Source organism: Pleurodeles waltl, chromosome 5 (assembly GCF_031143425.1).
Source record: "Pleurodeles waltl isolate 20211129_DDA chromosome 5, aPleWal1.hap1.20221129, whole genome shotgun sequence".
NCBI classification, from domain to species: domain Eukaryota; kingdom Metazoa; phylum Chordata; class Amphibia; order Caudata; family Salamandridae; genus Pleurodeles; species Pleurodeles waltl.
Genome location: NC_090444.1, coordinates 1,801,971,794 through 1,802,260,151, shown reverse-complemented (window position 1 = coordinate 1,802,260,151; position 288,358 = coordinate 1,801,971,794). Strand labels below are relative to the sequence as shown.

At 48.2% G+C, this 288,358-nt stretch overlaps 1 protein-coding gene across 3 annotated transcripts; it reads left to right on the top strand.

Moving 5' to 3' along the window:
• Positions 1 to 55,198: 55,198 nt before the first annotated feature.
• On the top strand, positions 55,199 to 284,538 carry TJAP1 (tight junction associated protein 1). 3 transcript variants are annotated; one of them, XM_069236262.1, is made up of 10 exons: positions 55,199 to 55,335; positions 182,027 to 182,375; positions 194,998 to 195,041; positions 213,433 to 213,591; positions 218,324 to 218,352; positions 232,848 to 233,009; positions 236,702 to 236,768; positions 255,861 to 255,968; positions 264,371 to 264,454; positions 278,100 to 284,538. In XM_069236262.1, the coding sequence occupies exons 4-10, from the start codon at positions 213,463 to 213,465 to the stop codon at positions 279,456 to 279,458; spliced, it is 1,938 nt and encodes a 645-aa protein (XP_069092363.1). In that variant the 5' UTR covers positions 55,199 to 55,335; positions 182,027 to 182,375; positions 194,998 to 195,041; positions 213,433 to 213,462; the 3' UTR covers positions 279,459 to 284,538. The 3 variants fall into 3 exon arrangements, with proteins under 3 accessions (XP_069092363.1, XP_069092364.1, XP_069092366.1); XM_069236263.1 differs by lacking the exon at positions 182,027 to 182,375 and having other exon boundaries at positions 55,210 to 55,335; XM_069236265.1 differs by lacking the exons at positions 182,027 to 182,375; positions 194,998 to 195,041 and having other exon boundaries at positions 55,210 to 55,335.
• The last annotated feature ends 3,820 nt before the right edge of the window (positions 284,539 to 288,358 follow it).

Here is a 288,358-nt window from a genome sequence, read left to right as displayed (position 1 = left end):
CCACTGATGCGGAGGCCACAGAGCCCCAACAATATGGAGGCCACAGAGCCCCACTGATGCGGAGGCCACAGAGCCCACCAATGTGGAGCCCCTGTACAGTCCTCAGAGACTCCGTACAAGCCAGAGTACTAGCCTCTAAACACCCTTGTACAGGCCAGACTGACCCTGTGGAGGCCACAGAGCCCCACTGGGGGCCAGGGTTTAGGCCTCAGATACTCCTGTACAGGCCATAGAGCGTAGTCCTCCTGTCCCCAGCACGGTCCCAGAGAACCTTCCCTTTGGCCACAGGGAGCCTCTGCAGGCCACAGAGCCCTTTTGTGGGCCAGAGTGTAGGCCACAGGTGCCCCTGCCCAGGAGAAGTGTGGCTCAATGGTTAGAGCGGCAGACCCTGAAGCAGAGATCTGGCTCAAGACCAGGGTTCAAGTCCCGCTTCGGCAGGTCTTGGGCTCAATTCCCCTTGACCAGATAATTCTCGCCTCGGTGCCTAATCTAATTCATGGGTCCCACTCTGCAACTCTGGGCAATAGCTTGCTTAATCTCCACAACAGCCCCAACAGCGCTTGGATGCCTGGCTTCACCTGGGGGTGCTCAGGAGTGGGCGCCTCACAGGGAAAAGCCAGGAGGGGTTCCATAGCGGTATGAGTACAGCGCCTTGAGACCCTAATGGGTGAGTAGTGCGCTATACAAGTGCTAATTTACATTTACAAGCCCTGCATGGGCCCCCTGAGTCCCTCCCCTCTTGCATTACAGCTCGTCTGAAGGCCACGGAGTACTGGCCTCTAGACCCCCTTGTACGGGCCGGAGAGACCCTGCAGAGGCCATTGTCCCCCAATGCAGGCTAGAGTGTATGCCTCAGGTACCCCTGTGCAGGCCACCGAGCCCCACTGCAGGCCACAGTGTAGTCTCCTGCCCCCACCCCCGACCACGGTCCCAGAGACCCTTTCCTTTGTCCACAAAGACCCTCTACATGCCACAGAGGGGTCTGTACAGGCCACAGAGCTACATTGCAGGCCAGAATGTAGGCCACAGGTAACCCTGTACAAGTCCTAGAGTGTAGGCTCCAGTCCCCACCGCTCCCCCTCCCCTCACGGCCCCAGAGACCCTTCCCTTTGGCCACAAAGACCCTCCTCAGGCCACAGGGTCTTTGCAGGCCACAGAGTTGGGCCTCCTGCCCCCAGCAGGGCCCCGGAGACCCTTCCCTCTGGCCACAGAGACCCTCCTCAGGCCGGAGAGGGGTCTGTGCGGCGCCAGCTGAGAGGCCTCCACAGCGCCTGGAGGATGAAACATTGATGGGCCGGCGCCGGCAGATGCGCAGCGAGGCCATTGTCCCGCGCCTGACACCCGAGCCGCCCTCCGAGCGCTTGGATAATTTATGGAGGGCGAGGAGTTAAGGGCTTTCTCAAAATATCTCGGGATAATCCTGCAGCGGGTGCAGCAGGCCCGCCCGGCCCGCGGGGACCCTGCACACCGCCCCTCGGTCAATTAAACATTAGCGGCGGGCTGGGGGCCCCGTGCACGCCCGGGGGAGGCCGACAGCGCCACCGGCGGCCGGGGCCAGCCCAGCACCTTCTCAGGAGTGCATCGCTCCGCACCCCGGGCCCTGACAGCTTAGGGCGGTGCGGCTGCACCGGGCGCTGACCTTAGGGGGGCGCTGTGTTTAGTAATAACTCACGAAACTTGCGATTTATGTACCTGCTGAAACGTTCCTTGTGCGTCCAGCATTCAGGAAACAAATAAAATGTGAGATACTTCTTGTGATTAATGTTCCTGCAAGGGAGAGAGATGGGAGTTTTGTCTAGCAGCAGCTTTGACTCGCCATAAAGTAGCACATAGGGTTAATGTGCCTGCTGCAAAGAACAGAACTATATTTTATGGTGACAGCACAGTGGTTTAGTAAAGCCAGCCTTTTACAGCACTTTAAAACAAATTAATGTATGTGAAAGGGGGCTATGGAGAGATGAGGGGCACATTTGCTAGGTGGTAGTGAGTGAATCCGAGGAGGTGGTCATGGGGTGGGCAAAAAATGCTGTCACACAGGGCACCACCAGCACTAAAGCCAACCCTTCATAGGAGCCAAGATGTAAGGAGTGGTGGGGCCCTGGCTGGCCCCACCAATAATTTATGAGCCCAAGGGCTAGCAACTTTTCATATTCTTGACTGCCTAAGGTTTGATGCGTGGCCAAACACCTGCTTTCAGACAGACAAGGGTTAAATAAATTGATCAACAAATGTGAAGGGCTGCCCTGGCCCTCAGTAGTCCCCATACTTATCTGAAATACATTGAACTGGGGAATGCGCAGTAGGCACTAGCTGTTTGCTTATATCTCAAACAAGCATTGGAAAGACAATAGGTCTCGCCTATACAAGAGCTATTGGCTTTGCCAGTGTGTTTTTGCCATGTTGTACACCAGTGTGGCTGCTGTTCAATGTGGCTTAAAGTGAGTGGCCTGAAGTGTCGTATAGTGGAGTGGGGGAGTGAAGTGCTATAGAGTGGAGTAGGGGGGAGTAGAGTGGTGGAGAGTTCACGGGAGGAGAGTAGAGTTCAATAGTTCAGTGGCAGAGAGTGTCATAGAGTGGCGTGGGGTGGAATAGGGTGGAGTGGCTTGGAGTGGATTGAGGTAGTGGGATGAATTTGATTGAAGTAGAGTGGGGTTGATTGGAGTGGGGTAGATTGAATGGGGTGAGTTGGATTGGAGTGGGGTGATTAGACTGGATTTGGGTGGGTCGATTGAACTGAAGTGATAGGAGTAGAGTGGGGTGAATTGGAGTGGGGTGGATTAGACTGGACTGGGGTGGATTGGACTAGAGTGGGCTGGATTGAGATGGAATGGAGTGGGGTTGATTGGACTGGAGTGTACTGGGTTGGAGCGGATTGGATTGGAGTTAGGTGGATTGGAGTGGGTTGGGGTAGGATAGATTGGATTTGAACAGATTTTTTGTAGTGGGGTGGTTTAGATTGGAGTGAACTGAAAGTGAGTAGAGTAGAGTGGACTGGAGTAGGTTGGATTGGAGTGGGGTGGATTGGATTAGAGTGGGGGAGGATTGGATGGAATGGGGTGGATTGGACTTGGGTGGATTTGATTGGTGTGGGTAGATTGGATTGGTGTGGGGTGGATTAGATGAATGTGATTTGGGATGGGTTGGATTAAGATGGTTCGTGGTGGAGTAGGTAGGAGTGGATTTGACAGGAGTGGGGTGGATTGGGATGGAATTGAGTGGGGTGGAATGGAGTGGGGTGGATTGAATTGGAGTGGACTGGATTGGGGTGGGATGGATTTGATTGGGTTGGGGGTAGGGTGGATTAGAATGGAATGGATTTTTTTGTAGTGGGGTGGATTGATTGGAGGGAACTGGTGGTGAGTAGAGTAGAGTGGACTGGAGTAGGCTGGATTGGGTTGGACTGGAGTGGATTGGAGTGGATTGGATTAGAGTGGGGTGGATTGCATGGAGTGGGGTGGATTGGACTGGGGTGGATTTGACTGACGTGGGTAGATTGGATTGGTGTGGGGTGGATTAGATTAGTGTTGGTTGGATTAAGAGGGTTTGTAGTGGAGTAGATTGGGGTGGATTGGACAGAAGTGGGGTGGATTAAGGTGGGCTGTATTAAACTGGAGGAGGGTGGGTTAAGGTGAATTGGATTGGAGTAGGATGAACTGGAGTGGACTGGGGTGGGTTGGATTGGATAGTGGTGTGGTAGGGTGGGTTGGAGGGGTAGAATGCATTGAGGTGGAGCAGATTGAATTGGAGTGGGGTAAAGTGGATTGAGTGAGGTGAATTGGATTGGAGTAGGGTGGGCAGGAATGTAGTGAGGTTGATTGTATGGAGTAGGGTGGATTGGACTGGGGTGGCATGGATTGGATTGGAGTGGGATGAACTGGATTTGAATGGGGTGGATTAGACTGGTGTGGAGTGCACTGGATTGTTTTGGATTGGAGGGGGCAGATTGTTTTGGATTGGAGTGGGACAGATTGTTTGGATTGGGGTGTGGCAGATTGTTTTGGAGTGGAGTGGGGCAGATTTGAGTGGGACAGATTGTTTTGGATTGCGTGGGGCAGATTGTTTTGGATTGGAGTGTGCTGATTGTTTTAGTTTGGAGTGGGGCAAATTTGAGTGGGGCAGATTGTTTTGGTTTGCAGTGGGGCAGATTGGAGTTGGGCAGACTGTTTTGGATTGGAGTGGAGCAGATTGTTTTGGATTGGGGTGGGACAGGTTGTTTTGGATTGGAGTGTGCTGATTGTTTTGGATTGGAGTGGGGCAGATTTGAGTGGGGCAGATTGTTTTGGATTGGGGTGGGACAGGTTGTTTTGGATTGGAGTGTGCTGATTGTTTTGGTTTGGAGTGGGGCAGATTGTTTTGGTTTGCAGTGGGGCATATTGGAGTTGGGCAGACTGCTTTGCATTGGAGTGGAGCAGATTGTTTTGTATTGGAGTGAGGCAGATTGTTTTGGTTAGTAGTGGAGCAGATTGTTTTGGATTGCAGTGTGTCAGATTATTTTGGATTGGAGTGGGACAGATTGTTTTGGATTGCGGTGGGGCAGATTGTTGTGGATTGGAGTGGGGCAGATTGTTGTGGATCGCTATACTGGAGTGGTACAGATCTTTTTGGATTGGAGTGGGGCAGCTTATTTTGGGTTGGGGCAGATTGTAGAGGCGTGGGTTGGGAGGATTGGAGTGTGATGAACTGGAGTGCATTGGGGTGAGTGTTATGATTTGGAGTTGGGCGGATTGGCTTGGAGTAGGGTGGACTGCAGTGCACTGGACGATTATGTGTTAAAGCATAATTTCGAAAATTACATATAAAAAGATTAAACATGAGAAAAAAAGAACGCTCCTTTGCAACATTTAGAACAAGATAATAGTAATCTTTTGAGACTATTATCTTCACGCTATTCCACTCTGCACCACTTTGTTGATGCTCGAATGTGAATTTACCTTGAGAAATCAAAAGACAAGAGGCTTTTTGCAAAACAGGAACAGTTGCTTTAACTAACCATTATGGCCGGGAGAACAGTTATCGAAACAAGGTCTGATGACTGTCTCAAAGTACAATTGATCTGAGCAGTGTTTTATACATTTTCCTGGGCACCAATTTTGGCATTCTTTTTAGGTGAAGAATGTGAGCAGTTGTCTTGGAGTCACAAATAAGGACCCTGATAACAAATGCAGGTGGGCCTCGACCTTGCGTGGACACAATGAGGGCCATTGAGTAACATGTCCAGATTTCCGGCATGAGGGGGCTCCCTACCGCAGTGTGTTACTGTGCTTGCTGTGTTCTAATTGGCTGAGTGTCCCTAACTTTATGTGGTGTCTGACTTTATGGTGTTTTGGGAATGCGCGCACCCATCCAGCCATATGTGCTTTATTGGGGCCAATATGCTGAGACAATTGTGGTGTCTCTGTGCCTATCTGTAGGATTGATCTGAGTTTCCTGTTCACGTATTTGTCTGCCAGCTACATGCTGCCTCACCTGTGACTTGTCAATCAGTAACCTCAGGCCTAGGTCTCAGAGCCACACTGACCATGCATTTATGAGTCGGGTTCATGAAGAGTTCATGACGGGTGAATTCGATAATAGTGATGCAATTTAGTTTTTATATGTGAAGGTATCATGGTCATCAACTTTTTCAGTGTTAACATTCCCCATCAAGTTGAATTTTCAACTACACTATCTAAACCATTCTTCACGTCAGTCCTGTTATTGGGGGCTTGTTGTTCTTCAGGCTTGACTATTACTACTTCCCTAGTTACTTGCATTTTTTGTTTTTACAGCAGGAAACCTTCACTTGCAAGAAACACCACAAAAACAATAATAGTATGAAAACAGGCAACAATGACATGCACAGACTGGTCAGCCACCGGGGGAGCCTGGAGAAACAGTTCGTAAACCACTCCTGCTCAGGGGCACCTCACTCCTCATGCCCCACTGATGCAGAGGCCACAGAGCCCCACCAATGTTTCTTTGTAAACTGTGCAATGCTTGGATGGCAAGAGTCAGAGACCCGTTGTCCATGTCATTGCCTGGTATAAACGTGTAGCAGGATGCACCGATCTTGTACACCCCACTCCCTCCATTGCGGTCATTAAGACGAACCGGCTTAACCACAATACTGTCCCCTCATTATCCGGCTTACAGGCTGCGTTTGAATTGTTTACATTGACGCTCTTATTATTTTAGTTTACTTTCTTAACTGATGTCTTAACTGATTAGAATCTCATTGTACCTATCGTGATCCCCGTGTTCAGTGGCATCCGATAGGCTCCTTTTATAACTTTTTAAGCATTCGATTGAGACTCACTCACCTACTTATTTTGCACTGATTGCACCAGAAAGGTAGGTAACGCCATAGTCAGTGTCTTCCCCTTTCTCTGTTGCTCTCCACGACCGCCATTTTTCCCTTTCTACTCAGGGCCAACTAGAGCCACCATTTTGGGAGACACTCTACTTGTTCAAGTTGCTTCCCTGGCCCATTAGAAAGGGCTTAATGAGGCGTACGCGCCGCTGGCGCACCTAAGGCAAGCCCGTCTGCGCCCGTCAATGCCCGACCAGGACCAGGGGCCAGAAATACTACTTTTGGAGACCCAGAAAGGCTGGTATATTCGGTAAACCAACTTCTATCTGTTAGGAACCATTCTATAAATCCTTGTCAAAACTTTTTAAATCTTGACTTCCCTATTAAAACATGTAATAATTGTCATTGGACTCCGCAGATTACACTTCTACCATTTCATAGGAAAGTCTCAGAACACGTCGGGAACCTTCTACTAGTTAATTGTTGCTCATTGCCTGCCCACAAATTACATATTTACTCACTGTTAAATGACTACGTCCCAGAAGCCTTATTTCCAACAGAAACCTGGCTATCTGAGGAATCCTCCCCGGATGTAGCCGTGGCCCTCCCCCAGGGTACTTAATACATCGACGTGATATACCCCATTCTAAGGGTGGAGGAATTGCAATTACCTATAAAAAGTCAGACAGTGAAAGCCTGTTTTTTCCTTTAGCAATTAGTGCTACTTTCACTTTCTCCGGAATACTGTTCCATCGTCCTCCTGGTCCCTAGGGGAAATTCTTGCAGGCCCTACCGGAATAGGCAGCAGATTTTGCCAGCAGACACCCCAACTTCACCATCCTGGGGGACTTTAATATTCATATAGAGGAGGTTAACAATACTGCCGGTAAAGCCCTTCTTATGGATCTGGCAGCACTAGATCTTACACAGCTGACAGCTAGACTCACCCATACCAAAGGTCACACAATTTACTTAGGGAGTCATTATGACCCGGCAGTCGGTGATAATGTGGCAGTAGTACCGCCAACAGGCTGGCGGTACATACTGCCACATTATAACATTGGCAGGTTGGCTGCAGCCAACCCGCTAATATACCACTCTGACGCCATGGCGGTAGCAGCCGCCGGGCCGGAGATAACAATCTCTAGGCCGGTGGCCGCTAATGTACCGCCTGCAGTACTTTGACCCTGCCTACCATGGCGGTAGGCCCTACCAGTGACAGGGAATTCCTTCCCTGTCACTGGTAGGAGGCCCCCCAAACACTCCCCAGACGCCCCCCACCCTCCCCTCCATCCACGCTCCCCCCTTCCAATCCCCCAATCCCCATACATGCACACTCACAGACACGCGCCACACATACACACACTCACTCACACAGGCATACATGCACGCATCCATTCATTCTTGCACACATCCGTACATACATTCACACTGACACGCACACACGCATTCACATTTCCATTCATACACGCATTCTCACACATGCGCACACACAAACACTACACACACATTCGCATTCACGCACACACTCACACATTCATGCACACAACCCCCCCCCCCCACACACACACAACACCCCGACCCCTCCTCCCCTGTCGGAAGCCTAACTTGCCTGCATCCAGGGGGTCGTCCGGCAGGGGACGGGACGAGGCGTTGCTACCGCCAGCAGAACACCACCAGGCCGTATTATTTTTCATAGTATGGCTGGCGGCGGTCTACTGGCTTGGCGCTGGTGGTGGTAGCAGCGCCACCTTAACACCATCCAGCAGTATGGTCATGGCCGGATTTCCGCCCTTCTTGTGACGGAAATCCGGCTGTGGTCATAATTTGGCAGATGGATGTTAGCTGCAGCGACGGTCTTTTGGCGCCTGTCGCCGCGGCAGTAGTCAGCATTTACTGCCAATCTTATAATGAGGGCCTTAGTGTTTAGTAACCTTCTAAATTTATCTGCTCAGCCCCCTCTTCCCCTGCTCTGGTCTGATCATTTTTTATCCTGCTTGCGCTCCCCACATCCTCCGCCACGGTACACCACCTGCTTATTAAGGTGACTTTGTGCCAATGGTCAAAATTGAGACGTAGGGACTGGATACACACCTTAGAACATTCTCGTTCTACCTCTCTCATTACTGAGCCTTTCTCAGCAGAGAGATTCAATAATTGGATATTTAACTCTTTGGACATTATACTCCCGACTAAGACTGTCATTAAGAATGCTGGCAAAAATAAATCACCCAGGTTTTCTCTTCAGCTGCGGCACTCAAAAAAGGAGAGTATGCAGCTGGAAAGGAAATGGAGGAAAACTTGTGACAAAGCCTCTAAACTTGAACATAGGAAAGCGATTAGATCTTACCACATGGAAATTAAATCTGCGCAGGCAGCATTTTATGCCTCTAGAATAGAATAATCCTCCAACTCCCCTAAAGAGATCTTTTTAATTTTCAAAGAAATGATTTGTGAACCATCTCCTACTAATCTAACAGAAGCCTCTAAGGAACACAGTAGTAATCTGGCGAGTCTCTTTCAAAAGAAAATCCTTGACATTCAGGCTACCTTTTCTAATAATTCCTCCCCAGAAGGTCAAGCTGACTCCTCAGGATGAATTTAATCTTCTCAGACCCACTCTCTAAGTCTTTCATCCTCTCACTGGAGAATTAGTAGGGAACTATCTGTGCAATATAAACTCAGGATGTCCTCTGGACCCTGCCCCTCTGTCTATACTAGCCTTAGGTGCGGATGGCATAGTGCCTGTCTTATCCAATGTTCTTAATGACTCACTTACAGCCGGTCAGTTACCGCAAAATTTAAAACATGCTGTTATCAAGCCTTTATTGAAAAAACCTAGGCTGGATGCATCTCTACTTAGTAATTATAGACCTATTGCTCTTCTCCCTGTAGCATCCAAAATAATTGAAAAATATGTTAATAAGCAAGTGTCAGGCTTCCTTGAAGAACATAAGCTTCTTCATCCCACCCAAATGGGCTTCAGACCACAACACAGCACTGAAACTGCCCTTTTGGCCGTGACAGAAGACACTCGACAATAACTTGATGCAGGTGGATTTGCAGCAATCATTCTACTAGATCTGAGCGCCGCATTTGTACAGTGGATCACAAGATCTTACGCCAAAGAATATGCAAAGCAGGATTTGACTGTAACACTTTTAAATGGCTTTCCTCCTTCTTGGAAAAAAGGTCCCTCCAAGTTCTGGATAGGTCATTCCTTTTCAATATTTTTCCTCTTACTTGTGGGGTTCCTCAAGGCTGTTCCCTGAGCCCTACTGTTTTTAATATTTATATGTCCCAATAGGCTAAGATCGTGCAACCCTATGGCCTATCCCTAATATCCTATGCAGATGACACTCAGCTTGTCTTCTCCTTCTCTACTGATGTCAACTCCGAACAGGCTGATCTATCTTCCTGTCTATCAGATGTTGCCAGATGGATGGCAGATTGCAAGCTTAAATTTAATGACGAAAAAACTGAGGTAATGTTGGTCGGGAATTTTTCCTTACTTAAGTCCCCTACTCCAACCCCAGAAGGGCTTAAAGACCTCCCCCTGCCAAAAGAAACCATAAATGTTTAGTTCTTTGGCTGGACTCTCGCCTTACAATGGAATGCCACTCCCAAAAACTCGCTGCCCCCTGCTTCAACTTATTAACAATCCTCAGGAAAATGTTTAAGCTTCTTCCTTTTCTCGCCAAAAGACTTATTATTCAGGCCCTTATACTGTCACTTTATAGACTATGGGAATGTTCTATTACTGAGCACTCATACTTATGTATTAAAGAGATTGCAGGTAGTACAAAATGCAGCTGCCCGCTTACTCATGGACATTCCCAGACATCTTTCTGCCAAGTCAGCCTTAGTTTCCCTTCACTGGCTTCCTATTCCACAAGGGATTAACTTTAAAGCCATGTATATCATTCACCGAGCCCTTCAGAATAAGGATCCGGCTCTTCTTAGACGAATCATAACACCCTACAATCCTCAGAGAACGCCTAGATCTTCATCAAATGTCCTAATTAACAGTTGTCATGTTAAGAAAGCAAGATGGGGAGGCAGATCCTTTGCTTGTAGAGCAGCAAATATATGGAACTCGCTCCCATTGAAACTTCGACTAGACAAATCTAAACTCTCTTTTTGTGGAAAACTGAAGACTTTATTTTTCTCTGCATAGTCCCATTTTGTTTTTTTCTGGGTCCTGCATTAGTGCTTGGATGCCTCCGGGTAGCCATGCACTCTGTAAATCCAGCAAACTAAACTAAACACATATCTATGTTGCATCACCAGGAGGCAGATGGCTCTCAGTACTTCCTTGATCTAATTAAGGCGGAGCTCAGTGCTGGTCATCATCTAGAGCATTTCCCATCTGGTTATTTGTAGCCAGTGGGCGTTCACTTTCATCTGCATGGTGAAGAAGGGTATGGAGCCTCCCGCTGATATTTGTGAATCAGAGACCAGGCTGAATTCTTCTGGAATGTCCTTGTACTGAGCCCAGCCATAATAATCAGCAGTTCTTTCTTCTCAAGCCTGATGCAACAGGGTCGTCTTCTTCTTTACCGTGTGTTGGTACAACTCTAACACACCTTCCCTGGGAGTAACCTGAGTCTGGGTGTGTATGGTGTTGAAGGAGCAGAAGCCACACCATCTGGGAATGAGCTGAGTGCAGGCAAACACATTGCATTGCCAGTAAGCATGCCTCAGCATGGAGGTGTTACGACTCGGTCGTCCCATTTCCACGGGGCGCTGTAAGGGGACTGTCAGAAGCCTGGGAATCACCTTTAACACCTATCTAGAGTCCCTTGCTGACTCCTGTTTGTTTCTCTTTTCTCCATGGTACACTTGTGTAGGACTACATTTGCTTCTTGGGACTGCCAATCCCATAATGCACAGCTTGGTAGTCAGGAAAACCCGGATTCTGTTTCCCATTGTTTTCAATGGGAGAAGTCCAGTTGCTCCTTTTCACTGGATCCTCTCCTCCAGGACTTGCAAGTGTCCGAAACCACACACACCTGAAACCTCTCCTGTGCAGCCCAGCTTGGAACTGCTTATAAGCAGCCATTTCCTCAAGCTCCCTGTCGTGCATCGGACTTCAATTCCTTTGTGTTACAGACCCCTTGTCGAATGGTGTTCCAGTTTTGTTCCTGTTCTGTTCCAGCCTGATCCTGTTTCCTGTTTCCCTGCCCTGCTCCTGATTGTTCCAGCCAGAGTCTGCTCCCTACTTCTTAGCCTTGTACCTGTTTGTTTCTTCCAAAGCCTGCTCCCTGTTTCTCTGCCCTGCTCCTGCCTTGTTTCAGCCTGAACCTTCTCTCTGTTTCCCAGTCCTGTTTACTGCTCTTTTCCTACTCCCTGTATTCCAGTCCTGTCCTTGCCTGTTCCAGCCAGAGCCTGTTCTCAGTTTCCCAGTCCTGTCTCTGTTTGTCCCAGCCAGAAATTTGCGCCCTGTTTTCAAGTCCTAGTCCTGCCTTTGCTTCAGCCTGAGCCTGTTCCTAGTTCTTGCCTCTGCCTCTTTGTTTGTTCCCTTCTGTTTCTGTTTCTTCTTGGTTCTTTGTGTCTGGTAAGTGTTCTATCAGTCTTCACCAGTGTATACGTGTCCTCCTGTGTACTGGGGTTGGCTCCTGGTTTCCAGGAGGCAATTCCAGCCCCCACCCTTGTCCAGTGTTATATGTTGTATTTCGTGCCTAACAGTGACAGTGTGCTATTGCTGTTTTCTCAGGAATCGCCACTGTGTTTCCAGCTGGACCCTCAAGAGCGTGTCTTGTGTATGTAAGTACTTTCCTTGTCTGTGCTCTAGGGTCCAGAGACAGAATCACTTCTGCTGCCTCCTTTCTATGGGGCTGGCAGGGTGACTATCTGTAAGAGCAAACTGCACAGAGGCATTGAGATTCCCTGTCACTGTGGGAGGTTCTGCGCCTTACTCTGTGTACAACCCCAGCGTGTTTGTCCACTGGTAATCCGTTTCCTGTTTGTTCACACAAGGGTTGCTCTGCTTCTACTTTCCTGTTTCCTGTGTCTGTCCATAGCTGCCCTTTCCGTGTATGCCTTTAGCTGCTCTTCTGCCCCAGTATACTACCTCTTTAGTATATTCGGTGACCTCAAGGGGTGTCCCAACCAGAGTCCTGATCAGACCCGCCCGAAACCGTGACAGGAGGTGCTCCATTGCATGTTCAGAATGTACAGGATTGTGCCACAGTTTTCATTTGTTCCAAGTGTAATTGTTCCTTTACATCTGAAACACAAGGAATACAGTGTGAGGTTCCGTACAATTAGGGGTTGCCCCTTTATTTCTAACTACGTATATCTATGTATCTCAATATCCCAGGTTTTCTGACGTGGGGTATCTATGCTCTTATTCAACCCTCCCCTACAAGACACATTTCCCTTCGTATCATGGAGGTGGATGGCCCTACATTGAAACTCCATGTCTGGGGTGCACTTGATGTAGAAGAAGACAGTCCCAGATATGCTAAGGGCCGCCCTGGAATCACAGAGAGGGAGCAAATGTGTTTGTGCATTGGTTTGGTGTTTTTGCTACCTCTAAGAATCTCTTTTCTGAAAAGTTTCAGGGACAAACAGTATCCTCCCTTTTGGTGCCCTCCTGCACATCCTATCTAGTTCCGTTTAAATATCGCTAGGTTCGGTGAAAAGGTGCAGTGCTGAGGGATAGGTTTCATATCGGGTCAGATTCACTACTGCTCTATGAGGTTCTACTCTGTTGGGTTGTACCTTGGCCCTAATCTTACATAGGTATAGGTGGAGAAGGCATTTTGCTTTTTCAGGGGCTACCTCTCTGCACCTACTGCATTCAGTATCAGCAAAGAGACGTAACATGACCCGACTGAAGTCTTGGAACCTACAGCGGTCATGTGCTGATACCATGTGTTGTGTAAGAGGACGCTTTGTTGAATGCTAGTATTGGATGCAGAGTAATTATAGGTGACATGGGAGAGATCCCTACGCAAGCGCTGTGACAGTTTCTGGATAGACTCCATTTGACTAGGCAGTTCTTTGGCAATGAATGGGTGCACCAGCACCCATAGTAAACAGAGGGTATATAAATGTGCAACAGTACATAACTTATAGAGCATTGTAGGTCTGTAGAGATGAATCCAAGGGAGATGTCTGTAGCCCTCTAGTGATTGGGGGCTTCTTAGTTTTAACAGTTCAAAAAGTTTGCAGTGCAGTGAATGGGGTTTGGTGTGGAAGGCTTCAGCCGCACGTCGGAGAGATGGGCCCACACATCTTTCCCCTCCACCTTTAGGGCGATAGGTGTTGCAAAGATCACTCGGTAGGGTCCTTCAAATTTGGCTTGCTTCCATCTCCTGGATGTAGACGTCTTGTCCAAGTTGAGATGTCTGATATGTTAGATTGGCAGTGGTGCACTTGGAATTCTGATGGTTGACCTGCTTGGATAGAAACTTAGCGGTTTTAGTTAATTCAGACAGATACACATTTATTTTGGCCTCTAGTGCTTGAGAGCTAGCCTCATCGCTTAATTTGGTCCTTGTTTTTGGAATGGGTGTCCTCATCAGTCTACCAGTTGCAATCTTGTGTGGTGTGAGATGGTGATTGCTGCTGGGTTCATTCCTTAGTGTGAACAAGGCTGGGGGTAGACAGTGGAACCACTTCTTATTAAGGCTGGCACAGATTTTGCTTATTTTATTTTTTAACAGACAGTTGAGTCTCTCAACAATGCCATTGCTTTGGTGGTGATACACTGAGGCCAGTTTATGTGTTATTCCTAAAAGGGAGCAGATGTGATCGTACATGGAGTTGACAATGTGCTTTCTGTTGTCTGACTGGACACTTGTAGTTCTCTCTCTCTCCTTGACTTGCTTCCTATCCCACATTACAAGTCATTGCTGCATGTAGGGGAAATTCCAGTTGGGATTTCACATCCAGTTTCTGATGCAATCCTCTGCCATAGTCATGTCCTCTGGCTCAAATGACCCTCCCCTAGGCCAGGACCGGTCAAATTGGTTCCCCTCCTTAGCCCAGTCTGCTAATAAGTCACAGAACAGGCGTGCAAAGATTTCTCCTTCATCTTTCGCTACCATCTCACTCGAGTCAGCCTACAATGGTTATGCGCTCTGGCTTGGCAGTGCCCACTCTCCTGGTTGGGTCCCGGAGGATTGAGACCCCTTTCCCTACCCTTGCTAGGTGTAGCACTGTCCAGAACCTCTATGACTCTCCCTATCACGCAAGTGTGTTCACCAGAACCAGTGGGAGTGCATGTTCTCTGTGCCGCTGGGGTTCAATGGGCTGAATGCGATGGATGGGGGGGTCGAGCTTCAGGAAATTTAGTGCTGGACCGGGGTGGTGCTGGTTTTGCCTGGCCCTGCTGGCGTGTTAGACTGTTGTGCCTGAACCTAACAGTTCGTTGTTCGGTAGGGGACCCTCCGTCTCCATCAACTGGGTGATTGGTGTAACCTAATGTGGGGGTAGCAGGCATCAGAGAGAGCACCTCCATTCCTGCATATGGCCTTGCTTGCTGACTGTGGGCTAGGTCTATCGGTCTGGGCCACCTTGAAAATGGCCCATAGTTCTTATAGTGCTTCTCTCCTGTCCTTCTTTTGCCCTACGTATTTTGTTCGTACATGTGTCCTCATGTGTTTGATTATATTAGTGTCAAAGGTTCCTTCCGTTGGCTAGGGAAACACGTGTGCTTTAGTGTGTGTGCCATTTGTAGCAAAACTTGTTACGTTTTTTAGCCTGTGTGGGGAACCTGGTCTGCATGTGTTTTAGTGGCGACTCCATGATGAGTTGGGCAGGTTTAAAGGACAGATACACCTCTAGCGTTTATGGTTTAAGGGAACCTCAAGTTCCAGTCTGGTCGTGGGGACATATATACACGGGGATTGCTAGTTCTAACTACTTTACTATGAGCTCAGCATTATGTACTGATGCATCAGCATGAATATTTCACAAACACAAACAGCAATGCATATGAAGGGTCACAACTTAGAAGAAAGTGCAATTGCTAAGTCAAACGTCATGAAATTTGGCATCAAATAGCAAACTTTACTTTGGTATTAAATAGTGATTGTGAGAAATAGCAAGACCTTCATATAGCACATTGAGTCATCAACAAAGCACAATACTCAAGACAAAATACAGTTGTATTAACTTACCAACACCACAACATCAAAGATTAATACATTTTGAACTCGAATAAAGAAAAACTGACAGAAAAAATTATGACTTTGTCAAAAATACTTTAGCCCACTCCTAGCGCATGCTATCCTGTGACCAGGGAAGGAAGCTCTGCTCAGTCCAAGGGACTAAGGGGGTCATTATGACCCCGGCGGTCGGTGATAATGTGGCAGTAGTACCGCCAACAGCAGGATGGCGGTACATACCGCCACATTATGACATTGGTGGGTTGGCTGCAGCCAACCCTCCAATATACCACTCTGACCGCCCGGCGGCCGCTAATGTACCAGCGGCGGCATTTTGATCCTGCCTACCACCATGGTTTTCTTGGCGTTTGTAACGCCACGAAAACCCTGGCGGTAAGCCCTACCAGTGACAGGGAATCCCCTTCCCTATCACTGGTAGGAGGCCCACCCACCCCCCCAAACACTCCCCAGACACACCCTACCCCCTCCATCAACGCTTCCCCCTTCCAGTCCCCCATTCCCCATTCACGCACACTAGCAGACATGCACCACGCATACACACACTCACTCACACAGGCATACACACATTCATTCATGCATGCATCCATTCATTCTCGCACACATCTGTACACACATTCACACTGACACACAGACATGCATTCACATTTCCGCTCATACACACATTCTCACACATGCATACACCCACGCAAACAACACTACACACACATTCGCATTCACGCACACACTCACACATTCATGCACACAACCCCACACACAACACCCACCACCCCCGTCGGAAGCCCAACTTACCTGCATCCAGGGGGTTTTCTGGCAAAGGACGGGACGGGGTGCTGCTACCGCCAGAAGCGCCCACCAGCAGAACACCGCCAGGATGTATTATTTGTTATAATACGTCTGGGGGCAGTCTACTGGCGTGGCGCTGCTCGTGGTTGCAGTGCCACCTTAACATCCACCAGTATGGCCACTGCCGGATTTCTGCCCATCCATGGCGGAAATCCGGCTGTGGTCATAATTTGGCAGACGGATGTTAGCCGCAGTGACAGTCTTTTGGCAGCCGTGGCCACGGCAGTGGGTGGCATTTACCGCCAATCTTATAATGAGGGCCTAAGTGAACCTGATAGTCTGTCAATATCGGCTACGGGACAAAGATAATTTATGCGGAGAAAGGGGATAATTCAACAACCATAGGCCCTTCTTGGTCAAATACAAGCTACACCTAATCTCCCAGAACCAAATTGTGTTCCCCTACCATTTAAATCACACCCTATCTCACACCCTCGGGTCAGGCGTACCATCTGTGTAGTGCCCAGTGGTCCAAGCAAACAACACCTCTCACTTCTTTCAGATACCAACAGTGTTCAGAAACCGGTATCACTGAGAAAACCCTTTTGGGCTAAACAAAAACAAGATTGAGGTACCGGCCCTACATCATACCCAGGACCCATGCATACCATTGGGGTCCTGTCTAGTGGTCCAAGTGGTGAGACCTCAACCCTGTATCACACCCAGTGGACAAGCATACCATCTGTGTCATGCCCAGCGGTTCAAGCGAACAACACCTCTCATTTTCGAGGTGCAGGCCCTATATCATACTCAGGGCCAATGGGCACCATCTGTGTCACTCCCAGTGGTCGAAGCAACAGACCCCTCTCACTTATTGAGGTGCCGGCCCTATATCACACCCAGGGCCCAAGCGTACCATCTTTGTCACGCCCAAAAGTCCAAGCAACAGACAACATACACCTTTACTAGCGTGCTCGCTAACCAAAAAAAAAGGTGAATTCCGTGTGAACGCCTCTGAGACAGCCTTGCAACTACTCAGTTTGGATACATTAAAAAAGGTAATATGCCAGAATTACAGAGCACTCAGGTTTCATTTTTATGCTGCTTCCTAGTTTGCCATATGCCAAATGCTGGGACTAAGGCCCTCATTATGAACATGGCGGTCCAGACTGACATGCTGGCGGTGGCGGAAATGACCACCACCGGCATGGCAGGGGAAGACTGGCACAGGTGGTCCTCCGCCACAGCCAGGCTACCGCCGACAGGCAGCCTGACGATGGCGGATTTCTTTATTCGACAGGGCAGCTCTGCAAGCAATGCTGCCCTCCGGATAAAGAACCCTTGTTCCTCCAGCCTTTCCCTGCTGAGGTCCCCTGCCAGGGAAAGGCTGGCAGAAGGGGTGCTCCAAGGCCCCCCTGGGGGCCCCCTGCACTGCCCATGCACTTGGCATGGGCAGTGCAGGGGCCCCCGTGCACAGCCCTGTCACGCAGGTCACTGCCCGATTTACAGGCAGTGATTTGCACGACGGGTGCTGCTGCACCCGCCGCACTGCAGCATTGACGACGGCTCCATGTGGAGCCGTTGGCAATGTCCAGGCCCAGCATTACGCTGGGCCGGCAGGCGGAAACACTGTTTCCACCCGCCGGCCTTGAGGAATGTTCATTATTGGGCCGGCGGAGTCCTCAACAGGCTGGCGGTCTGTGTTCAGACCGCCAGCATGAACACGGCGGGGATTCCCACCATGTTCATAATGAGGGCCTAAGGCTCTGATGTAGTCTCTTACCTTCTGACTAAAGTTTCAGGAAGGACCTCCACCCTGCGGATTCAGCAGGACTTCCAATCAATTGCAGCATCTGCTCACCTTCCTTGTTGCACAAATGTAAATCCGTCCGGGTGGGGTCCCCTTCCTTCGGCCGCAGTCAGGTCCGAGGTCCAATCAGCTCCTGTCTGGCTCCCCAAAATATTGCTAGAAAGTGAATTTACCTTGAAAAAACAAAAGACAAGTGGCGTGTGGCAAAACAGGAACAGTTAGTTTAATTAAATGTTATGGCCAGGCACACAGTTACAGAAATGGGGTCTTAGGACTGTCTCAAAGTACAACTGATCTAAGCGGTGTTTTATACAATTTTGGCATTCTTTTTTTAGGTGAAGAAGGTGAGCAGTTGTATTGGAGCCGTAAATAAGGTCCATGATAACAAATGCAGATGGGCCTCGACCTTGTGTGGACATAATGACGGCCAGTTGGTAATGTTACGTGCTGTGTTCTGATTGGCTGCGTGTTCCTAACTTCATGTGTCATCTGACTTTATGGCATTTTGGGAATGCGTGCACCCCTCCAGCCATATGTGCTTTATTGAGGCCAGTCTTCTGGGACCATTGTGGTGTCGCTGCACCAATCTGTGGGACTGACCTGAGTTTCCTGTTCGCGCATTCGTCTTCCAGCTATGTGCTGTCCCACCTGTGACTTTCAATCAGTAACCTCAGGCCTAGGTCTAAGAGCCTGCCTGATCACGTATTTCTGAGTCAGTTTTGATGGAGAGTTCATGACGGGTGAATACGATAATAATGATGCAATTTCGTTTTTATATGTGAACATATCATGGGCATTGACTTTTTCAATATTAACACTGTGCCACTCTGCTCTACACCACTGCACTCTATGCCACTGCACTCTACACCTCTCTACTCTGTGCCCCTCTACTCTGCACCACTCGACTCTGCAACAATGCGGTCTACTATTCATGCCATTGCACTCAGTGCCACTGCACTCTATGCCACTACACTCTGCAACACTCTACGCCAATGCACTTTACATCAGTCCACTCTACTGTATGTCACTCCAGTGTATGCCACTCTATGCAACTCCACACTATGCAACTCCAATACATGACACTCTCTGCCACTAAACACTACAATACTATACTCCGCTCTTTGCCATGCACTCTACTCCGCTCTACTCTACTCTGTGCCTCTCTACTCTGCACCATCCCACAATACATCACCATATACAAACAAAGGTGGCAGGGCAACATCAACGATATAGGGGAAGCTAGGGATGTAGAAAATGTCACAGACATGTAGCGTAATACACCACTTTCATCCCCACAGGTGCACCAGCCATTCTCAGCAGCGATGAGGTGCCACGGTTACCCAGTCCCCCACCAGAAGATGTCCCCAATGATGACAGTAACTCTGGACTTTTGGATTTGGATGAACTCCCTGGCCCATCATGGACCACTGGTCAGTCGACTACCCCAGCCCACACCCACTCCACCACAGAGTCTCCCCCCACAGTATCCAACACCACAGCAGCCACCCAAGGTTCCCACACCTCTGTCCCCAGGACACGTCAATCAGCAGTGTGCCCACCTGTACAGGGACCCCAGTCCACACCTCACAGCCAAGAAAATCAGGGTCCTCGGGTCAGTGGGCACACCATTCAGGGGACACAAGCACAGGGGGACAGGGACACACAGAGGACAGCTGTGCGCTAGTGGGGAGGAAAGGCCCAGGGAACCGACTGTCCAGGAGGCACTTACCAATGTCCTGGGGGCTTACCAACAATCCCAGGACAAGATGGGTGAGATGTTAAACATCATGCAGGAGAACCAGCTGCTGCAGGAGGTACACCACCAGGAGAGCAGGAAAGATTCACAGACCCTCAACACCACCATGGTCTCCATAGCAGGGGTGCTAGCTGGTATGGCCAACATCATGAGGGACTACACAGCACACCAGGGGGCCCCTTCCACTAGCCAGTCAACTGAACAGCCCTCCACATCTGCTGCAGCTAGTGGACAGGAGGCCCTGCCACAGGATCCTCAGGCCACCAGCACCCTTCCCCCTGTAGAAGGTGAGCCACCCCGCAAACATTCCCTGCGACCCAGACAGACGCCAGAGACACTTGCCACTACCAGGAAATGAGACCCTCCTGAATGTCCCCATTATGTTCCACTCTGTCACCTTGTCCACTTTAAACTGCTATTGCTCCCATCCTATGTCCCCATGGACACTGGACCTGGGCTACAAACAAACTGGACCAATACCCTGGACTTATCTCTACCATCGTCCCATTCCATTGCATCATTCCTTCTATATATTTCACTACAATAAACACCCTTGGACACAACTTGAGTGATAGTGCTTTATGTGACGAAAATGTGCAATATCATTATCAATTTCATCTTGTGCAATTTTCCTGAACTTTGTGATTGCATTCAAATAATGGCCTGTGGCTGTTTGTAGTCATCACATCAGTACACAGTTGTAACCACACCAACATCTGAAAAATGAGAAGGCATAGGTGACAGTCATTTGAGGTGGTAAGGCAGTGACTGCCATCATGCTACAGCCACACTGAAAACATAAGGAATCAGAGGAATGGTCAGTTCCACTGTCTCACCTGTGTGTCATTGGAAGTACTGCCGTATGACTGATGTCCTGTTCCCACATCCTCATCCTCTGCCTCCTCATCCTCACTGTCCTCAGGGTCCACTGTTGCCACAGGAGCATTTTCACCCTCCTTCTCCTGCAGATAGAGCACATGTTGTCTGAGGGCCAATTTGTGGAACATGCTGTATACAACAACTATCTGACAGACCTTCTCAGGGAAGTAGCACAGGGATCCACCCGTCAGATGGAGGCATCTGAACCTGGCCTTCAGGAGGCCAAAGGTTTGCACAATTATTCTCCTGGTCCGCCCCTGAGCATCATTATACCTGTTCTCAGCCCCTGTGCTGGCATTCCTCACAGGGGTCAAAAGCCACGACAGGTTTGGGTAGCCAGAGTCACCTGCAAGAATTGAGGTACAAAATGTAGCCTTGCACAATGGTATGGGGGATGGCCAGCCTCCAGCAGAGGCAGCCAAGGAGCCCCCTCCACCAGCAGAGGGCATGTAGACTACCCTCCAGGGACTGTTGGGCAAGGAGCCCCCTCCAGAACCAGTGGGCATGTTACCCACTTCAGAGACTGTGGCCTTTTACTCCCCTCCAGAGACCACTGGGCAAGGAGCCCCCTCCAGAACCAGTGGGCATGTTACCCACTTCAGAGACTGTGGGCTTTCACTCCCCTGCAGAGACTACTGGGCAAGGACCCCACTCCAGAACCACCAGTGGGTATGTTACCCAATTCAGCTGAGGTGCCCCCCACCCCCTTTCCCTCTAAGGTGCCTGCCTATTTCCAACATGATACCCCTGAACAGTGGAGTCCGGATTAAGTCAGGAGTCAAGTTGGGCCTTGGACTGTGCCTTGTGGCCATGTGACCCTCTTGTACTTTGGACTGGCCATTGGCCCAATCTGGACATTGACACCTGCATTTGCATTTAATTTTACATTATGGTGGCTGTCGGCAGCAAATTACAGTGTTCGTACATTCTAATTGTTGTCCTTGCTTTAATTTAACGTGGGTCCTGTGGCATTCGTTTTGCTCTGCAGCTGGTTCTGGGTATGGTGTGTGTGTGTTGTGCGTGTGTGTGTCAATCTCATTTTCCTCCCGCCCTCCCTTGTGTGCTAGGCGGCTGTACTCACCATAATCGTCTTCGTCGGCGGTGGTCCAAGATGGCCATGGCCTGGTAGAGCATCGGGAAGACTTGGAGTTCCGGTTCCATGGCAGCGGCGGAGTCCTCTGTGTCCCTGATTGTGAGTCTTTCGTCTTCTGTGAAGTGTTTCCACCAGGCTTTTGATGGCGTTGGTACCGCCCCGGAAATCCTGGTGTTTTGCTATGTCATCATTTGATGGGCGATACCTTGACTTCCGCCTGGCTGTTGATGGCTACCGCCGTGGTCAGTGGTGTTTACGCCCTGACGGTTGGTGTGGGACATTGGCTGTCTATGGGAGGTATCACCGCCATGGTCATAATTTGGCTGTAATTACCGCCAGCCTGTTGGCGGTATTACCGCCACTGTAACAGTCACCGCCAATGTCATAATGACCACCTATGTGTGTTCAGCTTACGAGTGGGTGTTTAGGCCACAATGTAGACCTCTGGGGTTGAGGCTGAAGGCAGCGCAATGTTGTCACGGTTCATGTCAGTGGGTCCTAATAGTGTTTAGAACACACGTGTAGGAAGATGGCTCTGTATATACTATACCAAAGAAAGGTATAGGGTGCACAGAGTCCAGGGGTTCCCCACAGGCTTTGCACAGGCTAAAGTAGATAACACTAATGCTCTCTTTTGTGGTAGTGTGGTTGAACAGTTAGGCTTATCAGAGGGTAGTGCAAAGCATTTGTTATAATGCACAGAGAAGAAATAGGACACACACTCACTGACCAACTCCAGCCCAATGTTTATGTATAAAACATATACTTTGTTACTTTTATTCTAGAATCGAAAGGATCTTTGATGCAGGTAAGTACAATTTCAAGAATGTATCACTTTCAGATATCAGATGCACTTTGGTTGTAAATCGACAATACATATATGTTTGGTTAAGCAATACTTTTCAATAGCAAAAGTGGATACTAAGTGCAAACATCATAGAATGCAATGCAGTCCGATGGAAAGAGAAGCACAAATATAGTTTGCAGGTAAGTACTTGACTTACTACCCCAGTCCTCCGGGTTTTAGGTGTCCACAGGGCAGGGTTCAAGGAGACACCAGGGGTGCACCACCAGAAGCATGGGGCGTCTGAGTGCAGAGGTGAAAGGTGGTGTTGGATGCCCAATAGCAACCAATGGAAACTGGGGGCACTCGGAAAAGAACGGTTTGCAGGTAAGTACCCACGGCCGCAGAGCACAGGCACTGGGGGTTTGGATCAGCAAAGGAGGACCACAAGGCAGCACCAAATATTCACCGCCAGCGGCTCCGGAGCAGCCCAGTGCAGAGGTGCCTTTGGACATCGGGAAATCTTCACCGGAGCCCGTCACAGTCAGAGGGGTCCTTCGGGTTGAGGCTGCAGGCATCATCGTGTTGGCCAGGGGGGTTCAACCAACAATGGATTCAAGGTCATAATCAGGGGGGGGGCCTCTTCTGGACTGGTGGGCTACCTGGACTCAGACCGCAGGCGCTGGGTGCACAGTGGTCAGGACTCGTGGTTCCGGCAGGCATTGGAGTCCGTGCTGGAGGTTTCTTTGTGGACAGGGCCACGGTCCTCTGGAGTTATTGCTCTTTAGGGAAGGCAGGCAGTCCTCTGAGGGTTTGTAGAGGGTGCTGGGCCTGCAGAGCAAGTCATCTTCTTCAACCAAGATTCTTGATGCTGCAAAAAAGGCCTGTAGGGCCGGGGCCAAGTCAGTTATCGTCTGGAGTCTTCATTAATGGTGCAGCTCTTCAGTCCTTCTTCAAGTTGCCAGGAATATGAAGAGCCAGGTTCAGGGGTGCCCCTCAATATTAAATTTAGGGACGTTACAGAGGTTGGAGAGCAGTAGCCAACGGCTACTGATCCTGAGGGCGAATACATCCTTCCTGTGTCCAATCCCTTTGGGGAGAGGGCACATCCCTATTCCTATAAGCTAACATCCTCCAAAACAAGATGGAGGATCCTAAAGAGAGGGGTTCACCTCGGCTCTGGGCAGCTTTGGGCCTGTCTACTAATTTTCCCACTAGAACTGCCACCAAAAAAGTGGGGCTTCGCCCGGGGTGGCGGGCGTCTCCGCTGGCTGGAGTACCCTGGCTCAACATAATAAAGGGCAAGAGCCTATGAGGCTTACGGCCAAGTGTTGCTGTTCCTGCGAGGGGAAGGTCTGAAGCACCTCCACCCAGAGTAGGCTTTGTCCCCGACTCCCGAGAGCACAAAGGCTCTCATCCCAGAAGGTCAGAAACTTGTCTGGTGGTGGCAGGCTGGCAGAGACCGGTCAGCCACACACTAGAGTGTTAGTCGGATTTCAGGGGGCATCTCTAAGATGCCACTGGGTACATGTTTTATAAATCCAAAACTGGCATCAGTGTGGGTTTATTAGGCTGAGAAGTTTGATACCAAACTTCTTAGCATTCAGTAACGCCATCATGGAGCTGTGGGGTTCGTAGGGACAAACTTCCAGCCCATGTACTCAATATGGCAACACTGCACTTACAATGTCTAAGAATGGACTTAGACACTGTAGGGGCGTATTGCTCATGCCGCTATGCCCTCACCTGTGGTATAGTGCACCCTGCCGTAGGGCTGTTAAGCCTGCTAGAGGGGTGGCTTACCTGTGCCACGGGCAGTGTTTTGTAGGCATAGCACTCAGGTTGCCATGTCAACTTTACCTTTTTCTTTGCACCAAAACACACAGTCTGCAATGGCAGTGTGCATGTGTTTGCTGAGCGGTCTCTTAGGGTGGCACAACACATGCTGCAGCCCTTGGAGTCCCTCTCTGATCACAAGGCCCTTGGTACCACTGGTACCTTTTACAAGGGACCTAGCTGTGGGCCAGAGGTGTGCCAATTGTGGGAGCAATTGTACCGTTTAGAGAAAGACCACGTGTTGGGGCTGGTTAGCTGGGACCCAGCACACACTCACTCAGGTTAGCATCAGATATCAGGCAAAAAGTGGGGAGTGACCGTGCCAAAAAGGGGCACTTTTCTACAACATGCTCATCCAAACTTTGGCCTCTCTGCAGAGCACACATAGCAATAGTTACATATGGCAATTGTAATTGTGATTGTGATACCTTGTGAAAGTGTGTGAATGAGGTACACAGCTGTCCAAATATTGTCAGGGCTAAAGTCAAAATGAAAATGCCGAGCTTACAGGTGCGTGGGTGTGTTGTGTGGGGGATGGAATGGTGAAGTCAAGGAGAAGCAAGGAAGTACATGCGGGAGAGAGCGAAAACAGAGCGCTGAAGAGGAAAGTGAGGAGGTGGGAGATAATACGGACAAAGGGAATTTCAGAAAGATGTGTGGGGAGAAGGTGTGCCTAACAATGTGAGAGACTGCGGGGGTTAGTGGGCGAAGGAAAGGATGAGAATGATTGAGGGACTCCGAAGACCACGTGTCCTTCCACAGACCAATGCCCAACTCACAGCCTCATAGTTTCAGAATTTAAATACTTTCAATTCTAATTATTCACAACAAAATCACTGTCAGTCATTTATCGGATACCGCTAATAGGCATTGGCAAAGTCAATAGGTCTGGCTTCCTTATCCTTGTCCGTTATTGTGTGATATGTCTAGATGCAGCAACAGAAAGCTCACTGAAAGGCAATAAAATGCAGGTCTGTGGGACGCTATGGAAAGTATAGGATGTTACTTTTAATGTGGTAAGCCACAACCTTTTTTTTTTGTTTACATAGATCACACCTATAGGAAAGAATTCCCAGTTATACTTCTCAGGCCATCTACCTTTTAGAGCCATCTGCTACCCCCACAACAACCCCCTCCCCACCAGCCTCACACACACAGAAACAGCAAGCCTTCCCTCCAGGGTGCCTGCTGCCTGAGAGGAATGCAAATGAGCTCAGTTGATTAATCAGTAAACCTAAAGGCTGCCTGTGAGCCAGGATAGTCTGTAAATGATAGAATCTGGAAACCTACCAAAGGTTTACACTAGGCCTAGTCAGTGTCCTACCAAAACATCACTTTTAAAAGCAATGTAACCTTTTAAACAATCTTGTTGTACATTTTGCGACAGCCTTTTTGTACTCTTTGCAACCTAATACTGTGTGTAATTTATTTCATAAACTAATGACACATATTCACAGTGCTTTTTTATGACAGGCTTGCACCTCTTAGCACTATAAATAGTCACTATTTCCCCAGTGCACCGACTAGGACTGAAATGAGTGACCATCCGGTTACACTGACAGACATTTGAAGTGACTGCATCAACCCAACACATTAGCTTCCCTCCAAGAAAAAATGCATTTCTTATGTAATGTTTGTGCATTCTATTTTATATGCAGTTACTTGTAGGTAAGAAGTAACAAATATAGAGATTAGTTTGTTCCTTTTAGCCAGGTTTCTACCCCCCTCATCCCCAACACGCACACACTATATTCAGGATCATAGTTCCATGCTTTTCTCCCTGCGCTTCGACAGATGCTTGCAGTAACCCGTTTTCCCGCCAAGACTCAAACCCTGCTTCCCAGCTCCCGCGGCGCGAGCCCCGGGCCGGAAGTGCCGCACACCCGCGCGGGGGGTATACTTGGCAGCCGAGGCGCGCGTACAGACCTTCATTGTCCCGCAGACGACATTCAGAATTGACACTTTATTGGCCTGAAGTTTCCTACCCTGGGAATGTCACAGGTTTTCTGGACTGCGGGTTTTTTCCCTGAGAAAACAGTGCGCCATTGTGCCGTCGCCGGAAAAAAAAAGTCATTTCTTCGATTCCCTCCCACCGCATGTTTGCTTTCTTCATTAAAAAGATGAATTGACGCAGTGTTACTTACTCTGGGCTGGTCTCGCGCTCCGAGGGGGTATTCAATGGGAGGCTTTGTGCAGGGGGCATCCGTGCCCCTCTAGCCTCCAGCTGTACCCTGACCCTGGGCTAACCAGCTCTGTGAATGAATGGCTCAGTGCTTAATTTGTGGAGAAAAAAAAACACACACACACAAAAGAACTGCTAGGGCCCTGCCCGGGAGGCCACTGCAGCCCGTGCACCCTTTGCCCCTGCCAGCACTGCCAATAACAGAACCAGCATAACTACTAACCATCTCACTGCGACAAGGGTGACAGGTGAGACTATTCCATGCCACCCGAAGCGGTAAGAATGGCGTGGAATAGTCTGAATTGCCATTTTAATGTGTATTGAATTGTTATGTGTAGCTCTCATAGAGAGCCTCTGTTCATGTTTCTGAATCTCATAACCAGCTGCTGTGACGTAGCTACAGCTGATAATGAGACTGGTTACCCACTGTTGTGATGTCATATGATGTCATAAAGGCCTTCCAGGCCAGGGGACAGTTCTCTCGCGAGATGTGCTTGTATGTATTGAATGAAAGCAGAGCGCACGGCTGCAGGAGGCGGAAAGAAGACAAGGGAGGTGGTCGGGGTTCGTCCAGGGTGGCAGGTATTCTTCTTTAACCTTTGGGACAGGGATGTACCACAGAGGCCATGTTATGTATGGCCCTCTGTTACTCCTCTGCACTGCGAAGCAATTGAAAGCAGGGACAGGTGATTTTGGGGGCTACACATAACATAAAATTATAGATGGGTAACAAGTGAATAGCAGGGATGCTTTTTACCCACGTAAGATCATTGGCAACTCGAGCTTTGCTTTTGTTGACTATTTGATGTCACTCAGAACACTTCAATGAAAAACACCCCCGTAATTCACTATTACCCATCTCTAATTCTATATATTGAATACTGCTGTTGTGCTCATCTCGAAATTAGACAGACAGAGCCACCATGTGGTCGACTGTCATTAGTGCTGGTGTTGAGAATTAATTGCCGGGGCTGAGCACCAGAAACCACTGGCTCAAATTAAGTACTGACTGTTCATTTGGTATTCGCCACCCTGCTTCAACGTGAGTGAGGAAAAACCATTGGAGGAAACCATTGCTGGACCAGGCAGAGGTGAGTTGGAATAAATCCTGAAACACCACTGTGATGGTGGAGGAATACAGCTGTCAGAATCATGCAGTTTCCGCCAGTAATACCCTTTAATGTTTACATACACGTAGTTTGTGGTGGTAAATTACTGCCACTGGAGGGGAAAACTCATCAGCCAATCATATAAGAGGCTTTACTTTCCCTCAGGCAGAGATTTCCATGGGTGTGTGCCCTATGTATTTGGGGGCAGCCCCTGCTTCCGATGACACTGTCAGTGGCAGTGTGTCTCAGTTAACAAGCACTGGCAAAGTCAGTAAGTCTCGGTTATGAGAGATCTATTGATTTTGTCACTTTTTGTTGTACTGCTTTTGTACATAATGATTATTCTAATATAGTATATCATTATATATATATATATATATATATATATATATATATATATATATATATATATATATATATATATATACATTCACTCACTGAATATTCACCTAAAAAAAACACACAAGTTTACCAGTTGTGGTTAGCAGAGCTAACTAGCTCGCCTCTGCCGTGCGCTGCTTAGGACCTCACATAGTACATCACTCTTTACATGTTCTAAGACATCTTTAATGACATCAATGATGACATTTCAAATGACCTCCCAACTATAATGTTACTTTAACCTTTTTCAGTGAATTACTAAGGTTTTTTTCCTAAACAAAAACATCTTTTTATCACACCCAACTATAGCGTTACTTTAATCTTTGCTTTTTCAGTGAATTTCTATTTTTTTTAAACATAAAGTAATATTTTATTACCATACATAAGGCCAACCCCCCACTGTGCAAGGCCAAAGGCTGTGCGCAGCGAGGTTGCCCACAGGGCGTTGCCTGATGAATGACCCCCTACAAGCAGCTTATCCCATGCTGTGAGCAGCCTTTGGCCATGCAGAGGGGGGGTTAGCCAGCGGGCCTGGCCTGCCACCAGGGCCTGTGGTGAAACCCCCAGCCAGCTGCCAACCCCACCTCAAGCACAGCCTTTGGCGTGTGCAGCATAGGGTTGGCCTCTGGGCCCTGGGACCCCATCAGCTGAGGCCAAATATATATATTAAGGGCAGGGGGCGTGCAGCCCCACTCCAATCCTTAATTGACCCCAGGTACCCTATGTCCCCGGGGCTACATACTATTAAAAGGGAACAAGGGTGTGCAACCACCCATCCTGAGCCTTAAAAGGCTCTGGGGACCACACCCCAGGAGGCTAAATACAATAAAAAGGGGGGGGGGGGCTCTCAGCCCCCCTCCCAAGCCTTCTTAGGCCCCAAGGATCCCATCCCCTGGGACTAAAGCAATTAAAAAAGAGAGGGGGACCCGTAGCCTGTTCTCCGAGTCTTCATGGGCACTAGAGACCCCATCCCTAAGGGCCTTTTTTGTTTAAAAGGGAATGTGGTTGCATGGCCCCTTTCCCCGAGTCTCATCAGGCCACAGGGACCCCATTTCCCTCAGGCCGAAGTCAATTGAAAAGATGAGGGGGTGTACCGCCCCTCTCCCCGAACCATGTTAGGCCTTGGGACCCCATCCCCTGGGGCCGAGTAATTAATAAAGCAAGTGGGGCGAGCGGAAACATGTTTCCCTACCAGTGGTAGTGCAGACAGGGAAACTACTGTGTCCTGCGAAGTCCACACTGGGACACAGTAAATGAACTTGTGCCAGGTGATGGGGTCCCCGGGGCCTTTAAAGGCTCAGGGAGGGGTGACACATGGCCACCCTTCCTTTTAATTAAACTGACGACCCTGTGGGATGCAGCCCCCAGGGATTTATTAAGGCTCGGGGGGGGCACATGGCCCATGAACGTTCAGGGAGGGGGGTGAGTGCCCCCTCCCCTTAAATGGTACATTGGGCCCCGGGTGAATGAATGCCCCCACCCCTTAATAAACAGAATGGTCCCCGGGGGGGGATGGATCTCCAGGGCCGCCCACTTCCCTTATATAAATATATCCCAGGGGAATCGGGTCACAAGGTCCTAAATGGACTGAGGAGTGGTGCCCTACTGATGCCCCCTCATATATATATATATATATATTACTTAGTGGTGGCCACCACTTCTTAGTTGCCACTTCTTAGTTATAGTTAGGACCTAGTTTCTACAGAAAAAGCTTTTTTTGTTTTGCTAATAACTTTGACTCTGTGTGAACAAATCTTCACAACATTTTCCCAAAAATGGTGCTCCCTTCAGCTGCTGTCTGGAAAGTTTTGGGGTGATACGTCAAGCGGGGCGCAAAACAAGGGAGGATCCCAAAAAGCGTTTCCCCCATTCATTGTTCCATAGTGGTTTTGAACAGCGATAGTGCCCTCACCACTGGACGGAATTACATCAAATCTGGCAGAAAGGTAGCTATTGGTCCAGAAAGAGGCCTTTTTGTTATTTGGTATAAATCCGTTAAGTAGTGTTTGAGAAATTAAAGAAAGTCCAAATTTGTATATACAGGGACGCAAAGGCTTCACAAACCCTCCAGATCACGTGCTGAGATCTGATTGGCTGCCAAACATCAACAAGGAAGTGTTGGCAGCTATCTTGGAACTTGGCTAAAATGAAAAGCGGCCAGGGTGGAGTCATCCTGACCCCTTAGCTCTGGTGCTGTGGTCCCAGAGTGACCCCCGAGCTAAAAAAACATTTTTTATTAATTTTTGCCATGAGTCGCAGCAGATCCAGTGAAATTTGTTTTTTAAAAACAAGTGCGGGCTCCCGCGCTTGCTTTGACTGCAGGCCCTGGGTGGACCAGGACGAGGGGGCATTTATATTTTGCATGCAGGGGGCCCTCTGGTCCCCCCACAGCCCTAGGGAATGCCACCTCCTTGGGTCTAATGTTTTTTAAAATGTGTGCGCAGGGAGGGGTTGGGTGGTAAGGGTGGTTGACCGCAGGGTCTGGCCGCTGGCCAGGCCCTTCGGCCAAACACAGCCGCACACGGCCAAAGGCCGTGTGCAGCAGTGGTTGGAATAATGTGTAGTAATGAAAAAAACATAGAAATTCATTGAAAAAAACAAAGGTTGCAGTGATGGTATATGTAAGGAAATGCCTCCTTGGTATGGTTACCCCCTGACTTTTTGCCTTTTGCTGATGCCAGTTATGATTGAAAGCGTGCTGGGATCCTGCTAACCAGGCCCCCACACCAGTGTTCTTTCCCTAAACTGTACCTTTGCTTCCACAATTGGCACAGCCCTGGCACTCAGACAAGTCCCATGTAACTGGTACCCCTGGTACCAAGGGCCCTGATGCCAGGGAAGGTCTCTAAGGGCTGCAGCATGTCTTATGCCACCCTGGGGACCCCTCACTCAGCACATGCACACTGCCTCACAGCTTGTGTGTGCTGGTGGGGAGAATATGACTAAGTTGACATGGTACTCCCCTCAAAGTGCCATGCCAACCTCACACTGTCTGTGGCATAGGTAAGGCACCCCTTTAGCAGTCCTTACAGCCCTAAAGCAGGGTGCACTATACCACAGGTGAGGGCATATGTGCATGAGCACTATGCCCCTGCAGTGTCTAAGCAAAACCTTAGACATTGTAAGTGCAGGGTAGCCATAGGAGTATATAGTCTGGGAGTTTGTCAAACACGAATTCCACAGCTCCATAATGGCTACATTGAAATCTGGGAAGTTTGTAATCAAACTTCTCAGCACAATAGATGCACACTGATGCCAGTGTGCAATTTATTGTAACATGCACCCAGAGGGCATCTTAGAGATGCCCCCTGAATACCAACCCGACTTCTAGAGTGGGGCTGACCAGTTGTTGCCAGCCTGCCACAACCAGACGAGTTGCTGGCCACATGGAGAGAGTGCCTTTGTCAGTCTGTGGCCAGGAACAAAGCCTGTACTGGGTGGAGGTGCTTCTCACCTCCCCCAGTAGGAACTGTAACACCTGGTGGTGCGCCTCAAAGGCTCACCCACTTTGTTACAGCGCCCCAGGGCATCCCAGCTAGTGGAGATGCCCGCCCCTCCAGCCACTACCCCCACTTTTGGCGGCAAGGCTGGAGGAGATAATGAGAAAAACAAGGAGGAGCCACCCACTAGTCAGGACAGCCCCTAAGGTGTCCTGAGCTGAGGTGACCCCTGCCTTTAGAAATCCTCCATCTTAGTTTTGGAGGATTCCCCCAATAGGATTAGGGATGTGCCTACTTCCCCACAGGGAGGAGGCACAAAGAGGGTGTAGCCACCCTCCAGGACAGTAGCCATTGGCTACTGCCCTCCCAGACCTAAACACACCCCTAAATCTAGTATTTAGGGGCACCCCAGAACCCAGGAAATCAGATTCCTGCAACCTGAACTACAAAGAAGGACTGCTGACCTACAAGCCTGCAGAGACGACGGAAGACGACAACTGCCTTGGCCCCAGCCCTACCGGCCTGTCTCCAGAGTCGAAAACCTGCAACCAGTGACGCATCCAACAGGGACCTGCGACCTCTGAAGCCTCAGAAGACTGCCCTGATCCCAAGGACCAAGAAACTCCTGTGAGCAGCGGCTCTGCTCAAAAACAGCTACATCTTTGCAACAAAGAAGCAACTTCCAAAGAACTCACTCTTCCCGCCGCAAGCGTGAGACTTCACACTCTGCACCCGACGCCCCCGGCTGGAGATCCAGAGAACCAACGCCACAGGGAGGACTCCCCAGGGACTGCGACCCCGTGAGTAGCCCGAGACAACCCCCTTGGACCCCCACAGTGACACATGCAGAGAGAATCCAGAGGCTCCCCCTGACCGCGACTGCCTGTAACAAGGGACCCGACGCCTGGCCCAAGCACTGCACCCGCAGCTTCCAGGACCTGAAGGAACTGAACCTCAGTGCAAGAGTGACCCCCCAGGCGACCCTCTGCCTAGCCCAGGTGGTGGCTGTCCAGAGAAGCCCCCCCCTGTGCATGCCTGCACCGCTAGAGTGACCCCCGGGCCCCTCCATTGTTTCCTATCTAAAACCCGACGCCTGCTTTGCACACTGCACCCGGCCGCCCCTGTGCAGCTGAGGGTGTGTTTTGTGTGACTACTTGTGTCCCCCCCCCAGTGCTCTACAAAACCCCCCTGGTCTGCCCCCAACGACGCGGGTACTTGCCTGCTGGTAGACTGGAACCAGAGCACCCCTGTTCTCCATAGGCGCCTATGTGTTTTGGGCACCTCTTTGACCTCTGCACCTGACCGGTCCTGAGCTGCTGGTGTGGTAACTTTGGGGTTGCCTTGAACCCCCAACGGTGGGCTGCCTATGCCCAGGAACTGAGACTTGTAAGTGTCTTACTTACCTCACAATCTAACCTTTACTTACCTCCCCAGGAACTGTTGATTTTTGCACTGTGTCCACTTTTAAAATAGCTTATTGCCATTTTAACAAAGACTGTATATGATATTGCTTTAATTCAAAGTTCCTAACTTACCTGTGTGAAGTACCTTGCATTTTATGTGTTTACTTCAAATTCGAACCTGTGGTTCTTAAAATAAACTAAGAAAATATATTTTTCTATATAAAAACCTATTGGCCTGGAGTAAGTCTGAGTGTGTGTTCCTCATTTATTGCCTGTGTGTGTACAACAAATGCTTAACACTGCTCGGCCACACTACCACAAAATAGAGCATTAGTATGATCTAATTTTAACACTATCTTACCTCTAAGGGGAACCCTTGGACTCTGTGCACACTATTTCTTACTTTTTGCTTAAAAACGTTGCTAGATAAACAGATATTTGAGGTGAGTAAATCTAGAGTGTTGCTGGTGTTGCAGGGTGCTCCTTACTGGAGCTCCACCTAAACTTGGGAACTACCCAGAGTTCTTTCATTCTTTTTGTATATATATATATATATATATATATATATATATATATATATATATATATATATATATATATATATAGAGAGAGAGAGAGATAGATATATATTTTCCCAAAACAACACAATTACAGAACAATTGTAATTCCGTAGCATTCCCGGAGAGTTTATCCTTTTATTGATTATAGCTCAACACCAAGTCCACTTGGTGTTGTACTATAATCAATAAAAGGATAAAGTCTCCTGGAGTGCTGCGGAATTACAATTGTTCTACAATTGTGTTGTTTTGGGAAAATAAATAAGGGAAGGTCCGTCCCTTCCGTGTGCACCAGCTAAAAAAAACACACTGCAATTAGGACCAATTTGCTGGAGGATATATATATATATATATATATATATATATATATATATAGGACTCCAGCAGGATCAAGGCAAAATTTGCCTTTAATTTTTTTTAATTGTGGTCCAGTGGTGGACCTTGTGGTTTTTCTCATTTTTCTCATGTTGCTGGCAGCCAATCAGAGCGCTGACTCCCACGGGAGTAAGAGGGCCCAAGGATAAAACGCTCCCTGGGCCAATAGGAATGATTTATATTTAAATTGACTCTCACAGACCAACCGTTCGGATATGCAAATATTTTTAAACCTTAATTTCTCAAAAACAGTGTACGGATTTACAGCAAATCATAAAAATCACAATCTGAGGTCCAAGATCTAGACTCCTGCCAACTTTTGTGTAATTCTGTTCTGCAGTTCTTGCTGTAGCGCTTCTTAAAGAAATCTATGGAAAATACATGGAGATTTTGTGCTTTGGGCTCCCCTTTTTTTGTCCCTGCTTAATGGATCACCCTGAAACTTTCCATGCACAAACTAGGCAAAAAAGAACACTTTTTTGGGAGGGTTTTGTGGAGATTTGTCAAATGATGCAGAAGTTATTAGCAACACAAAAAATGCATTTCCTATGGAAATGCTGACCTATTTGTCACTACCCAGTGGTGACCTCCACTGGGTTATATTTATATATATGTATGAATGTATGATAGCTTTTGCATAGTGTGGTATGATGTATCATATAGTATGGTATGGTATATCATTGTATAATATAGTATGGTATGGTATGTCCGGCCTGTCATTGTATAGTATGATATTGTGTGGCTTGTCATTGTATTGTAATGTTATGGTATGGTAAAATATGGTATGGCCCGTCATCTTATAGTTTGGTATGGTATAGCTTGTTATTGTATGGTATGGTATGGCCTGTCAGTGTATACTATTGTATGATATAGCCTGTCACCCTATAGCATGGTATGGCCTTTCATTGTATATTGTTATTGTTATTATCAGCACCTGTTATAGCGCAGTGACTCACACCCATATGTGTAATTCGGCGCTTCACTAACACAGAGCCAACCCAGTGATTAGAACAGCTCATCTTCAGAACTTGGCAAAGTCTGCGCATGAGCAATATAATAGGGAAGCTTGTTCCAGACAGAAGGGGCAAGGTCGGAAAAAACCTGCCACCGTATCTAGAGGTACAGATGGGGGGAACATTAAGCAAGGCTTCGTCCTTGGATCTGAAATTCCTAGTCGGACAGTAATAGCGCAAATTCTTCTATAGGTAAATAAGACCTTTACATGTCAATGACTTGTGGGTGGCACAGCATAGCTTGAGGACAGAACATTTCCTCACCGGCAGCCAAGGTAAGGCTCTTAATGTAGGGGCCGAAGTGGAGCCGGAAGGAAGGTTGCATTACACACGTGTGGCGGTATTGCGCGCCACCTGCAGTTTGGACTTCAGTGTATCATAGGCTGCTACTAGCAGGGTGTTGGCGTAGTTGTATGCTATAGTATGGGATAGTGTGGCCTCTCATTGTATAGTATGGTATGGCCTGTATAGTGTGGTATGGTATGGATTGGTCCGTCATGGTATGGTATGATATGTCCTTGTATAGTATAGCAATGGATGATATGATATGATCTATCATTGTATAGTATATTAAGCTGTGGTATTGTCTGTCCTTGTATAATAGGATTTAGTACGGCTTGTTATGGTATAGTATGGGCGCTCATTGTATAATATGGAACGGTATGGATTGGTCCGTCATGGTATTGTATGATATGCCCTTGTACAGTATAGTGTAGGATAGGATGATATGGTATGATCTGTCATTGTATAGTATGGTAAGCTGTGGTATGGTCTGTCTTTGTATAGAAGGATATAGTATGGCTTGTTATGGTATAGTACGGCCGCTCATTGTATGGTATGGTGTTGCCTGTCATTGTATAGTATGGCAGGGTCTGTCATTTTATAGTATGATATGGCATGTAATTGCATAGTATGGTATGGTTTGTAATTTAATGTGGTATTATATGGCATTTCATTCTATAGTATGGTATGGTATTGTCTGTCATTTTATATTATGGTATGGTATAGCCTGTCATTGTATGGTATGGTAACGCCTGTCATTGATAGTATGGTATGGGCTGTTTATTGTATAGTATGGCACAGCAGGGTACTCATTAAGCTACTGGAGGAAGTACAACAGGAGCAGAGAAACAAGCAAGAAATCTCTTTACCGTAGATAATAATCTCCGCAATACAATATTGTCTCCGACCCATAGTCCTGCAAACATAAACCAACTTACAACACACCTTGTTTTTTACAATCAATATTTTAATCACTGACAAAACATCCAAAAAAGTAGCAAAAAAGCTGATAAGTAAAGGATGGGTTAATTGTATAAAAAACACACAGACTGCCTAAAAGAAATAAGTGTGTTTATATCTCCTTAATAAGTAAAAGTGACATGCTGCCAAATTATATCTTTTTCAAATTGTGTAGATGCTGCAAAGTTTCTTAGTTTTGATAAAATGTATACATTAGGCAACAGGAGCAACTGCAATACAAGTGGGCAAGCAAGCAAAAAATGGATTTACAATTTGCACGCTAAAATGTTCTCACTGACCCATAATCATGCAAACATAAACCAAATCAAAGCACGCTGTATTTTTGACGTACAATATTTTAATATGGCCAAAGCATACAATACATGATACAACATGTACCAAACAAGCGGGCAAAAACCTTTCTTCACAACATAACTCTGTAGGAAATTATGGTTATGAGTATGTGGGGCGTACCTAACATAGTGTGAAAAAACGCATTCTTGAACATATGCGAGCTATCATGTCAAATGATTCCCATTATCCAGTACCTAGACACTTTCAGGACAAACACAACTCTGACAGTTCCTTGCTCTCATACTTTAGTAGTGAACATGTGCCATCCTATCGTAGGGGTGGGGACAGAGAGTTAATTCTACGAAAAAAGGATTCCAGATATGTTCTGGATTTAGAAACTAAGATACATAAGGGGTCAAATACGGGTGAGAAATTGATTACTCACCTTCCTGAGGTTTGATGGATTACTAATTTTTGCAAATAATCTGCCATTGCAATTTTAGAGAACAGAATTTTAAGTTTGATATTTGTTTATGTAGTGATTTTTTTGTACTTATAGTATTTATGTCTTTCTTTCTTTTTGTGATTATTTTGATTATATAAGGAATTATTTTGGATAAGATTATTTAATATGTATTTTGTGTTGTTACAGGACGAAGGCGGCCTGATGGATAAATATTTTGATTTTTCTTGCCATCTCTCCTTCTTTCCCGCACTTAATGATACGTTTTGCACCGGGTGTAACGATATACAGATAAGGATGTTTTGCACTTATCTTCCTTTGCATGTTTACTAATTCTAATAGTGCAGTCGATGGGATTACTGATTGTACTATAGACTAAGTTCAGTGTGATATCAATGATAGTGAACAGGCTAAGATTACTAACTGGATATCTATATATCTTCAATGCTATTTGGGATTTCCCATACTATTTTATTATTTATAATACAAGTTTGGGTTATTTTTATGGATAGATTTATTAAGGGAACTCTTTAAAATAATATATAATACTGTAAGGGGTTGAGAATTCTAATATAATTGGATTTTGTTATTTAAGCCTTATGCTGCTTATATATATTTATGGTTCTTCATTTGTTCTCCATTTACACCAGAATACTATTCATTAATAGACTCTCTATTTATTAAATTTATGGTGTAGATTTCATTTATTTATTTATTTAGATATGTTCAGCCACACTTATATTGTTAATAAAGGCAAGCATGATATCATTATATTAGGACTAACATTTTGTCTCCTCTTTTCTGTTGTCCTGTTTCTATGAGACTGAATAAAATTGTATTTAAACGGTATGGATTGGTTGTGCAATGCACGTGATCAAGGCTGCAGGGACAGCCAAACACGTTGTGTTTTGGATTAAAGCTCACCACTTTCACTTATTATTCCGGATGTCCTGAGTGTGTGTATTCATTTATGTATATATTTTTTGCTTGGATTCCTTACCGGCTTGCTCTGCCGGTTCACGCACCATCCGCTCAGACGGAGCATGTTGTTTGGTTATATATATATATATATATCTTTATTTGAATCTTTTAAAATAAAAATCATAAAAGCACAATCATTAAAAGAATTACATAAAACTATTTACTAATGCCCAATAAAACAATTCCTAAAAATACATTACAAACACAAATTATTTACAAATCATTATCGTACTTCATCCTACTGGTTAATCATCTGTTCCATTCATGTCCACCTTCAACTATTTTACCCTCTTTCTAGCATTGAATACAGTAAATAGAAAATGTGAACGACCGCAGCATACGTCAATGGTCGGGAGAGTTTGTGAGTATGAATAAGCTGGGCGACATTGGCATAGATGGCAGGATGTTAATAATGGGATTACGAAGCACTTCCTCTGATTGGCATACAGTTTACAAAATAAGACAACATGCATTGTACTTTGTGATGAGACAGAGTCACAAGGACAATTCATTAATGTTGCACTCCAATCGTTCATAACAGGAAAGCTAATTAGGCGATGGAATGTGTCCAGCCTTAATCGAGTGAGAATGAACCGATGCCTGGTATTCATTACATGCTGTAAGTAGGGGTGCATGCTGTCCGTGGTCAACATAAGTTGATTCTTTAAGACACTGGGTTTCCGCACTTCTGCAGACCACCTAAGATCTGCTAGGTGAGTGAGACACTCAGTTCTCAGGGCTTTTCTACTTATTGTGGCCAGTGTTTCTGGCATCTCACAATAATCTGAGTGACTCAATTATTTAAGAAATTCTTAATGTACGTCAGCCAGTGAATTCTCAAAGAAAAATGTGAATCTAAACAATCCCTCAAAATGGCACGGTTTATCCCCTTGTACTCCGATGTGCACACTTTCTGCCATAAAAGAACCGGCTGTACCATTATTGAGTCAGTTAAAAAGGTAACCCCCGTTTTTGTGTGGCAGACAAACGATGAAGTACCTTTTTGTACGGATAAAAGAAATCTCAGGAAGTCATTTTCCACTATTTGTAGCACATTACACATGGTATAACCCCAGACACCCTCCCCGCATGCGGCAATGGGCACACATTTTGCCCTATAGATTTTTAACATATCTTTGGGGGAATTCGTCCCCAACCGCTTGGCAAAGTTCTTTATAGCTATGTTAGATCTTTTAAACTGTGGTTTTCTGGCGTTCACACACTGCGACCAAATGCCTTCTCTGTCAAACAGAATTCCCAGATATGAGAAAGTTGCTGTGGTGTCATTTTTTCCATTGTTTATTGTTATATCACGGTACTAAGCTGTCTTACTACCACATTTCATGATATAAGTTTTGGATCGATTGACTCTAAGACCTAGATTCAGCATGTAAGTAACAAAGCCTGTAAGAAGTCACTGAAGGGCCAGTGGGGTACGTGCCATTAGAACGGCGTCATCTGTATAGAGCAGAGATGGGATTGCATGTTGCTGAATTTCAGGGGGATCCTTGCTCTTATTTACTAACTCTGTCTCCAGGCCATTTATGTATAGTGAAAATAAAAAGGGTGCTAATACGCAGCCGTGTCGTATCTCTCTTTCTACACTAAATGATCTAGTACACTCCAGCTTGCCCCATATGTAATCTTAGCTCTACATCCAGAACACAACTCCCTTATAAAATGAATTGTCAGGTCTACCACTAGATCTGCCAAGATACTCAATAGTTTGCCATGAACAACACAGTCGAAGGCTGATGACAAGTCAACAAAGGCCAGATATAGGTTCCCTTTTTTAATCTTAGTGTACTTTCTAATAAGGATGTTCAGGTTCAAACCATGTTCCACCATCCATACCCCAGGGCGAAAGCCATATTGCAGGTCTGGCAGAATTTCATTTGTTTCCGCCCAATTCCGTAATCTATTCAGGATAATCCGTCAGGCTATTTTAGCTAATGAGTCAAGGAGTGAAATCGGTCTATAGCAAGTGGGGTTCAGATGGTCCCTCTTTTTAAATATGGGAACGATGATAGATTCTGCCCAAGTTGATATTAACCCTAAAGTGCAATAAGCCCTCAAGACCAATGTCAACAAAGGGCCCCATAGTGGGATGTTGGTCTTATACACATACACTTGGACTCCATCAAGGCCTGGGGCTTTCTCACTTTTACTTGTGTTAATGACCCCAAGAACTTCCTTCAAGCTGAAAGGGGGTGTAATAGTGGTAAGGTTATCTATACAATTGGTTAAACCCGCTAGAACAGCCTGCCAATCTATTTCTGATTTAGTAGTGGAAGAAGTATATATGTCTGAGAAGTGGTCAACCCACTCTCCCTCTGTTATGGCGATCTCCATTCTAGGGGATTCCATCTCTCCTGGCGGTAGTGAATTAACTACCTTCCAAAATGCTGTGTTATCGTTTTTAAGACTTGCTTCATGCAATAGTTCTCAGGTTTCTTCTCTTAGGCCTTCTTTTGTTTTTTACTGCTCTTTTATACTTTCGCTTAAATGCACGGACCTCATCCATACATCTAAATGGTTTACTTACGGCCTTCTTAAGGCTTTTGTGGAACTTTGTACATGCCGCATCAAACCATCCTTTCTTTGTGGAATGCCCAGAGCTTCCACTGGTCAAACTGAGACCCTCTTTTACCCTTCTCGTAATTGCGGTAAAGCCTGTGATGCGCATCGATGGATCTGCATCATCCTCAAGGCATATCCTAAAATCTTCAGTCTGATCATTAATTAGCTGTTTAAAAAAGCCTTGTAGTTCAGTCTAAGACCAGCGTAAAGAATACCCAATTCGGGATGCCAGTCCAATGTTATTAACCAGCTCAGGGGTTTACTTCTGGCACTGCTTGCCTGGAAATAAAGAGAGCTGTAAGCTCTGGGGGTAATGATCGCTCATCGCTATATCATGTGTTTGATGGTTGCACACACAGTGAGAGAAATAATTAGCCATTAAAACAAAGTCTATTACAGTAGAGGCACCTCTACCATTGAAGGTGGGTTTAAATGGCGGATTATTAGTACACATTTCATTAATAAACAACAAGTCAAATTTATGCATTAATTCATTCATGGTGTTGCCATATTGGTTATGTATAAAATGGGATTATGCCCAATGCCCCCCCTTCAGCTACACTGCAAACTTTTTCCGAAGGTGCAATACATAAATAAATATTGAAATCACCACCCCATCAGTCAATCCATGCCTTCCAAGGATGATAGAGTTTGGTATGTATTATAAGTAGGTATAGCGCTATTATTAACATTCCTTCCCCCATTTAATAACTGTGGCCGAGATCTAGGCATGTCTCGCCCTGCATTTGCTTGATAGAATTATCCTAGCGGGAGTAACAAGATGTTGTATGGAGATATTTGCCCAGTACCAACTTTTCGCAAACTTCTTTCTACCAAACTCGGGGTTTTAAAAGAAAGCACTACATAATCTCCCAGTAATGATTTCTGTCTCTTGCCAACCCACTTTATTGTCCTCACCATCTTTATATCTTCGAAAAGGGGACTGACCATGCCAGTTTCCATTCTGGATCCAATCCAGTTCAGGGACTTGTTTCTCAATGCAGTCCATGTTTCTCTGTTATGGTCAGGTGGAGTGGGAACATTACTCAGGATCACTACATAAGGTGCTGCAGCGGTAGGAAGATGTAATAGATCGGTTGGCGAGATTAGTGTATTCGAGAGTGAGTAGGTCATGTCTTCCCTACCAGGATTACTCAAGATGTTATTTAGACCAGTGGTTCCCAACCTTTTGACTTCTGTGGACCCCCACTTTATCATTACTGGAACCTGGGGACGCCCTCTGACTGGTTATTGGAATATGGGGACCCCCCAATGAGTCATTACTGAAAGCTGGGGACCTAATCTGTTAATATTATTTAATTTTCTAAGCAGTCGTGGACCCCCTGAGAAGGCTTCACGGACCCCCAGGGGTCCGAGAACCACAGGTTGGGAACCACTGATTTAGACGAGTGCGCTGAGGTACCGTGCCTAGACATACCTCCTTGGTGGCCATATCAGCCTGAGGTTGCCTTGAAAGGCTGGATGTTGGCAAGGGTTGTATGTCAGCTGTATGCATTGTCTTTGAATGCCTTGTACCATTATCTTGGGCGGATGTCTTTAAAGTCCGTCCAGACAAGTTATTTAATAAGTCCAGGCCTCTTGCAACGTTGCTTTCTACCTGTCTTAGTCGGTTGGACAGAGAGTCCAGTGATGTTTTGACTGACAATTGCAGGGCTTTAACCATGTCCTAAATGTTTGCGAGGAGTTCTGATGTGCTTTTAGTTGTTTTTTGCAACGTTTTCCTTGTACTATCTTTAGTTAAAGCCAATCTGGTGGGTGATTTATTTGTTTCACACTTCTTCTTAATCTGAGCTTTCACTTTGTTTAAAAGTAGCAGATTGGAATGAGTGTGAGTAAAGTTATGCAACAAATAACATGATTATGACTGGACGAGGCCTCATTGTTAAGGGGTTCTATTATGTATGTAGGAGAACTCCCTATTTTTAACTCCCCTGTGAGTGAGTGGGTAGCTGCAATTTAGGCTTAGTGATTATTCATGTCTATCACATGGATAGAGATTAAAAGCATAATAAAATTGTGAGGAGAGCGAGACGTAGTGCTGGGCAAGTGATAGAGGATATACTTGGTGCCATGACTCCTGTGGTTGGTACAACATTTAATGATGTAAAGATTAGAAAATTGTGTACATTGGTGGACAGGTTGGCTGCTAACAAAGCAGGCACTTTAACAAGCACTAATAAGGAGCTGATGGCTGTGAGGGCTATGGTTATGCAAAACAGCCTAGTCGTAGATATATTATTAGCAAAGGAAGGTGGAGTCTGTCACATGTTGAAGGTTCAGAAATGCTGCACATATGTGCCTGAGAACAGTAATCAGCTATGTTGTAAACATTACTAGGTGCTTGGGAAACGGTTGATTCATGGCTTGGTGAGACTGGAAAGGGATCTTCAAAGGTTTTCAAATGGCTTGCTAACTTAAGCCAGGGCATGCTAAGCTGGATATTAAGCTCTATAATAATCATTTTAATTTGCATTTTGGGTCTTATGATGAGCGAATAGGAAAACATTGAGAGTACTGAGAAGATGTCAGCAACGAGTCGAAGAAAGAGGCACAGTCTTGAGATGGATGAGATACAAAGAATCCATTTTGACAAGATGAAGGAGCTGGAAGACGTCAGATGCAAAAAGCAGAGACAAGTGCAATGAAGGGGAATGTAAATGATGAAGTAGTGTTGTACTGATTTTAAAAAATCATTAGAGGGAGCTGGTGTAGTGGTTTCATGAAAATTCGTAATGGTATTAACACAACATGATTTATATAATAAATCTGAAATATTTTACTGAGAAACTGTGTTTATTTTACCATGAATAATGCAGACCTACATGTTGCACATGCACAGTGCTGTGCACTACAAAGCAGCTGAGGGTTTAGCTAGGAACACTGAAAGCGCTCACAGAGTACACTGGGCTGTGCACTTTAGAGCAGAGAAGTGTTTAGCCAGACATACAAAGAGTGTTCACAGTGTTCACATCGCTGTCCACTAGATACTAACAGGAGACATATAGACTGCGCTCACAGTGTGCACAGTGCAAGGTACTAAATAGCAGCCAAGGATTTAGCCCTGCAGACAGAGTGCGCTCAATGTGTAGACAGTGGCATAACATAACTTGAGGGGGCCCTCCGGCAAAGTACCTGGAGGGGGGCCCTTCTTCTATGGACCCAGTCAGGGGCCTGCCACACTGTGCACTGTGCTGAGAGGGCCCCCTGGAGCCCCCCCCTGCACCGCGGGCCTGCGGGGGCCTTTGTTACACCACTGCGTGTAGACAGTGCTGTAAACTAGAGAGCAGAGGAAGGTTACACTAGTGCTGTACACTATTACTCAGCAGAGGGTTTATCTAGATAGATTGGGCTCTATACAGTATGGTATAGAGACATACTGCTCCACAATACATAGTTGCACAAACTATATTCATGTATAATTGGTGTGCTCACAATATGTACAGTGCCAGGCCCTAGTGAACAGTGGCTGGTGTAGGAAGTAAGCACAAGACAGAGAGTAAGAAAAGGTCAAATGTGTTAGAATTCAGCCAGCTGTAAGGGAATGCCCTAAATCTGGAATACTTCAATCTCTTTCCAGGGTGTACATGACTATAGCCACATGGAAAGTTTCAGTTTTCAGGGTTAACTAAATTATTCTTACACGGGTGTTTACATTTGCTGTGCACGAGAGAGCATACCCAGGCTGTTCACTGAGCACACAGTGCTGTACACTGGAGCATAATGGAGATATGCAGACATACTGAGTGTGCCTGCCAAGTATCCAGTATTGTACACTGGTGTGCACCAGAAAGAAAACTGAGTTTGCTTAAAGTTTGTAGTGTTGCGCACTAGCGTCGGTGTAGGGTTTAGGCAGAAACTGTCTGCGCTTACAATGAGTATTGTATTCCCTGATAACATCAGAGCAGTGCATTTACTGTGCTGCACACCAGTGATTAATGTTGCTTTATCCAGAGCTACTGATTGTGCTCATTACGGATGGTGCTGTACACACAAGAGCAGTGGACACTCAGTACAGAGTGTCCCGTACAGTAGAGTGAAGCGAGGTGTAATGAGGTCACACTGAGTGTGCTTGAAGTGTGTATGGTGCTATGCACAAGAGAGATTTGGAAACTTTATATAGACTTACTAATTGTGCTTGAAACGTATATGATGTTGTATGCTTGAAATAAGCACATGTTGTAGCCTGTTACACAGAGTGTGCTTGCAGTGTAAAATGAGCACTTAAGAGTGTGGTGCAAACTCAGTGTAACTGATGATTCCAGAGGACAGTGCTCCTAGACACTGGTGCTTACATAGATTGGTTCTCCTAGAGATTGGTGAACAAGAGGAGTGGTGTTCACAAAGAAGGGTGCTCACATGTATTTGTGCAACCAGAAAAGGATGCTCACACAGGATTGTGCTGTCATAGAATGATGGTCGCCCAAGCTTGTGGTTCCAAACAATTGCCATCCAGCAGGCTTGTGCTCTTATAGAATGGTGTTTTCCCAGGTTTGTCCTCTCCTAGGTGTGTGCTCATGTAGATAGGTGTACACATACGCTTGTGCTCATATAGACTGGTGCTCACATCGATCGGTGCTCACATATATCTGTGCTCACCTTCGTTTATGCTCACATAGATTGTTGGTTCATACATAGATTGGTGATCTCATATATTTATTGGTGCTCACATTCATTTGTGGTTTATAGATTAGTACTCAAGTTGGTTGGTTTATGTCAACATACACTGACATACATTTGTGCTCACACAGATATATGCACACGTTGATTGGTGCTCATATATGTTGGTGCTCACATACGTTTGTGTTCACATAGATTGGTGCTCTCATATATTTATTGGTGCTCACATTCGGTTGTGGTTACACAGATTGGTGGTCATGTTGGTGTTCACATATATTGGTGCTCACACAAGCCTGCGTGCACATAGATTGGTGCTCCAATTTATTGCTGCTCACATTTGTTTGTGCTCATATAGATTGATGCTCACGTTGGTTGGTGCTTACATGTATGCATGCTCACATATGTTCGCGCTAACAGATGGGTGCTTGGTTTTCACACTTGCTGGTGCGTAGGTTTAGTAGCTTTTTAAATAAACTGGTGCTCACATACATTTGCACCTATGCATTGGTGCTCACGTTGGTGAGTGGTCACACATACTGGTCTTCACATGCGTTTCTGCGCCCATAGATTGGCGCCCAATGTGCTGCTCACATGTATTGTGCTCACATTGATTAGTGCTCACATGTACTAACATATGTTTGTGTGCATTTACATTGGTGCTCACATTGGATAGTGCTCACATATACTGGTGCTCATATACATTTGTGCTCACACAGATTTTTGACCACGTATATTGGTACTCACATGAATTAGTGATCACAAATATGTATATCATTACTGGTGCCCACAAGGGCAGGTGCTCGCCGGAGCAGGTACTCACTGACATTCGTACTCACAAAAGTGAAAGAAGATAGAAGGTTGTTCCTACACGTATGTGCTGGTTTTTACACTTCAGCAACAAGATACAGTGTTTGATGTTCACAGTTCATGCGTACAAGACACTCAAAGTGGAACTAAATGATGAATGTACCAAAGTAGCCTTGAAATCCTAGAGTTAGGTTTTTAAGCTCAAAGCAGCTGCCATCTCATGGTGCCCCGTGCTCAGATGAAGCTGGGTGGGTGTGTAGTCTGCGGCGACTACAGTATGGATGGAAGAAGGAGCACAGCACTTGACTCAAGAATCTGAGTCGAGAGGGGATGAGTCTATGGGCTTTTCTCAGGTCATTTAAGACCTATTGTTTTTGGTTAATATAACATTTTGTATAAACATTAAGCCACTCTGTAACCTTTTGTATATATATAAAATAGTTGTACTGTTTTCCTACAGATCCACTTTTGTTATAGACTAAGTAAATCAGGGTGTGGCTTGAAAAAGATCTGTTTTTAAGGTCTTGCCAGAGGCTGCACATGTGCTGTTGCTTGCAAGACATTTTGTTTACTTATAAAGGGCTTATTTCCCATCCACTGCTTTTCAATAGCTGGCTTCATCATCAGTCTCATTTTCTTGCTTCTCTTTGGTCAGCCCATACCAGTATCACTTCCTCTTCATGCATTTGTCTCTCCCCTGGAGAATGGCCCAAGTACCGCTTTCTAGCCCAGTGTGTGTCCTTCCATTGCTTACACTATACTTCGGAGGTACTTTTTCCCATTTTAAAGCACTTTATAAGAAAGAGTACATATGTTTGCAGGTCGCCCCCACCTTCCCGCACTGTGCTATTGCTTGCCCCGTTGTTGTTCATTGCCTCATTGTTGTTGCTTGCTCTGTCCCTCCCCTCATGCATTGTTTTGCTAGCCCTATCCCACCTGTGTTGTGTAACTTGCCCCATGCCCCTACCCCTTCCAACATTGTGTTGCTTGCTCCTTCCCCCACCCCTGCATTGTGTTGCTTGCCTTGTCCTCCTACTCTCTCCTTCATTGTGTTCCTTGCCCCGTCCCTCCCATCAGAAAAAAAAGCACTGAGAAACGGCCTGTACTGGCCACATCATAGCCCTTTTTTGCCTAAATTTTAGCCAATCAATCAATCAGAGTATTTGTAAAGCGCACTACTCACCCGTGAGGGTCTCAAGGCGCTGAGGGGAGGGGGGGCTACTACTGCTCGAACAGCCATGTCTTGAGATGTCTCCTGAAAGTAAGTAGGTCCTGTGTCTGACGCAGGTGGATTGGAAGAATGTTCCACGTCTTGGCGGCAAGGTGGAAGAACGATCTGCCACCGGTGGTCGTTCTGTGGATGTGTGGGACGGTGGCGAGGGCAAGGTCGGCGGAGTGAAGCTGTCGGGTCGGGGTGTAGAAGGAGAGCTATCTGTTGAGGTATTCTGGTCCAGTGTCGTGCAGTGCCTTGTGAGCGTGGGTGAGGAGTTTGAACGTGATTCTCTTGTTGACGGGGAGCCAGTGTAGGTCTCTCAGGTGGGCTGTGATGTGGCAGTGGCGGGGATGTCCAGGATGAGGCGTGCGGAGGCGTTCTGTATGCGTTGCAGTCTTTTCTGGAGCTTGGCTGTGGTTACTGTGTAGAGGGCATTGCCGTAGTCCAATTTGCTGCTTTCGAGGGCTTGGGTGACTTTCCTTCGGGTTTCAGTGGGGATCCATTTGTAGATCTTCCGAAGCATGCAGAGGGTGTTGAAGCAGGAGGAGGAGATGGCGTTGAGTTGCTGGGTCATTGATAGTGATGAGTCCAGGATGAATCCCAGATTGCGTGCGTGGTCGGTGGGGTTCCCACATAGCCACACTGCTGTACAACATGGCTAAAAGACATTGACAAAGCCAATAGGTCTGGCATTGGTGAGACCTATTGGCTTTGCCAATGCTTGTTACATGTACGCCGTTTCTCTGAAGAATAGAAGGCTTCACAGTCGAAAAATGGGTTTATCACTATGTTTCACCTTGATTGGCCACTGTATTTGAACATCATACATGCTAACAGACCTGATTCAGCTGGAAGACTCCCAATTTTTTAAGACCAAAATGGGTTCATTTTAGCTGTCTCCGGCCTAAAATTGCCTCTGCTTCCCTGTCATTCAATGGGGAAGCTACATTCCCCTGATTTGTTTTAAAAATCTCCCTCTTTGCAAGTTGAAAATGTTGGCATGTATGTGTCATCTTGTGACTGATTCAAAGCTCATGGGACATGTAGCTATTGGTTTGAAATATTACTGTTTGTTTCAAATCAGCTTTGAGTTTAGTAATAAAGAGAAATAAGGCCAGCGGTCGAAGTGCATTACAAAAAGTATGGGAACTGTGATGCTGCATGCAGTGGGGGTGGGGTCAGGGAGTGTGGGGGCGTGGTCAAAGGTGTGGCTAAAAAATAAAATATTCTGTGAGTTTTTTTGGTCTTAAATGAAAAATATATTTAAAAAGTTGTTACTTATTGGGAAATGCATTGTAGTACATTATGAAACCTCTTTTAGTTAGTGCACTGCAGAGGTTTGTGTGAAACCATAGAGCCATAGAATTAAGTCTTGATTGGTGTAATGGAGAAAAGTGACATGTACTTTTAGAGCTATGAGGTCACAGCCTGTGACAGAAAGCACTGTGAATACGTAATTCATTGTTTTAAACTCGCATTTCCCACAGTATGAGATAGACTGCTACAAAATGTGCTAAATGTTTAAGTTAAAATGGTGCTTCTAAAATATATATTTTAGTAATACCCAGTGTTCATAATGCATTTTTTATTTTACATTACTGTCCTATCAACAATACAATTAGAAGCATGCACTTCAAAGCTCACTTAATTCTTTGCGCTACCATTCAAAAAGAATAAATCTTTTTCACCACACAGCTTCGAGTGATTAGGTCAATTAAAGCCAGTACCCGCTCCAAAGCATCCATTACATTTGCAGACAAACTTGTAACACATATTTGAATTTCTATGTCAGGACCGGAGGTGAGGATTATGCACATGCATCATCTTTTTTCACTTTTTATTAACAGCAGGTTCAAAGTTCAACAATAAAACGAACTACAACACCCATGGGACCACATCCCCAAGGTAACCAATGTCCAATCACACTACTATCCGACAGTCCGTATAAATATCCCATCACGATGACGTCCGTCCTCTTTCTTCACTGCTCACTTGTCAGATAAGTGTCATCCCTGAGAGAGCGTAGTTTAAACATTACCTATTTTAGATGTGAAATGCTTATATTTAACAATGCTGCATTAACAATATTATTAATTGAAACATATTTTAAACGTGGAGAATTTTTCACATGCATAAACTAATGTCGACGGTAAGAAATAATTGCTTGTATTATGACTAACTGAAAATATTAACACGTATAAAGATTGCATTTTATTAGAATCCTTAAGTTAGCGTGAGTCGAAAACTAGCTGTGTAGCTCTCATATTAAAGCGTATTTTTCTGTTTCTTCAGTGTGCTGACTCGCAAAGGCCATGACCTAGCATTTGTTCTTTTCTCCGCTTATTGTATCATTAACAGTTATATTCCCATCCGCATGCTAGCAGCTTTAGTATAAAAATTATAAGCTTTGCAACAAATATGGACACTTTCAATGACATCGAATCACGGAAAAGAGAACTCTTGACCCGAAGAGTGTGCCAGAAAATGAAGTAACCCCAGATGTGCCACCTACGAAAAACGTCAATTATGAAGACCAATTAGAAGAATGTAAATTATCATAGAATGACAAGTGCATTACTTAATGTATAATTTGATAGGTTACAGATAGTGGGGTGTAGTGACTGTCCAATAGAATTTTGGGGGAATGTATTACAAAAAAGGGATAAAAACTCATGACACAAGAGACAAGACGCATTAGGTAGGGAATGATATCGATTTGCATCCAGAAACTCTGTCACTCTATTTGGTGATTTGAGACTTAGACAAAACCATCCTCACCCTTAGTAGTCCTTTTACATTTTCCTCCTTATGAGGGAAGTGCCCCCTGCCCTTAGATTAGATAGACTGACGGCGATCTAACTGATGTCCTGAAGACGAAGACTGATCCTGTATGCTGACCTATTTTGAGGAGGGTAATTATACTGTTGCTAATGGAAATTCATTTGCTTGCCTTTTCTTTCTAGGTACCAACTGCTGTGTATTTTTGATAAGAGACCTTAGTTAGATGTTTTCCAAATTGATGTTCTAAATTGTTTTGCATGAAGCCCAACATGCTGATGCTAATTAGTGGCTAGATGAGGCATTCACCATGACTGACGTGGTTGACTTGACTGACGTGGTGCTTTGCTGAACTAAGACATATAAGAGATTCTATGCATTTTGATTTGTTTACCTCCTTATTACTATCTTATGTTTGTGATCATTGCATTGTTGAAACCTTATCATAGTTGCCGCATTGTGACTATGTTTTTTTGCTTCTTGGTTTTGAGATTAATACATTTGCTATTAGATTGTAATCAATAGGGAATAAAATTCACAAAACTTCAATAAGGTGTGGTTATTTATGACTGAAAAGTCATGGTTGCGCCGAAGGTTTACTAATGTCTAAAGTAAAATATATTGTGGTGTTATATGTTGACAATATTATTGATATATTGATCAGTTGTCTCGTCTTACGGTGTCTCACCACTGGGTCAAAAGATTCATCGGCCTAAAACGAGTCCCGATGTGTATAAATTAACATAGAAGGACGCGTTAGCATCCCTTTTTCTGTCTCTGAGTTGGAAGAGTTCTGAAGTTATACTTTATTGAATATTTGCCTTGTTCTACGGTTTTGACATTGTATTGCCGCGCACGCGCTGCTCTGTGTGGCTGCTTTGCAACCGAGACGCGCGGTAGGCATTTTTCTGGTTTTCAGAAGCGTTCCTTAAGCGGTTTGAGCCGCGTAAGCGCTCAAACGACTCAGGGCAATGCGTTAGGGTTTTAAGTGAGTTTCCCTGCTCACTTTCAACCCTCCAACCCCCGCATTACACCACTTTGGCGGTTGACTATTTTCTGCCATCGCAACGCGACGATCGTGCGTCGAGGCCTTGCTGCCTCGGAGGCTTTTACCTGACAAGAGTGCGGGGGGGCTTCCCTGTGGATATTTTTGTAGGGAGTTTCCTGTCATTTTTTCTCCTCTGTGTCCCTCAATGCAGTCCTCACAGGACCATGATAATCACCCCACCCTGTCCCCGGGGAAGGGCTCCTCTCAGCGGGCTCTGCCCCCTGAGGTGGATCTCCTCCTTACACAGGCCATCAGCAGGGCCTTGGGCCCCTTAAAGGATAGTGTGACCAGATTGTCTGAATATGTCTTCAAGGGGACAGGCACATTTGGGGGCACGGGGGCTGACCTTAAGGGAACGGCAGCCCCCAAGAAACTTCGCAAGTGTGACGCGGGGCACCTGGAGGGCTTTGGTATTCTTACTGAAGCCTTCCGTAAGAGTGTGCGTCTTTTCGGAGTCAGACTCGGCACTGATAGACACGGAAGTCCAGGGGCTTCTGCAAAAAGAAGCAATTTGCCTATCGACCATTCATCCCAGAGGTTTTGTGAGCAATCTCTTTCTCGTAGAGAAGAAAGACAAGGGCTTCCGACCAGTCATCAATCTCAAAGCCTTCAACGACTAGGTCGTTTATCGACACTTCAAAATGGAGGGCATCCACATGCTCAGGGATCTCCTGTTGCACGGGGATTGGATGATTCGTTTGGACCTCAAGGACGCCTACCTTACGGTCCCAATCTTTCCCCCTCACCGTCGGTTCCTTCAGTTCATTTGGAAGGATCAGGTGTTCGAGTTTACGTCCCTGCCGTTCGGTCTGTCGTCAGCACCGTGGTGCTTCACGAAGCTGCTCAAACCAGTAGTGGAGTACCTACGGTCTCGAGGGATCCGCCTGATCATTTACCTCGAGGACATCCTTCTGATGGACCAGTCGCGCACGCGACTCATATCCAATGCGAACACAACTATTCAGCTCCTCCAGGACTTGGGGTTCATGGTAAACTCACAGAAATCAGACCTGCTTCCCTCGCAGTCCATGACCTTTCTGGGGTTTCTCATTGATTCCCAGGCGGCCTCCCTCAGTCTCCCGGGCTCAAAGATTACAAAAATCAAGAAGGAGTTGTCCAAGGTCTTGAGGCGGGACAGAATCTTGCTACGGCAGTTGGCTAAAGTGGTGGGACTCCTCTCATCCTCGATTCAGGCTATCTTCCCGGGACCGCTCCACTACAGGGCCCTCCAGCGTCTCAAAGTCCATCACCTGCGACGCGGCCTCTCTGACTCCGAGCTGGTAGCTCTTCCCCAAGAGGCACGGACAGAGATCCAGTGGTGGCTGGATCATATGGAGGCGTGGAACGGCAGGGTGATCTTTGGAGCCTCGCCAGATCTTGTGATAGAGTCGGACGCCAGCCGTTACGGCTGGGGGGCTCGTTGTGGGGATATCTCTTTCGGGGGATGCTGGACCCACCGGGAACTCAGCCTCCACATCAACTGTCTGGAACTCCTAGCGGGTTCTTTCGCGATCAGATCTCTGACGCGGGACAAGGTCTCTTGTTGCATTCTCCTCAGAATGGACAACATTTCGGCGGTTCAGTACATAAACCGTTTGGGGGGTACCCGCTCGAAGGCTCTGGCGGAGTTGGCAAAGGATTTCTGGCACTTCTGCCTCCAACATCAAATCTCGGTGATGGCGGAATACCTCCCGGGGTCCCAGAATACCCTGGCGGACTGGAACTCCAGATATCTGGAGGACCCCAGCGATTGGCGTCTAGACAGAACGGTGTTCCTATCTCTTCTGGATCGGTGGGGCCCCTGTTCAGTGGACCTCTTTGCATCCCGATGGAACGCCCAGCTACCCCGGTACTTCAGCTGGCGCCCGGATCCCGGTGCGACGGCAGTGGACGCCTTTCTTCAGGACTGGGGTCGGGATCAGAATTATGCATTTCCCCCTTTCCTCTTGATCCCGAGAGTGACAGCACAGATTCGTCGCCAAGGGGCGACAGTGATCTTGATCACCCCACTTTGTCGGTCACAGGTGTGGTTCCCCTCACTTCTGGAGCTCTCCTGCGATCTTCCAATTCCGCTTCCGGTCAGCCCGACCATTCTGTTGAATCCAGAGGGACAATCTTACCCGATGGTCCTTCAGGGCCATCTCTCGCTGGTAGCTTGGAGGATTTCCGGGATCGTTGGACGGACCACAGACTTTCACAGGAGGCTGAGAGATTCATCAGACAAGCCTGGGCCCCAAGTACCTGTAAGAGGTACAGATCGGCCTGGAACCACTGGGCTCGTTGGTGCGTGGGAAGGCACGTCAATCCCATGGGGGCCCACATTACAGATATCATAAATTTCTTGCCCGATCTAGCGGCTTCCGGTCAGTCCTATTGCTCGATCAACTCGGTCCGATCCGCGATATCGGCGGGTCACCCCCAGTTAATAACTGCTGTTGGGGGAGCATCCGTGGGTGTGCAAACTACTGAAAGGCATTAGATTAACCAGACCTCCTGAGCCCAGGTATTCGTCCCTATGGGATGTCAACCAGGTTTTGCGTCTATTGACCTCCTGGGCGGATAATCAGTACCTCTCACGGAAGCAGTTATCAGCTAAATTGGCTACTCTGCTATGCCTCATCTCGTGTAAACGAGTCTCAGATGTTAGAGCTTTAGATATTTCCGCTAGAGTTTTTTCTCCAGAAGGAGTGACTTTCACGATTTCACGACGTACAAAGTGTAATACCAGGTTGGTAACCTATCCAGCGTTTGAGTATACTCCCAAATTGTGTGTCGTAAGGTGTCTAAAGACATATGAGGATGTGACGGCAGAACTCCACCCACCGGGTGAGAGACAATTGCTGATTTCAATTAAGAAACCCTTCAGAGCAGTTTCCTCCCCCTCCATTGCCCAGTGGGTCAAATGGATACTGACAGAAGCGGGCATCAATGTTCAGGTCTTTTGGAGCTCACTCCACCTGGGGTGCTATGGCGTCCAAAGCAGTCCAGTTAGGGGGAAGACTGGAGGACATCATGAACGCGGCTGACTGGTCGTCAGAGTAGACTTTTAAAAAGTCATATTTTAAACTTATCCATGAAGCCGCTTCATTAGCGGTAAGTAAGCTTTGAACATGCATAATCCTCGCCTCCGGTCCTGACATAGAATGAGAAATTTCCTAGCTATCGAGAAGGAAAGTTTCAATTCTATTAAGGACACGGAGGCGAGGATTATCCCACCCGACATCATAGGCATGTCGCCCGCCCAGGATGAATTCACCGGATTTGGAGGTGGTATGTTTTTCTAAGCGATCTATGATGTTGCAAACACTGTAATTCAGTCTATTGATGGGAGTGGGATCTCCAATGGTTGTTTAACTTACCTGTTACACTTGGGAAGTATGGGTGTTTATCTCATTGTTCCTATGAACGGAGGCTGCACCTACCTAGCGACAACCTAGCTTCAGTTTGCAGTGAAGTCGAGGACGGACGTCATCGTGATGGGATATTTATACGGACTGTCGGATAGCAGTTTGATTGGACATTGGTTACCCTGGGGATGTGGTCCCATGGGTGTTGTAGTTCGTTTTATTGTTGAACTTTGAACCTGCTGTTAATAAAAAGTGAAGAAAGATTATGCGTGCGCATAATCCTCGCCTCCGTGTCCTTAATAGAATTGAAACTTGCCTTCTCGATAGCTAGGAAATTTTTCATTCTTTCTGCATGCAGAAGCCCGGGCAGGAAGAACTCTTTAGCTGTCTGCCCGGCTTCCCTTTCACCACACGTGAGACTCTCAGAATGGTGTCAAGTGAGGTATTTAAACTGTTGGCATTAACAGTTCCAGGACGGTTGTCTTTTTACAGAGTGTAGGGCAACGGTGTTTCATAAATCATAAAAGTATGGGCAGGTCGTGGCCCTCTTATCCGCCCACTTCGACCACTGAATAAGGCCTATTCCTGGACTCCATGACCTTAAAAGAACTGATTAGGACGTTCAGCAGAGAAAACTAAGCTTTTTTTTTTTTTAACCTTCCACAGTTTGTAGTCCTGCAACATAGCTGTCCCGCTTTCGTCATACTAACTTTTTAAAGTTAGCAGTCTAGTTCTTTTCCTTAAAGTTTTCATAGGCCGTCCGCGCACCGTAGCGTCTCCGTCAGTGATACAGCAATACGCATGCGCGCTCGCAGGATTCCCTTTTTGCACCAAGCGGGAGACCAAATATTTCGGCTCTGTTTATTGTGAGCGCGCATGCGCGAAAAGCCCTCACGTCACGTAGTGCGCCCTGCGCTGCTAGGTACCGAAATGAAGTGGCGTGCTAACACGCATGCGCGCAACGGGGCACATGCGCAGTGCTGGCGCCGGGAATTGACATATGGGGAGCTTCAAGTTACGGATCAGCGCCTGCAGGGGGAGAATGGAGGCGCTTTCCTCGGAGGCAGCACTGCCAGCTCTCCCCGAGCGCGGCAGAGCCCGGTAGCGAGGCCTGGTGAGTACCCAGATACCTCATCAGCACTCCCTCCTTGTAGCTGCATCAGCCCTGCAGGCGTGGGACAAGCCGCCTGACGCGCAAAGTTTATTTACCCACTTCTCGCCTTGACCGGCGGCAGTGCCGAGGGATGGGTGGCCAGGCCCCGAATACTAAAATGCTATGTTTACTCTTCACTTGGCCGCGCCTTAAAGCAAACCCTGAATATAAATTGTTTGTTTTCCTCCAAAGGGCCCTCCCTCAAGCACAGAAAGTTTCCCCCCCCCCCAAAAAAAGTCTCGCTCCATCCCATGTTTAATTTTGTAAGTAAAGCCTCTGTTTCCGTTAAGCTGTGCATGTTTTGGCATGCACAGATTTGGAGTTTTGGGTGCAATATTTAACTAAATGGCACATCTGGGAGTAAAACCACATATCCATCTGACAAGGTCAACAACGTAGTCTCCATGGAGCATTTTCTGTCTGGTATCCAATAGTGCAATTTTTGATTCATTTGCATTTTGGCTCTTTACATCTGCAATTACATTGAGGAAAACCAAACTACAGGGATATTGCTAGCCATTAATGTCAATTTCGAGCTGCACGTTATTCCTGTCTGAAAATCATGCATGCCTGCTTTTTTACGCCAACAAAAATCTGGTGGTTTCTCTGTAAACGTGCATGCAAGAAAAACTTTTAGAGAAGTTATTTCCTCAAGTTATTCTGTATTTATGGTTGGAAAATCAAAACTCCATGAGTAATTGTGCATCTCTCTAATTTCGGTAACATTTTTGCCCCTGGGTTTAGTGAGTCCGTTTAAATAGCCTCTTAAGATGTCATGTTTTCCGGGAGGACTTGGAACAGACTGGGGGGATGGGGGGGGGGGGGTGTCAATAATAGCATTTGAAAACTCTATCAATAATATTCATAGACTGGCAGTACTTGAATCAAGAAGATTGGTAGCCCGTTGCGCGGTGTATGACTCGGATTCTGACTGTCCCCCAGAATGTTTAGGTTCACAGTGGCAGGGTAATTAAACAGATGGATAACCTATCTCAAACACTCACTTAAATTCAAGCCTGTCCTTTGAAGCATCATCATATAAGTGATGACTGCTAACCTCATAACACAACCTCAAAGTGCATCTTTTGCAGTGAGTCTGTTTGGTTTGGCAGCAGTAATCATCTGCGGGGTAGATAATCCTCTCACCTCCAGCACACATTAACAGTTCATGTTGACTTAGAATCCACCTGGCGGGGCAGAAGCAGGACCATTATGAATTGACTGGTTACTCTTACCACCTCGATCGTGCTATGAATGTTTACGTTTTCCATCAAAATCTCCTGAAGTAACAGCAGCAGGACCACTGAAGACATGGGTAAACCTCCTCAAATAAATATTTTGTACATACGACCTACCTCAAACTAACTTACCTCAAAAAATAATTGTTTCATATGTCGTCCCCATTGTTCTTACAGAACAAGGCTAATTGATAAACGGTAAACTCAGAGATACCCAGATTACCTAGACACCCAGTATATACTTAGACTAGCAGTTTCTAAAAAAAAAAAAAAAAATCTTAATCTTAAAACAAGTTCTGCCGGACTGTCAGTATCGCAGTTGGTGGTCAATATGTAAATTGACTTCACGACCCATTGCGTTGTTTCCCATTTTGCCTCCAAACTGAACCTTGTTAGAAATTTCCAGAAGAGATTATCTTTTATTAGGTCGAGCTCGCAAGCGCTCTGGCCTGTTGTAATCTATCTGTGGGCTATTAACCATGACCACCGCACGCCCATCACTATCAATCGTTCATTGGCTTGCCTTTCAAAAATCCTTTGTCATCATTGGTAAATTATTTTTGATTGTCCCTCCTTGGGGCAGTTTTGTTACCACCTTGGCTATCAACCCTGTTACATAGATAATTACACGATTGCTGACAAGTTTCACTGCAAACAAACTCGTGTCTCTCCTTTGTGCTCATTGCGGCCATGGTGTTTTGAATCAGCTTGCTTATGTCAACTGTTTTACTTTTCATTTTCAATTTATGTGGCAAGAAAAGTCCAGTTAGGAATTTACAGCGCTAATAGCTCTAACTTGAGCAAACGTGAGACCCATTGCATTGCAAATGCTTGTTTTGGAGTTGGTCGAGAGGGTGAGCAGAACTGTTGTTAAACACAAACATGTGGATGTTGTAACTGTGTTGCATTTGTTAATGCTTGCATGGTTCTATGTATTGGCAGCTAGCTGATGGCTGCAAATCTAGTTTGGGAGGAGCCCTATTGCAAATTGATAAGCACAAAGAGTACATACTTCCTGTGAACTGAGTCCAGCAGACTACAAATATTCAGTCAGTCACTTTTAAGCCTGGATAATAGAGTAATGCAAGTCCTACATCTGAGACTTTGTAAGTCACACACCATCATTTATCTAGGGCTGAGGGTTACATTGGGGATGTACATGTTTTTTTGGTGTATTGCAGAGGAGGACTGAACAAGTGTTTTGTCTCCGGATGTCACATCTACTAATATGGAGTTTGTCCAGAGAGGCTGGGCAGAAGCAAGATGTTTAGCTGTCCATGACCTGTCTCTTGAAGATGATATTTTAATGAGGGGGAGAAAAACGTTCTCCCCTTGTGTTTTTATGAAATACATTTTGACATTTGGACACTAGGGTCACCTGGGAATGACCGTGAGTAGACTTGGAATTATACTGAAAAATAACCAATTGAGGCACCTTCGATATTTGCTAATTTAAATTTTCTGTAATAGGAGCTTGAGATCCTGGGAGATCTGTTTTCGGATTCAGGCCATTGTCCCCGTACGTGAGCATAGGAATTATCCTAAATAAACGTACAGTGGCTTCATGCATTAGCTCTGTAACACACAAGAGATTGCACATTAATTACATATGATTTTAATGAAGGTGGTTGATAGCAATGCGCATTACCTGCCAAATGGATATTTTCCATCTTTCTCAAACTTTTTCCATTTTAACATTTACATTTTAACATCAAGCTGAAAGTAAATAGTTCATCTTCATGCTTAAAAAGTAATGTGGAAACCATATCCTTGTTAATTACGGAATCTTTGCCCGAGGAAAAGCAACAAATATAATACTCAGTCACATAATATATTGGAGTTTATACATAGTGTTCAGAAAAAGCATTTATGTGGTTGCTGAAGACACTGGTATAAGAGTCTGTGATTATAGATGCAAAATGGGCAAACTCCAATTTTATCAGTTGCACGGTGTCAAGGGCAGGGCTATAAAAGTGTGTGATATGCTAAGACTCCAGGTTCAGGGAGGTATAAAGAAGGGAATTTTTAAGGTAGGTCTAGCTAGCGTATGTGTCTGAAGGTCAGTGGTGGAAAGTTGAAAGGGTGGTGATGTTGTCAAATGGTCTCGATTGTCGGCACCAGGCTGAAGCTGTCGGTTTCTGGATAGTGAGTAGAGATTCAGGCTAGCTCACATGAGAGATTTAGGAATTGTTCCTTATTGTTTATTAGCCTGGCAAAAAGATTTTGAAGTGTTGGATTTTTCTATTTTCTTCTCTTTCTGTGTCTTTTGTTTTGTTATGTATGTTCATATAATTTTCTATGTCACCCAGGCTAATGCCCAAGTTGACTGATAGAATGAACAAATGAGCCATAAAAATGGCTGTAAGGAGTGGCTTGAGTGTAAACTATGCAGTTAAATATTTAGTTTGGGTCATTCGCACTACAATCTGTGTACATACTCGCATGACTCAATTTGCTTGAATTCAGGAGCGACCTGCTGGTTCTAAATTTGTCACCCATTTCCTGAAGGATTTGGTCACTGGAGACAGCAAGTAAGTTTTAGAGAAAATTGATGGTCACAAAAGAACTGGTAGAGGTGATTGGCTGAGAGTGAAGCCTGGAAGAGTGACTGTTGGTTGTCCAAATTTAGGGTGCCCTATCAGGTTAAGTGTGCATCTGGAAATTTGGATAAAACTGGAGAATGGCAGAGCTGGAATTTGCAGCATCACCATTCCATCAGAGGCAGTGCTGGTCAGCTGGCCTCTGGGAGACATCACAGAGGTCCCTCCACAATAAAGAAACCTTTATAATGACAACATGTGTATGTGGCTGTGATTACAACAGTTTACCCTAAGGGGTGTTCTGATGCTAATGTGTACGGTAGAGAAGGATGTCGGGTTTCCTTTCAGAGGCAGGCACCTGATTTAGCCTGCTTAATGGCATTTGATGAAAATGACTTAACCGCTTTAGACCTCTTTCATTAGTTCCCCAGGGGACACAATCCAAGTGAGAATGTCAGGCAGAGGCTGAGAAGGATCACAGCAAGGTCTGGCAATGGCTGTGAGCAGTTGTTTTGGTTTTGGATTCCATCCTTCTGATGTCTGAAATCTAACTGGGAGTTATTGAGGAAGTTGTTTCTTTTCTGTTGGGTGGATAGCTGTGAAATTATTTGTGAGGGGAGGATTCTCAAACAAACCAGAGGCCGGTTTATAGTTTGCCATGTCTTGTGGACCTGCATTTTTAATTCATTTTAATATAAATAGTCGGCTTGCAATAACATCCTTTAGTTTCTGGACATCAATGTGTGAGCTTTGGCCTGCATTATTCAAACTTGTGAAGATTACTAATTTGATGGTAACATGTCATTATTTTTGTTTTGGGAGGAGGGACATTCAATGCCTGCGAGTAGACTGCAAACATTTGGGAGGATCTGAAAATGTATTCAAAATGGTGGAAGTTGGGAGTATGGGAGCAGGTTGGAAAAGTGCGGGGGGGGTGGCACCAAATTGAAAAAACTGAGGTAATCTAACGGATTGGAAATTCAGGATGGTGGCGCAGAGGAATTGTACACATCGGAGAGATCTTTGATCTGATCAGATTAGAAATTGGACGAGAGGCCTGAGAGCACAATGGAACTATTCTTCTGCACAAAGGGCAGTGGTTTGATGGTATGGAGTTGTATTAGAAGATGGAAGGTGTTAAACTTCATCCTTATGGTGGCCTAAACTCAGACTTTTTGCTTTTCTCCTCCTGTTTTTCTGACCATCTTTTTGTTGGCCTTAGGACTCTGAGCACTTTACCACTGCTAACCAGTGCTAAAGAGCAGGGGCCTCTCCCCTTAAACATGTTAACATTGGTGTATCCACAATTGGTGTATTTAATTTACATATAAGTCCCTTGTAAAGTGGTATACTATATACCTAGGGCATGTAAATTGAATGCTACTAGTGGACATGCAGCACTGATTGTGCCACCCACTTAAGTAGCCCTGTAAACATGCCTCAGGCCTTACACTGCACAGCCTGTGTGTGCCATCTCACTGCCACCCTGACTTGGCATTTCAAGCCTTAAACTCCCCCTTTTTTTTTGTTTTTTTTTAACACATCACCTCTCAATTAGGCACTAGGTAGCCTTTAGGACAGGGTGCAATGTAAACAAAAAGCAGGACGTATACTTTGAAGTTTTCAAGTCCTGTTAATGAAAAACTCCCAAAGTTGTTTTTCATTACTGTGAGACCTGCCCCTCCCATAGGTCAGCATTGGGAATTCCCTATAATACTTTTAAAGCTGCAATTCCTGATCAGAGGAGTAGCTGTATCATGTTTAGTAACACTGTAATGGTAATAATAAATCTCGATTTTTATTATTACTATTTTAGAAATGCCACTTTTTAGAAAGTTGGCATTTCTCTGCACTCGCTACTCTGTGTGCCCACAGCCTATCTCGAATACACGTCTGGCTTGGGCTAGGTGACAGCTACACTTGTGCATTCCCTTCAGACACCCACAACACAGGATACTCTGCTACATCTACATCCATCTGCATACCGCTGGACCTTCCTGAGAAGGAGGTTAGGGAGGGCTTCCACTTACATCTCAAAGGGTAGTGGCCAGAGCCCTCACAAATGGGCTGATTACCTCCCACTGTTAGTCTGGAGCAGAGGCTGACCTGAAAGGGGGACCGGTGCACTTCACAAGAACTGTTTTTAGTACACCCCCCCCCACACACACACACACACACACACACACACACACACCAAAGGCACTTTTCAGTATAAGTACCCACTAAAAACAGTACACTTCCAGGCTCCAGGAAATGCTACTGGAGTAAAGACTGCTGTGTGCAAGGATTGCCACTCTGCCAGGAACTGCTGCCCTGCTGATCTCCGCCCGCTAGCCCAAGACTCATTCACCACACCCAGAGTGAATCCAGGCAGCTTTTGCTTTCTGTTTTCTCTTGCTATTTTAAATCACCCAGAGCGGCTTTGCCAAACTCTGTCGCTTGTGACTTTAATCAGTCGGAGCAGCCCTGCTGAACCTTTTCCGCTCACTACTTCGAATCACCCCAAGCAGCTTTGCTAAACTCTGCTGCTTGCAACTTTGATCATCTGGAATGGCCCTGCTGAACCCTTGACGCTTGTTACTTCAAATGACATGGAGCGGCTTTGCCAAACACTGCTGCTTACAACGTTGTGACCCTGCTGAACCTTTGCCTTTCACTACTTCAAATCACCCCGTGCATCTTTTCCAAACTCTGCTGTTTGCATCTTTGGTCATCTGGGGTACTTCTGCCAAACTTTGCCACATGCAGCTTCAGTCACCCGGAGCAGCCCTGATAGCTGCCACTGCCCATATTCTTCCTGCACCTGGAGTGGCCTTGCTGAAGACAGCTGCCGCACCGTTACCAACACCAGCTTCCCTGGTGACCACGCCTGAGTCACCCGTCAGCTCCCCAACAGCAGCACAGCCAGGACATTACTGTAGTCTGTGGAATCAACTCCCACTTGTGCAGAGCACTCCCCAGCACCACCTCTTAGATCACATCATTGATTATCAACCTTGCTTTATTTTGGACTCTGCAAAGCAAATATTTAACCATTTATGAATTGGAGATCTGTATCGTGCTTATTTTAAATTAACCAGATAAGCAAGGTTTATTTTTCAGCATTTATGTGGAGTCTCTTTTTGTGGTGTACCTCCTATGATTGTGTGTGCGCTGCACAAATACTTTACACATTGCCTCCTAAGTTAGGCCTACCTGCTCTAGACCAAGATAGCAGAGGGTGAGCACATGCTAATTTAAGCTGTGTAATTGACTCGCCCTGGCTAGGATTGTGGTCCCTACTTGGAGAGGGTGCATACCTCTGCCAACCCAATTTGTAACAGAAGGGGGTTACCGGGAGCAGAGTGAAAATGCTGTAATGAGTGGTCTGGGAGCACATTGGAAATAAATGGATATTGTTGGAAGGGATCTGGGAGCAGATTAGAAACTCTAGGTGGGAGGATAAGAGTTTTTGTATGGATTAGAGATGTGTAGAGAGGAAAGAACTAGGAGCGGACTGAAGATGTGCCAAGGGGAAAGGACCCGATCTGAATGGAGATGTGCAGTGGGAAAAGGGCTTGGAGTGGAAAGGAAAGTACATTGTAGGGCTTATGCCAATGATGGAATCTGGGCAGACCGGTGGTGTCCGGGAGGCGATTGGAGACAGTTCCTAATTTGAGACACATACACTGGATTAGTTCAAAGTGTGCGGTGTAGGTCCAAGCTACAGTGAGGTGACCCATGACTAAAGTTTAAGGCTCACCCCAAAATGGCTCACGACAGGACAGTTGCAACTATGGCTTATGGTAAGGTTGTCCTTAACTGAAAAATAAAGCTGAACCCACGTTGCCTTGGCTTGTGAATAGGATTGTTTATCTATAAATGTCTCCAAGCTGGCGAAAAGGGTCTAGGTCTCAGCACAAGGTATTATTGCTTTAGAATGGGCTCTGAGGGTCACCTTGCAGTGGAGAGCTAATAGTGAATGTGAATTTGGACCCCTCTGTGCCTCACTGTCCGGAGAGGACTCTTACACCCCGTGAAGTGGTTTGTGGCTATGGAGTATGCTCATGCACACTGTGATATGGCTAATTGCCTAGAAATAAGGGATCCCATTTGCACTATCTGCATGTGAACTGCACTATTGCAACAATAAAATAGGAGTCCTTTGTGAGTAAAAAGAAACTTGAAATGTGGTTGAAGGTAAGTGGTGGCCTTTATTAAGATGGGTACCAGTATGTGGCCTCCAGAGCTTCACCCTCCTTGATCTACAGTCACTCCCTACATGGATATCTTGGTACCACAAGAACTAAGGATCCCATGGAATGTGCCAACCCCAACATATCCTGCCACTTTACAGTGAACCAATAAATGAGCAATACAATACAGAATAAAAACAAAAAAAACATGAATCACCAAAATGGGCGACCAAGATTGGCACGTTCCATAAAATGTTCCAGCACCAACAGTGAGTTGTTTCAGTGTCTGTTTAGAAGACCCCCCCCCATGGGAATAATATTGTGCTCCATTGCAGAAAGCTGGCTATCTATGCAGTGTACCAAATGTCGGGGCACACTATGCAGATGGAACAGGCAACCCGTAATTGTTTACAGGTTTAAAAGTGACAATCCCAAAAGCTCTCTTTTGTGGTAGTGTGGGCGAGCAGTTAGTCTTATCAGAGGGTAGTGCTAAGCATTTGTTGAACACACAGAGCCAATAAATGAGAAAATGCACACAAAAGGAACTCGAGACCAGTGTTTAGAAAAATAGTTACTTTGTTTATATTCTGTTTCAACGCCAGAATACTTTCAAGAAGATTAATACTTTTGCACTTTGTATCGACTTAGTAACACTTTTACTCAAATGTGCTTTTGTGCAGTAAAGTTCCAAAGTACTTTTACAAAACAGGGGTCCTTGCAAACAGTTCTTGGGGGACCTATGCGGGTAGTAGGGTGCTTGGGGGGTGCAAGGTCATAAGCAAGACCAGCAATACAGGCGTCTGGTTGAAGTAGTGTCAGTTGAGTCGGGTATCCTACGCACCGCACAGTTGTTGTCGACGGGGGGTCACCTAGAGAGAGAGAGAGTGCGGGGGGGGACTTTGGGACAAGTCCAAGTGCTCCTAACGGGGCTTGGTCAAGTGGAGGTCCTGGGAGCAAGAGAACACCTTTGGATGTCGTGGGCAGGGGAGCTTGGGTACAACAGGTCTTTGTCACTGGTGCTCCTGCGTCAAGCCGCCCACTGTTCTTTGGGGAACCTGCAAGAAGAGGGACAAAACAGGGCTCTGGAAGATGTCCTCTGCAATGCTGATTTCTCTCGACGACTGGTCTTCAAGTGTGTTTTTGGAATCTGGATTGGACTTCAATAAGCCTTGGTAGTTGCAAGGGGTCGTGTACACCAGGTATTGGTGAAGCTTGGCTCTAGTTGATCCTGATGTCTTCTTACTTCGATGGGAGACGAGACTGGCCTCTTGGAGCACGGCGACCTCCTCCTGGGTGGCTGCTGCGTCAGTGGACCCACTGGTCAGGAGAACGGTGAACTGGACATTGTGGTTGTTGGCTTCAGGAAGCAGGTAAGTGGCTCCTCCAGAATTCTTAGTTCCATCAAAATTAGCGGAACCCTTCCTCAAGTGTCCACTTCGGGTAGCTCACTCTAGGGATGTTGCTATCCCAAAGGTGGTACGCGCCTACTTTCCTAACTAATTTTTCCGCCTGTTCTGATGTCAAGCGCTCCTCAGGGCAGGAGCGAGGCAACCCCCAGGTGTGGGGAAGCTGGGGCTACTTACGAAAGGCGGCAGGATCTTTGGAGTCCCTGGCCTTGGTATGCGGATTCGCTAGCCATCTTGATAACACTATCCTCAAGAGCAGGCATTGTTTCTGGCCTCTGAGAGCGCAGGGTTTTCGCCTCCAGGGATTCAGGAACATTTCTGTAGTGGCAGTCAGCCAGCATACAAAGAGACTAGTGGGATTCAGGGAGCATCTCTGAGGTGCCCTCGGGGTGCACACTATCATAATTCCAAGGCTGGCATCCGCCTGGGTTTATTAAGGCGAGGTGTTTGATACCAAGCACCATAGGTTGAGTGAAGCCATTATGTAGCTGGGGAAGTGGTAATGACGAGTGTCCAGTACATACCTCTAGATCAGTGGTTCCCAACCTGTGGTCTGCGGACCCCTGGGGATCCGTGAAGCCTCTTCAGGGGGTCCGCGACTGCTTAGAAAATTAAATAATATTAACAGATGAGGTCCCAAGCTTTCAGTAATTACTCTGTGGGGGGTCCTCTGATTCCAATAACGATTCAGTGGGGGTCCCCGGGTTCAAGTAATGATGTAGTGGGGTCCACAGAAGTCAAAAGGTTGGGATCCACTGCTCTAGATGGCCTCCCTGTTCAATTGCAATGTCCAGCAATCGAGCTAGACGTCAGAGGTGCATATCTGCTCATGCAGATATGTCCTTACATCAAATATAATACACCCTGCCTCAGGGCTCCAAGGTCTGCTGTAGGGGTGGCTTACATGTGTCTAGATGCAGTGAGTGGGGCATGGCACACAGTGGGTGTGCCATGTCGTGTCTTCACCTGGTTTGTACCAGGACATGCAGACTGGGAGGACAGCTGTGTGCAACTTTTTAGGGGGGTCTCTGAGGGTGGCACAATGCATTCAGAAGCCCTTAGGGGCCCTCTCCAGTACCCAGGCCCTGGGTACGAGGGATCCCATTTGCTGGGGACTTACCGAGGTGTAGAGGTGTGTGCCAATTATACACATTTTACCTGCTTCAGAGAATGAACACCTGCACTGGGTACCCAGTGCACCTCCGTCGAAAAAGCTCACTACTATTGAGCAAAAAGTGGGGGTGACCATGTGTAAAAGGGGCACTTTCCTCAATCCATGTAACCGCTTTTGCAATAAGAGCATAGATTCCAAGTTGTGTGATGACTGTGAGCTAATGCCTCAGTGGTTGGTGGATGAAGCAGTATGTATATGTATGATGGTAGTTCCTGACCTCAGGGATGCCATTTCATTGCTAGGTAGCCTTTGTGAGGTGTCTAAGGCAGAGGCTTCCTTGTTGATGGCCTGAGCAGTTCACTGCTGGGAGAAAATCTGCTTCCGTAACATGACTGGTGGACTTTGGGCACTTTCCACACCTCACTGTCTGGACGGACTTTGGTCAGAAGTTCTTTAGAAGTCAGATGGGGGGGGATGTGAGGCAGCTGCGTCCTGGGTGGTGCATGAAGTGCGGACCAGCTGCGCGTGGTCCCGTGCCAGAGCTCCACCTGAGGTGAGTGGTGGTTCCCAGTGTAGGGTGAGTGTCCAGAACCACCGAGCCCGGACTCGCCCCTGTGTGTGGCATCAGTGTGCTTGTGGTGAACGTTCAGCCCTCAGCGAAGCCAAGTTTAAGACGCGCTGTGGCGTCTGCAGAGACACCTGCTAACAGATACTAAATCCACAAAACTCTTCTGCCTTCCAGAAGTGGAAGTTGGCTTTAAAGTCCACAGGGACAGCCTCCTCTGCCTGTGTGGAGAGTGAGGGTTTGCACTGCTGTATCTATAATGATATTTTCTTTCTTTTTGTACACATTTTGCTAGGGCCTTGGTGTGATCCCTGTATAGTGGGCTCATCAGTGGTGACATGTGGGCAGAGGTAATTTGTAAATTCCCCGTTTACAGACTAGGGCCTGTTCCTTGGGTAATGGGCACCTCATGGACCGACCAGATGGGGTGGGTCTGGGCTTTAACCAGATCATTTTCTCTTGCCCAGGACGCAATGCGGCGGGTAGCACTCTCACAAGTTAGCCACATCGGAGTGTTTTTTGTGTGTGTGTGTTTGTTAATTTCAGGCATTTTATGCCAAACCTCACTCGTCTGATTATTCGAGATGTGTGTACGTTACTCATCCTTTGTGCTCCCTGTGCCCGCCTCGGAGGTGTCAGGCTTTCGGGAGTGTGTGAGTGAGGGGCTGGTCTTTGCTCAGCCTCTCTGCTGCCTGTAGTCTCTCTGTGCTGCTGTCTGTCCCTGGGAGTCTGTGTGGACATTACCCGGTGTCTGCTGTCCCTGTGCCCTTCTCAGCGGGGGCCTCTGTGCTGCTGGCTGTCCCCGGGAGTCTGTGTGGACATTACCCTGGTGTCTGCTGTCCCTGTGCCCTTCTCAGCGGGTGCCACTGTGCTGCTGTCTGTCCCTGGCAGTCTGTGTGGACATTACCCTTCAGCGGGTGCCTCTGTGCTGATGTCTGTCCCTGGGAGTCTGTGTGGACATTACCCAGTGTCTGCTGTCCCTGTGCCCTTCTCAGGGGGTGCCTCTGTGCTGCTGTCTGTCCCTGGGAGTCTGTGTGGACATTACCTGGTATCTACTGTCTCTGTGCCCTTCTCAGGTGGTGCCTCTGTGCTGCTGTATGTGTGGACATCACCCGGTGTCTGCTGTCTCTGTGCCCTTCTCAGCGGGTGCCTCTGTGCTGCTCTGTCCCTGGGAGTCTGTGTGGACATTACCCGGTGTCTGCTGTCCCTGTGCCCTTCCCAGCGGGTGCCACTGTGCTGCTGTCTGTCCCCGGGAGTCTGTGTGGACATCACCTGGTGTCTGCTGTCTCTGTGAACTTCTCAGGGGGTGCCTCTGTGCTGCTGTCTGTCCCTGGGAGTCTGTGTGGACATTACCTGGTGTCTGCTGTCCCTGTGCCCTTCTCCGCGGGTGCCACTGTGCTGCTGTCTGTTCCTGGGAGTCTGTGTGAACATTACCCGGTGTCTGCTGTCCCTGAGCCCTTCTCAGCGGGTGCCACTGTGCTGCTGTCTGTCCCTGGGAGTCTGTGTGGACATTACCTGGTGTCTGCTGCCCCTGTGCCCTTCCCAGCGGGTGCCTCTGTGCTGCTGTCTGTTCCTGGGAGTCTGTGTGGACATTACCCGGTGTCTGCTGTCCCTGTGCCCTTTTCAACGGGTGCCTCTGTGCTGCTGTCTGTCCCTGGGAGTCTGTGTGGACATTACCTGGTGTCTGCTGTCCCTGAGCCCTTCTCAGTGGGTGCCACTGTGCTGCTGTCTGTCCCTGGGAGTCTGTGTGGACATTACCCGGTGTCTGCTGTCCCTGTGCCCTTCTCAGCGGGGGCCTCTGTGCTGCTGGCTGTCCCCGGGAGTCTGTGTGGACATTACCCTGGTGTCTGCTGTCCCTGTGCCCTTCTCAGCGGGTGCCACTGTGCTGCTGTCTGTCCCTGGCAGTCTGTGTGGACATTACCCTTCAGCGGGTGCCTCTGTGCTGATGTCTGTCCCTGGGAGTCTGTGTGGACATTACCCAGTGTCTGCTGTCCCTGTGCCCTTCTCAGGGGGTGCCTCTGTGCTGCTGTCTGTCCCTGGGAGTCTGTGTGGACATTACCTGGTATCTACTGTCTCTGTGCCCTTCTCAGGTGGTGCCTCTGTGCTGCTGTATGTGTGGACATCACCCGGTGTCTGCTGTCTCTGTGCCCTTCTCAGCGGGTGCCTCTGTGCTGCTCTGTCCCTGGGAGTCTGTGTGGACATTACCCGGTGTCTGCTGTCCCTGTGCCCTTCCCAGCGGGTGCCACTGTGCTGCTGTCTGTCCCCGGGAGTCTGTGTGGACATCACCTGGTGTCTGCTGTCTCTGTGAACTTCTCAGGGGGTGCCTCTGTGCTGCTGTCTGTCCATGGGAGTCTGTGTGGACATTACCTGGTGTCTGCTGTCCCTGTGCCCTTCTCAGTGGGTGCCACTGTGCTGCTGTCTGTCCCTGGGAGTCTGTGTGGACATTACCTGGTGTCTGCTGTCCCTGTGCCCTTCTCCGCGGGTGCCACTGTGCTGCTGTCTGTTCCTGGGAGTCTGTGTGAACATTACCCGGTGTCTGCTGTCCCTGAGCCCTTCTCAGCGGGTGCCACTGTGCTGCTGTCTGTCCCTGGGAGTCTGTGTGGACATTACCTGGTGTCTGCTGCCCCTGTGCCCTTCCCAGCGGGTGCCTCTGTGCTGCTGTCTGTTCCTGGGAGTCTGTGTGGACATTACCCGGTGTCTGCTGTCCCTGTGCCCTTTTCAACGGGTGCCTCTGTGCTGCTGTCTGTCCCTGGGAGTCTGTGTGGACATTACCTGGTGTCTGCTGTCCCTGAGCCCTTCTCAGTGGGTGCCACTGTGCTGCTGTCTGTCCCTGGGAGTCTGTGTGGACATTACCTGGTGTCTGCTGTCCCTGTGCCCTTCTCAGCGGGTGCCTCTGTGCTGTTTGCGGTGTCCTTAAAGGTTGCAGGGCGTATGTGGATATTACCCGGTGCCTGTGCCCTTGTTGCACATTTCAGGAGGTCTGTGGATTTTGCTTTCCACCTGCTCTCCCAGTGCCATCTTCAGTGCTGCCTCTGCTCTGTGTCCTCCTTGCATGTTTCGGGGGGAGGGGAAGTGTGGACATTGCTTGGCTTCTACGATGCCCAGAGGACATTATTTTTGCACCCACTTTGCGTGTGCCCTCCTCAGAGGTTTGGGGAGTGCTTTATTCTGCAGCAGCGTTGTCTGTATCAATCTGTGGGATTTACGTCCTGTGTGGGACATTCCTTGGTGCGGGCTGCCCGCGCCCTCCTCAGCGACAGCAGAGCATGTGGATATCACTCTGCTTCTGCGCTGCCTGCCCGCGCTCTCCGTCACCCAGCGTCTGCGCTGCCTGCGCGCGCTCTCCGTCACCCAGCGTCTGCGCTGCCTGCCTGCGCTCTCTCCGTCACCCAGCGTCTGCGCTGCCTGCCTGCGCTCTCTCCGTCACCCAGCGTCTGCGCTGCCTGCACGCGCTCTCCGTCACCCAGCGTCTGCGCTGCCTGCGACGCTGGCCTGCCTGCGCTCTCTCCGTCACCCAGCGTCTGCGCTTGCCTGCCTGCGCGCTCTCCGTCACCCAGCGTCTGCGCTTGCCTGCCTGCGCTCTCTCCGTCACCCAGCGTCTGCGCTGCCTGCCTGCGCTCTCTCCGTCACCCAGCGTCTGCGCTGCCTGCCTGCGCTCTCTCCGTCACCCAGCGTCTGCGCTGCCTGCCTGCGCTCTCTCCGTCACCCAGCGTCTGCGCTGCCTGCCTCCGCTCTCTCCGTCACCCAGCGTCTGCGCTGCCTGCCTGCGCTCTCTCCGTCACCCAGCGTCTGCGCTGCCTGCCTGCGCTCTCTCCGTCACCCAGCGTCTGCGCTTGCCTGCCTGCGCTCTCTCCGTCACCCAGCGTCTGCGCTGCCTGCTTGCGCTCTCCGTCACCCAGCGTCTGCGCTGCCTGCCTGCGCTCTCTCCGTCACCCAGCGTCTGCGCTGCCTGCCTGCGCTCTCTCCGTCACCCAGCGTCTGCGCTGCCTGCTTGCGCTCTCCGTCACCCAGCGTCTGCGCTGCCTGCCTGCGCTCTCTCCGTCACCCAGCGTCTGCGCTGCCTGCCTGCGCTCTCTCCGTCACCCAGCGTCTGCGCTTGCCTGCCTGCGCTCTCTCCGTCACCCAGCGTCTGCGCTGCCTGCCTGCGCTCTCTCCGTCACCCAGCGTCTGCGCTGCCTGCGACGCTGGCCTGCCTGCGCTCTCTCCGTCACCCAGCGTCTGCGCTTGCCTGCCTGCGCTCTCTCCGTCAACCAGCGTCTGCGCTTGCCTGCCTGCGCTCTCTCCGTCACCCAGCGTCTGCGCTTGCCTGCCTGCGCGCTCTCCGTCACCCAGCGTCTGCGCTGCCTGCCTGCGCTCTCTCCGTCACCCAGCGTCTGCGCTGCCTGCCTGCGCTCTCTCCGTCACCCAGCGTCTGCGCTTGCCTGCCTGCGCTCTCTCCGTCACCCAGCGTCTGCGCTTGCCTGCCTGCGCTCTCTCCGTCACCCAGCGTCTGCGCTTGCCTGCCTGCGCTCTCTCCGTCACCCAGCGTCTGCGCTTGCCTGCCTGCGCTCTCTCCGTCACCCAGCGTCTGCGCTTGCCTGCCTGCGCTCTCTCCGTCACCCAGCGTCTGCGCTGCCTGCCTGCGCTCTCCGTCACCCAGCGTCTGCGCTTGCCTGCGCGCGCTCTCCGTCACCCAGCGTCTGCGCTGCCTGCGCGCGCTCTCCGTCACCCAGCGTCTGCGCTTGCCTGCGCGCGCTCTCCGTCACCCAGCGTCTGCGCTTGCCTGCGCGCGCTCTCCGTCACCCAGCGTCTGCGCTTGCCTGCGCGCGCTCTCCGTCACCCAGCGTCTGCGCTGCCTGCGCTCTCCGTCACCCAGCGTCTGCGCTGCCTGCGCGCGCTCTCTCCGTCACCCAGCGTCTGCGCTGCCTGCCTGCGCTCTCTCCGTCACCCAGCGTCTGCGCTGCCTGCCTGCGCGCTCTCCGTCACCCAGCGTCTGCGCTTGCCTGCGCGCGCTCTCCGTCACCCAGCGTCTGCGCTTGCCTGCGCGCGCTCTCCGTCACCCAGCGCTTGCCTGCGCTCTCCGTCACCCAGCGTCTGCGCTGCCTGCGCGCGCTCTCTCCGTCACCCAGCGTCTGCGCTGCCTGCCTGCGCTCTCTCCGTCACCCAGCGTCTGCGCTGCCTGCCTGCGCTCTCTCCGTCACCCAGCGTCTGCGCTGCCTGCACGCGCTCTCCGTCACCCAGCGTCTGCGCTGCCTGCGACGCTGGCCTGCCTGCGCTCTCTCCGTCACCCAGCGTCTGCGCTTGCCTGCCTGCGCGCGCTCTCCGTCACCCAGCGTCTGCGCTGCCTGCGCTCTCCGTCACCCAGCGTCTGCGCTGCCTGCGCTCTCCGTCACCCAGCGTCTGCGCTTGCCTGCCTGCGCTCTCTCCGTCACCCAGCGTCTGCGCTTGCCTGCCTGCGCGCTCTCCGTCACCCAGCGTCTGCGCTGCCTGCCTGCGCTCTCTCCGTCACCCAGCGTCTGCGCTTGCCTGCCTGCGCTCTCTCCGTCACCCAGCGTCTGCGCTTGCCTGCGCGCGCTCTCCGTCACCCAGCGTCTGCGCTTGCCTGCGCGCGCTCTCCGTCACCCAGCGTCTGCGCTGCCTGCCTGCGCTCTCCGTCACCCAGCGTCTGCGCTTGCCTGCGCGCGCTCTCCGTCACCCAGCGTCTGCGCTTGCCTGCGCGCGCTCTCCGTCACCCAGCGTCTGCGCTTGCCTGCGCGCGCTCTCCGTCACCCAGCGTCTGCGCTGCCTGCGCGCGCTCTCTCCGTCACCCAGCGTCTGCGCTGCCTGCGCGCGCTCTCTCCGTCACCCAGCGTCTGCGCTGCCTGCGCTCTCTCCGTCACCCAGCGTCTGCGCTGCCTGCACGCGCTCTCCGTCACCCAGCGTCTGCGCTGCCTGCGACGCTGGCCTGCCTGCGCTCTCTCCGTCACCCAGCGTCTGCGCTTGCCTGCCTGCGTGCGCTCTCCGTCACCCAGCGTCTGCGCTTGCCTGCCTGCGCGCGCTCTCCGTCACCCAGCGTCTGCGCTGCCTGCGCGCGCTCTCCGTCACCCAGCGTCTGCGCTGCCTGCACGCGCTCTCCGTCACCCAGCGTCTGCGCTGCCTGCCTGCGCTCTCTCCGTCACCCAGCGTCTGCGCTTGCCTGCCTGCGCTCTCTCCGTCACCCAGCGTCTGCGCTTGCCTGCCTGCGCTCTCCGTCACCCAGGGTCTGCGCTTGCCTGCCTGCGCTCTCCGTCACCCAGCGTCTGCGCTGCCTGCCTGCGCGCGCTCTCCGTCACCCAGCGTCTGCGCTGCCTGCGCTCTCCCCGTCACCCAGCGTCTGCGCTGCCTGCGCTCGCTCTCCGTCACCCAGCGTCTGCGCTGCCTGCGCTCGCTCTCCGTCACCCAGCGTCTGCGCTGCCTGCGCGCGCTCTCCGTCACCCAGCGTCTGCGCTGCCTGCGCGCGCTCTCCGTCACCCAGCGTCTGCGCTGCCTGCGCGCGCTCTCCGTCACCCAGCGTCTGCGCTGCCTGCGCGCGCTCTCCGTCACCCAGCGTCTGCGCTGCCTGCGCGCGCTCTCCGTCACCCAGCGTCTGCGCTCCAGCGTCTGCGCTTGCCTGCGCGCGCTCTCCGTCACCCAGCGTCTGCGCTTGCCTGCGCGCGCTCTCCGTCACCCAGCGTCTGCGCTTGCCTGCGCGCGCTCTCCGTCACCCAGCGTCTGCGCTGCCTGCGCTCTCCGTCACCCAGCGTCTGCGCTGCCTGCCTGCGCTCTCTCCGTCACCCAGCGTCTGCGCTGCCTGCACGCGCTCTCCGTCACCCAGCGTCTGCGCTGCCTGCGACGCTGGCCTGCCTGCGCTCTCTCCGTCACCCAGCGTCTGCGCTTGCCTGCCTGCGCTCTCTCCGTCACCCAGCGTCTGCGCTTGCCTGCCTGCGCTCTCTCCGTCACCCAGCGTCTGCGCTGCCTGCGCGCGCTCTCCGTCACCCAGTGTCTGCGCTGCCTGCGCGCGCTCTCCGTCACCCAGCGTCTGCGCTGCCTGCACGCGCTCTCTCCGTCACCCAGCGTCTGCGCTTGCCTGCCTGCGCTCTCTCCGTCACCCAGCGTCTGCGCTGCCTGCCTGCGCTCTCTCCGTCACCCAGCGTCTGCGCTTGCCTGCCTGCGCTCTCTCCGTCACCCAGCGTCTGCGCTTGCCTGCCTGCGCTCTCTCCGTCACCCAGCGTCTGCGCTTGCCTGCCTGCCTGCGCTCTCCGTCACCCAGCGTCTGCGCTGCCTGCCTGCGCGCGCTCTCCGTCACCCAGCGTCTGCGCTGCCTGCCTGCGCGCGCTCTCCGTCACCCAGCGTCTGCGCTGCCTAGGCTCTCCGTCATCCAGCGTCTGCGCTGCCTGCGCGCGCTCTCCGTCACCCAGCGTCTGCGCTGCCTGCGCGCGCTCTCCGTCACCCAGCGTCTGCGCTCCAGCGTCTGCGCTGCCTGCGCGCGCTCTCCGTCACCCAGCGTCTGCGCTGCCTGCGCTCTCTCCGTTACTCCACGCCTGCGTCTGCTCAGAGCTTTCAGATCACTTTCTTCATGTGTGAATATTTCTGCCTCCAGCAGACGTGAGCTCGAAGCCCGGGTATCATGAATCTCAAACGAGTGAACGTGGACCTTCCGAAGCCCTCAGGCTTTTGATACATTCCGGTGCTCCAGAAAGGGATACTTTTAGCACAGTTCATAATAGATAAACTAGAATGATGGAAAACCAGACTTCGTAAATTCGGGATGAAGTATGATTTTATATAAGCATCGGGAAAGAGTGCTGTGTATGTAAGTGGTATTTATATGGTACAGAGCACTTTCCTGATGTGATCAGATGGCAACAAGAAAAATATGGAGAATGCAGTCAAACGTGAAAAGTGGAAATTGTCTTAAATTAAGATTGACAAAAATTGTCTATAAATCTCAGTCCTAACTGGTGCTTTCTGTTGTGTGCCTGTAACAATCCTCTCCCACGCCTTGCACACAGAAGAGCTCACAGTCCAGTTACTGGATTCCGGCATGACCCGGCATGGTAGAGGCGGATCAGACCTGTGCTACCTAAGCTCCAGTGGTACCCTACCTGTTCACTAATATAGCTCAGGTGTTGTGCATTGCTTAAGATGCCAACTGCAAGGAAGAGCACCTCACCTGTAACTGACAAGTAGACCCCCAGTAAGCAGAGACCACACTGTAATGTGATTTTTAGCCAACCCGCTCCTGTGAGAGCTGAGGATCTCTTACTCTGCACTTTAGAAAAGCAGCTAGTCTTTTGTTAATCAAAATGTAACTACAGAGCACTAAGGGACAATCTCACGTGCTGTTCATCCAATCATGCTCCCCTTTTCTCTAGAACTGCATGAAGACCGCCCAGGCCAGTATGACTGCAAAACCACTTGTGCCTGTAACTGAGTGACAGTGTTACCACGTGTGTAAGTAGCCTGGCTCAGCATTGCAAGGATCTGTACGCATCCCCTAACGGACATGTGTACAAGGTCTATCAGCCAGTCTGACTTTTACAAGACATGTTCAGCCTGCCTCTTACCAGCCATGTTAACCATTACAAGACAGGATGACTATGTTCATGGATAGCCTGGTCAGTGTTCCAAAGCTATATAACCAAATGTTTCATTTATTGAGATTTATTGTTGGTTGACAGGGGTGTGAACCCTAGTCAAGCAGCGTCCACAATCTGTCAGAGTGAGACACATGCCAACCCTAAATTAACCTGTGCTCAGCCCTCTAGTAGCTTGGCACAGAGCAGGCAGGTTTAACTTGGAGGCTGTGGTGGCATTCCGTCGACTGGGCTTGCGATACGAAGTCTGGCGTTGAGGATGCATTTGTTCAGAGGAGCTGCGATACAGAGTCTTGCATCTTGGCTGCCGTCAACAAGGAATGCCAGGACCTGTGCCGAGGATGTGTCGTGCAGTGGCGGTTCCAATGAGGCTGCAAAGCCGGCCTTTGTGATGGGTCCAATTCATGCAGCAGCAGCAATGCGTCAGTTCTGCTTGGGTTTGCAGAAGTGTACTGAAGAATTGGTGTCGGAGGTCCAGTATTTATACCTAGTTGTGCATTTGAAGTGGGGAGAAGCTTCTAGAGGCTTGCCTTTGAAGTGCACAGGTGCCCTGCCTTGCTTGCCCTGGCTCCCTTTGTGTAGAGACAGGACCCAGCCTATTCAAGTGTAAGTGGAGCTGGGTCGAGCTCCTTATTCCTGTCCTGCCAGTGAGGACCCTTCCAGTCTCTCACACACACACACACACACACACACACACACACACCTAAGATCCCCCATTGTGAGTGGCTGTCTAGGAGGAATACCCAAAGCCCAACTATCAACTACACCCAGTCATTTGACCCAGAGACAAGCTGTAGGCACCAAATGGCTAAGGCAAGAAAATGCCAACTTTTAAAAAGTGGCATTTTCAAAATTGTAATTAAAAGTCCGACTTCACCACAAGTTAAGGCCCCCCCCCTTACAGTACGATGACACCAAGCATGAACAGGGTACCTGTTTCCATTTGGAAATTACACTTACAAATGTAATATGGTAAACACAATGTTATCCTATGGGAGAAGTAGGCCATGCAGTAGTGAGAACATATTTTAAGAGGTTTTCACCACAATGACATGTATAACTAAAAGTATATGTTCTACTTTTCAATTTCATTACACCTTGACCTCTGGGTTATTCAGGGCCTACCCTCTGGGTGACTTATATGTATTGAAAAGGAAGATTTGAGCCTGGCAAGAGGTTTTCCTTGCCTGGTCGAAATGGCAGTTTAAAATTGCACACAGGCACCCTGAGACATGTTAAAGGGCTACTTAAGTGGGTGGCACAATCAGTGCTGCAGGCCCAATAGAAGCATTTAATATACAGGCCTTGGGCACAGGTAGTGCCACTTTACCCGGGACGTACAAGTAAATTAAATATGCCAATTGGGTACAAGCCAATCCAGCTTGTCTTAAGGAGAGAGCACAAGCACTTTAGCACTGGTTAGCAGTGGTAAGGTGTGCAGAGTCCCAAGGCTAGCAACATGATGTCAGCAAAGACAGGCGGTTTGGAGGCAAAAAGTTATGGTGAACACCACACCAAGGATGCCGGGCCCCAACAGGGCACTCCAGAATTAGCTGCTGCAGAATCAAGTGGCGCCAGTAACATTAAAACAAGCCAGAAGTTAAGGCGTTTCTTGGACTTTGACTCATGCAGGGGTAAGGTGTTCCATAGTTTGACTGCCAGAAACCTAAAAGAGCAGCCACCCTGCCTAGGATGATTAATCTTCTGGACTTGAGCTGCCTCAGATTTGATGACCCTAACGTCCTGGAAGGGTGGTATGATTTACTAAAATGCCTAAAATAGCAACGCCCAGCATTTGTAAAAGCCTGATAAGTAACGCAGAGAGTTTGGAAGTGTGTGCCCTTATCCATCAGCAGCCAATGTGGATCATGTAGCAGGGATAATACAAATGTGGTCCTTGGTGATGTGGCTTAGAAGTCATGCTGCAGCATTCTGAATTATTTGGAGTCTCTTCATAGATCCATGAGTGATGCCCAGATACAGAATATAACATAGTGCCTGGACTATGACAATAATGGTTTTCTGAGTGGAAATAAGGAGGGCCCATAGTATTTTTACTGCAGCATCTTAAGAGGACAAAGCAACACGTGTATTGAGATGCAATCTAGTGCTCTAATGATAGGTTGCTGTCCAGCCAGAGACCCACACTTTTCACAGCAAGTTTGGGGACTGTAAGAGGATCCACAATATTGTGATTGGGATGGTTCCAACCTCTAGAATCCCAGTTTTACTGCTGTTAAACCTCCGGCAACTGAGAGCCATCTGCCGTTCTGCCACTGTAGACAAACCGTTCCTCATTTGTGCTGGATTAATGCCTAAATTTGGTGTAAAATGAATAACAAGCTGTGTGTAATCAGCATATGAGACCAATGGATGGTCAGACAATTCCATAATGTACGTCGAAGGGCAGACAAATATGTTGAAAAGTGTTGGACTCAGTGATGATCCCTGATGGACGCTGAAAGCAATGGCCAAGCAATGGCCCCTTGAGGGGGAGACCGATTGCTTGTCCTTTATGTTCTACAGGGGTAGTCCCTTGTGGTCATCTCTCTTCAGAGGTGGAAGCAAGTCACCCACTGACTGACGGTCTTGGAGGGCACTGGTGGGGATGCCTGGGCTTGTGTCTTTCATCCCATCGGGATCGATACTATAAGTATGCTTGAGTTAGGTGATAGTACTATGCAGTGGAGTGAGTCCAGGGCTGCAGCTGTACACATGCCTTTACAGGTGCTGGCATCCTCTCCTCTCCGCAACCTGGATTGAACAATCATGCACCCAGCACGCTACAGCATCAGCACATTGTACTGTACTCTCTCGGACAGGACATGATATTGCAACATGTGCCTCGCTTAATGGTAACTAGCATGGAAAATCCACTTACTGCCACAGTGATTCCACATGTCCTTTGTCTCGGGCACCATGAACACTCGGCTTGCACATGGGGCTTCCTTCTTTGTGGCACACGACCATGAGTAAACCCATCAACCGGTCAACCAGGCCCTGCGGTACTCCTCCCAAACCGGTACAAAGATCATGAAACAAGACCACTCGAAGACCGCAGGGACCCTCATTAGGCACGTGGAGCGACCTGTGCCTTATTCTCTCCTCTGTCCATCTGGGCTGAGGGTCACCCATGGGCAGAGCCCAGAAACCAATGCACAGCTCTCTGGCTCACGAAGGTAACCTGTGCTTGTATCCAGTAGTGGATTTATTCCTCTCTCAAAGGGGCAAGATAAGGCATAGCCTCCCCTACCGATGAAACAGAGGGACCAAAACACAACTCACCTTTTAATAAAAGACGGGTTACTCTGGTGCAAGGATTTTTAGTGCCCCCTGGGAAAATGTCTTGGTTGGACAATTCCATGTTTTTTTTTTTTTGGGGCAGTCTTGCGCCCGCGTGTGGCAGTGTGTGATATCACTTGCCTACAGTTTCCTAAAAGTAGCTGCAGACCACCAGCACTGACAGAACTCCACCGCTAGGAGTAGCCATATCAGTTCCAGCTCAGGTGCGCGTTCTCTTTTTTTTTTTAACACATAAATACATACTGAAAACCATTTATTTTCCTGTCTGTATTTATTTTTAAATGTGCGTAAAAACTGAAATCAGGATATTTTCTGAGCAATTCTAAATACTGTCAGTCATGACTGTCAGGCCAATAGCTGTGCAAGATTGACAAGTAAAGACATTTTAATAATGATGCTTAAAGAGCAGTATTATGCATGAGATTGATAATAAAATTTCATATTTTCTTAAGTGTATAGATTTATCATCCATGGGTCTTAATATCATTGGAAGCAGATAGACATTCAAATATGAACGTACATTTTTCGGCTAAATATGGAAATATACTAGTTTCAGCTTCATTTTTTTCACAAATCCTAAAATAAATATATATATAAAATTAGCAAAAAATAAATAAGGATAAATACAGAGGGAAATGTCAAAAAATACATTCCATAAAACTGGGAGCCCTAGTTATAACGGGCATGTCAAACGAGTAGCTTGTGAGCTACTTGTAGCTCTCCAGCTACCTGTAAGTAGCTCTTAAGTGCACAGCCCAACCTACTAAATTAGAAGCTTTTATGTGGTTGAATTGATATATGTATACCAATATTGAAATGTGGGGGAAGATTATGTGTACTTTAAGAACTCACCGCCTGATGTTTGGAGATATATGGATGGGTTTTCAAAATATATTTAATATATTTGAAGCTTATACTTGAGTGATAAATCATGAGCCCTTGGGGAAACCTGTTATTAATATTATTCCCTTGGTGCGATGGACATCGCAGCTATGGCTGTTGTATATGTGAACCAGCCCAAATTAATAAAGCCATTTACACATTACTGATGACAAGCCTCCCTGAGTTACTGAGATGATTGCTGTGAGTATTCCTGCAAGGAGGTGCCCACTAACGTAATCTTTTCTGACTTGATCACTGTTACCACACTAAAGATATTAGTAGCTCGGTCTGACTTTCACTGATCATAAGTAGCTCTTATTACAGAAAAGGTTGGAGACACCTGGTTTATAAGTACCCAGACCAAAAGTGGTTTCCAGCTCCATGCCATAGCAGCGTATAATCCTTGTTCCTAGAAGGACACCTTGCACTAGGCCTTACAGTGAGGACCCAAAGTGTGTGCTTTTCGACTCCTTGGGCAAAATGTTTACTTTGTTTTTCCTTTAGTGTCTCCAGAACAAAACAGTTGCTCGTTGTCCTGTTCCCCAGTGTACGCCGGAGCAATCTATAAGAGTAATTCAGATAGTGTGGGCTTGGCCCATAGGTTACCATTTGTGTCCTGTATAAAGAATAGCCCTACATTAAAGTTAAAGACAAAACGTGGGCATTCTGACTATTTATATATTCTTTTATACGGAGAGTGCTTAGAGGTTTCCACGAGGTTTCTTCATGAAACCTGGCCCAGGGTAGAACCGCTACTGCGGCTGGGGATGGTTCAGCGCTGGAGTAGGTTGTTGTCTGATGGGAAGGATGTGAGCAGGACTGTGTGGGATTTACATCTTCTTTCTACTGGAGGTAGAATTCTCTCAGGAAAATGCCTTAACAAGAGAAGCTGAGTTTAATAGTTCTATAATCCAGGTATCATCAGTAAATCTGTTTTTTGCTGCTAGGTGAGCTATATAAGATGTTCAGTGTTTAGGTCTCGGGTTTGTAATTTCCACACTGCGGCATTGGATCATGGTGGCATTTGCTTGATCAGTTTGTATTTAAGGCTCTATTTGTGGGTAACAGCAACTTCTCTCCCTCACCAGCTTTTTTAGTTTGAGCTTAGCAGTGCACAAGCGCTACGCTTTGACTTGTTGTAATCTACTCTGTGGGCTTTAACCACGCCCATCACGCACCCATCACTTTATATTGTTTCTGGGCCTGCCTTTCAAACTTTCCTTGATTTCGTACATAAATGCTTTACGTTTGTCCCGCCTTTAGGCTCCTTTGTTACGCCTTGCAGAGTGACCCTGTTACATGGATTATTGCTCGATCGGCCAGATACCTTAGTGTGGCGCACACATTTTTTATTTTTTTATTTTCCTTGCTCCTTCAGCTGCGTGGCCGTATGTTTCTTCCTCTTCTTTGTTTTGGGCATGCTGCTGTTTCTGTGTGGTGTCTACTCACAAATGCTGCAAGCTTTGGGGGGGTGGGGGGGGTGGATCTTTTTAACTTAACAATTTTTTTAAAGGTCCATATAGCGCAAACTCGATCGGAGATGCGCTGAGGTTCCTTATACCGCAATCTAGAACAGAGGAGCGCTTTACATGAGGACCATTTTACAAGTTTAGCGGTTTAAAAATATACAAACTGGAGCATTTACAACAGAAATAAACATAGAAATCCTCAAAGCGCTCTCCTGGCACAGCGGGAGAGACGATACTACAATATTCACTGCACTTGGGAAACTCACCCCATAAGGCATTTCTTTTTCAAAACATGTTTGCCCATAACTCAGCCTGTGGTGGTCCTACGGCAATGGGACCCCCACCAAACCGTTCAGCACGACACTCATTCTGTCTAGGTCATCTCTGGGTCTCCACCCTAGGTTGGGGAGACTCCAAAATAGTAACCTCTCTCACCATTCAGTGTCTTTTTAAGCTCTCTAATGGATGAAACTTTTGTTTTACAACTTGGAGTAGTTTGTGTTTTAACGGTTTTGTTTGTAATAGTAATGCAGTAGGCCTGTAGGCCTGCTAGCCCTGAAATAAGTAAGGCACTATGCCCCTTTACTTTCTGCCATTCTGTTTTTTTGTCGTTATACCCTCTAGGGGCTGATGATATGGTTACATGACTGTTCCTTACAAATGCTGTTTTGATTATGATGTCCTCCGGGGGCTGTTCTGAGCATTACAATCAAGATACTGCAATATTTGCTGCACTCAGACAATTACCCCAGAATGCTTTGTGGGGCCTTCCTTTTACAAAATAGTTTGGCCCATAACTCACTGTATGGTGGTCCTAGGACAATGGGACAACCATCAAAATGTTCAACACAACACACTCTTTGTCTAAGTCATCTCTGGGTCCCCACCGTAGGATGGGAGGGGACCCCAAAATAGTAACCTCTCCCACCATTTGGTGTCTTTATAAGCTCTCTCATGGCTGGAACTCTTGTTTTACAGCTGGAAGTAGTTTGTGTTTTAAGGGCCTTGTTCGTAATTCAGTAGGCCTTCTAGGCCTGAAAATGTGTAAGGTACCACGCTCTCTAGGGGCTGCATATATGGTTACACACTGCATTACTTTCTGACATTCAGTTTTCATGTCGTTAGGCCCTCTAAGGGCTGGCTACATCGTTACATGGCCATGTTTCTTACAAATGCTATTTTTATTATGGTGTCCTCTAGGGACTGTTCTGAGCATCACAATCAAGATACTGCAATATTTGCTGCACTCAGAAAATCGTCCTGTAATGCTTTGTGGGGCCTTCCTTTTACAAAACATTTTTACCCATAGCTCACTGTGTGATGGTCCCATCAATGCTGTGTCTAGGCTTACTTAAACATTGCACTTAAGTTATGTTAACTTCTTAAAAGTGCAATCAATTATTTTTTGCTTAAAACAAAGCACTAATATCTGCAGAATGCTTGCTTTGGCAAGAGCCTGGTGCCCACCGCCTTTCAAGACCCCTGGTCTAGATCATCTCTGGGTCCCCACTCTAGGTTTGTGGGGGGGTGGGGAGGTTGGGGCAAAATAGTAACCTCTCCCACTCCCATCTTATTAAGCTCTCTCATTGCTGGAACTTTTGTTTGACAGCTGAGAGTAGTTTTTGTTTTAAGGGACTTATTTGTAATAGTATTGCAGTAGGCCTGAAAATGTGTAAGGCACTAGACCCTCTAGGGGCTACATATATGCTTATACTGCATTATTTTCTGCCATTCTGTTTTAATGTCATTATGCCCTCTAGGTCCTGACTGTATGGTTACATAACCGTGTTTCTTACAAATGTTATTTTTATAGTGGTGCCCTCAAGGAGCTTTTCTGAGCATTACTGTCAAGATACTACAATAGTCTCTGCATTTGGTTTGTGGGGCATTCCAATCTCTGAGTCTCCACACTAGGTTGGGGGACCCCAAAATAATAATATTAAAAAATATAATAAATAATGGCAATATTTTCATTTTTTTGCTGTGGATAGAGGAAGAAGGTAAATGGAAGGGCTTTAGTTACATGCAGGGTCACTGGAATTAGGTGGCAGAGAGGACCAAATTATGCGGCAGGGTTTAACAGTTTCTGTGGTAAGAAAAGTCCAGTTATGCATTTACAACGCCAATACCTCTAACTCAAGCAAATGCAAGACCTATTGTATTGCAAATGCTTGTTTCTTTTCTGTTCTGTTGAAGTGGATGATGTAATCTGGTGGAAAGATAGTGTTCTGGGGATCTGCTGCACCAGGTTTCCCTGAGTGCTAAATCGTAACTTGTCAAAGTCTTGAGTGAAGGCTCATGTAGAGAGACCGCAGGCCTACAGTTTAGGAGGGCGACTTTGTTGTGATGTGTAGGAGATGGGTCACTTGGTTGAGGTGGTTCTTTGTTGCTCAGGCAGGCTGGTCTTTGAGTATAGGACTTCTGGTTCTGGAGACAATGGTGAAACAATGTGTGATCGTGCCTTAGTCGGGGTGACCTGCTGCTCTAGAGGCACTGTGCAGAGAGAAATGCTCTGAGGAAGTGAGGTTGCAAGTGTTGGGCTTGTCGGTGGTAGGTGTGGTCAGTGAGGTGTCACATTATTTGTGGGTGGGGCCTTAGGAGAGAAGGCCCTGGAGGAGATAGCACTGGCAGGAGAAAGATATGGAGAGTCATCTGCAGACTTTGTTTCACCTCATGCGGGTCTCACTGCTTCAGTTTTTTATGATTAGAAGTTCATTCTATGGGGATAAGTGGTTGGTCCTCTAGTCTGCAGTATGTGGATGTCATTAATTATGAGAGGTGAGTCTCTCCCCTCAATCATGTCTACGAGTGGTCAAGTCTTTTGGAGAAGAGATACCTCAAAGGCCGGAAACTTTCAGGAGTACAAATCAGTTTGATGTTCAAAGTCACTTATGTGCAAAATCATCCTTGGTGCAAAGTAAACAGCGTGGTGGTTTAGCATTTAGATGCAAAATAGCCCTCTGTGCAACATAAGCAGGCATGACGAAACACTTACAAGTACGCAAAGCTTGTCGTCGGATGCTTTGCTTCACGGTCCATGGCCTGCACTGGGAACCTGGGCCCGATAGCTGAAGGTGAGACTGAAATACTTTTATGCCTTGCAAGGCCCAACATGTGAACAACTCAAACAAACAAATGATCGAAGGGCCCAGACTTGAAGCTCCTTTCTGTTGATGTTGGTGTTGAAGACCTAATCTGTAGCAACATCTATCGCTGTTTATGCACAGAATGCATTTTTTATTGGCTTCTAAGGATTTCTAGATTGTATTTTTATACATTTTATACTTTTTTATGTGGATTAAAAGTAACATAATTTAAATGTGTATATGTTACAGCTTCTTCGAAGTTCTAATAACAATGAATATAACATGAACTTCAGACACCATCTGCTTTAACCCCACCAAAAACTGGTTCTCTTTACTACATGAGAATGAGTTAATATGCCGAGATGGCACTCTGTCCAGGGCCCTATTAGAAAAAGGCTCCACTGAACAGTCTTTAATATGTAAGGATGAAATCTTACATGATACACAGAAAGCATCACTACCAATCCTTGGGTGAAACTCATCTCTACGTGTCAAATACTGCACTGCGTGGCCACCTACCACAGCCAGCCTTCCAACGCTCTGGCACTCGTTCTTGTGTCTAAAGGCGCTCGCTTGTGCCTGTACACTGGCACTCGTTCTTGTGTCTAAAGGCGCTCGCTTGTGCCTGTACACTGGCACTCGTTCTTGTGTCTAAAGGCGCTCGCTTGTGCCTGTACACTGGCACTCGTTCTTGTGTCCAAAGGCGCTCGCTTGTGCCTGTACACTGGCACGCGTTCGTGTGTCTAAAGGCGCTCGCTTGTGCCTGTACACTGGCACGCGTTCGTGTGTCTAAAGGCGCTCGCTTGTGCATGTACACTGGCACTCGTTCGTGTGTCTAAAGGCGCTCGCTTGTGCCTGTACACTGGCACGCGTTCTTGTGTCTAAAGGCGCTCGCTTGTGCCTGTACACTGGCACTCGTTCTTGTGCCTGTACACTGGCACTCGTTCTTGTCTAAAGGCGCTCGCTTGTGCCTGTACACTGGCACGCGTTCTTGTGTCTAAAGGCGCTCGCTCGTGCCTGTACACTGGCACGCGTTCTTGTGTCTAAAGGCGCTCGCTTGTGCCTGTACACTGGCACTCGTTCTTGTGTCTAAAGGCGCTCGCTTGTGCCTGTACACTGGCACTCGTTCTTGTGCCTGTACACTGGCACTCGTTCTTGTGTCTAAAGGCGCTCTCTTGTGCCTGTACACTGGCACTCGTTCTTGTGTCTAAAGGCGCTCGCTTGTGCCTGTACACTGGCACGCGTTCTTGTGTCTAAAGGCGCTCGCTTGTGCTTGTACACTGGCACGCGTTCTTGTGTCTAAAGGCGCTCGCTTGTGTCTGTACACTGGCACTCGTTCTTGTGTCTAAAGGCGCTCGCTTGTGCCTGTACACTGGCACTCGTTCTTGTGTCTAAAGGCGCTCGCTTGTGCCTGTACACTGGCACTCGTTCTTGTGCCTGTACACTGGCACTCGTTCTTGTGTCTAAAGGCGCTCTCTTGTGCCTGTACACTGGCACTCGTTCTTGTGTCTAAAGGCGCTCGCTTGTGCCTGTACACTGGCACGCGTTCTTGTGTCTAAAGGCGCTCGCTTGTGCTTGTACACTGGCACGCGTTCTTGTGTCTAAAGGCGCTCGCTTGTGTCTGTACACTGGCACTCGTTCTTGTGTCTAAAGGCGCTCGCTTGTGCCTGTACACTGGCACTCGTTCTTGTGTCTAAAGGCGCTCACTTGTGCGTGTACACTGGCACTCGTTCTTGTGTCTAAAGGCGCTCTCTTGTACGTGTACACTGGCACTCGTTCTTGTGTCTAAAGGCGCTCTCTTGTACGTGTACACTGGCACTCATTCTTGTGTCTAAAACGCGCTCGTTCCCATGCTCTCACCCCACCCTCTCACCCCACCCTCATTTAGGTGCCTCATCACAATTCCTATGATTTTTTTTTTTTTTAATGCACTTTAGCCATTGATTACACCACCTCATACAAAAGGCAGTCCCAGAAAAGTATAAGAACTATTAGCCTTACTCATTCTTCTGAAATCGGATGGGCTGCGAGGACTTGGGTAGGTGTGTTGTCTGTGGCGTTGGGCTGCTGGGACTTGCGTAGGTGTGCTGTCTGTGGCGTTGGGCTGCTGGGACTTGCGTAGGTGTGCTGTCTGTGGCGTTGGGCTGCGAGGACTTGCGTAGGTGTGCTGTCTGTGGCGTTGGGCTGCTGGGACTTGCGTAGGTGTGCTGTCCGTGGCGTTGGGCTGCTGAGACTTGCATAGGTGTGCTGTCAGTGGTGTTGGCCTTTGAAGTGCATGTTTCTCTGGAGTCTTAATTTGTTACAGAAATATTGTTTACTTCCCTGTGAAGGAGGCTGGGATCCTGTGAGTGTGAGAGAACCATTGTATGCATGTCCATTTGTGTACAGGGGTACCTTTGCGGCACGTGTGCGAGCGCATAGGTCTCTTTGTTATAGGTCTCCGTGCATGCACTATACAGAATCCAAACCTGTTGGTTTTGTCTGTGTCTTTCCTTTTAATTTTAGCATCTTAAATGGACGTTCGTTTAACTCCTATGAACAGACCCTGTCTCGGACCCGCGGTGAGGACCTCTACGGCATAGTAGCTCTGGCTGCCACATGCCTGGGCCCTGTTAGGGAAGAAGCTGACTGTTTTATGGGCATTAAAGTAATTGGTTGAGGATTTTTCGCTTTGGTTCAGTAAGCTGACAGGTGTTGTTGCGTAGGTTTTCATTATGCTAATGAGGCAACTGGATTTGGGAGACTGCATCACATGGATTGTGGCTACTAAGTATAATTCCACACCACAGAACGCCTTTCGGTCTAATCCGGGTTCTCCGGCTAACTAGCAGCACCTCATCTCTGGCTGAGATGATTGTGGCAACCGGGTGCATGACAAGAACACTCCTCAGGGGAATCATGGTCGATCAGATCCCATCCCTTTCTCTGTTACCACTAAGTCTCATGCACGCAAAGACAACGGAGGCAGACTATCGTTCAATGAGGATTTATTGAAGTAACTTCATCTTGGATAGAAAAGCATGTATTGCAATAACTAGAATGCTAAAACACAATATAAACAAGCAGGTGACTAGCAGAGTAAAACACAAGAATAGTCCTACCATACTGTCACTAGGAGTGATGTATATATTTCTCCTACCTACACTGTCTGAGTACAGCATAATAAGCCTAATCTGCCCTTTGGGTTTCTCTCCTGGGGGTACGTCATCCCTCATACCTGGAGGAAGAAGCCTGTAGTCTAGAGACGCCGTCCCCATTTAGATCAGGGGTCCGGCCATCCAAGCAGGTAGCTACAGCGAAGCATTCAGCAATCCGCATGCAGTCGTGGTCATCTGGCTGGAATCTCCCTCTAACGTGTCTGGGATGAAGGGGTGTTTTTATAATAAGAAATGGTCCTCACGTATGAGTGTGTGTTTTCTGTGAATGTTGGAGACCTAGCATACCACGTTTGTTGGCAACCCTATCTGACTGTAGCCTTGGAGAAAGAACAAAGTAAAATAAATGTCCTAAGAACGTAATGCTTTCCTAGATGAAAGTTCAATGAGATAAAGCAAAAAAAACAGCACTGCAAATGTTGCTATTGTTAGAAAAATAAAGCAATGCTGAATAAAACGCAACGGGGTTAAAGTGCACAGCGCCAGGCCTAGTTAGCTTAAAACAACGTGTCTAAAACATGGCTAAAATAGCTATACAACAGTGTGTCCTTCACATATACCGGACATGATGTGGAACACACCTGTGGTGCCCTGACATGCTCATGTGCACGTCCACCCCACCGGTGACAACCCATTGCGCATGGTTTGAGGCGCGTATAAACTCTGCCTGCGGCATGGGGTGCTGCTGCTCCCAGAAGCCTTTGCTCTCACCCCCTGCTGAGCAGATAGCTGTCCTGCGGCATGAATAACGTGGAGCAGCGTTCCACCAGCATCTCTTCTGGGCCCTGGGCCAGGAGCTCTCCGGAGACTTTCCGTAGATGTGCACATTGTTTCTGCAAGTGGTGGCAGCCGGTAGCACTGTACTGACTGTCTGCCACTTCCAGACTGACACTGCCTTTCCCGATCACTGTTTCCTGTGCTTTAGTTGCCCCTCTTGGCTAGGTATGGTGAGGGCACCCACAAGCCCAGGCGTGTGTGAGAGAGGCAGTCCAAAGAAAGGCCGAGGACTGTCCTCCAGGCACCAGCACCTAGCGGCCTGCTTCTGCCTGCGCTGGTCTTGTGTGCTTCGTCGTTGTTTGTTGTGGGAGTGTCGTTGGTCTTCTGTGATCAGTGCATGCTTGCCTTCAGTGTGTGGTGCTCGCTCTGTCACTGGTGTCCGTCTGTGATGCTCGTTATCTATTCGCCTTTTGTTGATCAGCATGTGTGTGTTTCAGATCAGCTTTTCGGTTGGTGTTTGAGTGAATGTTGATTGGAAGGTGTGTGTGTGTGTGTGTGTGTGTGTGAAATTTAAGTTACGCTTGTTCATTATTTTTTGCACGTTTGTAAAGTTGGTATCTGTATGTATGGGGGTTTTGCGTGCTGGTCGGTGTATCTGCCACTGTATGTGTGTGACTGAGTGTTTAGTGTGCACAGTTCACTGCCGGTCAGTGGGCTTGAAGTTGTCAGGTGTGTGGGTTGGACGGTCACTGTTTTGCGACTGCGTGTACACACATGCCTTTGTAGTTTTGCGTTTGTCAGCTGGTGTGCAGTTTTATGTAGGTCAGTGTGTGTGAGGGGCAGTGTTCTGGTCAGTGTTTGTAGTTTGGTTGGAGTTGGCGCGCAGCATGGCTGTGGGTTTGTACGGGTCACTTTGGTGTGTATTTCACTTCTATAGGTCAGTGGCTGTATGCCGACCAGTGGATACGTCACCCCGTATTGAGTTTGACTGTCGTGTGTGTTTTTCAGTTGGGTGCTTGTGCTCGCCTGCCCTGCATGGTGCGGGCTTGTGGTTCGTATGTGGGTGATTGTCGGTCTGTGTGTGATTTCAGTGTGTATTGTGAGTCACCTCTGCATGTGTTTTTTATGTGGGTGTGTTCGGTGTGTCGGTCTTTGGACAGGTTGTCTCCCCACGGACTAGTGCGATGTCGGATTGGGTGTGGTGAATGAACAGGGATCACATTGGGTCAGTCTGTCGGGAGTTCACTCGTGCCGTACAGATGTCGGATTGGGTGTGGTGAATGAACGAGAATCATAGTGGGTCAGTCTGTCGAGAGTGCACTCGTCTCTACAGATGTCGGATTGGGTGTGGTGAATGAACGGGGATCACACAGTGGGTCAGTCTGTCGGGAGTGCACTGTGCTCTACAGATGTCGGATTGGGTGAATGAACGAGGATCACAGTGGGTCAGTCAGTCTGTCGGGAGTGCACTTGTGCTCTACAGATGTCGGATTGGGTGTGGTGCATGAACGAGGATCACACAGTGGGTCAGTCTGTCGGGAGTGCACTTGTGCTGTACAGATGTCGGATTGGGTGTGGTGAATGAACGAGGATCACACAGTGGGTCAGTCTGTTGGGAGTGCACTTGTGCTGTACAGATGTCGGATTGGGTGTGGTGCATGAACGGGGATCACAGTGGGTCAGTCTGTTGGGAGTGCACTCGTCTCTACAGATGTCGGATTGGGTGTGGTGCATGAACGGGGATCACAGTGGGTCAGTCAGTCTGTCGGGAGTGCACTTGTGCTGTACAGATGTCGGAGTGGGTGTGGTGCATGAACGGGGATCACAGTGGGTCAGTCTGTCGGGAGTGCACTCGTCTCTACAGATGTCGGATTGGGTGTGGTGAATGAACGAGGATCACACAGTGGGTCAGTCTGTCGGGAGTGCACTTGTGCTGTACAGATGTCGGATTGGGTGTGGTGAATGAACGGGGATCACACAGTGGGTCAGTCAGTCTGTCGGGAGTGCACTCGTCTCTACAGATGTCGGATTGGGTGTGGTGCATGAACGGGGATCACAGTGGGTCAGTCAGTCTGTCGGGAGTGCACTTGTGCTGTACAGATGTCGGATTGGGTGTGGTGAATGAACGGGGATCACAGTGGGTCAGTCAGTCTGTCGGGAGTGCTCTTGTGCTCTACAGATGTCGGATTGGGTGTGGTGCATGAACGGGGATCACAGTGGGTCAGTCTGTCGGGAGTGCACTTGTGCTGTACAGATGTCGGAGTGGGTGTGGTGTATGAACGGGGATCACAGTGGGTCAGTCTGTCGGGAGTGCACTCGTCTCTACAGATGTCGGATTGGGTGTGGTGCATGAACGGGGATCACAGTGGGTCAGTCTGTCGGGAGTGCACTTGTGCTGTACAGATGTCGGAGTGGGTGTGGTGTATGAACGGGGATCACAGTGGGTCAGTCTGTCGGGAGTGCACTCGTCTCTACAGATGTCGGATTGGGTGTGGTGCATGAACGGGGATCACAGTGGGTCAGTCTGTCGGGAGTGCACTGTGCTGTACAGATGTCGGATTGGGTGTGGTGCATGAACGGGGATCACAGTGAGTCAGTCTGTCGGGAGTGCACTGTGCTGTACAGATGTCGGATTGGGTGTGGTGAATGAACGGGGATCACACAGTGGGTCAGTCTGTCGGGAGTGCACTTGTGCTCTACAGATGTCGGATTGGGTGTGGTGCATGAACGGGGATCACAGTGGGTCAGTCTGTCGGGAGTGCACTGTGCTGTACAGATGTCGGATTGGGTGTGGTGAATGAACGGGGATCACACAGTGGGTCGGTCAGTCAGTCTGTCGGGAGTGCACTTGTGCTCTACAGATGTCGGAGTGGGTGTGGTGCATGAACGGGGATCACAGTGGGTCAGTCAGTCTGTCGGGAGTGCACTTGTGCTGTACAGATGTCGGATTGGGTGTGGTGCATGAACGGGGATCACAGTGGGTCAGTCTGTCGGGAGTGCACTTGTGATGTACAGATGTCGGATTGGGTGTGGTGCATGAACGGGGATCACAGTGGGTCAGTCAGTCTGTCGGGAGTGCACTTGTGCTGTACAGATGTCGGAGTGGGTGTGGTGCATGAACGGGGATCACACAGTGGGTCAGTCTGTCGGGAGTGCACTTGTGCTGTACAGATGTCGGAGTGGGTGTGGTGCATGAACGGGGATCACAGTGGGTCAGTCTGTCGGGAGTGCACTTGTGCTGTACAGATGTCGGAGTGGGTGTGGTGCATGAACGAGGATCACAGTGGGTCAGTCTGTCGGGAGTGCACTGTGCTGTACAGATGTCGGCTTGGGTGTGGTGCATGAACGGGGATCACAGTGGGTCAGTCTGTCGGGAGTGCACTTGTGCTGTACAGATGTCGGCGTGGGTGTGGTGCATGAACGGGGATCACACAGTGGGTCAGTCTGTCGGGAGTGCACTTGTGCTGTACAGATGGATTGGGTGTGGTGAATGAACGGGGATCACAGTGGGTCAGTCAGTCTGTCAGGAGTGCACTTGTGCTGTACAGATGTCGGATTGGGTGTGGTGCATGAACGGGGATCACAGTGGGTCAGTCTGTCGGGAGTGCACTCGTCTCTACAGATGTCGGATTGGGTGTGGTGCATGAACGGGGATCACAGTGGGTCAGTCAGTCTGTCAGGAGTGCACTTGTGCTGTACAGATGTCGGATTGGGTGTGGTGAATGAACGGGGATCACACAGTGAGTCAGTCTGTCGGGAGTGCACTCGTCTCTACAGATGTCGGATTGGGTGTGGTGCATGAACGGGGATCACAGTGGGTCAGTGTCGGGAGTGCACTGTGCTGTACAGATGTCGGATTGGGTGTGGTGAATGAACGGGGATCACACAGTGGGTCAGTCAGTCTGTCGGGAGTGCACTTGTGCTCTACAGGTGTCGGATTGGGTGTGGTGCATGAACGGGGATCACAGTGGGTCAGTCTGTCGGGAGTGCACTGTGCTGTACAGATGTCGGATTGGGTGTGGTGAATGAACGGGATCACACAGTGAGTCAGTCTGTCGGGAGTGCACTTGTGCTCTACAGATGTCGGAGTGGGTGTGGTGCATGAACGGGGATCACAGTGGGTCAGTCTGTCGGGAGTGCACTTGTGCTGTACAGATGTCGGATTGGGTGTGGTGCATGAACGGGGATCACAGTGGGTCAGTCAGTCTGTCGGGAGTGCACTTGTGCTGTACAGATGTCGGATTGGGTGTGGTGCATGAACGGGGATCACAGTGGGTCTGTCGGGAGGGCACTTGTGCTGTACAGATGTCGGATTGGGTGTGGTGCATGAACGGGGATCACAGTGGGTCAGTCTGTCAGGAGTGCACTTGTGCTGTACAGATGTCGGATTGGGTGTGGTGCACGAACGGGGATCACAGTGGGTCAGTCTGTCAGGAGTGCACTCGTCTCTACAGATGTCGGAGTGGGTGTGGTGCGTGAACGGGGATCACAGTGGGTCAGTCTGTCGGGAGTGCACTGTGCTGTACAGATGTCGGATTGGGTGTGGTGAATGAACGGGGATCACACAGTGGGTCAGTCAGTCTGTCGGGAGTGCACTTGTGCTCTACAGATGTCGGATTGGGTGTGGTGCATGAACGGGGATCACAGTGGGTCTGTCTGTCGGGAGGGCACTTGTGCTGTACAGATGTCGGAGTGGGTGTGGTGCATGAACGGGGATCACAGTGGGTCAGTCTGTCGGGAGTGCACTGTGCTCCACAGATGCCATGGAGAATGTTAGTCCCTTTGAAGCGCCTTCTCTCTGAAAGCTCCTGAGACGCACGTGCCCAGCAGGGCTCCCCCGGACCCCTGCCAGCTGACATGTGCCCGCCATGCCCCAGCTGATGAAGAGACCAGGCGGAGGCGGGCGGCGGTCCTGCTGCCTCCAGGCACCTCTCGGGAGTCCGATTGAAAGGACAAGCGAGCCGTCTGCATCCCCACCAGGCCCCTGCCAGCCCTCTGCACAAACCGTGACAGCAGCTCTCCCCAGTGACCCCCCTCTGGGGATCTGATACACTTGGGGGGCAGGGGGAGGAGCAACAGGGCTGGAGGTGGACCTTTCGACACTGCCCAGCACTAGGCTGTCAGTTTTACATAGCGCAAACTCGGCCCAGGGGCTTTGGGGCGCTTTACTCGAGCACTAGGCCAGGTTCGGTTTTGTAGGCGCAGGGAGATGACATGATTTGCCCAGAATCACAGGGTGCTGAGCCGACGCCGGGACTCGAGCCTGGTCCCCCAGTTCTCAAGCTGGCAGCTCTGAGCATTAGGCCCCATGGCCTCAGTCACTGAGTGTCTGCCTCGTGGTCCTCCCCGTCCCATTCCACGCCTAGATGCAGCCCCCGAAGACGAGGTAAAGTGCCCTCCATGCACGGCTCCCACATGCGCCCCCCCCGGCCCACACATGCGCCCCCCCCCCCGGCCCACACATGTGCCCCCCCCGGCCCACACATGTGCCCCCCCCGGCCCACACATGTGCCCCCCCTCGGCCCACACATGCGCCCCCCCTCGGCCCACACATGCGCCCCCCCCCCGGCCCACACATGCGCCCCCCCCCCGGCCCACACATGCGCCCCCCCCCCGGCCCACACATGCGCCCCCCCCGGCCCACACATGCGCCCCCCCCCGGCCCACACATGCGCCCCCCCCCCGGCCCACACATGCGCCCCCCCCCCGGCCCACACATGCGCCCCCCCCCCCGGCCCACACATGCGCCCCCCCCCCGGCCCACACATGCGCCCCCCCCCGGCCCACACATGCGCCCCCCCGGCCCACACATGCGCCCCCCCCCCGGCCCACACATGCGCCCCCCCCCCCCGGCTCCCACATGCGCCCCCCCGGCTCCCACATGCGCCCCCCCGGCTCCCACATGCGCCCCCCCCCCGGCCCACACATGCGCCCCCCCCCCCCCCTGGCCCACACATGTGCCCCCCCCCGGCCCACACATGTGCCCCCCCCGGCCCACACATGTGCCCCCCCCCCGGCCCACACATGTGCCCCCCCCCCGGCCCACACATGTGCCCCCCCCCGGCCCACACATGTGCCCCCCCTCGGCCCACACATGCGCCCCCCCCTCGGCCCACACATGCGCCCCCCCCCCGGCCCACACATGCGCCCCCCCCGGCCCACACATGCGCCCCCCCCGGCCCACACATGCGCCCCCCCCCCGGCCCACACATGCGCCCCCCCCCGGCCCACACATGCGCCCCCCCCCCGGCCCACACATGCGCCCCCCCCCCGGCCCACACATGCGCCCCCCCCCGGCCCACACATGCGCCCCCCCCGGCCCACACATGCGCCCCCCCCGGCCCACACATGCGCCCCCCCCCCCGGCCCACACATGCGCCCCCCCCCCCGGCTCCCACATGCGCCCCCCCGGCTCCCACATGCGCCCCCCCGGCTCCCACATGCGCCCCCCCGGCTCCCACATGCGCCCCCCCCCCGGCCCACACATGCGCCCCCCCCCCCCCCTGGCCCACACATGTGCCCCCCCCCGGCCCACACATGTGCCCCCCCCCCGGCCCACACATGTGCCCCCCCCCCCCGGCCCACACATGTGCCCCCCCCCCCGGCCCACACATGTGCCCCCCCCCGGCCCACACATGCGCCCCCCCCCGGCCCACACATGCGCCCCCCCCCGGCCCACACATGCGCCCCCCCCGCCCACACATGCGCCCCCCGGCCCACACATGCGCCCCCCCCCCCCCCGGCCCACACATGCGCCCCCCCCCCCCCGGCCCACACATGCGCCCCCCCCCCCCCCGGCCCACACATGCGCCCCCCCCCCCCCCGGCCCACACATGCGCCCCCCCCGGCCCACACATGCGCCCCCCCCCCCCCCCCGGCCCACACATGCGCCCCCCCCCCCCCCGGCCCACACATGCGCCCCCCCCCCGGCCCACACATGCGCCCCCCCCCCCCGGCCCACACATGCGCCCGGCCCACACATGCGCCCCCCCCCCCCGGCCCACACATGCGCCCCCCCCCCCGGCCCACACATGCGCCCCCCCCCCCCGGCCCACACATGCGCCCCCCCCCCCCCGGCCCACACATGCGCCCCCCCCCCCCCGGCCCACACATGCGCCCCCCCCCCCCGGCCCACACATGCGCCCCCCCGGCCCACACATGCGCCCCCCCCCCGGCCCACACATGCGCCCCCCCCCCGGCCCACACATGCGCCCCCCCCGGCTCCCACATGCGCCCCCCCCGGCCCACACATGCGCCCCCCCCGGCCCACCCACTCTTCCAGCCGGGGCAGCTGCGCCTGGCTGCTGGTGCTCCTAGTCATAGCTGTGAGGCGCTATATCCGTGCAAGCACGGCACAAACCACGGTGCATGGCCTGTGATCTTGTGCACGCCGTGCTGCCTCTCTCCGCGGCACCTCCTCCCTTTGTTAGGCCGAGAATAGCCCTGTCAGCGCCGGCTACAAATAACGCTGTCATAATAACGCCCGGCTGCTGGTAAAGACCACATTTGTACCCGGAGGAAAAATGTGCAATTATGGGACCGGGATTACAAGCGGGCTCGGGGGTATGCAGCCCCCCTTGGATGTGAGGGGGTACCAGCTGTCGCCCCCCGCCCCACTCCTCCATGCCCTCCTCGCCTACAGCGCTGCGGTGCGTTGCTGCTAGGCGGCGCTATAGCGGTCCCGTCCGCCCATCCGTGTAACCCCCTCGGCTGGGCGAGGGCTCGCCTGTGGGGGTGCTTACCCTGCCCGTCGGGGAGAGCAGAGCCCTGCGCCCCAGGGTGGGCGCTACACTGTGCCAGGGTGACCGCTGGAGGGGCCTGTGCTGTGTGAGTACCACCCTGTGCCCTGTACTGGCGAGGACCGGCTCGCCGTGCTAGGACATTGTGATTGCACTTGGAGTACTGTGTCCGTGCACTGCGAGGGAGCACCGTCGCACTAACAGGAGGGCTGCCTCCGTACTAGGGGGACCCGTCTCACTGCACCGCGAGGAGTGTTGTCTGTACTGGAATACAGCAAGATCACTAAACAAAATAAAATGATGAACTGAGTGTTAAAACTTTACAAACACTCACCCCCAGTCACAGATCTGGGTTTAATCCATTGTTATTTTGCTCGCCAGGTCACCCCAGTTTGGACCCAGCCATATGCAAATCAGTCTTGACCCTGCTCTCCCAAGGGAGCAGTCCAGCCCGAACTGCCAGGCCAGGTCCTCCCTGGACCGGAAACAAGCATCCTGGGACCAGTTTCAGGGTATCACCCTTCATCAGCCAGGCTAGCTTGAATCCAGTGGCACAGCAAGCAAAGGACCCACGTCTGGGCATGCCCCTGCCACAATGATGGACGGAGTGTTGAAACTTTTCAAACACTCACCCCCAGTCACAGATCTGGGTTTAATCCGTAGTGTACTGGAATGGCACTGTGTCACTTTCCCTGATGAAAGTGTTTGTTTTTACTGCACAGCAATGGCCTTGTGTCACCGTACCCGAGGAAAGTGTATTCAGTGTCCTAGGATGGCGCTGTCCATGTACCCCGAGGAAAGGTTGGCACTCTTACTGTGCCGGGAAGAAAGTGTTTTCAGTGCATTAGGATGTCACTGTGCCCCGAGGAAAGTGTTTCCACTGTGCCAGGTCGGCTGTATCACTGCTCCAGAGGAAAGTGGTTTCGTTGTGCTAGGGTAGCGCTGTCTGCTCCTGAGGAACGCGTTGTAACTGTACTAAGGGGGGCCTGTCTCACTGAACCCCGAGGATCGTTTCTTCTCTGTACTGAGGTGGGTGTGTGTCACCGCGCCCTGAGGAAATGTTTAGACCATGCTGGAGGGCAGTGTCACTGTACGCTGAGGCGTTCACTGTACTAGGAAGGCACCGTCTCTGTACCTTGAGGAAAGCGCTTTCACTTTACTGGGATGGTCCAGCGTCACTGCACCCTGACACAACTGTTTTCACTGTACTAGGATAACACTGACTGTACGCTGACGAAATACTGTCACTGTGCTAGGCTGGCACTGCTACTGTACCCTGCGATAGTGCTTTCACTGTGCTAGGATGGTTTCATGTCACTTGTACCCTAGGGGGAGTGTCGCGGCGCTAGGATGGCACTGTATCACTGCCATATCCGAAACCGTAACTGCGTGCGACCCTGTCCGGAAAGGCGCTTCCAGGAAAAGCAGAACCCTTGATTCTGAGCATCCCTGAAACTAGGCCCGAGCGGAACTCGGGGAGTTTTGCTCTGCGGAGTTCCATGGAGCTGCATACAAATTCCGTGAGATTCCGCAGAGTTGCGCGAGTGGGCGGAATTTGGGCATGTTACGCTAATTTTTAGCTCCGGGAGCTTGTAAATCAGCTCTGCAGCTAACAGCGCCATCGGCGTGCCACAGGGCGCTGCTTCTTTCTGCAGCGCGAGTAGATTTTCCACTCAAGCGGCAGCTTTTGCAGTACAAACGGCACGACCTGCTGTGACCACCCATGTTGAGAAATCTCGACGGGAGACGTTCTAGCGTCCAAAAATCTCGCCAAGGGGCGCAAATTCTTGCTCACGCTAACTTAGCGCTGGCGAGCCACGCGCAAGAAAACAGTCCACCACGCAGCAGTTGGTGGAGTTTTGCCAGAACTCTGTGTTCCACTCGCAACTCTGTCTGGGAACTGGAATTTTTCACCCACCACAAACTGAAACAGCTAAAAACACCACTAAATACACAGAACTCCATTCCAGCCTACAATACAAGCAGTAGGCTATTTGCTCTATTAATAAAAAACCGTTTTCAGGACAAGTCCCGGAACTTGCCATCTCTGGGGTGAGCTCTTCAGTGCCCCTACGGTGCTCTAAGCCACAGTGAACCACACACAGCCACCGGACCTTGTCTCAAGAGCTGCAACTCCCTGGACTCCTTCTTCTGCGGGAAAATATTATAATTCAGAGCCAGCGTCGCCCTAACTTCTGTTTCATGCGACCTCCCAACCACCACCACCCAGGAGGCCCCAGTGCCACAGACTTCCGGCCTCACAGGAGGGCACCGGGCCAACATGGACCCGCTTCCCCCTGTCCCAGGCCTAGCAAAGACTCGAGGGAGCCCAGCTCAGTGTGCATCGCCTCAGAGCGCCAGGCCCCCCAGGTCTGACCTGAAAACCTTAACCACACTTATCAGTAAATCCCCCCTCTCTGCTGAAACCCTTTAGAGATCCCCCCACCCCCAAAGTAAAACTAACCCTACCGATGACCCAACAACTCACAAAAAGCAAACGTGGCAGGTGGGCTTTGTTTCCTAAATAAGGCATCACTGCACCTCACAGGTGTACAGTTTAAAAACACTTTATGTACACGTGTATCATGTATGTGTTTAACGTGTGTGACAGAAAAGAGAGCTTGAGGTGTCGAGAGCATCAACCAACAGTGAACAGAAGGTACCTGATACTAGAGATTTCATGATTGTAAGAGATCCGCCTAGGTTTGGAGACATTCCCTGAGTGGGGAAAAAACGTGAGGCAAAACGGCGAACATTAAGTTTCATCTTTCTAAAAACAATGTCTTTGGGTGTACTTTTTGGAAACTCAGAGGTCCTAACGAATGAGTCGAGCGCTGAGGTACCCGACAAGTAAACAAGATTGAATGGAACACTCCAGCATGTTAACGGTGTTGGGCCGTCTGATGGTCACTGGGAGGGAGTTCTCTATCTGAGCGGCAAGTAGATGAACTTGTCTTAAAGCACTTGTTTTGAAGTTTGGCTTCTGACCTACATGGCCCCCAAAGATGGTTACTTTCTGTGATAGGCCAGTTTGATTTACAAGCTCCAAATATCTATCTGCATGAGCTCCAGAGCCACTTAGGAACAAACCAGCCTCCCACGGAAAACGCAGTACAGCCCGCATCAGTACTTGGGATGGTATCTTGGAGATGGCGGACCTGGGCTTTCTGTGTAGCCTGTTTCTCCGTGATCTGTCCACCGCAGTTCATAACGTGGATAACTCTGTGGATCTCCAGTGTCTGCAGTATAGAGACCTCGTTGCCAATGATCACAACAACAAAAACTCAAAGCCATCCTCTCAGAAGACTACGCTGAAGAAGGCACTCTAGAAAAATCTTCCTTCCTGCGGGGTACATCCAGTGTCCTACGCCTCAATATATACGGACGTCCTTGGGTACCACAATGCCTTCCTGCGGCAATGTGGAAATCTACTTGTGACGCATGAAGAATGCAGGTTCATATACAAATATCTCAAATTAAATTTACAGCAAAAAAAACCTGCATGAGCTAAAACAATTTACAAGTCAGTGGCTCGCATGCTGTAGTCCTGGTTCAACCTGTTCAAGAGAAGTAACTCCATCTGACCCCCTCCAACTTTCATGGGAAATACTCTCCCTATTGTAGATAAAGACAGAACTCGGTGCCTTCTTCCTAAACTTCCAATTAGGACTATCGTTTGAGTCCTCATTCTACCTAATACAGTGGATCAATCAAGCCTACCATCCGTGACTCCTGATCACCGACCACCCTTTCAGAGTTGGAGCTCTTGCCAGCTCAGACCTGCTCAGACCACCCTCCCTACTGGGAATGAAAGGCAATGTACCGGAAAACCCCCGTTTCTCCTTCTTCATGATGGACAAAGCGCATTTTGGGTGCATCAAACGGGCATGCTACTTGACTTTGTTTCTCCATCTGAAAATCCTGGGCTTCAGAGTGGACGTCAAGTTTTTTTCTGGGACCTCAAATCGCGCTCTTTCAAAAGGGCATTAATCTGCTTGTGCGCTGTTTCCTCCTCCCAAATAAAGTGTGAATTGCGGTGTTTAATTTGTCAGCAGCTTAATTATTGCAATTCTTCTATCCACTTTGAAACACCTCATATACAGCAGGACAAGATGACCCTGGCACATGGTACCTTATTTGTAGGACGGGGCTTTCACTGAGCGGAGCAGTGTGTTCTGGGATCTGTAGTCTAGGGTTGCTTCAGTTGATGTAATTTGTAAAAAGAAAGCTTAGGACATGGAGTGGCTTCCTGGTGAATAAATACTATCTGGTAACCATAGTCGCAGTTCAGTCGGCTGCAAGGGGTCCAGAAAACAGGTACACACGTATAACGAGGACGTGAACTGGCGGCCATATCACGTTTTATCCGGAGTTCCTTCACAGCTTTAAGAAGCACACAGCTTTCTGCCGCATGAACAAAATACTTCATTTTACCAGACCGGCCCTCCCAGCATCAGGGCTACTGCTATAAAATCCATCTCAGACGCTGCATTCTTCAGGAGAAATACTCCTCCCTGTCCCTTCTTTTCCAAAGTGTCCGACTTGGTGAGGCTGCATCCACTTGGCATCAGCCAACAGAATCTCTTCGAACCCAGCACGCCCACTCAAACCTGAGACTAACTTTGTAGACCTAGCTCTGTCCATACTGGTTGGATCACAGGCTAATTTTTTCTCTAGTGCTAAGAAGCCTCTGGGGATACATTGCGTTTAATTAACATACCATGGGATGGAGGTTGTGTCTCGCTGTGTTCTTGAGGCCGTGGCACGCTGCCATGGTGAGGGTGCGGTCGGTAAATAAGTGAAGAGAACCCTGGGGAGGATATGTGTGTGTGTCTGTCATGAGCAGTCACTGCTAGGTGTACGATATTGGCTCTGTGCCATTGGACGTACTTGTGTACCCGTAGGTTATTGTTACCTGCAGGCTGTTGGCACTGTACCGTGTGCCTGTGTCTTGGCGGGTTCAGTCACTGGTACATGGAGGTTGTAGCATGGATGTCCTTGTGTACAATACTGTCGAGGATGGAGTCGCTGTTACCTGGGTGGGGTTCTCGCTGTAGTGCGAGGGGGTGTCGTCTCTCTAACATGAAGTGTTCATGGTACTTTTCTGCATGGCCGGTGTTTGCAGTGTCAGCCCTACTCCGCAGGAATGCAGGACAGAGAATGGTTCAGTGTTTCAATGTTATTCAGTTTATTTTGGCGTGCATCTATATATTACGTGCTTACATGGGGTACGATTTTTATTGAACCAAATATCGATTGTGCAGTTTACTTCCTGTACACATCTGTTACTTCTGGTCTCATTTTCTTGTTAAAGAATTCATGCATTGTATTTTACCGGGGAGTCTATACCTGCAGCAGTGATTTCTTTGCGGTCCCTCCCATTTTTGGATCCACACTTTTTCCTCCTCAGTCCTCCTTTATTCTGTACTCTGCTCGAATCCTGGTGGACGGCGTTGCATTCCCCGTGCTCACCTTGGTGGCCATCGAGGAGGTTTGCGTCTGTGTTGGGCCTTCTCCACCTCTCGCCATCCTTCTTGGGTCTGGCGATGGGCAGCTTGATCTGTTGACGATTCGTACAGTCCACATGGGACTGTCGGGGGGGGGGGGGGAGCTTTCAGCGTCTGTAAGTGCTGGGAACGTCCACAGTGGGTCTTTAACAGCAGTGGTCTTTGGGACAGCCCGTTCATCACCATTGGTTGGGTTTCTTCTCGGTGCCACGTGCTGATACCCTTCTCGCCTTTTGTTTGGCTCTCCTTTCGAGCATAGCTTCTTTACTCCCCTCGATGGGATTGGCTGTATCCTTTCACTGCTTGTTTTTTGGAAGCCTCATTTGTCTTGTTTTTGCACTGTATGGGAGCGCATGTATTTTGTTTTTGCCTTCATCGTGTGCTGTTTCCCTCACTCTAATCCCTGCATCTGGCCTTTCCACGTTTATCCCCGCCCCCCCACCCTTCCATGTGATCATTTTTTTTTTTTTTAAACAAACAAACGACCCCTACCGTCGTCTGCTCCATTGCTCCGGAGTTCAGTGTAGTGCGTGGCTTCATTAAAGCCAGACCCTTTACCAGTGCTTGTTGGCAGATGCCAGCGCCCGTATATTTAATCTGCATGAGCGCGGGTTCCGTGAGATTGAGGGGGGATTATATTTAATCCGCCTGGTGATGTTGAGGGGTAGGGGATGAATCTCTAATTTCCCAGCTAAAAAGCAGTGAGCTGAGGTGGAGGGGCGAGATGACTCGGGTTCTGCATGAACCGTTTCCATGACGAACGGGGTCAGTATTTATTTCCATCAGGTAGGCCTCTGTCTAGAGTGGCACAGTGGGAGAATCAGGTAGGCCTCTGTCTAGAGTGGCACAGTGGGAGAAAATCGATGGGTTGGAATGAGACCCAATCAATTCTCAGTAGTGTGACTGGAAGCCTGAGACTGGCAGATTTCCAAGTCTACTACTGCCAGTGTTTGTCAATTCCAAAAAGTATTACTTTTGCACCCATTCAAGGGGTATGTCTGTGGGTGCAGATTCACTACTTGTTTGATAAACCGGTCACTATATGGCCCTGTTTCACAAAGATAACACACTTTTGGGTCCGTTTGCTACTATTTGGGGGCCATTTACAAAATCCCTGTGTACATTTTCCACAAATGTGTAACTTGCATTTCTCCACCAAACTTATGGGCCTGTTGGCAATTCACAAACTGTGTTTTTGTAGTTCTGCTATAGTACTACAAAATGCTCTTTACTTCTAAACAATTACTGCAACAAAACAGCAATGATTTAGAAGTACAGTTTGTGAACAGCATTTCATAGTATGTTTGTATTTCTATTGTAGTACTACAGATTGTACTAAAAATGCAGTGTATGAATAGCCCTCAGGGCCTTCATGTAAACCCTAAATGTGGCCTAGATTATTATTGTAGATAGAGCAACGTTATAGGCCGATACATCGATCATTAGAAGCGCTTATACAGCGCCCATCCTGAACTCATGTATTTAACAGTGCTCTTATATATGATGATAAAATAAAAGGAGGGTCTGAAATAAAATGTTTGCCCAGGATCACACAGTTTGGCCGACGAGGGAAGGCAGTATTGATTCCAAGTTGTCTGGTTTCACATTTTGAAATGTAGCAACCTGATATATACCTCTGTCTCTCCTGTTTCACAGCACCAATCTCTATTTTGCCTTTTATTTGTGTCCCACAAAGAAAAACTGACACAGACATAACCAACCAAGGGCCTCCTGCCCCAACTACCAGGCTAAGAATCTGAACACCCCATCTGAAGCTACGCCCCTGTATTTATTTTATTACACGTGTCCATTGCTGAACTTCGGGAGGCTACTTTTTTTTCTCGTTGCCCATAATGATTGTACTACTTTGTGGGTGTGGTAAATGTAAGTTGGTGAATGTGCCACTTAGCCAGATTTCTGCTGATAAACGACTCTCGTGTCCCTCTCCCACATCCTGCCCTTCACTAACGCTCTTGCCTAGGGGCTCCTTGAGCAGCTTCCGGCAAGATCTGGTGCAGCAGGAACCACACTAATGGACCCCAGTGCACTCGCAATGCACATAGCAGCACTCACTGTGCCAGAGTGTACACTCACCGCACCCTACAAGAGTGCCACTGCGCCCTTCTGCACTCTCCTGGTGACTCACAATGCACAAGCTACAGCTCTCGCACAGTTCTTCTCTGCGAGCTCATTGTGCCTGACAGCACTGTTGCATACTCTGCCCTACACATATTACCTATCACCAGTCAGTTATCCACAACTGGAAGGAAATGGGTTTCTGGTGGTTCCGCCTATGCTCTGATTTTGCTGGGTCCAAATTCATTTTGGTCATCTGTGCCAGGTCAGTTAATTTCAGGTTACACATAGGAAGGTATGAAAGGGGACATTTATGTAGATGCATCTGATCTGCTTGTTCCATTGGCAGGAGACCCTTTTTTTTACGTCTTCTGGTTGGGTTTGTTACTTGACCTCTTATACGCATTCTAAAGTAAATGTTTTTTCTTTCATGAATAGTGTGGTTAGCAGGGTCAACACTGATTTGCAAATGGCTGGGTCTAAACTGGGGTGACATGGCGAGCAAATAACAATGGATTAAACCCAGATCTGTGACTTGGGGTGAGTGCTTGAAATGTTTCCACACTCCATACATCATTTTATATTGTATTGTTGCTAGCGGTTACAAGGCAGGTTTTGAGCATCTCCCATTCATCAATAAGAGAGATACCACAACACATCCCTTATTGTCCATCCTGTGCCATCAAACCATTACCAATGTGTTCCCTAGTTCCTTCGTCCATTTTCATTCGGTTCTTCTTCACCATTCCCAAAATGTTCTGCATTATTTGCTTTCTTATTATTATGGGAGAAATCATCCTAACGAACAATTTTGCTTCTCAAGTTTACAGAGTCCCGCAAGGCACCAAACTGGGGTAAAACATGCAACCCAAATGTGCATTTCCAATCACCAGCATCCCACTAAAAATACCTTCTAGCACTATAAGATTTGTTTTTCTTGTTTGGCTCTGCTCACATTCATATGTCAGTCCTTTGTCCCACCTACAGGGCCAAATTGACTACGCTGCTCCTCAGCAGAGGATGCTGAGGTCTCCCCCACACAATAGGGAAGTTAATAGTGCTCGACCCAGTTCCTGGGAAAGGAAGAGGTGGGCAAAAATGTGCATCTGATAACTAGTCTGCCACACTAAACTTGGGTTGGGACAGTCCAGGTCCACTGCAAAAAAGGAAGAACGCCAGAACTCTGGAGCCAACACCGGAGGGACTTACCTTTAAAGTTTTGGTGGGAAGGGATCAGGCAACTTTGTCATCAAGGTCTGGAGCTGATGCTCTGAGGAGTTTTCCAAAGGTAGCTTGAAGACACCATATTGTTTTGTCCTAGCATGCTTTTGAGACTGGAGTGGCAGGATGATGTGGCATCCTGAGATCGGATGGTGTTTTGCTTTCACTAATGACCGAGCTGACAAAAAAATCTCTGGAATGCACTTCTTAGTTTAAAGAAGACATTTATTATTTCTTCACCACAAGGTTCCTAAAAAATGAAGGAGATTAGTAGGTCGAAGGCACACGTTTAAAAGGAAAATCTATCAAAATGATTCTCAACTGCAATGTACACAGCAAATATATGTGATTATATTATAGCATAATTGCAAAGGATAAAGTAAAAAATTCTTCACCGTAGGGCCTGACAAGCTCTTCATCTTTCTTATGCCAGCAAGAAGACGACCCCTGTTCAACTGCGAGAAAGAGATCCTCACCCTCATGGGAAAATGTCAGGCATTTGACGTCCAATCCTGACCGAGGTCTCGGAAATTCCCTCGCTACTGAGCAGGGCCACCTCTTTTATAGTTTAAACAACCATGGAAAGAGTCTTCTGAAAGGCCCTCCCCTCTCAGATGGAAATATTCAAACATGCTGGCTACTGTAGGTCAGAGTTGGAAGAAAAATGTTGAAAACTGGCCAACCTTTCATGGCTCTCCCTCCAAGGCCGCACCTTTCCCTGCACTGAAGAAAACAAAAAATATGTGCTCTCTTATCAAGAACTGTTCCTGTTCGGTGAGAGAAATATGAAAAAACAAGCTTAGTTTACCATGTGGAAAAACACAGCTCTTCTGCAATGTCTCAAGTGCAATGTCTAACGCCACGATAAAGCCAATAGGCAGCTAAACTGAATACAAAATGTAATCTGCAAATGGTGAACACTGAACAACTAATATGCACAGTGGTGAACACAAAGTCAGTGGTCAAACACATCCACTTTTACTACAGCTGGGGATCCCTGGCTCCTAGAACTTTCCACCCCCACTTAAAAACTCCTGCTTAAGGGAGAGATAGAAAAAAAAGACGCTGGACCTGCCAACAGTGATGGTGCAAAAATACAGAGCTGGAAGAAGAAAGCCATCTGATGTCCTGTGAGAATGGATTTTGGGTCTTTCACTCCTGCTGAAGTCCCAGGATTAGGATTCGGTGTCAAGGGTCAGTGAACCTGCTGTAGAATGTCCCCGAACTCAACTAACACACTGGTGCCTTTCAAGAAATCAGGAGGCTCTGTACGTGTGGAGTAGGGCAAGGAGCGTGTTTTGCTGGCACAAGATTCCCCCACCAGCAGTAAAGGGCACCACAGCGAGGCAGAGGACAGGTCTCCCACAGAGAGCCCTTCGAAATCCAGCTCCCTGCAAAAGAGTTTTAGGAGGCCAAGAGGCCTGAAGAACATTCTTCCAGAGCCTTGTGCAAAGACCTGCACTAGAGCCCCACTTCCCTGAGACAAGCGCGTTGCAGGAGTACTAGAGCGAGGCAGGGAGGTGGAGTTAGGAACACGAGGCCGGCATGACTCCACCCCGAGTAACACCCAACCCCAATACACTGGGGGGTGGGCAACTTGCTCGGCCACAACCCACTAATGTGGAAGGGGAATAGGATCCCCAGGACATATTTTTGCGCCTGACCCCAGGTGATGGGGCCCCTGAGACCAAAAGAGCCTGTGAGAGGTGCTCACTGATTTGCAGCAGTTCTGGTGCCTGTGCATTTGTGTAGAGGCTCTGGAGTGTGGGGACCCCTTGTGGTTGATCCAGTTACTGCAGTGGCAGCCTATGCAATGTTAAAGGCTATATATAACTTGCATGTGTTCGAGTAAAAAATGTTTGGACAACATTGATATTGAGGAGGCAATGAGTACCGTATTCAATGCTACTGATGATAAATAACGTGCTCATTAATTGCAATAGTGTGGAGTGTTGAAACAGGTGAATGATTGTACTAATGTGGTAACACCTTGTTAAACCAAGTAGGTATTCCCTATGTAAAATAACACACCCTTATATTGTCATATTGCAACTGTTATTTGTGGGGGTCATTGTAATTATGGAGTTCAGAACCCGCTAGGGGTGAAATGTGTTAAGAGGGGGGGGGGGTCACAAAACGTAATTCGATCTACCTCATGTATATATTTAAACATTTATGTGTAATATTTAGTAGTGTGTGGGTAATACATTATTTTCCTTTTTTTTTTTTTAAAGAAAATGCACAGACTGGACAATAATATGTTGAGTGTTGTTGTGTATCAGCGAGTTGGAATTACTAGCCCACACCACCTCCTCTGAGTAAGCCTTGGACTGCTGTGCTTTGCTAATGCCAGATTCAAGCGCTACAATGGGGTACTTGGTCGCCAGAAAAACAATTGTGAGCTTATTGCTTTCGAAGGACTCACCTTTTAGAACTAGAGCCCAATTTCTCACAGCAGCTTTGTTCTGTGCGTAGTGTCGGAGGTTTACTTGTGAGAAGAATGGGCCGTTGCTGTGGGTGGCCTTGAGTGCAGTACAGAGTGCCTCGAGGCTATGCGTCTGACCACTGGCAAGGACCCACTGAATTGCGTGCAGCGCAGCGGTAATGTCCCCCCCAGTTGAAGGAGTATGAATTGCCACGTTTTCGAGCCTTTGGTGCGTCGAGTAGGAAGAGTGGGGCCCCTAGCCCAGGTGAGATGTGGTCTGGTGCAGAATCCCTCTCAGAGAAGACATTGCACTGTGGGACACAGTAATAGTACATTTTGTGCTGTGCCCGAAAGGGCACGTGACTCCACTCCCAAAGGAGACTCCATGTTCTGATTGAAAGTGTATCATTTCCTATTAATACTGTCTCTTAGACGTCCCTTGCCTCTTGAGGGCTGCAGTCTTTACCAAAGATGCCCTTTGTCCGCATTTATGAGGTTTTGGAGTTTGGGAATGCAAGCGGAGACTTTAGTGACAGGTCTCCAACGGGTAGCAAGGGAGCTACTGGTCGCTTGTGAAAGCCCTTCAAGTAGCTCTCCAAATTGAATCTCAGCCCCATTCATCACTACGGGGGTTTATGCACATTAAAGAAGACAGCACTGTTCATATCAAGACCCTTCAGCCAGAAGCCAGCCACACCCCTGGGAGGGTCTCATGCTTCGACACAAACACTACATGGCCAGTATCGTGACATATGTATCTGCAATGAGATTAAGCATTTTAAAACCTCTACTCCGTCAGTAAGACTGGTGTGACCACGAGGCCAGATAAAAGTGCCAGCAGTAGTCCGAGCTAGAGCAGACTTGCCTTGGTGTGGCCAGAATGGAAGAGCCATCTGAGTGAAAACAGATCCACGTGCAGAAGGTGATCTGCTGATAACCACAAACCGGCTCCGTTTCCAGAATATATGTAGAGCTAACTGGTGACTGGTAACTGAGCTAAACTAGAGAGCGGTATTGCTGTGGTTATGTCCCTTCTGCCAAAGGGGTGTGGGCGATATTGTACAGTGGTAAAATGTATTAGTAACTCTATATGATTTACCTGAGCTGAAGTAGCTCTCGTTGCAGAAAAAGTTGGGGACCCCTTCTTTAGTGGGATGCAGAAAAAACGATTCCAGTATCCCGCGATTGGTTAGATTCTGCCTCACAACGAGTGATGGCGCTGTATGGCTTGTATCACTGTCTATTAAAGATCATCTCAGCTGTGACGTTTAATGACAGCACTTTTATTTACTAAGATAACATATACATGAGTGTGCTCAGGCATTGTAATAAGACATGGGGGGGTGTGGGGGGGCTTCGAACGTATTCCCGTTTCAAATCTGTATTATTGAGTGTAGTCTCAGTCATAGCTCCACCTTGCGAAACTGCAAATAGAGTTCGATTTTTGTGGCTTTTTTTAAAGTAAAATGTTTGTATTTTCCCGTCCTCTCTGCAGTTCACAGAACTGTGCCACAGCTGTTGCACAACAGCTTGTGAAGTTCAAAGACACACATTTTTTGTTTACTTCCTGCTAGCTGTCCCCTACTGGCAGTGCTGAAAACAAATGCCATAAATAGTGCTTGAATGTGTTACTGTGCGGATGGGTCAGCGCGGCTTCAGTGCGCAGTCTTTCCACAAATGAAAGGTGCTTGGAATGAATTTTAAGCAGGAAGATGCGTTGACGCTGTTAGACAGAAATGCCTATGCTCACCATACAGGAAATCCAGTACTTTTCTCAGAACCCCACATCGGGGTGCAGGTTTCTAAAGGCACTCCAGATCTTCCAGATTCACACGGATTTAGAGGGAACAAGTCCCCCCAGCTTCTTAGCCTTCTCCAGAACCCCCCGCAGTACCTCCAGCCGCTCCTCGGGGCCGGCCTAACCTCCTGGCCGCAGGGGTCAGCGGTAGGTGACTTAATCTACATTACTGGGCCACCAAAAGGCATCATATTTTGCATTTCTAGAACAAATTGACATCTTCCTTTTGTTTGAAGACCAATGTGAGTGTCCCAGCAGCAAACGCCTCTGTCCCTCTTCAGGGTCCAAGTGAGTTGCTGGCCTCTGCGTGGTGCATTTTCTGATGGGGGTGAGCACTCTTTGATCTCGTTCCACCATCTTTCTCATATAATTCGGTTTCCCTTCACCTTTCCCACCGTACAGCGCCGTTAATTGGGCCTTCCCTCCCTCCATCTGATTGTATCGCCTCTGCTGTCTGTCTTGTGGGTGGCTGCCATTGAGACACCACAACATTGATTTAAAGGCAGAGCTTAACAACTGAACCCAAACACCACTTGCCTACTGGCGCTGACCCTTGGCTCAGACTGCTTACAGAGGAGTTAGCATTCTGGCTCAGAGAGGAAACTATAGTTTTATTATTAATAATCTGCAGTAGTTCGGAAGAGTGGAAAAGACAATTTTACACAATGCCCGAGGGGATGGCAAAAGTAGGCACGTTCCTATCCAGGAGATAAATACACGAACAGCGTTGCATGGAGCAGAGACAACAAAAGAAGTGAAACAAAAAAGAACACGGAGAAGAAAGTAGTACTTAGATAATCCAGCGATAGATTTTACAGAAATAAGAAGTCGTATTCCTTTGCAGTTTTTGATCGGATTACAATTGAATATCTGCACCTCAGCCACAGTTCTACTACTTTAATGAACTGTTTGAACGCTCGGCTTTGCTGGTTAAAGTAAAAAGCAGACGAAAAAGCAAAACTGTGTTGGACAACGAGCAGCTCCAATCCAAGAAGTGATTTTATGGAGCTGTACCACCTAAACTACATCTTACAACTGGGGCACAGAAGGCTATCGATAAATTAAAGGAATATAAAGCTGTTGCGTCACTTTGTAAGCACATGCATGGTTGTTCCATGCTCCTACAAAATGACACAACTAGCCATATCCAAGACTTGTTTTCTCTTGTTTCCTAGCAGAGCTGCCCAGCCTCAGGGATCCAATGCAGCATCACTAAATCCATTGGCCAAACCAATAGTAGATGTGGGCGAGCCACAACAAATCAACGGGAAGAGCTGAGCCAAGGGTCTAGCTTAGATCTTAAAGCTTGTGCATGAGCCGAGCCCTGAAAATGTTGCGATGTCAATCATAGAGCACACCGTTACACCAGAGACTGCCCAGTACGCCCACAGGATGGAGTGATATACAAATACTGTCTACAATTGTCACGTGGGACTCACTCTGCCAGAGTTTGCAACCAATCAGGTTTGCGAACGTCAATAATTGATTTATAAAATATTCAAAGACAATTTGATTGGTATGCACATACATCACATTTATAATAATACTCTTGTACAAAATGTTAATGCTGGACACATAATTAGTGGATGTATGCTCTTATTACATTTGATTCATATTCCAGTATACCGACAATCAAAATATCCAGTGCGGAAAGGCAAAACAATAGTGGAGATGACACAGGACTCACACAAAAACAATAGTACATATGACATACAAAAACAACACACTGTACAGTCCCTCAAGAATATATTTTTCAAGGTCAGTCCTGCGAGAAGCCTATACAATAGGCTAAATTGTAATGCTTGCGTGAAACCATAAGAGTGAATATTGTCAACGTTTCGACCCCAAATAAGTCAAGGAGGTCTCCTCTGGAGTCTGTCGTCCACTTAACACGTGACTATGTCAGGTCATCCAATAACCCATGAAGCTCACTAAACCATTCTAATCAATACTACTGCATTAATCAAACGTATTGCAACCAGGGCATGAGCTTCCACAGGATCGCAACACCTCGGGTGGTATACGAGTCAGCCTGAGTGTCTTTCGCACTTCTCTCCTGCAACGTCTGAAAGACGCGTCAGATGCTCCCCTGGGTTCTGTCTCGAGGGAGCCTAACAACTAGACCGCACGCTTGCGGTCGCCATCTTGGGGTGGTCAGAATCCCTCCTCAGTGAACCACGTAAATCATACACCAGACATCACATAAAATATGAAAGTCTCTTCAAAGTTAAAAAACAATGTATTCCTTTAATATGTGGAGGCTTTGACATTAATATATCACGTTACTGCACTAAAAAGTATTGTTAAAAATGATAATTTTTAAACATGAACCTTTAATGAACTAAGAGGCAAGACAATCATCATGTAAACGCTGTGCTAGCCCAGATTGTTATACAGTAATATTCCATATGTAAATGTTTTGTTTTACCTCTTTGTGTACTTTTTTTTTTTTTTTTTTTTTTTTTTATTTTTTAGTTTTTATTGTGTGAACTCGACCGTAAGGTATTGGAGTGCTTTACATAGGCACCTGTTACATTGCATAAGGTCACCATTCATTGTTTATCGAGTTAGGAAATTAGGTGATTTTCTCAGAATCGTAGGATGTTGAGCCGATGCTGAAACTAAATGGTTCCCCAGGTCCAAGGCAGACAGTACTGGCCCTAATGCCACATCCAGGGTATGGGGAGGGAGGGAGAGGGAGGCAGACAGAAGCAACATGAAAACATGGTTCATTATGGGCTCAAGGTTCCAACAGGACCTCGAGCTGAGCCAGACATAAGGCTTCAAGCTTGAGCCTGGCTGGAGTTTTCAGCGGCTCACCCACAACTAGCCAATTGGTCTTAAAGGTAAGATCTGTTGCCTTTGCCAATGCTTGTTCTAATCTGCAGTGCAGGTCATGGAAAGCAGTAACTGGAGAGGGGTGGGAGTCACAAAAACACAGACTTCAAACCTGCTGCCTTTGAAGCCCATGAATAGGTAAGTGCAAGAAAGCAAGAAATCCGACATTCAGATGCATATGTTAGAGGTTCCTGGAGAAACAACCATTGACAAAGCCAATAGGTTTTGCCTTGGCTAGAGCTGTTGGGTTTGTCAGTGTCTTTAGCCATGTTGTGTAGCATCACAGCTGCAGGGCATATTGGCTGAAAGTTCGAAAACAAGCTTATTTTTCTGACAAGTCAAGAAGGGGCAAGCAGCTCTGCAGGAGGGACATGGCAAGCAACAACATGGAAGGGGTTGAGGGGATAGGGTAAGCAACAACACAGTGTGTGGGGACCGGGCAAGCAACAATGCGGGGGGGGGAATGGGGCAGGGGAGCAAGCATCCATTTGGGAGAAGGGCAGGAGAGATGGGCTAGAAACCACCATGGTTGGTGGGGGGGAGGGGGGAAGTAGAACAGCCTGGTGGGGGCTAACAACCATGTGGGATGGGGCAGGAGGAAACAGTGCAAGCAACCACTTAGGAGGGACGGGGCAACCAAATAGGTTGGAAGGGGCTGGAAAAACAGGGGGCTAGTAACTACAAGGGGGAAGGCAGGAGAGGCTGGGAGGCTTGCAACCACATAGAGAGGGCAGGAGAGAAAGGGGGCTTGCTATGACACCGGGTGGGGGCAGCAGAGAAGGGTGCAGGCGAGACGGGCAGGCAACTAGGCAGGCAGGACGGGGCAAAAACAACGCCAGGGAGGCGGGAAGGACAAGCAAGCAACAGTGCTGGAGGGAGGGGGAAGCAACAACATGGAAGGGACAGAGCAAGCAGCGATTGATGAATTGGGTGAATAGGCATCCTGGATTTGCTGGGACAGTCCTGGCTTTTTACTAGCTGTCTCTGTAGATTTTAGCGCATGTCCCGTTTTTTTTTTTTAGATGGGGTCGACTGAAAACGTGTGGAGGCTCCTTTTTTATGGTTTGCAAAGCAGGGATAGTCAGCAGTTTAATTAACAGGCATGATACTGGGTTTAAAAACTGCATTTTATTTATGTTCTTAGTGCCTCTGCTTTAATTTTATGCTGATGACCGCTGTCATTCTGCGTTCGGTTGAAATAAAATTGTAGTCTTTCTTTTTTTTTTTTTTTCTATTTTATCAAATGTCCTGTTTTTTTACTTTAAAATTCTGGTCATCCTACTGACGAAGCAACAACAAAGGAGGGAGAGAGCAAGAAGGGACTGGGCAAGCAACAACATGGAGAGGCAGGGCAAACAAAATGAGACGGACTGGACATGCAACGACTGAGAAAGCAACAGGAACGGCTCAGGCAACAATACAGAGTGTAATGATAGAGGAGACGGCCTGCAAATACATCACTCCCATGGAGTGTTGCAAGTAAAAGGAAAACAAGCATTTGCAATGCAATAGATCTTGCATGTTGTTGAGTTAGAGCTATTACCATTGTAAATTCATAACTGGACGTTTTTTGCCACATAAATTGGTCAACTCTGCCTCATAATTTTGTCTTTTCATGCCATGTAATTCCAGTGGCCCCACAGTTAACTAAAACACTTCCATTTACCGTCTTCCTCTATCTTAAAATATATACAATTATCATACAAACCGTTATCAGGAGTAAGAAAGGAAACTGGTTGACCGGATTTCAGTAGGAAAATAGAGCAGTAATTAGAGATGTGAGGTCTGTAGGTCTCTGGGCCCTGGTGCCACCGCACCTGTTGCTCCATTGATAACTAGGCCTCGGGAGAGAAAGTGGATCGGTCAGAAAAAGAGAAGCAAAAATAATACAACAGACAAAAGGAAGAAAGAGTAGGGGTCGCAAAGAAATAAAAGAAAGAAGGGGAAGAAAGAAAGAGAAAATGAAAACACTACTAAGAGGACAAAATAGAGCAAACGCGTGAGAAAAAAGGGAAGGAAGCTAGCGAATGAAAGATAGAGGAAAAAATAATGAAAAGTGTGAAAAGAAAGAGAAAAATGACCATTTGGATAAAAACAGAGAGATGGTGAGAGAAACGAGCAGCGAAGGAACCAGGGCATGCATGTACTAACACATTTCCCACAGACACAGAATGGGAAAACCACTTTGACACCTCAGGTCCCGACAAGTAACTTGTGGCTTCCACATACAGAGGGGGGAAAAAGAGGGATTTATAGTAAAACGTGAATTGACAGATAAAGATAAGAAAAACACCAGAGAAAGGAAGGAAGAAAGATTAAAAAAAAAAAAGGTGAAAGGACGCATACCGAGTCAAAGGAAATAAAAAAGGCAAAGAAAGAATGAAGGGAGGAGAAAAAAAAGTGAAAGAATGAACACCTGATGAAGAAAAAACAGGAATCAAACAAGGAAAGAAATAACCAAGTCTTGCGAGTTTGGAAGAGGTAAATAAAAAAGGGAGAGGAGTAGAAATAAGCAGTTGAAAAAATGAGCAAACCTGTTAACGTGTGGATTTTAAGAGCTGGAAAGAGAAAAGTGGGGGAGAAAGAAAACATTGAGGAAAAACAGAGTAAAGGAAAGAACGGAGTGAGATATGTGAAACAGACCCTCCCTAATAAAGATGGCAGCTAAGAATAGATTTAATTGGCTCCCCCACGTCCTCAAACAGAAGTGTGAGTGTGGAACTGCAGGGGGCACTGCAGAACAGCAGGAGGTGCATCAGCAGAGTTGTATGTGAACCCCAGTACAGCAATATTGTACACTTATGATCAGGAGTAGTGGTATAGACAGAGCTGTGCCCCTGATCAGTACTGGAATAACAGAAATGCAGTGGGTCAGGAATGAGAAACAGAGCGCCGTGTAATTCCTGGCATTGAAATAATGGGGTGCTGCAGGTTGGGGGTGAGGTGCACTGACAAGTTGTATGTGGGCTGCAGTACTGGAATAGTAATGGGCACAGAATGTTAGACATGAGTTATCTTAATGGAGCTAAGTGTGGAACCTAGTATTGGTGAGCCAGTGTTGCTGAGTGTTAGCTTAGAGGTGCCCTGGTGTAGCTGTGAGTGGGGCTCAGCTTGGGAGTGGCTTTACCTCTGAACCACAGAAACAAGGGGCATGTTTTGTGAGCCTTAGTACTGAGAAGAAACATGCACTGATGTTCGAGTTGATGGATTCTGGCAGAGCTGTGGTTTTTCCCATCAGCAGTGGCGTTGGGTGTTAGACTTTGAGGTACACCGGCTGAGCTGAGTTTTGCTCTTTTGGTTCTAGTATTGGCTTGACAGTGGGACTGAATATTAGAATTGAGCCACTGCTGTAACAGAACTGTGTGTGAGCAGGGTCTCCGTATAGGAAAGGAAGTGGCCTCACTGGGGTCCAACTGAGGTGCACTGACGGAGCTGTCCCCAAGGTCCCAGTATTGGAACAGCAGTGTATACTGACTGTAAGAACTGAGGTGCTCTGGCAGATAGCGTGTTGGGTTTTGGCATGGGCACGACTGAGGTGCTTGGAGTGTGTGAAGTGAGGTGCACTGATGGAGCTGCATATGGGAGCCTAGTATGGGTACTATCTCTAAGGATTGCGGAGCCCTGGTAGAGCTGGGTGCCTAGGCTATAAGCAATTACAAGCCATCCTCTTCGCAGGGGTGGACAGGCAGGCACTACTGGTAAAGAAAACCCAACCCAAGGAAGGGCAGGAGCAAGGCAGCCGAGAGAGGGTGCAGAGCCCACAAAGATCAAATGTGACCAAGATAACAGCCTGATTTAAAGCCTTATTTAAGCTCAGCGCAAGAATGCTCTGCAAATGAAAAGGGAAGCTTCCCTGGATAGGAGCAGGAAACAAAGTTAAAAAAATAAAAAAATCCCCTACAGACCTAAAAAGGACCTCTAAAAACTCGAACAGTAGAAGGGTGCTGGGCAAGGGAGCAATATTTGGACCCTGGTGGGGGGTGGAGGGTACAAACATGATGAGGCAGTGAAGCCAGCATGTGCTGACCAAAGAGAATTAAGAAAATGAGCGATAGTGAAGCCAACCAATGGTAAGCAATGGGCGGGCTCTAAGCACCCTGTAAATAAACAGAATGTCTTTCAAGTGTAGGGTGAAATAGCATGCAAGGGAGCGCCTGAGCAAGCTGTGGGAGAGCATTGTCAGATCTCCTGTGCTTGAGGAAGGGACACATGCATGGAGTGGGCGACATTTCTCTGTAAACTGTTCTCACCTGTACTGCACCAAAATGCTCCCTTTATAGCAAGTGTAAAATGGGATGTCTGGAGCGTAGCTGTTTATGCATACCGAATCTCTATTTCTCCTCATTGGTTTTACACGTTTCCTGCTGTTGATTTACTTGTGGTATCTCATTATTTTTTTCACTCGATTAATACGTGGCCTGGCATTAAATACAGATATGCACCCAGATTTCAGCTCTTGTCTGTAAGCGTTCCACAAATGTTGGGGAAATCGTATCACGCTGTTCTTAACGTCTTCTCTCTCCTTGTAAGTACATCGCTACTGGGCTGTGAAACTGTTTTGGGGTTCTAAGCCACACGCGCTGTCCTGGGATCTCGAGCCCTCCGCGGCTCTTGGCTGCCCTCTGGAGGGCGGAGGCAGTGCTGCGGCTGGTGCGCGCGCCTACAACTCCCCGCTCCTCCCGCCCCACGCCCTCGCTCCGCATTCCAATTTATTGAGTCAGCCTGGCGGCGCGTGGCCCGTGGCGCGTGCGGACATGAATGAGTGCCGCGCGGCTCGTGCGGCCGAGGGAGGGGCCCGCCGAAGCGCTCAAGGCCCAAAAAAAAAAACAAAGTCAGAGGCGGGAGGGGCCTGGGCGCGCGGCACGCGCAGTCCTGGGCAGGAGGGGGCGGTCTGACTGCAGCCCGCCCCGAGCGCGCGCGCTCCCGAGGAGCCCCGGGCCCCTGCGCTGCAGCGGACGGGCGGGCCGTGCTCTGCAAGTGGCGGTGGCGTCCGATGCCAGGGCGTGCTTGCAACGGATGCTCGTTTCGACAAGAAAATCGGGCTGTTAGGTGGAGAATGGCACTAGTCCGCGTGCTTTTACCTACTGAGGTGTTGCACTCCTGGACCTGTACTCTCATATTAACATAATTAGCATGTGCTAAAAATCCCAGCAATCAACCTGTTTAAAAAAAAAAAAAGAAAAACAGCTGGCATGAGATGTGATACACAGGATGGGGCCCATTGGCTCGTATGTATGTTGAGGAAGCTGCCATCATTTTACGTGTGATACTACACTCGGGCACTGGCAGGGCTCTTAAATGTGAGTTTTGCCTTTTGGGCTTTGGCAATGCTTGTTTATTTTTAGGTTACCATTCTAAAATATCTGTGGGTCCTGTTGGTGCAGTGAGGTAGGACAAGCAAGATGGCCGCACCCATGAGCTTGCACAGTGACTATCTTGGGATGCATGTTTTTTTTTAATCCATTCCAAAATGCCTTCCCTGCGTAGTATTGATCGTGGCGAGAGCAGTGTAGTCTCAGTGCTCTTAGACCGTGGGCAGAGCAGGCTACAGCCCTCCTGCGAGAGGCCTCCGAGCCCTTCAGGGCGCAGTGCGGCCGGTCTTCTCTGCTCCTGGGCCATGAAGCAGGCTCGCCTTTGATAATCTGCACTAAACATCCCTGAGCAGCAGGCGTGAACAGAAAGGAGATGGAGAGCGTTCAAGGAAGAGGGGAAGGGAGAGAGCGAGAAAAAAGGGAATTGGGTCACCTGTCTCTTTAAATTTAAAAGGACAGATTCTAAAGATGTCCGCAAAACTCCCAGTTTATCCCAACCCATCTAGCGCACAACTCCAGAAAGCATTAGTATTTTTAGATCCTGAATCGAGTAACGCGGATACACACAGTACAAGACAATGCTACTTCCCTCTGCTGTACGCCACCCTACTCAACGCAGTTCTTGCTACGCCCTCCACTCTACGATTCATTACTCCACTCTGCACCACTCTATGCGACCCCACCATACGTTACTCTTCTCCATGATATTCTACAGCCCTCCACACCACTCAACTCCACGCCTCTCCATGTCCCTTCCCTCCATGATCCTCCACACGGCGCCCCTCAATGTTATGCCCCTACACACTACACCCCTCCAGAACCCTCCACTGCACTCTTAGCCACTCCATGACACTCTGCACCTCTCCACTCTACGCTACTCCATGACATTCTGCACCACTCCACTCCACTCTCCTCTAAACACTAATTTTTAGCCATGCTGGTCTACAACATGGCTAAAAAACATTGTCAAAGCCATTAGCTCTCGCATAGGCAAGACCAAATGACTTTGCCAGTGCGTGTTTAATAGTATCTTCTTCCACAGGTCATACTTCTGAATTCTTTTGCTATCAAGTTTAACATCTCTGCTGATTGTGCCGTTTTCTATTTTAACAGCCCTCATCCTTTGCACCATAATGGAGCTTTGCAGACCACATATTTGGGATATATCACTGTATGCTAAAGAAGGGGCTTAAGCTGAACTTGTTGTTCAAAGGATTGGGAGTGTTAGAAATGGGGTCTCTAGTTGGCAGAGGTAGACACTCATGTCCAAGTAGGAACCACAATCCTAGTCAGAGTAAGTCACAAGACATTCCAAATTATCCTGTGCTCACCCTCTGGTAGCCTGGCACAGAGCAGGCAGACTTAACTTAGAAGGCACTGTGTAAAGTATTTGTGCAATAACTCCTACAGTAACACAGTGAAAACTTCACAAAAAGTACTCCACACCAGTTTAGGAAAATAGATAATAGTTAGCCGAATAAAATAAGATTAAAACCGACAAAAATCCACTAATCAAAGTCCAGATATTACTTTTTAAATGTTTAAAACAGTCTCGGTCCTTAAGAATCAGTGGTTGTATCCTTGTAACACACAATACCTGTGGAGCGCCAAAAATGATGCACAGGGGCCACAGAGGAGATGCGTTGAAAAACAAGGCACTGTGTCAGATTTTCCCGCGCAGCACAGACAATGCATCATTTCTTAACACGCTGCAAGGGGATACGTCGATTTCCATGAGTGCAACCTTGGTTCTAATGTTGGCCATGAGAGGAGCAGGCCTCCTAGTAATGAAAAACGAATTGGTGAGTTTTTCACTACCAGGGCATGTAAAACACATAAGTACATGTCCTGCCTTTTACTTGTATAGTACCCTGCCCTATGGGTTACCTAGGCCCTACTTTAAGGGTGACTTGCATGTAGAAAAAGGGGAGTTTAAGGCTTGGCAATTAGTTTTAAATGCAAAGTCGAAGTGGCAGTGAAACTGTACCCAAAGGCCCTGCAATACCAAGCCTGAGACATGATTAAGGGGCTACTTGTGTGGGTTGCTCATTCAGTGCTGCAGGCCCACTAGTAGCATTTAATTTACAGGCCCTGAGCACATGTAGTGCACTCTACTAGGGACTTACAAGTAAATTAAATATGCCAATTGGGTATGAGCCAATGTTACCATGTTTTTAGGGATAGAGCACATGCACTTTAGCACTGGTTAGCAGTGGTAAAGTGCCAATAGTCCTAAAGCCAACAAAAATGAGGTCAGATTAAGAGGAGGAGGAAGGCAAAAAGTTTGGGGTGACCCTTGAGAGAGGGCTATTTTCCAACGGGGAGTATCGTCAAAGTAATGACACCCAGGCCTCCGAAAATTTCATTTTGAAAAATCTGGCACATTTTTGAGGATCAATCCTCAGAAAACAAACTTCATCCTTAGTATCCCATTACATGCAGTAAATACAAAATACATCTTGTGCTTTGAGACCTCCTCAAAAAAGACTTGTTTCTGTCGTTAACCAAAAGTAGGGTCGGGGACTGGCATGTAGGGCAATCAGGCAGTGCCCTATGGGCTACTCTGACAGATGAGTGTGTGGGCTGGTTTTTTTGGCTGCTGGTGGCTTGTTATATGGTTTGCTGGGCAGGTTTTACTGTTGACTTACCTGATAATAATGTAAACATTTCTTGCAGCAAGCTCAAATCTGTCCAAGCTTCCATATCTTGAAAAATATTTGTGCCCAGGTATTTTACAAGTTCACAACTGCCCAATTAGCAAACAAAGGCTGCTTTTCTTAGTGGTCTAATTGTAATGGGGGGGGGCTTTTTTTTTTTTTTTTGTGTGTGTGTGTGCGCGTGCCTAGGCGTATATCCTGTTCCAGTCTGACCCTGCCCAAAAGTGAACTCCTTAGGGATTACGTGGAATTCTTCTCTATCACTGGTTCCTATCACCAGTAGCACACTGAAAGTCTCCATGTCTTACCTTTACACTCTTAAACAAGAATCTGATTTCTCCTAAGGAATGCCCAGCTGATTGGCTGTGTCTCGCTTAGACTCTGGTAACCTAATTCTTGCCAGAGTGCCGCAGACTTCACTCATCCACTTAAGGCCAATTTACACTTTACTGCCTGTCAGAACCCCTTTCAGAGGGCTACAAGGCATGCAAGGTTTACTGGACTGGGCCCAAGCAGTGGTGGTTGAGTCCGGGGCCCCGTCTGCTTCTGCTAAGGATCCTGAGCAACTGGGCCAAGTACCCGCTCTGCATTTGACAGTCAGTGGTAGCTGCGGATGAGCAGTTGACTGCTCCCTGAGGGAGGGAAAGGTGTAGTTAGTATTAGTGAACACATTAAAAAAAGATTACAACACTTATAAGCAATAATACAATTCCCCTTGATTTCAGGGCTCTAGTGTTTTATTGGCAAATCCCTGTCCCGCCTGCTTCTCGGAATGTTGTTGGGGGAGTTCACTGTCTATTGGTGGCCGCCTTCAGGGAATACTCACCAGTAGGCATTAACTGAACAGCCCACTCTGACTCTTAGAAAATAGTCAAAAGTGCCTTTGGTGCCACTGCTCCTTTAGCAGTGAGAATCCTTTCAGTGTCTCAGCGGGTGCCCCGTCAGTGGGCACTTGAGTCCCGCTCAGTGGGTCTGATCTCCATGTGGGAGGTGCAGCAGCACCCAGCAAGCACAGGCTGCCCTTAAGCTTACTCAGCCGGCCCCAGCAGCGATTAGAGACTCTCAGGTGTTTCTCCGGCACAGCAAGTTCTGCACTCCCAACGGTTTGATTCATATGCCTTCAAGCTGCATCCCAGCAATGTGGCAATGGACCCTCTTTGTCCTCAGTCCACAGGGCAGGTTGAGCGCAATCCTTGATGCTTACTTTTGCCTGCAGGTCACACAACTTTACAGCTGTATGGCAGTGCCCCGATCCTCACAGCACATTAAATATTGGTAGTTCCTCCTGGTATACACTTCCAAATGAGGTACCTGCCCTCACCGTATGGCAGACTGTACAAAGGCAGCCCCAGCTGGCATATGGGGGCACCGCTAGGTCCTGCACACAGTTCTGCCTTTGTTGGCAGTAGTAATTTTTAAGATGGCCCCTCCTGGAATACAGCTGTACACAGCATGCTGCGTAGGCTTCACTCTCCCCACACAGCATGTAGCTCAAAGCTTTCTTAAAGGTGGCCCCCGCCTGGCATTAGTAGGTTGGGTGCAGCATGTGTCTCTTCACACTGGGAGTCTCCTCGGCAGGGCTCCCCAAAGCCGGCAGGTGCCCCAGACTCCAAAACAAGTGTTTTTGTTTCCCTGGGTGATATCTCCTCACCCAGCAAGGGAGTCTAGCAGGCCTTGAGCTCCCACCCACCCCTCAGTCCTGGTCACACGCAGGTGTCTTGCAGAGCTTCACATACTCACACAGCCCGTCTGACTATTTGGCAGATTAAAGTTTTTGGGGTCGCAGCCTCCCCTTGTAGTCCATTTCCACACACAGAATGTGGCTTAGGGTCCAGATATTTGGTGCTTTATATTTTGGCTCTGATTCATTAGAAGTGTACACTGCTCCTCTCCTTCTCCCTCAACAGGACAGACTCGGAAGCTGTTAGTCCCATGACTCTGGCGTAGAAGTGGCTAGAGTTTGACACCTGGTTGTGAGCCAGAGTGAAATGGGCATCAGAAGGTTAATCCCAGGCTCACAGCCCTACTATGTAAGATTCCCTTATCAGCCTCATCTTCTTCCTGAGATGTGTTGAGGCCCCTTTCTTGTGATCTTTCCCTGAATCAAAGAACACACATTAAAGTGTACCGGGGGATTCTCTACCTTCTCCAGTGTGTCCTACCCAGCTCAAGGAATGCATGTCTTCACCAGGCAGGCCCGGGCTTCATAAAATGGAACCCAAGGTCCTCCATGTAATGTACCAGTACAGACACACTTGCGCTCATTGTATGCACACAACGCACACACTGTTCACCACTGTTACCTCCACATATTGTGCCACCCCCAGGCACACACATTCACTGTACGTGTACCGCTCAGTCCTGTAGCCTTGCTATATTGTATCATGTACAAGCACACATACAGCTAGCACACACCTCCACTTTGCGTGTACTGCACAAAATAACACTCTTGCTGTATTGTACTTCTCGCAGTGCACACACTGTACTGCACTATACCCTTCCCAGGCACTACTCCTGCACTGTGCAGCCCTTCACATCTAACTGATCTAGCCAAGGGTGAGTTAAGCACACAGCAGCTGACCTTTGTGAGTGAGTCTCACTCCAGTGACACAGGGTAAAAAGGACCTATTCACTCATACTGATCTCTACACGTATGCAGCAACCACCAGGCTTGTGCTGCTTAACTCGTCGAAGGCAATAATCTTCAACCACTGAGAGAGTAGCGCTTTGGGCACCCCTCACAGTCCGACAAGACCGCACTCCATGAGACAGACCTATGTCATGGTGCACATGCATGTTTGCCTATGATAACAAAATTCAGCATTAGGGATCCAGACATCAATTCTGTTGGGCACTAGGGGCAAGGGTACACAGCCATTCCCATGCCTCGGACTTCTCTGTCCCAGCACTGCCCTATTATGAAGAAGAAAGATTGACCACATAAATCTAGTCCTAAGCTACTCAGATTGGTTACCAATTGAAACAGAATAACATTCAAAATCTAGTACATAAAGCCAGGCATCAGAATTAACTGAAACCATTTAACAAGTCACTCATTTTCTGAAGTGGACAGAGGACTCGACAGGAACACTTTTGTGCTTGGAAATACCAAGAGTCAGAACTTGTCAAACACAAAATCAGTCTACGTAGCAGTCAGTAATGCTTTCAGGCACTGGACCTAAGGACAGAATGCTTGACTATATCCTGCAGAAGACATTTAAAAACCTACCTCTTCTGGTTACTTCTGAAATATGAATGCTATCCTCGATACTTATGAGCAACCTTCCTGCATACCTAGAGTGTTAATTCTCTATTATGTAACAGTGTATTTTGGTTGTGTCCTAATGTAAAGTGTGTGTTAAGCAGTGCTATATAAAGCATGTAATCAGATGAGTTCCTCTATGACTGAGACTTTAGTGATCAGGACAGATGCTTCAGCCTGGCCTAATGAGATCTAGCATTCTCCTATGGACTCTTTCCAATGTCTGGACAGGGGGTTGCTGCTTCGTATAATAGCAGCTTTTAATATACCCTAACTCTCTTGTGCTCGTTTTGTCAACTTCCCAAGAGAACACAAATACACTTAACTTTGATTCATGCATTGTGCCACCTGGCCAATACGTGGGTGCTCCTGTTTTTTTTATCAGACATATCACAATGGCATATACCTCAAACAAGCCAAACCTATTGGCATTTCCAGTGCTGGTTAGCAATCTCAAATGAGTGACCACCATTTCTTGTGAATATTTAAACTTGAAAGGTATTCAATTCTGAAAATATTCGAGTGTGAACTAAAGATTATGTGACCTAAGGAAGGGGTAGCAGCCTGTGGAGTGCCTGAGTCACTCCTGCTGTCCCCTTCACCCCAACCCCCCCGACTCTTGTGCCCCTTCTCTCCACATCTTCCTGGGTCCCTCCGTGTGCATAGCTTGCATCGTGTTTCCTCTTCAGTGACGCCCCCACTCTCTTCTGCAAGTAACGCCCCCCCCCCCCCCCCCCGTAAACAGTGCTTTTTATTTTCCTTCGGCGCTGCACATATTTTCACAAGTGCTTATACCTCATTGAAACACCTTACCATGGAATCAGTATTACAGTCGGCATGTGCGCCCATCACTCCGTGTGCATTACAGACGGCAAGGACTGAGTGCTTGTAGTCTGAGCACTTTTGAGTCACTCAGTCTCACTCTCTTCAGCTTCTTCCGGTCATCAGCGCCCCCTTACGACCTGAGCTCACCCGGACACCCGGCGGTGACTGAGTTCACGGTGCGCTGTGCAGGGCCTGATGTCTCTGGGGGGCGGAGCCGGGAGTGAAGGTCGCGGACACTGAGTCCTGAGGGGTTTACAGTCATTGGTGAGGGAAGGGCCAGTGTTCTGTAAAGCCAAGGGCCGGAGTAGGGGGGACGGGGCCCGTTCCAAAGCGGCCCGAGCCCCGCAGGACTCGCCCCACTTGAAGCTGCTCACGAAATACTTCCAGGCGCTTTGACGCCCTGCAACGGTTGAGTCCGCTTTCCTCTTAAAAGCAGGAGTTCATTTCAGACTGGGAATGGGGAAATGAACGTCTCCAAAAGTGACTGAGGTGTAAGGGCAGAGCTCCCTCCACGGGATATATTGTTTCAGTGGAGAGAGGAAACAAAATGAAAAAGTGTCTGTACACAAGCCCGGCTCTTCCTGTCCTCTGAGAGTGAACAGCCGATGACGCACCTCAGTCGCGCCCCTAGAAATATTTGGATGGTGGTAGCCTCAACATTACACTCACTCATCTGGCCCTCAACATTTATTACAGAAGAAATCTGTAGCAGTCGAAAGACTGGGTGGGGACTGAGTAAATTTACTAAACCTATCTGCGGTAGTTCACTCATCTTGCTCCTAGCCCTTGCTTTGTGGATTCACCAGACTAGAAGTAACTGTAATTCCTGTAATCGAATCAGCAGCGCTATATCCCTATACTCGGCATGACTCAAAGGGTTCCTGGAGCCGAGCACTTGTTCATTCAAGTGCCAATAGCCAACATACAGTAGCCCTTGCTACCCCAGTGCTACCCCCAGTGCTACCCCTTCCTAAAGCCGGACACAGAAAGTAGTTCCTCAGTTCATTGAAACAAGGCCGTGGGCACTATATGAGCAAGCCTCGAGGCGCTCAGTCATTCACCAGTTCCCCCATTCTCTGTGATTATTCTTCAAACTATAAACACATCTTTGACAGACGCAGAGCTCAGGCGTTTCTTGTTAAAAGAAACTAATGGCAATAATTTCCCCATCACATATATCAGGTCAAAGTCGCTAGATTGAGCCCCAGTCAGGTTTTCGGTCTGGCTGAACAGCACATCTGTGTCCCGACCCATTGTTTACAGCATACATGGGGCGCACTGAGCTCTGCTCTCTTCGGCCACCACAGATTGTTTGTTCGAGGTAAAGGTCTGAAAATGACCTTGTGCAACGAAACAAATCCTGCTGTTTTCTTTCCATTGCTAGGGACATTGTACACTTTATATTAAAACCGCTGAATTGCCAGGGTCGCTAGAGTGAAAGCAGTATGCTTTAACATAGACATGTAGGCTGACTTACAGAGCACACTGCCCCTGGGCTGAGAGCTGGAGCACACCCCATACCAGCGCTCTGTTATGTGATACACAAGGGGAGCCACATTGGGGAAGCGGGTGCAACACTGGGGAAGGGGAAGCCACATTGGGGAAGGGGAAGGAAGCGGGAGCCACATTGGGGAAGGGGAAGGAAGCGGGAGCCACATTGGGGAAGGAAGCGGGAGCCACATTGGGGAAGGAAGTGGGAGCAACATTTGGGAAGTGAGAACAAACTGCCAACACACGGTGTGGGAAAGTGCTTCAACATTTCCGGTGGGGACTTGAACCCTTCGTAGGGCCCCCGAGCGTGCGCCACTTACCAGTGTAATGTCTAGGAGGCATGTCGAATACAATTTTTCATGCCAAAACATTTGGTGTGACCTTTGTGTGTGTGTCCTCGTGTTGTGCAGAGAGAAACACATCTTGGGGTCAGGAGACTAATCGAGTTTGAAACCAGGAATCTAGGGGGTGGGGTGTATAACCAAATAATAAAACAAACAAAAAAAAAGAAATCCAGGATGGGGGAAGCAGTGGGGGGGAACTGGTAGTGGAGGAGAGGGAACAACATGGAGCAGATGTGTAAGCATTTGGTTGGGGGGCTGAAGCAGCACACGAGGGAGAGAGCAAACAACGACCGTACTCTTGGTGAGCTGAAAGGAGAAGTACTGATTCCCTGAATGCGAGCAGTGAAAGGATACAAGTCATCCAGTCAAAAGGATGGTAAAGAAACTTTGGCCCATGGGAGGGTCAAACATAAAAAGAGGAAGGAAAATCATTCAATAAGAGTGACAAGGTGGCAAACCGGTGGTAAGCAGTGGGCTGCCTCTGATGCACAGAAAAGGTGGCTACGCTTACAGGTCCGCACTTCCTATGTACAATATGTCTGGGAAAATCATGTCACGCGATCAGACTTAGCGCTCAGAGGGTGCCAAACGGGTACAACACCCAACCACCTCGGGTGCAGTTGTGTCGATTGAGGGAACCAATCAACATGGATTATAATACTGGTGTACCAAGACACGCCACAATAGTCCACAAAGTCAATATCTCAGAAAAATGTACCAATCAAAGTTCCATATACGCGTCTGTATTTAGTTGAAATTTTATTCATCTAAGGCACCATGAATCCAATGAACATCAGCCGACACGTGTTTCGTCATCAAGACTTTCTGAAGGCATATGTTTGCAAACAATATAATATCCCAGAATTGATGCGCGGTTCCCGACAGCGTGGAAACACAAATTGTTAGGTTGTTTTGCCAAATACTGAAGGGTTAATAAGTATTCTCTTTAGACACGGCCATGATATGCATTTCTTCGGTGTCGGGAACCTTGCATCACTTCTGATATATTATATTGTTTGCAAACATATGCCTTAAGAAAGTCTTGATGACTAAACACATGTCGGCTGATGTTCATTGGATTAATGATGCCTTGGATGAATAAAATTTCAACTATATACAGACGCGTATTTGCAACTTTGATACAATTTACTAACACATTGACTTTATTGACTATTGTGGTGTGCCTTGGTAAACCAGTATTAAGCTGCCTCTGCTTCCACTGCACCTTTTTTTGTATTGTCCACAAGAGTTCTTTCAACAAAAGACGGCTAAAAGTGAGACGTTAAGCCATTCATTTGAGGCATTGTCAATCATATCTTGGATCAACCGGCACAAATATTTTAGTCTTGGTGTCTTCAATTGGCTGTTTTGGTCTATCCTTCTCCTCCAATGGGATGGGTGAGGAACTATTTTACTTCTGAAAAGTGCAGTTAATCATCACACATAGAATATCTTTCTTGAATAGTACATAGACATCCAGTCCCGTAACCCCCCTCTCCCCATCATCTGGACCTCTGCTTCCCGTTTGCTTGTTCCACAGATCTTCTTTACTTCTCTCCCGCTGCCAGGATATTGCTGACACAGTGAGGGTGCCCAGCGTCCCCGTCCGCCCCCCACCCCGCTGTCACTGGGACGCTGCTTGGGCCACTGCTTTCTTTTTAGATCTCACCTAACAGCGCGCATGTGTTGTTGCTGCAAGGAGTATTGTATACAGCAAAGGGCTTGGAACCTCTCCGTTACTTAATATTCGCTGCGTATCATTTTTTTTAGCTGCCTCCTAATCGCCACCACATACCACACAGCACTTCCGTTTATTTCTCTGGAGTATGGACCAAGTACTGATTTACATTTGGTTAGTGCCCTTCCGCTTCTCGTGGTGTCAGACAGGGTACTTTTTGTTTTCATTTTTCTGTCCATCATGTCCACTTTCATGCTATACCTTTTGGGTTGCTTTTAACTTACTTCTTACATGTTTGTTATTGCCTTGAATTGTTACACAATTCAGCGCTTCCCTTTACAGCATCAAACAAACGGCACAGACTATTAAAGCAGTTTGTGACTGTGTTTCACAGTTTAGTGCTTACTTTTATAGAACCACACAAATGGCACAGAATATTAAACCAGTCTGTACGATTGCTTGTGTTTGTAGGCTGTACATACAAAGCATGTGTCTGTTTAAATCATACGCTGGTATGAAACCAGACAAGCCGTTCAGTTGCATGCTTCAGGCCAGGCTGCCACTAAACGGCAAACACGTTGAACACATCTGTGCCTTTTCAAACACAAAGTTTGTGTCTGTTTAAAGCACTTCAGTGTTGTGCAGCACAGTAGCTACTCCATTTCTCCATAAACCTGTGCCTAAGTCCTCATTCTCATATATATTTCCATCAAACCGTTTTGACACCTTCTATTCGTATGCATGTAGGTGCAAGAAGGTAGCGTAACAGCACAGCTACACTCCACTCTCCTGCAATCTACCCACCCCACATCACTCCAATCTGCCCACTCCACTCAGTGTACTCCACTCGGTGTACCACAATCTACCCTGCTCCAGTCTACCCCTCTCCATTCTACCACATCTAACCCACTCCAATCCACCCCGCTCTACCCAATCCACTTAAGTGTACCCCACCCCACTTTACCTTAATCCACCCCACTATACTCTACCTCAGTCTACACAACTCCCATCTACTCCACTCCATACTATCCTGCTCCAAGCTACCCAGCCTAACCCACTCACTCAAATCCACCCCCTTCTTCCCAAATCTACTGCACCCCAGCCTTCCACTCTCCACCCAGTCTATCCCATTCTACCCAGTCCACTCTATCCCACCCTACCCCACTCCAATCTACTCCTCTCCACTGTTCCCCAATCCCTTCCAGTCTACCCTACTCCTCTCCAGCCTATGCCACTCTACTCCAATCTACCCCAGTCTACTCCAGTGCACACTGGTGTACCCCACTCTTACCTAGTTAACGCCACTCCAGTCTACCCCACTCTATTCCACCCACTCCGGTCTACCCCTCTTCACCCCAATCTACCCCACCCCAATTCAATCAACCCCATCCCACTATAGTCTGCTCCACCCCAATCTACCCAAGTCCAGTTTTTACTACACTCCACTTTACCCCACTCTTCTCCAATGTACCTCACTCCAGTCTACCCGACTCAGCTCCAAGCTAGCCCACTCAACTGGACCACAATCTACGCCACTCTCCTGTCTAACCCACTCCACTTAAGTCTACTCCTCCCCACCCCAAACTACCCGATTCCAATCTAGCCCCCTCAATCTTCCCCCACTCTACTCAATTTACCCCCCTGCAATTCATCACAGTCTACTCCGCTCCATTCTAACCCACTCCGCTCCGATGTACCCCCAACTGTACCCTACTCCACTCCATTCTTAAGTCTACCCCAAACTACCCCTCCGATCCTATCTACCCCACTCCACTTCCATTATACCCCCACTCCATTCTACTCCACTCCACTCTACCCCACTCCAGACAATTCTACTCAGTCTTGATCTACCCCAGTCCAATCTACCCCAGTCTATGGCATTCCACCCTACCACACTCCAGTCCACTCCCCACCACTAACATGTAGCCATGCTAAACCGTAGCTACACTGGTGTACAACATGAATAAAACACTTTACGTGGCTCTCACTTAAGCAAGACGTATTGGCTTTAGCAGTGCTTGTTGAGTGTGCAATGGCTCTGCTTTAATCCTAGTCCATCGGTTCCTCCCCTTTGCTGTTGGAACGCTTCTCACACTGTGAGAGCACCCAGGGCCTCTTCTCCCCAGCCACCATGATGTCACCTCTCTCCCCCGCCATTGAACGTGCTAGGTGGCTTCATCCAGCTGCTCACAAACACTGGAAGAGTCGGGGTGTGTAGCTTGTAAATGACAATGCAAGCCAGATCTGTTTACTTTGCAAGTGCCTGTGAAGAACTGTCCTAGTTTGACTCTTGTTCTAGGCAAGACTGCTGGTTTGAGGATCACAGTACTTGTGTTTGTAGGTGACTATGCCAGTCCTGCAACAAGTCGCGACTGCAGTCCCAACCCTCCCGGCTCACAAGCAGCACCTCACCAAAAACAGAAACAGTAAAAGGTGATTTGTGGCAGCCTTTACGCATGAACTCAAGTGTGAGACAACTCGGGGAGTGTCGTGGTTAAACGGAAATAACCCCTTTCTCACGTGGACAACATGTCTCAATAAAACACAGGCAATGACGAAGATGCAGTAAAGGTTCAATAGGTTTCATTTAGCCAAACTGTAATCTGCGATAAGTTGCATGGGCTGCAATGGTTAGGATAATGAACAGTGCAAGAACCAGAATTGGTAAAGACGAGTCATTAATACAAAGACCCCACCATCTTGCAACAATATGTAATGACATGAGATGTGAAATATGCTTTAACACTCTAGCATGATGAGCCTAACCTCTAACCTCAAAGAGAGCTGGTATATTAAATCTAATCTGCCAATGCCATGTGCATGAGAAGAGCCCCAACCCTCGTTGGAAGGAGGTCTCTAGCTCAGACTCCGCAGGAACACGAAGATTGAGTCAGCGTCAAGGCGTCGGGCAGCATCGATAGCAGCCATGGCATATGCTCGATAGATAACAACAAGACGTGCTTGGGACTGTCATTTATATAAACCATTCCCTCGAAAGCGTGAAGAGGGAAAGTACCTAATGTGAACACCTGCAGTTTGTTTATCTTTGTTGCTTGATATTGACGCCTTTGCGCGTTGGCACTGATAACGCAAAACTAAAACATGGGCCTAACTAGAAACAAGGCAGCCATCTTAAAAGATTTCATTAAATGAATGCGCTAAAACAGAGCAGGCTAAGTAGGGTAAGAGTCACTGGGTGACGGGGCACAAGTCTGCAAGCCAAAGGCTGAGCGAACTCCTGTATCCCATTAAAACGAACTAGGATTCACTACAGAACTTGTGAATCACTTGGAAGCGAGCATCTTTTGGAAAATGACCAAGAAGGTGCGTAGGCGCTGCTTCACAGCGCTTCCCAGAGGGTGCTGGTGGCCTAGGACCACCGGCCCATCTCGTCAGCTCATAGACTACTGCTGTCTCACACTATTGTGACCGTGGTCTCCAGCTCTGCCCTGACTTCTCCAACATACTCCGAGCGACTACGTCCATAGAGCATCATTGGCTATTGTGACCGTGGTCTCCAGCTCTGCCCTGACTTCTCCAACATACTCCGAGCGACTACGTCCATAGAGCATCATTGGCGGTATGATTTAATTCATGCTCCGTAGCGCTCCGAGTCGTGAAGACAGAAGCTGGTGCCCTTGAGTTGCAGGGACACTATATTCAGGGTAACTGGAATTCACGGTTCCGAGGCTGTGTTTTTTCACCTAACTAGGGATTTGCCTATTTTGACTCATTATGTATCATTTATTGCGTAACCTGCACAATTTAACAAAAAATGTTCCTAGCTCAAATAGATTCAAAGTTACTAAACGTGGCGCAGTGGAACGTCCTTCGCAAAGGTTAACTGGTCATTTTGTAGTGGAATCTTTGCCCAGACAGTAATGCCAAGTCCAAAAGGTATAAAATGATGTACTAATGCTATTAATAATGTGCTACGCCGTGCCGCATAATTTGCCTTCTCTTGCCGCATAGCCGCTAGTCTTTGCGAGTGCTCGCTTTTTGATGGTCAAAGCGCCGTGGTATTTTCTTACAGTACATGCAGTTGTGCCCGGTGTACTGGCTTCTCGCCACATGTGCACGGGCCTTTCCTTGTGCTAAGGCATCCTCACAGGGGCCTGCTGGGGACCGAGGTCACTTCCAGACCCGGCCTTGGCACAGCCTCGTGGACCAGACGCTAACTCCCGCTGCCAGGGCGGCCCCTGAGGGGCGAGCAGCTTCACATAGGGCGGAACAGGGTTCGCCCAAGATGACACGGTGCGCCGAGGCCGCTGTATGTAACTCATCCATCCTCCGGTACCTTCCCCCTGTCACTGCACCTCTTATGGTGAGGGCCCACCACTCTGCGACCCCCTCCCCCCCATCACTGCACCTCTTATGGTGAGGGCTCACCACTCTGCGACCCCCTCCTTCCCCCTGTCACTGCATCTCTTATAGTGATGGCCCACCACTCTGCGACTCCCTCCCTCCCCCTGGTGAGGGCTCACCACTCTGCGACCCCCCTCCATTACCCCTGTCACTGCACCTCTTATGGTGAGGGCCCACCACTCTGTGACCCCCTCCTCCTTCCCCCTGTCACTGCACTTATTGTGGGGGCTCTTTTCACCCTAACCTGTACCCACTGCAGGTGAGGGCTCGCCACCGCGACCCCCTCCCCCCCCATCACTGCACCTCTTATGGTGTGGGCCCACCATTCTGCGACCTCCTTCCCCCGGTCACTGCACATCTTATAGTGATGGCCCACCACTCTGCGACCCCTTCCTTCCCACTGTCACTGCACCTCTTATGGTGAGGGCTCACCACTCTGCGACCCCCTCCTTCCCACTGTCACTGCACCTCTTATGGTGAGGGCTCACCACTCTGCGACCCCCTCCTTCCCACTGTCACTGCACCTCTTATAGTGATGGCCCACCACTCTGCGACCCCCTCCTTCCCACTGTCACTGCACCTCTTATGGTGAGGGCTCACCACTCTGCGACCCCCTCCTTCCCTCTCACTACATCTCTTGTGGTGAGGGCTCACCAGGTCGTTAGCTATACCCTCTGCTGGTGAGGGCTCGCCCAGCTGTGACCCTCCCCATCCCCCCCGTTGCTGCACTTCTTATTGTGGGGGCTCTTTTCAACCTGTACCCTCTGCGGGTGAGGGCTCCCCCAGCAGTGATTCCCCACCCCGCCCCCATACCTGGTTACTGCACCTCTTATGGTGAGGGCTCTTCTCACCCTAACCCGTACCCTATGCAGATAAGGGCTCATCCAGCTGTGACCGTCCCCTACCCCTCGTCACTGCACTTCTTATTGTGAGGGCTCACCCAGCCATAACCTGTACCCTCAGCAGGTGAGGGCTCACCTCCGGCTGGTGGACACTCTGTACCCGCTGCAGGTGAGGGCTCATCCCTGGCTGACCTAGGCTCTGTACCCTCAGCAGGTGAGGGCTCACCTCCGGCTGGTGGACACTCTGTACCCTCAGCAGGTGAGGGCTCACCTCCGGCTGACCCAGGCTCTGTACCCTCAGCAGGTGAGGGCTCACCCCAGGCTGACCTAGGCTCTGTACCCTCAGCAGGTGAGGGCTCACCTCCGGCTGGTGGACACTCTGTACCCTCAGCAGGTGAGGGCTCACCTCCGGCTAGTGGACACTCTGTACCCGCTGCAGGTGAGGGCTCACCTCCGGCTGACCCAGACACTGTACCCTCAGCAGGTGAGGGCTCACCCCCGGCTGACCTAGGCTCTGTACCCTCAGCAGGTGAGGGCTCACCTCCGGCTGGTGGACACTCTGTACCCTCAGCAGGTGAGGGCTTACCTCCGGCTGGTGGACACTCTGTACCCGCTGCAGGTGAGGGCTCATCCCTGGCTGACCTAGGCTCTGTACCCTCAGCAGGTGAGGGCTCACCTCCGGCTGGTGGACACTCTGTACCCTCAGCAGGTGAGGGCTCACCTCCGGCTGGTGGACACTCTGTACCCTCAGCAGGTGAGGGCTCACCTCCGGCTGACCCAGACTCTGTACCCTCAGCAGGTGAGGGCTCACCCCAGGCTGACCTAGGCTCTGTACCCTCAGAAGGTGAGGACTCACCCCCGGCTGGTGGACACTCTGTACCCTCAGCAGGTGAGGGCTCACGTCCGGCTGGTGGACACTCTGTACCCGCTGCAGGTGAGGGCTCACCTCCGGCTGACCCAGACTCTGTACCTTCAGCAGGTGAGGGCTCACCCCCGGCTGACCTAGGCTCTGTACCCTCAGCAGGTGAGGGCTCACCCCCGGCTGACCTAGGCTCTGTACCCTCAGCAGGTGAGGGCTCACCTCCGGCTGGTGGACACTCTGTACCCTCAGCAGGTGAGGGCTCACCCCAGGCTGACCCAGACTCTGTACCCTCAGCAGGTGAGGGCTCACCCCCGGCTGGTGGACACACTGTACCCGCTGCAGGTGAGGGCTCACCTCCGGCTGACCCAGACTCTGTACCCTCAGCAGGTGAGGGCTCACCCCAGGCTGACCCAGACTCTGTACCCTCAGCAGGTGAGGGCTCACCTCCGGCTGGTGGACACTCTGTACCCTCAGCAGGTGAGGGCTCACCTCCGGCTGGTGGACACTCTGTACCCTCAGCAGGTGAGGGCTCACCTCCGGCTGACCCAGACTCTGTACCCTCAGCAGGTGAGGGCTCACCCCAGGCTGACCTAGGCTCTGTACCCTCAGAAGGTGAGGACTCACCCCCGGCTGGTGGACACTCTGTACCCTCAGCAGGTGAGGGCTCACGTCCGGCTGGTGGACACTCTGTACCCGCTGCAGGTGAGGGCTCACCTCCGGCTGACCCAGACTCTGTACCCTCAGCAGGTGAGGGCTCACCCCCGGCTGACCTAGGCTCTGTACCCTCAGCAGGTGAGGGCTCACCTCCGGCTGGTGGACACTCTGTACCCTCAGCAGGTGAGGGCTCACCTCCGGCTGGTGGACACTCTGTACCCGCTGCAGGTGAGGGCTCACCTCCGGCTGACCCAGACTCTGTACCCTCAGCAGGTGAGGGCTCACCCCCGGCTGACCTAGGCTCTGTACCCTCTGCAGGTGAGGGCTCACCTCCGGCTGGTGGACACTCTGTACCCTCAGCAGGTGAGGGCTCACCCCCGGCTGGTGGACACTCTGTACCCTCAGCAGGTGAGGGCTCACCTCCGGCTGGTGGACACTCTGTACCCTCAGCAGGTGAGGGCTCACCTCCGGCTGGTGGACACTCTGTACCCTCAGCAGGTGAGGGCTCACCCCCGGCTGACCTAGGCTCTGTACCCTCTGCAGGTGAGGGCTCACCTCCGGCTGGTGGACACTCTGTACCCTCAGCAGGTGAGGGCTCTGGTGCAGAGGCGGCGAGCCACTGAAAGCCGGAGGCAGGCTTGAGCCTGAAGCCTGGCTGAGCTCAGGGTCCTGTTGGGACCTGGAGCCTACAACGAGCCGCGGCTGCAGTTGCTATCTCCCTGACACCCTCCCTCTACCCAGGATGTGGCATTAGGGCCAGAGCTACTGACTTTGGACCTGGGGAACTAGGTTTGATTTTCTGCGTCAGCTCAACATCTTGTGATTCTGGAGAAATCACTTAATCTCCATGTGTCTAAAAGAAATGTGCAACCTTGTATGAAGTAGCTGGTGCTCGCCTAAGGCGGCTAAAATATCTTCTAAGTGCGTTTGTACTATTTAGGCAAACATTTTATTTTATGGAAATTCCTTTTTTTGATTTTTTATTATCGGGTATGAAAGCATTTTCAAATATGTGAGTTCAGAATACCAGTTTAGTACAAAGCTAATGTGTTTGATTTAATGGACTTTAATGTTGCTTTATAATAATCTGCGCCGTGTGCGGGGTTCACGTGTCCCCTGCCCTGCCTCTGAGTTCACTAAAAGTTCATGTTTAAAAACATGTGCAAGGCTGTAATCGGGGCCTCTGGGATTATGCGATTATATGGCTGCGGCGTTTCCCCCATAATTGGGGATCGGCCACATTTGCCACATAATCCATCATCTGATGCATAGTACCATCTCCCGTGACCTCTTGCTGCACCACATTAAGCACTGAGCACTCTCACCCGGCACTGATCATAGACAGTCATGTTAGGAGCTTTCTTATCTCCCGAGAGGACTGTTACTTCAGGGGTACCTCGGAACTCCCAGCTCAGCCCTGCACTATTTAACATGGATGTGGCCCCTTGATTTCATTGATCACCTCTTGTCCACTGAAGCTACACCCTGTGCGGATGACGCTTCCAAGCGCTGCCTAGCTGCAGTAATGATGCGGTGGATGCAACGTAATCACTTGAAACGCACCCCGATAACCCCGAGATTATGCTGCTCAGGTCGTCCGATTCCTTCGATCCAGCCTCACGGTGCTCTGATTTCACGCCCCCTTGCCAGCCGTGGTCAAGGTTGTGCAAAACCTTGGAGTACAATTTGACGCTTCTCGGTCTCTGCCCGCAAGCGCTTGCAGTGCTGGGAATCTGTTTTAGTCTAATAAAATCACACAGAAAATGTTCCTTGACTGCCTTCCATTAGTGGCAAGAAAGACCTTTGCTTTAATAGCGCCCAGATTGGATACTTCAAGTTGGTATGCGTTCATCACAATAAACTGTTCAGAAACGACAGGCCGCCCTTAACGCGACACAGTAACGGCAGAGCTTCCGTGTTAAATACACTTTTTGAGCTTTGAAAGATGAGATCATATTTTACATGATGTTTGGTGTATGGTTTACATAGCAAACCTTTTCAGGGCTCGGCTCGTGCACGGCTGAGAGAGCCGAGCCGTCCCCTTGGCTCGGCTCTCCCTGTGCACGCGCTGCTCGCCCACCTGTACTGTGGTGAGAGCTGCTCGGTTACCTTTGTTATGCGCTTGTAATTTCCTCGAGCGCGGGCGGCCACCAGAGGGCGCCCGGGGTCCGCGCTCTGCTGCGAGGATCCCCCAGAAATGATACGCGTGCGGTGCCCCCCTGCAGCGCTCACGCGGGCCCGTGGGGTCCCCGGAGGGTGGTACCCCTTAACTCTGCATCCAGATATTGAACTGTACTCTCCCCTGAGTGTTGTACCCCGTACCCTCCCCTTAACTCTGCGTCCAGATATTGAACTGTACTCTCCCCTGAGTGTGGTACCCCATAACTCTGCGTCCAGATATTGAACTGTACTCTCCCCTGAGCGTTGTACCCCATAACTCTGCATCCAGATATTGAACTGTACTCTCCCCTGAGCGTTGTACCCCATAAGTCTGCGTCCAGATATTGAACTGTACTCCCCCTGAGCGTGGTACCCCTTAACTCTGCGTCCAGATATTGAACTGTACTCTCCCCTGAGTGTGGTACCTCTTAACTCTGCGTCCAGATATGGAACTGTACTCTCCCCTGAGTGTGGTACCCCTTAACTCTGCGTCCAGGTATTGAACTGTACTCTCCCCTGAGTGTGGTACCTCTTAACTCTGCGTCCAGATATGGAACTGTACTCTCCCCGGAGCGTTGTACCCCGTAACTCTGCATCCAGATATTGAACTGTACTCTCCCCTGAGCGTGGTACCCCGTAACTCTGCATCCAGATATTGAACTGTACTCCCCCTGAGTGTGGTACCCCATAACTCTGCATCCAGATATTGAACTGTACTCCCCCTGAGTGTGGTACCCCATAACTCTGCGCCCCGACATTGGCCTGTACTCACCACGTGTGCAGGACCCGTGAAGGATGCATGGATGTGTTGAGGTGAAGACTGGACAGGCGGTCCCTGACCGCTGTTGAAGGTGGGGTGTGGGGGTGCCCGGCCTCGGGTGGTGGGTGGCTGCTGACAGCATCCTTGGGCAGCTGCTGCGGTGAGGGTGTCAGGGCCTCCGTGGTTGCGGGGTCCCGGTTATCCCCGGGGTGGTGATGGAGGGCGTCGGTGCGGGCCAGGGTGGGGCCTCAGCCTGGCACTGGGCTCCTCTCAGCCTCCATGAGCTGCAGGGGAAGTTACACCCATTCATCTTTCCGGGGGCGAGGTGTTGGGGCTTTGTGCAGGAGTATGTGCACGAGAGGGCCTGGGGTGGGCATCCTATGGTCGGGACTCCAGGGGTTTGGGTGGGGGGCGACTGAATGATGGCGCTGAGACCTGGCTGCCTGCACGATGCAAGGCAGTGCCGTACTAAACCCTGCGGAGGCCTCTAGGCAGGCGAAATGTCGCCCCCTCAAAAATTATCTCCTAATACGTTTTTAATTTCACCAACCAACAATTTTAATGAACCCATTTTATTACAGAAAACTAAACACTTCACGTACGTAGTTTGCACCGTTTTTTTTTTTTTTTTTACAAACCGACAGCAGACAGAAGATGAGCTTTTAAGAGACAAACTCTTATGTGCATCTGATGTCTATGGTTTATGTACTTTAGGTTGTTAATGTGTACATTACATTAAAACATAATTTTCTCTCTAGACTCTATAACGTAAAGTTTTCATTTCTTTGAGTTGATTCATTTTTCTCTCTTTTGGAAACAATTTAAGAAAGCTTCATTGTAATATTCTTTCAAGATCAGATCAATATTATTTTAAACGGTTGTCGCAGGGCCCCTAAAAGAAGTGTGGCCCATAGGCCGGTGCCTACTTTGCCTATGTTAGGTGCTCTGCCCTGCCACACGTGTGTGCTTGAACACGTATGTGTGCACACTTCCCATGTGCTTGTCTCTGCCTGGGGAGGCGCTCCTGTGGCATCGGGAGCAACTGGGCTGTGTAGAGTCCAGCTGGACTCATTCTAGTGTTTCTGCCAGCCACTCTGCTGAGGGCTGGTCTTACTTGTGGAACCTACACCCACCCAACACAGGCGTCACCAGTCAGGTGACCCAGCCAATAAAAGGGGCCGGGCGCATGTGCCTGAGGCCAGTCTAATACCACCCTACCACCGTGTCTGCGTCACCTCATTTACAAGCATGAGGGCCTAGGGCCCCACATTACATTGGCGACGAGGGTGGGATCTGCAACCCCACGTGGTTGCAGACATGAACCTGAAAACAGGAAGCAGAGGAGAAGGGAGGCCGTCGCAGCCCCAGCGGTACAAAAGAAGGGGGTGAGTGCTGCTGATCAGCGCGTCCCGCAGCACTGCCAAAACGGCTGCGGGCGCCGAGAATAAAGCGCTGTGAGGCTTGTGTTCCCGGTGCCCCCAGAAGGAATTGCCCTGAGCGCGCCCTCCCCAGAGTCAGCACATGGGTAGAAGGCGCTGTTGCGCGCCGTGAAGAAATGAATGGCCAAAAGAAAAACGCGCACCGAAGAAAACAGAGGAATGACTAGGGCCGCCCCCTCCTCCCCTCGAAGAAAGTGCGGAACTGTGTCCGGGGCCGGTTGCCCCAGGAAAAGAAGGCGGTCCGCAGCGTGTCATGCAGCTGCAGCTGCGGCCGCGTGTGATGAACATGGTGCGATCGGCACCGAGGGAAAAATAAAATTACCGGGGCGTTTCCCCCTTTTACTTTTAAAGTGGCGCTGTCGCGCGCCGTGCGCTGTGAGAAGTTGCCAAAGTGTGGCCAGGGCCGGTCGCCTCTTTTCATTTTGAAGAATGGTGCTCTCGCGCACCTAAGAAAATGCCCAGGGCCGCCCCCACCACAAAAATGCCGGAAAACGTCCGCAGCACGGAGGACTGCTGCAGCCGCAACATAAGGTCCCCGATGGTGCTGGCATGCACCACGAACGAAACGAAAATGCCCAGGGGCTGCCCCCCCCCCCCCCCCCTTGTCCCAACAGGAATTCAAGCATGAGGTTCAGACACGCACTGAAATAATTGGAAATAACATGGTGCAGACACGCACCAGATGCCCAGGGCCGCGCCCCCACCTCCCAGCAACTGAATAAAGAAGTGAGGTGCTCACACGCACCTAGAAAGGAAAAAAACAGTACCCGGAGCCCCCAACCCCCTCACTAAAATTCGTGCCATCTGCACGCCTCTTCAAACAAGGCTGTGCAGTTTTAGAAGAAAAAAAGTGGACCGAAGAAGAAAATAAAAAAAACACCGAGAGAAAAGGGAGAAGATAAATAAAATTGAACTTACCTGCAGCCCCCACCAGCATGACGGAGTCCTCCCAGCAGCATGCCCTCCTCACCGGCATCTGTTGAAATAAAGGAGGCCGGTAACAGGAAAGACCGTCTTGAAGCTAGAAAAAAAAGTGCACTACTGGCATCCAGTGGCCAGAGTTGGTATTGCACCCTATTTCTGTTTTAAAGGGAAAACAAGCTTGGATGAAGGAAAGTTTACAGCAGCACCTTCAGAAAGTGACTGCTCCACACCAAGAGTGCGCCCGTGGACAGAAACGGCGCAGAAGACGGAAACGGCGAAGAAGAAGGAAGCGACGCTGCAAAAGAGAAAGAGAAGACTGCAGCTGTCCCAGCCAAGCTGCAACGGTGAGAAACGGACGCAAGTGCCACGTGAGGTCCGAAGAGAGCGCGCATGGTCTGCGCAGCCCCTGGCGGCCGTCCGCCGCCACCGACGAGAGAACGCCACATGCCCCAGCAGTGATGGACATCACCGCAGGACAAGAAAGGGACATGCCAGGCGTTGCCACAGGACGCCCAGAGAAAAAAAAGAGACTGACACGTGCGCAGCGTGCAGAGAGCTGCGCCAGAGAATGTGACGACATGGGTAAAAGTGAAGATGGAAAGAGTACCCGAGAGCGTGACGTAACGCACGGGACAAGAGGCCATGTCAGCTGGACGCGCAGCAACGGAAGATGGCCACTGTGAGCAGGTCATCTGAACTGACCGACCCTGCCAGAGCAGATGGCAGGAGTGAGCGCCGTAACAGCGCAGCCGAGAGGAGCAAGAGTGGCGCCCTCGAGTGAAGAGAAGGAGGAAGAGAGCGGGGACCCTCCTGCCAGAGAGAGGTCCACCAAGAGGATCCGGGAATGGACCAGACCGAGAGAGGTCTTCCTGAAGAGCAGATCATGTCCTACCCGCAGGACTCAGCCTGTGAGAGGCTGCGACCGAGCAAGATGCACCAGAGGAGGTGCAGTGATAGGTCCATGTGACGTAGCATGCGACCTGTGGCACAACGCCACATCGAGGACAAAGAGGAAGATGCACCAGCGAAGGTGCAGTGAGAGGTCCGTGTGAAGCAGCATGCGACCCGTGGCACAACGCCACGTCGAGGACAAGGAGGAAGATGTACTAGCAGAGGTGCAGCGCAAGGTCCATGTGCCGCAACATGTGACCTGTGGCACGATGCCACACCAAGGAGAAGAGAGAGTGGCACGATGCCAACAAGAAATGAGGAGAGGAGTGTGACAGACCGGTCACACCACAGATCAACTCCATCGCAGGTGTGAAAGTGGAAGGAACTAGAGTGACACAACTGAGGACTCGTGCGAGCAGATGAGGAGGTACCCATCAGTACAAGACAGTCACCGGGGTGAGCAGACGTCACTGAAGACAGCGATGCGGGTGGTCCCCCACGCTTCCCAGTACGACCGACCTGTCACCGGCTGCTTGGCTGTGATGGCATCCCTGACGCCGACTGCACAGGCCACACAAGACCCGCCGTGGCCACTACGTCCATCAAGTGGTCCTTCCGCTGACGAAGCCGCCGCCACCTGTTTGATCTGCAAAACGATGAAAAAAAAACATCATCATCATGATGAGGTGCATCGCCCAATCATCGAAGGAGGAGCACAGCACCACCTGAGTGGAGACAGTCCGCAACAAGAACCGACGCTGACAAGGCATGTCTGGCAACGTAGAAACTTATCATCTGAACACTTGCCATGAGCTCCGTGAACCAGACGCCTGCCGGTGAGAGCAGACCAGATCATTGGGACCATACACCCTTGGGGTTGCACAAGACTAGGACGTGGCCCTGTTGGGAGTTCAGAGAGACTCCTTTGGCGTGGCCGATGTTGGCCCGCACAGCCCACGCAGTCCAGCTGCAATCCAGGGACAAGGGCCTCCAACAAATTCCTGTGAGAGCGGAATATCACTGAGAGAGAATGCTACTGAGACAGCTCCACGTCAGGCATCTGGAAGCACGGAGGTCTCATATCGAGAGACTGGACACCTGAAGACTTTGCACCGTGGCCAGAGCACCTGAATCCAGATGGCTCGAGCAAGCGGGCCCTGCATCAACAACCCTTGTGGCTCCATGCGAGACTAGGATGTGGTCCTGTAGGCTGTTCCTCTGAGACGTCTTTGCTGAGCCTGAGATAGGCAAGCACAGCCCACACAGTCCTGTGGAAGCCCGCGGAAGGGCCTCGAGGAGACTCCTGCTTGATGGAGGTCTGGCACGAGAGGGAAGACTGCCGCTGCTCTGCCGCTGGACTTCCAGGCGCCCCAGGCCGTCACCTCATCTGCAGTCTTAGGAGGTAGACAATCTCCAGAGTCAGAATGCCGTCCAGAACTGTGTACAGTGGACTCCCCACTGCTCCAGATGCACCCGCATCAGAAACTGTAAATAGACTTTGACCACATGAGCCCAGGCAGGACCTGATCAACAATATCCAGCGAACTGTGAGGTCGTGGACAAGCGAGTGAAGTATCTGGACTTCATCCACACTGTGTTCGTGCCCAGCTGTACCTAGTTAAATTATGGACTCGTGCGGAGGTGTCCGGGTGCTCCCAGCTGCGCCATGTCCACTGCAATTCTGCAGTCTGCCTTTTCGAGGCCGAGAGACTGATTGTGGTGCTTTGTTATTGTTTCTTTTACAGGTTGGACTTTTGTTTGGTTCCTCAATAAAGTTTGGGAGGGATGTAGAGTCCAGCTGGACACATTCTAGTGTTTCTGCCAGCCACTCTGCTGAGGGCTGGTCTTACTTGTGTAACCTACACCCACCCAACACAGGCGTCACCAGTCAGGTGACCCTGCCAATAAAAGGGGCCGGGCGCACGTGCCTGAGGCCAGTCTAATACCACCCTACCACCGTGTCTGCGTCACCTCATTTACAAGCATGAGGGCCTAGGGCCCCACATTACAGGCTGTAAATTTGTCAGATGCGAGACTGTGCTTGGAAGGGGCTGGGACTGGCCTCTCTCCTTGATCCGTAGTCTGGGGGAGCCCTGATCCTTGGGGGCGCAGCTGCAGCTTTCGGGAGATCTAGTTTTTATCACGGACGGAGTACATCCAGCCTTGGTCATTTTCTGAAAATCTAAAGTTCAACACCTTTGGTGAGGTTGGTTCGGAATGATGCCATGTTCTAGCCCGTGCCCATTAGGGACGGCCATGCCCTCCAGTTACTGCAGGCACGGGGGGTGGTAAACAGCATGTCTGATGTGCACATGCAGTGAAGTAGGGTGCGCTGAAGTACCGTAGGCAGGGCCACTGGAATTATGGGGCAGGACAGGACCAAATTATGCGACAGAGTTGGGTGACTTATGCGGCAAGGAAAGACAAATTATGCGGCACGTTTAGTAATAGCGTTACTTCGTTTTTTCATAATTTGTAAAATGAGTTGTTCCTCACTAGTAACAGTTTAATATCCAAATATAGCAATAGAGCGACAGAAAGGTGACCAGTCCAGCTTTGCAAAGCGCCTTCCACTGCGCGGAAACACGTCACCGCATTTTTTGTTACTTTTGAACCATTGGAGGTAGAAACATTTTGTTGTTGTTGTTAAACATCTACAGATTATGTGGCAGAGGATGGATTGTGTGGCAAATCAGTCAAATTATGCGAAAATCGCTGCGGCTGCACAATCGCATAATTACGGGGGCCCTGACCAACGGTAACCATCATTAAGAAAGACAATGTTTTGTAGGTTTTTCAGCGTAAATAAAAACACCCGCTTGGCGGTGCTCTCAACCCCTGTGCTTCACACGAGCGACGGACTCCCATGAATTATTTTGCACACACAGCACAGACTACGTCATCCATGTGAATGATGGATTTCAGCGAGCGAGAGGGCTGGAAGCACACACCAGGCACTGTGCTCACCACATGTTCATATTTAAAACACATTCATTACAGAACCGCATAACAGTTGCATGTTCTGGAGCGTTGGCATGTACACACCAAGAGCCCCGAGGTTGATTTCCATGTGACCCGAGCTCACCGTGGCGCTCTTGACCCATAATGCACAGCTGCCCAATATTTACCCTCTGTACCGTTGGAGCAGTGGCGCTACCATCGTGTTTTAAAAAAATAAAACAAATATATTTTTTCGATTTTACTAAAACAGCCAGGCTCGTTTACAAACAAAGCCCACACATCCCTCTGAAGTGCGACGGCCCGGTCCACTAATGACGCAAATAGGTCGCCTCTTAAAAACCCGACTATTGTTGATTCGGCAGAATTATTCGGTTTAATTCAAACCAAACGGCTGAACTTCCAGATACACATCCACAGTACTCCAGAAGGCGCCCAGCTCCAGCTTGGATGGGTGAAATGTGCCCAGCATCTCGCCTGGAAGCCTGGCTGCAGTCGGGTGGCCCAGGCACCAGCTCTGCCCAGGCTGCCCTGCGGGCCCTGCCTCCTAGCAGGGATAGCCAAGCTATACTGGGTGCTGTGAGTGGTGCCCCACACGGCCGAAGGTAAATCCGACCAGGTCACCTGTGCTTAGCTCATTCAGCTGGCTCCCTGCTGAAGCAAGGAATACTTTCAGATTGCCCTACCCCCCCCCCCAATACCCCCACCCCCCCAATAGGGCTGTTCATGGGGGCGCCCTGCTCCGTCCCTCCAGATAACTTCACATTTCAACATAAGTTGAAAAGCACGAGAACCCCTTGGTCGAGATCCCAGTGATAAATATATACAACCCTCGTTCTCTGGAAATGTCCCCATACTATGAAACTTCCTGCCATTGGATATGAGAATAATTCAGTCTTCCGGGCTACTGAGAACCGGGTCTTGTCCTCCCGGAAGTGTGGTCTGAGTAGCAGGTTTCTATCCTTCTTCAAGGCTTGTGATTGGGCAACATCAGTGACTGTCAGGGTCCCCTCGTGGCTCATCACTGACGTTGGTGCTTGGATCGGGCTAGTGCTTAGAAGGCTCCTGTACTAAACTCATGGATTTCTGGGTCCCTGGCCTGCCCCTTTATGAACTGTGCAAGTTCATCCTTCTACTTATTCCCCCAGTGAATGCTCTCTCTTCTGTTGCTTGTTTGCCATAATGATGCCGTCAGGTCCTCACCCATCTCTTCACCCTGGTGCCCTGCAGTGCCCTCTGAAGCAAGCCCTCTTATGATGTAAAGTGCCCGGTACCTCCAGGGCTGGTTCCTTGTATGTAAACCCGGTAACCTCAGTACATGTGTATGTATGTATGTATGTATTGAGTATTTGTAAAGCGCATTCCAACCCGTGGGCATCGAAGCGCTGACTGAGGTGGGGCAGAATCCATGTACCAAGGGACTCCCCAGTTATTGCGGGAAGAGCCACGTTTTAACCAATCTCCTAAATCTTAAATGGTTATGTTCTTGCCTAAGATTCAACGGGAGTGAATTCCAGATTTTGGCGGCCGCAATGGTAAACGCTTTATCTCCCCATTTCGCCTTCTTAGTACGGACGGTTTGAATTCGATAGGCAGAAGCAGACCGCAACGGCCTATTAGGCCTATAGAATTGTAGCTTGGAGGTCAAAACGTTGGGCCCAATCCCATGGACAGCTTTATGAGTGATGCAGAGTGCCTTGAAAGAAAGCCGCTGGGCTACCGGAAGCCAATGAAGGCTTCTGAGGGAGCTCTTAGCAGAGGCCCCACAAGGTAACTTCAATACAAGCCTAGCCGCGGTGTTCTGCATCACCTGTAGCTTGTTGAGGGATGCTTTATCCAGGTTAAGCAGCAGCGCATTTCCATAGTCCAATCTAGAAATGACTAGAGCCAGAGTAGCGGCAATTTTACAGGAGGGTGGAATAAAAGGGAAAACTTTCTTTAATTTCTTCAGCATCCACATACAGGACTTAACTATCAGATTAACCTGCGGTTTAAATGACAGTTGGTCATCAAACAGTAACCCTAAGTTTTTCGAGGTGGATCCTGGCTCCGGGAGGGTGCCGCATTCTTTCGGCCACCACATGGAAGACCAGAGATCCCTTTTCACCCCGAAACACAGGATTTCCGTTTTTTCACAATTGAGTTTTAGCCAATTGGCTCTCATCCAATTGTTTACTGCTATCATACAAGCATTAAAGCGGATAGCCACTTTCTCCAAATCATTATCGATAGGGATGATGATCTGAGTGTCATCAGCATACAAGGTGGGAATGAAGCCGAAAGTACGAATTAATTCTGCCAGCGGTGCCACGTACACATTAAACAGCGTAGGGCTGAGTGACGAGCCCTGAGGGACCCCACACGGCAGCCGATAGGCTGGGGATCTAAAATCACCACTACATGTGTCCGCCCGCGTGTGGCACAGAGAAGTCTGGTGTGACTCCCGAGATGTCATCACGTGACAGCCTCATCCTGCAAGGCCTATGTTTGTCATGAAATTATTTTTGAACCTGGTTCCCCAAACTGCTGGTCCGGCTCCCCTTTCACCCCTATTTACTAGTTGTGGTTCTGTTTTTTTTTTTTTTTTTCCAATCTGTCCGTCTGTCTCCCATCCCACCACATCTGTGTGCCCTGGTCTAGGCAGTAGCCTTTCGTATAATCATTGACCCCATATCATACCACATTGAGGTCCGCAGTAAGGCACTGCATCGCATGGCGGCGTGGTACCAGGGGCAGTGCTTAATTTGCGCTTGTTTCCGGTGCTGAGCACTGGCACTTAACATTTGCTGCGAGCAAAAGACACACATGGGAAAGACGCAGAAAGAGAAAAACGAAAAAACGTCCCAAAGTTGGAAAGCAGAAAGCTGCAGGAGTGAGCTGGAGGGGCAGGGAGTGGCTGTAAATAGATTGAGGCCCGAGATGACTTCAGGATTACACTGCCTCAGTATTCTGTGCTCGCACATTTAATTGGAGCAGCCGGGTGTTTCAGAGCAGAGCTTTGAGCACCGGTACGTTTTTATTTACAAATAAAGCACTCACCAGGGGATCTAGTGGGGTCTGGATCAGCAATGCCCACTCTGCCAGGGCTTCGGCCAACGTTTCATCTCTCCTCCCTCACGGCCCCTCCTGCATCGGAGTAAACTCCCATTCCACCTGGCACACGGTTGTAGCAGCACTGTACTCGGGGTGGCGCCCCCCTCATGGGGATTCCAGCTTACCTTTTGGCCACAGCATTTGAAGTCTGTGGCTAACGTTCACTGCAGTTTGAATAGCCTTCTGGGATGCATGTGTGCCTATGCATGTGAAATTCAGCGAACACTGGAGAAAGTTTGCATAGTTTAAAAGACTTCTTGTAGTGTGGGCCGAGCACTAGTCCTACATGAGGTCCACCATCGATTCTTGAAGCACCCATTTCACAAAAGAGCTGGCATCGCATTTTATCAAACCTGACAAGCACATATCATCTGTATGGCCTCTTTTTTTAATTCCCAATGGTAACAAACACTGGTAAAGCTAACGGGTCTGGGTTTAATGTGCCAGCGTTACCCCGTTTGTAGGAGAGCCAGCAGGAGCGGGCAGAGGACATCAGTCTGTCGTGCAGTTCAGTGCAAGCGCCTGAGCGGAGGGTGAAGGGTCACTCCGTCATTAGCATCAGATGAGGCGCATGCTCCAGGGGCTGAGCCAAAGTGTGATTGACACAGTCTCAAGCCAATGGCTGAAGGGATGGTGGAAGAAGGCCAGTGGTTGAAAGGGGTGAACCCAAAGCCCGCTACGTGTAGGTCAGTCCCACAGCTGTGCTGACAAAACCCAGAGCTGAAAACTGTTTTATCCATTTCAGAAAAACTGTTTAAACTTGTTAATCAACCTTTCTACGGGACAGGTGTGCACAGGAAGGACATACTCGTATCCAGTGATTGAATGACATGATTTCGCAGTACTGCAGCGATATATGAACACTGCAAGGCCGGGTACAGTCACATTTATAGGAGTCTATGTAAAGTGCACCCATAGAACCAATATCTGCAGCCCTATTGATGCTGGGAAACAGTTTTATTTCTACTTGTCCCCCACTAAACAAATCTGGAAGGGATGCATATTCAGAGTGGACATCTGTGCTTTATGCTGCGTAACTATCTGTAGTGACTGCCTGCTGGGCCTGTGACGCTGTTGGCAACCAGGTAATCCGTGTGACAAGTATTCAAGTCTACCCTGGCACCACAGGAGGTACTCCTGCAAGCTCACTGCATTGCTAGGTACTGACTTTCAGGGGTTACCACGTTTAAACAGTCAGTGCTTGCTGTCGAAGGGGGGTGTGGGGTAGAACTCGCATTGCTCAGGGCTTTAAGTGGGCCGGGTCTTTCTGCGGGTGCTCAACACCGGCAGTTCTTAAACCCAGATGCTGAGACAGGTCCCTATCGAGTGCTAGGGTGACCACCAGTCCGTAAATTTCACGGACTGCCCGTAATTTCGCCCTACTGTCCGATGTCCGTGATGAAAACCTTAACGGACAGCATTTGTCCGTAATTTGAGCCTTTAACCTAAAGTACAATGGCCGGCAGGGCGAAATTATGGGCAGATCAGTTTCCCCAGCTGGATTGAAAGGCTCCTGTGCTCTGAGGGAGGGGCGGACAGATAGGATACAGACCTTTGTGCCAGGGGTCTCCTTCCCTAAAGAAATGCTAATGTGGGCAATCTGCAAATGCAATCTGCAAATGCAAAGGGGCTTGAAAACCTGCATTGACTTTAACCAAAGTCACTTGAAGCTTTCTGATGGCAAAGATTATTTTAGTGAGGTACTGTAATGGTGTTGCAAGGTGAGCTGTGGTGTGTGTGGTTTTAATGAAGTGTTATAAAAAATGTTAGTACTGGGTATAAACTGTATTTTATTCATATCTGTATTTGAGAAGCACTTTGTAGCAGCCTATATTATGATATAATAGTATTTATATAGCGCTTCCTACCCCCCCTGATGAGGCGTTGACTGCATGTTTAAAATAAGTACTTACACATTCACAGTTTTCAGGGATCTCAGTACCTCATAATACTAACAAACATTGGCAAAGCCAATAGGTCTCGTCTACACAAGAGTTATTGGCTTTGCCAATGTGTTTTAGCCATGTTATACAGAGTGTCTGCTGTTCAGCATGGCTAAAAGTTAGTGGCATAGTCGTGCAGAGAGGAGAAGACTGGCATAGGAGCCGTGGCATAGAGCCAAGTGGTGCAAAGTACAGTGCAGTGGGGTACAGTGCAGTTGTTTAGAGTGCATTGGCGTAGAGTGCAGTGGCATGGAGTGGCATGGGATAGAGTAGAGTGGCATAGAGTGCAAAGGGGTAGAGTGGCATACAATAGAGTGGCAGAGAGTGCAGTAGTGTAGAGTGGTGCAGTGGCAGAGAGTGCAGTGTCGTAGAGTGGTGCACAGTAGAGTATAGTGCTGTAGAGTGCAGTCGCGTAAAGTGGAGTGATGCAGAGTAGAGTGGCATAGGAGCCGTGGCGTAGAGCCCAGTCTTGCAAAGTACAGTGCAGTGGGGTACAGTGCAGTTGTTTAGAGTGCATTGACATAGAGTGCAGTGGCTTAGAGCGCAGTGGCATGGAGTGGCGTGGGACAGAGTAGAGTGGCATGGAGTGCAGTGGAGTAGAGTGGCATGCAATAGAGTGGCAGAGTGCTGAAGTGTAGAGTGGTGCAGTGGCATAGAGTGCAGAGTAGACTTGTGTGGCAGAGAGTGCAGTGGCGTAGTGTAGAGTGGTGCAGTGCAGAGTATAGTGCTGTAGAGTGCAGTCGCGTAGAGCGGAGTTATGCAGAGTAAAGTGGCATACAGTGCAGTGGCATTGAGTGCAGGAGTACAGAGTAGATTGGTGTACAGTACAGTGGTGGAGAGTGCAATGTTGCAGAGTGTCAGTGCAGTGGTGTGGAGTAGAGTGGCACAGAGCAGTGGAGTAGAGTACAGTGGTGCAGAGTAGAGGGCAGTGGCGTACAGTTCAATTGTTTAGAGTGCATTGGCGCAGAGTGCAGTGACAGTGGCATGGGGTATTGTAGCATAGAGTGCAGTGGAGTAGAGTGGCATACAATAGAGTGGCAGAGAGTGCAGTAATGCTGAGTGGAGCAGTGTCCTACAGTGCAGAGTAGACTCATGTGACAGAGTGCAGTGGTGCAGAGTAGAGTATAGTGCCTAGAGTGCAGTGGCATAGAATGCAGTAGTACAGAGTAGAGTGGTGTTGAGTGCAGTGTCGCAGAGTAGAGTGTCAATGCAGTGGTGTACAGTGGTACAGAGAACAGTGGCATAGAGTATAGTGGTGCAGAGTAAAGGGCAGTGGCATACAGTGCAGTTGTTTAGCACTCACTGGTGTAGAGTGCAGTGGCATGGGGCAGAGTGGCGTGGAGTGGCGTGGAGTGGCGTGGCGTGGCGTAGAGTGCATTGGTGCAGAATGCAGTAGTGTAGAGTGGAGTGTATTGGTGCAGAATGTAGTAGTACAGAGTAGAGTGTATTGGTGCAGAATGTAGTAGTACAGAGTAGAGTGGTGTAGAGTATAGTGGCGGCCAGTGCAGTGTTGCAAAGTTGAGTGTCAGCGTGCAGTGGTGTAGAGAGCATTGAACTAGAGTACAGTGGTCAGAGTGGCATAGAGTGCAGTGGTGTAGAATAGATTGTTTTAGAGTAGGGTGCAGTTGCATAGAGTGGAGAAGGGCAGGGTGGAGTGGAGTTGCATAGAGTGGCATAGAGTGTGATGGCATAGAGTAAAGTGGTGTAGGGTGCCGTGGCATACAGTGCAGAGGTGCAGAGTAGATTAGAGTGACGTACAGTGTATTGATGTAGAGTGCAGGGGCATAGAGTTGAGTGTTACATAGTAAAGTGCACTAGCATAGAGTGTATTAGCTTAGAGTGCAGTGGCGTACAGTGCAGAGTTGCAGAGAGGCACAGAGGGGAGTTGTGCGGACTAGATTGGTGTTGCCACTACTGGAGTGGTATAGAATGTATAGGAAGAGAGGGCAGTGGTGTAGAGAGGCGTAAAGTGCATTGGCATAGAGTGGTGTAGAGTAGAGAGGCATAGCATGAAGTAGCGTAGCGTGCAGTGGTATAATGTGGAGTGGTTCAGAATGGAGAAGAGTGCAGTGGCTTAAAGTGAAGTGATACAGAGTAGGGTGCAGTGGTGTGGAGTGGTGCAGAGCAGTGTGGAGTCAAGTATGCATGGTGTGGTAACACACTGCCATTACAGACAACCCATTTGTGATTGAAATGACCATTACATTTGCACAGATATACAGTTTTTCAAATCAAACTATACTGTGCTCAGACGATGATGTGTGGAAATTGCGTCACCTAATGCAATGATTTGTTTAATCATATAAAAGTATTTGTTTCCAGTACAGTTCAGAATTAACAAAAATGTGCTTCATTTGTATTCCTAATTCTGATATATTCTGAAGTTTATTTAAATGTTGTCATGTGATAGAAAAAGCTCTTTCCTAACCCCAGTATTCACCAAGATTGCCGCATAAATCCTCTCTTTGAAGTCAGAGAAAGAAAAGTAAACACTACCTTCCCACTGAAGACAGAGCCTGACATTTGACTTTGTTCTTTGAATGCACAGCAAATGTGATGAGATAAGAACAAGATTTACAGGCCTGCTTACAAAAAGGGAGCACTCGGAAGGATACTATAAATAAGGTTTTGGCAAGGGAAGGGACGAACTCAAGCTGCATGGCCTAAAACAAATAAAGCCGGCAAATTGAAAGCAACAAATGTGAGTTACAAACCACAAGGCCAATGGCAAGCAACGAGCGGAATGAATTGACAAGGAAGCACTATGAATGCACTTAAAGTGATAGCCGTGGGATACTTCTTTGGGGAAAGTCCAGCATTTTAGTCCAGTCCCTATCTTGCAGAGGTTTGGCCACATCAATCATCCAGGTAGTGAGACGAGAAGACCTGGAGTGGTTTCCATGTTGCAGGAAAGGCCTGTACACCCATTCTATCAGTTTGCCGACAGTCCCTATGGTGTAGAGCTTCTGGCACACCTCCTGTAGGGTTAGTGCTAGGTAGCAGACATGAAATAGGGCATTTATTGATTTATTTAAGGTGGTTGTAAGTAAGGAGCTGACTGGGGTGAAGATGGTAGTCTGTCACAAGGGTTTTGGAAATTTAGTAGCTTGCTGTCCAGAAACAAATCCCCCAATTTTAAGACACCTGCAGCATGCCACTGATGGAATTGCTCAGAGCACAGCCGTCCTGTGCGAGTGGGAAGGCTTAGCAAAGGTAGTGCAGGACCATAGGGTTTCTTCGTGTCAGCAAGCTTACAGGTTCTTGCAAGGCAAGAGAAAGCCGTGCATGATAACCCCGGTGATCCGTAGAATGGTCGGTAGGAAACAATGAGCAGTGCATTAAGCCTTCCTTAAAAGTCTTTACTGGTAAACCCAATCTCATGCAGGGAGGTGGGCAGAAAGCCAGCGAGCCACCCATTGGACCTGTGCAGCTGAATAATAGCATTCTAAGTCTAGAAGACCTTATCCACCCGCAGTCACGGGTAGCTTTAGAGTGGAAAGAGCTCCAGACGGTGTTGCAGCGACCAAATCAAATGTGTGGCCTGTCTGAAGAAGGAATGAAAGACGAGCAGGGGAAGGTTTGCATAATAATCCTATCATTGGGGTAGCACACCATCTTCTCTCGTGCCACGTGGCCACTACAGAAAGCAGAAGAGTAGACCAAAAAGCAAACTGGGTTTGGAGGGACCGTGACACTCTGCCAGGATTTCCATCCTGCAAATCAGTGGGAGAATGGTAGATATTAATCACTAGGTATCAAAAGGTAACTGGTTCCCAGTTCATTCTGAGATCTAATTGTATATAAAGGGGAAAACAGTGCAATATGTGAAAGAAACACTAATTACATTTTTAAATGTTTACATTTTGTTTGTGCAATCTACATCCCAAATATTTTGAAGATTGTATGTAAGCTTGACACTTATGGATAACCCAGATCACTAGTTTGGCTTTTGCTCAATTTCAAAACCATTTAAAGACATAGGCAAAGAGGGCAATTGCCTTGCACAACCTTGCAAGTGGTCTAGTCTCTGCTCACCCTTCACAAGCACGAACAGCGGACTATTGCACCAGAAGAGTTTGCCAAGGTGGATGGGGGTTGCTTGTTCAACCACTTGACTGTGCCTCTTCTGTTTCTCTCCAGTGTGCAGAGACAACTCCCCAGGTACCCAATACCTTCCGATAGTCTTGGTGGACCCATCCTGTCTGATTTTAGGAATTGTTCCACCTTGATCTTCTCTGCTTTATTTATCCAGTTATTAGCAATAACCCTTTGAATCACTTGCCGTGGATCTCCCATTTGATCTCAATTTCATCCTCCTCTTTTATTATCTTTGATTGGTAGTCCAGGCTCCCATTTTTGATATAATTGTAGAGTCCCAGACATACACTCTAGTGCTTGAGACTACAGACAAGTTAGGGGAACCTCACATTCTGACATTAGGTGTGAGACTGTCGCCAACACCATCTGCTCTGCCTCTAAACATTGCCAGGTGGTCACCCTAACTATCGACCTCTCCATTTCCGTCCTCACTCTTGGGGTGAAAATAAATCTTAAGTTTTCACTGTGGTTGCACTATTGCCCTGTTGTATTGCATGTCTGGATGCATTGACAGAGCAAGCATCAGAGTACCGGTTGGGCAGCTCTCTATGCTAAGCACAGATTTTGAGCTCGAGTGATTTTAAGCCACGCCCTTAATTGCATCAGCCACGCCCCTTTGAGAGACCCTCCAGTCTTTTTATCCCACTTATAGCCCTGTATATTCTTCAAGCAGTGCTGTTTAAAATAGTGCATTCGCATTAAGTAAAGCGCTTTATAACTTCTATGCACTTCTTTATAATTTCTATAACTCCTCTTATTTGGGGGGGCCGTGTTTGCAGAGCCCGGGAGCAGTGATCCCGCCCCGGCCCTCCTGGTTTTCCCTCTGGCACTGGACGCAGAGTTTATTCAGCGCCTTCTCCTCGTGTTCTTGGTCTGTGTAGATTCATGTGTTACTGGTTAAACTGGTTAAACCCTCCCCCGGGGCGGCCTTGGGCCTGGTGAGCTGGGCCCAGGCCAGGGGCGCCGCCGGACTTATTGTCATGAGAACAGCAGCTTGTCCAACCCACTTGGCCTCCTCTGTTATACTTTGTAACCAGCTCTCCGTGTACCCCAGCATCACCGATCACCCAATCCACGCTCTGCCCTCCGCCCATCTTCCGCACACCGGGGGGCGGAGCCAAGTGCCGAGGAAGATGGCGGCTCAATTCTAGAGCCGGACAGAACGGAGAGAAGGAAGGGGACTAAACATGCTTTTTCCCTGTCAAACTACATAAAAAAGCCAAAAATAGATCATCGGAACCCCACAGGAAACTACTGAAGCTGGAAAATTTAAATAAGACTCTTCACTTTGATCGAAGTCTGCATGCACAGCCTTTACTGCTGTGGAGTTTATTGACGCTCCCTTGGAAACAAAGATAAGGAAATCGGAGCACCAAGACAAAACGGTATTTCTTTCTTAGCATTCTTCAATAACAATATTGCTTGCCATCTAGCTATCATCGGTTGTGCACTCCACGCTAACCCCATAATGCAAAAAATCTTAAAATATACAGTGCACAGTATACAATAGGGGGAAATGTGGACTTGAACGACTCTCCCTTCAAATCGAAAGTCACAAAAGGAAATTCAGACATGCAATGTAACTTTCCGAGCCATAACCTTTGGATAATGCAACCACGATGCACCAGATATCGTTAAATAAGTAAGAAGCACACACTCTGAACTTGTTTATTTGTATGACAATACTACTTCACTTTTTTTTTTAAAAAGGAAGGAGAAGAAGGAAGAAAGAAAAAAGAGAAAAACAAGGAGATGAGGATAGAAACGAAGGAACAAGGGGAAAAGATATAATTTAAAGCTTATAAAAACGAAACGAATAACGTGGACTTATATGCCTGAGACTTTCTCTCTCACCCTGGAAGGTTACTAAAATGTTCGGACATTGAATATAAGTGCTCTTCTTAATTTCAGCATCTGCAGTCGACATCTACTTGGGTGATTGTATAAAGGATTCAGTTTTTCCCATTTTTTTTTTTTTTTTTTTTTTCTTTTTTTCCTTCATAGATCTCTTCTCCAGAGAAAAAGTGTACTAAGACTGCATTAAAAATCAACAAAGTTACTTGTTCAGTTTCTACAATTTAAACAATACTACTGTAGTGTAGTAAATCATAAAATCTACATGACGATTAAACTTTGCAAAAATAAAATCCACTCCAGACTCGTTATCAACAAATGATATATCGGTTCTTTATTCAAACGTGACACAAAGCGTTGCCCAAGCAACCTCGTATTTTTTATTTTTTTTCCCTTCCCAACAGTAATGCTCCGTCAAATATATGGGGCTACACATCAAAAGTACAACTCATATTGAACTTACAAACTAAATCTGGAAAAATCTTGCTCTCTTTTCTCATTGAAGACACTACACAGTGGGCTTTACCTTTTCAAGGCAACTTTGATACTAATCATAAATAAGTTTCTGGAACGTAATAGATGTCAGACCCTAAAGTTGTGCGTCAACTATCATATAGCGCAGCCTTACAAGTTGTACCAGAGATTGCAAACTCACAGCACATAATGGCTGAATCCGCTGCTGCATTTACAACGAATATGGATGCTATCCTGAAAGAACTTCTAGCCATAAGATCGTCCATTTCCTCTTTGGAACACACAGTATCCACTAATACCATGGAAGTCCAAGGACTGAGGAATGAAGTTGTAAAATTCCAGATTAATATGCAATCAACGGATGCTCGCCTCTCGGCTGTTGAAAACCTCATCGACAAGATACCTGACAATAGTCAAGATATTGGATACCTGCAACAAAAAGTGATTGAGTTAGAAGACCGAAGCAGAAGGAATAATGTACGTATCATTGGTCTTCCGGAACAAATAGAAAAGGACAATATTTTGGACTTCTTGACCACTTTTCTTCCGACCTTAACGAAAATTACCTTTTCACAGCCACTTGACTTTCAAAGAGCGCACCGTGTACGTTCACGTGGAATCACATCATCTACGAGACCTAGACATGTTTTGGCATGCTGTTTACATTATCAACAGGCTCGTCATATCATAATGGCCGCCAAAAAACATGGTCCTTATGAATATGACTCATCCCAGATAATAATTACAGCATATTTTTCTGCACCTACAAATTTCAAAAGGAAACAATTTCTAAATTTACGTACTAGGTTAAAGAAAAGAGAGATCAAATATGGCCTTTTGGAACCTGCCACCATGATTGTGACTTTTCAAGGGAAAACTAAAGAATATTTTGACCCTCACGATCTAGAATCCTTTTTGAATGACCTTGATGATAAAGACACTGAAATGGAACACAAATCTACCTCAAATACAGACATTATAGAACCTACACCTTCTATCTCTGCAGAGGATGCAGATCAAGGTGAATGGATACCTGTGCAGCGACAGTGGACACATGGTGGTAAATTTAAGGCATGGAAAAAAAATCACCCAAGAGACAAATCCAGATCTCCCATCAAACCATGAGTAAAGTTTAGTATATTAATCCTAGAGGGGTGATTCGCTATATCTATGACGTAGGAAAATATACTCTGTGTCCTAACAATAGTGTTCCCTCTCCTTTTTTCCTCTTCTCTATCTTCCTTTCACAGCTTCCAGGCTTCTATCCCCTGACTAAAGTTCAATCACTCAGTGTACATACTGTCTTATCTATTAAGTTGGACAGTTCAGTAATAAACAACTCTTCTGATAAGTGATACTTTCCTGTTACTACATTTTCAACGAATCCATATTGGGTTAAAGATTCAAATCTCATATAATTACATAACTACAATCCTAATATTCAATTTTTTTTTTTTCTCTCCTCATATTCTGTTCTCTCAACTTTTCTACTTCTTTTATTCACTTTCATAGATTGGCATTATATATTTCTATTTTTGGTTTTTTTTAAAAAATATTTTTTGATATCGCTATAATATGTCTTCTAACAAGTTAAAACCTCTGAATGTTGTATCTTTAAATGTTAACGGTTTGACGCACTTTATTAAGAGAAAAAAAATAATTAGTTACCTTGGCCAACAAAAACCAGATATTGCTTTATTACAAGAAACACATCTTACTGAATCAGAAAGTGAGAAACTGCAGAGAGAATGGATAGGTCAAGTAATACACGCCAATATAACTCATAAAAATCCTATGGATACCGCCACACCCATCCGGAAATGTGGAGTGGCTATCCTTTTCAATAAAAACCTACCATATAAAATCTTACAAACCTGGACAGATGATGAAGGCAGATATGCATTCGTTAAAATACGTGTCAGAAACTGCCATATGATTATAGGGTCAATATATGCACCTACTGATTCCAAAACGATATTTATTTAAAAAATTACTAGATTACTTTCATCTTTTGGACCCACCAAAGTACTGATTGGTGGAGACTGGAATGTTACAATAGACCCATTTATTGACAAATCTGGTAAACCAGATACCCATCATTCCACCGACAGATATATCCTGAAAGATCTTATGGTTGACTTTGCTCTACAAGAACCTTGGCGTTTACTGCATCCGCATGACAGGGACTATACTTTTACATCCTGTGCACACTCCATTCGTTCTAGAATAGATTATTTTTTAACATCACCAACATTGATACAGTCAATTTCACATGCAGGAATTACTCCTTGTAGTATATCTGATCATGATTTAATAGATCTGCACATCAATATTGGACTTACTCAATCACCTAGAACTCATTGGAGATTTAATACTTCAATGTATAAAACACCACAAGCTAAACTAGATCTATGTCAACACGTGGATCAGTTTCTAGATGAGAATAAAGATTCCGTCACAGATGCAAGCGTATTATGGGGTGCAGGCAAGGCTGTCATTAGAGGAATGATTATGAGGGATTCTTATCTACTTAAAAAAAAAATTGAACGCAGAGAGGATTTCATTGGAACAAGAAGCTCAGTCGCTTACGAAAGATTATAATAAATCAGAATCACCTATCCTTCTAAAAAAATTATTATCAGTTAAGTTTAGACTTAATAATTTGTATACCTCTCAAGCTGAAAAATGCTTATTCCTGATACGACAACGTCATTATGAAAGGGGGGAGAAAGCAGGACGTCTTTTAGCTTATCAATTACGCCAACAAGAATCGTCTAGAACGATTTCTGCTATTAGGAACTCTTCAAATGACTTACTTACCCTACCTACGGATATAATAACTCAATTTCAACAATACTATGAAACACTCTATACCTCCTTGAACTGTGAAGATACATTAGTGGAAGATGAATTCTTTAAAAAATTAAAAATCCCAAGATTGTCTCAAGAACAGAAGCAAAGATTAGAAGAACATATATCAATAGAAGAGATAGCTAAAGCTATTGAATGTCTAGCTACAAATAAAGCCCCGGGAGAAGATGGCTTCCCCATAGAATTCTATAAAATCACAAAAACTCAAATTATTCCAATTCTACACTCCTTTTTTAATGAATCTCTAATCAAAGGCCACTTCCCACCTGAATTTCTAAGAGCGCGCATTATAGTACTTCTTAAACCCGATAAAGACCCTTTGGAATGCTCCAGCTATAGACCCATATCTTTAATAAATTCTGATATTAAAATCTTGGCCAAAATATTAGCGACGAGATTAAATTCAGTCATCACGTCTCTCATACATCCCTCACAAGTAGGATTTGTTCCATCGCGTTCCTCCTCTAACCATCTACGAACCATCCTGCACCTGTTATGGCAACAACGTAATAAACTAGACAAAAATATCCTTTTATCCTTAGACGCTGAAAAGGCATTTGATAGAGTAGAATGGGGATATTTATTCCGTACCATGGATAGAATGGGTATAGGTCCAGATTTTATTACGCTTGCTAAAGGAATGTATAACTCCCCTACAGCTGCGATTACTTGCAATGGCTTCACTTCCCCCTACTTTAAAATCTCACGTGGAACCCGTCAAGGATGTCCTCTCTCTCTCTTGTTATTCCTCATAGCATTAGAACCCTTAGCTATTGCAATCAGGCAAAATATCAATATACACGGTATCGCTACTTTATCCGGTGAGATAAAAGCTTTTTATTATGCTGATGATATTCTACTCACATTATCCAACCCAAATACCTCAATTAACGCTCTGATTGATTTATTAACACACTTCTCAGCATTCTCTGGATATAAGATCAACTGGTCTAAATGTGAAGCTTTGCCAATGAACACCTGTGCCACTTCAACAACTTTAGGGGATCTACCTTTCAATTGGAAATCATCTCAACTGAAATATCTTGGGATCCTTCTCAATACAGGACTAAAAAATATTGCGATGGATAATTTGAACCCCATTATAGACAAACTTAAAAGAGACTTTGTTAGATGGTCTCAACTGAATCTGTCATTATGGGGAAGAGTGCAGATTATTAAAATGAACACAATTCGGAAATTTAATTATGTTTTTAACATGCTATCACTCCCCCTTACTTCGATTTTTTTTTTTTTTTTTTTTTTTTTTTTTTTTAAGAATACAACCTCTCTAATAAGCCGTTTCATTTGGGGAGGGAAAATCCCCCGTATAAGTGATGCGAAATTACACTCATCCTCCCTAAAAGGTGGCCTTAGACTCCCACACCTGGAAACTTACTGGATAGCACAACAATTATCTCACTCGACCTCCATGATATCTGAGAAAGATAAGATACCTATATGGGTCAAATTGGAACAACATTTATTGAAAACTACCACTTCTTTGGCGATTTATTATACTAAAAGTCCTAAATTCTCCCCATCCTCCAATCCAATTATGTATTCATCCCAATTAGCATGGCAAAAAGCACATAAAATTATTAACTGTAATGTCCATATACATTTAAATGCTCCGTTATGGAATAACTCAGCGATTATACATAAAGGAAAAGAGCTAAATTGGTTTATCTGGAAAAAATGTAAAGTCAACAACATATCAGACTTATATAATCAAAACAATTCTTTGAAATCATTTACACAACTTCAAGAAACACATCGACTCCCGACATCACAACTTCATAACTATACAGGGAGTGCAGAATTATTAGGCAAATGAGTATTTTGACCACATCATCCTCTTTATGCATGTTGTCTTACTCCAAGCTGTATAGGCTCGAAAGCCTACTACCAATTAAGCATATTAGGTGATGTGCATCTCTGTAATGAGAAGGGGTGTGGTCTAATGACATCAACACCCTATATCAGGTGTGCATAATTATTAGGCAACTTCCTTTCCTTTGGCAAAATGGGTCAAAAGAAGGACTTGACAGGCTCAGAAAAGTCAAAAATAGTGAGATATCTTGCAGAGGGATGCAGCACTCTTAAAATTGCAAAGCTTCTGAAGCGTGATCATCGAACAATCAAGCGTTTCATTCAAAATAGTCAACAGGGTCGCAAGAAGCGTGTGAAAAAACCAAGGCGCAAAATAACTGCCCATGAACTGAGAAAAGTCAAGCGTGCAGCTGCCACGATGCCACTTGCCACCAGTTTGGCCATATTTCAGAGCTGCAACCTCACTGGAGTGCCCAAAAGCACAAGGTGTGCAATACTCCGAGACATGGCCAAGGTAAGAAAGGCTGAAAGACGACCACCACTGAACAAGACACACAAGCTGAAACGTCAAGACTGGGCCAAGAAATATCTCAAGACTGATTTTTCTAAGGTTTTATGGACTAATGAAATGAGAGTGAGTCTTGATGGGCCAGATGGATGGGCCCGTGGCTGGAGATTGGTAAAGGGCAGAGAGCTCCAGTCCGACTCAGACGCCAGCAAGGTGGAGGTGGAGTACTGGTTTGGGCTGGTATCATCAAAGATGAGCTTGTGGGGCCTTTTCGGGTTGAGGATGGAGTCAAGCTCAACTCCCAGTCCTACTGCCAGTTCCTGGAAGACACCTTCTTCAAGCAGTGGTACAGGAAGAAGTCTGCATCCTTCAAGAAAAACATGATTTTCATGCAGGACAATGCTCCATCACACGCGTCCAAGTACTCCACAGCGTGGCTGGCAAGAAAGGGTATAAAAGAAGGAAATCTAATGACATGGCCTCCTTGTTCACCTGATCTGAACCCCATTGAGAACCTGTGGTCCATCATCAAAGTGAGATTTACAAGGAGGGAAAACAGTACACCTCTCTGAACAGTGTCTGGGAGGCTGTGGTTGCTGCTGCACGCAATGTTGATGGTGAACAGATCAAAACACTGACAGAATCCATGGATGGCAGGCTTTTGAGTGTCCTTGCAAAGAAAGGTGGCTATATTGGTCACTGATTTTTTTTTTGTTTTGTTTTTGAATGTCAGAAATGTATATTTGTGAATGTTGAGATGTTATATTGGTTTCACTGGTAATAATAAATAATTGAAATGGGTATATATATATTTTTTTTTGTTAAGTTGCCTAATAATTATGCACAGTAATAGTCACCTGCACACACAGATATCCCCCTAACATAGCTAAAACTAAAAACAAACTGAAAACTACTTCCAAAAATATTCAGCTTTGATATTAATGAGTTTTTTGGGTTCCTTGAGAACATGGTTGTTGTTCAATAATAAAATTAATCCTCAAAAATACAACTTGCCTAATAATTCTGCACTCCCTGTATACTACTAACATCGATTTTAAACACTATTACATCCTTGAATTCAGACCTTTTGATTCACTCATCCATTGCACGCCATATTTATATATGGAGAAATTTTAAAGGCACTGTATCTGGCCTGTATTCTTTACTAATTGATAAATCTTTTTCAGATAATACATCCAAAGACCTACAATCTTGGTGGTCTACACGACTTAACATTACCTATACAGATAAAGATTGGGCTAAACTTTTAGAGAATTATAATAAAGGGATTCGGGATGCAAGGATGAAACTTAATTACTTCAAAATTTTACACAGATGGCATTGGTCACCTTCGAAACTCTACTCTGCTAAACTTAGTAATGATTCCAATTGCTGGAGATGTGACCAAACCAATTGTAATATCGTTCACATCCTATGGGACTGTACTGCACTCCAACCATTCTGGATACAAATATCACAATATTTAAGGAAAGTATTGCCCAATATCTCCCCACAATCACCTCGCCTATTTTTACTACATGATACCCAAGGTCTAGGTACACTTTCCTCACATCTATATAGATGGCTTTCTACTGCAATTAGTGTAGCCAAAGTTAATATATTGCGTTTTTGGAAATCTAATGTTTTACCATCTACTCAAATGTGGTTAAAGGATATGTTTGATATTGCACAGTTTGAAAGAATGCTATATAAATTAAACGATAACTTACAACAATTTGACCAAATATGGAATGTATTCTTGACTAGCTAATATTTTCACTTCTCTTGTGTATTTCTTTAAATGTTCAATAATTCACAAACAATATCTCATGCCATTATTATATTTTCAACATTATTGACAATAATTTTTTTCTATTTCTTCTCTAGTTAGGTTGTAGACAAGTGTAACTTTGTAAAAATATATTTTATCATTTTGACATAATATATATTTGCTTATTATTTCTCTGTCAGGAATATCAGATATAATATAATTAACAATGTTTTATTTATGGAAAATATCTAAACATCTCAATGTACACTGGAATCTCTTTAATGTGAATCTAAGTTCTTTCTTTATCTTTTTGTACAATCTATAATTATTTGTTCACTTATAAAAGTTTAATAAAGAATTGAAAAAAAAAAGAAGAAAAAAAAGAAAAAAAACATCTTCCGCACACCGCAAGACCCCTGCCCTCAAACCAACACCAAGTGTCCTTCCCCCCAGGGCACCGCCCCGGATGCCCCCGCCCAGAGTGGAGCTGTGCTGATAGTTTCACCCTCAGGCCTCTGCATTTCAACAAGTCGTGTCAGTGGCGCCGGCTAAACTGATTGTGTCTGATTGGTAATTTCATGTCAAATATTAAAATCTCCCGGGAGAAAGAAATAGCGGTATTTGGTAACAAACTAGGAGAGGCCCTCTGCTAGCGCAGTGTCAAAGGTCAGGGTGAGCCAGGGGGCCGATAGATGAGAGACGGAAGCGGGACTATTGTGCGATAACTTTATCTGAATTAAATCGTGTTTCTCCAACCTGAGGAAGGGTTGTTTATATTGTCGGTCAGAGGGAAGCGCGGAACATAACTGCTAGCCCTCCCCTGGCCCGCTCAGGGCGACCATTCAGTTTCTTCTACATAAGCCTGTGTGCTGGCTTTGTTTCCTCGCTTAAGTGGGACTTAATGCGTTGTCCAGTGTTGTTTGTTAGTTGTTGTCACACTAACCGTAGAATTTGAAGACCTGAGTAATAATATAGCCTTCCTCACTTGACCAAATTGTGTGATCGTTGGCAAATTGCATTTCCCTGTTTCTCACCTTTATCTGTCAAAACTGCGAAGGTGAAGAATCGTGCCATAACCTTGGCCTACATGCGCCCCTTCGATCAGACCTCACCTTGTAGTGCCCCCTTCTACAAACCTTCTAGCCCCAGGAGAGCTGCCATTGGCCTGGAGTGTGCCAGGCAGACAGGACCGGCTGCTGGGGACCTCCGACCCTGGCTCTGACCTGTGGTGACGGGGTGTGGGTGAATGAAACCTCAAACCCGACCTTGTTAAAGCGGAGCCGCGGATCGGTATTCATGCCCAGATTTCTGCTCCCTCTCTTGGAGGCAGAGGGCTGCTGGGGGCTGCTGAAGGCTGCTGTCGCTGGTAAGGGCTGCTTTCAAGAGCAAACAGTAAAACCAGCAGCCGCTGCCCGCAGCCGGAGGTCCAGGTTCAGCAGCCGGGCGCTGCTGCTGGCGCCCTCCATGCTAAAAGGGCGGGAAGTCTGCCCCCTCGGCCCCTGTGCCCGCAGGTAGATTTTGCTTCGAGTACATGGATGCAGTTTTTTAATGTTTTAAATACTCCGAATTACATATGGATATTTGATGAAAATTGCCGTGTGTTACACAATCCAAAGAACAGAAAGGTATTCGGACTCCTGGTGGTGTGAGCTGATGTTAGAGGATGGTTCTGACCATCAGGACTGCCCTGATTTTTCGATTTTTGACCACCTGGCTTTTGACTGTTTACTGTGAGGAAGCCTCCTATGAGGTGACTCCCGCACAATAAACACATGGTAAAATGGACTGCGCGTGTTTACCGCTGGTGTCGCCGTGCTAAGGAAAGGCTGCTGTGGCGCAGCAAGGACAGGAGGCCCCGGGCAGGTTACATGTGATCATGTGTGCGCATGGATGTGCACCCTTGTGAGGGCTGTGGGATGAGGATTCCTAGTGTGCGCAGCCCAAGAACTGCGCTTAGGTAGTCCTGGTGCAGGAGGAACTATGCAGAGTGGGTGGTGACCTGGAGTAGGTCTCATGAGAGGGGTGTATATATGTGAGGGAGAGTCAGTGTGCTTACTGTCTTTTCACTATAGGGACACCAAGTTCAATGTCAGTGTGCTTAAGATATTTGCATTGGGGGGATACTCCATTGAATGTCAATGGGAAAGGAGGGCGTAGGGTGCAACTCCAGTTCTCTGGGGTCCACCGAGACCAGAGTCACACCAAAGTATACTGTAACCTGTAAGAAAAGAATGATGCAGTAGGTTACAGGAGCATACTTGTACAACTTATGGGTCATCCATGGATGTCATCTTTCTCTGACTCAGCTCAGGATTAGGGCCAATTACTGCTCTGTCCAGTTGCTGGAGCAGGGCCTTGCATCAATCAGCCAGCTATCCTTCCGTGCCAGGAGCAGGCTGGAGAAGCCCTGCGAGGAATATCAGGTAGGAGGGGATGAGACTTTCAGAGCACATGTGGAAACTAACTCCTGGAGGATGCCATCTTGAGCTATCCCAGAAGACTGTGCAAGAAGGAGGGGACGGGGCAAGGAAGTGATGTGGCACATCTGGATAGGCCAGAGGTGCAGACCTGCTGGACACTTCTGCCCCCACTTAAAAGGTCCTGCACAGGGGAGAGCTCTCTCTCTTGGCTGTGCTTCACTGCTGGACACTGGGACTGCAGAGGGGCGTCCTGGACAACTGGAAGGAAGAACCTCCTGACTGCCCTTGGGGCAGGGACTCTGCCCCTGAAGGATCCCAGGCCAGCGAGGCGAATGCCAGGGCCAGGCAAGCAGGCCCCCATTACCCCCCCCCCCAGAGGACTAGTTGGGGGAAGGACTGGGCTAGCGCAAGGAGAGCGCGCTGCCCAGAAGGAAAAGAGGGAACCCAGAGGAAAGATTGGAGCAGGAGTCAGTGGGACTGGCTCCCTGATGATCTGGGACCTTTCCAGGCCAGGAGGCCTAAGGAGAGTACTCCTGGTGGCAAGGGCTTGTCACCAGGAGCGGAATGACACAAGAATGATGAAAATCGGCCCTTGGGGGCCCGAGATATCACCAGACAAAGGATGGCGACCTTTGACCTTTGTGAAAGCAGCTACGAAGCACGTGGAGCTCCGCAGCTGCTTGCGACTGTGCCCCCAGGGTGGGCCAGGGCCTGGGGGCTGCCCAGGAAGAAGAGGAGAACAGGGGAGTGTCGTCGCACTCCCCCTCTCTGAAGAAGAAGGGGCCCCGGACCCCATCCCGGGGCCCCGTGAAGCCTGGTCCCGTGTTGGACGTTGAATGGGGGGGGGAGGGTGCCATCGCGCACCCCCTGCCGCTGTGGAAAGGGGACCCCGGACCCCATCCCGGGGCCCCCGGCGGCAAAGACAAGCCGGGGAGCGCCATCGCGCTCCCCGTGAAGAAAAGAGTAATGGGGGGGGGGGCGCCGTCGCGCACCCCCCAGCAGAAGAGAAGTCGGGGAGCGCCGTCGTGCTCCCCGTGAAGATGGCTCAAAGGGGGGCCCCGGACCCCATCCCGGGGCCCCGAGAAGAGGCAGGAGTGGGGGTGCGCCGTCGCGCACCCCCAGCCGAAGAGAAGTCGGGGAGCGCCGTCGCGCTCTTCGTGAATGTGGCCAGAGGCGCCCCAGACCCCTTCCCGGGGCCCCGAGCAGAAGAGGGCCTGGGGAGCGCCGTCGCGCACCCCACTAAGGAGAAGAGGGGCCCAGGACCCCATCCCGGGGCCCCGAGAAGAGGAGGACTCCGGGGAGCGCCGTCGCGCTCCCCGTTGCAAGGAGGAGGGGCCCCGGACCCCATCCCGGGGCCCCGACGACGCGAGCAGGAAGGGGGAGTGCCGCTGCACTCCCCCCGAGCGGCCGCCACCATCCCCGAGTCTGCCCGCTAGAGCGGGCAGACTCTAAGGCAGCAAGCCGGCTCCCGCGGCAGCACCCGGAGGTGCTGGCCGTGCGGGGAGCCGGCGGAGGCGGCCAGGGGTGGGCTCCCTGAGCCACCCTCCTACGAGGGATCCGCTTTTTGGTGCGGGGGGTGTCCGGGTGGCACCTGCACCCCCAAAAACAAAGGCAAAAAGGAAAGGCAGAAAAGAAAAGGCACAGCGGCTCTCCCCTCGCAGCGGGAGAGCCGCTAATCATTTATGCAGCCGCCCCAGCATGCTTTGCGGGGCAGGGGCTGTTGTTGGAGCCCCTAAAACACCTGTGGTGGTCCCAGGGAGATGGGGCCACCACCAACGGAGTATGAGGAGACAGGGGGAGCTGCAGGAGCAGCGCAGCCTCCCCCAACATCTGTCGGTGTCCCCACCCTAGGTAGGTAGGGTGTGACATATGAGAGATAACCCCTCAAGGGTTGGATGGATTTTTGAAGCACAAGCTTCAGTGAACTTTTGTTCCTGGTTGTGCAAGGGTGCCTACCATAGGTGTAGGTTGGTATGGCCCCATGTATTCTACGGTTATTTCATGGTTAAGTAGGAGTAATCCAAAAGTAATCTAAAAGTAATCCTGATGGTTATAATGCTAGAATTTAGTCTCTTATGTTCCCTGATTATGCTAATTTGAATAATGATACTGACAGTCATCTCTTGGCAAGATGAAAGTATTTAATCACAACTGTAGGTGTCATCATTGCACTGTAGTGTTGAATACTGTCAAAATGTTCAAATGTCGCAAGGGGGGCACTGGGATTGTTTTGCCATGTGGATTGTTGGATTATATTCTCCCCTAAGGAGACTTGAGAGATTACATACTGTTTGTCCAGAGTGATTCTATCACTTTGTATATATTTGTAGATTGTTGCATAGTATTGAGTAGTGTGTGTGAATAATAAATGTACTTTTACTTTAGCAAAAGAAAAAGCACAGACTGGACATTCATTTATTAGGAGTCATGCTTGCGTGCTTGTGAATGGGGATTACTAGCCCACACCACCTCCCTTGAGTAAGCCTTGGACTGCTCTGCAACGCTACCCTATGAGAGTCAAGCGCTACAATGGGCTGTTTGGTTCCCAGTGGCGGTCGTGTGCGGACTCGTTACTTGTGCAGGCCACACAACTAACGACCCACCTTCCAACAGCTGAGTATTTCCGTGTCCGTGTATCCGGAATGTGGCTTGGATGTTGACCCTTTGCTGTAAATGTTGGCAGTCATGGCCCCGAAGGTGGCTCTCTGTCGGGGGTCCCCAGGGTGGGGGTCTGTGGTGGGGCCGGTCTGCCTGGAGGGGTGGAGGTGAGTTGGGGGGTCAGTGGTCCTTGGGAGGGAGAGGTGGAGGAGGCTCGGGGGGGAGCAGACGGTGAACTCCCCCTGGAAAGCTCCGTATCTTGTTCCCGCACCGCCATGAAATATTCAGGGGCCCCGGGTGCTCGCAGCCGCCCCCGCCCGGTCACATCCGAGGAGCTGTGGTGCTGATGTGGCACTCCTACTGCCCAGAGGGACTGTTCCAGCCCGCAGTTTGCTGTGACACATCATTGTGTTCATTCCACGGTACTGAAGCAGGACTACTGCTCCCAGAATGCACTGGTTAGTTGAACTATGTGCGTCCCCTTGGCCTGCGCCTCATCACGTCTCTTGGCGCTTTCCAGGCCTGCTCCTGTGCCTTCTGCTCGTGCCTCTTCCATCCTTTGCCTCCTCCATCCTTTGCCTCCTCCATCCTTTGCCTCCTCCATCCTTTGCCTCCTCCATCCTTTGCCTCCTCCATCCTTTGCCTCCTCCATCCTTTGCCTCCTCCATCCTTTGCCTCTTTCATCCTTTGCCTCTTTCATCCTTTGCCTCTTTCATCCTTTGCCTCTTTCCAGGCGTGTGCCTCCCGCCCCGTGCCTCCTCCACCCTTTGCCTCTCCACCCTTTGCCTCCTCCATCCTTTGCCTCCTCCATCCTTTGCCTTTGTCCAGGCCTGTGCCTCCCGCCTCGTGCCTCCTCCATCCTGTGCCTCCCGCCTCGTGCCTCCTCCATCCTGTGCCTCCGCCCGTGCCTCCGGACCCCTTCTGCTCACGTCCCATCCTTCGCCTGCCCCCATCCTTCGCCTTGTAATTTTTCGGAGCTCTGCCTGCTCCCCCTGCTCCCCCAGAGTGTTGTCTCTTTACTTCTGGTATTAAATGTGGCCCGGACTTGGCCTCGGGGCCCCTGACCCAGAACTGCTGCACCCGGCCGCAGTGCCTGCTGGGATACTCCTGTACCTGTCAAGAGGAGCAGAGCTAAAGGGGCTTCTGTAATTCAAACACAAAAACGAGGCGTGCTCTGGGGTATTACCCGCCGCGTGGGGAAATTACTGAGCCAAACAACTTCTTCATTTCTGAAAGAAAAAAAAATAAAATATTCACGATTCTCCTGTTAACTCCAAATACTATTATAGAACAGCCAGAGGTCTGGGGTGCAGACCCCCACCTTTCTCCCGAGGGTACTCTGCAACAATTCGAGCCGGTAACCTCCAACGCATTTCAGTAATTGTTACAAGGCGCCTTATATGGTGCAGCTGAGCCGCTTCGCAGCGCTTTGAGAGACTAAGGATACTGCCACCTTCACAGCACTTTGAGACTTTAATCATTTTGATGGATTTTCTTCGGTTTGAGTCACTGTGAGCTCCCAGGCTGCTTTATAGTGCCATGAGACCGTCGACAGACTGCTCCGGGGCACTGTAAGCGCACAGGGTGCGTCAGACCGCGCCCGTAGCTCTAAGTATTAAGATCCTGCTGTCCCAGAGGAGCAACAATGCGATGACAAGGAATGCGATTCTGACTTCCCTGCAGTGTCTGAAGTTAATTCAAGCATTCAGCCCATCTCTTTTGTGCTTCCCTTGGTAATAGGCGCCTCAGACCCACTTCAGGACCCCCAGAGTGTAGAGTATCCCTGATCATACAGAGTCCTGTTAACTGCGGGACATGTGGCCTGGTGGCTAGAGCTCCAAACCTTGGAACGGGGGTGGGGGGGCCAAGGGCGACTCCTGGCCTCAGCTCGGCACCCTGCAAATCTGGCCAGATCTCCTAATCTCCTTGTGCCTATGAAAGCAATGTGTAACTGGTCCAGTTCTCTTGTGAAGGATGCTCTCGGGCCAGGTTCGATCTCTAAAAACTCCAGACACTTCTTGAAGTGCGGAAAACGTGGGCAAGTTCCATCCTTTTGGTAGGTTCAGGTGATGGCAACGAGATCACAGGACCACGAGAGTCCAGCCTCTGAGCAGTTGTATCTTCCCTTTCTTCACCTCTCTTCGGCTGTTTCTCTCTGAATTGAAGATGTACTTTGTTCGCTACGGTGGCAGCGTCTGGGAAGTCTTGGTGTCCAAGGTGCTAGACAGGTCCACCCAGAAGTCTCGGCGTCCAAGGTGCTAGACGGGTCCACCCAGAAGTCTTGGTGTCCAAGGTGCTAGACGGGTCCACCCAGAAGTCTCGGCGTCCAAGGTGCTAGACAGGTCCACCCAGAAGTCTTGGTGTCCAAGGTGCTAGACAGGTCCACTAAGAAGTCTCGGCGTCCAAGGCGCTAGATGGGTCCATCAAGAAGTCTTGGCTTCCAAGGCGCTAGACGGGTCCAACCAGAAGTCTTGGTGTACAAGGTGCTAGACAGGTTTACCCAGAAGTCTCAGCGTCCAAGGCAATATGGGTCCACCCAGAAGTCTCGGCGTCCAAGGTGCTAGACGGGTCCACCCAGAAGTCTAGGCATCGAAGGTGCTAGACAGGTCCACCTAGAAGTCTCGGCATCCGAGGCACTAGACAGGCCCACCCAGGTGTCAGCTGAGAGCCATTTAGAGGCGGCTTCCTGTCAATAGCCAGCTGCTCTCCCCACGATGGAAAGATTCTCTCACTAACTCGGACTGCAGAAGTTAGTGGCTGCAATGTCTGCTGCAACCTGCCCACTTCCGAGACCTCTTTCTGCCCATTCCTCCCGCCCGAGCACAGTACAGGATTGGTGCTAGACAGGCAGTAAACCAGCCCGGTGCGCTTTCTGGCGCTTTGCTTGTGTTGTTCATCTGATCGGAAACCTTTCTCTTGAGTTCATGTGTAGATGGGATCAGTCCTGGACTTATTATTGTCAATGCAGAGCTGACATTTCCAGGATCCCATAAGAGTTTTCTTGGTAAATGTGTCCCCGGGATGGGTGGTGTGCTGAGCACACAGCAGCTTGAGGTGGGCTCTGGGCAGAGAAGTCTTTGAACTGGACGAGTCCTGTCCCGGTCAGGGACCTCTGAGCATGGCTGAACCTGGTCTCAGAGGCTCGTGTGATCAGAGGAGATTAGGCAGGGTATCCCCCCCGCCCCCCCCCCCCGTACCCCACACAGCCCCCATTCTTCCCCTTCCCAGGAGTGGATGTCTGCCCCTTCCAGGACATGCTGAACGTTCAGCCGCCGTCTGCGTGACTCCCACGCTCGCAGGGTGCTCCAGGAAGTCTGTGTGCAGCGCACTGCTCTCTCGGCTCCTTCCCTCCGTGCATCTCCCGCTCTCCCCTCAGTGCATCTCCCGCTCCCGCTCTCCCCTCCACCCCTTCCCTCGGTCGGCCCCGCTCTCTTGTCTCGGTGGTGAATTGGATTTGGAAGATCTGATCCAGCCGTGAGCAGCTGTTCCCTACTCTGTTCCTGAACCCTTGTACCATGGATGGCGAGGCACAGCTCCCTGACACCGGAGCCCTCCTCTAGGCACACAGGACCTGACACTTGAGCCCTCCTCCTCTAGGCACACAGGACCTGACACTTCAGCCCTCCTCCTTTAGGCACACAGGACCCTGGCACCTGCGCCCTCCTCCTTTAGGCACACAGGACCCTGGCACCGGAGCCCTTTGTCTCTAGGCACAGGACCCTGGCACCGGAGCCCTCTGTCTCTAGGCACAAGACCCTGGCACCAGAGCACTTGTTCTCTAGGCACAGGACATCACACTAGAGCCCTCCTTCTCTAGGCACACAGGACCCTGGCACCGGAGCCCTCCTTCTCTAGGCACAGGACATCACACTAGAGCCCACCTTCTCTAGGCACACAGGACCTTGGCACCGGAGCCCTCCTTCTCTAGGCACACAGGACCCTGGCACCGGAGCCCTCCAGGCACACAGGACCCTGGCACCGGAGCCCTCCAGGCACACAGGACCCTGGCACCGGAGCCCTCCAGGCACACAGGACCCTGGCACCGGAGCCCTCCAGGCACACAGGACCCTGGCACCGGAGCCCTCCAGGCACACAGGACCCTGGCACCGGAGCCCTCTAGGCACAGGACCCTGGCACCGGAGCCCTCTGTCTCTAGGCACAAGACCCTGGCACCAGAGCACTTGTTCTCTAGGCACAGGACATCACACTAGAGCCCTCCTTCTCTAGGCACACAGGACCCTGGCACCGGAGCCCTCCTTCTCTGGGCACAGGACATCACACTAGAGCCCACCTTTTCTAGGCACACAGGACCTTGGCACCGGAGCCCTCCTTCTCTAGGCACACAGGACCCTGGCACCGGAGCCCTCCAGGCACACAGGACCCTGGCACCGGAGCCCTCCAGGCACACAGGACCCTGGCACCGGAGCCCTCCTTCTCTAGGCACAGGGCCCTAGCACCGGAGCCCTCCACCTCTAGGCACACAGGACCGTGGCACCGGAGCCCTCCTCCTCTAGACACGCAGGACCGTGGCACCGGAGCCCTCCTCCTCTAGACACGCAGGACCGTGGCACCGGAGCAGTCCTCCTCTAGGCACAGGACCCTGGCACCGGAGCCGCCCTCCTCTAGGCACAGGACCCTGGCACCGGAACCCTCCTTCTCTAGGGTGGGCCTTGGGGCTCACCCAGCGGTAAGTGCGAACGTGGGGCTTGTTCTTTGACCCTCTGTACAGCGTCGGCCTCAGTATCGGTTAAATACTTCTGCCCTCTCCTGCCTATGCACAAGCCCTGCACTGTAATGAATGTTTGAATTAATATGATCTGCCTGCTCTGGGTTGGTGGGGTCGGTATGATTTCATATACTGAACTCCTTGGTGGGTGGTGTTTCACCTCTGATTCCAGTCCGTGGGGTGGGGTTAGGTGGTATGTGTCATCTCATGTAACAGCCTCTGGGGTCATCTCCTCCGGTACCAGGCCTTTGTAGAAGTGTTGTCTCTCCTTACCAGGCCTTGGGGTAGGTGGTCTCAGTAGTCTCACCTGCACCAAGCTCTCAGCTAGGTGGCCAGTGCCTTCGCTCCTGTTCCAGGTCCTTGAGTAGGTGGTCTGTGTCGTTTTTCCTGTATCAGGTTCTGGTGAAAGTCATCTGTGCTTTTCTCTTGTGCCAGGCCCTGTAGTAGGTGGTCTGTTGTCTCTTCTGTACTAGGGTTTGGAGTTAGAAGTCAGTGTTGTCTCTTCTCTACCAGATTCTAGGGTAGGTGGTCTGTCATCTCTCTTGTACAAGGATCTGGGGGTAGGTGGTCTGTCATCTCTCTTGTACAAGGATCTGGGAGTAGGTGGTCTGTGTCATCTCTCTTGTACAAGGATCTGGGAGTAGGTGGTCTGTGTCATCTCTCTTGTACAAGGATCTGAGAGTAGGTGGTCTGTGTCATCTCTCTTGTACAAGGACCTGGGAGTAGGTGGTCTGTGTCGTTTCTCCTGTACCAGGTTTCTGGAGTGGTTGGTCTGCCTTCTTTCATGTACCAGATCCCGGGTAGCCAGCATGCACCATTGCTCAATGAGTCTTGTAACAGTCTCTGTGCTAGTTGGCCTTTGATGCTTCTATTCCAAACCCTGGGTTAGACAGTCTGTGTATTTTCTCCAGTACCAGTTTGAGGAGTAGGTGGTCTGTGCCTTCTATCTTGTATCATGGTGTGGGGAATGTGCTCTGTTTTTCCCATGTAATTTGGGGGTAGGTTGTCTGTTGTTTCTCCAGTGCCAAACTCTTGTTCCAGACTCTGGGGTAGGTGGTCCTTGTCATTTCTCCTGTAACAGATCTAGTTAAAGGTGGTCTGTGTCACCTCCTGTACCACATTATGGTGTAGGTAGTATGTACCATCTCTTCTATTAGTCTTGAACCAGCGTGTGTGGTAAGTGGTCAATGCCAGGCTCTGGGGTTGCTGGTCTGTGTTGTCTTTCGTCAGCCAACTATGTAGTAAGTAGTCAACTCTTCTCTACTCTACAGAGTTCTCTCATCTCTACCTCACCTAGTTTTGATGTCTGCCACCTATCGTGTCCCAAGACAGACGTATTTCATCCGTTTCATCTTCCCTTACCAGGTTATGAGGTATGTGGCCTTTATCATCACTCTTATTTGAGGCTCTGTAGTTGCTGGGGTCTCATTTCTACTGTACTGGGTTCTTGGTGATATTTACTGTCTCCTCTACTAGATGCTGGGGTGGGTGGTATGTGTCGGTCTGTACCATCTCTCGTACCAGGTTGAGCGGTGTACGGTCTGTGTTGTCTCTTCTGTACCAGGCTCTGGATTAGGTGGTCGGTCATCTCTCCTGTGCCAGAGGCTGGCATGGTGGTCTGTATTATCCCTCCTATGAGTCTTGGACCAGGCTCTGTGGTAGGTGGAGTCTCGTCTCCCGTGCACCAGCCTCTGGGGTAAGTGGTCTCCATCGTCTCTCCTCTACCAGATTCTGCAGTAGTTATGTTTCATTTCCCTTGTGCCAGGCTCAGGAGAAGGCGGTCATTGTCGTCTCCTCTGTGCAGACTCTGGGATCAATTGCTTCTGTGAGTTTTGTACCAGGCTCATTGGTAGGTGGTCTGTCATCTTTCTTGTGCCAGCCTCTGGGGTGGGTGGTCTGTTGTCACTCCTGTACGAGCTTTAGGTGGCCTGTGTTAGGTTTCTTGTGCCAGCCTCTGGGGTAGGTGGTCTGTTGTGTCTGTTGTCTCTCCTGTACGAGCTTTAGGTGGCCTGTGTTAGGTTTCTTGTGCCAGCCTCTGGGGTAGGTGGTCCGTTGTCACTCCTGTACGAGCTTTAGGTGGCCTGTGTTAGGTTTCTTGTGCCAGCCTCTGGGGTAGGTGGTCGGTTGTCACTCCTGTACGAGCTTTAGTTGGCCTGTGTTAGGTTTCTTGTGCCAGCCTCTGGGACAGGTGGTCTGTTGTGTGTGTTGTCACTCCTGTACGAGCTTTAGGTGGCCTGTGTTAGGTTTCTTGTACCAGCCTCTGGGGTAGGTGGTCCGTTGTCACTCCTGTACGAGCTTTAGGTGGCCTGTGTTAGGTTTCTTGTGCCAGCCTCTGGGACAGGTGGTCTGTTGTGTGTGTTGTCACTCCTGTACGAGCTTTAGGTGGCCTGTGTTAGGTTTCTTGTGCCAGCCTCTGGGGTTGGTGGTCTGTTGTGTCTGTTGTCTCTCCTGTACGAGCTTTAGGTGGCCTGTGTTAGGTTTCTTGTGCCAGCCTCTGGGGTAGGTGGTCTGTTGTCACTCCTGTACGAGCTTTAGGTGGCCTGTGTTAGGTTTCTTGTGCCAGCCTCTGGCGTAGGTGGTCCGTTGTCACTCCTGTACGAGCTTTAGGTGGCCTGTGTTAGGTTTCTTGTGCCAGCCTCTGGGACAGGTGGTCTCGGTCTCTCCTGCACCAGATGGTGGGTGTTGTATTCTGCAGCTGGGTGAGGATGTCATACAGTTTGAGAACGTTGGTGACTTGGGTGAGAACTGGTTTGGTGATTGAGGAGTCATTGCTGTGTGCATGGGACGCTGAGCATGTTAGTCGCTGTTGTGAAATACCCAATGTGTTCGTAGAACAGATCGCACACCACGTGTGAAGGTTCTCTCCCCTCCAGGAGGAAGGTGCTATGATAACTAGCTTGGCCACAGGAGAGGCCGCTCAGTGGTGATCGGAGCTCTTTCTTTAAAGTGAAGGAGGAATTGACAATTGTGGATGGTATTTTGATGAGAGGAGGCGAAGTAGTTCCTCCAGTGGTATTTAGGGAAAGGAGGGGCCATGAAGAGCACATGGGAATGTCTGGCACTGAAAAGTGTATCAGAGAATTCTGCTTGCAGCTGGAGCTGGACAGGTTGGTGACTGCTTGGGTACATGATTGTGCTTTATCTTCAAGCAGTGACAAATCAGCCAAAGTACTCGCAGTCACTTGTGTTTACTGATGGACTGCAATTGTGCTTCAAGGGCCTGATCCACAAAGGGGGATTCCAAGAATTGGATCCTTCTCGAGATACACGAGTAAGCTACAGCTACTCTCGGATAATCTGACATTCGGGTCCTAAAAGTCATGAAAGCTTCTACAAGTGTTTGGTGGACAACTCTACTAATTATATCCGCGTCGAGGTCCCACAGCACATGACTAACTGTCGAATGGCACTAAAACCTGGCTATGCAGTCCCAACCTCCTCTGCAGTTCCGGGCAGCTGCACAAGAAAACAGTCACTGCTTTGGGCCTTCCTGAAGCTTGGTGAGGTGGTTTTGGAGGAGTACAGTGGGGGGTCAGAAGTTATTTGACTGTTGTTAAAAAATATGTTCAGGGAGATAATGGTGGAGAAGAGAACATTTTTGCAACTCTGTTTTTTAGGTCTCTCGTACTCGACACCTTGTGGGCTTACCAGGAATCTAGAGGGGATTGCAGCTCACCCAATGCTTAAAATTGGTTGACTTTCTTGTCACTCTATTTTGCCTGCTTCCTATTTGTGCCCCAGCTTGTCAATCTTGTGTTTGTCCCTCCCATGACGCATAGCCTCTTCACCATCTCTTTCGACTGGCTGCCTTCTGTGCTTCCATTGTTTCCTTTTCAAGCACTACTTTGTTTCTTTTGGGTTAAGCACTCAAAGGGAGTGCATCTGTTTTCAAGCTGTGTTCCCTGTATACTTCTCTCCCCCTGAACTGTTGCTCTGTCGCCTGTGTTCCTCTCTCCACCCACCTACATTTTGTTGCTTCCCCCTCTTGCTGTTTGGGGAAAAAAAAAAAAAAAAAGCGTGAGTTTTTTAGGTTGAGCCTCGTGAGAGTGCATGCCCTCACGCTTGCTTGCAAAACACTGTTGATTACAGTAAAGGGCTTGGAGCCTGCCAATTGCTTGATATTTATCCGCATCAGTGTCACTGTACTTTGCAGCAGCAAACGCCAAGTGTCACTTCTGTTCCTTTCTGTGGAGCATGGACCAAGCACAGATTGATTCAACTTAATCATAGCGCGAGCAGCATTAATTGAGGTACTATTTCTTCTTCCAACTCCCTCTGGATGCACGTGACATAAATGCATAACAGAAAGAACGTTCTTCATATGAATGACCCCATGTGGAAATTTTGCACACCTCAAAGCTTTCATTTGACGTTCAAGAAGGTTGGGGAAAACAAAACAATTTCATACAAATAATCTGGCAAGCAAAAACAAGGGAAGGCTAACTCCGCAATGATAGCTGGTTCTTTAATAAAAATGTCAATTTCATGCAAAAAAACTGCATTTCAGATGGAGCTATATCAGTTACAACGATCATTAAAAGTGCTAAGAAATTGTTCTGTTGGGTATTTGTGCTACAGATGTTTCTTGATACTAGAATGGCAGAAATGCCTCTGCTCAAACATTTAATTAGTCCTAGTTTACGTTGTTACCAGTTCTTTGGTAAGATAGCTCAGGGTATTTGAGCACCTCCTGCAGAGATGTACTGCAGGTCAAAAGACCACACGAGGGTAGGAACAACACAGCCCTTCATCCTTGTCAAGTAAATGCAGCCGTCACGTGTTAGGTGGGCACCATGACCTACTGAAAGAAATCAGAGAGGGATAGACCAAAGTAAAAGTGCTATGATGCAGTCAGCGCTGGCCACGTCATAGGCCTTTCCTTTTCTTCACTTTCAGCCATGTGACGGAGCTGTTGCTCTGCTGGGGAGCATGGCTAAAAAAACACTGACAAAGCCAATAGATATTGCCTTGCTATTGGCTTTGACAGTTCTTATTTTGTTTTCTTTTAAATAAACAATCGAGCTCGGATCAGTAACTACAAAGAAAACAAAGAAAAAGTTTTGCGGCATTTTGTAGACACTTTTTGTGTGCACCTACAAAATGACACGATCGGCTGCGTCAGAGGGTGTTTATTCTTTTTTTTTAATTAGCCATGCTGCACAACATTATAGATGCAAAGCCAGTAGGTCCCAAAGGTGGGACCTGTCTGCTTTGCCAATACCTTTTTTTTTAAATGTTCAATATTTCAGTATTTTTTCTGATAGACTAGTTAGTATTTTTTGTCTTTTTTGAAGATTTGTTTCAACCAATGGACAGCAACCTTCCCATCCTATCCCTTCGTTCGAAATGTCATTCTTGTATGCCAGACCAAAGTTCATCTCTTTCTACCTAATACTTTAAAGCAGACTGACATAGGGTAGGCCTAATGGCGCTGAGACGCTTAACAGGAATGAATCGCCAAGTACAATCACAAAAACAATTCACACTAGGCATAGTACATGGGGCAAGAGGAATCCATCCTCCTCACCCCTCCAACAGACACTAACAACAAAGATGCATCTTCTGGGCTCCCTGACAGAAACTTGCTTTGAGTTTTGCCTGATTTCAGGCAGCCATCTGTTTTACAGCTTCTCAGCCAAATAGCGAATCGAATGGCCTTCAGTGATTTGTCTTTAATTTCTGGGCATTTGACGTTGAATGGCATGAGCTTCATCTGTGCCCCTGTTACAGCTCGAAAGGAGGTCACGTTTCCTTCACACACAACTGAAAATGATTCCTTTTCCATTGTGTTGGATCTGTTATGTGCTATTTAAGGGTTGTTTTCAGCGCCAAGAACCTGCCAGTGACCACTAACAACATAAATTGCACCTCTGTAGTATTTGGTTAAAAAAAATTCAGCATCAAGGTCATATTTAGATCACAGCCCACTAGACAGCGGGGCTGTCGGGTTTGCTAAAGACATCTTGGGAACTTTCAGAAAGTTGACCTAGGAATGCATTCCGCTCCTTGATTACCATTGGCTTTCTGGTTTGTAACTCACACTTTCTGGCTTTCTGTTTGCTAGCTTTATTTGCTTTAGGCTCTCCAGGTTCAGTTTGTCCCTCCTGTTGCCTAAACAATGTTTTATATATTCTTCCGCCAACTAGTTTTCTGTTAACAGGACTTTAAGTCTTGTTATTATCTCGTCCCATTTGCTCTGCAATTAAAGACAGGTCAAAAGTCAGGGGATGTCTTCCAAGGGCACTTGTTTATTTTTTCTTTCTTTGACTTCAAATTGAGAGGATTTATGTGACAATCTTGCTGGTTTCTGGGGGTAGAAAATAGTTTTTTTTCCTAGCACATGACAACATTTAAGTGAACTGTGTAAGTGTTTAGGAATATATCAGAATTATGAATGCACACACGAAGCACATTTTGTATTTCTGAAGTGTGTTAGAAACAAATACTTTAATGTGACCAAATCATTAAACTAGGTGATAAAATTTCCACACAATTTTGTCTGTGCACTGTATAGTTAATATTAGAAAAACGGTATGTCTGTGCAAAACACAATGGTAATTTCAATTGAAAATGTGTTGTGTGTAATGGCAGTGTGCTACCACATCATGAATAGTCCACTCTACTCTGCACCACTCCACGCCACTGCACTCTACGCTGCTTCACGCTACGCCTCTCTACCCTGTACCACTCTGCTCTTTGCCAATGCACTCTTCCAACCCTACTCCACAAGACTGAGCTCTTCAACACTGCACTCCACAGCATTCCTGTCTAGGCCCCACCAGTCTACTCTGCGCAACTCCACTCTGCAACACTGCACTCTATGCCAGAACACTCTGTGTCAATGCACTTTACTCTGTAATACCCAACTCTATGCCACTGCACTCTACGCCAATCCACAGTATGCCACTCTAATCTACACCATTGCACTCTATACCACTGCACGCTACATCACTTTACGCCATTACACTCTCACTGTATAAACTGCACTTTACCCTGCACCACTCTACTCTGCGCCACTTCACTCTACTCTAAAACAATTCCCGCTGTGCCACTGCACTTGACGCCACCGTAAACCACTCTGCACCACTCCCCTCTCTGCTACTGCACTTCACAGCTCTCTACTCTTAATTACTGTACTCTTAACTGATGCGCTGTCCACAATGGCACTCATCACTGTACTCTACACCACTGCTTTCTAAGGCACTCTACTCTACTCCACTCTACACCTCTGCATTGTGACACTCTCCTCTACAACACTGCACTCTTTGCCACTGAACTCTACACCACTCTACTCTGCACTGCACTCCACTCTATGGCAGTATACTCTACTGTGCACCACTCTATGCTACTGCACTCTTTGCTACTCAACTCTTCTCTGCACCACTGCCCTCTGCATCTCGGTACTCTGGGCCACCCTGTAGTGCACCTCTATAGTCTGTGCCACTGCATTCTACGCCTCTGAATTCATTGCCACTGCCCTTTGCACCGGTGCACTCTTCACAAGCCCATGCTACTCCATGGCAGTCCAGTGCATGCCACTCTGTGCAACTCCACACTGTGCCACTCCAATACACAACACTCTGCAACTCCACAAACTTGGGTGGCATGGTGAGCAAAAGAATGATGGATTAAACCCAGATCTGTGACTGGGGGTGGGTGTTTGCTTTGTTCAGCGCTCCATCCATCATCCTTTTGTGTTGCTAAAGATGCCCTAAGTGGGAAGGGTATGCCCAGACGTGGGTCCCTTGTTCACTGTGCCACTGGATTCAAGCTAGCCTGGCTAATGAGGGGTGAAACCCTGAAACCGGTCCCAGGATGCTTGTTTCCGGTCCTGGGAGGACCTGGCTTGGCAGTTCGGGCTGGACTGTTCCCATGAGGAACAGGGTCAAGAATGATTTGCACATGGCTGGGTCCAAACTGGGGTGGCACGGTGAGCAAAAGAACGATGGATTAAACCCAGATCTGTGACTGGGGGTGAGTGTCTGCATTGTTCAGCACTCCGTCCATCATCCTTTTGTGTTGCTGGCATATAACTGAAGCACCACCATTTACCTATTCCCTCTATCTACAGCAAAAAATAAAAATACTGCCATTCTTTATCATGTTTTTATATTATTTCTTTGGAGGCCCCCCTCCCCCAACCTAGTGTGGAGACTCAGAGATGGCCTAGGCAGAAAGAGCAGGCCGTGTGGTGAGTTCTGAGCAAACTGAGGGCTCCACTTCAAAAATAACATTTGTAAGAAACATGGTCATGTAACCATACAGTCAGCCCCTAGAGGGCGTAACCACATGAAAAGAAGAATGGCAGAAAGTAATGCAGTGTAATCATATATGGAGCCCCTATAGGGTGTAGTGCCTTACACAGTTTCTTGCCTAGCAGGCCTACTGCATTACTATTACAGACGAGGCCCTTAAAACACAAGCTACTCCCAGCTGTAAAACAAAAGTTCCAGCCATGAGAAAGCTTAAAAAGACATTGAATGGTGGGAGAGGTTACTAGTTTACCCCCCCTCCCCCCCTAACCTAGGGTGGTGAGACAAATAACCTATATAGAGTGTGTTGTTGTGTTGTGTTGTGCTGTGGTTTTTTTTTTTTTTCTGTTACCTCAAACTGTCTGACATCTTTTAGATACTGGTAGTTTTGGACAGAAATTGGGGACAGAGTAATACGTTCCAAAAGTGATATCTCTAGACAGTTAGGCCAATTTTTGGGAGGCTGGGATTAAACATTTCCGCGTGTTACACATTTTACAATAAGACCATAACTGGGGTGGCAAGTATCTGTGGTTGCCGGTGGGCAGTGTCTGTGGTTGCCGGTGGGCAGTGTCTGTGGTTGCCGGTGGGCAGTGTCTGTGGTTGCCGGTGGGCAGTATCTGTGGTTGCCGGTGGGCAGTATCTGTGGTTGCCGGTGGGCAGTGTCTGTGGTTGCCGGTGGGCAGTGTCTGTGGTTGCCGGTGGGCAGTGTCTGTGGTTGCCGGTGGGCAGTGTCTGTGGTTGCCGGTGGGCAGTATCTGTGTTTCCGGGGCAGTATATGTGCTTCCCGGGGCAGTATCTGTGGTTGCCGGTGGGCAGTATCTGTGGTGGGTGCCGTTTTTGTTTGAGTATCTGTGTTTCAAAGCTTGAGCCATTTCATCCCATTTAAATGAGAGCTGTTCAGTAGGTATGGACTTTCCTCTCTAAAGTGCTAATAGTGAACCGGCCGGGCTTCCTCCAGGGGGTGGTAAATAGATGAAGAATGACATGGAAGTCACACTCCAAATACTCCGCCGTCAGGCAGACTCAAAACTTGTTACTACTTTTAAAATTACCTGATGCAGAGGAGTGGGTTGTAGAACAAGGCCCCAAAAATAAACTCCACGCCTTATACTCCCTCCCACAAACTTCTGATGTCACCGCTTGCAGAGGGTGTCCATATTTAAAAATAAATAAATAAATACAAATCCGGGACATTTTGTGAGAACCGAAGAAGGACTAGAACATTGCACAGAATGAGGGCGCCCATCAGCGTAGAAGTCCAGGAGAGGCACCAGGGAAATAGATGGGATGCAATTTTAAAGGCGGTGTCGAGCTTTTTAAGTGCTTCCTTATAGCAGCTGCTGACTGTCCCTGCTTTGGAAAACACAGACACGCACCTCCCACTGTTTTCAGTCCACACTGTCCAAAAACCGGGACGTGAGGTAAATTTCCCAAAATCTGCCAGGACAGCTGGTGAAAGCCCGAGACTGTCCTGGCACATCCGGGACGCCTGGTCACCCTAGACGTGCATTCATTCTGTGTACACGCGCAGAGCGCCCTGCGAAGCGAGAATGCAAAGTTAGCTGCTATTTAATGCTACAGCGAATAGAAACGGATCCTATGGCCGTCAGGAAAAGGGCACCTTGGTGAAGCCCGGGTCGCGCCTTGGGGGCCTCCAAGCGGGCAAGGTGTGACTGGTGGTGGTGGTGGTGCAGATAGATAGAATTGTCCATCGCGCGAGTAGTAGAATTGCCCGTCCCCTCAGTAGCGCTGGGGGTAGCAATTGTTCATTCTGAGAGTAGCGCTGGGGTAGAATTGTTCATCCCTAGAGTAGCGCATTCCCTCAGTAGCAGGGGTAAAATTGTCCATCGCGTGAGTAGCACTGGGGTAGAATTGTCCATCTCCTGAGTGGCGCTGGGGTAGAATTGTCCATCTCCTGAGTGGCGCTGGGGTAGAATTGTCCATCTCCTGAGTGGCGCTGGGGTAGAATTGTCCATCTCCTGAGTGGCGCTGGGGTAGAATTGTCCATCTCCTGAGTGGCGCTGGGGTAGAATTGTCCATCTCCTGAGTGGCGCTGGGGTAGAATTGTCCATCTCCTGAGTGGCGCTGGGGTAGAATTGTCCATCTCCTGAGTGGCGCTGGGGTAGAATTGTCTCCATCGCGTGAGTAGCACTGGGGTAGAATTGTCCATCTCCTGAGTAGAGCTGGGGTAGAATTGTCCATGGCGTGGGTAGCACTGGGATCATTAGCCCGCATACTCTTACCATTATTTCATTAAAAAATAAATAACTGGAGCGCTGTAAAGATCTGCATTGGAAGGTTCCTAAGAAGAGCCTGCCTGGCCATTACCTGCCTGGTCCTTGCCTGCCTGCTCCTTGCCTGCCTGCTCCTTGCCTGCCTGCTCCTTGCCTGCCTGGTCCTTGCCTGCCTGGTCCTTGCCTGCCTGGCCATTACCTGCCTGGTCCTTGCCTGCCTGCTCCTTGCCTGCCTGCTCCTTGCCTGCCTGGTCCTTGCCTGCCTGGTCCTTACCTGCCTGCTCCTTACCTGCCTGGTCCCTACCTGCCTGTTGAAGGTTGCACACCGCTCCTGGGTGCAGTCGCTCCACCTCCAGGGTGACCTGTGAGTCTTGGGGTACCCCTGCTGCGGGGGGTGCACAGCTGCCTGTCCTGGGCTCCGGACCCGAGCGGGGTTGCCGGCCCCCGGCTCTTCCGACCGTCGAAATGTGCCCCCGGTCCGCCCCTCCAGCCGGGTATTTGTGGGTTTTTGGTGGAGGGGAGGATGATGATTGGGGGGGGAGGGGGAGAGGTGGGGGGGGGGTGCTGGGGTTTGTGTGTGCTGAGTGCACTGTTTGGTTTTAAAGTCCGAATTAGTGGTGACTGATGACCTTTTCTGTTTGCTCCCTTCCCCCCCCCCCCCCCCCCCCCCCGTGTATCCATCCTGCCCATTGACTAACCTTTTCTCTCCCCCTCTAACCCCCCCAGCTCCCACCGTCTCCTGTCCCCCGGCGCCTTCTGTCTCTTTCCCTGGATCTGTTCGTCTCATCTCCTTTTCATTTTTTATTTCTTCCTCATTTCTTGGTTTCTGCCCCCTTTTCTCTCTCTCTCTCCCTCTCTGCTTACCCCCCCCCCACCCCCCCCGTATTTTTCTATGTTTAATTCCCTCTTGTTGGTGCTTCCTGTGCCTGTCCTGGTTCTCTCCTCCTCCTCTTGCCCTCCTCCGCCCCTCCCGTCCCTCTCCCCCCAGGGTCTCGTGTTCCCTCCGCCGGTGCCTGGAGGCGAGAGTTGAGTTTCACACACCGAGGAGGGACGGAGAGCACCGCACACCCAGCATGTAAGTACTCATTCGCTCATTACCCGCTCTGTGCCCCACAGCGCCTCGGAGCTGCCCGCTAGCTCCCTTAAAGCACCTGTTGGGGTCTCATAGGGAAGCCCTCAGTACGGCCCGGGTGGTGCAGTCTTAGACCTCTGGTGGAGGGATCGTCTCCCGGCCCCTCCACCACAGCGCCCAGAGCCGCATCCTTCCAGGGGCACACCTGGCCAGGTACCCGCCTCTCAGCGCGTCCTGCATGTGCCCTTTAGCAGAGGAAGGTGCCTCTCTGTGCCAGGGCCGGGCACTTGAACCCTACGGGAGACAGATCTCCCTGTGTGCCAGCCTCTGTGTGACTGACAGCACTTTTTGTGACTGGCAGCTGTGACCTGTATACATCTGCCAGCTGTAGCTTCGATTCGACTGACCGCTTTGACTGTATGTGAATGACTGATCTCTGTGTGAATGAGTAACCTTTTTGTGATTGACAGCTTTGACCGGTGTACAACTGACCGCCCTGAACTGCGTATGACTGACAGCTGTAGCCTGTATACAACTGACAGCTTGGACCTGCATATGAGTGACAGCTCTAACTCTTTGTGAATGACTGATCTTTGTGCGACTAACAGCTTTGATCTGTGTGTGACTGATAGCTCTGCTGGATCGGAGACTGGTGTACTGCCCCGGCTTGTGTCTGAGAAAGCCTGACCTGCCTGTGTGTGATTGACAGACTGCCTGGTCTTTGCGGGGTTAACAGACTGCCTGGCAAAAGGAATACAAGAAAAGTGGGGGGGTGGGGCAGGAGGGACCACTACGTAATTTTAGTCTAAGTTGGGGGCCGAAGGGCCAAAAGGGAGGACTATTGGCGACTATGCAAGGGACAAGTCAGAGAAAGTCTGAGAACTGATCTCGAAGAGAGTGAGCTCTGTGGGATGCCAGCTGAGGAGGGCGCTCAATGTTAGGGGGAGGCTCCCAGGAACAGACCAGTCTCGAAGTGATGGCGAGAATGATTGAAAGACCAGACTTCCAGTTTAGAGGGTTAATCGATTAGTGTTGTCAGCGGGTTAAGAATGTATTTTCTGTTTGGAGAGGTTGTGTTATCTGTTCCCGAGCAAGGGACAGCCAGGGCTTATTAAACCACCAGGCTATTGGGGGAGGTTCCGTGTTTTTTTTTCTTCTAATAGAGGGCGATCAGTTGCTCAGCAGCCCCCCGACTCCTGCCGAGCCAAAGCCCATTCTGAGGGGGTCATCGTGCCTTCCTTCCAGTCCAAGTGCTGTAATACCCAGAAATAGTCCCCGGGTTTCCTGGGATGGATAGCCCGTCGCCCCCTTGATATGTCCCAAGAGAGTCCCCGGGTTTCCTGGGATGGATAGCCCGCCGTCCCCTTGATATGTCCCAAGAGAGTCCCCGGGTTTCCTGGGATGGATAGGACGCTGTCCCCTTGTTGTGTCCCAAGAGTCCCTGGGTTTCCTGGGATGGGTAGCCTGTCGTCCCCTTAACATGTCCCAAGAGAGTCCCCGGGTTTCCTGGGATGGGTAGCCCGCCGTCCCCTTGTTGTGTCCCAAGAGTCCCCGGGTTTACTGGGATGGATAGCCTGTAGTCCCCTTTAAGTTCCCCAAGAGAGTCCCTGGGTTTCCTGGGATGGATAGCCCGCCTTCCCCTTGATATGTCCCAAGAGAGTCCCCGGGTTTCCTGGGGTGGATACCCCGTCGTCCCCTTGATATGTCCCAAGAGAGTCCCCGGGTTTCCTGGGATGGATGGGACGCCGTCCCCTTGACCCAAGAGAGCCCCGGGTTTCCTGGGATGGATAGCCTGCCGTCCCCTTGATATGTCCCAAGAGAGTCCCCGGGTTTCCTGGGATGGATACCCCGCCGTCCCCTTGATGTGTCCCAAGGGAGTCCCCGGGTTTCCTGGGATGGATAGCCCGCCGTCCCCTTGTGTCCCAAGAGTCCCTGGGTTTCCTGGGATGGGTAGCCCGCCGTCCCCTTGTTGTGTCCCATCCCAAGAGTCCCTGGGTTTCCTGGGATGGGTAGCCCGCCGTCCCCTTGATATGTCCCAAGAGTCCCCGGGTTTCCTGGGATGGATAGGACGCCGTCCCCTTGATATGTCCCAGGAGAGTCTCCGGGTTTCCTGGATGGATAGCCCACCATCCCCTTGATATGTCCCAAGAGTCCCCGGGTTTCCTGTGATGGATAGCTTGCCATTCCCTTGATATGTCCCAAGAGAGTCCCCGGGTTTCCTGGGGTGGATACCCCGCCGTCCCCTTGATATGTCCCAAGAGAGTCCCCGGGTTTCCTGGGATGGGTAGCCCGCCGTCCCCTTGTTGTGTCCCAAGAGTCCCTGGGTTTCCTGGGATGGATACCCCATCGTCCCCTTGATATGTCCCACGAGAGTCCCTGGGTTTCAGGGATGGATAGCCTGTAGTCCCCTTGATATGTCCCAAGAGAGTCCCCGGGTTTCCTGGGATGGATACCCCATCGTCCCCTTGATATGTCCCACGAGAGTCCCTGGGTTTCAGGGATGGATAGCCTGTAGTCCCCTTGATATGTCCCAAGAGAGCCCCCGGGTTTTCTGGGATGGATAGGACGCCGTCCCCTTGATATGTCCCAAGAGAGCCCCCGGTTTCCTGGGGTGGATACCCCGTCGTCCCCTTGATATGTCCCAAGAGAGGTCTTGGTGACCGTGCACGGCCACCAGACGTGCGCAGTCCCCTGGTGTCCCCACAGCATCTCTGGGAAGGCCGAAGGGTACATCTTAGCCGGTTTCGTCAGTCAGGTACCATTGGTACGCCGCCTTTTGGCTGATTTCCTGGGTGGGATACTCTTGGGTATTTCTCTTCTCAGATAGTCCCCTTGTGTAGCACGGATCGCCTCAGCCCTGAATGGGTTTCCGGCGGGCTCGGTCTCGGCGCCTGACCACTGGCCTGGATCCTTCAGTCCCTCTGCAGGTCCTGGACGTGAGCCTTGGTGCCCTCAGAAGAGCTGCTAACTTCAAGGGGGTGGGGGCCCTCGCTGTGGCCAGGGCATATGGTGGGCATAATGCCCCGTGGTGGCACGGACAGTATTGAAGGCAGGAGCGTGCCCGTGTGTGGAATACTTTTATATTGTTCAGAAGGTTTTAGATTTAAACCCTGAAAAGGCCGCTAAAGATCCTTCCGTCGTTGTCCGTCCGCTCGGCAAAGGTTCTAGGTTGGAAAGCCGTGGTAAAGTCAGGGTTAAAATACCTCAGAGCACTTTATCGCGGCGCATTAACAGTCCACGATCCAGCCACCTCTTCATCCATCTGTTGACTTGCATTCACAGTCCACAAGCCAACTACCTCTTCATCCATCTGTTGAGTTGCATTCACAGTCCACAAGCCAACTACCTCTTCATCCATCTGTTGAGTTGCATTCACAGTCCTCAAGCCAACTACCTCTTCTACCATTTCTTGAGTTGCACTCAGTTCACAAGCCAGCAACCTCTTCATCCATCTGTTGAGTTGCATTCACAGTCCACGAGCCAGCCACCTCTTCATCCATCTGTTGAGTTGCATTCACAGTCCACGAGCCAGCTACCTCTTCATCCATCTGTTGAGTTGCGTTCACAGTCCTCAAGCCAACTACCTCTTCTACCATTTCTTGAGTTGCACTCAGTCCACATGCCAGCCACCTCTTCATCCATCTGTTGAGTTGCATTCACAGTCCACGAGCCAGCTACCACATCTATCAGTTCTTGAGTTGCATTCACAGTCCACGAGCCAGCTACCTCTTCATCCATCTGTTGAGTTGCATTCACAGTCCACGAGCCAGCTACCTCTTCATCCATCTGTTGAGTTGCATTCACAGTCCACGAGCCAGCTACCTCTTCATCCATCTGTTGAGTTGCATTCACAGTCCACGAGCCAGCTACTTCCTCATCCATTTGTTGAGTTGATGCGTGTCTTTGACCCCGTAAATCCCTCTCTTGCCTAGAATCGCGCTTTAGAAATACCACATATATACTTACGTCTAGCATGTCTTACCTTTCCTTCGCCCTGGGAAATTGATAGTCCTCATACATTAAACCATCTTCTCTCATCACTCTAGGTCTGACTTGTAGTGGCTGCACAGTGTGGGTCCACTCATTTAATCGGGGGTGTAATTGCCTGGACTTATCATCCCACCTCTTTTAGCTCAACACTTAGTAACAGCAGCAGTTGATTTCCAGGCAAACAAAGATTATTTATGTTTCGAACAATCACAAGTCACGAGAGTTTGAATTTCTTCTTTGTTACTTTAGGTTGAAAATTATTCAGTTCCTTCTGCCTGGCCATCCTGCCCACTTACTGTAAGTTCAATTTAGAATGCAGTTCTGTTCCTAGAAGTCACATCATTAGTTCCCTGTACCGCCTCCTCTGGGTGGACCACGATCTCTTGGGATTTCAGCCTGATTATCCCACCTTTTCCACTGAAGGATATTTCTATTGCTGCTTTATCATCGGGGCGGGCCCTAAGGTCTGCATGCATCGCTGTTCTCAGGCAAATGGTTCGCTACCAGCCCCATCCCGGCTCTGTCAACCGCGATGATCATTACTAATGAGCAGAGACTGAGGGTTTCCCACCTCGGAGCTGCTCTACCCAGTTTGTCCCTTACTAGGTAGGAGCCTGAGAGTGCATGCGCTAGCGAGCCTCTGTTGTGTACAGTGAAGGGCTTGGATCCTGCCTGTCGCCTACCATTGGTTGGCTTGCATGACAGTTTCCTTTCCAGCCTCGTAATTTGCCACTACAAGCCTGGCACTGTTTTGTTCTTTTTAACTTCTAGTGCCCCGCAAACAGAAAGCGTACGACTGTCAAAAATGTGCGAAGCAGGGCAAACAAAATTGCAAAGTTTCATTGTTAGAGGACGGTTCTGACCATTAGGTCCGCTCTGATTTTTCGCTTTTTGACCACCTGGTTTTTCACCTTTTACTGTGAGGCAGCCTCCTAAGCGGGGACTCGCGCACAGTAAACTCATGGTAAAATGGACTGCGCGTGTTTACCACCGGTGCCGCCGTGCTAAAGAAAGGCTGCTGTGGCGCAGCAAGTGCAGGAGGCCCTGGGCAGGTTTCATGTGATCATGTGTGCACGCGCTTGTGCACCCATGTGAGGGCTGCGTGGGGAGGACTCCTGGCGGGTGCAGCCCAAGAACTGCACTTAGGTAGCCTGGCACAGAAGGGACTATGCACAGTGGGTGGTGACCTGGAGTAGGCCTCATGAGACGGGTGTACACATGGGAGGGAGAGTCAGTGTGCTTACTGTCTCTTCACTGTAGGGACACTCTGTTAAATGCCAATGTCAGTGTGCTTAATGTAATTGCATTGAAGGGACACTCCATTAAATGTCAATGGGAAAGGATGGCCTAGAGACTAGAGTCATACCAAGGGACACTATAGCCTGTAGGAAAAGAATAATGCAGTAGGTTTCAAGAGCATAGTTTACACAACTTGTGGGTCGTCCAGGGTTGTTATCTTTCTCTGCCTCAGCTCAGGATTAGGGCCAATTACCGCTCTGTCCAGCTGCTTGAGCAGGGCCTTGCATCAATCATCGCACTCCCCCTATGGAAGAAGAAGGGCCCCCCGACCCTATCCCAGGGCCCCGCAGCTGCAGAAGAGGAGGGGTGGAGGGGCGTGCCGTTGCATCCATTCCCCAGGTGGCCCGTCCGGCCGCAGCCCTGCATGGGTCTCCCCGCAGGAGCGGGCAGCCACCACAGGAAAGGCGGCTCCCGCGGCAGCACCACTGCACTCCAACCCACCTTATTCTACCCCACTCTAATCCAGTCCACCCATCTCCAATTAATCCACTCCACAACAATCCAGAACTTATTCATAAGGTGCGTTTGGGGCATCTCCCACCAAAGAAGTCAGGGTTTATACCCCGCTATAAGCATGAGGGCCAAAAGTACATCATGGACCCACATGACGACTGCCTGTGGTGTCTGGACTCCCTGCACGCGCCCTGTTGCTGGCTTTCTTCGCTCTGGGCTTCAGAAATAATCCCCAGAGGTATATCTCTGGTAAATATGGTATGTCCCTGTCTTGCATCACACCCAGAGTGCCAGCTATCTTCTTCCCTTTGTGGATAGGCCCCTTAGAGTTCTTGATTAGCTCCAACAGGCCTAAAACATGAGTAAATTGTCCACAGTGTTGCAGTGTGCGCGAGTTGTAGGCGTAGCCAGGGGCGGGACGAGTCGGGCAGCGGTTTCTCACCCGCGCCTCGCCTCTCCCAGGGAAGGGAGAAAGCCTGCGAATCCCCAAAGCTCAGGCTCTGAAGCCTGATATTCGGCTACAGGCAGCACCCATCCCTAGTCTCTGGACCTCGGGTCCTGGACCCTGGACTTAGTGCACAGTGCGTAGGGGAAAAGATGAGAAGACCCCTAGGCGCAGTGCCCAGCGCGGGGCAGCCCGTGTGCTGCCGGTAAGTAGATTGGACTCAGCGGAGAACAGCAGCACGTGGCACGGCTGCGCGCACTGGGCGGGAACGTGAGGGAAGGTAAGGCTGTAGGGCCGGAGCACGTGGCACGGCTGCGCGCACTGGGGCGGGAAGGTAAGGCCATAGGGCCGGAGCACGTGGCACGGCTGCGCGCACTGGGGCGGGAAGGGAAGGCCATAGGGCCGGAGCACGTGGCACGGCTGCGCGCACTGGGGCAGGAACTTGAGGGAAGGTAAGGCAGTAGGGCCGGAGCACGTGGCACGGCTGCGAGCACTTGGGCGGGAACGTGAGGGAAGGTAAGGCCGTAGGGCCGTGACACATAACTGTAGGCGCGGCGGTGGCAGGCATTTGGCCGGTGTGGCTTGCACCTTCCGGGTTGGTGCCTCGTACCAGCTCAGCACCCCCTTCCTCTCCAAAATCTCTGCTCCCAATCTAGAGCTCGCTCCCAGCCTTTGCTGTGACTCGCTGTATAAGAACACTTCGCCCGGCCCGGCCGCAGTAATTTGAGGACCCCGGCACTGCATTGCTCTAGCAGAGCGCCTAGTACTTACATTTGCAGTCCCAGGGCCGATGGCGCCGCTTCCTTGTAGCTGCCATCTGAATCTTCTAGACGCCGCCTCCTACATCTCCGAGCCCAAGGAAGCCTCCCGTCCCGTGACAGCAGGTTACTACCTTGGAGCCAGATAAACCACCCATCCTGCAAAAGATGAGGTGCTTGTGCCCCTCTCCCCAGTGTTTAGCGGATAGTTCTTGCCAGGGGAAGGTGGGGCGGTGCTACATCTCCAGGCCCCAGTCCCTGAGCCATGAGGTCGGGCAGAACAAGGAGAGAGTCATTGACAGTTCATCGATGCAGGCGGAACAAGGACGACACGTAGTCCCTTAGTAGGCCCAGGGAGCCTTCCCCAGCAAACTCGAGGTCTAACCAACAATGGTCTTCATCGGTCTCCCGCTTACTGATCATCTGCATTGGATTCATCCGCCGCAAAATTCAAAAACGTGGAACAAGTTACAACAACCTATGAATGTTTATCGACCGCCACTCAGGGAAACAGCAGAGCAGTAGGTACTTGAGGCCCTCGTATGACTATGGTCTGGGACTGTTTAAAAAAACATCGCCGATAGGGCAGTTGATGGTACGGCTGTGGCTACAGGAAAAGAGCTCGCCTCCACCACACACCTTACCCTGGAGTATCCGGTGGGGAGGCCTCCACTATCTACATTTCATGCTACGATACATCCGTCTCCGTCTTTGCTGGATGATGAGGTGATAACTTGCAAACCCCATGAAAAAGCTGCATCATCGGTAACACCTGTTTTTGATCAACAGTCTGACCTGCACTCTCCTCCTCGGGTGAGTCCCTCTGAACACAACCTTTCACCAAAAGTCATATCAAGTGACAACTCACCTGTCCTTTCGGATGCCATAGCCTTACTTCAGGAAGCCCTCCAACAGGAAGCCCTCCACCACCGTGGCAACCCGATTCCAGTTATTGATAGCATCGTTAGTCCGCCAGTGGCTCAGTGGGCCCGGGCTCGAGCGGGAAACATAATACTACTTCCACCCCTGAAATCCCTTCATCTGGATGACCCAGAAATCCCGTAAATGAACCTTGAGGCATGGAACCAAATGACCAATCCCTTTTGGAATAGTCCTTCTTTCACATGGGACCCACCCGGAGCTCAGGCCTGTAAGACAGACCCTCCCCCGAAATAACGACAGAACTCTAGCACAGTCTGGCCTCGACTCCTTCAAGCTCTGCAACCTACAGTCTCTGCTCTTTGATCTTTTCAATTCACTGGCTGCTTTTACAGCCAGAATAGACAACAATTTGGACAACCTAACAATCTGATCATGAGTGGACTCTAACATCAACCTGGTGCGATCAGTGTGCCGCTGCTCCCAGCAGATGCCTTGGCAGAATCAGCCTTCGAGTATTTACCAGCTCCAAGCCGCCTTTAGTATCCCTGTGTGCCTGGAACATTAATGGTCTCACCCAGAAACTTCAGTCCCTATACATAGTCATGTTCCTGAAGAACCACAAAAGTATAGCCATACAGGAAACTTGGGCCGAGATAAGCCCCCCGATTGTAGGCTCCGTTGAGCACTGGACACCAGCCTTCAGCGAGCACAAGTATGGTAGACCAAAAGGCGGGCCATCTATTTACACTTCAGTCAAGTTAAAAGAGATCAGTGACTTGTTAATATTTGAGGAGAGTTGGCTTTCAGGAGTTAAGATCAGTAATCTAAGATCGCAGCAATTGATATAACTAATAAACGTTTACATTTGTTCAAGTGCAAGGGAGAAAATGTTAAAATGTAATCTTTTAATACAAACCCTATGTGATCTAGCCAGCGATTAGCCTAAAGCAGCATGTTTGATCACTGGGGATTTCAACACAAATCTTTTTAAAGATTTCCTGGACGGCCATGAGAAACGTAACCTAGGGAGCGCCCAGAACATCATCAAACAGGTGAAGCCTAGTAAATGCCTGCATAGCATGCTTGGCGAATATATGGTCTCGCAACTTAGCAGCGTGGGCTACACAATATTGAATGGTCGCTTGCCCAGAGACGCGCCGCCAAACTGGACAAGAACGGACGGGGAAACCTACTCCTTCCTTGACTATAGCGTCTGCAACGCTGAAATGTACCCCCTTGTAGAAAATGATTACATCACTCCGCAGGCAGAGAGTGATCATCGCCCACAAATTCTTGTCTCCCAAACTGCCCCCCCCACACCGTGGCAAGGGTGACATACAGCAGAACGTGTTCGGACAATCTCAAACTGCTCACATGGAATGGTTCCATCAGTGGTGATATAATGGCTGAACGCAAGGAGCACTTAGACCCAACCTTACTAATAATGTATCTCAGATTACAGCGTGGACGAATTTCACCCTCCAACTGCGAACAAAATTCCACCAACCAACCAACCAACCTGCTAGTCTGTCCCCTTTAGTGAATCCATCACCTCAGCCACTGTTAAGGAATTCAAGAAAATATGCAGTAAAGGTGTGAGGTGAGTTAGGCAGTCTCCAGGAGACAAGGGGCTACTCAGTGAATTCATGTGGGCACAGAAATCCTACAGGCAGATAGTTTTTGCCGAGAAGTGCAAACGGTCAGAGTATTTCTGAACACAACTCCTTTATGCCAGCAAGAATCCCAATTCCAAGGGCTTTTGGTTTCCGGTGAACAAACAAATTAATGGCCAAAGGGGCTTGGGCTGTGCCAACCAAAAGCAGAATGGGCATCCTTTCTACCCACGCACTTCTTGGCCACAGAGGAGGAAGTCAGTCGCATGGACAATCGTGTGAAAATAGCGTCCAATTGCCACTGGACCCTATCCTGGAGAACTGGATTCTTTACACCTCAATGCCAGGGACCGGGCCTTCTTTACAAACGGTATACAGCGTGTAATAACAAAAGGAAGAACAGACCGGGTCCCTGGGCCCAACGGTTTGCCACAGGTACTCTACCAACCAGATATCCCTTTCTGGGCTGGACAGTTTACCAGACTCTTTGACCACTGCCTGAGGTCTTCATCGATACCTGATTCATGGAGTGTCTCCATAATACATCTGTTCTGTAAAGGAGGTATTAGAGCTGACCCAAACAATTACAAGTTAATAGCCGTCCTTGATAATGACGTTAAATATTATGCCAGCCTGCTCGCGGAAGACCCATGGCTATGGGTGGAACAGAATCGGCTAATCCCATTCAACCAACCAGGGTTCAATGCCAAATCAGGCACGCTAACCAACCTAATGGCAGTAACTGTCCTGATCGATAAAGCAAGAGCTTCAAAATCTCTGAAGCACTGCAGTTTCATCGATGTCAAGGTAGCGTTCGAACGCGTACCAAGGGGAGCCCTGAGGGCTTAACTACAGAGATGGGAAATAAACCAAAGCTTTTTGAGGCTGTAATCCAGCTACACTTAGACACATTGATACCATAAACAGGGGGTGGCGCTCACTTATCCAGAACATTATGACCTCACGAGGAGTGAAGCGGGTGTGCGTGCCGCCCATGCTTCTTAACTTACTCATTGCAGACCTACTGCAGCTACTTGACGGTATTAATAGTCACCCCCAAAAAGTAGGTGGCATCCAGATCAGCAGTTGTTGTATGCGGATGACCTTGGCCTATTTAGTCCTACAAGGGTAAGACTCCAGTGACTGCTTAACCAGCTGTACATCTACACAGCCGCCAGCAGCCTAGAGGAGACCCTGAAGCAGATGAAGGTTGTAACATTTGGCATGAAAAACATCAGGGAGGAGGATGGTTCTATAATGGCAACAAAATTGCTCCTGATCAATCCTAAAATTATTTACGGGTATATATTGATGCCAGAGACTGCTTCGTGAAGCAACCGAAAGAAGCTGAGGCAAAAAAAGCTTTGACCCTTCAGGTGACGCTATCAAGAATATCTATATTGTTATTGGGACCAAGCCTCTCCCTATCACTAGAAGTTATGAGGACCAAAAGCTCTCTCTCATTAACCTGTGGCAGGGAAATCTTACTGGGCAGGGACAATAGCCTGTTGAATAAACTCGTAAAGATCTATAAGTGAGTGTTTCGGCTACCACGCAGATTGGGCTCAAATTCGGCCTCCATGATCAGTGGCCAGCTGGTGCCTAAGTTTATTTGTGCCACATGGTATGGCGGGCCCGGGCTGGTAGCCTAGAGGCATCGTTATGGTCTGAAATGACCTGCAGCAGGCCAGGCACATAGTCTGTTCCTTGAAGACTGCCAGCAACAACTGGATGCAAAAGACCCCTGGAGCAGCAACCCCAGTCAACTAAACTCTAAAATGAGTATTAGAAAGCGTGTTCGCATTTGGTCATTTCAATCGGACAGACCACTAGCTAAATGTAGATATCCTTGGGCAGTCATCAGCAGGTATCGGCCAGCAACCTCAGCATCATCTCTTGTCATGTGCCATCCACCAGAAGACTAGATGTATGAAGCTTAGGCTAGGGTAGTGGCCATTTTTGAAACGTGTAGTCAGCTGGCGTCGCCCAAGCGAGGATACAACCTGTAGGGGCTGCGGCGGTTGCGAAGAAGCTTTCGAAGACGACGGATGCCTCTGCGCAGCACTGCCGAACGACCGTAGGATCCGACTGCGGAGGGAGTGGAATGAATGGGGAGCTCGTACATGCCGACAGGCTGTCAGTGCCCCTTTAAATCCTGTCCTGGTGCCTGTCTTGAGGATAATTCTACTGCCACTCGTGTAGCAAAATGGTTGTTTTAATGTTGCGCCGGGACTTTATCAAACTATTGCACTGTTATCAATGAGGGACAATTTGCTGCTGTTGCTGTCGAAGCCAACCTGATGGTGACATATTTGAGGATTATTCTGCTGCCTTTTGTGCTGTAACATGGCTGACTCCGTGCATTAGCCATTTAATTAAACTATTGTGCTGCTGTTAATGAGGAACAACTGGCTGCCTCTCTTGTTATACTACTGATGTCAAGTACTTGGCCTAGCAGTATTCACTGAGTAATACCGCTGCTATTAATGTGTTATTTTAGCCCACCAGCGTGGTACTCGAAGTATGTTTTACATTGCTGATTACATTGTCTTCATATTTATGGATTAATTCCTTGTTTTACTAACTGAATCTGTTTTTAGTACCTAGAGTCAAATGCAGTTTAATGTTGTATTATGAGTTCACTGTTCTTTTTAAATTGTAATGGTTTTAAATAACCACAAACCATGAAGTATCTTGCTTCCAGAGTAAAACAAACAACATATACTTAGCTGGCTGACTCTTTCATGGCTATGTTCTTGGTAACACAAGCCAAAGTTGATAAAGGAAATCCAGCCTCTTAAAATAGTATGTTGATATGGTATTATGGATTTTTATAACATTTAATCCAGTTGAGCTAGAAATACAGAAAGCGAAAGATTGTGGCGTATGGTGGATTGTGTAGCCACGGGCTAAAGTGTGGTATTTGCTGCCAGAAGTGTGTAATCCCTTCCGACTGGAGGTTAAGGTGCAGTCTTGCTTCCTCTTGTTGGTTGATTCGAGAAGTTAAGTCTTCTAGAAAAGGGACTTGCCCTTTCTTAGATGGGGCTTTTGACATTTTGAGAGAACAACCGCTGAAGAAATTGTGTTAATAGAGGGAATTGCTACCTCACTTGGTATGTTAAACTCAATCCACAAATCTGCCTCGATTTTTTCCTTCATCGGCTGTTTTCTGTTCTTGCTTGTAGGAAGTGGAAGTGACTGAACGTCCAGTCTGTCTGACCTGCCCCTGGTAAGTTCTTCTGATGCAGTGAAGGAGGACTCCTACAGTCTATAGTTAGGAGGTTGGCATCACTGTCTTCCAGTTTCACTCCTTGTAAAGCGTGTCCCCATATTGCAGTTAATTATACAGTCTCCTGTGTGAACAGAGTATCTGGGTATCATTAAACACTGCTCAGAAATGTTGAACACTTCATAAAGCAATTCAGATAAAATGGATTTACAGGCATCGTTTTAATTTTATTAGAAGCCTTCTCCTTGTATATTCAGGAATGATTCTGTAAATACTGTGTTTTCCTGCCCTGACCACCGGACACCCTTAGCAGTCTGAGAAACTGAGGTACTGAAGAAGTCCTTCTTAAGTTTGAACATCTGTCTAAACATGCGGATGGCTCAAGGCCAGGACGGTATCTTATTGGCCTATGACTACTTCATGTAAAGCACATTGGTGATAACAGAATGTGAAACATTTGACAAACGTGTTGCACATTGTTGTAACTGTATTATCTGTTGATGTAAGTAAGCAACATTAATAACCATTTTAGGAATGTTGTATGTCATGGGTACTCGCAAACATTGTCCCAGAGACCACAAGTTTGGCCTGAGCTGTGACAGAGGGCAGCACTGATGCCAGCAGGGTGGCAGTCAAAGGGGGGAGACTTTGAAGGGGGCTATGACAGTGTGGTGGGTGTAGAGGGCAGCAAAGCATACATATCTAATGGTTGAATTTCACAATCTGAAACCCGCTAACCTCTGATTTAATCCCAGCTTCCCCACTTTACCAAATTGTGTGCTCCTAGGCAATTGTTCTGTTTCACTTTCTCCCCATTTTGTTCATTATAGTTTGTAAGAGGACATCACCACGCATGACGTCAGAATGTGCGCTGTACAAACCCTTCTGTGTTTGATTTAACTATAATGTTGATCATGTGTAATAGAAACCAGGTTGCCCAATAGTGCCTTTAACAAATAACTTGCCTCTGTTATCGGGATGGAGGGAAGAATACATTTTTCTGAATTTATGTTTGAAAATTATCACTTTAAAAAAGTTCTTTTAAGATGAAATGGTTCTGCGTGTTAATGAAATAAACGTTTTGGAGCTTTAAGAGACCTTATCATGTTTTCACACTTTTGCTGCAAGATATTTTTTAAGAATTAAGGTGTTCCTGCAGTCAAGCAGTGCAAGACAACCTAGTTACTTCCTTGCTTTATCTTCAATTAACATTTAAAGAAAGGACTGCCTGATTAAAAAAGTAAAATAATGTCAGTATCAGTGCTGAGTTGAGCAAACAGTCCAGTGCTGCTGCTGCCTTGGGGGGCCGCATGTAAAGGTCAGGAGGGCTGCATGTGTACTCCAGACCGCACTTTGAGTATCACTGTTTTAGGTTGAAGAAGTGTGGTGAAATATTACTACTTGCCTAATTTTCTATTTTGCCTCTGTAGCTGGTTGCTTAGGGCCAGATGTACGAAGCCTGTTTGCATTTCATAACTGTCCGAATCGGAATCTAGGGCCTTTAAGAGATGGAAACTGGTCTTTTCTAAGTACAAAGCCCTTTAAGGAATCGCAAATTACGATTTCTACCCTATAGAAATCGCAGTTTGCGATTCCCAGAATAGGAAATACAAATAGGGATTTCCTATTTGCATTTCCTATTCTGATGTACCATGCATTTCCAAAATGCGATTTGGGCACTTCGGAGATGCAATTACCACCGATTTGAAGTCGGTGGTAACCAGATGCAATAAAAAAAACAAAAAAAAAAACACCCCAAGATTCTTTTTTTTCATTGCAGTAGAGCATACACATGCCCATAAGGCATGTGTGCTCTACAGGGGTACCCCTATTTTTGGGGTACACCAATGGCGGCCTTTTCCCACTGCCATCCCTGGTTTTGCATTTCCTATATAGCGATTTCTTAATAAGAAATAGCTATTTCGAAAATGCAAAACAAGCCTATTGACTAAAATGCAATGGGATTTCTTAATACTGATTTCCCAATAGTGATTCCTACTTTGTTTGAATCGCTATTAGGAAATCGCTATCTTTGTACATAGCATTTTGCATTTCTTAAATAGCGATTTCTATAAAGTTGCTATTTCATGAATTGCAAAATTGCATTTTAGTACATCTGGCCCTTGGTGTTTAATAACACCCATTATGAGGCCTACCTAGGTTTAATCTGTAGCGCTTTATGAATCCAGATGCACACTTAGGAGTGCCTCACTTTTGAAATGAAGTCAGCTAAGCGAGTCATTGGTCAAGAACCTACTAAGCTCTCTGAACTTTACTGCTTAGTGAACAGACACCTATTGACGTCCATACAATAACTAATACTTAACAGATGTGATAATTACACATTTGCGCTAAGGCTGCTGCAGTTTAGCATTGCATACATTTGGTTGCCCTGGGTTTTAGATGTAGTTATGCAGTGATCTGGCTGTAGCCCCTTTTTCGTCATTGATTACGTCATTATTGTATTAGTTATCATTTCTAGGGTCTTGACTGGGGGTTAAGTCCCTCTGTTCTCCACATTGCTACGGGTTATAGACCAAAGTGGACCTTCTCTAGTAATTAAATGATAGCCCACCACATTTTCATATTTTAATAGGGAAAGACTGATCAATGAGTGGAACCTTGCATCAAATGCTGGCCGCGTTTTACTAAACTGACTAAAGTTCATAGTAAGAGAGATGCAAGTCAGCTTCCAGGCATCCCAGTTCTTCAATCACAAAATAGATACACGATCAAACTCTTGGTCAGCTCTAGGTCTGCCATAGTGGTTTCTAAGAGACTCTTGTGTAGTGCCATGTGAGTATGACTGACAGAACCGTTTTTGCTCCTGAAGGACTCAGTTGAGCTGTGAAGTAAGTGTTAGAACGCGGGGAAGTGAATGCAGGTTTAAAATATGGAGTTTGTGGTTACACACAGCTGAATTCCGACTGTAGAACTTAGCTCTGTGTGGGGTATTCATTGGTGGGTACCCAGTCTGGGGAGGACGCTACAACTGGCGGCGAGACAGGGGATAAGTAACCTGAAGATTGACAGTGCTCTCCCGGAGAGTTTGCTGTGGTCCACGTAAACTGCTCATGCATAAGACGTGAGCCTTCATCAAAGTGCAGAATCAATGTTTGACATATGTGGAGTCAAAGCACAATTCCAGCTGGTATGAAGCTTTTGAAGATAGAAAAAGCTTTATTGAGAAGTCTATGCAGCATTGGTCAAGAACCTGCTTGCAAGGCCGTACAGAGAGGCACTGCACTACTACACAATATAAAGCTATACAGTAAACAGAGTGATAATGGTAAAGGCTGCCACAAGCAAATACAGAAAAGAGCGCTAGCTGACAGAACAGTTGATAACAAGGCATACTGTTTTTACACTTACCAGAGCCACGAGCTGAAGAGCTCTAAAACCTCGGCGACGGACAAGGAGACCCAAGAAGAAGCACAGGGGACAGCTTACTGAGCTGTCCCATACCTGAAGCGGCACACCACCAGATGTGCCAGGTGGCAGCTCAGCACAACTCCAGAAGTCGCTGGAAAGCGAAGGGCTCCAGTGGAGACCAAAAAAGATGTCATAGTTCCATGGACTGTCCAAGATGACCCAGAAGCCAGCCCGTCAAAGTCTCAGAAATGGTGTGCATGAACAAATCACCGAGACCACCAAGTGGAGTTGGCGAGAACTCCAGTCGCAGTGTCAGCCAATCTCGTGAACAGTTGCACTGGTGCCGCCTTCCCGAAACCACCATCACCATTCATTACCACCAAAGAGCAAAATATTGGTGATAGATAGACTGCTTGGATAGAGACATCTGATGATTTCATGGATGCGCTAGAAGAAACAGTGACGGTGTAGAAGAAGTGATAAAGAAAATGCTTCCAGCTGATGAAGCTAACTACTGTCAATTTAAAGAAACTTTGAATCGCAAGTTCAATCCAGTGACTGATGTAGATTACAAAAGGTACATTTTCAGTCAAGAACGACACAGTTGGTGAAACAATAGATGAATTTGATGAGAGATTGGATACGCTCATCAAGCATTGTAGATTCAGTTAATTTAATGGTGAAGAAGCAACATGTCTCAGAGTTATTGACGGATGCTTGTCAGATTCATTCAGACCGCGAATGCTGAGAGAAACTCTTAGTCTGGTGCGACTTCTCATGGCTGCCCGAGATGAAGAGCGTGCTAATGGACAAGCTGCCGACATGTAAGCAGGAGGTGCCTAAAGTGAGTCAGTCATGAACATAAAAAGTAAGCAGAAACACAAAGCTGAAGGACACAAAGTGATGTCTCCAAAGAAAAAGAACTTGTATTTCAGGTGCGGATTGTCGTTTCCACATGAAGTTAAATGTCCCGGTAAGGAGAACCGTTTGGTAACAATTTGCAAGGCGAAGGAAAAAGTAAATGCATCACGGCGAGACGACAAAGTGTCTGACCAAACGTTCTAGAAGCTAAGTTCGATGCACGCCCACAAGACCAAGTGACAACATCAGTTGAGAAAAATCAACACCAAACGAAGTCGGCCGTCATCTAAATCATTGTCAAAAAGTTTGTCGGTATCAAGTGAAAGTGAAGAAGGCGATTGTGTAATGTTGATGTTTACCTGAGGAAAATGTGCACAACTTGGACTTGGCCGCTTGTGAAGAAAATTACCAGTTAAAGAAAAGTCGACCTGAAAAAGCACCAAAATCATTCAAACATTGTCCAAAGATTACACTGAAAATAAATGGGCATTCCGTACCTTTCATCGACAGTGTTGCGTTGATAAATATTATGCCTGAGGTGACATATAATGAGCGATCTCCATTGAGTGAATGTCGCCGTTGAAAACTAAAGTTTACACATGGGCTGCATCGACACCGCTGAAAAGTAAAGGTTCATTCGTAGTGACTATAAAACACAAGAAAACAAAAGCGCAGGCTCCCATCCACGTGCCTCCAGGTACGGTGTCAAGTGCCTGTTTACTCAGTTTCAGCGCAGCTGCTGATACTGAATGCTCATCACAAAACAGTAAGTCGGCTCCCTTCATTGTTTCACGGGTTAGGAAAACTTAAAACTATGAAAGTACAATTGCATATTAATGAGGATGGCTGCCCTTTTGCACAAAGACGCAGAATAATTACATTTCATTTACACAAAGCTGTTAAATGTACTAGAATCCTTACTCAAGCATGATATCTTTGATCGTTTCTACTGGCTCGACGCTGCGGGTTTCTCCCATAAAGGACAGTGAAGGAGATGTTCGCATCTGTGTGAATATGAGTCAAGCAAACAAGGCAATTGAAAGAGAACATCATCCAGGTCCACACATTGTTGACAAGATACCACAATTGAATGGTCCTGAACTCTCCTCCCACCTTGAACTAAATAAAGAATATCATCAATTGGAACACAAGGAGAATTGCAGGTACGTTATAACCTTTTCTACACATATTGGTCTGTTTCGATACAAAAAACTCCGTCATATCATTGGAAGTATAAAACAGCCTGCCATGAATGCTTTCCACTATAGCGATGACATATTTGTTTTAGAAGCTACAGAGCAGGAGTACAATAAAGCTCTCCGGCAAGTGTTTGTGTGGACACAGGTTCAACACAGAATACTGAGAAATGTGAGTTCAATGAGACAAAGCCAAAATTCTTTGGCCATATCTTTTCTGATGGGGACATGACACCAGATCCAACTAAAGTGCAAGTGCAGTCAACTGTGAGCCCCCAACAAGATGTTTCCATGTAATGCTCATTCCTTGGCATGGCCACTTACTGTTCCACATACATACAAGACTTTGCCACTGTGAGTGCTTCACTGAGAGAGTTGGCGAAAAGAATGTTCCATTTCATTGGTCACATGACTGCTTGCAAAGTTTTAAGAGACGTAAACAAGCTATTGAAAATGCTACTGAAATGGCATTTTGTGATAGAAAGCTACATACAAAGTTGTCATTGACGCTAGCCCAGTTGGATTAGGCGCAATCCTTGCACAGCACAACAGACATCCAAATGCTTGAAGACATATTGTGGCATATGCAAGCAAGTGTTTGTCCCAGACTGAACATGCTTATTCACACCCTGAAAGAGTTTAGCAGTGGCTAGGCATGTGCACATTTCCATGTGTTGCTATTCAGAAAACCTTTTACGCCTATGCAGATCATCAAGCATTGCGAGCTATCTTTGGCAATCCAAAGGCCAAGACGCCTCTACGCATTGAACGTTGGGGTCTACGATTACAAGAGTACAAAAACACAATTGTGCATCATTCTGGGAAATATCAAAACCCTGCTGACTTGTTCTCCAGAGTGCCTATACAGTATCAAGGTAACTCTTATAAGCCAGCTGAAGACTACATAAACTTCATTGTGAAATCAAACATGCCTGCTGCCATTAGGTTGCAACAAATTGTCACTGCCATGAGTTAAGATAGTGACATGTTAAAACTGAAAGACATTATTACCCATCAGTCATGGAACCAACATACTCAACATCTTACCAGTGAAGGTGAATACTAGAAATGTAAAAATGTCAAAGATTAACTGTCCGTGACACAAGAAGGCATTATCCTGAGGCATTTGAGAATTGTCATTCCAGAGAGCCTGCAGCAACAGATAATTGAATTGGCCCATGAAGGACATTGTGGAATCGTTGCCACCAAATAAGCTTTTTGAGATCAAGTTTGGTTTCCTCATCTCAATGAACGAGTTGAAAGAGAATTAAAGACCTGTCATCTATGCAACTGCCTGTCATCGAAAACCATTCAACACCCTTTAAGCATGTCAGAGTTGCCAAAGCATGCATGGTAAAGAATTGCTGTTCACTTTTTCGGTCCACTTGACAATGGACATCACCTAATGACAATTGTGGATGCATACTCCGGTTTTGCATTAATAGAAAATCTCTCATCTATTCCTCAGGAAAAAGTCATTGAGAAATTCGATGGCATCTTTGTGGCATGAGTCAATTTTAAAATCTGACAATGGCCCACCTTTCAATAGTCGAGAATTCAGAGACTTTCGCAATCTGCTTAATGCGAAGCATCAGAAGAGCACAAATATTTGGCCACAGACTAATGGCCTTGTTGAACGTTTCACAAGTACATTAATGAAAGCTGTTCAGCATGCTGCATTGGAAAAGCTTGACCTCCAGACTGTCTTGAATCCTACCTACAAGCTTACTGTTCAGCAGGAACGGAACAAACCAAGGACAGTTGGAACCCTTGCATGGAGGCTCCTATTAACCATGGTTGGATCCGTTCCCGTCGCTGGCACTAGGCCCAGCCGTACAAGTGAGGCAGAATTTATATTGGTACAGATAGGGCAATGCTGGGTGGTAGGGATTTTGTGGATCCCTGCACATTGCAGAAGTTTCCATATCAGAAATGTAGGGAAAATGCATGACTTCAGGCAAAGTGGAGGTTTGCAGGTCATTGTGGGTAAGAAACCTGTGTGGGGGCATGTGTAGTACACCACCCTGGGCTCCCTCAGATGTCTATTTTTCAGAAGCGTCTGGGTCTGGTAGGTTTCTCCAGTAGTGCAAGTGGGACAATATTAGAAGTAGCCAAGCTTGCCTGGCCCATATGTAAAATCAACACCCAAAAGAGTAAGATGTCCTCTTGCTTGATATGGGGATGAGATTATTTTGCCCCTTTTAATTGGTGTTTGGGGCATTTTTTTTTTTTTTTAATATTGCCCGGTGTTTAGTGGGCTTTCTGCCCCCCAGAGGCCAGATCAGGTGTAATTACCCTCTCTACCCCTGCCCCTCTCCATCCCCCTGGGAGGCAGAAAGACTATGCTCATTTTTTGGGGTGTGGGTACATTGCCATGCCCATACTGGGGAGCTACCACCTGTAGACATAAAAATATATCTATATATATCTATGTATTAAAAAAAAAAAAAAAAACTGGTGCCTTGTGGGCTTTCTGTCCCCCTGGGTGGGGGGAGGGGGCTATTGCCCTAATCTGCCCCCCATGGAGGGCAGAAAGACTTTAGTCCTTTTTTATTTTGGTTGACGGCATGGCTTTGCCCATTGTGGGAACTCCCACCCCTCTTTTATTTAAAAAAAAATAAAATCCTTATGGTCTAGTGGGCCTTCTCCCCCCCCCCCCCACCCCACCAAGGGGGAAGGTTGGGGGTAATAACCCCCCATCTGCCCCAGGGTGGGGCAGAAAGATTGTTCCCATATTTGTCTTGAGGTGTGGGGGCATTGGCATGCCCATTTTGGGCAGCCCCCACCTCTACGTATTAAAAAAAAACAAAAAAAAAAAAAAAAAACACACACACACACACACACACACATACACACACATACATACACACACATACATACACACACATACATACACACACATACATACATACACACACACACACATACACACACACACACATACATATATACACACACACACATACATACACACACACACACACACATACATACATACACACACATACACACACATACATATACATACACACACATACATATACATACACACACATACATATACATACACATACATACATACATACACACACATATCCCTGGTCCCAAGCGGGCTTTGTGCCCCCGGGTCGGGGTGGGTGGGGCGGGCGCAGATTGGGGGCTTTTGTCCCCATCTGCCCCTCAGGGGGAGCAGAAAGACTGAATTGGCCAAACAAAGTCTCCCTTTTCCAATGATACCTCTCCTGTCTGCCTCTGTGCTTGTGGGGCTGAGATAGGCCCACCAGCACTGGGCAGTGAAATTAATCGATGGGCTCATTTCACTTCAGTTTTCAGTGAAATTACATCAGTGTGCCATTTCACTGAAAACAAAAAACAGCTTTGGGAGCTGGGGCAACTCTTGTTTTTTTTGTTTTGTCAGGAAATCCCTCCGCACCAGAGGGATTTCCTGGGTGTATGCGGAGGACGAAAAGCTTCCGTCCTCAGCACACACCCACCATGGCTGAGGACAGAACCTTTCAATCCTCAGCACAGAAGAGGTTTATGGTCCTAAGAAGCCTCATCTAGGATGTGCGTATCTTTTTCAGGTCCCGCGTGCGCCCCCCCTCCCACCTCTGAGGATTGGCACTTGCCGTTCGCTTTTGACGTACAGTAACAGTGTGCTGTCTGAACACAGCCAGCCATGGTTTGTAGACCTTCAGTCATGAACCTCATTTTCTAAAGTAAGTTATCTCGTACATGTATCCGCACACAACTCTGCCAGGGCTTAACTGGCAGATCCACCTCTGGTGATGCCTGTGGGTCCTTCGTGACTGACGGACAGATATATTCCGCACACTGTGGTATTGTGCCTGTCGGCACGGGCCTAGTACATATGGCTAATCATTCCCCGGTAACCCAGCATGCTGCTGCAAGCTGACCTCAATCCAAAGGGAGGAACACAACACCAGGGCTGAGAACACTAGGGACTGCTAGCTGCTGCTCACTCCCCCGTCACAGCAGCATCACCAGCAGAGCCCCCACACTGAACACCACACATTGTTTCACAAACTAACCATGGCTGCATATTAGACATTATTCTGCAGTAAATCTGTATCCTGTCCTAAAATTCCTGACTTTCTCAAAATGTCACTGTTGAATATTGTCTGGAGGTGCTCCCAACATCTGGAGGGACGTTCCAGTGGAAGCATCAGCATGGCCACCCTTTAACATGAATAGTTGTATGAGTACCTGCATGAGTTTACTCTACCTTCCCTCCTGGTCATGCCTGTGACCTCCCATCCCACCACTCACCTAGTCTCAGCTCTGAGACCGAGGGCCCCTCCTTACTCTGAACAAGGTCCCCTCGAGGACCGTTCTATGTAGCCCTCCTCCCATCCCACCCCTCACCAGGTCTGGCCTCTGAGACCGAGAGCACATCCTTACTCCGTACGTAGATCTCTCAAGGAAGGTGCTCTCTATCCCTCCTCCCACCACTCGCTACCTAACAGGTCTCTTTCAGCCCCTTCAATGTAGCACGAGCCCTCTTTTACTTTGCGGCCAGTCATTCCTCGTTGTCCGGGTGGGCAGTCTCCCCATGCACTGTGCTTCAAGGCTGCCTCGCTGTGGGTCTGTGTAAGTGCCCTGAATATTCCTCTCAAATGGAAAACTGTAGAACTAATGCTGATGTACAAGGCCGTCTGATGTCCATCTTGGCCCAAAGTTAGGCCTTTGAAAAATGAAAAAATAAAACCTAAACAGTGGATTTTGTTTCAAGATGTAACATGGCCTCCGGTCTTCAGGGGCAAGACTGGCCTAGTCCATCCTTCTCCAACGAGTAGAATATGGGCATACTCGAAAATATGGGCACCCAGAGACTGGCTGTAGGCCTAGAGAGCAGCCCAGCCCGGCAGGAAAAATGTAAAAAATGTGTCGCATATACACAGCTCTGTTATGACTTTAAGTAGCTTTCCTGTGTAATCTTGTCTGATTCACTCGTTATTACAATAGTTTTAACAGTACCTGGGATGATATTCATTGAACAGAAGTAGCTCTTATTACAGAAAAGGTTGGAGTCCCCTGCCCACGGGGTGGTGTCTTGGGCAGTCTGATGACTCAGGATTTGGGCTTGTAAGGTGCCAGTGTGAAGGCCATTCTAGTCAGCATGCCATAGAGTCCCACCCTGGCGACCGGCACCTGATGCGTAGAGCAAGTCAAAGCTTTTTCTTCTGAATGTATCGATTGTCTAATTTAAGACAAACTAAGCAGTGCAAATGTGCCCGATCGATGGTTATGTATTTGAAAAACTGCCTGTGAAGTCCTAACTCCATATTGACATCTATATGTCCATCCGGCCGCTGCACCGAGGCAGTCACCGTACCCCGTCGCTGCGCCTGCGAATGAAAGGACAGCATCATTGGCTACAATGAGCGGGAGGAACACCACAGAGCAGAGGGCTTAGCACTCCGGCCATTCAGAAGGGGGGCTTCTGTAGGCACCAACCATACAGGTAAACTCGTCCCCAGAGCCGTAAAACACTTCTCCCTAAATTCCCTTCTGAAGCCCTCGCCATTTGTCGGCACAGGCTTGGTTAATTACAGTTTGGATACTTGATTGATTTTTATTTTCCTTTGTTTACCCACTATAATTATTTTTGTAGCCCCACATGAGTGTGGTCTAGTGGGACTGCCAGGGGCCTAGCGCAGTATAGCGCTACCATTAACCCAGGTGGGAAAACATAATTTACTATGAGCAAGGAAACGCAAGACACCCTGGCTTTAAACCACTGTACATAGGACGGTGGCAGCCTTCTGACCTGTTAATGTCATGCATAACCTGGGACCGTCTCAACTACAAACCCATAGCGATGATAAAAGGCCTCAGTCCATGCCCAGCTGGTCGGTGTCTTCCACATGGAGCTTCGTCAGCCTGATCAAAGAAACAAACTCCACTCTGATGTGTGTCAGACGTCCGTCCAAGCAAGAACCCCCAGGTTACTGCTTCCCGTCTGCTGCACGTGCACCCCAAGGCTAAGGCATGACTTGAACATGAAACTCCATTTACTGGGCATGAACTGCTAGGCAAGTCCTTTGGCACCAATGAACTCCAGTGTTGCACATTGCCTCGGAATGAACTTCCATTGTTGAATCATCTCCTGAGCTTCTGTCCCCAGTGTATGGACTCCCCATACCACATGTTCCTCAGGTGTCAAACCACATTGTTGTACAATCTGCTGAAGCCAGCCCGCGCCTCAAAGCACCCAGGAAATTGCCCCTAGTATGGGAGATCTTCACTGGCTTCTCCTTGAATCCAGCATCCGTTTCTAAGCGGTGTGCGCCGTGTATAAAGCTGTACATAGTGGACTCCACGGCTATCTGTCGGGGCAAGTCCTACCGCGTATTTCAAATCTCCAAAGTGAAAAAATCCAGAACTTTGAATCAAGCCTTTCCCTGTCTGGCAGACTCGAAGCTAGAGCCACCCACCTGAAAATCCCAGGCTCAGTCCAAATGTATTGACGTTCTGTAGTGATTTAAAAACTCACCTTTTGGAAAAGATATTTTTCTCGATTCTCCGTGCAACCAGACCCTGCTGTTAATCTAGTTTTGGATTTCTTCTTATTTCAAATGAAGGGAACATAATCCTCTTGAACATGAATTCCTGAGCATCTTTAAAAAGTCTTTTTAATTGTGTGGTTCCATTTAGATGCATCCGCTTGGCCAAGTTCACCACATCCATGCTGAAACGAAGATCCCAGCTTGATCTGAGAAGGGTGCTGGCGATTCTGAGGCTAGAACAGGCTAAGAGATGCTCCTCTGCTACAGACCAGCGTTTAGGAGCCGATTGAGGAACTGAGAAGTTTGAGGTGGAGAAGGTGGTGGTGGAAGTGACCGGCGGCCTCAAAGCTTTTTGGGTTGGGAGTGTAACGGGTCCTCGGGTTGTGTTCGCGGATAAGATGAGATGGTGGTGAGACGCTGCTTCTGTGCTTCCCTTCTCTTCTCGGAAGTACCACCCCTGGGGTATGGGTCCGCTGGTCCTGTCGGGCACTGGGCAGGAGCAGTACTCATCGATCTCTGAAGGTTACATAGGCAACTTTCAATGACACAACTGATCTCCGAGCTTTGTCCATGCTGCGCCACTGGCTGAGACGCCCATCCACTGAGCGTTGTCTCCCCTCCACAGAGAGACACTGACATTATGGCTTCATTCAGAGTTGGTTGCGTTACGTCATTCAAATCTGTGATGTTGAGTTTTAGAAGTAGTTGCGTCTGTGTATATGTCTGTGTATATACCAGTTACTGGAATGTTGCAGAGAAATTAAAGAAGAGCAGAGGAGTAGTGTGGGCCATAACTGTATCGCTCCAGGATTCAATAGTGTTTTTTTTTTTTTTTTTTTAACCTGCAACCATTCTTGGTTTGTCTTCCTACAAGAAATTGGGTGACAAGCTGAATCATGGTAGAGCTCGTCCTGTCAGTCAGTGAGGAGAATTGCAATGGAAGATTTTTATTCAGTAGGGAGTTTATTGCCGAAGCTGTATTTAGCCGCTTGTCGCTGCATGTGGTAATGCTGGGTATGTACTATGCCTGTGTTTAGCCGCCATTTCTGTCAAGTGGTGCAGATACACATGGCAGGCCACATCCATTGCATTCATTGGTTCAGCCTTCACCGTCTTGTCTCGTTCCTTCCCTACTGCCACCGCACACCGCGTAAGACCACGTTTTGTCGGCCATGTTTGTGCGTGAGTACAGGCCGCATGTACACTTCACGCACTGTCGGTAACTGGGCTGCGTGCCAATTACAAAAAAAGTTTCTCTGCAATATCCTTTGGGTAGAGCAACATCTGATGAGGCACGGTTTTGGCTCCGTCGCTTCTTTGTGTGTTCCCCAAACACGAACTATTGCAGTTTCTGCCCCTCTGCTAGTTTTCTAGAATATTATGGCCATACGTAGTGATGATGTAAAATCCTTGCATCGGGGCACAGTAGGAAGTATGTGCGCCCCAGCGACATTTTCTTTAACACCGCCCACAACCTTTCCTTGCAACATGAGGAGATCCACTGATCAAATATCACGAGTGGAAAGAATATTTTAAAGTGTGTGTGTGTGTGTGTGTGCGCGCGCGCGGATAGCTGTGATACGTTCCACAGGATCAAAGAAAAAATGAGCCTATTGAGGTGTACGTATCATTACTTAAGAAATTAGCTATAAAATGTAGGTGTGGAACTCTCCATGACAAATGTATGAGAGATTAAATAACAATGCACATTAATCATGGATATATCCCAGAACTATTGTGACCACACGGGGGACTCACAACTCAGTGATGTCTTTGCAGTGGTATGTAAGGCTGAACTCGCTAATAAATACGCTGAATCTGCTTTGCCACGTTTTACTGATATAAAGGAAATTGTTAGTAGGGTTAAACAAAGGAAAGTTTCACAAATGGTAGTTCTTCAGTTTTTAATTTGGACGGTGGGTGTGACTACAAAGATAGGACCAAATCGGGGGTAAAAAAAATGTTGCTATTGTGGAAGTTTAGATCATCTGGCATTTAATAAGAATTGCTCAGCAATAAATCAAGCATAAGGTATTAAGGGCCATTTTGCTAGGGTGTGTAGGAAAACCAGTTGTGGAGAGAAAGTTAAATTGATTAGAGGCACATGTAGATCTCACTTCTGGATCTTGTACTTTATGAGATGGAAAGAATGGTGAGAAAGAGTGTGCGTTAGGGGTGAGTGTGCGTTAGGGGTGAGTGTGCGTTAGGGGTGAGTGTGCGTTAGGGGTGAGTGTGTTCGGTGTGAGTGATGGTGTCTGCAGGAGGGAAGTTTGCTCCTTAACAAAATGTTCACAAATTCGACCGGTGTGTGAAATGAAGCTAGGTGGAGTAGAGATTGGTTGTAGCTGATTCTGGGTCTCTGTTCATAGTTGTTAAGGAGGTCTGGAAAGAAACATTTGTGGCAAAACTAGGGGTTATCCTTAGGCCACCAGTTGTGTCTGAGGAAAGTTTTACTGAAGAACCCATACCCTTACTGGAATTCACAGAAATAACTTTGGAATTAAAAAATTTGAAAATTGTGAGGACATTTTATTTGGCTATGGATGAACTTTGTGTTTTAGAGCGGATCAGCAAAAGCGAGTTGAACATAATTTTGCATCCAAACAGTGTGGAACAAGTGCACTTGAGGAGAGGATGGATAAGGAGTTCCCTGGGTGTTAAAAGGAAAATGGAGCTTTAGTCTGCCTCTGTCACTGAATTGTCTTTAAAAAAAAAAAAAAAAGCCAAACCTAAAGTACACAAATAAGAGATTTGCTGATAATGGTGAGGGGTGATGTTATAGGAGGGATTTTAAAAGCTGAAATTATTGAACAAGTTGACGCAGCAGAGTGAATTGCTCCCTTGGTCGTGGCCAGATGTGTGAACAGCAGGATTTGTTAATATGGACTTAAGAGATCTCAATAGTAACATTGTTCTTGCGGGTTTCCCCTACCAAAGGTAAACAAAATGTTAACCATGTCCAAAGGGGCAGTGGTTTTCTTTTATTGACTTATCCTCTGTTTATCATCAGGTATGCTTACACCCAGACAGTAAAGAGTTAACTTCATTTATGACACGAATGGGATGTTTTAGATTTATAAGGATGCCATTTAAATCGGCTTCAGTTGCTTCCTTTTCCAGAAACTGATGTTTAAGTTGTTTGATAAATTTGAAGGCACAATGTTTTCCAGGATGACATTTTGTGTGATGGATTCCACCAAACAGCAGCATGATGAGAGATTAAGAAATGTTTTGAAGAAGTTGGAGGATCGTGGGTTAACAGGTGAAATTACAAAATATAAATCTGCTTTGCAGTGATTTAAATATTTAGTTCATGCTATTTATTAATGATAGCATCAAACCCCAGAGGGAATTATTGAGTGTGGTTAATGATGCATCTGCACCTACAACAAGGATCAGTTCATGTCCTTCTTAGGGCCAGTGGAGTTTATTCAAAATGTATTCAGAACTTTTCTGAAAAAACATATAATGTAGGACAACTTTTGAAGAACAAAGTGCAATCCACATGGAATGAACGTACACAATCTTAGTTTGAAAAAATTAAACAGGAAATCTGTTCAGCAGAAGTATTATAGGTATTTGATTCTGCTTCAAAGTGTATCATTAGTACAGATACAACCAGCAAAGGGTTTGGAGCAGTTTTATTCCAGATGACGGATGTGGGAAAATAAGTCACTATAGCGTATGCTTCTACTGTTTTGTCTCCTGCAGAAGAACAATATTCTATTGTGGAGAAGGAAACTTTATCAGTTCTTGGAGTTCAGAACATTTCATACCACTTGTGTATGGCTAAAACATTTTGGTAAAATGTGATCATAAATCTCCTAAGTTTTAACTACTGATGGGTTATTTAGTGCCACTCCAAGGAGTGCCGGAATGCCTGAGATTGTTTCATTATAATTACAAAGTAAAGTTTCTACCTGGAGTTACCAATCAGGTGGCAAGCTGCCTTCGTAAACTTCCATTACCATTGCTTGAAATTCCTAAGTATGACTTTGAGGAGTTTACTGTTGAATAGACTGGTTTGGACGGTGAAGAAGCTGTCACAGAGACTGTAACGAGTGTTGCTATGGATGGTGATGAGGATTTGAAATTGACTAAGTGATGGGTCGTGAATGGTTGGCCTTTAAAGAGTTAATTGAATAAGACTCATGCGTTTTCGGGTACTTTGTGTGAGTTGTCTATTGTTGAAATTATGTGGATGAGCAGAGCTTGAGTGGTTCCTAAAAAAAGAGAAGGTTTAAGGAACAGGATTGCAAATTTGTTGTGAGGGACATTTCGGGGATTTTTAAGAGTAGAGGAAGAGTGAAGGAATGTTACTGGTGGCCTGGTACGGATGTTGATATTGAGAGAATACTGAAAGAATGTGTTGAGTGCGGTGATGCTGCTATGTCACACGTTTTACTAAAGCCTTCGCTGTGTCCTGTTCCCACTGCTGACATGGTTTGGGATGTAATTACTATAGATATTATGGGGCTGGTCCTAGGTGAGGATGGAACATGTACAATTATTTTGGTTGCCAATGATTATTACTCCAAGTGTCCAGAAAGAGGTAATTGCTGTAGTTGGGTTTATGGATGGAATTGTCTTGAGAGAAGGGTGACCCAAAGTAATGAATTACTGACCATGGTGTTTCACTTAAGGCTGAGAAAGTAGAGCAGTTTCTGCAGCCGAACTGAATACAGCATAAATTCACTTCATCCTGAAGGCAATGGAGAAGAAGAGATGTTCAATCGTGTGATTAAGGGAATTTCGCAACTAGCTAGGAGTAGAAATAAAAACTTGAAAACAGCAATTGAAAAGGATGGTTTGACAGTGAAGGATTACTCCTGCCGTGACAGGATACAGCCCTTTTACCACTAAGAGACGAAGATTACCATTTACCAAGGAACATTGTAGTTGGTTCTCTGGATCCCGGGTATTAACTACGAATGTTCACAGAGCACAGGAAGCTCACGACTAAAAGCATGATTTGAAAAAAACCTCTTTGCAGTTTTGAAAAGAGGCGCGTGTGGGGAAAAAGAACTGGTTGCTTTAGGAAAGTTGAGTGTGTGTTTTCGGTTCCATTGCAAGCTAAGAAAAGTTTGTGGTTAATTTGGCTAAGTGCAGTGATGAGTGAGTGTGGCACGTGAGCTGGATTGCCAGGCGTAGTTGGGATCAGTGTTGGGAAGGAGTGTGACTAAAGAAGGAATATCTTTAGTTGGAGGATGACATTTTGTGTGAAGATGTGGGAAGTGAAGGGCATGGAGGGAGCTGGGTAGAAGTTGAATAACCTAGGAGCACGATTCATTTTGGCTGTAGGAATAATGTGTCTCAGAGTAAATGTGGACAGCATATTAAACATCCAAATTATTTGAAGGATTTTCTATCAGGACTTGTGGAATTTTTTTATTATTTTGTTTTTGCTCATATAATTTTTTTTATTTTAAAAAGTATAAAGTTATTTCTTGTTATTTTGTTTATTGTTGAGTAATTTGAGGGCTAGCTGTGTTAGGTCTTGATTCCTAGTTGCTACGGTGAAGTCAGTCAAACCTGGGATGTTGATTTTAGAATGTAGTTGTATCTGTGTAAATCCGGGTTATTGGAAGGTGGGGAGTTTGAGGAGAGCAGGAGACAGTGTTGGTCATGACTGTATCGCTCCAAAAGTTAATAAAGTGTGATATTTTTATGTGCAGCAAATATTGTTCCTCTTCCTTACATCCCACTAACTATAATTATCTTCTCTTTTGCCTGACCTTTGCTCCTCAGCCCTCTGCCCTTCCCATCACTATCAAGTTGATTCTCTTGCTTTAGTAGTCACCTTTTCTACCAAGTGACATGTAAAAGCACAGTAACATGTTGCAGAGACATGATTGCAAAGAACCAAACCTAATTCATCTCTAACTAGACCTGCCAATCCCTTGTAAAAAAAAATTCATGAGTGAAAAAGAAGTAATCAGTCCAGTTTTAAAAAAAAATCTGTTTCGCTCCTTGCCTTTGCTTCTCCCGCTGTGTTTCCGATGGCAGTGACGACACATAATCAATAATGCCTTCCAGTGACGGCACCGTGCCATCGGTAATGGGTTCTGCCTCCGAAGTGGGGCAGGCCTTTCCCAAAGAGCTGGATCAATACCATGCCAGGGGGCAGGCTCCTTCATCCGGACATGCATGTGCTTGCATTCATTTATAGACATCCATGTGTGTCCAGGCTTGTGATGCAGAAGGGGGTGGGATTGCAGCAGCACAACTGGTCAGCCAGCAGGCATTTTCATGTCCTCGCTTGCCGCTTGCTAACGGAAGGACTATCTTTGTCGTCTCTCTTCTGACACTACTCGTGCCTGCTGGAGGGAGGATTTGAACCCACACTACTTTTTGTGAATAAGTGCTTCCTGCAGAGATCTCTGCCCTCTAGTCTGGTGGGATGTTTGTGACTTTGACCTTTGCTTTTGGCAGGCAACGTGTCTCTGCGTTAAACCAGGGAGGATGACGAGTGCAGCTCCTGCTAAGAAGCCATACAGAAAGGCACCACCCCAGCATCGAGAGATCCGCCGTGACCTGCCTGTAATCCGGAATGACCAGGACGGAGAGATCCCATCAGCTGAGCCGTACCAGGTAACTGACTCTAAATTCTCAAGGGGAAGGGCTCTGTTCTGCCGACGCACCGGTTCTGCTAGGACGAAAGCTGTAGCGTCAAACCATGCAAGCAGAGCCAATGTTGGCAGCATTAAATGTGCCTCCTCGTGGTCTCTGACCTCTAGCAATGACAAGGATGCAGCAGGGTACAGCACAGAGGTAAGCTGCAAGGGCCAATCAACTCCATCCACACTCCTCCATCGAGTGACATCATTGCGAAGCAGCAGAACGCGTCACAGACCGGAGCCGCGCAGAGGCCTGAGCCACTTTTGGTGCCGAAGTGAAGAGAGATTGGCATTTTCTGCAGATGAAGATGGTGAGTCTCCTCCTCGTCACTATAAGAGCAGGAGCCTTGAGCGATCTCTCGTGTTTAAAGAGACTGCTGAGGTCTTGGCACCACGAAAATCCAAAAGAATACCAAACCTCCTACCTCTGAAAGGTATCCTGAAGCAGCCAGCCTTTCTTGATGTGCATCATGGCAGGTCCACAGATGATCTGGCAAGGGGTTCCTTTGCAGGAAGACTAAGCTCCCCTCACTTGTCTCCTAGTCGAAGAGATCGTCTTTCACCAGAGCCCAGTGCCTCCCTAGAGCGGGTGAGCTCAACCTCTCCAACCACGAGAAGGCTAAAACGAAACCCAGATAAAGCCAGGTTTTCCCAATTCTTGGATGAGATCACATCTAGGGTCCTGAGCCCCACTGACATGCATGGTCTAGGCGCGCCTGAGGGTCGGGGGCATGGTGGCGGCAGCAGCGGGGCAGAATCTTCTTCGCCACGAGAATCTACACCAGAAGGGCAGAAGGAAAGGCAGGTGGAATGGAGCAAACCATCCACCGAAAGAAGCCCTAGGCTTTCCCATAAGAAGGTAGACAAGCAGAAAGCAGATTCTGGTAGTAGTGACAGCAGAAAGAAAGTCTCTTGTGAACCTGAGAGATTTCTGCAAGTGGCAACAAGGCCTACAGCTGAGAAGACTAGAGAGAAACCTCTCCAATCGCAGTGGATTGCAACAGACCTGGGAAAAGGTGAAGCACTGAGACATGTAGAATTGCGACAGCCTCGAAAGATAGTCCGGGAGGAAAGGAGAAGTAGGGACATCAGCAGGAACTTCCAGTTCAAAGACGGCCCAAAGCCAGCTGACTGCAACTCGATTGACACACAGTCTCTATCTTCTTCATCACACTGGAGTGCAGAGGAGACAAGCCAACCTTCTAGGACCTCCCCTTCCTTCATTGTGAAGCTTCACAAGGTAGGCATTGAGAAAGACACTTCCTGTACCTCAACCCCTTGTACCTCCATTCTCAATGAAAATTGCCATCTCTCAACCCATTGCCCCCATTACTCAGCTCATTTTGTTTTGTGCAAACCCTTAAACCTTGGTGAATGTTTCACAACTGACCTAAGAAATGCTTTCTAGTGAGGTGTTTACTATAGATTTCTTTTACCAGGGGTTATATTTTTTAGCTTAACAGAAGGATCAGGTAAGATGGATTGAATGGGCGGGTAAGCAAAGCAGAAATTTGTGAAAATAGGGCTGGGACAGTGAGGTCTTAAAAATGAATGGTGTGTTCTGCATTGTAAGTAGACATCGAGCTAAGAAGGAAGGAACACTGTTCTGTAATACTAGGAGGTGCTGCCTAGTTTCCCCTCTTCTAGCCTTCCCTTGTGTAAGCATTAACACTAAAGCCAACTGAAGTCTGCAGCAAGGCGCGAACTACAGCTCCGCTCTCCATTCACGCTCCACTTTCATCAGATCTTAACTGAACAAGTTACTCATCACCGTCATAGAAAAATACAACTCATTAAATTGAAAACCCAGCTTATGACACCACATACATACACATATTTAATATCATCCTTCACTTTGAAACATTTTAATAAGAGATTACAATACCAATCCCATAATTCACAATTTCCTTCAATTTGGGTTACGCTCCAAGTAATAGCCTTGTGCTGGTCATTAGTAAATTATTAGTGGACGTGTAAATGATTAGAGCAGTCCAGCAGTGAATTCAGTTGTTCATCCTCTGCCTCACTGCAGTCATCCTTGTTCACTTGAGTCACCATTGTCATCCACACATTTATTGTCGACTCCTGATACATGTGGGAGAGGAGTCTTGCATGCTGGGCTGAGACTTATTGGAATATCCCACTGAAGTGTGCAAGGAAGTGTGGACCCCATGTGTACACCTTTAAAAAGAGGAAAACTGTCTCCTAGTAACACCGTAGATCATTCTTATCAGCACTTCTCTCCACCCTGACACATTCCCCACCTCCCTGAAACCCAGCCTTTTCAGTACCTTAGTCAGAAAATCCCACATGCACGTGGACACCCTCACCAACAAATGATGCATCTCTTGCTGTGTCTGCAGTGAGCAGTAGCCCTACACTTCTAGGACTGCATGCACTGACACAGCCTCCTGGTGGCTTGCCGCTGCGGCTTCCGGTATAGGCTGTCTCCCCCCTCAAAACCACTGGATGGGAGAACCCTAACTCCTGCTGGCCCTCAAGCTCGTGACAGTCGCAGGACCCTGTCCACCTCCCTCTCACAGACAGCCTGAGGTTGGTGCCCCTCAATACATGGCAACAGACACAAACTGCGCAGTTGGGCTCCTTCCAATCAGCTCTGCTTACCATCGAACAGGAGGACCCCAGGGTTCTGTTCTTTCCTCCAAAGGATCTTTAGTCTTTCCATGGAGTGTTTAAGTATCTTACTGGATGAGCGAGGCTCTGCCGAGCTCTATACAGGACTTGCACTTCTTTGGGTCATTGGCCACTCTCATTCTTCACCTAAGACTGTGGACATGGAGGTTTGGCTGATGCCCAGGCCGTCCGTCTTACACCAGCCAGGTGCGTGCCCCACAATAGTAGCAGCTTCAGCCCCTGCGCAAAGAATGCCTTGGCAGAACTGCGCTTTATGGCACCACCCCGCCCTGTTGATTAATTGTAGGGTTCTGGGCTTCTACATCAACTTCCGGTTCTGTACTCCAAATCTACACCTTGCTGTCCACGAGGCTAACACTCTCCATCCGCCTCAATAAATGGGCTAGCGTCATCATCCTCCACATTGACGCCCCCTGCAGGTCATCTTCCATGCAGTGGCTCACTTGATCACCATTTGCCCCAACCACAGTCCTTTCACCCCCTCCCTTCTGCTTTCCAGTAATGACGTGTGTGGTTCACATCACGCTGCACGATATAAGTAGCCATTGACGCCAACAAACCAGACCGCCAAGCTTCCTCTCCGGTGACACCTTTGTCCTCTACAGCATGACACGACAGTAACTACAGATCTCAAAGTTAAGAGACAGGAGGAGAACCACGGCCTTCACTTAAAGTGAGGTTGAGACCAACTCTTCTGACCTTCAGCAAAGATCTCTAAGCCATCAGTTCCCACTTTGACCTCTCTTCATTGTCAGACCAGTGTACGTACATCTTTACTTATCTGCATATACAGGTAATTCACCCTGCTCCTAAGTAAACATCCATCTGTGCTTTTGTAATGCTGACTACACTTGCAATATATAAATACACCCCAATACATTTTATTGATGTAAGACTAAATGAAATCCCAGTCGGGCCTCCACTGAGGTTCCTCTGACTTGATCTCAAGTCTGTATAGTGAATCAGCGCTCAAAAGATGCGTACACTGCCTCCTAGCCCACTGCTCTCTCAACAAGTTTAAAGAATCAGACATTGCATTTCTGCTAAGCTGCCTCTCAGCAATGTTTGCCAGTGGTGGAGCGATGAGGCTGGTCTTCCAGGCGCTAGCAATTGGTCCTCTCCCAGGAAAGCTCCCAAGTTTACAAGTAGGAAGACCAGCCTTTGAGGACTTTTACTCAACCAGCCTCTGCCAAGATCAATATTGTGTGCTCACAAGCTGCTGTGATTATGAAGCCAAGTCTCCATGTCCCCTGCTGCCCCTCTTCCCATGTGGAAACTTCACCTAGCAGCAGAGGACACCTTTAGCCCACCTGGTTTTTAGTCTCCTAATGGATAGGGAGAACTGGGTATCTCGAGAGAGAAGCCATTGGAATTGCCTGTGCTTTCGCTGTTGATGCAGGGCCAGGTCCTGTTCATGACCACACAATCTTGGTCATTGTAAAGCAGCTTTTCGTTCAGAGCGGTGGACCATTTTGGCATCTGACCAATGCCATTTTAGTTTTAGTTGTTCACATATTGAAAGGTAGCGCGTTAATTAGTTGCAGAATTGCCAACCATCATCATCTTTTGGTGAACGGTTTGCTCTGTACTCAGTGCGGTTTACACCCCGGGGCTGTCCCACGCCCGCCATACATGTGATGTATTTGAAGCTTGTGGGGAAAGACAATTGCAGTGGTCAGTACTTAAGGGCACGTTTCCATAGGCAGCTCTCCAGAAGCCATGCGTGTGCCTTTCTACGTAGCGCCTCGAGGCACGGGATATTAATTGGGTGGGATGTCGCTGCTCCGGCACCCTCTGTAGAGGGTGACCTGCGGCAGGAGGTGGGTCTGGACCAGCCTGTCTGTTTCAAGCGCTGTGGGACCGCAGTAGTGGAGTGAGACCTAGTCCTCTTGATGCGCATTAAAGTAAATTACTGACACATAGTGGCAGAGGAGGCCTCAGCACAGGGTCCCCTCGCAGGCAGAGTTAATGTTCACTCAATCAAGTTGTAAACTAAATGTGTTGATTTGAACTATTGAAAACATATACCTTTTACTCTTTCCCTTCCATAGGAACTGCCGTCTGATGCTGACAGAATTCAGTAAGTATATGAAGTCTGCATTTATGTTTCTCTTGTGCATTCAAATCTTGAGTTCTCATTTCTTTTGTGAGTTGAAGCATTAGTGCCTACTTTCTACAAACTATGTATTTGTCACACATACATACTGCTTATAGCTCTGCCAGCCAGTAACGGGGGGACTTCTGTCTTAGCTGGCACCTTTACGTGTTGCCGAGAGTTAGACATTGATCATTGACCTCCTGTTCTCACCGGGTCTGCATCCATTTTAGGACATCCTCATTCCTCACTCCTCATTCCTTCTTCTCTTCTATCTTCCTTCTTCTCTTCTATCATTCCTTCTTCTCTTTCATCATCCCTTCTTCTCATCCATCACCCCTGCTTCTCACCCCTGCTTCTCACCCCTGCTTCTCATCTATCATCCCTGCTTCTCACCCATCATCCTTACTTCTTATCTATCATTCTTACTTTTCATCCCTGCCGCTCACCCATCACCCCTACTTTCATCCCTCACCCTTACTTCTTATTCATCGTCCATACTTCTCATCCCTACGCCTCACCCATACTCCCTACTTCATCCCTCAGTCATACCAACACTTTCAGTGTTGTGAAACACCCCTTCTCACTGGTTGGTTGGCAGCTGTCAATCAGAGGTAAGGGAGATGGCTGCTTTATATTGGTCTAGCCACTGAAGAAAACAACCTTTTCATTGCACAAGTTGGTTGAGGACAGAGAAGAGGAAATACAACTGGTGTTTGCCTCCAGTAAATCCCGGCTGTACAGCATTTCATTTAAGTAAGTGATTTTCTGTTTACATAGGCCTCTGTGGAAACTCTGATGGTTTGGGGAAGGCAGGGTCCTCCCACCTGGGTCTTAAATCAACACTTGGAGAGCAAGGCTATTCAGTTCCTTTGGAAACCTATTTTGGTTTCATTTTCTTTTGTCACTACTCTGTCCATTCCTTGCTCTTCCTGTTTTCATACACAACTTAAGCCCAGCCCCTGAAATCTGTAAGCTGCAAGGAAATAAAAAAAATATGCAGCTCTCAGAGCCAAAACCATCTTCAGAGTAAAACAATTAAAACTGAAGCCAGACAAGGTTTCTGATGACTTGTATACCTCTGTGTTGATTTGTGGCCCGAGCCAAGGACCCTTGTCTTTCCCAGACCATCAGTGTTTTCCACAGAGATTTGTATAAACAGAAAAGCATTTAAATACAATGAAATGCTGTACAGCTTTGGATTCACTGGAAGCAAACACCACTTGGAACCCAAGTAGAATAAAAGGTACTCATATTTGTTTATTATCAGCATATGGTGCTCCACTTAGAGCTGAACTCTGCCCATGGGTGTTGAGCAAGATGAGCATCCGGTTGGTCAGTCTCCTCAGCTTGAAGCACGTTGAGGCCCTTGCGTCAGATCTTTTCCCTAGTGTAAGAGTAAGGTCGGTCAGCCAATGCTGGGATTTCCTGTTTGAATACATTCCAATTGATTTCTTTTATTGGAACCAGTGTAAACACCAAGCTTGCACAGGGTTTCTCCCCGGCTGACTTGGTCCTGTTTTTGCACGTCTGCCACTCAGTAGTGGTTCCAGCTGGCTCCAGGGCTCTTAGCTACTTGTGTGTTCCCCTGCCGATCCTGAGGGTGTGTTGGCCTCAACTTCACCTTCATTGGCGTTCAATAAGATTGGCCAGAAGGTTTGTGATAACAGCTTCAATTACTGAAGCTCACGCTGCTGGTGGGTACTCCATTTACACCTGCGGATTACCATGACCACAGGCTATAGATGGGGCAGCAATGGCCCACTTGAAGGTGTTCAATGCTTAGTCTTCTTTGGATGCAGGTTAAAACCTGTGCACCCTGGAATAAAGACATTGTTCTCTCACTCTTGTCCCCGCTGCGTCCTGGATTAACTTGTGAACCTGTGTCTGGTACATCTGGTGACTCCTCCAGTTAGGCCACTAGAGTTCCAGCAGAGAGGCTCTGGTCTCGTGTCTGACCATCCGGGCGGAACCGCAAATGTGCTATTTTCAGCTGCTGGATTGCTGTTGTCCCTCTCAGGGAGTGACCCACTTTTACCATATTTGAACTCATTCAAGCTTCTCCTCCTGTCGGCTAATACTTTGCTCCCAAGATTCCCCTTAAGACTGGTCCGTCCCCCTGAGGCTGCATGACTCTAGGCGCCTCCCCATGTGCAAGCCCATTGTGAGAATCAAGCTGGATGCACACTCCATCTGCTGTCCCTACCTTGGAGTCCATTCTTGCCTGTCCAGCTCCGAATCCAAGTAGAATCCCACAGGGGTCATTCTATGGTTGCTGCAGATAGAAGTAAAAAACTGTTGCGTCCTGTGTCTGTATTACTTACAACGTTTATTCCTTTTCCTCTTCTGTGTGAGATCTCAATATATTTCTCTGTATTGGCACGGACACCATTCAGTCTTTTGGCCTCTAGCATCCAGTCTGATTTTGTGGCTGAAGAGACCACTGCAGAAGGGTGAGCAAGAGATATGTTGTCTTGCAAGTCCTACACAAGGGCAATGTGGTTCTTGTTACACACGCTCAGACCCCTAGTGTGGAGTTTTCAGAATTTCATAAATCCATAGATGGTGACCCACTTTTTCTTAGCAAATTTTCCCTCTGATGCATAGTCTGGATGTTTGAAGATGCCCAAATCTCTTCCATGAATTGATGAAGGCTATAAAATTTACAAGGCAGCCTTCCATGGCTTCTCTTCCGTACACGTCCATTGATCTCTTCTGTACTTCTGAATGCAACTCCTTTGGTCAGTGGATGCTTGTTAGACCGGATTCCTTAGGGTGGTCTCACACCTGACTCTTTGCCTTTACCTCCTATTTTGTTGCTGTATATTTTTATTGACCTTAGGATTCTGAGCACTTTGCCACTGCTAATCAATGCTAAAGTGCACGTGCTTCTCCCGTAAAACATTGGTGTATCCACAACTGGCATATTTAGTTTACCTGTAAGTCCCTTGTAAAATGGTATACCATATAACCAGGGCCTGTAAGTTAAATGCTACTAGTGGGCCTGCAGCACTGATTGTGCCAACCACTTAAGTAGCTCTGTAAACAAGTCTCAGGCCTGCCACTGCAGAGCCTGTTTGTGTGCAGTCTGACTACCACCCTGACTTGGCCTCTAAAAACCTCTTCCCAAACCTAGAACTCCCCCCCCCCCCCTTTTTTTTTCTCCACATTTGATCACCCCTTAGTTCAGCCCTAGGTAGCCCATAGGGCAGGGTGCCATGTGAGAAAAGGGCAGTGCATGTACCATTACGTTTTTCATGTCCTAGTAATGAAAAAGTCCTAAAGTCATTTTTCATTACTGCGAGGCCGTCTCATAGGCCAGCATTGGGAATTCCTTATAAAATCTTTAAGCTGTAATTCCTGATCTGAGAGGTGTAGCTGCATCATGCTTAGTACAATTGGAATGGTAATAATAAATCTTCTTTACTGATAGTCAGATTTATTATTACTATTTTAGAAATGCCACTTTTAGAAATTGGACATTTCTCTGCGCTCTCTGCCCTGTGTGCCTACAACTTATCTCCAATACACATCTCGCTTGGGCTAGGTGACAGCTACACTTGTGCATTCCCTTCAGACCCCCACAACACAGGATACTCAGCTGCATCTGCATTCATCTGCACACTGACCGGTCTTCCTGCGGAGGAGGTGGGGAAGGGCTCACACTCCTCAAAGTGTAGTGACCAGAGCCCGCTCAAAGGGGCTGATTACCCCCCCATTGATAGTCTGGAGCCGGGCGGTTCACTTCACAAGAACTCTTTGTAGTCACCCCCACATCAAAGGCACTTGTCGGTTTAAGTACTGGGCCCACGACCCACTCAAGTAGTACACTTCTGGACTCAAGGGGGCTCTGCTGGACTAAGGACTGCTGGGTGCCAGGATCACTACTTTGCCAGATTTGACTGTTCCCAGGAGCTGCCGCTCTGCCCTGTTGGCTGCCTGCTGATCTCTGCCCTGCACCCGAGGATTCAAAGATCTCCTCCCTGGAACCCAGAGTATCCACAACGGCTTATTCATCTGCCTTTCCTGCTAAGACATCTTGGGGATTCATGAAGCCTGCACCCTGCGACCCGCAGCCGTAAGTCCTGTACGTACCTTCATCAGCGCTGCCCAAGTCCCGGCTTGACCAAGATGCCCAGCGACCGCAGCCTCGGGATGCCGGGTGTCACCTGCACCAGAAGTCATCAAAAGTGCTGTAGCGACCCCGAGGACAACCCTTCCCCCTCTGTCTTCCACCGTGCCATACATGCTGGAAGTGACCTGTGCCTCTCCTGCCCCGTCTTGCAGTCTTGCCACGGGCGCGTCTCTACCTGGCCAGCCGGGCCGCTCCACAGCAACTCCAACCGGCCAGGACTGCACTTAGTCAGGTGGCCCCCAGTGTCCCAGCACATACCTGGAACGTGGCGAGGCGCGCCCAACAATCCCCAGGACACCGCCAGTACACTCCATCCCAAGGCTTGCGCCAACGCTGTCCAGAGAGCACAGAGGCAATCGGACATTTCACTACCCCTCCTCCTCTGCAACAACCAAAGGCTCCAGCATACATTCCGCCACGAATGATGCCAAGGATGACCCCAGCATCCACCATTGCGGCTCCCTGTCAGGACGATCCATCATCATCCAGCGATGATCACGAAGGAGAGATCCTTGACAATTGCTCACACCAAGAGTGAGAAGAATACCTACTACCTACATCATCCCCACCGGCTACACAGTCAACTCTCCTCCTGATAATACTTTAGGAGGGTTTCATACTCGATTGGAGAGAGATGCTAATAGATTTTACCTTCCAATGACAGTCAAACAATTGGACTCTTTCCTATATGACTTTAAAGATCCAGCAAGGAAATCGGTGTGCGCTATCCCAGTCATAGACAACATCTGGCAGGAGGGCATTTAGATCATGCGGAATCCTGCTACAGTGGCTGCTGTCTTGCCTCGGATAGGCAAAAAATACTAAGCCCCTGAAAATTCACCAGCCTGTTTAGTGGGCCATCCAAAAGCAGACTGTTATTACACAAGCAGTGCAGCCCTGCTCCAAAAACCCTTCTATGCCTGTTTCGACTCCTCCTGATTGTGAAAGCAGACGCCTAGACAATATAGGCAAGCGCTTTTCTTCTATGTCTGCAGTTGCATTGCGGGCTGCTAATGCTCTGGCCATATTAGCCTGCTACGAGTGACAAATGTGGTCGGATATTGGCGCTCTGATCAATCTGGTGCCTGAATACAGAAAAATTGGTAGCAAAGATAATATTGCAAGAGGGAGAGATAGCATCCTCAGAAATAATTGACTGTGCAATGGACATTGTATCAATGGGTTCTGTCAGTAAGCAGGGGCCGCGGTCCTGAGACGCCAAGTGTGGTTAAAACCCACTTAGTTTAGACTGGAAGTCCTGACAAAAAATTTAGACATGGCCTCTCAATGAAGAAGCCCTTTTCGGGAAAGATATAAATGGGAGTTGCAGTCAATAAAGGCTGACACAGATAGTAAGGTCACTGGGTACTTTGCAGTTCCGCAAGTTGCCCTTTCGAGGTGCTCGTGGGAGAGGGCTCGCCACGTATCGAGATACTTATCACCGATTTAATCAACCGTGTCTACAGCAGGCTTATAGACCGTCACCTACAGCAGCCTACAGCAAACACAAACGGGCCTTGCAGAAAGCAGGTCTCTCAAGGTAAAGAGTCCAGCCGAAGGTCATGACCTGTATCAAGTGTCCGCTACACCCAGTCCTTCTCTATCAGTGGGTGCAAATATCTCCAATCGCATTCATCATTGGTGGAAACTTACAGACACGTGGGTATTAGACCTTGTCACCTATGATCATACCCTGGAATTCATTCACGACCGCCTACAACTCCCCCCAAAGGGAGCACACCCACCTCATATTTACTTACTTTGAGAAGAAGCCCGCATCATGTTGAGAAAGGGAGCGCTAGAAAGAGTTCCTCCATCCCAGAAAGGGATGGGTTTCCATTCCAGCTTTTTATCATACGAACAAAATCAGGGAAATCGCCTCCCATCCTGGACCTCCGGAAGTTGAACAAGTTCCTACGTAAGCAATCCTTACGTATGATCACTCTTTCAGACATCCTGAGGCTCCTAAATCACGAGGACCGTATGACAACTCTAGATTTACAGGATGCGCACTTCCACATCGAAAATTCCTGAGATTTACAGTAGCTGGCACTTATTACCAGTTCAAGGTTCTTCCCTTTGGTCTCAAGTCAGCACCACGTATTTTCACAAAATGCCTGGCACCGGTGGCGGCTGCTGCACTAAAAGTCTGGACATCAGGTGTTCCCATACTTCGACGACTGGCTGATCAAGGCACCTTCAGCCAGTCAACCAATAGAAATCACCTCAGCTTGCCTGAAGTTATTTAACAACATGGGGCTGAAAATCAACCATCTCAGATCCTCGACGGAGCCATCAAGGCATATAGGCCCTCATTCTGACCTTGGCGGGCGGCGGAGGCCGCCCGCCAAAGTCCCGCCGTCAGGTTACCGTTCCGCGGTCGAAAGACCGCGGCGGTAATTCTGACTTTCCCGCTGGGCTGGCGGGCGGTCGCCTTCAGACCGCCAGCCAGCCCAGCGGGAAAGAGGCTTCCGCGATGAAGCCGGCTCGGAATCGAGCCGGCGGAGTGGAAGCTGTGCGACGGGTGCAGTTGCACCCGTCGCGTATTTCACTGTCTGCACAGCAGACAGTGAAATACATGTAGGGGCCCTCTTACGGGGGCCCCTGCAATGCCCATGCCAGTGGCATGGGCACTGCAGGGGCCCCCAGGGGCCCCGCGACCCCCCCTACCGCCATCCGGATCTCGGCGGTCCGACCGCCGGGATCTGGATGGCAGTAGGGGGGGTCGGAATCCCCGCGGCGGTGCAGCAAGCTGCGCTGCCGCGGAGGATTCAATGGGGCCGCGGTACACTGGCGGGACCCCGCCAGTGGTGCCGGTCCGACCGCGGCTTTACCGCCGCGGTCGGAATCCCCATTGGAGCACCGCCGGCCTGTCGGCGGTGCTCCCGCGGTCCTCCGCCCTGGCGGTCAAAGACCGCCAGGGTCAGAATGACCACCATAGTGTTCCTAGGAGCAGCTTTGGGCACCATACCAAACAAAGCTTTCCTATCGCAGGACAGACAGCAAAAACTACAGTGTTTGGCCCTAGCACTACAAACAAGAAAGTTTGTTTCAGTGCATCTATACAAGCCCCTCCTAGGGATGATGTCCTCATCCATAGTTCTCCTCCAGTTCACTCACATGAGGATAAGGCCTTTGCAAGAAGGGCTCAACAAGCAATAGTTGCAAGTAAATGGATCCTTTGACTTAATCACCTTTACTCCTCGAAAGATATTGGCTCTAAGCTGGTGGACTTGACCACACCACCTGGACAAAGACCTCTCATTCCTACCTCAGGTTCCTGACTATGAACTTAATACAGATTCTTCCCTAGACGGATGGGGAGGACATCTACAAGAGCTGCAAATTCAGTGGAAGTGGTCTCCACCCAAGAAGCCCATGCACACCAACCTGCTGTAGCTACGAGCAGTTTTTCTCAGCCTCCAGGCATTCCTGACGAGAATAAGCAATGCTTCAGTTCTGATACGAACAAACAGTACCACAAGCATGTACTATATCAACAAGCAGGGAGGCACAAGATTGTTACCCCTGTCCACGGAAGCACACAGAATATGGAATTGGACAATGAAGCATGGCATCACTATTCGTGCTGAACATGTACCCGAGCTGAGCAACACCTTAGCGGACAGTCTTAGCAGAACGAAGTCAACTTTCCACAAATGGGATCCCCATCAAGAGTCGTGGGAGAATGCCTTTTCGATAAAATGGTCCGGGATATTTGCTTAAGCCTTTCCCCACCGATTGCTGTTATCCCGAAAGTTCTCAGCAAGATCAAGTCAGAAAAGTGTTGTCTTCTTCTCATAGCTCCCAAGTGGCCCAGACAACATTGGTTCACGGAACTCCTCCTATCCGAGACCACCCATGTTCGTCTAAGACCATTGCCACACTGGTTAACGATTAACAAAGGCCAGGTCTGTTATCCAGACCCGACTTCTCTCCAAATATGCGCAAGGCTCCAGAATTAAATTAATTCCAAAATTTTTATATTTCACAGGAGTGTAGAGATTCTCTACAAAGCACAAGCAGATTCCACATTAAAGACAAATACATTGAAATGGAAGAGGTTCTGCATATGGTGCCAGAAATCAAATCTGCATCCTCTGCAAATATCACCTGAGCAGCGTCTGCCAGATCTTTTCATTGGTTCGATCAGGCTTGGCTCATTCCTCTATTAAAGTACACCTTGCTGCGATTTCCAGGTACACACCTTTACAGCACTCTTCATCCTTGTTCTTCAAGAGAATCATCAAACAATGTCTTAAGGGTCTCTTTACAGCCTTTCCCCCAGTGAGGGCTCTTCCTCCTGAATGGCATCTAAACATAGTATTATCTCAATTGATGAAACAACCTTTTGAGCCCATACACACAGCAGACCTGAAGTCCCTCACTTGGAAGGTCGCGTTACTCTTAGCTCTAACAAGCACCAGAAGGGTTAGCGAGATCCAGGTCTTTACATCTCAAGAGCTGATCTTACGTTTTACAGATGATGCTCTCATCTTAAGAACTTACCCAAGGTTCATCCCTAAAGTACCTTGCGATTTCCATCTCAATGAGCCTATCATATTGAAGATCGTTTTTTCCTGAATCCAAATTCACCAGAAGAAAGATCTTGCACACTCTGGATCTCAAACGATGCCTCAAGTTTTACTTAGATTGCTCAAAGGATATTAGGGAAACTTCTCAACTATTAGTATCCTATAGTCACATATACAAAGGTGTTCCAGTGACTAAAGCAACCATTGCTAGATGGATTTCGGCCACCATCCAGGCTTGTCATTTTAAAGCAGGACAGCCTTTATCTACTAAGGGCAGAGTGCACTCAACTAGGGCAGTGTCCACGTCTATAGCCCTGTTTGCTGGCTGTGCCTTTGGACAAGATATGGTGTGCTGCAACTTGGAAAAGTGTGCATTCATTTACTCAGCACTATTGCCTTGAATCTGCTTAGCACAGTGATGCAGTGGTTGGTGAAGCAGTGTTGCGCCATCTATTTCAGTAAGGTGAGCCTCCATTGATCTTTTATGTACCTAGCTATATCTCTACTGAAAGTTGAAAGTTGTGAATGGATATGTGTGTGTGTGTGTGTTTTATTTAGCAATGTACACTTAATCTTCTAACCCACCATCCGCAAATATACCTATGGGACAAAATGTTTTTTATTGGTTACAGTTACTGCTTGCTACTCTGATTCAAGCATGTAAATCTTTGAAAGATCCAATACTGGAGAAGAAAATGAGTTACTTACCTGCAACTTCAGATCTCCAGTATTAGCATCTTTCATAGATTCACATGCGGCCCACCCTCCTCCCCTGAGAGACTCCCCGTATAGCTAGTGATGTTATTCCCACTTGTGATAAAAAATGTGAGGGCATCAGCCTCTCTTACGGGTGCTGTCACCTGATTGGGCATAGGTCAAGTTTGGTCATGTGTATAAAAGGACATAGGTATGTTATTAAAGGGACTGTTCTTTGCCATTAGGGCCTTTGGTAGTGATATATACTGCATTGTTAGTGTACTGTGGGACTCCCACTTCAAAGATGGGGATGATTCAGGTATGTGAATCTATGAAAGATGCCAATACTGGAGAACTGAAGTTACAAGTAAATAACTCATTTTCTTGTTTTTAATTTGCCTAAAGTAAAGGGTGCGTGGGTAGATTCCCCAGATGCCCACTAATACAGGAGTAGAATAACCACGTACCCCAAAAAGCACAACCCTATGATCTCTCAGTGCTGAGCAGTGTCCAAGGGACACACAGCATCAGACGGTGACATGTGATTACAGATCAAAGAACCGGGCTCCTAAATCCTGTTTCTGCATGATTGCAAGCCCGTGTTTAGGAGTGTAGGCAAGATTCACTTGGAGAGGGCAGAGAGCTCTACTTAGAATGTGAGACTGGATTCTGACTGAGACTGCACGTGGTCTTTCTGAGAAAAATGCTTGACCCTGCTTCTGTGACACAGCACCCCCATATAACGTGAAAAGGCTTCACTGGAGAGTTAATATAAATGAGCCCTTCACAGGTTTTTCTGCAGGCAGCATTTTTGTTTTTGTCAAATATCCCCTGTGTGGCTTTAGTGAGGGGACTTTATTGAATGGCACCCCCACTCTGAAAATTGTTCCAGCCCCACAGAGAGGTCTCTGAAGTTCGAAACACCATTGACATCACAAAAATATAAGAGAACTTTCAGAGAAAAGTTGAAAACAGCTGGATGTGTCAGCAAAGTTAAACATCCTTATTCGAGGTGGGATGTGAAATATGCGGGTCCCCTGCAGAACGTGCTGAGGCCCCTAAGACTCCAATACCCCACAGGTGTATCATGTTTTAGACTGAATGTGGGGCCCCTGAAGGGTGGAGGCCCCTCCCATGCAGCGAGGGATCCCTTTTACTCTTCCGCCTTTTAGAATCGAGGCATATAAGAATGTTGATACGTCATAGCACCCCTAAAGTAACATATTTCTCCGAAATGCCAGATTAAGATAATGTTTTCCTGAAGTCTACAAGGCAAGTGCATAGTGCATGTTTTAACACTTGCAGGTCACTGGCTAGAAGGTGAAAATATGCTCTTAGGGTTTGATGTAAAAAAAAAAAAAAAACGTTTTTCGGTCACAAACACTGTGGTGCGCAAAATGACACAATTTACGACTGTAAAGTGTGTTTTGAAATGTATAAAAACCCTTTAATGAGTTGGAAAAGTCTTCTTAATGCTGATGGTGCCCGACGTCCTTTAAGAATCTCAGCTCGGAGGCGAGGTGAAAGGGCATCCCCTCCTGGTTCAAGTAGCAGTGGGAGTATATCAGCGCCGTGAGACCTGAATTGTGGTTTCAAACCACTGGCCAAATTCTCATACCCAAAAAGATGACCCAGTCCCTGTGGGGCAGCTTCACTTTTGGCAGTGAACAGCTTGGACCACTGCCCACAAGCTCCTGATAGGCTTCCAAATGAGAAACATTTTTGTAAAGCAATGTCTGTCCCTTTTAGTAGACACAAGTTGTTAAAACAAATATATAGTTTCCTGTTTTGTAAAACAAATTCAAGGATCATGGTCTGCTGATCCTCCCACGGCCCACGCCTGCTTTCACAGCCAGTCACCGGGATCCCAGATTGCGACCTGCATAATTAATATTCTTTATGCAGTCTGGTTAAGTACATTGCAGGTTGCAGGTTGCAATACGACCTAATTGTACGAAGGTCGCATCGCAGATTGCTTTGCCGTTCACTACCCAGTCGTTGTGCAGGTTGCAAACCCCGGTTTGTGACGGTTCTTTGTACATCAAGCCTGTGGTTTGCTTTTGGGTGTCGGACGCTGATGGGGGAGCCACAGGGGCGAGGTGTTGAAGGGACACGGCGTGTTGGGGTCTGGCCTACTTTGGGGTTGCAGACTGGACCAAGTAGCCCCTTTGTGCCCTTGACTCTCGGGGTAACATGGAAAGTCTTCTCGGAGAAGTGGTGTGGGGGGGGCAAGAAGACGATATCAAAACTCAACCAACAGACAGAATGACAGTGTCCTTCCCAGTGCTTGTCTTTGAATAAGAGACACATTTTAGCAGCACAGCAAAAAAGCATTGCTACATGCAGAAACAAGGCTCAGATACAGGCTTCTCAAACACTGCGGCCTGTAGTACCCGCTTATGTCACCCCTGCACCCACTCCACGTCCTCTCCTCGTTCATGAGTGACCCGTACCACCCCCTGCACTGATGTAGACCCATAGCTGCAGCTCCCGCCACTCTTCAGGGACTCAAGGATGCAGGGAACCCGTCCGCTCGGTGCAGGTACACTTCTCATATCAGGCAGGTGATGGCCCAGGCAGGGAAACCGTAGGTCAGTTCCCTTTGTATCCTGCTGCAGAGTTTGTAGTGGCACTGGTGCCTCAGTCTTTCAAACACCGCCTCATGTTTAATCTGTTCGGACAGAACGCTACGCGGTGATGGCGCGGCAGTGATTGCGATACGCCATCCACAGTCCCACAGCAGCGTCTTTGGTAGTCGGAGCAGGGTTCCAGCAGCGGCCTCGTCCTTCGGGATAACGTCACTGCAAATGCAACATGGTAAACCAGGGACAACGGTCGCATTCATCATTTGTGGCCTCTGGTTTTTAGTCAGGCTATAGTGGCAGTGACATCTGCCTCCGCAGTCACAGGGTGGCTGTTCAGGTGACGACAGAGATGCAGAACCACGCACTTGAACTTGGAGTTGTTGACACTTTATAGAGTTTGCCAAATGAATCTCCTGGGGAAGCCAGGACACCCCTCAACATTGGATAGGTGCTGGACATGCTCCCGAAATATCTTCTTCTTCTGGGGGTCCCCCTCATCTGCAGGACAACTGGGCTTCTCCTGGACAGTCTCCCCTGCAAAGCCAGTTACTTTCCTTCTCTGTAGGAGCAGATGTTGCAGGCTTCTAGGTGCATCCCCATTGTTGTGTACTCAGTGATTGTGTAATACATCGCTTCGTACAGCTTAGTGGCACCTGCCATCATTGCATTAGGTCACAGGAAGCCCATATTGTTTAGTCTGTCCTGTCTCATCAGCTCCCCATTGTTAGGTGTTGTCAGTGTCTATGTTGACCTTAGGTGATTTGCTGTAAGAGGTGCATCCTTTCCAGTACTTGTTTCTGGTCCCTCTTGTGTTGTCCAGCAGATATATTTGTAAGTTTTGGTAGTCGCCCATCTAGACTGAAGCATTCTGAATCACTAGCTCAGGTTTTCCACCGCACTAAATTATTCAACTTCCTTTTGTCATTTTCAGCCGCGTCGGAAACTAGAGCCTCTTAGTAGAAGGGAGGATCACCTGAGCCTCTGAGCGCACCAGCTTGGAAATGTGATCACCTGTTGGCACAGGTTGTGACTGTCTTGTGGAAAAAAACCACAACAATCCAACTCCTCGCTCCTCAAGCTCCAAAGCCAGCCTTCCCTACCTTAGGTACAGGGTCTTCACTGGCCAGGAATCAGTCTGTTAAATTCTCACCGTAAGGCCAGTTGGAAGGAGTGTTGCTGTACATTGCAGTCCTTGTCTACTTGCATAAAACAGTTTGCGCAAACATGCAAGCAAATGCATAACCTGTCAATAGGACTGAAGAAAAGACTCGTCTACCGGCTGACTGCAGCGGCATCCTCCTCTGGCCACTGACTTATATTGATTACCAAATGTGTAAGAACCTCTGCATCGCACATACCTCCCTTTCCAACTTGCACTCTTTCAACCTTTGTTTGCTAACTAGATCTCTGTGCGCCTTCTCATAGTCTCACAAACTCCCAGTAACTGCCACAGCCAGGCTTACACAACCGAAATTACCTTTACTAGCAATCCTTTGCGTGCAATACACCACAAATATTGTGAGCGCACTTTGCATGTCATGCACCCAATCCTGGGAAAACCATCTGGGAGGGGTGGAATGTTGTTGGTTTTCTTGCATGGGATGCTGTTGCCCACCAGTTTTCATCATGGATTTTATATGTGGATAAAATAAAGTTTTTGTAGTGAAAGTACTCTGAGTTAACTTTGCCCCTTTGATCATTAATTGGAGATTGTGGTTAGGCTGCATCTTGTGAACTGATGTTTAAGGATGGGGACTCTTAAGTGATGCAGCATATCCTTTCAGGTCCCTAGATTTCCTCAGCACATAATCACTTGATACCAGAGTCATCATAGACACCTGGCTGTCTTCCATCTCTAACGCATCTTGACATCCTAGTTTCTCATGAATAGAGAATCCCTAAATCTAGTGACCCAACAAGATTCTGGTAGTATTGCTCTCATCTAGAGAAGAGCATGACACTGCAGCCCACAGCAACACCCATGAAACCGCTCCTTCCAACTCCTCTCCGGCTCTCTGTGCAGCCCAGACTGTCACCCGCCAAGGCCTAGCCCCACTGGTGCTATCTGAACCCTCCAAACTCATCCCTCATTAGCTACATAGATCTCCCTGGGATCAGGTCACCTCCTGCTGGTAGGAGCAGTCTAGCAACTCATTCAGGCAAGGTAACCTGCCCTCATATCACTTTAGTGCCACCAGAAAACACTGAGTGTTCGATTGACCCAAAGTTACATAACCCCAAAGACAAAGGCACCAGTGACATCACATGAGAAGATTTCTCCATCCAAAGCCCCGTTCACTGTGGCCAGCGCATTACTACATGGGCGATGGCCGCCTCCAGGTTCCAATACCAGATTAGTAACACCAAATGATGGGGACCACCAAAGAAATAAAAGCAGTGTTAAAGTAGGGCTCATTTTCATCTAGTGTATACTCTTAAGCAAATGTTTGGAGAGTTGTCTTGTAGGAAATTTAAGTTTCTTTAGTTCTCCATTCTGATTGGTTTGCCTCTTTATCTTTGTGGCTAAAGGCTCCTGCAGCATCAGAATGAGGAACTGCGCCGGCGACTGGCATACACTACCAGCAAGATGGAAACCTTGGAGCGAGAGGTGGACAGCGGGCGGCATTACCTGGAACTGGAGCTCAGCCGCAACCAGGAGGAGTTGGAAAAATTCAAGGACAAGTTCCGCAGGTACAGTGCACCCCACAGGCAAACAACTGTAGCATAGTGACTCCAGGACAGATGTCTTATAGAGATATCCTCCTCACTGCATGCCGATGAGTGTAAACTGTGTCACCGACTGGTATAAAATCAGGTTTGGCCAGGAATCAGTTACACCAAAGTAACTTGTCTTTGATTTGTATAGAAACTGAACCAAGGCCTAATGAAAAGCCTGCAGTGTCACTGACATAACACAGTGTAACGTTCAGTCAGCTTTAAGTCAGTCATTCTTGCAGGACACAGACAAGCACATCACTGAGTGAAACATGTACAGGTTTTAAGATATGTAGCAGGTGCAAGAAAGTGATTTGGCGCGGAGACTGATCTCTAAGACCACCTGTGCTCAAGAGGAAATTGGTGGCCTATGCAAAGTTTACTCCGAGTACTAAAGTGTACTGAAAGTTGGAAATCACCTTGTTACTGGAATTGATGGGACCAGGACTCTATTTAAGTTTGCAAGAGTTAGACAAAAAATATAATAGCTTCAGACCACTGAACGAGCTAGATCCTTCAAACATAGGCATTTCTCCGCGAGCAGGAGAAGATCTCCCTCTCGGGCAATGAGGTCGAGCCAGAGGCATTTCTGGAGTCTGACAATTGATCTTGGGAATGGAGCTAGAGTTCAGCTTCTGACAAGTAGCAGGAGCCGTCTCCGGGGCAAGCGGCGGCATCTCCGGCTCATGGAAGACATTCCAATAGGCCTGACTCGGTTGTGAGTGTTGCCCTCTTCTTCCGAAGCGGAAACCTGACGTATACTTCAGCAGGGCTGCACCTGTTTACTATAGATGAGCTTCTAGAAAGTCTGCGTGTTAGGAGCTGAGCCTGCCCAGCTGAGGTGCCATGTGTGGTTGATGGTTCCATGATGTGGTTGATGGTTCCATGATGTGGTTGATGGTTCCATGATGTGGTTGATGGTTCCATGATGTCACTCGGTGTTTCTTTCCATGCTGTTGCGGACACTCTTTGTGCTGTCCTTGGCGCTAATGGTGGAGTCTGATCCAGATTTTAAAGTGCCTGTTGGGAAGATGTTTAAACTCATGGGTGGGGAAACAATATGTGGTAATGAGGCTATATGAATTTGTGTTAAAAAAAAAAAAAGTCTGGCATTGACATGCCTAAGCCATTTATTTGACTGCTCAGTGGTGTGGGAGACCGGTCTCCTTCCACGCAGATGGTTAAGGTTGCCAGGAGCCACTCTCGGGGGCACCAGATCTGTCCCAGGCGGGGAAGCAAGCGGTAATAACAATGCAGCTCGTGCTTTGGATACTGTTACATGAGATGCCTCAGGGAAGCCACTTACCTGACCTACAGCATCTTAAAGCCCTGGCTGTCGTGACACAAGATGTATTTCTTGAAATTGGCAAATCTGGCGGCAGACTAGTGAGGCTTGTGACATGTAAAAGGGGAACATAATGTGGCTTGAGAGAAGTCCTTCAGGTGGCCTCCACCGCAAACACCCACGGTCAGAAGAACAGAGAAACCTCGTTAGAAATGTGATCTCAGATGTTTTGGGAGTGCTCTGTGGGAGGGGCCACAGGAAATGAAATGAGTAAGTTAAGGCCCGATTTACCCCTCTTTTCTCTCAAAACGTACATGGAAAATGAAAAGTTCAATGTGTTTCTTTTCTGGGACGCTTCATACTACTAATATTCGGAAAAGGCATCTGATCGGTAGATAAGCAGCATGCATTTATTAACATTGATTTTCCATCACACTCTTGGAAATATCAGGTTCGTGGTGGAACGCAGGTATTTTCAGTAGAGGATCCGTCATTTCTACCCAGTGTCGGCTCCCGTGGTGTTGTGGTGGTGTTGGGGAGATGGTGGTCTTTCATCACTCTTGGGTGGGGTGGGGGCATGTATATTCTGACCTGAACAGCTGGCATTTGAAGCCACAAGATCAGATTTCCAGGTTTTCAAGTTCCTCTGATTATCCAAGACTGGATGAACAGTAAATCTGTATCCTTTGCTCATCTTTTCACCCATAAAGTGTTTGAATAAAAGAGGTAGCAATTTTTGTGTGACAAAGACTCACCATGGTGTCACGTTAAAATCCGCATTATTCCCTGCCCTGGAAGTACTGATGCTGGGGACCTGATAATTGAAGGAGCGGGAAACTAATGTTGATCACATATTATAGGGCCATACTGCGCACGAATCGGGGTTTCTACGCCAATTAGTGCACTTTTGGAGTTTCACATGAAGATTTTGGGTCTGATCAGTAGCCAGCATGTGTGCGAATAACAGAAACATTTCATTCCAAAACATTACTTTATCAGGAAGTTCCTATGATCATAACCTGATTAAATTTCCGATGGCCCTTTTACAAATGCAGTTGTGTACCACCTTAACCACAGAGAATTTATAAACCACACGGCTCTCTCTGGGCGCCCAGAGAAAATGCATGATAGGCACATACATAACCGAACCTGTCACGCGTTTGTGACTTCTGGCAACCTTTCCCCTCGTGTATGCACACCGAAAAAAATCAACATTTTTATTTTTAAGGCTTTATTTTTTAAGTCCGTTTTAGTGTAGAACACGTCCAAAAGTTTTATGATAGCTATCAAAACAATTGTAGTAAAAACGAATACACAGAATGTAAAATTATAAAAGTAGATAAAAAGTACCAAGGGTTTTCCATCCGACGAGGGTTCAGTTTTTAGATGTTGTCCTCGCACTTGTGTATCTGAACTTCATCTGTTTTCCAGTCTGCAGCAGCCCATCTCCAAGACGAGGTTGAGTTGCGCCTATTTAAAGCGAATGTGAGGCAATGGCCTGGGCAGAGATCCACCAACACCTGCTCTGCACCCTGCTTGTTCTGGAATGAATCAAAGTCCTTCTGAGTGCCCAAAGGGTTGGTAGTGGCCAATCCAAACTGTTTATTGGGAGAAAAATAAAATTTGTGACATCTGATGTCTGATGTGGGCGAAATAATGTGAGAATTCACTGACGTAGCCATATTCAATTCTAAAGCCACAATTCTTTTCCCACCATCCACCCAACTAGTTCTCAGTGGCCACTGACTCTTCGGCGCTTAGCAGGAGTCTGCATCGGCAAGTACCCAGTGTACTGGTTAAATGCTACATTTTGACACCAACATCCTTCCGTCTCGGTTCTCCAAACAAGAGACAATACACATACTGGTCTTTTTCTTTGACGTTCTTGAAGCCTCTTACTCAAGAACCGGGTCAGGTGCAAAGACGAGGACTCCCTAGGCAAAGTGCCTGCTTGTCCGATCTTTCGTGGAAAGGGGGACATACGTGTTGGATGTGGAGGCAGTCCAAAGGCCCCTTCCTCTGGTGCACTAGGAAATTGCCTAAAAAGCTTCTGTGGAATCCTCCAGACCTTCAAAGGAGCAGAGATGGCGTTCAACAGACCCCTGGCGCTGTTGCCACCTGATGGGATCAGTTCAGTCGATTCATATTCTCTTTGGCAGTTAAGGAAATTGCTGATAAACTCTTTATTAGGCCCTAATGTTCAGGTTACTCTGGCCAGTGCTGCTCCAAGATGAGTGACTCTGGTCTCTACCGTTGAACAAAGTGTCACGTGTCGAGTGAGTGTAAATTGATGTCGCTAGAAGTGTGAGCATGAGCACGTTGCCTCCATCACTGGGTAATATTCAACACCTCTTCTCCTTCCCCCCCAACCCTCTCTTTGCAGGTTACAGAACAGCTACACGGCATCCCAGAGGGCCAACCAAGACCTGGAGGAGAAGCTGCACGCGCTGGTAACTAGGCCCGCCTTCCTGATCCTTGTGTCCATTCAACAGCTGCAGAGCATTTATGTCTGTAAAGCTAATATGTGTGCATCCGTTAGCCTTGTGTTCTCTTTGTGATTTACTCCCATGCATGGTCATGTATTTGCAAGGTTACCGCCTTCCTCTGGGTTAAGATTACGTCTCCATTATCTCAATCAGTGATGCTGTTTCTGAGGGGGACATATGGCCCCTTTGGAAGAAAGAGAAACGGAATGTAAGTGGCTGCAGGAAGTGGTTCTCCAACACAGTAGGTGCTTCCTGCTTGGAAGAGAATTCTGCAGCTTCGTGAGCAGGCTTTCCAAATACTGGGTTCATTGTGTAGCCTCTTCATGTCATTGGCCTCAAAAGGGGAACAATCACGCCTGGGTGGTTTTATAACCCCCAGCACCACCGTAACGTGGCACATTGTTTGCAGGAATACAGTAGGCCTAGTTCATGCCTCTAAGCAGCAGGCATGGCCCAGACCATCCCTTTTGAATCAGCGGATGGTTCCCTAGGTAGAGATGTGGCGCTATTGGTCAGTTAAGGATCATTGGAGCCCTAAGTAATTGCAGAAGTGTTAATCTAAGTTACAAAGCAGTGGGACCCTCAGGCCGGAGGGTACAAGGGAGTTTGGCTTCACTGCAGTGCTTTGTGTGTAAGGTGCAAGGTTGGTGTTTCCCGTTGAACTGAGATACCCAGAACTCGACATCTTCTGACCAGGCAGTAAAGAAAAATCAAAGAGAGGGTCCCTTATCCTTTGCCAGTTCTGTGGATTTTCTGGGTGAAGTCCAGCTAGCTCGAGTATTCACCTACATTTCTGCATATGAATTGTTACTTGAACTCTGTTCTATTCTTTGAATAGTGCTGATGAAGAAAGCCAATGAGCATAAAGAGGAGTTGGAGGTGATTGCTGCACTCTGAGAAATGCAAAAACAACAAAATATGCTTTCGAGGCACACTTCTCATGTAAAACTGAAAGGAACTGTGCCAGGCAGAAGGCTCAGTTGGTCGAGGGCTTGCTGCAGTTATCAGCTTGCCTGCAGGTATCCTGGAAAAACAATTGTCTTCCACCCTTCAGATTTGATGCATAAGAGTGCTCTGGATGGAAATTGGGGTAACCGTATCACTTGCCACCTCACGCGTCCCCTGTGGTGATCTAGGCACTGTCGTTGGTTAGCCCCCAGCTCTAGAAGGCGTGAACGCTCAACTACCCACGTTTACTTAGTGTAGTTTTACTCCTTTCCGTTCACCTGGTTTGTCACCAGGATATAGAGGCATCCTGAGGGCCAGCCTGGTGTGCGACGTCACTTTCTATACCCCTAGCGCTTTGGGGAATTGCATCCGAGTACCATTCCATTGGGTAGTAGTAATACCATACTAGCAAAGCTGAGAAGCTGCAGAACTGCGTTAAGCCCTACTTAAACATGCTATACATGCAGAGTACTACCATCTCGAACTACCAAAAACACATGGCGACGAGGTTGGGTTATACAGACATAAGTATAAAACATGTTGCATTTATCATTGTCTGCTGCTGTTCCTGAACTCTTATCTGATGCAGTAGTTTGATCACAAACATGTTAACTCTCATCCATCCTCATTATAAAGAAATGTGGCGAGAAGGGCACTGGGGTAGGGAGGTGTGGTCACTTAAATTGGAAGAACGAGATGTCATGGAGTGGTCCTAGCAGGACAAAGCAGTGAGGCCGGGCAACACAGGCCACGGGAGCAGCAAAAAGGCGGGAACTGGGGCGCGAAAATGTCAGCCCTGGGGCGGAAGATACAGGCACTCGGCCAGAAAAATGTGGGCACTGGGGTGGCGAGTCGCGAGCTTAAATCATTGACTATCCTGTGCAGCAGTTTCTCCTTTTTGCTGTGACGTCTACACAGGGGTTTGCAGTGGAAGAGAGCCATGATGTGGGAATGGGATAAGGTCCCCTTATCAAGACTGCGTTACTGCTAGTAGAAAGGCTGTCGCTTCTGCCATTGGTCTAAAACCATCCCACAAATAAGCTCCCTTTTAAAAGGAAGGCTGCAGAGACGGCAATGTCCCTGCGTGGCAAATGGGCATTTACGCTGCCCAGAGTGCTGATTTCCTACGAAACTTATCTTTGTTCGCGTCATGCTATTCTAGAATGTCCCTGATGATGTCCCTACTCTGTGACCTGGAGGGGTGCACAAAGCGTGACCCCATAGCAGGTGCAGAACTACTGTCCATACCATAGTTGAATTACATGAAGCTCTAGTTGCTGCATTCTGAATGTTTGGGAATCAGTATTGTGACCAGACCTTTTCCTCTGCCTTAGAGAGGGGGTAGTCAACAGGCCCACCCCTCCTCCATGTACAGGTCTGTTGTTACCTGGAACGCACATTTTTGTGGTGACATTCTATGTGTGTGTATGTGTGGTGAGTGTGTAGCACATGTATGTTAGTACAACTCTGTTCGGTGTGAGTCTGAGTACTGGGAACAGTGGGATCCACTTGAATAACCCCTAGTTTAGGATGGCATAAAGGAAAGGGTTGATGGGCCCCCCACCCAGAGAATGGAAGTGTACCAACTGGATTCCTGCAGCTACGGAGTAGATACCCAGGACGCTGACAAGAGGGAGGATGGAGGTGTGGCTCTCCGAAGCAATTCACTGAGGTCCTAGTTAGTAAAAAGCTGCTGATTAGTTATTCCTTACCCCTACCGTTTGATTGGTGGTAGGGGTGAAGCGGGGTACTGCAGGTTATGTAGTTCATGGTGAGAAGCTAATTAAGCAGGAGATGCCCTTTTGTATATTTGTGATAACTACTTCAGGATGGCTGGTGACACCTAGGTGGACAGATACTGTGCTTTGGGCCAGCATCATTGATAGCTGCAGTGAGAGTCCTCACCTTGCACAAAGGCTGTGCCTGAGGAACAGAAAATGATATTCGTGAGCGAACCACTCCGAGTCAACCTTAGAGAGTGGATCGACATACCTTATCAGGAAAATGCGAGCTCTGAGCCACCCGATGTTGTTTGAGTTCCAAGTACAGCAACACCACGACTGGGGGTGAGTGTTTGAAAAGTTTCAACACTCTGACCATAATTTTATTTTGTGGTGTTGCTATGTTTTCCCTAAGTGGCCGGGGTATGCCCAGACACGGGTTCCCTACTCGCTGCACCACTGGATTCAAACTAGCCTGGCTGATGAGGGTTGATACCTTGAAACCGGTCCCAGGATGCTTGTTTCTGGTCCAGTGAGGACCTGGCCTGGCAGTTCAGGATGGACTGTTCCCTTGGGAGAGCAGGGTCAAGACTGGTTTGCATATAGCTGGGTCCAATCTGGGGTGACGTGGCGAGCAAAATAACAATGGATTAAACACAGATCTGTGACTAGGGGTGAGTGTTTGAAAAGTTTCAACACTCCGTCCATCATTTTATTTTGTGGTGTTGCTGAGTTACAAGTACTTCATGTCCAATGAATGGTGTACTTGAAGGACTGCTGTGTTACTAGAGTGGGTGTCTGCATGGCAGCCGGCCTCCTAGATGCGTAGGTATGTCACCTCAAGTTTGCCCTTCAGCTAAGCTTAGGATCTGCCTACAGATAGTAACTTGCCCGCCTGCAGAGGTGGGAAACGAGTGTGCCAGGGCCAGCAGGAAGAGAGGCTTCCCTAGACAAGAAGTCCAGCGTGTTCTGGGTGAGGGAGTAGTCAGATTTCAAGGGAGCAAAGCTAGGAGCGACTTGGTGTTGGAAGGGGTCTCCTGGTCTCCCTGAATGTTTTTGTTTGACAACCACTTCAAGACTCCAGCGAACCTCAAACAATGTTTAGAGACTTGTGCTGCTGAGGTTAGAAAGCTGTCAATGCTGGGGTGTAGGCTCTGGTCAGCAACTAAGCTGTAACTGCTGAAGAACTCTATAAGACCCAGATTGTCCCAAAGCCCTCACCCCATTTGCATATGGCTAGGGAGGCTGTAGCTGTTGAAGATGAGAGCACCCGCTGCCGTGCTGTTCCAAGGGAGGCTGCAGGTGTGTCCATGTTGGTTCAAAAGCTGCCGCCACTGCATCAGTAATCCCGCATGTGTCCATCCCCTTCCCTCAGCTTCGTGGAAGTTACTGTGAGGCTTGGCTCTCTGAAGGAACAAGGAACTGAGCATCGGACCCAGGGCCGCCAGGACGAACGTAAGACTTTAAATGAGTATTCACTGCAAGGTGAACTCAGACTGGACAGTTGTGCCATCTTTGCTGAGGGGATGATTTGAGAAAACTACATGTGCTTAGTTTGTGCCTTGTACCTCTTTATAGGGTTGAGATTTTAGGCAGCGAGGCCCTCCGTCCTAGGGTGGAGGGTACTGAAAGGTGTACCGCCTCAGTCTCCTGTCTGAACCTCCTGCCCTCAAATTGCTCTGTGCAGACTTACCCTATTCAGTGTGATTAAAGTACTTTATTTTAATTCAAAAGATAAGCACTGGGCTAGACAGTAAGTTGTGTCTGTAAGTTGCGTTCTGAGCCCTTGTCCTCCACACTGCCTCCCCGAGTAGCTTGTGACTGCCGGCCCTCCCTACCATGAAAATGGTGTATTTGGCCCCGTTTGCAGAGCCATAGTAGGACGGACACCAGTGACTGACAACCTCCACCGCCATGAATGAAGCCCAGTAGCCCCTATCTAGCCCGTGGCCCCCAACAGGGTCTGACGGGGACCTTGTGAGAGTGAGGGAATGTAGGCACCCAAAGGTACACATGCAGTGCTCACTACCAACAGCTTTACGAAGCACCTCGATGCTCGGACAGGAGAGTGACTGTGAGAAGGACCACTAACCTCAGTCTAACGAGAACTTTATCCTTTTGCATTGCTAGTTGTCACATTTACTTGCAGACCCAGAAGGTTCCAGAGCAAACATCATATGCATACACACGTATGGTGTCTCACACACTTATTTCTTAGCAGTTTTATGAAGCGCAGACCAGACCCGGTAAGTGACAGATTGCTTTACACTGGATCCGCCTACAAGCGTAATGGCTGCATACAATACAGAGATTTATGATTAAAAAAAAAATATATAGATGAACAGATCATCAGATATATGCACAGGTGAAAATAATTCTGACTGTAGCACTTTGAAACGCAGGGAAATAAACAATGTATAAACAAAAAGGCAAGTCAGTTTATTTGTAGGACAACTTGTAGTAGCTTTAGAGAACAATATGTGGAAATGTACAACTTGACATAAACATGATCCCTTCGTAGTCAGTGGCGATGTTGAAAGAGGCTGTTCTGGTGTTGGGTGACATGGTGTTCCGGACCACTGGTGTGCAAAACCGTGTAACTTTCTGTTGTGAAATTGACAAAATTGAGTGAAAATTTAGCACAATTAAGTTTTCATAGCAACATCTAATCTGCTTTGCTGGTATTGCAGATTACTTGTGTTTTTATCAGCATGTGCATCTCACCTTACAAAAATGAATTACAAGATTCCAGCCAGAGACTGATTCTAGCAGAAACTGCCTCTTGGTAAAACATTTTCTGTGCAAAGTAGTTCCTCGTTGGAATCTCCATGTTTTTTTTTATGCGAGGTGAGAAAATGGGTAAAAAAAGTTACACAATATTGTATAATTCAAAATTCTGCTTATTGGAAAACTGTGACAGTAACACAAATTTCACCAACATGAATTACATTTTACTCCGGCATGGACTCAAAGTTGCAGAAAAAATGTAGGCTCCAGATGACTAAGAGGGGCTTGGTGTGTGGGCTGCGGGTCAACTCTACAATGCTTCATTATGCACTATATGTGAATATAAATTTGCTTCTAAACAACTATTACAGTCAAGCAGTGTTTTTTTCTTCACTGAGAAAACACTGTGTATGGTCTTCCACCCCTAAGGTTGATCTGTAATTATGCATCTAAAACGCCTTGAGTGTTTTTCAGCATGCCTCCTGGACTTTTAAGAGACCACAATTCCTAGAAACTGGTTAGATGAATTGGGCACTGAAAGGCTCTGACACTCCGTGGCCAACATGAGCATGCCAACACCAGCTCCTGATCGCCCATGTTGTAAAGGGCAGACTTCTTCTCCTTGACTGTGGTACATCTTTCATCTTATGATGGAAAGAAGGAATTCTCCCACTCCCCTGTCTTGAGAACTGTCGCTTTTATTGGACTGTTCCTCAGAAAGTATCTTTCATAAGTTTGTTCCAAAGAGTTATTGTCTTTAACAGTACATTTATGGTCATTTTGTTCTCACTTGCAGACATGTCATTGTTATTACTGTGCCTATTATTGAGTGATATGTTGAAAAATGGTCTGCCTACGTTTGGCCATTTTAAGCTTTGTCTATAGTGTGAGTTGACTGTTTGCTTTTATGATTGTAGGGGAAACTGACCCTCTCTGCTGACTTGGGAGGACATTAGGTCTTAGTACTTAATAGAGAGGCAAATGGAGTATCCAGGTTTCCTGTTGTGAGAGTTGCATGTTTCAAATTTTAGTTGTCTGGGTCAGTAAATCTGACTTGTTAGGCTCCAGTAACACACATGGGTTTCTCTTGGAAACCTGGTAGTCCTTCAGACTATTTCTGAAATGTAATTTTGAGATTTGCACTTCAAACCAGATTGATTTCCTCATAAACTTTTTTAGGCCTCATTTGAATTTGGCCGGTGGGCCCTTCCATTGCTAGCCAGTTAAGAGATTTTCTTATCTCCTGCATTATGCATAAGCTAGGTATTGTGCAGGTGTTTTGCTATTGTGTAATTGTGGAAAAAAGTGTGTATTACCATCTGCTTCTGAAAACGTGATCCAGGAATAGAACATTTCTGTTCTGTACGCTTCATGTGCCTCTATCACAAGCGTAACATCCCCACCTTCTTCAGTGAGTCCGTGACCTAATAAATGTTGTGTGAGAGGTTTACTGGAATTACTACCCATTGAGGGTCCACCATATTTTGGAATGGTAAGTTCAGAGATAGAAACACCTATTTGGGGAATCCTTTTAAGGTTCAAGCTTGAATAAACTACAGCCTAAGACATATTTAGCTGAGGAGGATATTTCCCTAATACCACGAACGTCTCAACATAAGGTCATTAGGGTGCCTTTAGCATGCAAGAGATAGAGATACTCATGAGGTCCATTAAAGTAGTGCCTGACCAACGTTGGTGGAGCCATGTTATAGGACTCTTACCATGGGGGTAAGACTGTTGGGCTTAGGGTGGCAGTTTCACTGGGTGTAGGTGACTGAGTCAGTCCCATGCCGTCTGGAAGCTGTCGGCCTGACCTCGATGACTAGCTAGCAGCACCTCTCCTGAACCTAGAAAATAAAGGTGATTTGTGGCAGCCTAAAAACAAAACATTGACTCCTCAGGGAAGTTGTGGTCGAAGAGATCATACCCCTTTCTCTCAGTTGCACAAAGTCTAATACATGTGAAGGCAAACAAGGAAATGCAGGATACATTTCAATACATTTTTTGAAGAAAATGCATTCTATTATAAAAGGCATGAGCTGCAATTATTAGGGAGATGAAACCTAATACAGTGATGGTTGTGACCATTAGAGTAAAACATATAAACAGTCCCAACATCCTGAAATAATCATGAACCTAAGAATTCCTACCTACACTCTAGCATCCAACATTAGAGCATAGCAGTGTTAGCCCTTCTGCCTGACCCAGTCTTATGGAAGGAGCCCCGACCCCATACTTGAGACAAAGGAAAGGGTCTGATGTTGGTCTGCTGTTGTTCTGCTGGCAGTTCTCCTGGCAGTTCTCCTGGTCCGCTGGAAAGGCCAGGATTAGCAAAGCTGTTGACAAAGTAGTGCACAGCATGAGATGACTGGCTGGAATGTTCCCTCTACCCTTCTTCAGCTTGTGTGGTGTTTATATAACAAAACGTGTTCTGAGAACAGGCCTGGCGTGATGGTTTGTCTATGGTTAGAAGGTTGGCTCTGTAACTCTTGGATCAACAACACCCGGTAAACAATAGTGTACAGCCCTGAGCAGGGCACAGAGAGAAACTGTGTACAAGGAACAGATAAATGTGAAGTACGAATAAGCATGTTTTTTGAGAAAAGCAGCCGATAAAATAAAAAACAAGAATCTAAAAGCGAGCTGTGCTAAAATGTAATAAAACAAATAGAAGTGCATAAAATGTGGTTGCGTCTTAAAGGCACAGACTATGGGCCTAAGAGCTAAAATATGGTGCCCAGTCTAGGCGCCAAAAGTGTCAGTGACAGAGTGATCCTGATTCAGGCAAACCCACTTCTCAGACTGAAATTGTATGTTTAGACTATCTCTTGCAGCTCTTGCTGTTACCAGATTTAAATTTGTATCCTTTCCGAACGGGACTGAAAAAATGTATTAGGATGAAGCCCGACCTTTTGTTGTAAAACCCATATGTAACTACTAAAGGTTTGATGTAATGGTCTGAAGCTCATTTTAGATGCAATTCAGAACTAATGATTGTAGGATCTGCTAGCCTCTAAAGGCCTTCCAGAGGGCTCTTACAAAATAGTGCACTGTCTGCGTTCAGTGGCCAAGGTGAGCTATGATCATAGTCTGAACATTGGTATTCAGTGGCTGTTGCCATCGCCTGAGGACTCTTGTATGACTGCTCCAGACCTCTCCATGTGAGCATATGTCTTTTTTGGCATGCTGCCTGGTCCTGCTGACCTGTCCTTTCTGGGAGACCGAGTAAATGCCCCAAAGTCCCTCCATTAACTCCCATAGTGGTGCCACAATGGCAGGTCCTTCTGAGGTGTTGTTGAGGTCTAACCCAGCACTTAGTTCTGAGACATCGCAAAGCCTACAATCAGAAACTTACGTAGCCTAATGCCCATTTCATTTCAGAGATGTGCATGGGGCTCACCCAACTCCAGTGCAATACAGTTATGTTGTGTGCCCTGAATACCAAAGTGGTCTGATCTTCCTCCTGGTACGCACTCGAGTATGTAGTGAACTAACATAGAACTATCCTGTGATTCTGTTGTAGATATCATCCTAAGTATCGCCATTCAGGTTGCATCAGACCTTCAGTGTGTAGCCGGAAGCATTTTGTTGTAGGTTCATAAAACATATACAATACCCTTCCAGCCCTTCACTCCTTCTCTGTGTAGCATGCTACTTGTCTGATACTGCCCTTCGGTTCCCCTCAAAGTTGTACGAAGTATAATAAAACCACCATCACCCATTGTCTCTACTTGAAAGACAGCTCTGTTGATGGCTTGTACTTGTTAGTTTTATGGCCTTTAGGTAGACTTGAGGGGTACCTAATAATAGTGTACGAGCCTTAGTAAATTGTGACTTGCATGATGAAGTTAGAATGACTGAGAGAAGTAATCACCCACAGCTACATGTCCTGTTAATGCATTTGGGGTCTAGACTTGGTGTTTCAGAAACAGTGGGCCTACCTCCTTAAATAATTTTTATAGGAGACGTTTGCTGCTCACCTGCAAACGCTGAGTTTAATTTTTGTAGGTGATTGGGAACAAGTTATGACTGGGGCCATCGCGAGTAAAAAAAAAAAAAAATCTGTTACACTTCTGACCTCCACATGGTTTATTGGCATTGGGAAGTAATCCAGACAAGAGGGGACCACAGACCAGTGGCAGAAATCACTCCAGGAAGCCTGCTTGGTTTGGCTGGATCTTTTATCTGCTCCACCTCTCTCTAGTGGCACACAATGACAGTGACGTCTTGCCAGGTGTGGCAAAGCCCAGTTTCTGCCGGGATATTGTGCCAAGAACCCTAAATGCATAAAAGAGAGGACATTCCAGCAAGGTTTGAAACGGAGATCCAAGAACTAGACCTCACATATTCCATGGGAGCTCAGATGTAAAAATGACCACCCAAATACAAGTTCTTCGACACTAGCTTGCAGAACTGTTCCTTGTTTGCACACCCATGTAGGAGTTTGAGTCTTCAAGGCTGACAGGCGAGACCAGCAAGCTGGCTACTACTCAACCTGAGCCTGGGTGCTGGACATTACCGAGTAGCCCACAATTTGGCTCTACCAGGTGACATGTTGCAGGAGTATCTTCTCATTTCATCTTTAAGTTTTGCAATAAAACCATTCTAGTTAAAAACATTTTCATTGCAAACATAGGAAGAAATCATTTTCATGAGCATTACGATCATGAAAGGGGTAGAATTGAGATACAGGTCGAGCCAGGTTTAGTTCAGAACTTGAGTTTGGATAAATGTTGCAATTTAAGGAGGGCGTAGGCTGAGGGTCAAAACGATACAGGCGTAAGGTGGGGTCAGGGTTAGGGCAAATGTTATTTGGGTCAGGTTTGTGTAAAAATGTATAAATGTAGGGGTAGGGTTGGTAATCAGTAGCAACGTTCAAGACAAGAGTTTGGTTCTGGTTAATATTAGCATAAGGGTAAGTGTAGGAAAGTGCCCCTTTCTTTCATGGTCACCTCCACGTTTTGCCACTGGTACTGATGTGTTTCGACTGATGCTTACTGGGTCGCAGCTAACCAGGCCCCAGTGCAAATGCTCTTTCGCTAGAAACAAGTTAAATGGTCTAGTTGTGTTAAAATTGGCACACACTTTAGCACCCGTGTAAGTCCCAAGTAAATGGCACCCCCGGTACCTGTGGCATGGGTACCAAAGAGGGTCCCTTAGGGCTGCAGCATGTATAATGCCACCCTAAGGGACCACCCATTTACAAATTGCATTCAGACTGCCATTGAGGCTGCGTGACATGGTGCAAATCATGTGTGAAAACACAACATGGTACACTGCCATGCCAGAGTCGCTGGATATAATATATTTCAGTCACCCCTACAACAAGCCTTAGAGCCGTAAGGCAGGGTGCGTTATATTTTATGCAAGGGCATATCTGCATGAGCAGGTATGCCCCTGTGATGTCTTTTTCGATTACTAGATAGTACAAGTGAACAGGGAGGCCATCTTAAGGTATATACAGGGCACTGGTTATTACGAGCTTCCCAGCACTGAAACCTATGGTGTTTGGTATCAAACACCTCATCTTAATCAACCCCCTACTGATGGCAGTATTGGATTTATTATGACATGCACCCCTTGAAATCCATACTGATGCCAGTATTGGATTTATTATGGCATGCACCCACTGAAACCTACGAGTCTTCTAGGGTGCTGGCTGACCGGTATCGACCAGCCCGCTACCATCGACCGGTTTCCAACCCCTTGGAGGTGAAAGCCCACTCTCTGAGACGAGAGGAAGGTATTAACACCTCCTCCAGCAAGACAGCTAGCAAATCAGCATATTTGGGCTGGAGGCTTTAAAGCCTCTTATCGCCCTTTGATATGCATCCCTGGCTTTCCCCAGAACTGGGCAATGTCACTCCCTGTCCTGAGGCCCCTTTGGCACCGGGATAGGTGAGGAAAGTAGCTATGCAGTAGGAGTATTGCACCACCAGGCTAGACACACTCCTACAGTGAGCTGCCAGATATGCTCCACGAAAGAAGGGTTCCACCATCTTGTTTTTGGTGGAATTAGGAACTCTGGGACAGGATTATGCCCTCTCCCTACAGGAGGTGGTCATACAGGGGTGTAGTCACCCAAGGTGTAAGTAGCCCATTGGCTCCTACTCTACACTCCCCTCAAGGCTCCTAAATTCAGTCTTTAGGTGGCCCTCTGACATCAGGAACTTAGATTTTTCTGACTACAAGAAGAAGGCCAAAGAAGACTTCACCAACACAAGAACTGTGGACTTTGACGCCAAACCCTGCCTACCTGCTCTTGTCCAAACAATTGCAGGGACCGGACTCGTCCTTCAGCTGTGCATCCTCCAAAAGCCTCGGATGCCTGCCAGCACTTCGCCAACCAGCCACCATCTCCCTTGTAGAGAAGGAGCCACTTCCCTACACCAGCAGGCACCAACCGCAACTGCCTGGTTCCCCGTTTTGCTGGCCATCGGGCCTACTGAGAAAGCAACTCGCCAGGAAGAGGCTCCCGAGTGTCCAGGACTGCAGCCCTGTCAACCCATCCAGTCTTTAAGACGCTGAGCCTGCCTGGAACCTCCCTGCACCAGTACTCGGGGTGCCACCACCATTTGCAAGCACCAAGGCTTGTTTGTGTTAAGCTGGAAGACCACTGCTGCCAAAATGTACCTGCACAACGTGGGACATCGAGAGGACAGCTCTTTGCCAGAAGTCATTTTGCTGTGTTTCTTTCCCATTTTTGCGGTACCTCAAGAACCGCGAGAGCCTCAGCCTCACTGACCCACCGGACAAAACACCTATGCACCTGACTCCATTGAAACAGACATTGTCTCTGTGGTCCTCAGACCCTCAAGAGCGTGCCTCCCTTTGGGTTCTGTCGTACTGGTCTCCAAGACCCCGCGTGCAGGCGTTTTCTTACAGGTACTTTTCCCATTTACTTCAGTGTGTAGCGTTCAAGGCTACAACTGCTGGAAGCCCCTTTGAACCCAGACACACCAGGGCAGGTAAACCCGAACTGTTGGTGCTTTCTTGAACGTTGGCACCTACTTACCTTAAGTCCAGAAGAATAGTCCTGTTAGTTATTTGCAAGCGACCCTATGCAGTGTATGTTTTCCCCATAGGAATAAGATCACAGCTTTCGAGGCTTATGCCTCAAATCTGACATCTGTATTTACTGTACCTTTAAAAATGTCTAACTTGAACAGTACTTACCTGATCTTGGTGTCTAAATTAATACAGAAATACATTTTATTTTTCTAAATTTGTCTTGAGTTTCTTCTTGAGTGTCTCATTTATTGACTCTCTGTGCTCAACAAATGCTTAACACTACTTTCAGATAAGCCTAAAACTGCTCGCCCACACTACCACAAAAAGAGGATTTGGGATTATTAACTTAAGCCCTGTAAGCCAATAGGGATCGACTGGACTGTCTGCATAGTCTACCCCCACGTTGGTACACTACACAGATAGCCAGCTTCCTACAGGAAGTGTGGAGAAGATAACATCCGGGTAACGATTAGGTCAGTGATGGGTTTATTTAGATGTCAAGCTGAATATCAGAGTGGGTGTTAACGTTGGGTTATGGGTAATTTCTGTCAAGGATAGAGTTAGGAAAATAATATGGTTAACTGACAGGTGCCCTATAAACTAGTAGAGATCAACCTTATTTCAACCTTATTGGTCTCCTGGAAGTCCTTAACAGCACAGCAAACATGTTGATCCTGCTGAGGCTAGGAGCCTGCTAGCAGCAGGGGATATAGAAAGCTTAACCTCTGATGTAGATGTTGGCCAGGGTTGCCTCCATGGAGGAGATAATTTCTGACCATGTAACTTCTGATCTAGTGGCCGGCATGTGTTAGTGTTTGTGTTCAGAAAACACAAACATGACTGGAGAGCAGTGGTGAAATGTATATCGAAGGGATCAGAAAGACTATTTGTGGTTGTACACACCAGGCATGCTGAGACATGGCAGAGTATGATGTATTGTCTCCTGTTAGGCCCCAGTATGCAGCATGGGGTTGGATTTTCAAAAGGGCCTCATTGACAAAATATGCCTTCAGCCCTGGCTCCAAAGCTCCTAGAAATTGGAGATGTGAGTACGGTGAAGGTCTGAAAAATCTACGGTATTACAGTAAGTAGCATGTTCTGTACTTTCTGTTTGAAGGTCCTCAGTGTGAAATCTCACACGTGTCTGCTGAAGGAGCATGCAGGTGGGATCCTGTACCTGCTGCTTCCACAGGCTGTCCTTATTGGAGCAGATGCACTGCAGGGTATACCGAGCGGGGGGTTATAAAGCATGAGTACACTTTAACTCAACTTGCTCGTACGACAGTCGGCTTTTTTAAATATACCAACTAATTGTATGCAATTTGTTGCTTTTTGTAGGACTCATTTGTTTCTCTCTTCTCTTCTCCTTTTCTCCCCCCACCCTTCTTTCCTTCTCATGCTGCCTGTGGCCCTTCTCTCAGGCCTCACTTAGCCAAAGCTGGATCCATGCAGTTGCGTTTCTTTATTTTCATTTTCTGTCCTTTTTCCTTGATGAACTTTCCCTAGTTTTTATCCTTTGGCTTCCTTGGCATCCATCACATTGAGCTGTTGTATTTCTTATCCTGCCACAGATACTGTGCGGTTTCCCACCCCGCTGAGGCAGCCTAGATGTTCAGCGGTGCATGCTTGTTCTCGAATAATCTGTTTCTGCTGTATTACAATACTCAGATTGCTTCCTTGGTTATTTGTGGTGAGGCCTCGCTCCCTGTTTTTTGAGCAAATACCATGATATTGAGGCCTAAAAAAGCAAAAGGCGTATACCTGATCTTCCTAACGCTTATTGCTTGCAGACTGTATCCGACTACTGCTAAACTCCGCCTACTAGATATCGCTCTGCTTTTTTACGTATCCTTTAATAATAGTTTGTTGCTTGGTAGCTAATGAGATGCCCTGCTAGCTGCCTGTCCTTTAAGGAGATTCCCCCCCCCTGCCAATCTGAATAGCACTTAGACCTCGCAGAATATTGTTGGACATTTCTTGGTATAAACTACACCAGAAACACTTCAACTTAATCAAATAGATTTTGCGAAGGTTCTGCAGGTTGCGCCTTATTTGCCTGCATTGCTGTGTTCGCCGGCGCCTCCATTTGCTCGTCCAGCAGTGCATGAAGCAGCCGGCAGCGCAGTGTTAAGGCTGGTCCGTCACAAAGCATGTTGAATGACTTCATCCTGCTGCATGCAACTATATGGTGCCAACTCACACTGTGACTGGAGCATGTGAGTCTGTCATTTATCAATTAAAGGAAGTGGGGCCCTGTGAGTAGTGTAATGTTTTCTTGCTAATTTGCCACTAAGCGACGTGAGCAAATGTTCACTTCAAGCGATCTCTATTGTAGTGTTTAAATGAAAGAACTGGCCTCCTAGGTTCCCAGTTGCTGAAACGGTGCAGCTCCGGCTCGCCTACCTCTGACTCGGAAGCATGCGTGGGAGCCAGTGCTTGGGCACTTTGGAGTTTGATCTTACTGCAAACTCTTCTTTTTGTAAGTGTCTGGAGATCACCTTTGTCACACCTTTGCAGATTTTCTGTTTTTTTAATCTTTTGTACCAAGGGCAGAGATGCTCCCCTGGCTCATGGCCATTCCTTATCTTCTTTAAAGGCTAATAAGTCGGAGGAAAGGTCTGGGAACCCATTCCAAAGTAACACCTGGTTTCTCAAGTCATTATCATGTTCTGGAAAGGGCACGTGAAAAGAGAACTGACCCAAACCTGGTCTGAAAGGGGCAGACCAAGAATACACATCAGTTTCCTGCTGTAGCAGTATAGAAGGAGTTGTTGACTCACTTGTTGTTCCAGTTCCAAGCTCACTTAGACCAAGAAAAGGGATGCTCCACACAGTATCTAGAGAACTGCTGTGCAACCAGACCTGGTGTCTGCAGGACAGCCCACATCCTAGAATTGGGGGGGGCAAAATCTGTCCCTGCCATGAAGCGCCTGGGTCTGACTTGCCAGAAGAGAAGGGGAATGAGTGTGCTAACCTTGCAGGAAATGGGGACTGCCAGGATGAGCAAAGCAGTTGACCCCGGAGCATTGATCTATCTCCCCAGAGAGATTGGGGCATTGCTTCTCCTACCTGTAGTGACCAAAGTTACAGCACTGTCCTAGAGTGTTCCCAAAGCAGACGATAATACTGCTGTGAACACGAGGTGTGGCCAAAGCCGGGACACTGTCCTAAATCGTGCCCAGAGCAGACCGTGCCACAGGAGAATAACCACTGTACCTCTAGCAGACTAAGCTGCCATGCATCGAAGAGTGTGGTGTCTGAGAGGTGGTGTGCTGGAGAGGACTGACCGTGTACCCCACTCAACACAACTCGGGCCTGTGAGTGCTGCAGCTATCTCAGTGACGAGACCTGCAGGCAGCAGGACCCACGTGGCAGCTCCTGCAGCTTCAATGTTCCGGTCAGACCTAAGCTGCAGTGCTGCTGCACTTTCATGAGATGGGGGGGAGGTGAGACACATGTTGTGGGTCCAACCGGGCTGACCAGGCATGAGAGAGGACTTGCTAGTGGTGAGAGAATACTTGGTACAGAAACTGTGAGACTGAACGTACAACTTTGACTCACAAGGGGCATTTTGAGTGCACCTGTGCCTGAGATCTACCTTTTGTGTTAAGGGAAAGTGGAGTTGGGGGGAAGAGACGACTAGACATCTTACACGAGGCTGCAGTGGACCTGCACCAGTAAAAGAGTTCCTGCATTTTGTAGTGTGTAGTATTTTGTTTTAAGTGTATTACAGTACTTCCTTTTCACAAAATAGAAGCATTGGGTTTATCAACCAATTATTGCATTGCTGGTCATTGTTGAGTTCTGAGCTGGTTGCACCCCCCAAACTACCTTCCTGGGAAGCTTGGGCTTGGTTGCCACCACTACCACTGAGAGTCAAGTTCTGCAGGGCTTCTACTTGGTTCAATTTACAGAGCCGTAAACGGAGACAAACAACCCCAGGCACCAGGGCTGAGGTCCATTAACCTGTGATTTCCTCCCGCCGCGACGAGCATCTTTTAGGTACTCGCGCCCATCAAGTAGGTTTGCGAGGACAGTGGCGGAGCAAGACTTCATGACTCAGACCTGAAGCTTTGACTTAATTTGTGACTTGCTCATGGTGGACAGTTGGGAGTGTTTTTACTTCCACAAGGTGGTGTTTTCTGTGGGGGTTCTCCTTGCACTGAGGGGCATTGTCTCTGTGTGGGTTAATGTGGGAGGGGTTTTGAGTTGGAAAGACATAGTGAGACACAGCTTCAGTCTAAGGAGATATAGTCAAGCCATATTCCAAAGAGGCTGGTGGTACGGTAACGGCCAGAGAGAGGGAGAGAGGCCAACTTCCACTGTCAACATTCTGACAAAAGGTGAAACTCCTGAGGTTAAATTGTGCCTTATAACATAATGTTCAGGTTAGTCTCTGACCATGGGGTCCTTTGTGGAACAGGTTCATTTGTATTTTTGCCTGCTGATAGATGGTGCAATATGTCTAGGTTCATTCCTTAAAGTAGTCTGCTAGGCCAGTGGTTCCCACCCTTTTGACTTCTGTGGACCCCCACTTTATCAATACTGGAACCTGAATCAATATTTGAATCCGGGGACCCCCACTGACTCATCACTGAAAGCTGGGGACCTAATCTGTTAATATTATTTTTCTCAGCAGTCATGGACCCCATGAGGAGGCTTTACGGACCCCCAGGGGTCCCCGGACCATAGGTTGGGAACCACTGTGCTAGGCTTGCTATATTCTCAGCTAAGTGCACATCTCTGTCCACTACTTTCTAATTACTGTTTTTAATGCTGCTGGCTGACCCTTGCTTTTACTTTAGTGAGTGTGTACAGCAGAAACATATATTACAATATAGTTTATCTATGCCTTGAAGAATAAGGCAGCACAGAAAATAATAGATGGCATAAATGATTTATTCTCAGCCACTGCTACTTTCTCTTGGCCACATTCCTGACCATCATTGCTTTACCTCGTCTGTGCCATTATAAACCGGGTTCAGCCATATACAAATTACTCTTTGCCCCGCCCTACGAGCATTGGTCCCAGACCAGCCTACCACAACCATTCGCTGTTATTTTGATTCTAGAAATTCCCTTTGTTTAGTGATGTCTGGTATTCTATCATATGTTTCTATGTTTGATGGTGTTGGTAAGGCCCTTTATTCCAGAATACCCCTTTGTTTGATGTCTGTTAAGGTTGTAAATTCCAAAATGACCATTTGTTTTAAGTCTTGCACCCTGACGGCCTGGTTAGCTTGCATGTGCATCCCGACATCCGGGTTGGCTTGAGATGTGCATCCTGATGTCTGGGTTGGCTTGAGATGTACATCCTGATGTCTGGGTTGGCTTCAGATGTGCATCCTGATGTCTGGGTTGGCTTCAGATGTGCATTCTGATGTCTGGGTTGGCTTGAGATGTGCATTCTGATGTCTGGGTTGGCTTGAGATGTGCATCCTGATGTCTGGGTTGGCATGAGATGTGCATCTGACATCCGGGTTGGTATGGGATGTGCATCCTGACGTCCGGGTTGGGTTGAGATGTGCATTCTGACATCTGGGTTGGTTCGAGATGTGCATTTTGACCTCCAGGTTGCCTTGAGATGTGCATCTCGACGTCTGGGTTGGTTTAACGTGCATCCTGATGTCTGTATTAGCTTGCCTTGTGCATGCTGTTGTCCAGGTAAATGTGGGACATGCATTGTGTAGTTCAACATGTGATATGCATCCCAGTGTCCAAGGTGAACAGTTAGATTCTGCCTCTAATCGAGGCTAGGCTAGAGTTTGCATCCTGAAGAATTCCTTGAATTATGGATTAGTGTTTTGGTTACATTCTGACATTCTTCTTGAGTACTGGATTAATGTCTGCCAAGTATCCCAGTGTGCCGAATATAGTGCATGTGCCAGGGCACCGTTATCAGTAATTACAACCAGCTTATTGACATCTGCATTAAGTTTAGACAACCTTCCTTGTATCTGAATGAAATTGTAAGGTGCATGCAAATGATTGTCTAAATTGTTGCCTTTTGTGGCACAGATTAATATGCTATGTACATCCGTACAACCTGGTGGGAGTTAACACATCTTATTGACGTAAGACATAAGCCCAATAAAGTGATAGCATGCATTATGGTGCTTTGTGGCCTGCGTCCAGATAAATGGCAAGTCACTGTTCGAGCTGTGAGGTTTAGTCCCCAAAGCCCCGTACCACAATCCTCATCATATAATATTCCTTATTGGTAGCTCGATCGCCCCACAAAAGTTAAGATGTCCAGTTGGATGTTGCCAGATTGAGCTGGTATAGAATGTCGCTGGGCGTGCACGTAAAAAAAATATTGGGAATTTAGGAGGCAGTGGATTGACTGTACCCTTGCCTTAATTCTGTATTATTCATACATGTGTAGCAGTGAAGAGGTCTCTGCAGATGTTGCACATGGTATACTTTCCACTGGCTGGCAACCAGATGACCCCTTTTTACTCCTGCTCCTTATACAGCAAATGTGAATGTGGCTTTATCGCTAGGCCTCCTGTAATGATAGATGCAGGAACGCAGTGTATGACCTGCTTGATTCTTGTACCTCACTGTTATCTCTCTCTGTTAAGTCACTGTTATGTAGGACAAAGCACCACCTTCACCCTAGGGTGACAGTTTGTCTTCTATGTGCTAGATAAAGAGGGCTGAGCAGGACCGGAAGACACTTGACTGGGAAATTGTAGAGCTGACCAACAAGCTGCTCGATGCCAAGACCACCATCAACAAACTAGAGGAGCTGAACGTAAGTATCTATGCGCACGTTCCAGTACAGCACCCTGACGGCAGACACTGGCTTTTCTTGCTTACCTAGCTCAAGCATCCTTACTAGAAGGCACTTTGCCACTGTCTGCTGGCAGAGCTTTCTCTCAGAATGGAGCAACATGTACTACCCATTGCTGACACCACACTGGGCATGCTGACTTTCAGCCATGGTGCCTGGCACACATACCCTGGCCATGCAGCACAGGTTGGAGACATATCACATTCTTTACTTATCAAAGAGACACTGTTTATATTTCTCAGTCCCAGTCATAACCTTTTGAATTTTTTTATGGGAAGCAGTTTTGCGTGTGTGCCAGCTGCTGACTTGTCATCTAGTGCTAGGAAGCATGATGTGCACCTCACTCTGTAAATTAAATAGCGCTGTCAAAGAGGCCACTCATGGCCATCCTAACTGGGATTAGGGAGAGCTTCTCAGGCTAAAGTGTATTTTATTGTTTATTATTTGTAATGCACATACAAGTACCAGGATTTTACCTTCTAGGTGTAGAAAACAATATTATGCCCATAAACCATAGACTTCAGAGTAGAAATAAGTAATCAATAGAATACTAATATTGTAAGACTGAAATTCAAGATAAAAGGATAGCAAAGTTTTGCACTTGCTGATCAAATTGGGTTGTCTGCCGCATAGGATAACCTGCCAAGTCTTGCTGCCTCATGATAGCTCTGCAGAAGAGATGCAAAGGCAATAGCACTGTGGCCCACTTTCGATTCCATCTTTTGCCTCACATAATCACCTGGAATTTATTTTATATAATTTTACCTAGACTTTAGCATAATTAATTGTTCGTTGGCATATGTGGCTGTAGATACACATGCTTTGCATAAGGTCGCCATTTAGCTTTGGGTTCGGAGTGGTACAACTTGTTTTTCTTCGAAGAAGCTTTTCGAGTCACGGGATCGAGTGGTGACTCTCCTCGGTAATACTGCACATGGGCATCGAGTCCTTTGTTAGATTGTTTCTCTCTGCTGTCAGGTTCAGAGGTGTGTTCCTCTTGCTCCGAATTTTCGGATCAATACGGTCTAAAATGGTCTTCTCTATCTCTCTCTTTCCGCATCTGTATTGTCTAGATTGCAGTTTTTTTTCTTTCTACAATCTGCCTTCAGTTCAAACTCTCAGCCTGAAGTCTACTCTCTGCCCTTCGGGTCATGCACGGCCCTCTCTGTGCCCTTTGCGGGCCTTTACCCTCGGCTTGGCATCCAACTATATGCAGACCTGATGGAACGAACTACATTTTGCTTTTGTTCTCAATTCCATTCCAAATTTCCACTCACCAATTACCACCAGGTGTGTAATTTGTCTTTCCCCCGACCACAACGAGCAAACCTGTGACACGTGCCAACCGTTTCGGTCGAAGAAGACACTCCAAGACAGAAGCACTCATCGGATGGAAATGGCCTCGGACATCTTCAGGGACGAGCACACACAGGAAGAGCCAGAGTAAGAACAGGCCTTCTCCATCAAAGACTCCGACTGAGATGTGCAGTCCGACATCCAAAGCCAAACTTTGCAGTCAGCGCAGACCCTTCACCTCCGAAGAAGTCTATATCCAAAAAGGTCACCGGTCCGCCACTGCCTTCCAGCCATGGTGGAAGCAGAGAAACTGCTTGAGATGCCCCGCCCTCCAGCTCGGCCCTTAAACAAGCCAAAGTAAAATATTTGGCATCGACCTCAGGCGCTGGTAGCTCTACCTCGGCGCCATCCCAACCGAGTGCATGCAGGGCTTCAGTACTGACCATTTCGGCACCGACAAAAAAACTTTCATCCTCTGTTTCGGTGCTGAAACTATCTCACAAGACAAAGACTTCGGAACCCAAAACTTTCCAAAAGACTTTAGTGGATTCTGGGCAGTCTTCGACTACCCCTTCACTGGTGGAGCCAATTTTGAAAGTAATGGATGCTCGACAGCACCGACTTCACATTCAGGAGGCAACAGGGCCTATTATAACATCACTTCCTGTCCCTTTAAATAGGAAATTGACCTTTCAAGAGGTGCTTGATTCCTCTCCGCCTCCAATGAAGCCTGTCAAGGTCAAGGCTCCATCTCTCCCACTGCAATTGCAACTCCCAAACGCTAGCCACCGCTTTATGGATGGACTGCTTTACAGTCAATGCATAGCATGTGTATCTGCAGTCACGCATGCCATCGAACATAAAATATTACTACCAGTAGATGTAGGAAAGTCACTCTTTTTGGCATGGTTACCCCCACGTTTTGCTGTCTATTAGTGTGTTTAGACTGTTCACTGGGATCCTGCTAACCCGGACCCCAGTGCTCTCTCTCCTCTAAATTTGGTTGCTTTGGTACCCTTTACACCCCACAGTTGGCATACTGGTGTACCTCTGTAAGTCCCTAGTATATGGTACTTAGGTACCCAGGGCATTGGTACATCAGGGGTTCCCCATGTATTATGCCACCCATGGGAGCTCATGCAAACTGAGTCTGCAGGCACCCTTTCACTGCACCAGGTCACTGTAGGTCACCCCTGTGGCAGGCCCTCCTAGCCTAGAGGTCAGAGGGCAGGGTGCAGGTTCCTGTGTATGAGGGCTCCCCTGCCTGAGCCGAGGTGTCCCTACGAACTCCAGTTCCAATGTACTTGACTTCGTAAGTGCGGGGAAGCCATTTTACCCATGTACTGGACACAGGTCACCGTGTTCCAGCTACATACTGGTAACTCCGAACCTAGGCATGTTTGGTATCAAACATGTTAGAATCATACCCCAATACTAATGCCTGTATTGGTGGCATGATTCCATGCACTCTGGGGGCTCCTTAGAGGACCCCCCAGTATTGCTCCTACCAGCCTTCCAGGGTTTTGCGGGCAGCCCACCCTGACAGGTTTCTGCCCTCCTGCTGCTTGACAAGCTCAAGCAGAGGAAGGCAGAACAAAGGATTTCCTGTGGGAGAGGGAGGCAACACCCTCTCCTTTGGAAATAGGTGTTACCCACCCAGACCATGGACGTTTCTCCTGCTTCTACTGCCACCTCACGTTACACTATATGCTGGACCCTCCCACCGTTGGACCATCGAACACCCACCCTGAGTGCTCAACTGCATCCTCCTCAACACACGCTCCCTCCACAAACACCCCGTAGAACTCTGGGACCTGCTAGACTCCACCCGCCTGGACATCACCTTTCTCATCGAAACAGGGACAAACCCAGTGTCAGCACCAGACATCATCATCCTCAGTGGCCTGACCATCATACACAAATCCACCCTCTGCCTCGCAACCAAGGCAGAAGAACCCCGCCCCCCCCACCCCCCTTCATGAAGCACCTTCATTTTCAGACCCCTAAGTCCACCTACTGCGACACCCTTATCTACAGGCCACCCGGCCCCCACCCAGCCTTCAGTGACTGCATCGACATCATATCTCCCCACGCACTCGCCTCCACAAACTACTTTCTCCACGGCGACCTTCACGACCACATCGACAACTGCAACAACCTCAACACAGCGTCCCTACTCGAGAAACTCACCACATTAGGCCTCAAGCAACCGGTCACCTCATCAACACACATTGCTGGACCCACACTCGACCCAGTTTTCTCCGCTAGCAACATCACAGTCAACAACACCTCCATGCTACACTGGATCGACAACCGCTGCATTCATTTCTCCATCATCACACCATCCGTCCAACTCCGTACCCTCTGCTTCCCACATAGGAAATGGAACCAGATCACTGAGGAACAGCTCACCAACACCCTCAGCAAGTCACCTTTTCCCCCCGCCGCAGATGCAAGCGTCTCAGCACAGAACTTCTACCAGTGGATCTCTTAATGTGCCAAAACCCTACCAGTGCTCCGAACGACCTCAGCTGAACACAACCTCAAGAAGGCTAGCTAGTTCTCTCCCGCACTCCAGGACTCCAGGTGCACCTGCAGACAGCTAGAAAAAAGATGGAGAAACAGCAAGTCCCTGGAAGACTTCGCAGTCCCCAAATCGACCATCAAATCCCACCACCATCTCTCATATCCACCAGGAAAGCCGCCCTGCAGGACCATATCAGCGCCACCGCACACAACATTGAAGAGCTCTTCGCCGTGGTTAAAGAGTTCACCAAACCCCAATCGGAAGCAGCAAAAATCCTTCCATCTCAGGACCTTTGCCACAGACTAGCCACCTTCTTCCATCGAAAAATCAAGGACATCTGATATCTTCGGACCCCAAGAGCCTCCGAGCCCACCAACTACCCTGCAGCTCAGATTCTCTGAACCTTCACAGATCCTGCACTGCAAGTCCCCTGGACTTTGAGAACTATCGCCCCATCTCTCTGCTGCCTTTCCCAGCCAAGGTCATCGAAAAGGACATTAACGCACTGCTCCACAAACCCATTGAGGAAAACAGCAACCCGGACATCTCCCAATCAGGTTTCTGGAGCTACCACATTATGGAGACCACCCTTCTCGCCGCCACAGATGGCATCTGCTCACTCCTTGACAGCAGCCAAACAGCAGCCCTCATCCTACTGGACCTATCGGCCGCCTTTGACATGGTCTCCCATCACACCCTCTGCTCTAGATTTCACGCAGCTACCATCTGAGGAAAAGCCCTACAGTGGATACGCTGCTTCCTGACCGGCAGAACAGTCAGACTCCCTCCATACCTGTCAGAACCTATGGAGATCAGCTGCAGAGTACCTCAGGGCTCCTCCCTGAGCCCCACACGCTTCAGCATTTACATGGCCCCGTTCGCACCCAGCTTATCATCTCACTGACCAAAAACCCTACAACTTCCAAGAAGAATTTCCACAATGGTGTGGAAGCCACCTCCTCCTGGATGAAGGAGAGCTACCTCAAGCTCAACTCTGACAAGACTGAGATCCTCATCCTGGGACCCTCCACATCAGCCTGGGATGACTCCTGGTGGCCTGCTACTCTTGGCCCCACCCCAACAAACCACGCATGCAACATCAGCTTCATCCTGGATTTATCGCTCGCCATGATATGCCAAGTCAACTCTGTCTCATCCTCCTGTTTCCACACACTCCGACTTCTCTGGAAGATCTTCAAATGGATCCCAAACGACTGCTGCAAAACCGTAACCCATGCCCTGGTCACCAGCAGACTCAACTATGCCACCGGCCTCTACGCTGGCACCACCCTGAAGAACCTGTAGAAACTAAATCACATCCAACACACCTCCGCCAGACTCATCCTGGTCACCCCCGCCGCGAACACATCACCAGACACGTAAGAGACCTACACTGGCTTCCCATCAAGAAAAGGATCAACTTCAAACTCCTCGTCCATGCATACAAGGCTCTCCACAACCTAGGACCCACCTACCTCAACCACTGCATCACCTTCTACTCCCCCACCAGACCTCTCCGCTCAACAGGCACTAGTCACCGTACCCAACATAGGGAAGACCTCGGGTGGAGGAAGATCCTTCACCTACCTCATGGCAAAGAGCTGGAACACCTTCCTGCTTCATCTCAGGCAGTCACCATTGTTACCCCAATTCAGGAAGGACCTTAAGACCCAGGTCTTCGACTGAAGCACAGAAGACCTACTCCCCACAGTGCCTTGTGACACGGATGGGTGAGTAGTGCGCTCTAAAAACTCTTGGTTACAAGGCTGGGGAGGGGTAGCCTCCCGCGCCACCAGCTTGCTTTGAAGGGCACATTTGGTGCCCTCCTTGCATAGTCCAGTGACCCCCGGTTCCTGCTCTGATGCAAAACTACACAAAGTAAAGAGAAGTGACAACTCCCTTGTCCATCACCACCCCAGGGGTTGTTCCCAGAGCTCCTCCAGATGGCCACTTGATTCTGCCATCTTGGAAACAAGAGGGTGCAGATGCCCCTGGGAGCATCTTATTGGTCAGGACAGGTGTCTGGCATCAGTGACCCCCTCTGATAGGTGGTCACGCTGCAGAGTGACCAAATATCCTGTTAGGGCTATTTATGGACTCCCTTGTGGGTGGGTCCCCCGATTCAGCATACAAGACTCACAAGGACTCCTCTGCATCAACCTCTTCTGCTCCTGGCCACTGGAACTGCTGCTGGACTTCACAGGAAACGAACAAGCCTGCAACTCCCGAGTCGACCTTGCCTTGCAACATTGTTTCTTCAGCTACTTCCAGTAATTGCAACATTTCCACAGCTGTGCATCCTCTGGGGTCGGCAAGACTTCAGCTGCACCAAAGACGCAAGAAGGAATCTCCCTTGGTGTGAAGGGTCACTCCCCTGCATTCACAGGCACCTAAGGCAACAATGACTGGCTGCTGGGATCATCTGCCATCCGACTCCAGGAAGAATCTCCAGCATAGGTGGTGGTTCTCAGTGGTCCTCTTGGTCCCCTCTACCTTCTGTCCAACTTAGAAGACAGTGATGCCTTGTCTGTTCTTGCAGGACAAGTACCCCTGTGCACCACGACTCTTGCAGCAACCAAGGCTTGTTGACTTCTGCTCCATGGGATCTTCAGGCTCCAAGTAGCCCGGCCTCCAGCACTTCATCCTTGCAAGGACAGTCTCTCCTTTGCTGCTCCAGCGACGTGGGACTCCTCTCCAGGTGCGCTGACTAGGCCTCACTGCAACTTAGTGTGCCTGCTGCCAGTGTGTTGCCCGGGGGAGGGGGCTGTGACTACTTCTCCTGGCTCTCCTGACTGTTAAGGGTCAGCCCAGACTCCCCTCCGTGGGTCGAGTCCCCTGAACCTTGCTGGTGCTCTTCTGTACCAGATTTACATTTGCCAGGGCTTGTTGGTGGTCCTCCTTACCACTCACCATCTGCGACCTGGCGACCGGCATGGGACGTCATCTGCATGACTCCAATGACCTCCCTCCAGCTCCTGGGCTACACAGCTGATCTTCATCTTTCCTTGTCAACCCAGATCTTCATCCAGAGAAGGGTGGGTAGTGGCTCTTGCCCCACCTAGGCACTCCTGCGTGGACTGAACTCTGTCTCCTGTTGGGTTCCACTAGACTGGTCCTGGTCTTCCAATCTACCTTTTCCAAATCCCCTTGTTAGTCTTTGGGAAGACCAGGTACTTACCTCTGCTCTCCTGGTCACTGAGGGTCACCTAGGTACTCACCTCTTGGGCTTAGAGTTCTTCCAGCTCCCCTATAAGTACTCCACATCCTTGGGCTGGGGGCCTCACTTCATATTCTACTATTTTAGTGTATGATTTGGCCCCCCCATGGGGCCCTACCTTTTTTCTGCTATTTCTTGCCAATGCTTATTGCTATATGCTAACTCCTAATATTTACTGTGTATTTATAGTGTGTACTTACCTCCAGTTGAGGGACTGTCTATAAGTAACCTAGTTCAGTGTTACTGTAATAAAGTACCTTTATTTTTGTAACACAGTGTGGTTCCTTTCATGTGTGATTAGTTGCTGTGTGACTACTGTGGTATTGCAAGTGCTTCACACTCCTCCTGGATACGTCTTGGCTGCTCATCCACAGCTACCTGTAGAGAGCCCTGGCTTCCTGGACACTGTCTTAATTCACTAATACGGGCTGCCTGGACCTGTTATAAAGTGCAAACACCAGAGGTGTCCACCACACACCAGGCAAGCTACCTACAGTGGACAGCTGTTCCTGGCACGCCGTGCTATAGATTCACCCTCTCTCTTCCCAGGAGGCATGTTGCAGTTGGAATTTTCTAACTTGTAAATATTGTACATATGTAAATACATTGCATGGCATCTTTCCTCTCTAAATCTCTCTACACTACTTCACTCTCTCGCCTGTGGAGAAACAATCTAACAAAGGCCCATGTGCAGTATTACTGAGAGGAGAAGTCACTTGATGCCGTGACTCGTAAGTCTTCTTTGAAGAAAAACAAGTTGTACCACTCCGAACCCAACACTAGATGGTGAGCTTATGCATAGCATGTGAATCTACGGCACTACATGCCACAAACAGATGTCTACTGGTAAGTAACATTTTCCTTTTTCCTGTTGGGGCTTTTATTTTCTCTCTCCACAGCACCAGGCTAGCGTTTCTATATACTCCCAAAATTCAGGGAAGCCCCATAATTCTGGATCCTTGTTTTCCATGATTGCTCTTTCATTAGGGGATGATCTCCAGCCGCATCCACCTCTTTTAGTCTTCCTCTGCATCCGCCGAGGATCTAGACTCCACCAACGCAGATTCTAGCTGGTTTGTCAGGACTTTAGAGATCGCTTGGCACGGAACATGCCTGTTAGCTGCTGGTAAACTGAAGCCAAAGATCCTTGGCAATTTTGTAAAATGTCTGTATTTGAATACACTTACTGCTCCTAACCAAAGGCCCTTTTTATTCTTTACGTCTTCATATACACCATGGCTTGATATTACCTGTGATTCTTATTGTTGCTGTCTCTTCTCTTCCTCCCTTCATGCAAAGCTAACCACGTCCCTCCATTTGCAGGAGCGCTATCGACAGGACTGCAACTTGGCGGTGCAGCTGCTCAAGTGCAATAAATCCCACTTCAGGAACCACAAACTGGCTGATGTGAGTAGCTGCCTCTTGTAATGTCAAAGATGACTCTTCGTTGTTAGAGAAAAGGGTACTTTATTAAGTAACAGATGACTGCAGTTGGTGTTCCCTCTCCAGTCAACATGCAACTCCCCACAGTCATAATACATAAGAACATGGGAACTATAACCTCATACAACATTCTACACTTTAAAGACACACAGCTATCTGTTCAAAAGGTAATATGTAAATGCAGCACTGCACTTGTGATCTGCGGTTGCTTGTGCCCGCTGTTGGTTTATAGCTGTACACTGGATGGCTCTGTTTCTGAACATGGATTGGTGGGTGGGGTCAGTAGATACATTTGGGGATAAGAGTGAGCCAGTGGCTGCACTTTGTGGTCTGCGGTTACCCTCCCGGGGTGATTCATGCGCATTATAAATTCAACTATCAGTAATAATTGGGTAGCTTTGCAGTTTTTTTTAGCTGCATGCCAAGTGGTGCTGTTTCTGAATCTGGAATGACAGGAGGGATTTATGATTACATTTAAGAGCTGGGAAACCTCTAGCCACTTTTTGTGATCAATCTGTAGTACAAGTGGCTACGTTTGTAGCGTGTCCATAGTAGCTGTGGGAGTCAGGCTCAGTGTATGCTGTACACCTACGGTGTGGCACTCTATACTGAGTCCAGGCAACCCTTAGTGATAGCGAGTAGGTGTCCAGATAGCAAAAGCTCTCTAGGGGTAGCTGAGGCGAGAAGCTAAAGCTTATCCAGGACAAATATAAAGCACTTATAATACCACAGTAGTCAGACAGTAACTCACTCACAAGCAAGAACCACACAAGTGCCGCAAACATAAATTTACTTCATCACAGCACTACTACTAAACTAACATTGGTATATCCTCCTTTGGAGATATTACACACAATATATACACAGAATAACCATCAGAAATAGCATAAAAATACTCAGGCCCTAGTGGAGGGTCAAACCATATATACTTAAAAAGTGGAACGTGAAAGAGGGACTCCACCCAAGGTAAGTATGGTAGTTAGCTGGGGGCAGTTAGGAACACCAGAGGTAAGTACAGTAAGTGATCCCAGCAACCAGGATTAAGGTAGTTACCCACCCAGTTGTCCCATAGACTAACGCAGAGAGTAGTGGATGGAGTTTGTGAAATTCAGGACCAATCCCAGCGGAAACCAGCAGGCAAGAGGATGGATGGAGAGCGCCCCCACACCAGAAAGCGCAGAAGACAGGAATACCTACACCAGGGACACAGATGCAGAGGGAAGAAGGGGCTCTCTCTGAAGACTGTGGATGCCTCAGATTGTCCACCTGCTGTCACGACCCATGCACCAAGCCGGTTAAACCCTAGGACGGATTCCGGATGTGGAGGACCTGAAAAGGAAGGGGATAGAGTCCAACACCCTTGAAGGTGCCCGGTGGTTCAGGTGGCAATGCCCACCCTCCTGAAGGTTAAATGCCTGCAAGTCGATGGGAGGAGAAGTCCAGCTGCGGGATCCAGGAGCTGCAGAAGATCCCGGGATTGCCTACAAGCTGTCCCTCAATGGTCGCTGGATTGCAGGAGGGTCAGTGACCAGCCAGGTCACCACCAAGCACTGGCAAGTGCAAACCGGAGTTCCAAAAGAGTTTGCAAAGTTTTGGGGACCAGAAAAGGTCCAGAAGACCCTACCTAGGAGGGGGAGTCAGAGCTGTCCCTCAGCCCACAGGGGAGCCAACAGAAGTCGATGGAGCCACCAAGAGTGACCTGCAGGTGCTGGACACAAGAAGTCACATGGAGGACTTACCAGCCCAGCAAAACAGAAGTCCCACATCGCAGGAGTTGCAGAACAGGAGCTGATCTTCGGTTTGCAGAGTGCTGCAAGCCTTGGCTTCTTGTAGCCTGAAGATCTCCCAGAGGAAGAAGCAACAAGCCTTGGCAAGTGCAACAGTTGTGGTGCACAGGGGTTCCAGTCCAGTGGTAGGAGCAGGGGCCCACAGTCTCCCAAGTTAGATGAAAGACAAGCAAGACCGAGAAGAGGCACAGACTCATCACCTGTGTTGCAGGATCTTCGGATGTCCTTGGACAGTAGACCCCACCAGCTGGTCGATGTTGTCTTGAGGTGCCTGCGGTTCCAGGGGAGTGACTCCTTCAATCCAAGCTAGATTCCTTTGTGCTTCCTGGTGCAAACAGAGCCCTTGTGACCAGGAGGATGCACAGCCTTGGATGTTGCAGAATTCTTGCAGGATCTGGAGAAACAATGTTGCAATGGGAGCTTTCCCACCAGAAGCAGACTTGTTCAGTTCCAATGAAGACCAGCAGCGGTTCCAGAGGCCAGGTGCAGAAGAAGTCTTGCAGAGAGTCCCTTGTAGAGTCTTTCTCGACGAGTCTGAGGACCCACCCTAGAGGGAGCCTCTAAGTAATCCTAAAAGGGGATTAGTCGCTCTCTGCAGTGACCAGCTATCACAGGGGGTCAGGGATGTCATCTACCAGGCCTAACCAGTCCGATGCTCCCAGGGGCCTCTGCACATCTAATTTTCAGGATGGCAGAATCAGGTGCCCACCTGGCAGAGCTCTGTGCACCTCCATAGGAGAGGAGATAGACAGGGATGTGGTCACTCCCCTGTCATTTGTGTAGTTTCACGTCAGAGCGGGAACCAGGGGGTTCCTGAACTGGTGCAAACTGGATTATGCAAGGGGGCACAAAATGTGCCCTTCAAAGCAGGCTAGTGGTGCTCAGAGGCCACCCCACCCCAGCCCTTAGACACCTAATACACAGAGAGTGGTGGTCAGACCTCTCCCTTCCAGGAAATACTTTGTTCTGCTCCTTCGGCCTGAGCCTGACTCACCAGCAGGAGGACAGAACAGTGTCTGGGGTCAGCAGCAGCGTGGGCTAGCAGCTAGACCCGTACCGCTGCACAGGCAGAACAGGGGGATCCTCTAAGGAACCCCCAGAGTACATGGTATCATGCAACTAACACTGAAATCGGTGTAGTTGCATGATTCCATCATGTTTGATGCCAAGCATGCCTAGGTTTGGAGGAACTATTATATAGTTGGACCACTCGTGTTGACCAGTGTCCACTACAGACCTTAAGATGGCTTCCCCGCACTTAGAGTCCAGGAATTGGCCTGGGGTCTGTAGGGGTACCTTGCTCATGCAAGGGTACCCTCACACTTAGAGACTTGCACCCTGCCCTTGGGCTGAAGGACCTACCAGAGGGGTGCCTTATAATGTCTAAGTGCAATGGTCAGTTTTGGCAGTGAAAGGGTGCATGCACCATTTCACACAGGCTGCAATGGCAGGCCTGCAGACAGTTTTCATGGACTCGCATAGGTGGCATAATACATGCTGCAGCCCATGGGGGCCCCTGGTGTACAAGTGCCCTAGTTACAATGTACTAGGGGCTTATATGGGGGCACCAGTATGCCAGTTGTGGGTGTAAAAAGGGTTATCAGCAACCACATTTAGAGGAGAGAGCACAGTCACTGGGGTCCTGGTTAGCAGGATTCCAGTGAACTAGTCTAAACACCTGACATTAGGCAAAAATTGGGAGTAACTATGCTAGAAAGATGGCACTTTCCTACAGTAGCTACACCAGAGTCTTGAACTGCATGATAGTATTCTTTAACTGCAATCTGGGGTGCCTGGGCTGTTTGTAGTCTTGTGACTGTTTGATGATCTGTAATCTTGTTCAAGTCTTTTGCTGTGGTGGTCTATGGCTACACTTAACGATGAGTGCCTGCTTGTTATGTCTGTTGCTGCACATTGGGGGGAGGAGGGGCTTAGTTTTTGGCTTGTTAATATTGGCATTTGTCTGAGTGCACACGACTGGCGTATAGTAGAAAGTTCTATGGTCTGTCTGTATTTGGAGTAAGCCTCCTATTCGTCATTTTTATGCTAGTTTAGCATAAATAGTGTCTGTAAAGATCTGAGTGAAAGACACCATAGTGTGCAGACTAATAACTGGAGTAACCCTGGAGTGAGGCTGTTAACAAGCAAGACAATCAGCAATGAGCTCAGGAAGGCCCTAAATGCCTCCATCACCACGGCCTCTTTTCTGGAAGTCTAGAAACACATTGAAGTGAGCCCCTTCTGAAAAAACCATCCGCCGACCCAGCTGTATTGAACTACCGGCCCATCTCTTTGCTCCCCTATCCAGCAAAAGTCCTCAAGAAAACGATCAACCAGCAACTCACTCAACACCTAGAACATTACAACCTCCTGGACCCCTCCCAGTCTGGATTTCAAGGCAACCACAGCACTGAGACAGCCCTAATTTCAGCCACAGGTGACATCAGAGTCCTCCTGGGCCGCAGGGAAACAGCAGCCCTTATCCTCCTAGGCCTGTCGTCACATTTAACACCGTCTCCCACCACATCCTGATCAACAGGACTCCACCACATTGGGATTCAAGGAAACGCCCTCAAATGGATCGCCTTTTACCTCACCGGCAGAGCCCAAAGAATTAGTCTCCCACCATTCACCTCGGAGCCAAAGATCATATGTGGAGTCCCCCAAGGATCATCCCTGAGCCCGACCCTCTTCAACACCTCACCGTCGGATCACACGGACTCAACATCATCAAGGGACCGTTTGGGATGAGGAGGCTTGATTTGTGTGGCTACTTGACCTATCATAGTGCCATTGGAACAAAAGTGATTTAATTCCTCTACTGAACGGATTATGCATTATGAAAAGTAGATGCTCTTCGTTCAACAGACACTAAATGGAATTGGACTCTATGATTGACTCGCTGGTGTGAATAGTACATTTGATCTGGGGATATTACTAATGAGGTGAATGCAACAGGACTGTTGAGAAACATGTATTAGGAGACTTTATATCAAAACTGACTGTGCCCTGAAGAAGTATGGACGAAACGTGTTGGCTGTCGTCGCTGTTCATGTGTAGCATTTTTAAAACAAGGAAAATAAAGCGAAGAATTGGACATAACTGAGAATTTGAAAGGAATATTTTTCCTCGAATGTATATGGATGTGGCACACCTCTGTTGCTTATGATGTTATTATGTTCTCGTATTGAGTCCATGCTGAGAGAGTTCAACTGTTCCGAAAATTGGTAGCTAATTGGCTAAGCAGGGGTATGTATACAGTGCAGCATATTGCTCCAAACGGGTGCAAGGGGAGATCATTTCATAACTTCAAATGTGTTTTTTTTGTCGAGTGCTGATTTAGTAGAGTCATGAGAATTGCCCTTCTAGTTAGTGACTGAGACAAGGCATTTGGTTAAAGAGCCTACTTGAGCAGGCATACTGATTTTGTCATCTAAATAAAAAAAAAAACTAGCTTTCCAGCAGGCTAGTTGATTTCCTAATGTGGTCAAAGTAGGACGGGTGTGAACAGTGATTGAGGTCTGATTGTGTAATGTGGGCTATTGAGGAGGACCTCTGTATCGAGTCAGTTCCACTGTTCCAAGTTATGACCCTAAAAGAACAAGTGCCGCATTGGCAAAAGGATTACAAGAGCAGAGTATGAGATCTGTAGGAGAAAAAAGAATGCTGTGCCAATAGGGATTTAATGTAGAAGTGAATCTTCACTTGCAAAACTATTCAATGAAAAAAATGTATTATAGGGATGACCTCCCCTTTCAGCAGTGCAGCAAGAGGTCTGTTGTCGCCACCAGAGTGCAGGTCTGTACCAGAGGGTCTTCCCATAGATACCTGTGACTGGTATCGCACCAACTTCTTTTCCAAGATTTGGATTATAGTCTCCAGCAAACCCAGTGGCTACTTGCTGAGAAGGCACAGAGGGTGTCTCCCTAGCAATGGTGCCCAGGACAAGGTATAGGTGCGCTGTAATCACCATAAGGGTACTTTGCCTGTACTTGTATATTCAGAGCTCCCTCAGCCCCCCTAAGATTCAGGCGTACATTTGCTAAGGACTGCTTTGCCAAATTGTGAGTCATCGCATGACAACGCTTCCAGAAAGTATTTCTTACAGAAGGCACGGAATTGCCCACATGGCCGTCCTAATGATTTCCCCTGACTGGGAAATGCCTCAATAATCCCACAGTAGCTGCCTTGGCTCTGGTGGCGTGTGCGTGTACACCATCTGGACGAAACCTATCTTGGATTTTATAACGACAAATCATACAGGAACGTCTCCAGTTCACAACGCATGCCTTTGGACCTTTGTTTGCCGAGTAATAATTTTTAAAATGTAGATACACATCCCTTTTACAGCACAGTCTTAAATATATGAAAATTAAGAAACCCTCTTATGCCAAAATTGAGAGTCTGTTCAGTACCGTATGTTTTTTAAGGGCATGTAGAGGAGGATTTGTATTTAAGATGAAATTTAAAGTGACAATTTCCAATACTGGATGGCTGTGTGCAAAGCACCATCATGTTTGTGTATAAGGAGGCTTATGGCTCAGAGACCAGGAAGACTGAAGGTCTCTAACCTTCATGCTGTGTGTGCTAGAAAAGTCACCACCCAGCTAGGGAGTATTTTCAACAAAAGGAGTGGAGACGCTGTCCCATTGCCTCCTAGGCTCCATCACAGTGCAGAAGCTGAGAGATCCAACTTTGTAGTAAAAGGTGGGTCCAGTATAAAAAAGAAAGCTGTTTCAGAGCAAGGTATTGCCACGTGTTTAGCTATTTCTTTCTGTACTGCACTTCGCACTGCTGTTTGTCATAAGTGGCAGGTAGGAAAACAAATACTATTTTCCAGATCCCTATATACTTTCACCTCTAATGATAGCCAGTCGTGGCTCTCGGGGCTACACTGCCTCCGACTTTGATGGGGCCTACTCACCTCAGGTCGTATTTGGACCCTTTTTCTTATGGGTACAAATTCAGGGAAGGATTGAAGGGGTCCCTGGACCCATATGAATACCAGGATGACCCATGTTTGGACTGGGCACAGGAATTGGGCGACGTCAGTGGACTGGACACTTCTACAGACGCTGGCATGCTGCCTCCTCCTACCATGGCTGCAGCGGAGGAGGCGACTTATGCTGTGGTGATCAGTAGGGTGGCTGAGGTCCTTGGCCTTGAGCTACCTACTGTAGAGGTCAGGTCCCAACCTCCTGACGTAGGTGCTTCAACCAGGGGCTTCCACATCTGAGCCCCTTTTACCATTCAATGAAGCCCTCACCGATGTCCTTTTGGGTACTTGGTCCAAACCCAACACAGGGGCTCATGTGAATAGGACTATTGCACGCCGCCATCGGCCTGCCCCGAACTACCCTAAATTCCTGTCCCAACACCCCACACCTGAGAGTCTTGTCATCCAGACTTCCTCTTCCTCAGGTGCATTCCCTTCCGCATCTCCCCCCCCCCCCAAATAGGGAATCAAAAAGGCTGGAATAGTTTGAGAAGAAGCTGTTTTCTTCCTCCAGTCTTGCGCTGCGGTCTGTGAACACCACTTGCCTTTTGGCCCACTACACCCACTCTTTGTGGGATACGGTTGCGCAAGTTCTGCTGCAAATACGGGAGGAGGACGTGCTATGGTCTCCCAAGCTGTCAACGATGGGAGAGGTGTGGCGTCCTTAGCTCTGGCTCACCAATCTCAGTGTTCTTAGCAGCTCTGCGCTTTGGCGTGGAAAGTAGTTAAAAGAAACTGACGTCACTGCGCTGAGGTGGCGTCTATGTACTACTCCCGACGTCCTCAAGACGACTACGATGCCAATAACGCCCGCGGAGTTGACCGATGTCACCTAGCAACGGACAAGGGTATTGCTCGAAGGCAAATCTCCAGATCCAGCCCGCTGCCTGGGGGAAATTGTAAGGTAAGGAATCTGCAACTAGAATATGTCTCTACCAGATATTGTTACTGAAGGTAAGTAACTTCCAGCATAACAGCACACCACAGTAGGCCAACAACCCACAGCTAGTGTGGGTCAAAGGGGCACCAAGGCATCTAAGTAGTTGTCATTCTCGCACTTACCATTAACCGGACAGTGTACATATCTGTCTTCACTGATGGCCCATACTGAAATTGCTAAAACACCTCTTGCTAACACATTAGTTAACAAAAAGCATTACAATACACAAACAGCCAAACATACACAAGAGCAGTAGATGAAACAGACCCCAACTACTGAGGATCCAACTGAATCTATTAAACAACTGTGGTTGGTTGCTGAATATTCCCATTCAAGTTCTTAAGGTATTCAGTCTCTGACCGTGTCGCAAGGACATACCAATGGCATTACAGTGCAGTTCTCTGTAACATAACTATTTTAAATGAAATTGAATTGAACAACGGAAGAATTACTCCAACCATATTGCTAAATGCCCTCCTCTTAAGGGTGGAGGTACACACCCGGTGGATCCTCAGCCAGCGGAGTCTGGTTCTCTGCTGGAAACAGCCTAAAAGAGCTGTTTGAGATATTTTACATTTTGTGGAGCTCGGTAGTGGTTTCATCAACCTATGAGGGAGTTGTTTTGACACTGTTTTCTCACTGTGCTTTTGTATGCCCTGATATGAATTTTGCATGCAAACAACTAAATAGAGGATGCCATAAAAGGAATTGCCTCAGTGGCTTTGAGTAGCTGCTGTTGACATTACCCAACTCAATGCAACTGCTTTTTTCCACCTCCCAAAAAAGTCTGCCTGCCATGGTGTGATTGGCACCGTTACCTACAGGCCCATTGGTCTGCCCACGGCCCACAAAATGTGTTTTGTCCTATTGTTTTATTTGCCTGTATGGCTGCTGCACTTAGCCATTAATTATATTATTCACAAAGCTGTTGACCCTGTAGGATGTATCACCCTTTTGTTGTGTGGCATTGTGTGAATCATGGAGAAACTAGACATTGTATGGGAGGGTGTGCAGCTGAGCCCAGTGCATGTGTATTAATCTATTTCTAAAGCCTTTTGATTGGACGGGCTACACATCCAATCAGTCTTCAGTGCGACTGAAGGTGCACATAGGAGTTTGGCTGAGGATTGTTATCTGCAGCAGAGGGTGATGGTTGGAGAGCAGACCCGCACATAATGAGAGCTGGTCATAATGGGCCACTGTCAATTCCAGTTTCAGGTGGGAGTTTGAGGTTTGGGGGTTGGTGGGTTCTCTACTGGTCACATACCCTCAGGTTGGAAGCGGTGCTGGTTGTGATGTCTCATGTTCGAATGGAAGAGTGATCAGAAGGAATGTTCTGTGAATATAGTTGCACTAGTGTGTGAGAATGGCCATCGTGGAACACTGATGCCGTGTTGGGGTTGAGATCCCAGAGGATGCCGGGAGTATGTTCACTGATCATGCGTGAAGCGTGGCAGGATGGAGCCTGAAGTCAGAAATCTGTATAAGGGTCTGTCATAGCCCACAGTCTTGCTGGATAGAAGGGAATGGGGCAGAGCAGGCTGAGAATTTAGTGGGACGTTTAAGGATGGTCAGAATATATGGGAAGCTCTATTCCTGGAGCAGAAAGGAGGTAATCCAGGAAGAGGCTAGCTGTCATCTAGTTTACATTTATGAAGGTGTTGGTACTGTGGAAGGGGAGCATGTTTACTTATTAATGTTTATAAAGATTTAAAGGAGACTATCGTGGGGGTACTGAATGTTCAGGCTTTCCATGGCTGTGGAAATACAAGATTATAGTGCAAGGGAAGAGGGGTGCAGTGTTGGGAGACTTTCAGAGCCAGAATGTGATGATGGTGTCTAAGCAAATTCCATGTGTTGAACATAAGGTAGTGGGTGATCACCCAGCAGGAGTCAGGCATTTTGTGATGCACGTTCAGGTTGAATTAGTGAGGAAGAGGAATGTGGCGGTGATTTCTGATGGCAATAAACTGTACAAGTTGCAGTTTTAAAAGGAGGTGGTGCTTAGGGAGATATGGAGGAAGGTAAATACAGCTTGGAGCCCTAGAGATGGGAAGCTACGGAATCGTCCAAGCAGGCAGAAAAAGAAAGACGATTGTTCAGTGAGAAGCGGGCAACTATAGCTGTGGCAGAGTCCAGGGCTCAGACCGTCCCAAATCTCATACCATAAGAGAGAGAGAGAGGGGAAGACACATAAAACAAAAAATTATTTGGGACAAAATCTCCTATATCGCTAGCGTGTCAACTGCAGCAGCGTCCTTGATGAGGTAAAGGCGAGCAAGGCACTGTAATAGGCAAGGACACGTTGTTGTAATGCACTCGACTTCCCTGTTTGGGTCGTGTATTTGCGCTATAACCCTTCCATTGTGCTCATGCCTATAGGTTCTTCTGCAGAGTGCTGGTGGTGATTGTCTTCCTTGTTAATAACGGACGTCGAATGAAGGATACAGGCTGCTCTGCCTTGCAGTATGGACACATCCAGAGACGGGACAGAAGTGGAGCTATGCATGGGGCTGGTGTCCCCTGCAGTGCAAGAGCTTCCAGAGCATGGAACACAAGCGAAGCAAAGGATATGGCTGGTGTACCCCGCAGTGCGAGAGCTTCCAGAGCACGGAACACAAGCAAAGCTAAGGATAGGGCTGGTGTCCCCTGCAGTGCGAGAGCTTCCAGAGCACGAAACACACGCGAAGCAAAGGATAGGGTTGTCGTCCCCTGCAGTCGAGAGCTTCCAGAGCACGGAACACAAGCGAAGCAAAGGATAGGGCTGTTGTCCCCTGCAGTGCGAGAGCTTCCAGAACACGGAACACAAGCGAAGCAAAGGATATGGCTGGTGTACCCCGCAGTGCGAGAGCTTCCAAAGCACGGAACACAAGCAAAGCGAAGGATAGGGCTGGTGCCCCCTGCAGTGCAAGAGCTTCCAGAGCACGGAACACAAGTGAAGCGGAGGATAGGGCTGGTGTCCCCTGCAGTGCGAGAGCTTCCAGAGCACAGAACATAAGCAAAGGATGGGGCTGGTGTACCCTGCAGTGCAAGAGCTTCCAGAGCACAGAAGCAAAGCAAAAGATAGGGCCAGTGTACCTTGCAGTGTGAGAGCTTCCAGAGCACAGGACATAAGTGGAGCTAAGGATAGGACTGTTGTACCCTGCAGTGCGAGAGTTTCCAGAGCACAGAACATAAGCAAAGGATAGGGCTGGTGTACCCTGCAGTGCGAGAGCTTCCAGAGCACAGGACAGAAGTGGAGCTAAGGATAGAGCTGTTGTCCCCTGCAGTGCAAGAGCTTCCAGAGCACAGAAGTAAAGCAAAGGATAGAGCTGGTGTACCCTGCAGTGCGAGAGCTTCCAGTGCACAGAATACAAGCAAAGGATGAAGGTGGTGTACACTGCAGTGCGAGAGCTTCCAGAGCAAAAGACATGAGCAGCGAGTGATAGGGCTGGTGTCCCCAGCTATGCAGTTTCTTACAGGGCATAGGATACAAGTGGAGCAAAGGATGGGGCTGTCGTCTCCTGCACTGCAAGAGCTTCCAGAGGATAGTGCTGGTGTACCCTGCAGTGCAAGAGTTCCAGAGCACAGGACAGAAGGAAAGCAAAGATAGTTCTGGTGTACCCTGCAACACATGAGCTTCCAAAGCAGAGGACATGAGTACAGCTAAGGATAGGGCTGGTGTCCCCACCTATGCAGGATCTTCCAGGGCATAGGACACAAGCAGAGCTAAGGATAGCGTTGGTGTCCCCTGCAGTACAAGAGCTCCAGGGTCCAAAGCACAGGACAGAAGCAAAGGATAGGGCTGGTGTTCCTTGTTATGTGGGAGCTTCCCGAGGATGGGACAGAAGCTAAGCATGGGGCTGGTGTCCCCTGCAGCACAGGTGCTTCCAGAGCACTGGACAGAAGTGGAGCAAAGGACGAAGGTTATCGAAAAGGCAGTCAACCAGCAACTCCCTGAACACCTGGAACACTACAACCTCCTGGACCCCTCTTAGTCCGGATTCCGAGCCAACCACAGCACCGAGATAGCCCTAATCATAGCCACGGACAACATCAGGGCCCTCCTAGATGCCGCGAAACAGCAGCCGTCATCTTCCCGGAGCGGTCACCCCGTCTCCCAACACATCTTCGTAAACAGGCTCCACCAAATCGTAATTCAGGGAGATACCCTCGAATGGATCGCCTCATACCTCACTGGAAGAGCCCAGAGAATCTGTATCTCGCCATTCACCTCTGAGCACAAGATCGTATGCGGCATCCCACAAGGATCGCCCCTGAGCCCCGCCCTCTGCAACACATACATGATCCCTCTGGCCAACACCGTCCAATCGCAGACTCAATATCATCTCCTATGCTAACGACACCCAGCTCATCTTCTTGCTTTCAGAACACCCCTCCATCCCTGGAGCCATCTTTCACAGATGTATGATGAATGTCGCTGACTGGAGGAAGGACAACCATCTCAAACTCAACACGGACAAGACAAAAACCCTCGTCTTTGGGAACAACTCCTCGCTACAGAACACTTGTTGACCTGCTGAATTCTGCCCTTCCCCCGCCCCGACAGACCACACCGCAACCTCAGCATCATCTTGGAAAGCAAGGAATCTATGCAGAAAGAGGTGAACGCAGTCTCGCCTGCCTGCTTCCACACCCTACGTTAGATTTTCAGGTGGCTCCCAGTCGTCGCCAGAAGGACCGTCACTCAAGCCCTCATAACCAGCAGGCTGGACTATGGGAACACACTGTACATAGGTGTCACTGCACTCCCCCTGAAGATACTACAGAGAAGACAAAACTCAGCGGCAAGACTCATCCTTGACCTCCCCAGACGGACTCCCATCACCTTGCACCTCAAACTACACACTGGCTCCCAATCCACAAGAGATGCCAGTTCAAGATGCTGGCCCACGCATACAAAGCCCTGCACAACGAAGGACCAGCATACACCAACAAAGTAACTACCTTCCACCAACCGACCAGACACCTGCAGTCCGCCTTCCTCTTCCTCGCAGATCTTCCCTCAGCCTCTGATCCAACAGCAGAGGACGCTTGTTCTCTCACCTGGCAGCCAAAGCCTGGAACGACCTTCCCATGCACCATAAGAATACCACATCACTCCGGGAAATCAGGAAAGGACTCAAGACCTGGCTGTTCGAATGAACAGGGCATTGCAAAGCAGCTAGCAACCCTAGCACCTTGAGATCCTCGCAGGTGATCTGCCGTGCTTTATAAACCCTGATTTATTGATTGACAAAGAACCACCAGTTGTCTGTCTTCAGAACAATGTTAAATGAGACAGTGGAAACGAACAACTCATGAGAACAAATAGGAAGTCGGTGCAGGTTATCGACCAGGTTGATATTCACCGGCCTTTCAAGTGGGCTAGTTGTGTGCTCGTATCCCAGCATGTTCCATGGCTATTTATGTATTGGTGCTGCAGAGGTGGGCAGTGGGTTAGTGACAAGTGGTTACAGATATTTAGTTAGATGAACTTGAAGTGTTGCCTTCATCTGGGATCTGTCATATTTTCTGACTGAACAGTTGCCTATAGCTGTTGTCACTGCCTTTTCGGATTTATTTTTGAAACGGGTACTGCTTATGTGATTGCTGCTGCCACAGACCCTCTAGGCTTGGAGTCATTATATAGGGCACAGATGGGAACAGAAGGTGACCCTTGGATTCGGAGCTCTGAGGTGGCGAACTCCTTTTGGTTTTGTCTCCCTCCACAAATAGATGGCGCGGGCAATGTGGGAAGGGGTGGAAAACAGAATACTAGTCAAATTATTTTGATAAAATGGAAACATGAATAATGCTTAATAGCCAAACCTGATAATTATTAGTTCCTTTTTTTTTTTTTACAACTGTTGCTAATTATTTTTTCTTTTCTATTCTTTTTTGCAGCTTCCTTACGAATTACAGGATATGGTTAGTAAGCACCTTCAGGGGCCTCAAGATACCTCTGTGCCTGGGCAAGACAGTGTTCACCCACTCACCCCATCGGATGTTGTGCCTACTTCCATCATCGCCCGAGTGCTGGAGAAGCCGGAGTCTATGGTCCTCAACTCTGCCAAGTCCAGCAGCAGTAGCGGTCCAGTGGCAGAAGACGTGTTTGTCCACGTGGACATGAGTGGCACCCCGTCTGATGCCAGTGCCAGCCCAGCACTATCTGGGAGGGACGGCAGCCCAGTGGCTGGGGAATCTGGACAGCAGCAGAACGGAGGACTGAAACAGCAGAACAGTGTTGAAAGCACTTCAGAGGAGATACCTACCTTTGAGAAGTTGAATCCTTACCCAACACCCCCACCTCCACATCCCCTGTACCCCGGCCGCAAAGTCATTGAATTTTCAGATGAAAAAGTGAGAATCCCAAAGAACAGTCCATTACCGAACTGTACCTATGCTACAAGACAGGCCATCTCACTGAGCTTGGTGCAGGGCGAGGAAGATGGGCCGGATCGTCACAGAACCGTACCCAACAGCCCTGCCTCTGGGGTCAGGCGCTCAGGAGCCAGCCACGCCAATCGACCATCATCCACACCAGGCAGGGCAAGAAGCGCAGAGCAGGACTTGCGCTCCTCGCACAGCAGCCCCTTCAGCAGCCCTCCTCCAGTCCCCAGCGCCTTTGCTAGCTCCGCCAGCTCCGAGGAGGACCTGTTGGCCAACTGGCAAAGAATGTTTGTAGACAAGGCACCCCCAACCTCTGGTGGCGTGCTGGTGAACCGCACTTCCTTCAGCCGGGACACCGCACAGGAACTGCAGCGCAGGTTCAGCCAGTCCATGCAGGAACTGGGCAGGGTGGTTGCTGCGTACTCTGACGGAGAAGAGTCTGGGCAAAGTTGTAGCTGGACAGTAAGCAGAGACTCCAGCCTGGACACAGACAGTACGGAGAACCGGGCAAGAAAAAGCCGCTTCTCATCTGAGTATGGCACGGACTTCTCTCAGGACGAGGCCAAGAACCTTCTGCAAGCAAGCGGCCCAGGCGAGAGCTGTGGACATGGCAGTCCCCAAGAGAAGCACAAGGAGTACCCCGCTGATGAACTGACTGGATACCCCCTAGTGTGTCCACCTGAAGAGCGAGAAATCCTGCTACTTCAAGAGAACTTGAAAGACCTTAGCACCGGCTTTGAGGAACGAGGCGAACCGAGGGAAAAGCCACCCAGTGGACGACCACACCGCAGCCCCAAGAGGATGGGGGTGCATCACCTACATCGAAAGGACAGCTTGACTCGAGCACAGGAGCATGGTAATCTGCTCCACTAGAACCAGAGTTCAGAAATGTTCCAACTGGTTTCTTTCCCCTGACCACACATGAATATATTGGATGCAGGGCTTGGAAAGTGCCTCTGGATCATGTGAACTTGTAACATCCGAGCACTGGCATGAGCAACTCTGAAAGAAAAAAGAAGACTAACCACCCCCCATGTCTGTGAGTTTGCACTGCAAAACTCAGCTGCTCTTGAAAATGCAACCAATTGTGTCTGGGGTACTGCGGCCCCCACCTTTACTGTTTCCCTGGCAGTGCAACCCTGTTCATTTCTGCAGTGTTCCTCAGGAAAGTAACCGAGGTGTGAAGAACACACTTCTGGGCATGGGCATTTGCGCTGTGTCTACCCCTTGACCGTGGAACTGTGCGACTGGTGCCCACCGTACCATGCCCAGGGATTCTCAGGTCTCTATTTATTCATTTGTGTCCCATGGGATTCTGCTACATTGTCATTTATCCAATTTCATTTTAAAATTCCTTCCAGCGCCCCATTTCCCAGAGTTGCTCTTCACATAGCTTTGAGTCCCCAATATCAGCCTGGTACAATTGCGCGCACAGCCTGCTCGAACACACTGGTCTCTGTATGTGCAAGTCGCAGGTGACCAGTGTTGTTTGCACTTTCAGCATGTAAATCTTTCTCAATCGCTGGGTGGATTGCAATGAGAGGGCACCCTGACAGGGAGTTCTCTCCCCACTTGGGTCCATTCTGGATGCTTTGTGTGCCCAGAAAAGAAAGATAGCTGTTTTGATTTTTTTTGGGGGTGTTTTGTTTTACTGTTGTTTTTTGGTTATAGTTTGATTTGGCACAAAAAAACAATTGAACCTTCTTCTGCTGTCCCAGTTGACCCCCGCACCAGAAAAGGATCTCCATTTTGTTTGTGCCTATCTCCTCTCTAGATCATTGGGCCACTTCCTGTCAGATACATGGACGAAGAATGTCCTTGCTGCATCCTCCAATTACATTAGAATGTCTTCTCAGCACTTAGGACTGGTGAGCTACCACCTTCCCCTCTCCTGCCCCCTCCCTCTTCCCGCAGCGCTTCAGAACATACCTTCCTCTGCCATGGGCTTGGCAAAAATGCAGCCAGTCTGGACCGGGCCAGGTGAGGTTGTACTGCCTCATACAGTGAAGCCATGTTGTGTTCTTGCTAGTATTAAGGTTAAACTGCACATGGTAATGTATTTCTGTTTACTACTACATGAAATGGGTTGTCTGGAAAAAATGATTCCTCAAGCTTCCAAGTCCAGTAGGATCAGCCTACCTGGGTCTACTAAAAAAATCACGCCACAGCAATAGTGGTTCCTTCCAATGCATTGCAACCTTTGATGCTAAAGGCCCATGATGTCAGCCATAAGCGACCTGATTGATGTCATCACTGGGCGATGGGTGCTTTGTCTTTGGATTGCTAGTGCATTTTTACTCTTGCTTTTAACCTCAGTCGAGATTTACAAGTGGGTACCATAACGTATTTTAAAACTGGTGCAAAATGTACTTTTAGTTCAAGCGATTGCATTCAGTGTAGGTTTACGACATTGCGTGTGTGTCGCGTCTGCGGAAACATAGTTACTGAAAAAAAGCGCCTAGCTTTACCTCAGCTGTAATGTCTGATTTTTGACATACATAACTAACACCGACATCAGTTTTGCATTGTTCTGAGTGTGCTAAGTAATGGCACCGTGCATGGGGTGTACCTTAGAAAGGGCTGCAGAAGCCGCCAGCATGCCAGTAAGCGGATTGCTTAATGTATCTGTTGCGAGGCCAAGGTTGGCTGAAGAGCAACGCTCTCTCTCCGTTATTTTATTGGTGTCCGCAGAAAGTCTGCATTTCTGCAGTAAACTTTGTTTGCAAACATGTTTTTTCTTGCACTATTGTGGTTTGAGCAGAATGTCTGTAGATTCAGTCAGTAACATCCAAACCAAAAGTATAATATTTGTAAAAGAAAAGGAACTATTTACTCCACAATTCTGCAGATGGCCAGTATTGTAACCAACTGGAATTGCTGAATGCCGTTCAATGGCAAAGCTGCCAAAAGCCTTGATATAACGTGAGCAGTTCTGGTCTTAAAATATGTATTCCAATACATATTATTTATGGGCAGGAGCAATAGTATGGCACTGACTTGCAGGGAGGGCTTTCCTGTACCAATAAGTGTGACTTACCTACTTTTCAAGGTCCCAGATTTCAAGTTACTTAGTGCATGAGTCTCTTTCAGATGCCATTGCTTCCTGGTGGGTTTGATTGTATAGATGCCTTTGTTCTGCCTCTATGAACATCTGAGCCCAATAAAATATCATCAGAACTTTCTAAATCTAATTATCTTTCCAGGATGGTGGTGCTTCAATGGCTCAGGTACTTCCTAGAGGCAACAGTTGGGTCCAGCCATTTCTACTGATAGCGCAACCCAGGTTAAGGCCACACATGGATGGTTTATTTGAGTCTGCATGTGTCATTTCACACAGACTACTCCATGCTGAAATTTATCGTCTCCTCTTCCCATATCTCCCCCGCAGTGGCTGCCGATTCGTTTGTAAGGGATTGCTTTCTACATTAGCAAGTCTCTGTCTCAACCCCTAAACCCTGAGGAGGAACACCGTCTGACCGCTGCGGACAGTAGTATCTTCTTTCTGTTCTAGATTGCAGCGCCTTTTTTCTGTTTTGCTTTGAATGACTCGTCCTGGATTTGCCAGATGCATTTGATGAGAACGATGTCCTAGTTTCAGCCACAATCTAAATTTCCTCAAGTGCTGACGAGAAAGCTGTAGCTTTGTTGTTGGTTAGAGTGCAGTGTTCTTGACGAGGTGGCGGTGCATTTCGTACCTTTTTTATGAGGGTCTGTTGCAGGTCATACCAATGTGGGTTTTGAGGTCAGTATTTCTTCCTTTGCCATTGTTTTTGAAAAATAGGCAAATCCAGTTAGTTTACCAGTCAAACACTTTTGCAGACCTGCTTGGTTATTCGGTCTATGGTACAGCCTTTCTTTCTCCAAAGTCATACCTACCGCTTATGATTGTCAAGCCTGACTCTAGACATTTTGTGGCAGGGATTTGAGACCTGTTCTTGTTTCCCACATTCTTATAACTTGTAGTTTTTTCAAAAAAAATGTTTGGTGATTGGAGATTAATGAACTTCAAGTATAGCAGCTGCACCCAGAGTAACAGAAATGAATTCAGAATTGAAGTTGTATCCTGCAATTTTAGAACTCTGAAAATTAATCCTAGTCAGATATTAAAATAGGCTTAAAAATAATATATGCAACAAGTCATACTCTTATGACATTTTAGGTGGAATGAGCAGTGGTGTGGGCAATCCTTTGTGAAATGGATAATCTAGCTTCAGTAAAGTTCAGTAATGGCATGTCCTATATTTACTTGCTTTTATAATATTCTGCATGTGTGATAAGGAATTATGTTAATCAAAGAACGTATACATAAACATTTCTTTACTTTTGGCTGTATATGTAACTAAACACATTGACAAATTCATCAAAGAAGGTTTACCATTTTAACCCTCATACAATTGTTAGCTGAAGATTCAAATCGCTAGCCTTCCTTTTATCAAGACCAGAATAGTTTTCAGTAATTAGTGGACGACCATAGATTTGAAACTTCATGCAATGCTCTAGAGTACAGCTAAACACTAAATACGCGATGCCCTGGTGTAGATATGAGGACCACAAGTAGAATGGCCACTGGTAGAGCTGAAGGAACTAGATAGTGTCCTCTGATGGCGCTCTGATAGTGGTCATTTTGGGAAAGTTGAGCTTACACAAAAGGTTGTTTTTATTTTTGCTAAAATTCAGCTCTAACTTTGAAAATGTTTTTGAAAGTAAAATCCTGGTTGGTGATCTCATGTTTGTAAAGTTTCTAGATAATTGAATGCATTGTAGCACGTTGCGTCGACCAGTCATGATATTTCTATGGTTTTCCATTTCCTACAATGCGTGTCCCAAAAACACATCGTTGGAAGCTTTTGCTAAATGGCGACCTTTGAACTACTTACCAAAACTGCACCGATTCGGAGCTCTTGTTTGATGCCTAGAAATAAAACAGTATTTTCTTCATTTTGTTTTTCTAATTATTTGTAACACTGTTCAAATCACTACATACAACTGCTCTCTGCAGACAATATTTTGGGGACAGTAGCAGGTGGAATTTTCCACCAGAAGATGTAATTATGCTCTTACTCCCACAGTCATTTCAGGACAAAAATAGATTTATTTTTTTTTGTTCTGCCCTTTCTCACTTTCTGCAACTTTTTTTCTTAAAAATAACAAAATTGTATTTCCTAAAAATAGAAACTGTTTTTTGCGTAAAAAATTAATAAATCCGAATTACCTAAGTGGTAATTGAATATAAAGAGCCAAAAAGTTTGGAGCTCATCATTGATCTCCATTTGCTGTGTCTAACAGTTTTATTTATATATCCTGGACATAGATACTCGTGGTCTAGTTAGTACATTAGGAGCCTTCCAGATATGTGCCTTAAATACAGTCACCGTATTGAGAAACACAGTCGTCGTTTGTCTGCAATCTTGTATATATCCCAAATAAGTCACATAAGGAACCCAAAAATTCCTTATTTTCCAGGACTGTGTTCTAGTGCACCTTATCTAGTTTGATTTTCTATGACTTCTATTTTCAGATGATTCCCCACAATATTGATAGGGAACAATTTATTAGTGCTAGAGTTATTTAAATTTGATTTGAAGGAAATCTACACCTTGGCATGTGCGCATCAAATTGATGCCCGCATTACTGTGTTCATGATACCTCTAATTTGAAAGTTACATTTCTTTCTCCGTTTGTAACGTTTTGTCTGCAGTATGATCTTGTGTTGGATAATTTAATGAAAAATCTTCCAAGCATTTAGGTCTGCATAGAATGTAATGAACTTTTTCAGCGATTTGTGGTGGTCATGAATTTTCAGTTTTTGAGGATGAGAATAACTCATCAGGGGGGCGGGGTTGTTATGTTTTTTTACCACAGGCCTGCTAAAAAGTGCTATTTCTACTCTAACAAAGTTTGTCATTGAGACTGAAAACTTCTGTTACTGTTCCAATTAAAAGTATTAATAGCTTTCTGGTATTGTCTCAATTAAAAGAAAACAGCTTACCCTGTCCCATCAGCCCTTTGAAAATTGCTTGTTCTCTGTTCCACATACGGAAGACCGTAATCTTGTGTTACCAAAAAAAAAAAAAAAAAGTACAGTTGTTTGACAAAAAAATGAAAAACTTACATTGCTTTTAACCAAAAGAGTCCATCACCTTTCCAAATTCATGTCTGCATTGACAAGACTAAACCTTGAATTTGTAACTGTCTCTCCACCCACAGTAATTGTTCTTATGTTTGCCGACTTCTCTGTCTGGCTTTGCGGTTAATACCACTTAGACACATGCGCATTCTCCAACGGGTAGTCCTCGCTTCTGATGTAAATCATGTGTCAGTTTCAGACTACACACGAGATGTGAGCGTTGTGAACATCCGGTATTCGGATTTGAAGCTTTTACCCATAGGCCAAACCCAGTGTAATAAATGTCTTTGTTCTCTGAAGCAGAACTATCTAGCGTGATGTATAGTAAAACTTTCTGCTATCATAAGAATGTGATCAGAGTGACATTTTGTGCCTTTTGAGCATCCTTCTTACATTAATCGTTATGGCAATTTGAAATGCTGTTATATTAGGTAATGACATTTCTGATTTAATTGCTCAATCAAAATGTTCATTCTTAGACTTGCAAGTGCAAACCTAATATACCTTCTCAATAAATGGATACACAAAATACTGAAAAATGATTTCTTCTACACATAGTAAGATAACAGTTGCGTTTTGCATGGTCTGCCTGAGGAATATAAAGATTTGTTATAACACAGGCAGCCTTAGTTTCTTGTACACAAACACCACAGTATTGTAGGCTCAGCTGGGCAAATATATGGAAGCAAATAGTATGCGAATCATGTGATTTCCAAGGGTTTTCTCCAGTGTGAAAGTATTCTTTTGACTTTCATTTGAAATCTGGTGGCAATGATTAGGACTATCTCTGTGACTCTTCAGTTTTTCATGTCTTTACAAAACTCACCGGATTCACTTGCAACTGCTTTTTATTAGGCGTGTTGGAGCTTCTCAAGTTTAAAGTTTACCATGCAGACTTGTCACTCTTGTCTGGTGTTCCAAACACATGAATATTGCAGGACCTAGATCACTTCTCCAGCTCTTTGTAATGTTGTAGTTTCAGGATAACTTAGACCGAGATTATCATACTTTGTTTCTATGTCCCCAATGCCTTGCATTAAAGTTCCTTGGTACAGATGCAAAGTTTTATTGTTGGGGTATTCTGTCAAAACCCTCACGTGCATCTCGTTTATGGTAGTTGATAATTGTAAAACAACTTTTCTTGACTGTCTATAAAAATGGAGCTAACGCACCAAGGGTCTGCAATTTCGAAAAACGCCTTTGTCCCACCTCTTTTCATTTTCTTTACTTCGTTCCATGATTGTTTTCACCTTTTGAATTTCTTCAGTGCGAAGTATTTTATTACAAGATGACTGTCCCTTTTCTCCATTGAACTCAGATATCCGATCTGTATTAAGCACTCACTAGTGTTTATCTAGCAATCCTAGAAAACAATCTTTCTTCCCACGTAAACAACACCTTATTTTATTTTTGAAAGTTATTTGTCGTATTTTTACACTGTACTACTTTCCACGAAAGCTGCTTTCTCAGGTGCTTACTTTTCTGTAACCTTTCTCCCAATAGTTTGATCTAACGACTGACTGAAAGTCATGCAAATCATAAGTGTGATGAATCCTTATAGGCAGTGCTGTGTTGCACCTCATGATTTTGGATTGTTGGACAGTCTCATCGCTTTCAGTGATGGGTTCTCTGCTTTTTCCTTTGCCTGCGTGTCTGGATCCTCTTTGTCGACATTTACTCTTCCACAATAATCACACCAATCCCTAGAGCCCCGACATATTGTATAAAAGGTGCTCAAATTCCATTATTTGTTCATAAGAGCCATCTTTGTACTTCGTTTTTTTTTCTCCACATCGCGCCATTCAAATAAAACAAACTCTGTGCATGGCTCACTGAGCTTGTAAGGATATTCTCTTCATAGCAGTTTCAATTGTCACTTCATGATTTAAGTGGCATGTTTTGTTGGAGCTTATCTGTTTTGCCTTAGGACAGAGGACACTATGGTGACATGTAGTTGTAAGGCTGCCATTAGATTTGGGTGATGGCATTGTCACTAGGACGTACCTATTAAAAGGTGTGGTGCAAGGTCAGCTGCTTAATCTTTTCATGTCTCACTTCTTATCTGCTGAAATTGGCTATGCGTAGAAAAGGGATAAATATTTCCTGTGGTAAAGAAGGAAAAGTTGTAGTATGATGAAGCCAGCATTGCATTCTCCTTGATGGAGATTGAGGCCCTCATTAAGAGTCTGGCGGTCCTAGGACCACCAGACTCGCGGTGGAAGTCGGACCGCCCCCAATGCGGTCCGGCCTCCACATTACCACCGTGGCAAAGGCGCCACAGTAGGACTGTCGGCACCGCCACTTTTCAGCCGCCAGACAGCCTGGCAGTGCCAGCGGTCCCAATCCACCAGGGCAGCGCTGCCCTGGGAATTACAACCCCTCTCTCTGCCAACGTTAACAAGGTTGTTTCCCCGGCATGTAAATGCTGGTGGAGACGAGGTGCTGGGGGCACCAGGGGGGGCCTGCACTGTCCATGCTCTTGGCATGGGCCGTGCGGGGGCCCCCTGGGCAGCCCCGTCACCCAGATCACTGTCTGCTTTGCAGACAGTGATTTGCGTGATGGTGCTGGTGCACCGGAGGCACAACACCATTGCCACCGGCCGTATTACAAGCTGTGTTTCCGACCGCTGGCCCACCTGGGAACTCATAATAGGGCCAGCGGGAAGGAGGCCACATTGGCGGTCTCCTGACCTGCGGAGTTTGAGGGGCGGCCTATTCCACCCTCTAAACTCCTATTGAGGGCCTGAGTTACGATGTCCAACTCCTATCAGGGCCAAACTTAATGGAATCAGAAACTTCAGCAGTGACCGGTGCAGCCTGCATGTGGTAGAGCAGTGGTCTGAGCACATTACATGCCTCCCGGTTTAAGCGAACCCTTGCCCTAGCTATACATAACCGACACCCAGTGATGCAATAGTAATGCCTGGAGGTGTGAACATTTTGTTGTACCAACAAGTACTGTACACAGTATCCCTGCAGAAGGAAGCTTGCATCTTCACAGGCACCTCCGGCAGGTACAGAGCTTTATGGTGTTCGAATGGAGATCGTCCTCTGCAGTTTTTGATCAACCTCCGCCAGTTAACAACAAGGTTCAGCCTTTACGGGTCTTTCTTGATCTAGGTCATGTTATCAGTGTTTTAGAAATACTGAGTTTTTAATTTTTTTTTTTTTTTTTTTTTTTTTTTTTTTTTTAACTTTCTCCTATCCATCATTTTCTCCAGTCAAATTTCACTAATTCATCACAATATAAAAAAAAGCATGTTCAATATTTTTTCCAAAGTTTTTGTATTCTTTGTTTGGACCGGATGTTTTAGGAACCAGAGAGATTTTGGAAATTGTGGAAGAGAATATGGCTGCGTTGGCACCTCTCAAAGTGGGCCCAGCTGGTGCTTGTTGCCCCTTTTTCCATCCTGAGGAGTCCGAACCGCGCAACAGGAAGATTCCCGGAGCCGCTCCCATCAACCAGGGAGCCTTCACCTCGCGATCGGCCTCCGATTCTAAACCAGTTTTTTTCAAGCCTCTTTTGAGGACTCTAATATGCTTTGATAATCGCTGGCCACGGTTTTATCATCCGTATAACGGTGCTTTAAAAAGTAGTAGGTGAATAGATTTTTTTTCTAAAATGCCCTGGCATTCGTATGTCATG

Coding starts and splice junctions, on each gene's coding strand:
- TJAP1 (XM_069236262.1), top strand. CDS start 213,463: ATGACGAGTGCAGCTCCTGCTAAGAAGCCATACAGAAAGGCACCACCC. Junction 236,769..255,860: donor AGGAGAAGCTGCACGCGCTG/GTAACTAGGCCC, acceptor TCTATGTGCTAG/ATAAAGAGGGCTGAGCAGGA. Junction 255,969..264,370: donor ACAAACTAGAGGAGCTGAAC/GTAAGTATCTAT, acceptor CTCCATTTGCAG/GAGCGCTATCGACAGGACTG.